The sequence below is a fragment of the Anolis sagrei genome, chromosome 1 (assembly GCF_037176765.1).
Source record: "Anolis sagrei isolate rAnoSag1 chromosome 1, rAnoSag1.mat, whole genome shotgun sequence".
Taxonomy (NCBI): domain Eukaryota; kingdom Metazoa; phylum Chordata; class Lepidosauria; order Squamata; family Dactyloidae; genus Anolis; species Anolis sagrei.
This window is the reverse complement of record NC_090021.1, coordinates 162,495,558-162,783,915: the sequence shown is the minus strand read 5'-3', so window position 1 is coordinate 162,783,915 and position 288,358 is coordinate 162,495,558. Positions and strand designations below refer to the sequence as shown.

General features: G+C 43.8%; 4 protein-coding genes across 4 annotated transcripts in view; 1 reads left to right on the top strand and 3 right to left on the bottom strand.

The window, feature by feature from the left end:
* The window catches only part of SLX9 (SLX9 ribosome biogenesis factor), a 70,280-nt gene extending 8,304 nt beyond the window's left edge, over positions 1-61,976 (bottom strand). The window contains exons 1-4 of the mRNA XM_060783639.2: positions 61,733-61,976; positions 56,644-56,752; positions 13,120-13,188; positions 4,682-4,835 (exon numbers count right to left, since the gene is read on the bottom strand). Of these exons, the coding sequence (XP_060639622.2) occupies positions 4,682-4,835; positions 13,120-13,188; positions 56,644-56,752; positions 61,733-61,876 (476 nt within the window). The 5' untranslated portion in view covers positions 61,877-61,976. The remainder of the gene's footprint in view (positions 1-4,681; positions 4,836-13,119; positions 13,189-56,643; positions 56,753-61,732) is intronic.
* A 17,252-nt stretch (positions 61,977-79,228) lies between these two features.
* On the top strand, positions 79,229-137,541 carry ITGB2 (integrin subunit beta 2). Its single transcript, XM_060783663.2, has 16 exons — positions 79,229-79,311; positions 101,811-101,871; positions 103,948-104,036; positions 106,465-106,645; positions 109,899-110,069; positions 110,240-110,481; positions 115,152-115,307; positions 115,846-115,941; positions 116,142-116,231; positions 119,144-119,284; positions 120,478-120,668; positions 125,967-126,211; positions 128,151-128,373; positions 129,321-129,526; positions 133,425-133,591; positions 136,035-137,541. The coding sequence occupies exons 2-16, from the start codon at positions 101,814-101,816 to the stop codon at positions 136,098-136,100; spliced, it is 2,322 nt and encodes a 773-aa protein (XP_060639646.2). The 5' UTR covers positions 79,229-79,311; positions 101,811-101,813; the 3' UTR covers positions 136,101-137,541.
* A 4,231-nt stretch (positions 137,542-141,772) lies between these two features.
* Positions 141,773-192,244, bottom strand: KMO (kynurenine 3-monooxygenase). The gene is made up of 15 exons (XM_060783676.2): positions 192,127-192,244; positions 189,591-189,660; positions 182,959-183,056; positions 181,969-182,058; positions 179,533-179,581; positions 177,983-178,070; positions 162,438-162,603; positions 162,260-162,331; positions 160,193-160,314; positions 157,995-158,142; positions 154,171-154,228; positions 152,543-152,625; positions 145,206-145,307; positions 145,039-145,098; positions 141,773-142,306 (listed from the first exon to the last, which is right to left on the bottom strand). The coding sequence occupies exons 1-15, from the start codon at positions 192,178-192,180 to the stop codon at positions 142,148-142,150; spliced, it is 1,419 nt and encodes a 472-aa protein (XP_060639659.2). The 5' UTR covers positions 192,181-192,244; the 3' UTR covers positions 141,773-142,147.
* Positions 192,245-204,470: 12,226 nt separating this feature from the next.
* C1H21orf58 (chromosome 1 C21orf58 homolog) lies at positions 204,471-232,123 on the bottom strand. Its single transcript, XM_067463211.1, has 8 exons — positions 231,839-232,123; positions 226,471-226,528; positions 224,817-224,890; positions 222,080-222,250; positions 215,327-215,441; positions 210,179-210,318; positions 206,922-207,130; positions 204,471-204,699 (listed from the first exon to the last, which is right to left on the bottom strand). Exons 1-8 carry the CDS (start codon positions 231,896-231,898, stop codon positions 204,657-204,659), a joined length of 870 nt encoding a protein of 289 aa, XP_067319312.1. The 5' UTR covers positions 231,899-232,123; the 3' UTR covers positions 204,471-204,656.
* Between the last annotated feature and the right edge of the window lie 56,235 nt (positions 232,124-288,358).

Here is a 288,358-nt window from a genome sequence, read left to right as displayed (position 1 = left end):
TTTCTCACACCGCTTAAAGTTTACTGCCTCCTGTACGAATCCATATTTTGCACCTGCTGAGCAACTCTGGGTGTCTGGCAAACTTTGGAACTTCTGCTAATAGCTCCTCTTTAGTGAGTTGGAAGATACCACATGGCCATCTTGTCCAATCCCCTATCATGCAGGAAAAGTACAATCAAAGCAACCCCAACAGCCGGCCATCCAGCCTCTGATGAAAAGCCTCCAACGAAGAAGCTTCCACCATATTCCAAGGCATAAAGTTCCACTGCTGAACAGCTCTCATGGTCAGGAAGTTCTTCCTAAAGTTCAAGTGGAATCTCCTTTCCTGTAATTTGTCCTAGACAATGCATTTTGGCCACAAGAACCAGCAGCACCCAGGGAATTGCATTTGCTTATAATATGAATCATTCCCAAACAATAACTTTTTGCTGTCATGGATAAAGGAAATGGGTGGTAATTTTGTTGGGAGATCTTGACATCTTCCAAACAAGACAGGTGTCAGTTTATAACTGGCTGACATCCCTTTTAAATTGCTGGGTTAGATTTCTTTCAGAGTCATCAGTAGGGAATCAATATTTTCAAACAGCAGTTCCAACCTTCTCCTGTAATCATGCCTGGGACTACATGCACTTTGAACATTGGCGAGGGGGTGGGGAGATTTTGAACAAACAAACAAAACAGTAAAAAACCACTGTGTTGTGCTTAACTAAAGACAAATCTTCTGACAATTAGAAAGGACAGCTGCAACTGAATGCGTGTGGTGGTGACTTACCTCAAAATTTCATGCAGTTTTTGCCCCATTTGTGTTATTTTGGGGGAACATTATAATAATAATAAAACTTTATTTATATATCACTCCATCTCCCCGAGGGGACTCAGAGCGGTTCCCAAGTAATATCACAAAACATACAGAGTAAAAACAACATCACCATAAGATTAACAAACAAAATATAAACATAAAATTATCGCCATAACACACACATATTAAAAGTAATCCTGCCTGTTCAAGGCAATTAAAAATTTAAAAGTCTGGGCCAAGATTTGTGCAAGCCCAAAAATTCTAGGGGGGGGGCGGGAATTAAGTGCAATGCTATGGCAGGCAACAATAATATTAGGCCTGTGGCTGTCCATTCCAAGGCCGATTAGAGGAAAGAATCTGGGTAACTGGTAGAGAGAATAAGGCCGTATTAGACAATGTGTGGGGCTGAGTTAGAACTGGTCATTTTCAAATTATTATTATTATATTATTATTATTATTATTATTATTATTATTATTATTATTCAAAGGCTTGTTGAAACCACCAGGTCTTCAAGCTCTTACGAAAAGAGGGGAGGGGAGGGCGTTCCAGAGACCGGGGGGGGGGGGGGGGGGACCACTGAGAAGGCCCTCTCTCTCATCCCCACCAACCGCGCTTGAGACAGTAGTGGGACCGAGAGGGGGCCTCCCCAGAAGATCTTAGTGGGACCAAGAGGAGGGCCTCCCCAGAACATCCTAGAGCTCGCGCCGGTTCATAGAAAGAGATGCAATCGCAGAAACAGGCGGGGCCCGAACCGTTTAGGGCTTTATAGGTCATGACCTGCACCTTAAATTTGGCTTGGCAACTTATCGGCAGCCAATGAAGCTGTTTTAATAGGGGTGTTGTATGCTCCCTATAGTTTACTCCAGTAAGGAGCTTGGCTGCCGTCTGCTGTACCAGATCAAACTTCCGGGCAGTCTTCAAGGGCAGCCCCACGTAGAGTGCACTACAATAGTCCAGTTTGGATGTAACCAAGGAGTGGACCACCCTGGCCAAGTCAGACTTCACGAGGTATGGTCGCAGCTGGCGCACAAGTTTGAGTTGAGCAAAGGCTCTCCCGGCCACCGCTGACACCTGAGCATCAAGTGACAGCGTTGAGTCCAGGAGGACCCCCAAGCTACGGACCTGCACCTTCAGGGGGAGTGTAACCCCATCGAGCACAGGTTGCCACCCAATAACCCATTAAACATCCATTAAACATCAGTGCCTACACATTAATGCCAGATGTGCCACCCACTATCTCTGGCATAAATCCAACTGCTAGTCTCAATTGAAGCAGAGTTGTTGCATCAATGGAACTTACCTATGAGCTCTGTTAACAAGCTTCAGTTGGTTCAACAGATTTACTGTTAAGGCTAACAATTGTTAAGGCTAACAATTAGATTTAGACCTCTGTAATTAGCTTTAAAAGACCATGGAAGGTTCTCATTATGTTAAATTGCTGCATTCTCAAGGAATGCTAAAACATGACATATGAGCAATGGAAGGAATGCAAATGTATGAAAATGTATAAATGCTTTGCTGAACTTGTGGAAACTTCTATTCCAGCTCCAATGACCTGCTGCTGAAATGCCAGCGCTCTTAGGTTTAGTCATCTACAATGAATAGCACCCTTGTTTCATTACAAGTTGAAGACTTCATTCATTATATATCAGAATGAAAACCTCACTTGAATGCTCTGATCCCCAACAGGGGATCAAGTTTCTAATCTTCTGTGAATAAAAGCTGACAAATCATTGGGGGTATAATTCCTCGTGTATGCAACTGCACTAATCTTATAAAAACTGATCCTCGTTAAATAGCTCTGCTCACACATGCAACAGCTTCAAACTGAAAAGAACTAGGAAAAAAACCCTCTTGTGTGGGGGAGAAAGTAAATCAATAGCGTAAGTTAACCACCAAACTGAACCTTTAAACAGATCATTCCAGAATTCAGTGTGGGACACAAAATATGTATCTGGTCTTGATCTAATTTTTTTCCCGTGTCAGGAGCAACTTGATAAACTGCAAGTCACTTCTGGTGTGAGAGAATTGGCCGTCTGCAAGGACGTTGCGCAAGGGACGCCTGGATGCTTTGATGTTTTACCATCTTTGTGGGAGGCTTTTCTCATGTTCCCAGATGGGGAGCTGGAGCTGACAGAGGGATCTCATCCGCACTCTCCCCGATTTGAACCTGCGACCTGTCAGTCTTCAGTCCTGCCGGCACAGGGGTTTAACCCATTGCACCACTGGGGGTTCCTTGATCTAAATGAATATATTATATATTTTACACCTATCACTGTGAACGTCAAATACCACAATTATAACAGAGGTCAAAATCTCTTCACACGCTATATGTAGCTTGCCTTAAAAAGTGTTGGATAGGAATGGTACCAGTCTGGGATAGAAGAGAGATCAAATGCACCACAGTTGGGATTTTGAGAGAAAAAGTAGAGAAGCACACTGCATTCCTGGGTTGCATCATTTTAAGTCACAAACATCTAATGCATAGCTATAAGATGGGGGATGCTTCAAATATGGTAAGTACCTTGGAATCAGTGTTCATCATAGGTTGAACATGAGCCGAGAATATAATGCAAAGAAGGCAAATAATACTTTAACTTGAACTGACTTCTTCGTCAGGTGAACATGTTAAAAATTCAAAGTTCTTTTTCTAAGGAAAGAGCAATTAGCTTTGCATGGGATATCTGATTTTCAAAGGGTGTTATTTTTCTGTTGCTAATGGAGATGAAATTGTGTAACATTTATTCTTTTATCCCTTGTGTCTCTAGTTCGTACATTAGTAAGAAGAGAAGTGGATTCTGCGTACATTGAGATCCTTCCAGACCATCTTAACTGACACCATCTGACATCCCTTCATCATTGCCATACAAAATCCAGATGATCTACTTTGAACTGGATTATTTTGGCAGTGTAGACTCATATAATCCGGTTCAAAGCAGATAATGAGGACTATCTGCTTTGAACCTGAAGGCGCAGGTTCGCAGCTTGGGTGTGATCCTGGACCCTCAGATTTAAGCGGTGACCAGGGGAGCATTTGCACAGTTAAAACTTGTGCGCCAGCTGCACCCGTACCTTGGGAAGTATGACTTGGCCATGGTAGTCCACGCTCTGGTTACATCACGAATAGGCTACTGCAACGCACTCTACGTGGGGTTGCCTTTGAAGACTGTCCGAAAGCTTCAAACGGCCTATAAACTCCTAATGGTTCTGGCCCAACTTACCTGTCTGAACGCATCTCTCCTTATGAACCTTCCAGAACTTTAAGATCATCTGGGGAAGCCCTGCTCTCGATCCCGTCTTCGTTACAAGTATGGCTGGCGAGGACGAGAGACAGGGCCTTCTCAGTGGTGGCCCCATGGCTATGAAATGCCCTCCCTAGGAAAAGAGTCAAGATTTAGCTTTTTGAGCAGGTGTTTGCAAACATAGTGCAACAGACATAGGAAAATGGGATGGTTGGACGATATGATTGGCAATGTTTTAACAAGGAGACCCTAATGATATATTCTTCTATTGACTTTGCTATGGTTTTATATTATCTGAATGTTTTTATGGTATTGTAATTATATTTTATGGTCTTGGTACCGACTGTAAACCACCCCGAGTCGCCTGTGGGCTGAGAGAAAGGGTATATAAATATAGTAAACAAACAAATAAACAAAAAAACAAACTGGAGTATATGGCGGTGAAGGAGGGGCCTGAGATAACGTAGAAGTCTGTAACCTTAGCATTCTCGCCATTTTCTTTTGTATAATGATTACACCTTCACTGATGAAGAAGCCAACAAAGCATGTTAGCTCAAAAAAATTATCACTACTTGTGAATTTAGGATTTTATCATATTTTACTGCATGGTCAACAAATATTTTCATATCCAATACTTACATCTTATGGTACTTCGGGAACTTGCGGACTGTCACCAGATCTGAGAGCTCAGGCAGGGCATCCATCAAGGGGTGCAGATCTCCAATAACTGGGGTGGCTTTTCGCTTTGCCTCAGCTTTTTGTTGTTGTTTTGCTACTTTAATGCCTTCTATTTCTAACAAAAGAGACAAACAACTGTTAGCAGACTGGAATTTTAAATGTTTGAAAGGATGACATATGGAGGAGAGAGAAGGCTGCTACTCTCTCCTCCATACAGCTACTCTCTCCTCCTTCCACACAGCCCTAAATCCCAGAAGATCACAGCAGAAAATCCCACAATATCTGCTTTGAACTGGGTTATCTGAGTCCACACTCAGATAATAATAATAATAATAATAATAATAATAATAATAATAATACTTTATTTATTACTTAGGCGATCCCTCGCTTTCTGAGGATGATTGTCTTCCAATATTCTTGTGGGTCCGTATGTGGCTGTGGAGCCCTATTCTTGCTCTGCATCTTCTTCTGCAGTGAGGGCATTGGTTTCCAGGTGGAAGGCGGTCTCGGCCGGGGTTGGCTTGACGCGCCTTCCTCTTGGCATGTTTCTCTTTTTCACCCTCCACTCGTGCCTCCTCAAATTCTGCAGCACTGCTGGTCACAGCTGACCTCCAGCTGGAGCGGTCAAGGGCCAGGGCTTCCCAGTTCTCAGTGTCTATGCCAGAGTTTTTAAAGTTGGCTTTGAGCCCATCTTTAAATCTCTTTTCCTGTCCTCCAACATTCCGTTTTCCGTTCTTGAGTTCGGAGTAGAGCAGCTGCTTTGGGAGATGGTGGTCGGGCATCCGGACAACATGGCCGGTCCAGCGGAGTTGGTGGCGAAGGACCATCGCTTCAATGCTGGTGGTCTTTGCTTCTTCCAGCACGCTGACGTTTGTCCGCTTGTCTTCCCAAGAGATTTGCAGGATTTTCCGGAGGCAGCGCTGATGGAATCGTTCCAGGAGTTGCATGTGACGTCTGTAGACAGTCCACGTCTCACAGGCATAGAGCAGGGTTGGGAGGACAATAGCTTTATAAACAAGCACCTTGGTATCCCTACGGATGTCCCGGTCCTCAAACACTCTCTGCTTCATTTGAAAAAATGCTGCGCTTGCAGAGCCCAGGCGGTGTTGTATTTCGGCGTCGATGTTGACTTTGGTGGAGAGGTGGCTGCCAAGGTAGCGGAAATGATCAACATTTTCTAATGTTACACCATTAAGCTGTATCACTGGCATTGGAGAGGGGATGGCTGGTGACTGCTGGAAAAGCACCTTGGTTTTTTCAATGTTCAATAACAAGCCGAGCTTCTCGTATGCTTCTGCAAAGGTGTTTAGAGTGGCTTGTAGATCTTCTTCTGAATGCGCACAGATGACGTTGTCATCAGCATACTGGAGATCTATGACAGAAGTTGTTGTGACCTTGGTTTTGGCTTTCAGTCTGCTGAGGTTGAATAGCTTGCCATCTGTCCGATAGATGATTTCCACTCTGGTGGGAAGCTTCCCATCAACAAGGTGAAGTATCATAGCGATGAAGATGGAGAATAAAGTTGGGGCAATAACACATCCCTGTTTGACACCTGATTCCACCTTAAATGGGTCACTTTGGGAGCCATTGCTGTCCAAGACTGTTGCCATTATGTCATCATGGAGGATCCGCAGGATGTTCACAAATTTGCTTGGGCACCCGATTTTTTGGAGGATGGTCCAGAGAGCACTGCGGTTCACTGTGTCGAATGCCTTTGCAAGGTCGATGAATGCCATGTACAGAGTTTGATTTTGTTCTCTGCATTTTTCTTGGAGTTGTCGTGCAGTGAAGATCATGTCCACGGTTCCTCTGGAGGGGCGGAAGCCGTTCTGGGATTCTGGGAGGGTGTCTTCTGAGAGGGGCAGAAGGCGGTTTGCAAGGATTCTTGCGAGGATTTTCCCAGCAGAGGTTAGAATGGAGATACCTCAATAGTTTCCGCAGTCTGTTCTTTCCCCTTTTTTGAAGAGGGTGATGATGGTGGCATCCTTGAAGTCTGCTGGGATTTTCTTGGTCACCCACACTTTTTCTATGAGCTGGTGGAGTTGGTGTGTCAGCTCGGGTCCTCCCTCTTTAAAGATTTCAGCAGGGATCCCATCCGGTCCGCTGGCTTTGTTATTCTTTTGTTGGCTGATGGCATTGCTGACTTCTTTCTTGGTCCATAAATGACCTTTGTGGCTTTGAAGAATCCCTGAGCATCATGAGTATCTGCCAGGTGTTGGATTTCTTCAGCCTTCTTTGTCCACCAGATGTTCTTGAGTTCTCTTGTCCTTCTTTGGACTTCAGCTTTTGCACTAGCGTAGATCTTTTTCTTAGCAGCACAGTTGATGTCTCTCTGCCATGTTTTCTTGTCAATTAGCTGTTGGATCTCGATGTCATTTTCGTCAAACCAATCTTGATGTTTCTTGGTTTGATATCCAATAGTTTCTTTGCAGGCTGTGATGATGGAGGTCTTCAGTTTGTTCCAATGTTCCTCAACATTTTCGGGGTGTTCTGTGAGTAGATGGTTATTGAGTGCTGTTTGGAGATGGGCTCGTCTGGAGGGCTCCTGAAGGGCTTGGGTGTTCATTTTGCGCCTTGTCTTTCTTCCTTGGAGCCTGCGCTTGGGGGCAATCTTGAGAGCCATCGTTGATCGGATTAGCCTGTGGTCGGTCCAGCAGTCGTCAGCACCTGTCATGGCTCTTGTGAGGAGCACCTCACGGAGGTCTCTGGCACGTGTGATTACATAGTCTAAGAGGTGCCAATGCTTTGACCGGGGGTGCTTCCATGATGTCTTGAACTTGTTTTTCTGGCGGAAGAGCGTGTTGGTGATGACAAGGTTGTGTTCGGCACATTTGGTGAGAAGCAGGATGCCGTTTGAGTTGCTGTTTCCAACCCCGTTTTTTTCCGATGGTCCCTGGCCACAGGTCGAAGTCTCGCCCGACTCTTGCATTGAAGTTCCCCAGGAGGATGATTTTGTCCTCCTTAGGTATCCCCGATAGGACGGTGTCCAGCTGACAGTAGAATTTCTCCTTGATGTCTTCATCAGCATCTAGTGTTGGTGCATAGGCACTTATGATGGTTGCCTGTTGGTTTTTGGCAAGATCGATTCGGAGGGTTGAGAGTCGTTCGTTGATGCCAGTGGGTGCTTCGGTCAGATGTTTCACCAGATCATTCCTGATAGCAAAGCCAACTCCGTGCAGTCTTTGGTCTTCTTCAGGCAGTCCCTTCCAGAAGAAGGTGTAGCCTCCTTTTTCTTCCTTCAGCTGTCCCTCTCCTGCTCTCCGGGTCTCTTGAAGGGCTGCTATGTCGATGTTAAAGCGTCCCAGCTCCCTTGCAATGATGGCAGTTCTGCGTTCAGGACGTTTGCTGTCACTGTTGTCCATCAGTGTTCGTACATTCCATGTACCGAAGTTCATATTTCTTTTTTGGCCGCAGGGTGGTGACCCCACTGGACGCGGCAGTCCAGTCAGGGATGAGAGAGGCAGACTATGTTTAGGGCACCTTTTCTAGCCCCCTCCCCATGTGGGGTGAGCAGAGTGGGTCCTCAATAGGGCTGCTCAGTTGCGGATACAGCTGCCGAACTACTCAAGTGCCTCGGACCTTGAGGTAGAACGACTGAGTCCGTACCCACCGCCCATGTGCTAGTCTGTGACTAGGGGCTTCCAGATTTCACAGTCCTGCCCCCGTTGCCACTCGCTGATCGCCATGGGACTTTTGTTGGTTTGTTTTTATTATCTTTGGAAGACGCCTGTGCATGGGTTTTTTTAATGTGTGGAGGTCAGTGCACAACTGATCAACACACAGTCTTCACAGAGTGAGGTTCCACTGGTGATGTAGTTTAACACAATGACCGTGGCTTCGCAGTCTGTTGCAGCCTTCTTCCGCCTTCGCAGCCGTTGTAACATGTGCCATATTATCCTCCGCCTGCTCCGCCGTTGAGGTCTTTGGGTCTTCGGACTGTGCTTGGTCTGGGACCTCCCCCGCAGCCACTCCCTTTTTAAAGAGCTAAAAAGTGGCCGTGGATCAAAAGCAGAGGAATTTCTTAACCCCCATTTGGTCTTACAAAGAAATGGGGTTCCAACTCCCTCACACTGCCTCTTTTCCTAGGGACAACATACCCAACATAGTCCTGGAGCAAAGCAACAAAGTTTTTTTTTTTTAAATGCTTTCCAAAGAAGCTGGTTTGAAGGTCCCCAAGGAAGCTGGCTTCAAGACTCCCACTCCTGGCTGAGTGTCCTTGCGTCCTCCCAGCATTTCCTAACTTGATCAAACATGGAAGGAAACCCTTCTTTATGCAACACGATTGTGGTGAAGTGTAAATTTTTAACTTGCAGTTATGTATAATTATAGATAGATGTTTTAAAGGGTAAGTATTTAAAGTTGCGTAACTAAGGGGGACGGTAGCCAGCTCAGCTCATGTTGAGCTGGGTTACCATGGAAACAGGGGCAGAGCCAACTGCCACTTGGCAGGGCAGCCATTTTAAAGCAGTTAGTCTGCAGTCTGCAGGGAGGCTAGTTCTGTTGTGTGTTAAGAACCAGTAACTTAGTCTAGTCTGTGAACTGTAGGAGTGGCTGGTTCTGTTGAGTAGTGAGAACCAGGAAGGTATTATGTAGTTTAAAAACTACAGGGAAAGGCTGATTCTACGGTAGTGAGAATTAGCAAGGTTTTGGCTTTTAGCCTGAGCAGTTTAAACAAGTCGAGTTGACTTATTTATATTAACAGTCAGTGAATGAGAGAAACCCAGTGAGAATCTCTATTGCAACAGAAACATCACAAAGAAAGAATAAGCTTGTAACTGAAATAATCTATTAAGGAAAGAAACACAGTTTGAAGAAAAATAAGTTTGAAACCTGTTTAGTGGAAGTAAGAGTCCTTTCCAGAGTTGTTTAAGGAATGTTATAACTGTAACCTTTGAAGATATGTGCCTCTAAGAGCAAGAAACATTGAAACCATCACGCTCCTTCTACATTTCAATAAACTTGTTACTGTTTTTCCTAAAGCCTTGTCTCTGATACAATTCCTTTCCAAGTTAAGTCACGCTACACAGAAGAAAGACCAAATCAATATTATTGGCTATAAGCTACGCTATCAATTTAATAAACCCTTACAAAGTGGTGGCTCCTTTACAAACGTTTACAAATTGGTGGCCTTATCACAAATTAGTGGCATCTTCTCGAATCAGTACAATGATAAACTCAAATATGTCTGTGTTTGCAAGCAGATAGCCATTTAGAAGTTTTATTGTTTTATTGTTCTGAGAATTATTTTACTGTCAAACATGGCTTACACACTAAGTAAGTAAATATTAGACATGGCACAGTAGATTATGTAGGAACTATTTAGCTCCAAGGAACACAGATAAGAGTCTATTAATTTTCAGGCTTATCATTCAAGCAGTTAATTAATATTATCCCGTCTTGTCAACTGGATTTCTTTTGCCCCCTAGATCTCTTCAGCCCCCAGTTATGCTCTTTGACATTTAGGTCCACAGCATCCTTGCTTCTTCCAGCTGACCTGTCATTGTTGTCTTTAACAGATACATATGAAAAATAATCATTGTATACAATCTATGTTGGAAGGGTTTTCTTGGCAAGAAGGTACTGGCCTCTGCACCACAGCACTTCTTTTTTTGGTCTGGTGCTATAAAACTATGTTACTCCAAGCTTGAAATTCTTTTCCTTGTAAAATCTGTTTAGGAGATGAGCCACTGGGCCTGTGTACATGCTTCTACTAACCGAGATTTAAATCATCGTCATGATGACGATGACTTTGGACTCACAATGATTTATTTTTGCTTGGAATGAAATATACCCTAAGTAACTGCTATTATGTAAGTAGGATAAAATTCAATTTTCATCTCTGCAAAGCTATCCAGTTATTACTTTGAAAACATTATGAGGTTTGTTTGTTTTTTGGACTTGTTGGGATTTGTAGATGAACAAATGGGCACTAGATGTTAATCAAGTTAAGCAGGTTTCAAAGCAAGTATTATTTTGGATCTGTTCCAGTCAAACATTAAGAGAATAAAATTCAGGGCTAAAATTATAGTAACTCAACATCTGCACTCATCTGCTTTTATTAAATGAACAGTGATTATCATGTACTTTCTGCACCAACGTGTTCTGTGGTCGTATCTACTGCTCAGGAGCTGTTTTGAATTGTAAATAGATTTAAAGATGCTGAATCATCATTGGATTTTGAAGAGGCAGCTTTCCTCTAGTCTATTCTTAACTTTCCTCCTGTGAAGCAAGGTCATTGTAACTGGTTTACCTCCATTTTCTTTTTCCTTTCCTTTTCTTTGTACTTTCTTTCTATGGCTGGATAGTTCACAATTTGCCACTAGACAGCACCATAGCCTCCAGAAGATCTCAAATGGTCCGATGGATACCTGCCTTTCCTCCTGATTCTGGAAGTTCCTCACTGGGTTGGTATAATGAGGAGGGAAATAAAAATAATCCCAGCGCTTGCCACCAATTATAGCGAAGAGGGTTATTTAATTAGATAATTTAATTAGTGAGATGCAGACTCTCAAATGATCTTCTGGTATTTGAAAGCCAAAAATCAAAAAGCTGATAGATAGAAAGCTGAGCACTTTCTTCCTGGCCGAAACAAACCCTATTTGAAAGCGCACTGGCACACACCCACTTAACAGTGCTGATAAGCCCTTGGCTTACTTGAGATAACTTGTGAAAGAGTGTGATGGTAATAGCCCTCAGGCTTGTGTTTCTGAGGTACCCTTTGAGTTAGTTCTCTAAAACATATGCTGCCACCATTAAATTCTTGACAACAGCTTAAAGCTGCTTTTGAAATCTTTAAGCACAGAGGCACACTTGAGTCAGATGTGATGAACCAGGAACAATAAAGTTTATTAATAAGAACAGGAAGAATGCAGGTACTAGCTTGGCTGTTTCAGAGATTTGTCTTAAAAGAGTAATGGTTACAAAAACAGTTCTGACTTCGCTATTTCAGAAACTCTTCTCTCTCCCTCCAAAAACAAGAATCCTGACAGGATAGTTTCTCTGACAGAAATTCTTCAGCAGCACAGATAGTCCTAATTTGGATCTATCTTGCTCCTACCCAGTTATCTTCCTAATAGCTGTAAGTCTTCACTAGCTACCCTGTTAGTAAACTCTGGTCAATCTCAAGCCTTTACTACTAACCCTCAACACCACTAATCTCCTAAGCACCCTCTCTCTTCAACACCCAAGTTCGAACTCCTTAGAAGAGTTTTTTCCTCTTCTAAGTTAGGCTCCGCCCACTCTAACTAAGCCAATCCCATTTCTCTCTCATTTCTCTCCAAAAGGCTGCTTTTACTAAACATGCCCTGGAAATGAGTGACAAAATGGATTCCCTCGGCACCTCCTTCTAAGATGGCTGCCGACTCCTTGGGCCTACTATTTTCCTAGGCCTATTCTAAGCCTAACTGGAAAGTAGATTCACTACAGTTGGCATGTTGAACAAACATTTTATCTCCTGTAACACATTTCTAATAAACTAAAAGTTTTTATATCTAAACCTTAATGTTTCTTTTTGAGTTAATATCCCTCCAAAGGAAAGAGCTATTTCTCACTCTTAAAACACAAAGGACTGGGACATTTTTGAGGCAGCTGTTGCTGTGTAAATATGTTACTTCTGGCAAACCTCTCCTTAATTCTACATTTGTATTGCCAGGGATGTTCATGCAAGTGTGCATGTCCTTGTGAAATGACAACAGAAGGGCAGTTAAAGTGTGCTTAAAAGGCACGTCACCCTCACTGTCTGACAATGAGCTTTGCATAAATTCCTGGGATGGAACAGGAAAGGTTCACAAGGCTCCCTAGAGACCAGTTGAAAAACTTGGGAATCCTAGAGCTGTTTTCTACTTCTCCCTCCCCCTCTGCCTACCTTCTTTCTTTTTTAACAACTAACTGTCCCCAGCCCTTCAGCCCCCACAACTGGAAAAGTTCAGCCAGTAAGTGGGAGGTTAGTGGAGGACAAGGGCAGACAACAGCTCTACGACCCCTCCCAAATTTCTCTGCCTGTCTCTACAAAATGTTCAGCATTTAGGTCCTGATTTACACATGAATAGGGTCCACATGACATTTAACCAGAGTTTCAGACACGGAAAGTGACTACTACTACAAATCTGGAAATGTCATCTTGTACATGGATCTTTAGGTGTTTTGGCAGAATCAGAGTGGCTCTGGTTTTGGCAGGAACACTCACCAGCCACCTGATTATATATACCTATGTATAATCACTTAGGCCAGCATGCCTTCATACACCAAAAAACGACTTCACAGTTGGTGAGCTTTGGTGAAAGTAACTGAGATTCAGATTTTCAGATCACCACATGGTCTGCTCTTAAATTAGACAATAATCCTGTAATGAATATCTTGGAGTCCTGTGTGGAAACAGGACACAGGAAAACAATACTTACTCTGCAGCCATCTGTCTTTTCGCAGCTTCATTTTTTCCTTCTTAGAGAGAAGTGTCTTTTCATCTCCATCTGAAATGTTAAGGAAAAAAAGAAAAACACATTTTAATGTGTTAATTTATATTATTTGTCTTCAAAATGTACAAAATAAAGGTTGATAAAGGAATAATTTTGATGAGGGGTATAATCTGAAACAACACAACTAAGTAAAACAGAAAACTGAGAACAATATTTGAATGACTTAGAAAGCAGTATGATTTGAGCATTCAGAAATCTAAAATTTTCCAAAGTTGCCCACATCAGTGCCTAAAACAGTGACACTTGTTTTCTGATGGTTCAATATACCCAATAAATAATAATAATAATAATAATAATAATAATAATAATAATAATAATAATGAACTTTATTTGTACCCCGCCACCATGTCCCCAATGGGGACTCGGAGCGGCTTACATGAGGCCAAGCTCAAACAACAAATACAATAAAAATAAAACCAAAACACAACCTAAAACATAAACGCTCTAGAAAACTGAACATTATTAAAAAATATTGTGTTCAGGCTATGCATATACATATGGATAAATTTCATGTCTAGACTTGGGTACCTCCTCCAAGATATTTCATTGTGTATATATACAAGTATTCCAAAATCCAAAATATGGAGCAATTCTAGTCCCACTCAACCTGTAATTCATCATTTACTTGATATAGATTTAAAGGTTTGTAGCAATCCTGAGCTGGATAAACCAATGGGCTGGAAATTACACTGCTTTTAAGAATAAAAATTATTGCGCAGCTAAATGAAGTGATGGTCAAAGCTCAGAGCCACATTCTTGCAAATACACTGACACACACACCAAATACCACATATGCTTGTCTGTGTAGATACATATACACAGCAATGTAATTATGCCTGTGGGTTAATATATATATATATATATATATATATATATATATTTGTGTGTGTGTGTGTGCTTCTTGCTATTTATTTATTTATTTATCTATCTATCTATCTATCGTGTCAGGAGCAACCAGACATTTTCTTGCTACTATTCATTTAAAATGCATCGCCAGGCAACATCAATAGGAGAAGTAGTGCCCCTTATCACAGACTCCTGTAAGGGTGCTGCATGTACCACCTTTGCCTATCTGACTTCATTCAGGACCAGAAAGTTCTGCTTCCTAGAGCAGGCATGGTCAAACTTTTGCCCTCTAGGTGTTTTGAACTTCAATTCCCACAATTCCTAACAGCCAGTAAGCTGTTAGTTGGGATTTCTGCAAGTTGAAGTTCAAAATGGCCGGAGGGCCGAAATTTAACCATCCCTGCCAGCCTCAGCACCACTTTCTTGCCAGAAAAATATCCAGCCAGTAGCAGCTTATTAGAGGAAGGCTATCTTGGCAGGAATGTTCTTGCAGGCAGGGTCAATGCCAATGGAAATCTCTCTAAGAGAAAGAGGGTGAACAATTGTGCATGTTGGTGGAAGAACTGCATTTTAGAATGTGACAGAGAGATGGAAGGACATGAGGATCAACCACTGTAATAGATGACAACAGAGAGTGATATGTAAAAGTGATATGTATACATAAAAAAAGAAGCAAGATCAATAGAAGGAAGGGTACAACATAGAATTTTCAAAGAAACCTACGTGATCTCTAGGAGTCTCTTTGGCCAATGCCAAGTTGTCGTAACAGCAGCTGGGCAGGCCTTAATAAGCAGGCTATTAGGATGACATACTTCTATGTCATCCTAATGTGTGTACATACTATTAAGCAAGACATAGGTTCACTATCAAGTACAATACTAAGGAGAGAGAAGGTTGCATGAGCTGATCATGATTTTGTCCAACTAGTTAGATGTCCCATCCTGACGCCTACCTGCTTTTAGTGTCTACATCTAAAGGTGGGTATTTAGGGTACCAGCCTCTCTTGCCAACCATTTCTCCTTATGGACTAGCTAGGGCAGTCTCAGGTATGGTGCTGGATCTCAGGTGAGGTACTATTGTATCACAACATGTGTATCTGTTAAATGATTTTAAGATATTTATTTATGTTTTATTTTATAGTTGGTTGTATTGTTACATGTATGGTTGATAGGGAGAAAAGCAGGATATAAATTAAGATTTATTATTATTATTTTACCGACACAAAAACATAGTATGTCACAGGAAACGACATCTATATGCTGGATTTCCTATCACAAAATCACGTTGAACACTTCCCAAGCATCTAGGACTATGTGATGTATTTTCGAATGATGTGGCAGATCCAAGTAAGGTGGCCTTTTGCAGTTGACAGATCATGATTTTGTCAATGTTTATTGTTTCCAAATGCCGGCTGAGATCTTTTGGCATGGCGCCCAGTGTGCCAATGACCACTGGGACCACCTGTACTGGTTTATGCCAAAGCTGAGTTTTTCCTGTTGTTTTTCCTCTGTGCGATTGTCACCCAGTATGGCGACATCAATAATCCATTTTTTTTTCTTTTTCACAATCATGATGTCTGGTGTATTGTGTTCCAAAACTTTGTCAGTCTGGATTCGAAAGTCCCACAGTATTTTTGCGTGTTCATTTTCCACTACCTCTGCAGGTTTATGATCCCACCAATTCTTTACTGCTGGCAGGTGATACTTGTGACATAAGTTCCAGTGAATCATTTGGGCCATGGAGTTGTGCCTCTGTTTGTAGTCCGTCTGTGTGATTTTCTTGCAACAGCTGAAGATATGATCCATGGTTTTATCAGCTTCCTTGCACAAAGATTTATTATTATTATTGTTACTACTACTACTACTACTACTACTAGACAGAATGAATATAAATATGGACTTCTTGTCTTGCAGGACTTCAAACATAACATGCTGCAAGGAGTGGTCTAACATTTTATGATTTCCGTTACAACCATGGGCCTTCTGTAATTAACATCTGGCACCACACATTCACAGGGCACATTCTGAATCTGTTTTATCTGTGGTTGGGATGCTGGCTACATAGATATCAAGAAACCTTCTAAAACATTATTGTGCACTAATGGAAGAGAAGTGGTATTTGCACTCGCTTGGACTTGCTGTAGGGATAAGAGATCAAACAATATGATCCATCTCAGAAAGTGGACATATTTGGGATTTTTCTTGTCAACTCCTGTTGAGTAGAATCAAATCAGTCATCTGGTTTTCAAAGGAGCTGAGACTCATAAAATGGGTCATGAAAGTAGCACGGTTGGAAAACTTGAAAGGGGCAGGGGAGAAAGTGGGCTGGAGCCTGTGAAGAGCAATGAGGAGGGGAGGGGGGATAGAGAAGACCAAAGCAACTGGCAAGAAAAAACGCCAACATTCCAAATAGCCGGTGAACTGGAGATTAAGACCTTGGTCATGAACTGCGGCACGGAGGAGGGGAGGTGTTCCACTAGCCGAGGGGCCCCCATAGAGGTCATGGTGGGAAGGAGGAGATGCGGGAAAAGGAGACCTCGAATTCGGCTAAATTCGGACCATTTATCCACATTAACAATTCCAAATCGGTCTCCTAAGGTAAATTGGTGTAACCAGGTGAGCGGACCCTCTGGACTGAAGGTGGTGCTGTCAACGGAAAAACGACCTGGATCCAGGACCTAATCCTGGACAAGCGGGCAGATCTGGCGTGCATCACGGAGACCTGGCTGGATGAAGCTGGAGTAAATCTGACCCAGCTTTGTCCGTGCAGCACCAACCGAGATCTGGAGGGCGGGGAGGCGGGGTCGCAGTGGTCTATAGGGATTCCATCCATCTGACCAGGTGCCCCATCCCGCAGACCACAAATTTTGAATGCGTCTACCTGAGGGTGGGTGACCGGGACAGAATAGGGATTCTGCTAGTGTACCGTCCACCTCGCTGCACTACAGTCTCCCTACCTGAGCTAGCGGGGGTGGTCTCGAGCCTGGCGTTGGAGTCTCAACAGCTCCTTGTGCTGGGAGACTTCAATATCCATGCCGAGGCGACCCTCACAGGTGCGGCTCAGGACTTCATGTCTGCCATGGCAACCATGGGGCTGTCTCAACAAATATCTGGCCCCACCCACTGTGCTGGACACACATTGGACTTGGTTTTCTGCCAGGGATGGGAACAGGGTGGCGGTGTGGAGGAGTTGTCCATCTCTCCGTTGCCATGGACCGACCACTTCCTGATCAGATTTAGGCTCACTGCGCCCCCTAACCTCTGCAAAGGTGGAGGACCCATTAAGATGGTCCGCCCCAGGAGGCTGATGGATCCGAATGGATTCCTGACGGCTCTTGGGGATTTTCCCGCCACCTCGGTAGGTGACCATGTCGAAGCCTTGGTCGCTCTCTGGAATGGGGAGATGGCCAGGGCTATTGACATGATTGCTCCGGAACGTCCCCTCTCAAATAGCCTAGCTAAACCAGCCCCTTGGTTTACTGAGGAGCTGGCAGTGATGAAGCGAAGGAAGAGGGAACTAGAGAGCGTGTGGCGCTCGGATCCGAGCGAGTCAAACCGAGCACGGTTTGTGTCCTTTCTTAGGGCATATGCCGCGGCAATAAAGGCCGCTAAGAAAACCTTCTTTGCGGCCACTATTGCGTCTGCAAAGAACCGTCCGGCGGAGTTGTTTCGGATTGTCAGAGGTCTTTTAACTCCCACCACTGCAGGCGGGAGCCCTGACAATTCGGTCGCGCGCTGTGAAGCATTTGCTCGGTTCTTTGCAGACAAAGTCGCCTTGATCCGTTCTGAGCTGGACGCCGCGTTAAATGCAGTCTCCGAGGATGTAACAAGAGCACCTGCTTGTCCTATTTTGATGGATTCTTTTCAGTTTGTGAAACCCGAGGATGTGGACAAGATACTTGGAGGAATGAGGCCCACCACGTCCATCCTAGACCCCTGCCCATCCTGGCTTCTGAGGGAGGCCAGAGGGGGATTGGCTGAGTGGGTAACAGTGGTGGTGAATGCCTCCCTTCGGGAAGGCAAGATTCCAGCGAGCCTAAAACAGGCTATTATAAAGCCGCTGTTGAAGAAACCATCACTGGACCCCACTAAATTGGACAACTTTCGGCCTGTTTCCAATCTCCCCTTCTTGGGCAAAGTCATGGAAAGCGTGGTGGCCTCACAACTCCAGGTATTCTTGAGAGACACGGATTATCTGGATCCGGCACAGTCTGGTTTCAGACCGGGACATGGTACCGAGACGGTCTTGGTCGCCTTAGTGGATGATCTGCGCCGGGAGCTAGACAGGGGGAGTGTGTCCCTGTTGGTGCTCCTGGACCTCTCAGCGGCCTTCGATACCGTCGACCACGGTATCCTTCTGGGGCGCCTTGCGGAAATGGGCCTTGGGGGCACTGCTTTGCAGTGGCTCCAGTCATTCCTGGAGGGCCGCACCCAGAAGGTGGTATTGGGGGACTCCTGTTCTACACCACAACCTTTGACTTGTGGGGTTCCACAGGGTTCCATACTGTCCCCCATGCTGTTTAATATCTACATGAAGCCGCTGGGTGAGATCATCCGGAGTTTCGGGGTGCGGTGTCATCTGTACGCAGATGATGTCCAACTCTGTCACTCCTTCCCACCTGCTACTAAGGAGGCTGTCGAGGTCCTGAACCGGTGCCTGGCCGCTGTAACGGTCTGGATGAGGGCGAACAAACTGAAATTAAATCCAGACAAGACAGAGGTACTCCTGGTCAGTCGCAAGGCCGAACGGGGTATAGGGTTACAGCCTGTGCTGGATGGGGTCGCACTCCCCTTGAAGGCGCAGGTTCGCAGCTTGGGTGTGACCCTGGACTCATCGTTGAGCCTGGATCCCCAGGTGTCAGCGGTGACCAGGGGAGCATTTGCACAGCTCAGGCTTGTGCGCCAGCTGCGCCCGTATCTCGGGAAGTCTGACTTGGCCACGGTGGTACACGCTCTGGTCACATCCCGCCTTGACTACTGCAATGCTCTCTACGTGGGGCTGCCCTTGAAGACGGCCCGGAAGCTTCAGCTGGTTCAGCGCGTGGCAGCCATGTTACTAACTGGAGCGGGTAGCAGGGAGCACACAACGCCCTTGTTGTCCCAGCTCCATTGGCTGCCGATTTGCTACCGGACCCAATTTAAGGTGCTGGTTTTGGCCTACAAAGCCCTAAACGGTTCCGGCCCAAAATACCTTTCGGACCGCATCTTGGCCTACGAGCCCACGAGGACCTTGAGATCGTCTGGGGAGGCCCTTCTCTCGATCCCGCCTGCCTCACAGGCACGTCTGGCGGGGACGAGGGAGAGGGCCTTCTCGGTGGTGGCCCCCCGGCTGTGGAACACTCTCCCTGCAGACATCAGACAGGCGCCCTCCCTCATGTCCTTCCGAAAAAGCCTCAAGACATGGCTGTTCGAGAGGGCATTTAATTAAGTGCTATAACAATGTGGTAAAGATGACTGGAATGGAACAAGGAATATGAGATTGGCTACGATTCCACTATGAAACGAAGCGGATTTTTAGTGTAGTTTTGTAATTGTTGTGTAGTTTATAGGTTGTTGTAATTGCCTCTTTGTAAATTGTCTTTTATATGTGTGTACACCGCCATGAGTCGCCCTAAAGGGCTGAGAATGGCGGTTAATAAATGCATCAAATAAATAAATAAATAAATAGTCCAACTAAAGATATACTAGAATTCATGTGAATGCCTATTTCACTGGAGTGATGTAGGGAGACATGATTCTGATCCATTGGCACTGTCTGCTCAGAATAGCCCAAAAGAGCTTTTTTTCAAGTGGGCAAGGGCCTAATTATGTTCTGGTTCAAGAGATGCGAAGATTGACTTAGTGTGGTCAGTTTCTACAATATCTTGTAAATATAACTACTTATATACATCCTGACATAGATGACATAATTGATTTCTAGATCAACCAGAAATGCAAGCCTTTGGGCTCTTACTTGCCTGTTTATAGTTTTTAATTTACATTGCCTGAAGTTGTAGACAGGCTTTTCAAAGTGCTAAAACATACCACAGGCATTTAAGGCATTCTTGAACCCTAAAGCCATCCAGGGAGGGAATAGGGCCGAGGTGGATGCTTCCTTGCAACTAAGCACGGCTCCACTGTGCTAGAAAAAAGTGGTGGGAAATCTCTGTTTTAAAAAAGTACTCTGTGAACCCCAATGTACTGAGTATTTCTCATAAAACTAATTTATAAAAATATGTATTTTGAGTACATCCTTTCTCCCAAAACGAGTATCACTTATGAGGGTAAGAAAGCAATTATGCATCAGACAACTCTATATTTAGCATAAATTTTAGGATCAACTGCCCAATGCTCAGCTTTCCCTAGCTAAGAGATATCCCAATTTTTTTACCAGTACTCCATTAACAAAGCCTCTGTGGATTGAAACACACATATCATTAACTTTGGTCAAGACACTACTGAAGTCAGAGCACAGAACCAAAGTTTCTACTTTTATATACAAATCTCATTGTACTCATGGTTGCATCTTGACAGTGGTTGATGCAGATCAGGATGCACACTTAGTACCAAATTTTGCAATTAAGGGGTCGGTCAAATCCTTGGTTGGCAGGAGTTTGCTTACAAAAGCGAAGTGGGCAAAACAGTTATGGTTTATAATAATAAAGGAACAATATTTAAATTTGCAAACTGTCCAAAGGTTAGAGGGATGTTCAAAATATCCTTAGGGGAGAAGTGACAGATAATTTAAAAGGAGGAAATGGTCACAGTGAAACAGACAATGGGAAGGAAGAGTAACTGTTGGTGTGCAACTTATGCTATTCGTTCCATGTCCCCAATTTCCACCTGAATTTCTGTTTACACAGCCATATAACCCAGAATATCAAGGCAGATAATCCACAATATCTACTTTGAACTTGGTTACCTGAGTCCACACTGCCATATAACCCAGTTCAAAGCAGATAATGTGGGATTTTATTCAGCTATGTGGAAGGGGCCTAAGACTAAGAGAAAGGGGCACTGATTCAAATTTCTCTATCCTTTATCTCTTTTCACCCTACTTCTAAATCTCTTCCTCTTAAATATTGCCTGCACAATGCCTCCAAAACAAAGGCCCTTTAAAACTTAATTGGGTCAAACAATGCCACGGCTTTCTTTCCTTTTCTTTGCAGTCCTTTTTAGCACAGCTAGCATGTGCAGACAGAGGGCATTTGAGGATTGCTAAGGCTTACCCTTTCTTTCAGTCAATATCTGCGAAAGAGCATTTTCATTAGCAACATATTGATTTGCAAAGCTGTGCACCTCAGCTATAATCTGTCCAGATGAATGCTTCAGCATATACTCTAATCTGGCATGGCCAGATATGTGTGGAGGACAAAGTCACTCTGCTTCGGTGCAAATCCATAGCAAGTTAACAAATAGCACTGTTTCCTGCAACAAGATAGAGGGCAAGAAGCTGTTCCATTAATCGCCTAGCAACAGATACAACTGTAAAGGAAACAAATAATAGAATCAAAGAGTTGGAAGAGACCTCATGGGACATCCAGTCCAACCCCCTGCCAAGAAGCAGGAATATTGCATTCAAAGCAGCCCTGAGAAATGGCCATCCAGCCTGTGTTTAAAAGCTTCCAAAGAAGGAGCCTCCACCACACTCCGGGGCAGAGAGCTCCACTGCTGAATAGCTCTCACAGTCAGGAAGTTCTTCCTCATGTTCAGATGGAATCTCCTTTCTTGTAGTTTGAAGCCATTGTTCCACATCCTAGTCTCCAGGGAAGCAGAAAACAAGCTTACTCCCTCCTCCCTGTGGCTTCCTCTCACATAGGCTCCTATTGATGCACGCCAAAATCCCATTGGCTTTTTTTTTGCCGCCACATCACATTGTTGGCTCATGTTTAACTTGTTGTCCACAAGGATTCCAAGATCTTTTTCACACGTATTGCTCTCGAGCCAGGCATTGTCCCCCATTCCGTATCTTTGCATTTCGTTTTTCCTGCCTAAGTGGAGTATCTTGCATTTGTCCCCGTTGAACTTCATTTTGTCAAGTCTTGGCCCATCTCTCAAATGAATTGTCATAGGTTAAGACAACTGATTCCAACAAGGGACAGTTGTCTCCCTTCTTAGTTCAGTTCATGTTTTGAGAATCAAGAGATGATTGAGGAGCTAAGATGGATCAGACCAAAGGCTGAAATAGTAAAACATCTTATTCTCACTGTAGCCAACTAGTTGCCCATGAAGGACCAAGTGGCAAGACATGAGTGAAGCCAAATCCTCCCACTTGAGCTTCTGGGATCTGGCAAGCTGCCTTTAATAGTGGAAGTAATACATAGCCATTAGGATTTGTATTCATTGATAGCCTTTTCCTATTTTCAATATTCTGGTAGTTTGGGGGGGGGGGGGATACAAAACTTTGTTTACAAGGAATGTGCTGCTTGCACAGGAGAAGGCAATCCTGGTAACTTGGGCCATGTAGAGCTTTAAAGGTCAAAACCAAACCAAAAAAGCCATTTTTGAAGGCACAAAGAAATATATTTGGGAGTCATCAGCCCCATGCCTCCAGATGATCTCTCCCAGCAGGTTTCATGTAAATATTAAAATCTATGAGCCACTACAATAAAATGCACAGAGGTCATCCTAGAAATTAAAATACTATGACAGCAAGGCAACATAGCATCAACAAAAAGGGCAACCAGTGGGCCTTCATTATTGCCATGGGAGGAAGATGGTGAAGATGGCATAGTCTGCTATGTTGGTACCCATATACTATGTGCACTGGTTGGCAGTGGCACAATAGTTAGTTCTAGTCTCTGGGGTTTTAAAATATATATTTTGCTCCAAGGGGTCCTAAGAGCCAAGACCTTTTCAGGGGTGGCAGGAGAAAATACTTCTGCCTAGGATAGGAACAGTCTATTTGCCACTCCCTGGGCCCTACTGTCTAAGGCAAACACTTCACTGGGTCATGACAGGGCTACTGTGGATTACCGTATTTTCTGGTGTAAAACTACTTTTTAACTCAAGAAAATCTTATACGTGGGGTCGTCTTATACATGGGAGTAGTCTTATACACGGGAGTCGTCTTATGCGTGGGAATCGTCTTATACACGGGAGTCATCTTATAGAGCAGGTGCTGAAACTTCCAATCGGATTGGAGAATCTGTGGTTGCCGCATATGGTGGGGGAAGCTCAAAAATGGCAATGGTTGTGTCTCTGCCGTATGCAGCAACTGTATGAAAGCATTAAGGGCAACGCTGTACAAGTTTGGTAGAAGAAAATCCATTCATCAGGATTCGTGGACTTAATGCAGTCCAGATGGTGAGGTGAAGGGGCGCCTCACCGGGAAGGTGTAAGTGAAGGGCGGAGCAAACTGCAGGCGCCCGGGGCACCTGGGGTATGGAAAAAAGAGATAGAGTGGCTCTGGGCCCAGACAAACACACCTCTTTCACCTGTCTGGCTTGCCCTTGTATCCTATTACCATACTTCCTCCTCTGCCTCTCAGATCTCGCTCCTTAAGACTGCAATAAAGCGGTGCAGGTGCGCATGTGCGAGATCTGAGAAGAAGAGAAGGAGGTACAGTAATAGGAAAATTACCATATTGAAATCAAATCTGATGCTTTTTAAATTTTTATTTGGTGTGCGTTGGAAGAGGGATAGTCTTATACGGCGAATATATCCCAAACTCTATATTTTAACTGGAAAAGTTGGGGATCGTCTTATACGCCCAGTCATCTTATATTCCAGAATATACGGGTATGTCTCTTCTGCTTCTCCCTAGGTTCCTTACAAGGGTGCTCTACAAAATCAGTATTTCACTGTGTATCAGAGTAGAAGTTGGATGGCGAAGAAGGTTACTTGGAAGACAATCAGCTCATCTGGAATGTGGTGCTGGTGAAACATTCTATGGATATACCATGGCCCTCAAAAAAAAAAGACAACTGAATGGTTCCTTAAGCAAATCAGGCCTGAATTTGGTCTAGAAGCCCATATCACTGTACTGAAGCTATCCTACTTTGAACACAACAGGAGAAAGCATGACCACTAGAAAAAAATGCTTGGCAAAGCAGAGGACGATTGCATTCCAGATGGATAGACTCATGTCTGCAGGACTTGAGGAAGGTTGTGGAGGATACAGCAATTTGGAAATCTCTCATTGATAAGTCAAAATAAACTTGACTACAAAATACTATAACAACAAACAGAAGTTCTCAGACTCAGCATTCCCAGTTAGAAATACTCAGTTCCCTTTATCTGGTTTTAAAATGCTAACTTGGAGTCGCTTTCCTAGACAGTCAGCAGCCAGAAGACATTCAGAGTTGCAGCTCTAGTACATAGTGAGTTAAATTCGCTTTCATCATTAATATTCCAGAAAATCTTCTGAAGAACACAGAGAAGTAGTCTTCAGATGTGCATAAAATATGTTCCCAGAGCTGGCAAAGCAACAGACTATTTTGCGAATTCTGGGCATTGTACATAATATGTCTAAAAGAAAAAAAAGAAAAGTTTAATCTTGTATGTGTATTTTTCATAACTCTCTAGGAAGGACAGACAGATTTGGGTACCTGCTTGCCTCAAGGAGTCTGGTGTATTCAGCACATATAAAATATTTGGGATTTCAGAAGCTCTCTATAATAAATACCCTGGATTTGATACAGGAGAAAAGAGTTAAGAGAGCATACAGTCCTTAGGTGAAAACAGAAAGCAGAACAATTCTAACAAGGCTGGAAAGCAATTGCTATACAAAATGTATAAAACACATCCAATATGTTCAATATGTGAGCACATTACAAAATTATAATTCTATTATTCAGAGCAGAAAATAATTATATGTTGTGATGTGTATATTTATACAATTGCCAATTTCCATCTCTTGTGCAAATTACAGAACAGTAATACTATAGTGTACTTAATTCTGTGCCAGATGTGAAGTCTCTACAGGTCTTGAAATGATGCCCTGGTAGATCACTGCTCCTCACAACCCCAGATCCCAAGAAACAGAGCAAAGAGAAATTTCAGCTGCAGCCCTGTTTCACCTTTCATGCTGTCTCTGAGGATTTATTTTTATTGGCTTGCAAAAAGGTGCATTTTAATATGAGCCTTCAGCTAAAGGATTGTGCTTTTCAGCCTTGGATAGAAAGGGTCCAGTCAGTCCTCTGTATCAAGGAGTCACCAGCCAACCCTTTTCCAATGCCAGAGATACAGTTTAATGGTGTAACGTTAGAAAATGTTGACCATTTCCGCTACCTTGGCAGCCACCTCTCCACCAAAGTCAACATCGACACTGAAATACAACACCACCTGAGCTCTGCAAGTGCAGCATTTTTCCGAAAGAAGCAGAGAGTGTTTGAGGACATCCGTAGGGAGACCAAGGTGCTTGTTTATAAAGCTATTGTCCTCCCAACCCTGCTATATGCCTGCGAAACGTGGACTGTTTACAGACGTCACATGCAACTCTTGGAACGATTCCATCAGCGATGCCTCCGGAAAATCCTGCAAATCTCTTGGGAAGACAGGCGGACAAATGTCAGTGTTCTGGAAGAAGCAAAGACCACCAGCATTGAAGCGATGGTCCTCCGCCATCATCTCCACTGGACCAGCCACGTTGTCCGGATGCCCGACCACCGTCCCCCAAAGCAGTTGCTATATTCCGCACTCAAGAACGGAAAACGGAATATTGGAGGACAGGAAAAGAGATTTAAAGATGGGCTCAAAGCCAACCTTAAAAACTCTGGCATAGACACTGAGAACTGGGAAGCCCTGGCCCTTGAGTGCTCCAGCTGGAGGTCAGCTGGAGTGCTGCAGAATTTGAAGAGGCACGAATGGAGGGTGAAAGAGAGAACCGTGCCAAGAAGAAGGCGTGTCAAGCCAACCCCGAGTCCACCTTCCACCTGGAAACCAATGCCCTCACTGCGGAAGAAGATGCAGATCAAAAATAGGGCTCCACAGCCATCTATGTACCCACAAGAATACTGACCCTGGAAGACTATCCTACTCAGCCAACGAGGGATCGCCTAAGTAAGTAAGTGTATCAAGGAAATCAACCATCCATGACTTGAAACCTCCCCCCCAAGAAAACACAATCCAAAAAGCAAAGCTTGATTTTGCCGTTCTATATGAGGGGCACCATATTAGTACACCATTGTATATAATAGGACTGGATCACTCATGCATTCCAGACTTGCTTCAAATTTTGGTATCCACAGGGGATCCTGGAATCATACCTCAGTGGATAGCCCACTGTATTGAATTAAACTTAATTTAGCAACAAACACAACATCAAGGATTCAGGTGAACTATAGCCTTCTCCTGGTTCTGAATCTCAATTTCATCTCAGAGCTTTTCTTTACATGGGGTGAGAGGTGGGGACATAACCCATTTTTGTGCAAAACTGAGGACTTTGCCCCCAGAACAAAACTGGAGAAAAAAAAGTCAAACACAATTGATTCAGTAAACCACCAGTCCTCCCTTCTCCAGTTGGCTGTAAAATTCTCTGGATGGAAAAGTCAGTAAAAACAAACTAAAGGAAACAAAAAGAAGAGCGAGCAATTGACAATCCAGTGATTTGCAGATATACCACACAGAAATTGTGACCATGTGCTGACAACCCCTGAGAATTCAAACCAAGCTCAGACAGATTAACAAGTTGCCAAAAACAACCTAAAAATTTAGAGGGACAAGATAAAGAGAACCTTATCTTTATATGTTTTTGGTCTATGTGTTTTACAGTTATCTATTGTACTTTATGTGTTTTTAGTTATCTATTGTATGTGTTTTTAGTTATCTTTTAAAAAATTCTATATTGTAGCTTGCTTTGAGGAGAGGCAGTAAGCAATAAATCAATGCTGTTGTTACTGCTATTATTGTTGCTGTTGCTGTTAAACTAGGAACTTTCTAAATTTGCTTCAACGGTTTTCTGTATTTTCCCTTTACACTTATTTATATATAATTCTAAATCATCATTTAATTACTTATTAATCGCTCTCCATCCAAAATGCTCTAGGCCAGCGGTTCTCAACCTGGGGGTCGCGACCCCCAGGGGGGTCGTTGGGTCATTTTTGGGGGGTCGCGAAGGCACCTCGGTTAGCCCCGCCCCTTCCAAAATGGCTGCCGGCCCCTGTGCCAGACAAACATCCAGGCACTCCTGGTCGGCTCCTCCTCCTCTTCCCACAAGGCTGCATGGAGTCAAGAGGAGGAGCTTAGAGGTAAAGGCGTGCAAGGGCCCACTATTTTTGGAGACCTTCTTGGGTCCTCCCCTCCTTGTGAGCTTAGAAGGGGTGGGGGTCGAGTGGAAGGCTCCCCGTATGAGCTGGATCTTGCTGCCCAAGTTTGACCCAGGTCCATCATGGGGGGGGGGGGAGGTCGATTTCTCTGGTGTGGGTGAACTACAACTCACTGAAACAAAGGTCAGTTCCCCCATGAAGGAGAGGAGGAAGAAGAGGAGAAACCACGGAGACCGAACAGGGGCCGCTGCGGCTGTTTCTCCTCTTCTTTCTCCTCCTCGTCCAGCTGGCCATCGAGGAGAAAGAGAAGGAAAAAGAGGAGAAGGGGCTCTGCTGCTGTTTCTTCTCCTCCAACTGGCCATGGAAGAGGAAGAAGCGGAGAAACTGCAGCAGTGTCCCTTCTCCTCGTCTTCCTCGATGGGCAAATGGAGGAAGAGGAAAAGGGTCGCTGCTGCCTTGCCCCGCCTCCCCCCTCCCTGGCTCGAAGGCTCTGTCTGTTGTTGCTGCTGCAAGGTTAGTGAGTAGACCAGCTGTATGGATGGAGCCCCAGATAACCCAGTCCCCTTCCATACAGCTGAATGAAATCCCACATTATCTGCTTTGAACTGGATTATCTGAGTCCACACAGCCAGATAATCCACTTCAATGTGTATTTTATGCAGCTGTATGGAAGGGGACCCAGATAACCCAGTCCACTTCCATAGAGCTGAATGAAATCCCACATTATCTGCTTTGGACTGAATTATCTGTCTCCACACAGCCAGATAATCCACTTCAATGTGTATTTTATGCAGCTGTATGGAAGGGGACCCAGATAACCTAGTCCCCTTCCACACAGCGGAATGAAATTCCACATTGTCTGCTTTGAACTGGATTATCTGAGTCCACGCAGCCAGATAATCCACTTCAGTGTGTATTTTATGCAGCTGTATGGAAGGGGACCCAGATAACCCAGTCCCCTTCCATAGAGCTGAATGGAATCCCACATTGTCTGCTTTGAACTGGATTATCTGTCTCCACACAGCCAGATAATCCACTTCAATGTGTATTTTATGCAGCTGTATGGAAGGGGACCCAGATAACCCAGTCCCCTTCCATACAGCCGAATGAAATCCCACATTGTCTGCTTTGAACTGGATTATCTGTGTCCACACAGCCAGATAATCCACTTCAATGTGTATTTTATGCAGCTGTATGGAAGGGGACCCAGATAACCCAGTCGCCTTCCACACAGCTGAATGAAATCCCACATTGTCTGCTTTGAACTGGATTATCTGAGTCCACACAGCCAGATAATCCACTTCAGTGTGTATTTTATGCAGCTGTATGGAAGGGGATCCAGATAACCCAGGCCCCTTCCACACAGCTCAAGTTTGGTCCAATTTAATTGTGGTTGGATTTCAGAATGCTCTTTGATGGCTGGGGAACTAAACACCCCAACAAGTCCCAAATGCCAAAGTCTATTTTCCCAAAACCTCTCCAGTGTTTTCTGTTGGTCATAAGAGTTCTGCAGGCCAAGTTTGGTCCAATTTAATTGTTGGAGTTCAGAATGCTCTTTGATGGCTGGGGAACTATACATCCCAACAACTCCCAAATGCCAAGGTCTATTTTCCCCCAAACTCCACCAGTCTTCAGATTTGGGCATACTGAGTATTTGTGCCAAGTTCTGTCCAGATCCATAGTAATTTGGGTTCACAGTGCTCTCTGGATGTAGGTGGACTACCTCTCCCATAATTCACTATCAATTCCCCCCAACCCCCTCCAGTATTTTCTATTGGTCATTAAGGTTCTGTGTGCCAAGTTTGGTCCAGGTCTGTATTTCGGGGGGGAGGGGGAGGGGTGTCTCAGTGGTCTCTGGAAGTCAGATCTGCATCAGTTGAAGATACTTCACATCCCATCATCCGTTGCCCACACTCCCCCAAACATATTGTTTTTGTGATTAATCACTATGCTTTAATTATGTTCAATTTGTAACAATGAAAATACATCCTTCATATCAGACATTTACATTACATTTCATAACAGTAGCAAAATTACTGTTATGAAGTAGCAACAAAAATGTGGTTGGGGGTCACCACAACATGAGGAACTTTATTTAGGGATCACGGCATTAGAAAGGTTGAGAACCACTGCTCTAGGCGATCAAGGTCTGGGTTTTCAAGGCCCACTTGAACCAACCACATTGTGAAGATAAGGAAGATGTCAAACAGCTTCCTATTTTGGGTTGTTGAACGTTTTTTGGGCTGTATGACCATGTTCCAGAAGCATTTTCTCCTGATGTTTCCCCTACATCTATGGCAAGCATTCTCAGAGGTAGTGAGGTCAGATCTCACAACCTCGGCGGATGCTTGCCATAGATGCAAGCGAAACATCAGGAAAGAATGCTTCTGGAACATGGCCATACAGCCCGAAAACTTACAACAACCCAGTGATTCCGACCATGAAAGCCTTCAACAATACAGCTTCCTATTTTTCCAAAAACCAGTCTCTCAAATTCTACCCACAGAGAGTAAAGCACCATGAAATACAGTTCTATGATATCATCCACAACACTGACAGTTTCACCAGGATGAAAGTAGCTTAGCATTCTCAAGCTCCATTTCAGGGGTACTTTATTTTTCCAGGCTAGCAGAAAATATAAATCGTTTTTAAAAAAGTGACTGGAAGGCTGGTAATTTGCAGCCATCAACAATAGGAACTAGGTGAACTTTGCACAACCGGAAGATTACTTGCTAGAGGAGAGTGTATGCTGGCGTTGAGCACTCTGTGGTATATTTCAAGATAATTCCTCACAGTTGACCTTGGGCAGTCTTCAGAAGTTTTATTAAATGAGATTTCATCGCTCATACTTTAAAAACAACAACGCTGGCTTCTGATAATCCATTAAATTCACACTAAAATAATAATGAAGGGATGAAACGTTGTAATCTGGGAATATTATGGCCTTGGGTCTGCCTAAATTGCTTTAAGTAGATTAACTGCACTGACATGACATTAAGCCGAAATCTGTTCCTACTGCAGCTTCACATAGAGAGCGCTATGTGAATAGTCAAATAACCAGGAGACACGTGGATATTTCTCTCTAGACAATAGGTACATTTGGTTAAATAATAATACTCTACAAGTAACAGAAGGGAAGGATGGCTCCAGGTTTCGAGTTATTTGCTTTCAAACCCAAAGGAATAACTGGTATACGAATAAAATGAACAACCTGCATGTTAAGAGTAGAATTCAGGCCAAGATATAATTCACTCAACCACTATAATAAACATAAACTAAAGGTTAAGATATCCATTTTAACTTGACATGTGGACAATAGTGCACACCCTTTACAGTTTCATATATTGTGCTAACTCAGCACCTGACCTTTTTGCAATCATGCTCTAATAACCTTCCTCTGGCTGGGTTAGGGCTATGTTGTCGGTGTTCAAGGTATAAAATACTATTATTTCAATATGCAAGCATAACCCACTCTCTTACATGGCTGTACTCTTTTTCTACTTGCACACAGACATGTATGAATTCCTCCTATTTCTGCCTGGTGGACAAAATACACAAGCAAAGCGGAATTGTCCCACTCCCTTCACACAAGCACATGAACCAATTTGCTCTTGAATATATACGGACTGTTCTCCGCAGTGTAAAGTAGAAGCAGAAGATGCTTGTGAGAAGAAAAGCTGAAGAAATCACTATATCATCACTACATCTTAACATATATATCAACATTAAAATACATGTTTCCTCAACTTGCAGAATACAACAAATGGAATGACAAGAAACTTGGCAAAGAGCAGAGGAGGCCAGATGGAGTGCATGCTGGTAAATCCACGGTAGCCTTATCATGCGTGCACAGAAAGCTGGGAATAGGTATAAGACATGTCTAGTCTGGTGAAAAGCTCCACAAAGATGTAGATGGGTAGCAATGACTTCCATCACCTTGAAAAGTGGCATGGCAAGACAGCTCAAACAGTAGAATGCGTAAACTTTAATCTGGATGAAAACTAACACATAACAGAGATAAAATAGCAGCAAAAAGACCAGTAATTTAAAAGTACACATCATTTTAGTTACCATATATTCTGGCGTATAAGACTTCTTTTTAACCCAAGAAAATCTTCTCAAAAGTCAGGGGTCGTCTTATACACGGGAGTAGTCTTATATATGGGAGTAGTCTTATACACAGGAGTAGTCTTATAGAGCTGGTGCTGAAACTTCAAATTGGATTGGAGAATCTGTGGTTGCCGCATATGGTTGGGGAAGCTCAAAAATGGCAGTGGCCATGCCCCTGCCGTATGCAGCGACTGTATGAAAGCATTAAGGGCGACGCTGTACAAGTTCGGTAGAAGAAAATCCATTCATCAGGATTCGTGGACTTAATGCGGTCCAGATGGTGAGGTGAAGGGGCGCCTCACCAGGAAAGTGTAAGTGAAGGGCGGAGCAAGCTGCAGGCTTCCGGGGCGTCCAGGATATGGAAAAAAGGGATAGAGTGGCTCTGGGCCCAGAAAAACACAACTCTTTTACCTGTCTGGCCTGCCCTTGTATCCTATTACCGTACCTCCTCCTCTGCCTCTCAGGAGGTACATTAATAGGAAAATTACCATATTGAAAGCAAATCTGATGCTTTTTAAATTTTTATTTGGTGTGCATTGGAAGAGGGGTAGTCTTATACGGCAAATATATCCCAAACTCTATATTTTAACTAGAAAAGTTGGGAATCGTCTTATACGCCCAGTCGTCTTATATGCCGGAATTGATGCAAACTAGCCTACTTGTTCTAGCTAGAGAAAACTATTATCACAGTGTAACCACATGAAACTGATGAGAAGTAATGATACAAGCTAATCTAAGGGGAAGACCACAATTTATTTTGGTGCCAGTAAAGCAAAACACTCACCACTGCACTACTCTTACGTAATCATGGGATTTTGTGTTCTTGAGAGACAAGAAGCACTGCTGATCTTTTGCTGAGGAACAAATCAAAATGTGCCAAAGAGCTACTGGGCGGAAACAGTAGTTGGTTGGATGTGACACTGGCAAAGGATATCTTAGAAACAACAGCAGTTGCACTTTCTCTAACTTTTTGCTAATATGGTGCGGAAACATGCACTAAGAAGCCACTACTGAATGTCTTTTAATATGAAAACACTATGTGACAATTCAAAATGAAACAACACAGACTGCAGGAAAAAAATAGATTCCCAGGTAAGAAGGCACTCAACAAACTACCGTGGAAGACCAAAAGACAAGTAACACTATGTTATAATGACACAGCTGAACTAAAAATGGCAGAATATTCAGCTGTTGATATCTGAAGAAAAAGTCTAAAGCTGCATACTGTATGGATGTGGAATATAAGAAAAATAAATAAAGGGAATTTAGACACTGTAAAATAAGAAATGAAGATATCTGGGCAGAGGCCACAAGGGGGTGCTGGGGAAAGAGAAGGAGGAGTTGAAGGAGGAATATCATTTTCCCAATTTTCACTGGTTATTCCCCCATCTCACTTCCCATGTCATAAATGAGGGTTGTTTCCACCAAAGCGACATGGGTGGGGGGAATAACAGGAAATAGGGGTAAATGGTTTTACTATTTCAACCCATCCTCCACCCCTGTAAAATGGACTTTCCTTCTCTCTCTAGTGCCCCCTTGTGGCCTCCGTCTAGATACCAAAATGAAATATATAGATGTTGTAATACTTGGGATGTGAGAAACAATGTGAACCGGAATGGAACACTGTGTCCAATTCTGGGCACCACAATTCAAGAGAGAGATTGACAAGCTGGAATGAGTCCAGAGGAGGGTGACTAAAATGATCAAGGGACTGGAGAACAAGCCCTATGAAGAGTGGCTTAAGGAGCTGGGCATGTTTAGCCTGAAGAAGAGAAGGATGAGAGGAGATATGATAGCCATGTATAAATATGTGAGAGGAAGCCACAGGGAGGAGGAAGCAAGCTTGTTTACTGCTTCCATGGAGATCAGGACAAGGAACAATGGCTTCAAACTATAAGGAAGATTCCATCTGAACATGAGGAAGAACTTCCTGACTGTGAGAGCCATTCAGCAGTGGAGCTCTCTGCCCCGGAGTGTGGTGGAGGCTCCTTCTTTGGAAGCTTTTAAACACAGGCTGGATGGCCATTTCTCAGGGCTGCTTTGAATGCAATATTCCTGCTTCTTGGCAGGGGGTTGGACTGGATGGCCCATGAGGTCTCTTCCAACTCTTTGATTCTATGATTCTATGACTTTCCATCAGATAATTGCAGAATGTTTTGCCGAGGAAATAAAAATCTAAGCAGAAATTGGATGGCACAAATAGAGATGAGAGATATAGTAAAAGCAGCTAGGGATAGAATATAAAGTATGATTGACTAAAGTATGAGTAGAGACATCACACTGGCAACAAAGATCCCCATAGTCAAAGCAGTGGTATTCCCCGTAGTAACCTATGGATGTGGGAGCTGAACCATAGGGAAGGCTGAGCGAAGGAAGATCGATGCTTTTGAACTGTGGTGTTGGAGGAAAGTTCAGAGAGTGCCTTGGACTGCAAGAAGATCCAACCAGTCCATACTTCAAGAAATAAAGCCTGACTGATCATTGGAGGGAAGGATAGTAGAGGCCAAGATGAAGTACTTTGGCCACATCATGAGAAGAAAGGAAAGCTTACAGAAGACAATTATGCTGGGGAAAATGGAAGGTAAAAGGAAGAGGGGCCGACCAAGGGCAAGATGGATGGATGGTTTCCTTGAATTGACTGGATTGACCTTGAAGGAGCTGGGGGTGATGACGAACAACAGGGAGCTCTGGCTTGGACTGGTCCATGAAGTCACAAAGAGTCAGAAACGACTGAACGAATGAACAACAACAACATGATTGACTAAGATCAATTAAGACTTCAGAGAAAACCTACCAGTGTAACTATAATTCAAGTTCTTACTCCAACTACAGATGCTGAAGGAGAAAAAACTGAAAGATCTCATGTAAGAGTTCAAGAGAAATTGATCACACATTAAAACTAGACATAATGATAATCACTAGTGATTTGAATACAAAGGTAGGAAACAGAGCAAAACCAAACACTGCAGGAAAATATTTCTATACATATCTGAAAAGAAGAGCTATCTTCCTACCATAACAACTTGTCAGCCCATTAGCTGGTAAACTAGATCACCACAATACTAGCTACAGAACAGATGCAGAAACCATCCATTGAGGATGCTCAATGACCGTATTTTCTTATTGGTAGACAAAGTATTCCACTGAAATTCTGTAAGTGGGGAGAAAGTAGTATATAAATGAAACAACCAAATGAGTTCATAAAATACAAAATCATACTATAAGATATAAAATTCCTTTCTACATAACTCTGGAATCCCCTTTGTCCACAGACAAGAAATGACACAGTTCAGGCTATTCATCTCATCTTCCCTGTTTTATGTCTTACAGGATAGATCCTAAATGACATACTGAATTTCTGCTTATAACTGTGTAGTCTTCCCTTTAAAAAAATATTACGAAAGATTTCTTACTCAGCCCAGGACCTATTGTCACAATCACATCCACTACCAAATCTCTAAAAGTGCATTTTTTAAAATTCCTTTAGCACAAAAAAGAGAAGCAAAGTGTGAACAGATGAGCTGATACTACATCAGCTGGGTTGATGCTATCTGTGCAAATTAGCTGACGGCAACGAGATGACAAAGGTCTTTATCTCTTTGTTAGGCCAGCAATACAAACTGTCACTTATAGAAAAGAGAAAGTAGACAGATGTGTTTTGATGGATCCCAAGTAAAACTGCTAGTCCACTGATCTGTTTAGCACAGTACAATTTTAAAGGGAAGAAACAGAATCTTATTTAAAAATCACATATGGAACACGTTCGAGCCTGAACAAGACTGTATCACTTTCTGATTCTTTGCACCATTTATTTCAGCTTTCCTATTATATTGTGTAAGTCAATCAATGAGCCACAATTTTTTCCAAAGCAAGCCCAGGGGTACTGTGCTAAAAACAACTCCAATTTCCTTGTCAGCAAATCATGCACATTTTTTTAAATTACAGAGAAAAATAAGCACTGCAGAATAAAACCATGAGATTCACAAAACCAACACAATCTAAAGTGAGAACCAAAAATCATCTCTTCCAACACTGCTCAGAAACAGTGAGAAGGCTGGAAGGTAGGTGGGAAACACCTGTCATTATAACGACAGATGCACAAATCATAGAGTCGCAGAACATGCCCCCACAGACCCTAAACCTAATTTCCTTCACATGGTTAGTGGTTTGAATGTTGAGTTTGGGAGATTTGGGCTCAGATTCCTGCTTTCTCACATAAACTCAATGCGTAAAGTTGGGAAAGTCACTATTTCAGTCTCAGAAGAAGGCAAAAGCAAATGTTTTCTACAGAAATCTTGCTAAAGGCTAATTAACATGTGACCAGAGGTGCTTTGGATATTGGTTTTTTTCTCTCTTCAGATTTGGGAATACCTGTATATGCATTTATATAATCATGAGATAGTTTAGAAATGGAACCCAAGTCTAAAAACAAAATCAACTGACATTTTATGTTTATTTATTGTGTCAGGAGCCAAAACAGTTGTATTGCATTAAAAAACAGACAAACAAACAAACAAAACAAAAAAATTGCAGACTTGGTATTCTATTAAATGTCCTTTGACAAGTATCTGGCCACTTGGAGTGCCTCTGGTGTTGCTGCAAGAAGGTCCTCCATTGTCCTCCACTGTGTCGCTTCTGGAGTGAGAGAATCAGCCGTCTACGAAGATGTTGCTCAGGGGACGCTCGGATGCTCCGCAATCCTGCAAGGAGGCTTCTCTCATGTCCCCCCACATTTTATATACACCTTACACACATAGCCTGAAGGTAATTTTATAAACAACGTTTTATTTAATTGAGTGCTTCTATATACAAAATAATTGAAAAGCAAAGGTGTGACTATGTCAGACACCCAAGCGGACAATTTTCAGTATTTCACAATTATGGATAAGGCTTAGGCTCAACCTGGACAAAAAAATTCAATAGAAGGTTGCCAAATCAGACCTGATTTGAAGATTTGTAGTAACATTCTCACTACCCTCTCCCCAAAGTGCTCAAGGCTGTGTACAATAATTTTAGAAAGTGTCATGAGAGGATAAAAAGGCCGTAGGATTGTGCTTGGTGAATGCAGAGGAAAGGGCCGGTGGAAGATTCTCCTTTCGTGGCTCTGCTTATACTGGCAGCAAAGTATTGCTCTCCCAGCCTTGGTAAGTTTTTAAGGTTGTCAAATGCAAAAGGATTCACAATTCTTCAAACGATGCAGTATTTTACAATTCAGACTAGAACTAATCCTCAAAGAAGTTAAGAACTGTGTTTCCACTTGCTATTCTTATTGCGCCAGGCATTTCATTATTCTCTTGGGACTCTCTAAGGATAGGTTTGTAAATAATTCATGGCAGTGAGAATCTATCAGCAATACAGCAATTAAGTCAATTGATTTAACCGCTGTTACATTGACCTCTGTATGCAGTAATTACCTGGCCTGCAAACAAACAGCACTTCCCCTGTGTGGGTCAGCACAGGGCTCTGGTATCCAATTTCCTCCAGCAACAAGTTAAGAGTGCAAACTCTTTATTCCCTAAAAATCTTTATTCCCCAAGAACTTCAGATAGATTTTTCTTTGCCACATGACTTGGTTTTCACAAATAATCTGGCACAATCTACCCTATGTTAACAAACAGAAAAGGCTGCAGTTCTTGGGCTCTGAGTGTTAACTTCTCATAACTGGGAATCATGTTTTTGTAAGAATAGTATTTAGGCACCAGGCGTCTGAAGGACTTAGTATTGCAGTTTTTTTCTGACTTGATATAAACAATTCCACATCCTCCTTCTGGAGTAGAATAGATTGGTATACTGCCACAAAAGTATATTGAACTCTACAGCACCTGCGCCTGGCCTCATGAAGACATTGGGGGAAATCTCAAAATGTGGGACATCCAATAAACCTGAATCGTTGGGAGAAAGTCTGGACTCAAAAACTTAAATATACATATTCCTATAATCTAAAAGAAAATATAATCAAGATGGTCCATAGATGGTACATTACACCCCAAAATTTTTCCAAATTTTACAAGAATGCTTCAAATAAATGTTGGAAGTGTGAACAACAGGTAGGATCTTTTTTTCACATTTGGCAAACCTGCCCAAAGGCAAGAGAATTTTGGAACATGATATATAAGGACATACAAAAATTTTGAAAATGAAATTTAAAAAGGAACCAGAATTCTTCCTACTAGGAATGCTCGACCTCGACACTGACAAAAACATGGATACAATTTTTAATTACTTAACTACCGCAGCCAGAATTGTATATGCCCAAAAATGGAGACAGAAGGAAATACCCCCCCCCCCCAAAAAAAAGAAGACTGGCAAAATAAAATCTTGAAAACAATGAACATGGATGAACTAACTTATTGGCTATCGCCAAATGAAGGAATTCCAAAGAATCAAACAAATGGGACTTGGTAAAAAGTTATTTCGAACACCAAAAATTAGAGATGATTTAAGCAAAAAGATGAAAGACGCTGAAGGAAGCTGTTATCAAAATATTTTATATATATACAAATAGACATAAGATCTTCAAAGCAATGGAGGGAAGTCCATTTTTATTTTATTTTTAACATATGTTTTGTTTTTGTTTTTTGGTTTTTTGGGGGGGGTTGTTTTTTGTCTACCTTTTACTTTTTATTATTATTACTTTTTCTATCTTTACTTTTTAAGTTTTTCATTCACATTGTTCAAATTCCCGGCTCTGCGCTTCTTTTTTTCCTACTTTTCTATCTTCTTAGAAATATTCCCCCACTTTCCATGTAACCTCATATTTTGCAGGAAAAAAAACTATTTGGGAAAAAAAAGACAGTGGGGGAAATCCCACATCAGTGTAATCAAGAAAGGATGTTCTGGCTTGAACAATCTTTCATTTGCTTAAAAAGGAACCATCAAGTCAACTGTGATTTAGATCTTTTAGTCTCTGATACAACTAAAAAACAAACAAACAACTGATGCAGCTGAAAAAAAGGATTCATGACAATAAATGCTGGACACTAGCCCAATACCAGTTGATACAACCACTCTGAAAAGGAGCGTCCTTACTTCAGGGATGTAGACAAAGCTCTCTTTACTGTCCTTTCTGTGACATAGATGAACATGCATATGCATTTATAACGACAGGCACCTCCTAAAATAGTATTATATATATAACGTGGCGCTCATCAAAAATATATGGCCGTCCAAAGGAACCATATACAACTATACAACCATATACAACTATGTTGAAACAGTTGTATATTTAAATTTTCCCTTTAAATTAGTTGTTGAAATATATCCCACTGATTATATAACAATATCAGGGGAATTAGATCAGAGAAGGTGAGAGACACTTAGTATTTTAAAAGGTAGAAACTGGGAAACTAAAAGTGAGAGACTTAAAAGGATTCTTCAAATGAGTTCCACTGCCACCATTCCAATAATAATCAGGCTGAGGTAATATTGTGAGTTTGTTCTGTAACACACACTTTGCCACTATAGATTCTTAGTGGTTGCTGTGAAGCTGTCTTTGGGAATATTTTGACCATTCATATACCACACACACAATTTCTCTTCAAGCATTACCTGAAGATTGTCTCCCCCCAATATTACCTCTTAGGTGAGAATCATGCAGTGCCCCCAGATGCTATCGAATTGCAAAATCCAGCAACCTTATCAAGCACAGACTATGATGAAAATGACAGTTCAGTGATGTCTGGAGGGTAACATGTTCTTACCTGTTCTAAAGCTTACAGTTTAATATCTCCCTGTGTAGTGCTGACCAACATGTAAATGCCCTTGATGTCAGCATAAACTGTCACATAAGAGGACATGCTTACCAAGGCCCCCATTCCATTAAACTTGTTAGCACTCACTACACAGATTTCCTCCATGGAAAGGGGCTATAGACAATCTGGCCCTCAGTCATAAATGAACAATTTCAGCCCTAAGACAAGAAAACTATAAAGGAAACTCAGGAAGATCTGGTTAACTTCAATGTGAAGGTGTCATTTCCCCTATGGAGTTTGGATCTATATCGTCACCTACTAAAACAAAGCAGTAAAAATCCTGCAGCAAAACGCTTTCTTATCAGTCTGTCACTGCCTTGGTCCAATGACTTAAATTAAGAAATAGTTTTCTAAGATCTACAGAGACACTCGCTGGAACACCTCAGCAAGCGAGAGTCCAAAAGTGGTAGCCTCAAACCCACAACCTCAATCAATGGCTGATACCAAATGAGAGACTCCCCCCTGGGCACACAGAAAACTGGGCGACTTGGAAGGCGCTGAACAGACTGCGCTCTGGTACCACGAGAGGCAGAGCCAACCTTAAGAAATGGGGCTACAAAGTGGAATCCACGACATGCGAGTGTGGAGAAGAGCAAACCACAGATCACCTGCTGCAATGCAACCTGAGCCCTGCCACATGCACAATGGAGGACCTTCTTGCAGCAACACCAGAGGCACTCCAAGTGGCCAGCTACTGGTCAAAGGACATTTAATAATAATAATAATAATAATAATAATAATAATAATAATAATAAACATTTATTTATACCCCGCTAACATCTCCCAAAGGACTCGGCGCGGCTTACAAGAGACCGAGGACCAACACATCAGTAAAACAACAGCATAACAAATACAACAATAAATAAACTCATAAAACAAGCAATAAACATTAAAACAATAGCAATAAACATTAGACAATAATACCATGACACATTTAAACTTAATCAACTACCAAGCTTGCAACTTTGTGTTTTGTTTGTTTGTTTTGTCTGTTTGTTAAAAAATGCAATACAACTGTTTGGTTTGCTCCTGACATGATAAATAAATAGTGATGTCTGGAAGGTAACATGTTCTTCCTGGTTCTAAAGCCTACAGTTTAATATCTCCCCGTGCAGTGCTGACCAACATGTAAATGCCTTTGAAGTCAGCATAAACTGTCACATAAGAGGACAGGCTGACAAGGCTCATTCCCCTGTTCCATTAAACTAGTTAGCACTCACTGCACAGATTTCCTCCATGGAAAGGCAATCTGAACAATTTCAGCCCAAAGACAAGAAAAGTGTACAAGAAGGTCAGGAAGATCTGGTTAACTTCAATGTGAAGGTGTCATTTCCCCTACGGAGTTTGGATCTATATCATCACCTACTAAAACAAACCAGTAAAAATCCTGCTGTAAAACGCCTTCTTATCAGTTTGTCTACACTACAGCAAGCACTGCTTCATCCTGACTGTACAAAAAGGCATGGCATGTTCATCCTGAACTAATGATAATTTAGTAAAAATAGTGGAGGTTACTTCATTGTTATTGTTTCAACTGTCTTATACATTCCATGCACAAAACCAGAAGTGGAGGGACTGAGACTACATTTCAGAGCTTGGCTTTGGTTTTCAAATCTTTCCAACACTTAGTACAGAAAGCACTAATCTATTGCACAACTATACGTCAACAGTTAATCCAGCCATCTGCAGCTGTTGTGTCAGAGAACTGGAGAGCCTTCTGGGTTATGGAGTGTCATGGAAGGAAAAGCACAAGCCGACATCTTCCTCTGAATCACACAGACACTCTTGAACAGACTGGCTTCTTTTATCTGATTATCTGCTTAGTCACAGCCACTGCATGAAGTCATAGCCACTACATAAAAGAGGATAAAGGTTAATCTCTACACATCCAAACTGATATTGTAATGAAGGAGCTCATCTGTTTACACATTAAGTATTTTTACAGAGATATTAGTTGAACAGATGCTTGCCATTCTTCAGCACTCTCTGGGACAGTTGTGCTAACAAGTTATTGGGTCATTAATGAAAATAAGGAGCAGTTCAGCAATGCAACGATATGCCCTCATGTCAGACAGATGAGTTGGTATCAGGGTTACCCCCCTCTACTTAATTATATTATAGGAGTCTACATACAAGATGGAGGAACACATAGGAGAGGAAAAAAAATCTTGCAGTATTTTGGGAGACCACAGCCAAATTCTGAAATACTGTATATACTCGAGTATAAGCCTAGTTTTTCAGTCCTTTTTTAGGCTGAAAAAGTCTCCCCCGACTTATACTCGAGTCAATATTATTTATTATTTTTATTTTGAAATTTACCAGTAGCTGCTGCATTTCCCACCCTCGGCTTATACTCGAGTCAATACATTTTACCAGTTTTTTGTGGTAAAGTTAGGTGCCTCGGCTTATATTCGGGTCGGCTTATACTCGAGTATATACGGTATATCTGCTGATCCAGGAGAACCACAGGGAGAGGTATTGCTTGTACTGCCCACACAAAAGGCAGCACTCTGAGGAAAGTCCATTGGGAAAACTCACTATCCAATCCTAGAATTCATATCTTGAAATGAAATCTGCCTAGTGGGTGGCATGTTGTTCACCTCCTCCACATTTTTACTGGAGGTTGTTCAGTAATTGAAACTGGAGGATGGGGAGGGTGTTTGAAAAATATACAATTTAAGCATTTCAGAATATTACAACTTGCTTTTTAGATATGGTATTTAAATATTTTCCGTCAGTTCCCTATATGTGTGTATGTGTGATTTATATGAGATCACATGCTTAACACAGTGAGGATTGAAAAAGCAATCTCCCATACATTTTAAATTACCCTCTAATGTGCCAGTCATCCTCTGTTTGCCTGTACAAGCAGTCCCCAAGTTACAAACATCCAACTTACAAACAACTCATAGCTAAGAATAGGGGTGAGACAACATGAAGTGAGAGGACTCTACCCCTTGGAAGGAAAATTCACTCCTGGAAGAGATATCATAGGAAAAGGGTGTCTTCACTGAAATTTTGTATCACCAATCCTTGATTCCACAACAAGTCACATTTTTCAAAATTCAATCATCACAGGGACAGAAAGTGAAATGAAATATTCTGAACAGGGTCACAGACAGCAAAACAAATATCAGACAGTGTTAACCCTTCCCAATATCAGGAGCCCCTGGTGGCACAGTGGGTTTAACCCCTGTGCTGGCATGACTGAAGACCGACAGGTCACAGGCTTGAATCTAGGGAGAGCACGGATGAGCTCCCTCTGTCAGCTCCAGCTCCTCATGCAGGGACATGAGAGAAGCCTCCCACAAGGATGGTAAAACATCCAGGGGGTACTTGCATCCATGCTGACCATAAGGAGGGATTGAGAGCATGACCAAGACAGATGTTTGTTTGTTTATTTATTTATTTACAGCACTTCTACCCAGCCCTTCTCAGCCCAAAGGCGACTCAGGGTGATGTTACAGCAGGGCTAGGATTCATGCAACACGAGTTCCCATTTGGGTCCATCTTAAAGGGTGCATCCAATGAAACAATGATGTATATACAGAAATAATCAATCAGGAATCAGTGAAATACATTCAACTTTATTTTAAGGTTTCATTTTGTAGACCTGACTATTTGTGGATTTGAATAATGCCTTCTCATTAGGAATCTCTAGGTCAGTGGTTCTCAACCTGTGGATCCCCAGGTGTTTTGGCCTACAACTCCCAGAAATCTCAGCCAGTTTACCAGCTGTTAGGATTTCTGGGAGTTGAAGACCAAAACATCTGGAGACCCACAGGTTGAGAGCCATTGCTCTAGGTACTGACAGATAGAGTTCTGCTTGAGGACTTGGAGGATTTAAAGAGATGCCTTCTTGGCTAAAAAAAACCAAACCATTGGGGGGTACTGAATATGCGGTCTCGCACCCCTAACTCTAGTCAATGTGGAGGGTGTAGTTGCATTGTTACTTCATTGTTGCAGACTTACAAAAATAATCTTATTCAGCACCAAAACATGTTGGGTTTCCAGTAAAATTTGTCTTGTCTAGAATGCCTACCCTTCTGGGATGCATATAGCACCAGTACATGAACAGAGATTGATATGTCAATGCCAGGTTAAAACCTATTTATGGAAACACTTTAGACCACTCACTATATGGGTTTTTTTGTTCTACTTGTTTATGTCTTTGATACAGTTTAAAGGTGATTTTCTATGTTAGTATCAACTATTTACTAATATAAATCTTCTGTACATATAAGTCAAAATATGTGTGTACATACATATATATGATTGTGTGTTGGTTTTACATTTGTACCACAAAGACTCCTACATGGCTCGATTGATCTGGACCAAACTTGGCACATCTATCCTTCATTATCCACCTGAAACTAAGTGAAAAAGAAAATCTGTTCTGTGCCCAGAGCAAAGGAAAATAAAAAGAAAGTGAGTTGGCTATGGCTAGGTTAAGGATTGGCTAGGTGAAACGGCCTTCTGTGATGTCACTGGAAAAGAAAGGAAGTGAAGTGGTTTGGCTGCAACTAGGTGACATGTACAGTATATGAAGTGAAGGGAGGGAGAAAAAAGAAGGAAAGGAAAGGGAGAAAGGAAAAGGGGTATGGGGAGGGAAGAAAGAAAGAAAGAAAGAAAGAAAGAAAGAAAGAAAGAAAGAAAGGGAAAGAAGGGAGAAGGGAATAAAGAGGAAATGAAGCAAAGGAAGGAAGAGAAAAAAGGATGGATGGACAGGCGGAATAGAGGTTAAGGTGTATGAGGGAAAAGAAGGGAAGAAGAAAGGTAAGAAAAGAGAGCAAGAGAAGGTATAAGAGGAAAACAAAGAAGGAAAGAGCCAGAAAGAGAGCCTGCACACCACTGCCAGAATTCTGTCATGGAGACATTGTGAGATAGGCCTTCTCTGAGCTGGAGAAGGGAGAATGTAGGTTCCGTTGACGCCCGGTCAAGACTGGGTTTATATTTCTGCATTAAAATAAATAATGTTTCTTCTCAGGAAATAATTTACAGCCATACTCTTTATAAAATATATAATCCTGCTTGTAACATTTGCCATGGAAAATTTCTAACATTCATGTTTATTCTGATTTATACCACCAGAATGAACAGTGCTTAAAACAAAACAGATCCCTCCTGGAAGCCTGTAACCTAAATACTAGCAAAATAGAGGATTTAGAGCATGGAAAAGGATGGCATGAGCCAAGCACATATCTGGTCAAAAGCTATTTAACATTATAAACATGCACATAATTATTCCAAATTATTATGCTTCAGAAAGAGGGCCATCGGGGGTCACAGCCAGAAGAAACTACATTTGGAGCATAAGTTGGATTAGCAGAAGGTGGATGCAAATACAACAAAGGTTAAAGTACATCCATGGATAATTCATCCAGTGGCATACATTTTCAGTGTAACTACATAAAGTTGTGTAAACTGTTGTCAGTGCAGTGTCACCTGGTTGGGAACCTACGTCACATCCTGAAGCACAACATTACACACTTCAAAAATCCATTTAATTACTCCCTTCTCCTCTAAAAGGAACTGACCTCCCCCCCCCCCTCCAAATGTATTCACACTCCATCAATGAGAGTGGCAACATGAAAAAGTCCAAATACAGGGTGAGGCAGCATAACTTCCTTTTTAAAAATGCGTGCCATTCAGTCGGTTGAAGACGTATCGGAGTGCTAGTGGTCTAATTCAAGAGGCGGGAGTATAAAGTTTTGTCCTGACACAGTTCTGTCGCCATCATGCGCTGGAACAGTGAGGAGCATGCTTTTGCCGTTGAGGCCTACTTTTCGAGAGGATTTGGAGTGGCCGTCCCGCTCTCCAGATCTGGCTTCTTGTGATTTTTTTCTGTTTTTTTTAAATCCCGTGTTTATGTGAATTGTCCAAGGTTTGGACAAGATTTGAAGACCAACATCCAGGAAGAAATTGCCAACATAACGCCTGCTATGCTGGCAAGAGTCATGGCAAATGCCAGAAATTGGTTTACTCAGTGTATGGAGAATGGGGGACGTCACCTACCTAATTTGATCTTCAAAACTACATAAAACAAGACTTTAGGTATGCACCTACATTATAAAAAAATAAAATTTTCTGATTCATACAATGGGTTTTATTAAGTTTTGAAAAAAACAAAGTTATGCTGCCTCATCCTGTATAACATTAGCCATACAAACCTATTACATGGATTCAAGGTACCAATTAGCCAGTCTAACTTTTGAAAATAAAGGGAAAATAAGACAACAAGACAGTGACAATGTGTTAGAGATATACAGATGAGCAATTGGTAAGGCAAACCTCCACCTAGTTGAGAAAGATGGTCACACTAAATGATTATTTATTTTATTTATTATTTACTTTGCTTATATACCGCTGTTCTCAGTCCGGGGGCGACTCACAGCAGTGTGATACTTCACTTATTTTTCTCACACAGACCAAAGCCACCCCAAAAACTTTCTTTCTCATGGAAATTTATGCATTCATCCACTCATAAAAAGTCTGTAAAATGAAGACCGGCTGACTAGATGAAATAAAATCCACAGGATGGTAGTTCATGATCCTCAGTTTAATGCAGAAGTAGGCATCTTGTACCCCTTTGTTGGGCTGCAACTCCCATCAATCCAACCCAGCACAGTCAATCCTAAGGAATGTTGGAGTTACAAGCTCAATTGTCATGGTTTAATATGTCCAAATAATTAATGATGATATAAAATAGGATTATTTCACAACCATGGTTCAAAGATATCAGACGTCTGTCAAATTTGGAACAGTCACAAATGTCTGAAAAAATCATTGGATGCACAATGGGTTAAATCCTTGTGCTGGTAGGACTGCTGACAGATAGATCAGCGGTTTAAATTCGGGGAGAGTGGGTTGAGCTCCTTCTGCCAGCTCCAGCTCCCCATGTGGGGACATGAGAAAAGCCTCCCACGAGGATGGTAAAACATCCAACATCTGGGCATCCCCTGGGCAATGTCCTTGCAGACGCTCAATTCTCACACCAGAAGCGACTTGCAGTTTCTCAAGTCACTCCTGACATGAAAATAAAAATTGGATGCATATGCCTTTTAAAAATAGGCATGCTTATTCAGAAGATACTGTGGCTTTCACTCTGCAAATGTATTGATCCCATGATACCGAAACTAGAAAATTTAATGTTGTATAGTTGCTTTAATATTCAATGCACTATTAATCAGTCTAAGCCATTGCATGCAGCTTTGTAATAACCAAACAGTCCAGAACTTCAGATACCATGAAACTGTATTTAGTATGTTAAATCTGCACAGTACTTTAAGACTGAACCATTTTAAACTGCAGTCCTTTCGTATCCGTCTTCTCCGCCTTTTATCCATATGTGTGACTACATGGAGCTGAATCATTTCAAACTGCATCCTTTTTTCTATCTATCCTTCACACTTTTTAATCACCAAGTGGTAGACTAGCAAGAGAATCTATCATAACAGAGATTATATTTCAGGTGGGTGAGAAGCTAACATTAAATCTTTGATTCCAAGATGACAATGAACTTCCCCACATCCTGGCCAACTTGAGTCAATTTTGCAGACCTATTTACATATTATGATGCTTCTGGGAATTGGGGGTAGAGATTGCCATCTGCTGACAGAAAGCAAACTAACTGCAAAGAGGAGAAATATGAGGAACTGCGATGAAACACTCCAGGAACTCCCGTTTAAAGAAACACACTTATGAAAGAAGGGAAACTGAACAAAATAAAGAAATCCATGTGATTTGGGACTTTGTGTGGGGGCAGCTTCCTCTAGTGAAAGAGGGTGGCACCATTTTCTTTAAACCAATGCTTCTATTTGATCAACATGTATTAGGGGCCAATGCACTGTACATTACCATTTTAAGCACAATTGCCTTATACTACAGCTGACTGCATTAAGCAAAATCCCTCAACACTACATTTTGGACAAGGAAGGACAGAAAAACTGCTAGAGGAGAAGATGGCAAAAATAGACTTGAGTCATGCTGTTGTAGATGCCCAAAGAAGAATCATAGAATCAAAGAGTTGGAAGAGACCTCATGGGCCATCCAGTCCAACCCCCTGCCAAGAAGCAGGAATATTGCATTCAAATCACCCCTGTCAGATGACCATCCAGCCTCTGTTTAAAAGCTTCCAAAGAAAGAGCCTCCACCACACTCCAGGGCAGAGAGTTCCACTGCTGAGCGGCTCTCATAGTCAGGAAGTTCTTCCTCGTGTTCAAATGGAATCTCCTTTCTTGAAGTTGTTCCGCGTCCTTGTCTCCAAGGGAGCAGAAAACAAGCTTGCTCCCTCCTCCTTGTGGCTTCCTCTCACATATTTTATACATGGCCATCATATCTCCTCTCAGTCTTCTCTTCTTCAGGCTAAACATGCCCAGCTCCCCAAACAGCTCCTCATAGGGCTTGTTTTCCAGAGCCTTGATCATTTTAGTTGCCCTCCTCTGGACACATTCCAGCTTGTCAATATCTCTCTTGAATTGTGGTGCCCAGAATTGGACACAATATTCCAGTTGTGGTCTAACCAAGGTGGAATAGAGGAGTAGCATTACTTCCCTAGATCTAGACACTATGCTTCTATTGATGCAGGCCAAAATCCCATTGGCTTTTTTTGCTGCCACATCACATTGTTGGCTCAAGTTTAACTTGCTGTCCACGAGGACTCCAAGATATTTTTCACACGTACTACTCTCAAGCCAGGCATTGTCCCCCATTCTGTAGCTTTGCATTTCGTTTTTTCTGCCTATCTTGCATTTGTCACTGTTGTACTTGATTTTGTTAGTTTTGGCCAATCATCTCTCTAATCTGTCAAGGTCATTTTGAATCCTGCTCATGTTCTCTGGAGTATTGGCTATCCCTCCCAATTTGGTGTCGCCTGCAAACTTGATGATCCTGCCTTCTAGCCCTTCATCCAAGTCATTAATAAAGATGTTGAACAGGACTGGGCCCAGGACGGAACCCTGCAGCACTCCGCTTGTCACTTCTTTCCAGGATGAAGAGGAAGCATTGGTGAGCACCCTCTGGGTTCGTCCATTTAACCAATTATTGATCCACCTCACCGTAGTTTTGCCTAGTCCACATTGGACTAGTTTCCTTGCCAGAAGGTCATGGGGGACCTTGTCGAAAGCCTTACTGAAATCCAGGTACGCTACATCCACGGCATTCCCCGCATCTACCTAGCTTGTAACTCTATCAAAAAAAGAAATCAGATTAGTCTGGCATGACTTGTTTTTCATAAATCCATGTTGACTATTGGCGATGACCTCATTTGTTTCTAAGTGTTTGCAGACCACTTCCTTAACAATCTTTTCCAGAATCGTGCCTGGTATCGACATTAGGCTGACCGGACAGTAATTGTTTGGGTCATCCTTTTTTCCCTTCTTGAAGATTGGGGCCACATTCTGCTGGAACTTCTCCCGTTCTCCAAGAACTCTCAAAAATGATTGCCAATGGTTCTGAAATGACTTCCGCTACTTCCTTCAATACTCTTGGGTATTGATATGGGGTATTGGGTATTGATCTGGCCCTGGGGATGACTTGTTTCCCAATTTGGGGTTGGATGTCCTTCATCCATTCCATCTTGCTGAGGTTGAAGATGACTTTCTTTTTTTGAGAAGACTGAGGCAAAGAAGGCAGGAAGAAATTCCTGGAAACAAAAGCTTTTCACCAAAGAAATCATGTCCTAGGAAAGATGGGGGACTCTTCTTTTTTGGTGTTCTTTGAACTGATGTTATGTGACCCCCCCCCCCCCCTCTCGGGGAAGCTTTGGCTAGATTCTTGCACTGGAGGAGAAATAACTTCCAACACTACGACTGGCTCTACACTGTAAAATTAATGCAACTTGACACCACATTAACTGCCATGGCTCAATGCTATGGAATCCTGAGACACCAACTCTCTTTGGAAAAGAAGAATGAAGATCTTGTAAAACTATAAACTCTAGGAACCCATAGCCTTGAACCATGTCAGTAAAAGAGATGTCAAACTGCATTCATTCTACAGTGCAGATGCATCGTATGACTATATAATTTACTCCTTCAAAAATGAGGATGGAAATGTAATTCATCAATTTTGAGAGCACCGTGCTTCTGCTACCTTTTCAGTATTTTAAGTATTCTCTTGTTTTAAAAAAAAGTGTAGGGAAGGTCATTCTTTGTTGGGCCAGTTGTTTGCATCTCAGTCTAGAACCAACACTTTGTATTTACTTTTCAATTTTTGCAATAACAATGAAGTACAAATCAAGGTCTTTATTAAACAAATTACCAAGAAGACGGTGGAATAAATACAGTTTATATGTTTTAGTAGGCTCACATTTCTAGTGCTCTGCACAACAACTATGCAGGAGGTAGTAAATGTGAACTACTGGTACATATGCATTCTAAAATACTTATATTACCAAAGTGATAATTCAGACAAAAATAAACTGTGATATAAACCATCTTATACGGGGAAGCACAAACAAAAGTACATATTCATTTCTATGAGTACCAACAAGAAAAAGTTATCTACTGCCAGCTACCAGCAGACATAAGTTTTAAATAATTTTGACAGCTGTGGAAGTTACAAACTATGTTTTAACTGCCACAGAAGACACAATTATTTTAAAGTTATATTTGTCAGTCTGTTAATACGAATTACCAAACAGAGTAATTCACAGTGCTAAGTTTAAAAAGGCGTCTTTACAAAATTTAGTTTACAAATAGACAAAAAAATGACTATAATCACTGCACTGAGAGCAAGCTGTTATTTATTAATTAACAGCTAAGTTTCTATGTTGTCACAACACATTAACTACTAAGGAAAACCCGTCAGCATGATAAGCCCCCTGTGAGAGTTGCCTGCAAAGGAAAACAAATTTTGCACTAAGCGAGGGGACAGGAAGGGTTGCAGAGAGGAAATAGGTAGTCATACAGAGAACCTCAAGGAGGAAATGCCTGTGGTCTGGGTAGAGTTCATGATAACTCCTTTTTGACTCCATGGTGCTACTTTAAAAACGTAACTTCCAAACACCTCCTGGGGTTACTTACCTTTATAGCCACAATTTTCTAAAAAATATTTTATTGTTTGAAATAAGACTAAAATGTCACATTTACTACATTTTCAAAAACGCAAAATGGCAGAAAATTCTGGACAGTTTGTTGTATAACACACAATGAAGTAAGTAGTACACACATAACATGCAATTATAACAGTAAGTAAAATCCAGTGATAGTTTTGCCATAGTTGCACCACACTGTCTCTTATTACTTTGCAACTGTAATGCAATGTCTGTGCGGATGTTCCTCCAGGTTGCCTGAAGACCTATGGAGGTGCCTTTGACACCGCCGCATTATCAGCAGTGGAACTCTCTGCCCCAGAGTGTGGTGGAGGCTCCTTCTTTGGAAACTTTTAAACAGAGGCTGGATGGCCATCTGTCGGGGGTGCTTTGAATGCAATATTCCTGCTTCTTGGCAGGGGTTTGAACTGGATGGCCCATGAGGTCCCTTCCAACTCTATGATTCTATGATCCTATGATTCTATCTGCTTTGAACTGAATTATATGGCAATGTAGACTCATATAATCCCATTCAAAGCAGATAGTGTGAATTATCTACTTTGATAATCTGGATTATATGGCAGTGTAGAAGGGGGCAGAGATTTCATTAATTTCATGGGATTTTCTTAACTAAGGAATACTCAGGAGTGCTTTTGTCAGATCCTACCTCAGAAATATTGACTGCAGCATCCGATACTCATTAGGGGTCTCCCAATTAAGGACTAATTAGGGCTGGCTCTGCTCTGTAAACTCTGTATGGTGATTCTAAGGGAAAAAAACTACTTTAAAAAAGCAGATTCAATAAATAAACTATTTGAGAGGCATAAAGCAAATGTAAAGATCCAGAAAACCCCAGAGTGAAACCTGGGTCAGTTCAAGCAACTCACTTTCAAGAGAGAAGGCCCAGACTAGGGACTGAAAACAAGAATCGCATAGTTACAGACCCACAGTTGTCAATCAGTTGGATGGTCTGACCCTTCCAGGCAAGGCCACCTTTTCTAGGACATTTCATTGAAGAAAAAGTAGCATGAAATGTACTTTATGGAGAATGTACTTTATGGAGTTCCGGGGAATTTTTTCAGTTGGCACTAGTTGCAAGACCCAAGGGAAGCCATGAATTTAGGACATCTATCAGAGACAACACATAGAATGACTTCAGTCCCTCATAAACAGTCATAGCAATGACATTTTGCCCTAAACTTAAAATACTTTTCTCTAGTGACTAATACATGTGTGCTACTTTAAAAAACAGAAGGTGTAACTTGGTGAGAACTGACGGCTGCTCATTTTGAAACGTACAGTGAGAAAGTGAGAAGATTGTCATCTGTTAATTTTGCCCCCATGTAAGGTCCAGGTTTACATATTTTTGTTTTACCTGGCACCTATTCTCCTGCTGTCTGACAGTTAAGAAAAGTCCCAATCTTCCTCCTGAAGAGTTGTAGAGACAGGCAAGGATCACATTCACCACTGCAATTTCTATCCCTTTTTTCAATTCTAAGGTTGAAATTAAAACTAAAAGCTGTTTGGTAGCAATACTACCCAACGATAAGCAAAGATAGCAATTTTCAAACTTACTAATGAAGCAGTACTTTATAAATAAACTGATTTTGAAAGGAAATCATTCTAGCGTAGCAATTCAGTATATAGTGTTTTATACTCACAATGCATAAACACAATGTTAAAGGGAGAAAGGGATAGCAACTGTGTCCCTTATTAAATATTTGAACCTCCAAGGTCATCAGTACTTCAACACTATCCAAGAGCATAATTAACATTAAAGCATACTTAAATATCTATTCTCAGGAGTTATTTTATTAATCAGAGTTGCAGTCCTTCGTGCACATTATAATTAAGTTCTGTTCTGTGCCTGGGGACCCATAGAGATGCTCAAAATACACACTCAAAATGCCATCAGTTAATATACTCTTTGATATCCAGGATTCAAAATTATTTTGAGAATGTAGGGGAGAGGGATAATATCTCCAAAGCATGGTCTCCTATTCATACAATCATAGAATCATAGAATCAAAGAATTGGAAGAGACCTCATGGGCTATCCAGTCTAACTACCTGCCAAGAAGCAGGAATATTGCACTCAAATCACCCCTGACAGATGGCCATCTAGCCTCTGTTTAAAAGCTTCCAAAGAAGGAGCCTCCACCACACTCCAGGGCAGAGAGTTCCACTGCTGAACGGCTCTCACAGTCAGGAAGTTCTTCCTCATGTTCAGATGGAATCTCCTTTCTTGTAGTTTGAAGCCATTGTTTTGCGTCCTAGTCTCCAGGGAAGCAGAAAACAAGCTTGCTCCCTCCTCCCTGTGGCTTCCTCTCACATATTTATACATGGCTATCATATCTCCTCTCAGCCTTCTCTTCTTCAGGCTAAACATGCCCAGCTCCTTAAGCCGTATTGTCACCAGATATTTCCAAAAAAGGATTTTGAAGCCGTTAAATATTTCTCTTCACCAGGATAGAAGTATCAAGGTTAAAGTTTGTGGCAGGGGAGAGGAAGCTGTCTCCTCTTCAAAATATTGTCCCACCAGACATGATTTAAGGCTGCACTTCGCATGGCTAGGTGAGAGTCAAAACATGTCTTCTTAAGCTATCTAATGTGCAGGACCAGCAGTATATTTGGATCCTATTTGTCCTGGATACTTGCCTGGAGCCAAAAGCAAATGGTTCAGATACTAGCCCATAGACCACCATTTCAGGAAGCAAGGAGTTCTAGCGGACAAAGAAGGCTGAAGAAATCCAACACCTGGCTGATACCCATGATGCTCAGGGATTTTTTAAGCCATGAAGGTCATCTATGGACCAAGAACCCATGGCATACAGCCTCTACGCTCATTAGATGGAACCAAACTTCTGAAGGACAAAAAAAAATCAATTGCACTACATTGGAAAGAACACTACCAAAGCCTCCTGAACCACAGCTCCAAGGTGGCTGAAAAGGTTTTCTCACAAATCCCACAACAACAAATCAGAGCTTGCAGCACTACCTAGTTTGGAAGAAGTCAGCAATGCCATCAGCCAACAAAAAAATAACAAAGCCAGTGGACCCGATGGGATCCCTGCTGAAATCTTTAAAGAGGGAGGACCTGAGCTGACACAACAACTCCACCAACTCATAGAAAAAGTGTGGGTGACCGAGAAAATCCCAGCAGATGCCATCATCATCACCCTCTTCAAAAAAAGGGGAAAGAACAGACAGCGGAAACTATTGAGGTATCTCTCTTCTAACCTCCGCTGGGAAAATCCTCGCAAGAATCCTTGCAAACCACCTTCTACCCCTCTCAGAAGACACCCTCCCAGAATCCCGGAACAGTTTCCGCCCCTCCAGAGGAACAGTGGACATGATCTTCACTGCACGACAGCTCCAAGAAAAATACAGGGAACAAAATGAACCATTGTACATGGCATTCATTGACCTTGCAAAGGCATTCAACACAGTAAATCGCAGCGCTCACTGGACCATCCTCCAGAAAATCGGGTGCCCTAACAAATTTGTGAACATCCTGCAGCTCCTCCATGATGACATGATGGCAACAGTCTTGGACAGCAATGGCTCCCAAAGTGACCCATTTAAGGTGGAATCAGGTGTCAAACAAGGATGTGTTATTGCCCCAATCTTATTTTCTATCTTCATCGCTATGATACTTCATCTTGTTGATGGGAAGCTTCCCACCGGAGTGGAAATCATCTATCGGACAGATGGCAAGCTATTCAACCTCGGCAGACTGAAAGCCAAAACCAAGGTCACAACATCTGTTATAGAACTCCAGTATGTTGATGATAACGTCATCTGTGTACATTCAGAAGAAGACCTACAAGCCACTCTAAACACCTTCACAGAAGCTTACAAGAAGCTCGGCCTGTCATTAAACATCGAGAAAATCTAAGTGCTGTCCCAGCAGTCACCAGCCAACCCCGCTCCAATGCCAGAGATACAACTTAATAGTGTAACATTAGAAAATGTTGACCATTTCTGCTACCTTGGCAGCCACAAAAGTCAACACTGACACTGAAATACAACACCGCCTGAGCTCTGCGAGTGCAGCGTTTTTCCGAATGAAGCAGAGTGTTTGAGGACATCCGTAGGTGGCTTGTTTATAAAGCCATTGTCTTCTCAACCCTGCTATACGCCTGCAAGGCGTGGACTATCTACAGACGTCACATGCAACTCCTGGAACAATTGCATCAGCGCTGCCTCTGGAAAATCCTGAAAATCTCTTGGGAAGACAAACAGACAAATGTCAGCGTACTGGAAGAAGCATTGAAGCGATGGTCCTCTGCCATCAACTCAGCTGGACCGGCCACGTTGTCTGGATGCCTGACCACTGTCTCCCAAAGCAGTTGCCCTACTCCGAACTCAAAACGGAAAACGTAATGTTGGACAACAAGAAGAGAGATTTAAAGATGGGCTCAAAGCCAACCTTAAAAACTCTGGCATAGACACTGAGAACTGGGAAACCCTGGCCCTTGAGCGCTCCAGCTGGAGGTCAGCTGTGACCAGTAGTGCTGTAGAATTTGAAGAGGCACAAATGGAGGGCGAAAGAGAGAAACGTGCCAAGAGGAAGACGCATCAAGCCAACCCCGACCAGGACCGCCTTCCACCTGGTAACCGATGCCCTCTCTATGGGAGAAGATGCAGATCAAGAATAGGGCTCCACAGTCACCTACAAACCCACTGCCAGGACAGTACGTCCTCAGACTACGAGGGATCGCCTAAGTAAATAAGTTCTTTTTTAATTTTAAAAATAATTTGTTTTCGTGTTCTGATCATATTTTTAATTGAATGTTATTGTTGTCAGTTACTTTTAGTGATATCTTGGTCAAAAAATCAGAGTATTAAACAAGTAAGTAATAAAGCTTCCTTAACTTCAATAAGATGATGCTGGCCCTCAATGCTTTCTTTTGCAATCACTTTCAGCTAAGTTACCCTGTTTTAGAACTGAGATCAAAAAGGCATCACACCAGCAAACAGCAAAGTATAACTTGTATGCTGCTACAGTATTAGAGATTGCAGCAACATCTCTGTTGATTTTTAATTTTTGTAAGTATGTATTTTATCTTTTGTAATTTACCTGTAAATTGCCTGGAGCATTCTCGGATGGAGGGCGATTAATAAGTAATTAAATTATTATGATTATGATCTTGTCTGAAGGAGACTAAAAGTGCATGAATGCTATGGAATCCTGGGGGTTGAAGTTTGTTGAGGTGGCTGTATGCTTTGGCAGAGAAGGCTACAGACCTTGTAAAATTACAACTCTCATGATAGTTAAAGTGGTGTCGAACTTTTAATTCTACAATGTAGTACACCATTAAAAACACAAAAGGGTACCTATACAGCCAACTAAAGGTGAATCTACACTGAAAAATTAATGCAGTTTAATATCACTTTAACAATCATGGCTCAATACTATGGAATCATGGGAGCTATAGTTTTATAAGGTCTTTAGCTTTCTCTGCCAAAAAGTGTTAGTGCTTCACCAAACTGCACTTCCCAGGATTCCATAGCATTGAGCCATGGCAGTTAAAATGGTGTCCGACTGCATTAATTCTACAGTGTAGATGCACCTTAAATCTACCTATGCCAGATTCCATACAATCTGCATTACAGTTGTTCCCAACTTGAAATAGAGCACTAGAGATAAGAGAATAGCACTGCTTTTAAGTCTACATAGCATGAGTTAGGATATTAACAGTGGTTTAATTTTTCAATATATTTTGTTTTATAAAACAAAACATAAAACAAAATCATCATTCATGAATAAACATCACATATGGTCTTTAGTTTGTCAATGTCCAGCATTTTCAAGTCAAGGACAGAAAGAATATTAGTCCATAAATGTATATTTGTAATTATTATGATATCAGTTATTATTGACAAAGGCAACATATGCAAGCCAAATATAATAAAAACTATTTCATAAAGCTCAATTTTAAGCACTTTTGTGTTCTTAACCTTTCTGTAAGAGCAATAGCTCAGACTTTGTGCACACAAAAATAATTACAAACCCCTTAAATCTTCTTATACTAAGAACATTTCTGATCTTATGTCCTGTATACGAAGGTAATAAGATCTTTGTGTTACAAATGTTTCTATCATTAGAGAAAAAGGGAAATAAGACTGATTGCTGGTGAGACAGAACCGCCTAGTTTATGATTTTACAGAATTCAGAGGAAAAAATCTGTAAAATCATTGTTATAATCCAGACACTTCCATGAAAGATAAAAAGTACATACAAATACCATTACAATATCATCTGCAAATAATCTTCAAGGTAGGTTAAACAATCTGCTTGCTTTTATGGGTAGCTTTCTTTCTTTCTTTCTTTTTTAAAAAAGAAGTTCTGATAGTTTTGCATTTTATAGCTGAGGGTAACCAATACCTTTTTCTCTTTGCCATTATGTTCTGAAGGATACAAAGAATTTGAAATTATTCTAGATTCTAGGAAAATATAGCATGTTAGTTCCCACATTCCCACCTCTTGTTAAATGAACATGCAGATTCCTCAATTCTTACCTTTTATGGTTGAAACAGTGTTTCTTGAATGCGTGTCCAATTTCTTCACTAGAGATTTCAGGTCTATTTTCACGCCAGCAAAGATGTTTGAGGTCAACAAAACATGGTCCTAGCATAGACAAAAATAAGAATGTATTGTTGAAGGCTTTCATGGCCAGAATCACTGGGTTGTTGTAGGATTTATTAGGCTATTTGGCCATGTTCTAGAGGCATTCTCTCCTGACGTTTCACCTGCATCTATGGCAAGCATCCTCAGAGATAGTGAGGTCTGTTGGAACTAGGAAAATGGGTTTATATATCTGTGGAATGACCAGGGTGGGACAAAGGACTCTTGTCTGCTGGAGCGAGGTGGGGATGTTTCAACTTGCCACCTTGATTAGCATTTGATGGCTTGGCAGTTTTTTGGTGTGGCTTGTTAGTGCCTGGGGGAATCTTTTTGCATTGTCCACATGCTTATGGATTTCAATAGTAGACTCCTGCAGAAGTGAGAGGATCCCTCTTGTCCTTTGCTGAACGTAACATTTGTTGAATTTTTGGTGGGTCTACCGTATACCATGCAGCTGTGGACAAGTCTACAGCGGGACCATCCAACGCAGCATTGCTCAAACACAAATCAAGGAACATGAAAGGCACCGCAGACTACTTCAATCAGAGAAGTCGGCCATAGCAGAGCACCTGATGAACCAACCTGGACACAGCATATTATCTGAGAACACAGAAATGCTGGACCACTCTAATAACCACCATGTCAGACTACACAAAAGCCATTGAAATCCATAAGCACGTAGACAATTTCAACAGAAAGGAGGAAACCATGAAAACGAACAAAATATGGCTACCAGTATTTAAAAACTCTAAAATTACAACAGCAAAACAACAGAGAAGAAACAATCAGGGACAGCTAATAACCTCTCAACAAAAGATTGCCCCAGGCACTAACCACCCACACCAAAAAACTTCCAGGTCATCAAATGCTAATCAAGGTGCTAATCAAGGTGGTCAGTTGAAACATTCACACCTAGCTCCAGCAGAGAAGAGTTCTTTGTTCCACCCTGGACATTCCACAGACATATAAACCCAATTTTCCTAGATCCAACAGACCTCACTACCTCTGAGGATGCTTGCCATAAATGCAGGCAAAACGTCAGGAGAGAATGCCTCTAGAACATGGCCATATAGCCCGAAAAAACCTACAACAACCCCAAAATAAGAATGTGATACAACTAATTCCTTTAACAAAGGCCTAATTTTGGTTCTAGAGGACAGAACTCAATCTATAAGTTCCCTTGCTCTGATGGAAAAAATATCTGGCTCAAACTCAGAGCATCGCAAAGTTAGCAATATTCTAAAGTTAGAAAATATAAAACACGTCAAACTTACTCTTTGTCAGAGACCAGCAGGCTATAATAGTGTGCGTGTTAGACAAGGACCCTGGAGACCGTGGGTTCAAATCCTTCCTCAGGAGACTAGGACGCGGAACAATGGCTTCAAACTACAAGAGAGGAGATTCCATCTGAACATGAGGAAGAACTTCCTGACTGTGAGAGCCGTTCAGCAGTGGAACTCTCTGCCCCGGAGTGTGGTGGAGGCTCCTTCTTTGGAAGCTTTTAAACAGAGGCTGGATGGCCATCTGTCAGGGGTGATTTGAATGCAATATTCCTGCTTCTTGGCAGGGGGTTAGACTGGATGGCCCATGAGGTCTCTTCCAACTCTTTGATTCTATGATTCTATGACGGAAATCTGCTGAGTGGCCTTCGGCAAGTCACTCTCTCTCAGCCTCTCAAGAAGGCAAAGGTAAAACCCCATTGAACAAATCTTGCCAAGAAAACCTCATGATAGGTTTGCCTCAAAGTCAACATAAGTTAAAAAAAATAAACCTGAAGGCATAGTGTCACCACCACCAATCTTGTCAGGAGCTGAATGGGCCCCCATCTCCATCTGCTAAGGAAAATTCCATTGGGAATTTTCTTAAATGGTTCTTCCACTGTACTTTTGTCTCAAATACTTGACAAGGGGTTGACAAATGAGTTAAAAGGATGTCAATGACAGTGTTGTGTTATTCCTCACCTGCAGGAATAGGGCCTCATGTTCTAAATGAGGAGGAAAATAAAGAAATAAAGCAGGTTGTGGACAAGAGAAAAAATTGCAGGCTGACTTGAATTACGCCTGGATTACCTGGGAAGGAATCTCACTGGAGCATTGCAGCACATCCAAAAACCTGGGAGTCACTCTGGACCGTGCCCTGACCTACAAGAAGTACAAGAAGCACTTCCTGAATATCAAGCAAAAGGTGGGTGCTAAAAACAATATCATATGAAAGCTGACTGGCACAACTGGGGATGACAACCAGACACAGTGAAGACATCTGCCCTTGCGCTATGCTACTCTGCTGCTGAGTATACATGCCCAGTGTGGAACACATCACACCACACTAAAACAGTGGCTGTGGCTCTTAATGAGACATGCCGCATTATCATGGTGTGTATGCACCCTACACCACTGGAAAAAATACACTGTTTAGCCGGTATTGCACCACCTGACATCCGCAGGGGAGTAGCAACCACTAGTGAAAGGACCAAGACAGTGACATCTCCGGCCCACCCCCTGTTTGGGTATCAGCCAGAATGCCAACAACTTAAATCAAGAAATAGTCTTTTATGATCTACAGAGACACTCGCTGGAACACCTCAGCAAGCGATAGTCCAAAAGTGGCAGGTTCAAACCCAGAACCTCAATCAATGGCTGATACCAACTGAGTGACTCCCTCCTGGGCGCACAGAAAACTGGGCGACTTGGAAGGCACCAAACAGACTGCGCTCTGGCACCACGAGATGCAGAGCCAACCTTAAGAAATGGGGCTACAAAGTGGAATCCATGACATATGAGTGTGGAGAAGAGCAAACTACAGACCACCTGCTGCAATGCAACCTGAGCCCTGCCACATGCACAATGGAGGGCCTTCCTGCGGCAACACCAGAGACACTCCAAGTGGCCAGATACTGGTCAAAGGGCATTTAATCAACTACCAAGCTTGCAAACTTTGTGTTTTGTTTTTTTGTTTTTAATGCAATACAACTGTTTTGGTTCGCTCCTGATACGATAAATAATTTGTGGTAAGGCTTTTCATTATCACTTTGATGTGGAGGTCGGGATGGCTTTGAGTGCTTTTGATTGTTTTGGTTTTAACACAATGGCATTGAATGTCTGCCATTGGTTATTGTAAACCACCCTGAATCCCCACGGGGAGAGAAATAAATAAGGTTGTATTGTTGTAGGCTTCAAACTACAAGAGAGGAGATTCCATCTGAACATGAGGAAGAACTTCCTGACTGTTGAGAGCTGTGCAGCAGTGGAACTCTCTGCCCCGGAGTGTGGTGGAGGCTCCTTCTTTGGAAGCTTTTAAACAGATGCTGGATGGCCATCTGTCAGGGGTGATTTGAATGCAATATTTCTGCTTCTTGGCAAGGGGCTGGACTGGATGGGCCATGAGGTCTCTTCCAACTCTTTGATTCTATGATCTATGTTGTTGTCAGGGGCGGCTCGTCCATTACGCGAAGTAAGCGGTCGCAGAACACTTTTTTTTTGCCAGGGGCACAGAGGTGCCTCTGTAAATGGCCCTCGACCACCACTTGAGGAGTGCCCCCTCAGCTCACAACAGCCCTAGCAGTCTGGGGGGAGCCTCGGCTTTCTTGCCGGGCGATCCTCTTCCCAAAGGGGTTGGGCCCTTGAGCGTCGCCTAGCCCCTCTCGTTCCTGCCCCACCCGGCCACCGGGTGCGCGAGCAGAGCCGGCGCTCAATCGTTCTCTGTGTTCGATCCCTTCTGCAGGACCGGCTCCCTTTCCCGATCCCCCGGCGCTCCACCCGCCTCCACTCCTCTCCCCAATCCGCGGGTGGGCCAAGGGGCGGAGCCGCTGTGCCTGGCCCGCTTTGTGTCCGGAGGTGTGTCTGAAGACCCCAGCGTGCGCACCAAAATTCGACTCTTCTCCTGACTTTTCAGCCATTGGGACCGAGAGAGAAAGAGAGAGAGCCCCTCCGGCTGGAGGTATCTCCCACCTCCGCTCCCTCCTTTGTTTTTGTGCCTACCTTCAGGAAAGGTGGGCATCTCCACTTGGGGTCTTCAGGCACGCCTCCGGACCCAAAGCGGGCCAGGCAAGGGAGCAAGTGCGGCAAGTGTGGTTACTGGGATGTATAGTTCACCTACAGTCAAAGAGCATTCTGAACTCCACCAATGATGGAATTGAACCAAATATGGCACACAGACCTCCCACGACAAACAGAAAATATATATCAATGATTGGTTGGGGGGGGGGGCAAAATACTATTTGCTTACCATTGAAAATTACCTAGGGCCGCCTCTGGTTGTTGTTATATTATTTAAAACTAGCCATCCCCTGCCACACGTTGCTGCGGCTCACATGGGGGTTCTGTGTGGGAGGTTTGGCCCAATTCTATCGTTGGTGGTTGTAGGGGAACTATAAATCCCAGCAACCACAACTCCCAAATGTCAAGATTCTATTTTCCCAAACTCCACCAGTGTTCACATTTGTGCATATCTCAATATTCTTGTAGAGTTTGGTCCAGATCCATCATTGTTTGAGTCCACAGTGATCTCTGGATGTAGGTGAACTACAACTCCAAAACCAAAGGACACTGCCCACCAAACCCTTCCCGTATTTTCTGTTGGTCATGGGAGAACTGTGTGCCAAGTTTGGTTCAATTCCATCGTTGGTGGGGTTCAGAATGTTCTTTGATTGTAGGTGAACTATAAATCCCACCAACTACAACTCCGAAATGACAAAGTCAATTTTTTGAGTGAAGGACATACATTGGGCTGTTAGGTGTCTTGTGTCCAAATTTGGTGTCAATTCGTCCAGTGGTTTTTGAGTTCTGTTAATCCCACAAACGAGCGTTACATTTTATGTATATAGATACCTTTCCTTAAGAAACAACCCCTGCGAGCCACGTGGGAGTCTTAGAGCCGCCGCAAACTAGGACAAGGCCCTCCTTCCTGCTTTCTCAGTCCTCTGCCCCCCCCCCCCCCCCCGCTCTACCCCAAGATGGTACAGTCCAGGCCTTAGGGCACACTCACCCGGGCCGCCCTCACGGGCTTGCTTTGGGGGGCGGCGAAGGGGAAGGCGTTCGCCGCGAGGCCCTCCTCGCCCCCCTGAGGCGGCGGGGTCAGCTTCGGCGCCGCCGGGTGCAGCCTGGGCCGCCTTCTCACTTTGCCCACCATGGCGGACCGAAGAAGGCGAGTACGAAACCTAGGGAGCGAGGCAGCGAGCGAGGGAAGCTCAGGGAGGACAAAAAAAAGGAGACACCCCCCGCGTGCTGGCTTCCCCTCGGAAACACGTCGCCTGCGACCCAAGGTTCCGCCTTGCCTGCTTACACCGAGAAGCCGGAGCTTCTACTTGTTGCTATGGGAACCGAGCCCGGCTGGCCTGGCTGTCTCCCACTCGAGATAGCCGCCTTTGCCTTTTGATCCTGGGCCCAAAATACAAGACGTCCTCAAAGTCTCCATACAAAGGAAAATTAACACACATATATATGGGTGTGTGTGTGTATTTATATTTATATATAAAAATGTGCGTAATGAGTACCTTAAAACAAAAGAACCAATCACACCAAATTTGGCAACAAAACATCTCACAACACAAGAAGTGACCATCACTCAAAAATTTTGATTTTGTCATTTGGGAGTTGTAGTTGCTGGGATTTATAGTTCACCTACAATCAAAGAGCATTCTGAACTCCATCATCGATGGAATTGAACCAAACTTGGCACACAGTTCTCCCATGACCAACAGAAAATACTGGAAAGGTTTGGTGGGCATTGACCTTGAGTTTGGGAGTTGCAGTTCACCTACAGCCAGAGAACACTGTGGACTCAAACAATGATGGATCTGGACCAAATTTGGCACAAGCACTCAATACGCCCAAATATGAACACAGATGGAGTTTGGGGAAAATAGACCTTGATATTTGAGAGTTGTAGTCACTGGGATTCACAGTTAACCTACAATCAAAGAGCATTCTGAACCCCACCAACAACAGAATCGGGGCAAACTTCCCACACAGAACTCCCAAGACCAACAGAAAATACTTAAGGCCATCCAATCCAACTCCCTTCTTCAGGGCAAGAAAACGTAATCAAAGTCCTCCTGACAAAGGGCCATCCAGCCAAAGATATAGATAGATAGATATGGTTCACACACACAGAAATATAGTATCATAGATTTGAAAGGGACACCTAAAGAAGGACAATTATATGTTGCATGTTCCAGGGTGGGCAAACCAGACAATTTCCACATCAACACTGACAAACAGCAAGAAATACTGTTTACCCACAAGCATAAAGAAATTACATATAGGAGAAACCAACACTTTCTCATTACTTTATTTTCCAAATCAACAGACTGGGCCACAGCAATGCATGGCAGGGGACAGCTAGTACATTATATAATGTACATTAAGTCATGGTTTGTTTCTGTTTTGTTTTTATGAATGGTCTCATTAGAACATGCATCAGGATGTGGGTGAACTACAACTCTCAACATCACGGGTCAATGCTTAACCCAAACCTCACCAGTATACAAAGTTTATCATGTTTGAGAATGCGTGCCAAATGTGGTCCGGATCCATTTTCCGTAGGGTTCACAGTCCTCTCTGGATGTGGGTGAACTGTAACTCCCGGCATCCAAAGTCAATTCCCTCCCAACCCTTAAAATACTAAAAGTTGGTTATCGTGGACATGTGTGTCAAGTGTGGTCCAGTTCCATTGTTGGTTGGGTTCACAGTGCTCTCTCAGTGGGTGGACAATAATTTCCATCATCCCGGACCAATTCCACCCCCCCCCCCCAACCCCTCCAGTATTTTCTTTTGGTTATGATTGGTCTTGGTTGCCAGTGTGATGTCTCTTCACTATTTTATCAAGATTGGTCGTTGCTCTCCTCCCAAGAAGTAAGCGTCTCCTGATTTCCTGGCTGCAGTCTGCATCTGCAGTAATCTCTGCATCTAGAAATACAAAGTCTGTCACAGCCTCCACATTTTCTCCCTCTATTTTCCAGTTGTCAATCATTCTTGTTGCCATAATCTTGGTTTTTTTTATGTTTAACTGCAACCCAGCTTTTGCGCTTTCTTCTTTCACCTTGATTAGAAGGCTCCTCAGCTCCTCCTCGCTTTTGGCCATCAAAGTGGTGTCATCTGCATATCTAAGTTTGTTATTGTTTCTTGCAGCAATTTTCACCCCAGCCTTGCATTCCTCAAGTCCCGCACATCTTGATACAATAGTGAAGAGTAGAGACACCACACACAAGATCCACATAGTCAAAGCAATGGTATTCCCCATAGTCACCTACAGATGTGAGTGCTGAACCATAGGGAAGGCTGAGTGAAGAAAGATAGATGCTTTTGAACTGTGGTGCTGGAGGAAAGTTCTGAGAGTTCCTTGGACTGCCATAAGATCCAACCAGTCCATACTTCAGGAAATAAAGCCTGACTGCTCATTGGAGGGAAGAATAGTAGAGGCAAGATGAAGTACTTTGGCCACATCATGAGAAGACAGGAAAGCTTAGAGAAGACAATGATGCTGGGGAAAATGGAAGGAAAAAGGAAGAGGGGCCGACCAAAGGCAAGATAGATGGATAGTATCCTTGAAGTGACTGGCTTGACCTTGAGGGGGTGGTGACGACCGACAAGGAGCTCTGGCGTCGACTGGTCCATGAGGTCACGAAGAGTTGGAAATGACTGAACAGATGAACAACAACATGATGGGTCTGTGTGTGACATTTGGTTCAGATCCACTATCGGTGGGAATCAGAGGGCACTCTGGATGTGAGAGCTATCTTGGAAGCCACATATAAACATAGATACATAGATATTTGTTATTGATCCATGGCACCCCCTCCCCAAAAGTTTATGGGCAATGAAGAAATATGATTTTTTTGTTATTTTTTAAAACATTTCACGTGGCTCCAAAGTCATGCAATATCGAAGCCACTAAAGGCTTCAGAAGGACCTAGGAGCAGCTGTACCCCCAACTCTATTAAATCTGACCCTTTCATAAATGAACCAACATGGTATTTTATGTGTTACTTGAATTATTTGAAAACTGTATCAATTCTTAAATGTATAAAATGTTTCAAATGTATCTTGAAGACAGCTACTTCTCCATGCCCTCAGTTTGCATAATCCCTTGGGCACAGAGATCGTGGTCAAGGTCCCTCCAGCTATTTCCCAAGTCAGATAATGTCAGGACCTTTGTGTGTATATGTGTGCAAGACGGATGATCCCCTTTGTCATGAGCTCAGGATTTCTGTCCATTTAATTGAGTTTGAGAGTATGCCATTCCCATGGAAAAGGAGGCTTAGCAAACATGAATTCACTAATTCCCTGAATGGGGAGCCAGACCCTTGTTGATTTAGAACTATTACTATTTGTCTTTTGAGTCTTTCACCTTTTTCTCACATGGAATCCTGGACACTTGAGTCAATCAAGGAATCATCTGCATACCCACGTCACCACTTCCCCCAGTTTGGTGCCCTCCGCCCCCATGTTTCTAGCTAGGATTGGCTAGAAACATGGGGGCGGAGCCTAAGTGGTCTAGAAGGAAAAAGTATCCTTTTAAAACAGAGGCTTAAAGTCCCAGTTAGTTGGAGTTTGGGTGTTAGAGAGAGTGGAAGAGTTGATGTTAGTCAGAGCGAGTTTGGGTTTATAGAAGAAGATTGGGTTAGCCTTTTGTGAGGTATTCAGAGTAGCTATTAGTTAGAATACTGTTGTGGAGCAGGGCCCAGTTAGTAGACTGTTCAATTCCTAGGGAAGTCTAGTTCAGGGTATTTTTGGCTATATTCCTAAAGGGCATTTTTGGGAGTTACTTTCAGAGATTAATTTCCTGAAGTAATTTTCTGTAGTGGAAGTTTGAAGACTTGTAACCCAGAAGAATTTAAGATTTTACTGTAACGCAACCACAAGCTTCTCATGCCAGTATTTTTCTGAAACCAATAAGCAGTTGTACCTAAATTATTTCAAGCTTGTTCAATAAACATTCTTGTTCTTTTATTAACTTATACCAGCCTCCGTGTGTGTACCTTTGTGGTAAAACTATAGTGGCACAGTGTGTGTTACAGAACCAACTCCCAATATTACCTCAGCCTGATTAATATTAGAATGGTGGCAGCAGAATACATTTGAAGAAGCGTTTTAAGTCTCTTAGTTGAAGTGTTTCTATCTTTTAAAGGGCTAAGTGTCTCTCCCCTTATCTGCTCTAATCTCCCCTGATATTGGTATAATCAGTGGGATATATTTCATCCATTAAAATAAAGAGAAATTTTAAATATACAGCTGTTTCAACAATCATACTCCCTCTTCCTTTTGACAGCTTTATATTTTTGGTGAACACGCGTTCATATTTTAGGTGGTGCCTGTGCGTTATAATTTTGGTGAAACAGCGTTGGGATTATTTTATATATTTCCCCATCTATAAATTAATTAAAAATTACTCAGTTCATTTTACCATCCATCAGTTGTTCTTCTCACTATGGGAATCTTCTCCTTCAGGCTGTGATGTCAGGGGAACCCCCAAGCAATCCCTGCATGGATCCTAGCCTGCCTCACTTTTCAGCCAATCAAGAGGGAGCAAGAAGTCTTCCTCCTGAAGTTCTGAATAGCTGTCAGAACTGGATAAAATGTCGTGTATTTTTCTGTGAATGTGTGCTTGTACCTTTTGAAGAGCGCTTTGTCCCATCACACCTTGTATGGAATTCTGGAGTCTGCAGTTTAGGAAATTCTCAGCCAGAGAGCTCTTGGTTGCCCTAATCAATAACCCCAGAATCCCACAAAGTGTTGTGATGGTAATTAAGGTGGAATAATAGTGCTATAAACAGTGTAGTGTGGTAGGGCATCATTTCCAAGGCAAGGATGAAACAACCAAATTTCCCCATGCATAAACATACATCTGAACGTTTGAATCAAAGCATTGAGTAAAACAGTATAATTAGGGCGACAAAATTTGTTTGAAGGAGAAGAACAGTTAGTTTGTCTTTCGGAGATATTTCTCATGAAACAATAAGGCAGTGCAAACTAGTTTTACCAGTTCCAGGTTAGCCACACTGACTTCACATTGGTTCTACATACACAATGCTTAACACTTCCTTTGTTCTACAAACTCCTTTCTTCATGTACAAGAACCATAAACATGCAAGACAGCTCAGCAGTGCTCCACAGAAGTGAGATGTAAGTGAGGATTTCATTGGTTATAATTTTTAATAGATTCTTAGGAATAAAAATGGGATAAAATACAGTTTATAGTGGAGAAAGAGAGGTCTGGGTGATGAGGAGGCCTGAGAGTTTTGTGCAAAAGAGAGGGTGCCACTGTAGCTCATTCTGGCTGGTTGCCCTTAGAAAACCATAAATCCTTTTTAATTTGAGGTGTAGGTAGTGGTGTTCAATAAGAGATTCATCACTGTAAAACTGAATGACCCTATATGTGAAAATGAACATTCTGCTACCCAGGCCTGCAAAAGAATGTGCTTTACTGTAGGTCCCCAGTAATAACTCTTAGTGATTTTTAGCTTGGAAAAATGGCAGTCTTGCTTTCTATTCTAAGTTTGTCCTATAGTATATTACCACTAAGTGTCAGTTTAATAGTTTTGACCTGTTTGTTTGCTTTTTGCTGCATTATATGAATATTGTAATCTGAGAAGTGCCTGATTTATATTTCTGAGTAATGTGGTAAATTTGAATGTATGTGGATGTATCAAAAAGGTTGCTGTGTAGGCCGAGACTTCTTAAACCTTTTCCCATCATGACCGCTTTCCGCCAAGTAAATTTTTACATGATCTTGGGTACACAGAAAGAAATACACAAACCCATCATTTCCTGATAATAAATCAGCATTTGCAAAGCTTGCCAAACAGGCTGATTTTCTTTTTTATGAAGTACAGCTGAAGTATTGTCTGCAGAGCTCACTGTAAACACTGCATGTTGTTGCTAACCGATTTGTGTAAATGAGTGATGTTCAGAAACCTTTTACTGTTACTATGCTGGTACAGCTGTACCAGAAGCTCCCACTTTATTTGCCTTGTATTAAATGTTTGCTTGCAGTCCAAGCCTTGGGATTTCGCAGAAGGGTGGCTTCCTGTTAAAGTTTGCAGTTATAGGGCAGGCCACCTGTCCATCATCATTAGGTTCCTTAGTTCCGCCCCCCTTTTGGGTTTTGGAGGGAAGGGAGCCATTTTCAGTCAGTCACACACAAGGAAGGTAGTCTATAGGACGCAGACCAGCTCATCCCTTAGGGAAAGCTTCATTCACCAAGATCATCTGGGGATCATTCGGGGACCATCTAGTGATCATCTGGGGATCATTCAGGGAAGTAGAAGCAGAAGGAAAAGATCCCAAAGGCTCTGGCTGAGAGCTCACAGCCTTTCAGCCTCACAGCACCAGAAGGGGAAAACAGCCCTGAAGTTCCCACAGGACAGCATTACAGAACCACGGAATTCCAGCTGAAAGATCTTCAAGCCTTGGCTGGTAGGTTTACTCGATGCCCAGATGCATTTGGGATTGGTAGTAAGACCCAGACCAGTGAGGCCCGGATGATAGACGGCCTGGGAGAGATTATAAAGGGTTCTTCCTCATGCTGAGAGAGTACAGTTAATCCAAGTCAGTGGCAGTCTCTTAAAGACTAGAATAAGAAAGCCTTGAAGTGTTGTTTGAAGATTTGTTATTTGTTCCTTAATAAGGACTTTGTTGTACCATTACAGACTAAAGACCATCACTTCAGGAAATCCCTAAGAATCTCTCTTTGAGGCACCCCGGCTTCCCACTGGGTTTCAAGTATACGTCCTTTAGAATAAAGACAATTTGTTCAGACCCAGTGCGCGACAGAACAGTTACCAAATATTTTAGTGACCCGAGCATTTTGTTAAAGAGAGCCCATTTGCGGTCAGGACCCATAGTTTAAGAAGCAGTGCTCTGCAGAACATCGGAGATATTTTCACAATGTTTTGGAGCATCCTGGGCCATTTTCAGTCCAAGATAACTCTTTTTAATAACAGAAAATGTTCAGAAGCCACTTCCTGTTTCAACCGCCTCCCCGCCAGTTTAAATTGGCAAAGGCCCCCCTGAAATCCCCCACTCCCTCTAGAGAGGAATATCTGGGTTGGAGGGTCATTACAATGTTTCACACCTGTGGGGTGTAGGGAGACTTCAAATATGATGGAAATGCTCCCCCACACAATTACACCTGTGGTCATTTAGAGGGCATTTTAGAGCAAAATATTTTTCTTCTACATACACATGCCTTGCTGTTCAACAAGCATAGAAGAAAACAGGTATTGAAGAAAAAAATAACCAATCAAATTAAGTGAAAACAACATGTTTCAGAGATTTGGGTTCAGAAAATCAGGATGCGAAATGAAGATCACACTTGCAAATGTGAATTATAAAAACTATCCTTTTAGATAGAGCAATACAGTATAACTAGTCATAATATCATGTTATTTTATCCCTCTTTCTATTTGACATCTACAGAAAACCACTGGGGGAGGTCAACTGGAGTTTTGGAGTTCATCTGTATGCAGATGATACTCAACTCTATTACTCATTTCCACATAAAGCCAAAAAAATTATTTATTTTCAGAGTTGGGCTGATAGGAATTTCCTCTGGCCAACTTTTAAATTGAAATACAATAAGGGCAAGACTGTCCTCAGGGGGTCTTCTGCCCCAACTCTGTTTATTTCATCCAAAACCCATTATAAGCAAACACACCTTATCTGATCAGGACAGGAAAACTCGGTTTAATTCAATCACCCTCCCATCTCAAAAACAATAGACTAATTTCCCTAGTTGGCCGATTTTCCGGACACAGGGTCACACAGGACTTTGGAATGTCATAATCCCCTCATCTCCCATTGTCTCTTTCCGTCCCGTCTCCTCTTCCCTGATTCGCCAGAACCTCAGAGCGGAGGGAGCTTCCTGATAGGCTCCCTTGAAGAGGAGGAGCCCCGTGATTGGCTCAGGCGGGGGGGGGGGGCTGCCAGGCCTCCTTCCAGCTGTCCAGCGGTCAACCAATCACCTGCGAGCCGGGCGGAGGGTGAAGGGTGGGAATGTTGATACTTCTGTGCCTGTTTCCTCTATAAAAAATGCTTCAAGTCTTTGTACTGGCTTGTATGTGAGCTATCACTACATTGCATCTGCTTCAGCTGAATTGCTACAATAAAACCTCGGTTGCCACTTCTTCCGCTTTGGTGAGGATTTATTTCAATTTTAATAGCTAATAAATTTGCTGAAATCAGGCTTCTCTGTTCTCGCCAAAGTAGCGTTCCCTCTTTGGTGGGAACCACAGGTCCTCTCTCCCTGAGGCAGACCCTCCTAAAGTTCCTACCGACTTCACCTCAAGAAGCCAGATCTGGCCATGGTGGTCCACACCTTGGGTTACATCTCGGATGGATTACTGCAATGCACTCTACATGGGGCTGCATCTGAAGACAGCTTAGAAATTACAACTAAGAGCAGCAGCCAGGTTATTAACAGGAGCTGATTACAGGGAGCATACTATCACCCTGTTAAAATAGCTCCATTGGCTGCCTATGTGTTTCCGGGCCCAATTCAAAGGGCACGTTATTACCTATAAAGCCCTACACAGTTCAGGTCCAGTCTATTTGCGCAGCCATATCTCCCTGTATGAACCTACTTGGGGCCTGAGGTCCGCTGGGGAGGCCCTTCTCACAGTCCCACCTCTGTCACAAGTGTTCTCCTTCTCAAGGAGAATAGGGTGGCTACCATACTGACGATCTTTAGGAAGGAATTAAAAACATGGCTTTGGAAGCAGGCTTTTGAAAATGGCTAACTGTCATCTAAGTAATGGAGGTTATTTATTTGTTTAACTACTTCACTCGTATACCATTTTCCTCACCTGGGGGGACGGGGGACGGGGTGGGACTCAAAGCGGTTTCCAACGTATTTCTGGCAACAGTTAATGTCTCACATAGATATGAAATCAAACATAAAACAACAGTAACATATAACTATCGATTAGATTGTAAAAATGTAACAACATTTAAATGTTACAACATGGAGTTAAAAACATCTATATCTATATCTATCTATATCTATATCTATATCTATATCTATCTATCTATATCTATATCTATATCTATCTATATAATAAAAGTCAAAACTTGTATGCGGCGGATGTGTGGCGGTGTATGTGCCGGCTTTCTGATTGGCCAGCCTGAAAGTTCCAAGATTCTGACTGGCTGCTGCTGTGGTGCTATTTGCATATGATCCCTGATTGGCCTGCTTCAACAGGAACCCCTGGTGGAGAAAAGGGTTCATGACAGAAACAGGGACATGACAGAAGGAAATTTGCATATGGTCTCTGATTGGCCAGCCTCAATTCCAAGATTCCGAGATGACAAAGAGAGGAAAGGAAAGGCCAGGGGCTCTGTCAGAAAATTACCAATACAGACCACACTTTGCAAACAGAGCACACAAGACCCACTCGACATCCTACTGCAGTTTAGAGGAGGATGAACCATGGATGATGGGACTTGCAGTACCATCACTCACATTCTGAGACCGCTGTTAACCTCATCCAATGACTGATCAGGACCAAACTTGGCACATAGACCTCTCATGACCCACTTTACGTCCTGGTGTGGTTTGGCGGGGGATGGACCATGGATTATGGGACTTGCAGTCTCTTCGCTCAATTCCTGAGGCCACTGCAACCATCATCCACTTTCCGTCCTGGTGTGGTTTGGCGGGGGATGGACCATGGATTATGGGACTTGCAGTACCTTTGCTCAATTCTTGAGACCACTGCAACCCTCATCCAATTACCGATAAAGACCAAACTTGGCACACCGGGTCTCCATGATGCACTCTACATCCTGTTGTGGTATGGAGGATGCACCATGGACGATGGGACTTGCAGTTCCTTCACTCATTTAGTGAAACTACTGAGACCCTCATCCAATGACTGATGAAGACCAAACTTGGCACACAGAACCCCCATGGCCAACTCAACATTCTGGTGAGGTTTGGGGGAGAACAGACTATGGATGATGGGATTTCAAGTACCTCCACTCATTTCCCAAGACTGCTGCAACCCTCATCTAATGACCAATCAAGACCAAACTTGGCACACAGAGCCCCCATGAGAGACTCTACATCCTGGTGCTGTTTGGAGGAGGACGGACAATGGATGATGGGACTTGCAGTACCTTCACTCACTTCCTGAAACCACAGTGACATTCATCCAAATACCAATAAAGACCAAACTTGGCACAGAGAGCCCCCATAGCCAACTCAACATTCTGGTGATGTAGAGGGAGACTATGGATGATGGGACTTGCTGTACCTTAACTCACTTTCTGAGACTGCTGTGACCCTCATCCAATGACTGATCAAGACCAAACTTAGCACACAGAGCCCCCATGACCCTCTCTCCATCCTGGTGCAGTTTGGAGGACGATGGACCACAGACCGATGGGACTCACAGTACCTTCACTAACTTCCTGAGCCCACTGCGATCCATATAAATAACTGATAAAGACCAACCTTGATATACAATTCCCCGAGCTAGTATATAATAAAGGTGAAAGTTTGTATGCGGCGGACAAAAGTGTGGCGGTGCAACAGGAGGAGTATGTGCCAGCGTTTTGATTGGCCAGCCTGAAAGTTCCAACATTCTGATTGGCTGCCGCAGTGGTGCTATTTGCATACGGTCTCTGATTGGCCAGCTTCAATAGGAGCCCCTGGTGGAGAAAAGAGTTCATGGCAGAAACGGGGACATGAGAAGGAAATTTGCATATGGTCTCTGATTGGCCAGCCTCAATTCCAAGATTCCGAGATGACAAAGAGAGGAAAGGAAAGGCCAGGGGAGGCTGAGTCAGACAATTACCAATACAGACCACACTTGGCACACAAAGCCTGCAAGACCGACTCGACATCCTACTGCAACCATGGATGATGGGACTTGCAGTACCATCACTCACATTCTGAGACCGCTGTTAACCTCATCCAATGACTGATCAGGACCAAACTTGGCACATAGACCTCTCATGACCCACCTTATGTCCTGGTGTGGTTTGGCTGGGGATGGACCATGGATTATGGGACTTGCAGTACCTTTGCTCAGTTCCTGAGACCACTGCAACCCTCATCCAATTACCGATAAAGACCAAACTTGGCACACTGAGTCTCCATGATGCACTCTACATCCTGGTGCAGTTTGGAGGAGGATGCACCATAGATGATGGGGCTTGCAATACCTGCACTCCCTTCCTAAGACCATTACAACTGCCAACAATGACGGATCAGGACCACAATTTACACAGAGAGTCCTCATGACCCACTCTACATCCTGGTGCGGTTAGGAAAAATTTGTCAATGGATGATGGGACTTGCAGTCACTTCACTCACTTCCTGAGACCACTGACTGATCAAGACCAAATTTGGCACACAGAGTCCCCATGACCCACTCTACATCCTGGTGCACTTTCGAGCAGGACAGACCATGGATGATGGGACTTCAAGTACCTCCACTCCCCAAGACTGCTGCAACCCTCATCTAATGACCAATCAAGACCAAAGTTGGCACACAGAGCCCCATGACCCACTCTACATCCTGCTGCAGTTTTGGAAGATGGACAATGGATGATGTGACTTCCAGTACCTTCACTCACATTCTGAGACCTCTGCAAACCTCATGCAATGACTGATCAAGACCAAACTTGGCACATAGACCTCTCATGACCCACATTATGTCCTGGTGTCATTTGGAAAAAATGGAGATGGATGATGGGACTTGCAGTAACCTCACTCACTTTCTGAGACCACTGAGACCCTCGCCAATGACTAATCAAGACCAAGCTTGGCACACGGAGCCCCAATGACCCACTCTACACCCTGGTGCAGTTTGGAGGACAGACCATGGATGATGGGACTTCAAGTACCTCCACTCCCTTCCCAAGATTGCTGCAACCCTCATCTAATGACCTATAAAGACCAAACTTGGCACACACAGCCCCCATGACCCACCCTACATCCCGGTGCTGTTTGAAGGATGGACGATGGATGATGGGACTTCACTCACTTCCTGAAATCATAGCGACACTCAATCAAAAACCAATGAAGACCAAACTTGGAACATAGAGCCCCCATGGCCAACTCAACATTCTGGTGAGGTTTGGGGGAGTACAGACTATGGATGATGGGACTTCAAGTACCTCCACTCACTTCCCAAGACCTCTGCAACGCTCATTTAATGACCGATCAAGTCCAAACTTGGCACACAAAACCCCCATGACCAACTCTCCATCCTGGAGCAGTTTGGAGGGGGATGGACCACAGATAATGGGACTAACAGTAACTTCACTAACTTCCTGAGACAACTGCGAGTCATCTAAATAACTGATAAAGACCAACCTTGATGCACAATTCCTTTCTCAAATAACCCGGGCAGCGCCGGGTCCCCAAGCTAGTATATAATAAAAGTCAAAGTTTGTATGTGACGGACAGAGGAGGGAAGTGCAGCGGGCGGAAGTGTATGTGGCAGCTTTCTGATTGGCTGCCACTGTGGTGCTATTTGCATATGGTCTCTGATTGGCCTGCTTCAACAGGAGCCCCTGGTGGAGAAAAGGGTTCATGACAGAAATGGGGACATGACAGAAGGAAATTTGCATAGGGTCTCTGATTGGCCAACCTCAATTCCAAGATTCCGAGATGACAAAGAGAGGAAAGGAAAAGGCCAGGGGAGGCTGGGTCAGAAAATTACCAATACAGACGAAACTTGGCACACAGAACCCCCATAACCCACTCTACATCCTACTACAGTTTGGAGGAGGATGAACCATGGATGATGGGATTTGCAGTACCATCACTCACATTCTGAGACCGCTGTTAACCTCATCCAATGACCGATCAGGATCAAACTTGGCACATAGACCTCTCATGATCCACTTTATGTCCTGGTGTGGTTTGGCCTTGGTTGGACCATGGATTATGGGACTTGCAGTACCTTTACTCAATTCTTGAGACCACTGCAAGCCTCATCCAATAACCGATAAAGACCAAACTTGGCACACTGAGTCTCCATGACCCACTCTACATCCTGGTGCGGCTTGGAGGAAGATGCACCATGGACGATGGGGCTTGCAATACCTGCACTCCCTTCCTAAAACCATTACAACTGCCAACTATGATGGGTCAGGACCACAATTTACACAGAGAGCCTGCATGACCCACTCTACATCCTGATGCGGTTTGGAAGAATTTGACAATGGATGATGGGACTTGCAGTCACTTCACTCACTTCCTGAGACCACTGAGACCCTTGCCAATGACTGATCAAGACCAAACTTGGCACACAGAGTCCCCATGACCCACTCTACATCCTGGTGCACTTTTGAGGAGGACAGATCATGGATGATGGGACTTCAAGTACCTCCCCTCCCAAGACAGCTGCAACCCTCATATGTCCGATGAAGACCAAACTTGGCACACAGAGCCCCATGACCCACTCTACATCCCGATGCTGTTTGGAGGAGGACGGATGATGGATGATTGGACTTGCAGTACCTTCACTTGCTTCCTGAAACCACAGTGCCACTTATCCAAATACCAAGAAAGACCAAACTTGGCACAGAGCGCCCCCTTGGCCAACTCAACATTCTGGTGAGGTTTGGAGGAAGAACAGACTATGGATGATGGAACTTGCAGTACCTTCACTCACTTACTGAAACCACTGCGACCCTACTCCAATGACTGATCAAGACCAAACTTGGCACACAGAACCCCCATGACCCACTCTACATTCTGCTGCAGTTTGGAGGATGGACTTTGGATGATGGGACTTCAAGTACCTTCACTCACTTCCTGAAAACAATGCAGCCGTTATCCAATAAAGACCAAACTTGGCATACAGAATCGCCGTTACCCACTTTCTCTAATAACCCGGGCAGCGGCGGGTCCCCAAGCTAGTATTAATATAAATATTAAAATCACATAATCCAAAAATGTTAGCTGGATCATTGCTTTATCAACAAGAGTAGGTCTTATGATGTTTTTAGTGTACTACATGTTTACTGATGTTTTTTGAGTTACATTTGACAAGTTCATTGTGATTTACTCTTCTCTGTGTATCATGATATGTTCCTTTGATTTGTTGTTCCGATTTACTTTCTAAGGATTTGTTTGTATAATTAATACTATTTCTATAGTTCTTCCTTGTTGTAAGTTGTCCCTTAGAGAGAGGGGACGGGATCTAAATAAAGCTTTGTTGTTGTTTTTGTTATCATTATTCAATTAATTGCTGCTGTTTTAAGAGGATTTCAGAAAATGGGTACACATTTTCAAAACGTATTTCACTAAACTGCTAGAAATATTTCATCAGAGGCAGGATGTGGCACGCCTTCACAGTGGGCTAGCAATGTTTCGCCATAGTCAGTAGCAATCTGCTTGTTTGTTCTGCAACTGCAGAAGTTGAAAATGTGACTCCAGCTACATCAAGAAAGGGGATTCCATCTGAACATTAGGAAGAATTTCCTGACTGTGAGAGCCGTTCAGCCGTGGAACTCTCTGCCCCAGAGAGTGGTGGAGGCTCCTTCTTTGGAAGCTTTTAAGCAGAGGCTGGATGGCCATCTGTCAGGAGTGCTTTGAATGCAGTTTTCCTGCTTTTTGGCAGAGGGTTGGATTGGATGGCCCATGAGGTCTCTTCCAACTCTATAATTCTGTGATTCTATACACTTCCATACAATGTAGTTTCAAAATGCAGTTTAACTTCATTGGACTGGATTATATGAGTCTGCACTGCCATATAATGCAGTTTCAAGCCCCTTCTACACTGCTGTATACGATCCACTTTGAACTGGATTATATGGCAGTATGGATTCAGATAATCCAGTTCAAAGCAGACATTGTGAATTGAATATAGTGCCTTGATATTCTGGGTTATATGGCTGTGTGGAAGGGCCCTCAGAATGCAGTTAAACTGCATTCTAAAACTGCATTATTTGGCAATATAGATGCAGCCTCCAGCAAATACAATGCTTCAGTGACAGTTGTCATGGCTTGTATCTTGTTCCATTTATGATTATCTTGGGGCTTCTGTTTTTTGAAAGGATTAAAAAAACCAAATTTTGATTGAAATGATATCAGGTATCAGTGATGTGGAAATGGGCAATTTCATTAAAGCTTCCCTTTCTTCCTCTACATAATTTATTCTAGTACAGAAAGCTTAAAAGGTGAAGGCAGGTCATCCCAGTGTTTCTGAACTACCCAAGAAATGGAATTGTATTGTGTATAGTGAAAAAATGAAAGGAAAAGGCTATTCTTGTCAATGGACAAGAATGTTGGATTGGATAGTAGCGTCACCCTCAGAGGAAATGACACCAAAATGACTATGTATTTTTTTTTTAATTTTGGTAGAAACTTGTCTTTTGACTAACACTCATAAGTTTCATAGGGTTTTCTTAGGGTCCATCCAAACAATGCCACTGGTAAAACCAAATTAATTCGAGACAAAGTATGTAAACCCTGCTTTGTCCCAAATGAATTTGATAACTGGTAAGACCTGGATCTTTGATAAGATTTGTGTTTTTCTAGGTGTGAGCCTAGTGTGAAAAAATATGGTTCCAATTATTTTGGATAAGGGTTGCTCAACCTGTGATAAAGTTCCAGAACTGAAAAGACAGTCAGCTGGTGTGGATGGGACTCAGCAAGGGAGACTTTTGGCAAAGACAATGGGAGCAATTATTTAACATGATAAGCTGGAGATCCAGAGAACAAAATGTTGGTCCGTACCGCACTGCTCAGTCACTCCTGTTTGGAGAGCCCCCGGTGGCGCAGTGGGTTAAACCCTTGTGCTGGCAGGACTGAAGACCATCAGGTCGCAGGTTCCAATCCGGGGAGAGCACGGATGAGCTCCCTCTTATCAGCTCCAGCTCCTCATGCGGGGACACGAGAGAAGCCTCCCACAAGGATGATAAAACATCAAAAACATCTGGGTGTCCCCTGGGCAACGTTCTTGCAGACGGCCAATTCTCTCACACCAGAAGCGACTTGCAGTTTCTCAAGTTGCTCCTGACACGACCAACCCCCCCCCCCCAAAAAAAACCCTCCTGTTTGCATCAGAAGCAGCAAAACCATCTGTGGAATTTATTTATTGTTTCTTTATTTCCTCTGAATGTGGACATTTTTTCTTCATCATTTATTTATCTCCCAACAAACCTGGGAAGAGAGGAATCTGGTGGAAAGGGGAAGGGAGGTGTCTATACTCCAGCAAAGCAATAAACAAACCAGAGGACAAAATTCTATACAGGTTGAGTATTCTTTGGGACCAGTCGTATTTTGGATGAAAGGGATAGTTTTTCAATGCTTGTATTTGCATATAAAAGGTAAAGGTTTCCTCTTGACATTAAATCTAGTGATGTCCGACTCTGGGGGTTGGAGCTCATCTCCGTTTCTAAGCGGAACAGCCGGTGTTGTCCGTAGACACCTCCAAAATCATGTGGCTGGCATGACTGCATGGAGCGCCGTTATCTTCCCATCAGAATGGTGCCTATTCATCTACTCACATTTGCATGTTTTCTAACTGTTAGGTTGACAGAATCTGGGGCTAACAGCAGGAGCTCACCCCACTCCCTGGATCTGAACCACCCACCTTTCAGTCAACAAGTTCAGCATCTCAGCAGTTTAAACTGCTGTACCACTGGGGGCTCCATATTTGCATATACATCATGTGATATCTTGGAGATGGGATCCAAGTCTAAAGATGAAGTTCATTTATTTTTCATGTACACTTTTATACACATCGCCTGAATGTAATTTTATACACAATATTTTAAATAACATTGTGCATGAAACAAAGTCTGTGTACATTGAAACATCACGAAGATGATGCTATCTCAGCCACCCATCTGGACAATTTCAGATTTTGGAATATTTTCGAATTCTGGATAAGGGATGCTCAACCTGTAATTTATTTAGCAGCTCTTGTACAAGGGGGAGTGACCAACATGCTGGTCATCCATAGTAAGCCAGGATTCCCACAGTTGTCTCAAACCAAGTGATCTCAAGCTATGTTTGGACAGGCTCATTCAAAAGGCCTATACATGTCATTCTGGAGAGTGCCCTCAAAAGTGGCCAAGTCAAACGTCACTCATGTTGGCTCTTCTAATGGACCCTTGATAAATGCTGGGGTTTGGCTCAGTCTTGTTGTATACAATGATGTAGTGAAATTGTGTCCCTTATGTAAATAAAGGTTTGCGTTTGAGATATTTTAAAAAACATTTTCAAGCCATAAATGATTGAATGCATGGATGCAGAATTCAAGGATAAGGAGAGCCAGTTTTTAAGTTAAAGGGAAATCAGTATTCCAGAGATAAAACTGTGCCATATGACGTTTATACATTTTGATCAACTGAACATACATTTGAATACAATGCCCCTTTTTCGGACAAACTTGCTACCTTCTTGGTTTTCACTTCTACACCCCCACAGTTACAAGAAATGTAATTTCAGTAGAAAAAAGGAAGAGGCGTAGCCTTAAAGTTTGCTCTCAAGCATGAGTTGGTGTTTCTCATTTTTTCAGAAGTAACTGCTCAGAAGAAGAACTTTATTTATCTCAACAGGAAGGGGTCGTTGAGAAGAAGCCACAAGGATCACTTGATGTAGGTTTCTAAAATATCTTCCTTTGTTTTCTGGATAAATTTTCTATTTGGGTAATTTTATCCATCTTGTTAGATTTGTAACATATTTGTTTTACATTTTAAATAAGAAAGGGTCTCTATACTGTCATGTTTTTTCTGCATTATCCTCTCTCTCTCTCTCTCTCTCTATATATATATACACAAAAATATTCATCTTTTTCTGCATTATCCTTTATATATATATGTTAACAAAAATATTCAGAATGTCTGACCTATATAGTCTTCTTGTAGTGTAGATATGTCTTAAAGGCACATGTTACATGTACAGTAAAGTTATTGAACTTCAGTATTAGATGGACACACTATACTGTTCAAACTTTTTAAACAGAGGGCCAGGTCACAGTCCCTCAAACTGCTGGAGGGCTGGATCGTAATTTGGAAAAAAACATGAATGAATTCCTATGCACACTGTTCATATTTTATTTGTAGCGCAAAAAAACACTTAAAAACTATACAATAATTAAAATGAAGAACAATTTTAACAGATATAAACATTAGTATTTCAATGGGAGTGTGGGCCTGCTTTTGGCTAATGAGATGGGATTGTTGTTGTTTTTGTTGTTGTTGTGTGCTTTCAAGTCGTTTCAGACTTAGGCTGACCCTGAGCGAGGGCTGGGTAAATGACCTTGGAGGGCCGTATCTGGCCCTCGGGCCTTCGTTTGAGGACCCCTACACTATACCAAAAACACAACAACAAGGATCCTAATTTACTTGACTAACTCATCAGCCAAAAGCAGGCCTACATTTCCATTGAAATACAGGCAGTCCCCAAGTTACAAACATCTGCCTTACAAATGATTTATAGTTAAGAACGGAGGGGGAGGGGGTGAGACAACACAAAGTTAGAAAAATCTACCCCTCAGAAGGGAAATTCACCCCTGGAAGAGTTATCATGGGGAAAAGGTGTCTCCATTGAAGCTTTCTAACCAATCCTTGTTTCCACAAGTTGATTTTTTTCAAAATCCAATGATCTCAGGGACAGAAAGTGAGGTGAAATCTTCAGAACAGGGACATAGACAGCAAAATAAACATCATATGGGTGTTAACTCTTCCCCATGCTATCCAAAGCTTATATAATTGGCTGGAGATTAATAATAATAATAATAATAATAATAATACTTCATTTACATCCCGCCCCATCTCCTTGAGGGGACTTAAAATGTTACATTTTACAATAAAATGTTACACTTAAAATGTACCTTTTCTGACTCACACAACTGACTCACCTTTTCTGACTTGTTCATAACTTGGGGACTACCTGTACTGGTAAGTTTATGTTGGTTAAATTTGTTCTTCTTTTTAAATATTGTATTGTTCTTTTTGGACTACAAATAAGATGTGTGCAATGTGCATAGGAATTGGTTCATGCTTTATTCAAACTGTAGTCTGGCCCCCCAACAGTCTGAAGAACCGTAAACCAGCCCTCTGCTTAAAAAGTTGAAGACCCCTTCAACTAGAAGACAATACCTTCCAGCTAACTTGACCAGGAATGCCATAGGCACATGTTCCTCTTTTGTGAGTATGCCATTTGCCACAGTAGGTGACAGATGCTACAAAAAAGCAACCTTTCCAAGCTTCAAATGCATATAACAAAACCTAATAATGCCAGGTATCCCCAACAATTTCTTTGTTCTAACTCACACAAGTCATCTGCGTTTTTCTCAAGTGGAATGTCAAATGTTTGTTTTACCATTATGTGAATCTCCAGCTGTAGCTTAAATAAGATTTAGTCGTAATCTTTCAAATGACCAATTTGAATGGATCTTGTAGTAGGTAGATCTCTCTTTCTGAAGTTGGGAGAATACAACATGATGAAAAGTCAGTAAGCAAAATGACTAAAATAGCTTTCAAGAAGTGAGGGAGTCATGTACAGATTACAACATCCTTTCTGCACATTGTTTCTTGTTGTTGTAATGTGGGTATAAGGTATCATTTGAAAGCAGAACTTCCAAAGTTCCCTAAAAAGACTTAACCTCATCATTTCAAGTTGTCATTTCCCCAGTAATTTGTTACTATAATAAGAATAATAATTTGTGAAAGTAACTATTTACTTTCTTGTTTCTCGGACATAAATTAAATGGTTACATTACAAGTGTTTTAAAAATGAGAATGTTCCAAACTGCTGTCCACTTTGCTGTCACTTCAACACCCAAAGCAGAGCATGAGGCAGTCACAAAGGGCCAGCATGCACCAGCATTCCTCTACCATTTAATGAAGCCACAGCCCCATTAAGTGACGTAAAAGTTGCAGTTCCATCACAAATGGGTTATCCCTGGTAAATTGTATTTACAGTCAAAATGTAATTAAACTATGCCTTAGTTATTGTTTACTTCCAAGCCCTGAGGTAATGGCAAGTGAGATGCCAAAGCACTGGGAAAGAGCAAACATTGTCCTGCTCTTCAAAAAGGGCAAAAAGAACAAATGATACAGGAGTCTGTCTGCAAATATCGTGATTTATTTATTTATTGTGTCAGGAGCAAACCAAACAGTTGTATTGCATTTTTAAAAAAACAAACAAACAAAACACAAAGTTTGCAAGCTTGGTAGTTGATTAAATGTCCTTTGACCAGTAGCTGGCCACTTGGGAGTGCCTCTGGTGTTACTATAAGAAGGTCCTCCATTGTGCATGTAGCAGGGCTCAGGTTGCATTGCAGCAGGTGGTCTGTGGTTTGCTCTTCTCCGCACTCGCATGTCGTGGATTCAACTTTGTAGCCCCATTTCTTAAGGTTGGCTCTGCATCTCTTGGTGCCAGAGCGCAGTCTGTTCAGCGCCTTCCAAGTCGCCCAGTCTTCTGTGTGCCCGGGGGGAGTCTCTCATTTGGTATCAGCCATTGATTGAGGTTCTGGGTCTGAGCCTGCCACTTTTGGACTCTTGCTTGCGGAGGTGTTCCAAGCGAGTGTCTCTGTAGATCTTAGAAAACTATTTCTTGATTTAAGTCGTTGATGTGCTGGCTAATACCCAAACAGGGGATGAGCTGGAGATGTCACTGCCTTGGTCCTTTCACTATTGGCTGCTACTTCCCGGCAGATGCCAGGTGGTGCAATAACCAGGGGTCCTCAAACTAAGGCCCAGGGGCCGGATACGGCCCCCCAAGGTAATTTACCCGACCCTTGCTCAGGGTCAACCTAAGTCTGAAACGACTTGAAAGCACACAACAATAAAAATCCTATTTCATCAGCCAAAAGCAGGCCCGCACTTCCCATTGAAATACTAATAAGTTTATATACGTTAAAATTGTTTTTCATTTTAATTATTGTATTGTTTTTAAGTGTTTTTTTGCACTACATAAATAAGATATGTGCAGTGTGCATAGGAATTCATTCATGTTTTTTTTCAAATTATAATCCGGCCCTCCAACAGTTTGAGGGACTGTGAGCTGGCCCTCTGTTTAAAAAGTTTGAGGACCCCTGGGCTAAACAGTTAATTTCTCCAGTGGTGCAGTGATCAGTAGGAGCCAGCATGGGTTTATCAAGAACATGTCCTGCCAAATTAAGCTTGTACCTTTTCCAAATTTATTTATTTTGTGCCAAAAGCATTGCATAGACAAGTAAGTTTAAAAACTGATAACAATTAAGGGATCACAAGCAGCTAAATAGTTTTAGACCAAAACAGGCAACAACAACTGCATTATCTGTAGCTTTAAACAGTTCCTCCTCTGTGCAAGAGGCAGGGCATTGTGGGCAAGCATACAGATGTGGAGTTGTCTGTTTTGCTCCACAGTCGCACAAGGCGGAGGAGTCTTCTAGGTAGTGCCCCTTTCCCAGGTTGTTTTTTGATCTGCCCGCTCCACTTCTGTCCAAGTTGCCCATTCTTGCTTTGCCCCTTTAGGCAGAGCCTTGTGGGGAACATCCAGTTGGAATTTGCTGCCCACAGGGATAATCTTGCTGTTGCTGGAGGAATATTTAGAGTAGTGGTGGTTCTCATTAAACTTTTCCTTGATTTAAATCTACTGGGAAGAGACTAGTAGCCATACAGTGGGTGGCTTTCACAGTGTTCATCCTTATTTATTTCACAATTGGCAGCAACTTCCTGTTGCACATTGACAGGGGGCGGGGGGGGGGGGGAGTGCCAGCTATCTTATAGAGTCTAACAACAGGTGTACATTTAAGATATCCTGTGATTATTCTACATATCTCCAGATTGGACTACTGTAATGCACTCTACGTGGGGCTGCCCTTGAAAATGGCCCGGAAATTCCAACTGGTCCAACGGGCGACGGCCAGGTTGTTAACTGGTGCTCCTTACAGGGAGAGGTCAACCCTCCTGTTTAAGGAGCTCCATTGGCTGCTGTTCATTTTCCAGTCCCAATTCAAGGTGCAGGTGCTTACCTACAAAGCCCTAAACGGTTTGGCACCCGCCTACCTGCGTGACCACATCTCCGTATATGAACCCACATGATCTCTCCGATCATCTGGAGAGGCCCTGCTCACGATCCCACCTGCATTGCAAGCGCGATTGGTGGGGACGAGGGACAGGGCCTTCTCCGTGGTGGCCCCCTGACTCTGGAACTCTCTCCCCAAGGACATCAGACAAGCCCAATCATTGGCAGTCATTAGGAAGAGCTTGAAGACGTGGTTGTTCCAGTGTGCCTTCCCAGAATAGGAAACTTCTAGCATCATGTCCCAAATGCACTTTACTAGAAATTTAAGATTGCCTGCACACCGCACCTATCTCCAAAAACCTATCCATCTCACCTGTCATGCTCAGCATTTGTAAAATTTTAATCATTACATTTGGCCCGGCCTTATGCGTCGTGGAGTTATTGTCTAATGTTTATTGCTATTGATTTAATGTTTATTGCTTGTTTTATGAGTTTATTTATTGTTGTATTTGTTATGCTGTTGTTTTATTGATGTGTTGGGCCTTGGCCCCTTGTAAGCCGCACCAAGTCCTTCGGGAGATGTTAGCGGGGTATAAATAAAGGATTATTATTATTATTATTATCATCTCATTTAGTGATATATTCACCTGCTTCACATGGGCAGATTTATGCCAGATGGGGTTAGGCATAAGACTTTTCCCCAACAAGGTCTCTGGTTTAGTAGATGACGGGAATACTATGGGTGTCCTTGATCTGGATTCCAGGAAAACATTAGATAAGGTCCCCTGTAACATTCTGATTATTAAACTGATGAAATGTGAAATAGATGGGAACACTGTCAGGTGGATCTATAACTGATTGGAAATCTGTGCTCAGAGAGTCATCATCAGTGGTGATGTTTCAATCTAGAAAGAGGTCTTGAGTGGGATGTCTGAGGACCATTGCACTTCAACATTTTTATCAATGACTTAAATGGTGGGGTGGCGGATAGGAACAGAATTCAAAAGAACTTAGGTCACTATACAATTGGAAGGAAATTAACATACTGAAATTCAGTATAGTGAAATGCAAAATTCTATGGCTAGTCTATAAAGACTAAATGCACAGGGATAGGATACTACATGATGGGAGGAACTACGTGCAAAAATGCTTTGCGGTTATTGCTGATCATTCATTGAACATGAACCAGTGTTGTGATGCTGCAGCAAAGAAGCCAAATGCTATCTTATCTTGCATTAATAGAAGCATAGTTCCTGAGTTGTGGGAAGTAATAGTTCCACTTTGCTCTGCACTAGTCAAACCTCACCTGGAATACTCTATGCCAGGGGTCCTCAAACTTATTAAATAGGGGGCCAGATTACTGTCCCTCAGACCGTTGGAGGGCCGGACCATCGTGCAAGGGAGGCTGCACTGCGCAGCCTGGCCTTCCGCAAAGCCCCTCGCAAGGCACAATCCCCTGACACGCCTCACACTGCCAGTCAGGGCTGGCAAGCAATGGAAGCTGGGAGGGCTTCAAGCGAGAACAGGACGTGGGGTGTAGCCTCCCTTGCCTCATATAATACAGTTCAAAGCAGATATTGTGGGGTTTTCTGCCTTGATTTTCTGAGATATAGAGATGTGTGGAGGGGACCTGGGTGTCCTTCCACACAGCTGTATAACCCAGAATATCAAGGCAGAAAATCCCACAATATCTGCTTTGAACTGGAATATCTGGCAGTGTGGTCTCAGATAATCCAGTTCAAAGCAGATATTATGGGATTTTCTGCCTTGATTTTCTGGGATATAGAGATGTGTGGAGGGGACCTGGGTATCCTTCCATACAGCTGTATAACCCAGAATATCAAGGCAGAAAATCCCACAATATCTGCTGTGAACTGGAATATTGGGCAGTGTGGACTCATATAATCCAGATCAAAGCAGATATTGTGGGGTTTTCTGCCTTGATTTTCTGGGATATAGAGATGTGTGGAGGGGACCTGGGTGTCCTTCCACACAGCTGTATAACCCAGAATATCAAGGCAGAAAATCCCACAATATCTGCTTTGAACCGGAATATTAGGCAGTGTGGACTCAGATAATCTAAAGCAGATATTTTGGGATTTTCTGCCTTGATTTTCTGGGATATAGAGATGTGTGGAGGGGACCTGGGTGTCTTTCATACAGCTGTATAACCCAGAATGTCGAGGCAGAAAACCCCACAATATCTGCTTTGAACTGGAATATATGGCAGTGTGGACTCATATAATCCAGTTCAAAGCTGATATTTTGGGATGTTCTGCCTTGATTTTCCAGGATATAGAGATGTGTGGAGGGGACCTGGGTGTCCTTCCATACAGCTGTATAACCCAGAATGTCAAGGCAGAAAATCCCACAATATCTGCTTTGAACTGGAATATATGGCAGTGTGGACTCATATAATCCAGTTCAAAGCAGATATTGTGGGATTTTCTGCCTTGATTTTCCGGGATATAGGGCTGTGTGGAAGAGCCCAGAGTTGGATGAGAAAGCATAAATCAACACAGAAAACATGTTTATGAAAACACAAGGCTAGGCAGGGAATCACATCCGTTCCATCAAAAGAAACAAAGATTGAAAATAAAGCACAGAAACAGCAGGCGAGTAGAAACCCTGGCAGGCAATTCCAAATCAGAAGCCCCACAGCTGCGGCCTGTGTTCAAAACCAAGACAAGAAGCCACCTCAGAATTCCTCGCTGCCGGGCATTTCCTGCCTTCCTTTCCCTTCCTCCTCAGCCCCAGGAGCCTGGGCTGATTCTGCTACACGTGTTTTGCAGCGGCAAGGGGAGAGCAGAGAAGGAGGGCCTGCGAGGCCTCAGCCTCCGTTTGAACTCTCCTCCGAGAAGAGGCGAGCCAGGCTGCCCTCGCGCCACAGGACAAACCAAAGGCGTGGTTGTTTGGAAAGGCGCTTCTCTCAGGGCCCTTCCATACAGCCCATCGTGCAAGCCACGCAAGGGAGGCTGCACTGCGCAGCCTGGCCTCGTTCAAAGCGCCTCGCCGCTTGCAAGGCCCAATCCCCTCGCCTGCCTCATGCTGCACGTTGGGCCCGCTCCGCACGGCCTGTTCTCGCGCCTCTCCCTTGCCTGGCTCGCACGAGGAGCAGCGCGAGGCAGGTAAGTTGCATCACATGGTCTGGCCTTCAGAAAAGCACCTCGCCGCTTCCATTGCTTTCAGGCACGACGGGCGGTGCGAGGCAAGCGAGGGGATTGGGCCTGGCAAGCAGCAAGGGGCTTTGCGTGATGCCAGGCCAGGCCGCGCGGGCTGGATAAATGCCCTCCGTGGGCCGCATGTTTGGGGACCCCTGCTCTATGCAGTTCTGGGTGCCTCATTTTAAGAAGGGTATAAATATGCTGCCCCTGGTGACGCAGTGGGTTAAACTCCTGAGCTGTTCAATAGATGGGAACAATAGATGGGGCCAAGGTGGTCCACACCTTAGTCACCCCTAGACTGGATTACTGCAATGCACTCTACGTGAGGCTGCCCTTGAAAACGGCTCGGAAATTCCAGATGGTCCAACGGGCGGCAGCCAGGTTGTTAACTAGGGCTCCTTACAGGGAGCGGTCAACCCTCCTGTTCAAGGAGCTCCACTGGTTGCCATTCATTTTCCAGACCCAATTCAAGGTACCTACAAAGGCCTGAACGGTTTGGGACCCGCCTACCTGCGTGACCGCATCTCTGTATACGAACCCCACACAATCTCTTCGATCATCTGGAGAGGCCCTGCTCTCGATCCCATCTGCATTGCAGGCGCGATTGGTGGGGACGAGAGAGAGGGCCTTTTCGGTGGTGGCCGCTCGACTCTGGAACTCACTCCCTAAGGACATCAGACAGGCTCCAGCTCTGGCAGTCTTTAGGAGGAGTTTGAAGACGTGGTTGTTCCAGTGTGCCTTCCCAGAATAATGATCCCATAGCACTTTGTCCTCCGAAGCACTTTACATATTAGGTCTGCTTGTACGTTTTGCACAAATGCCACTTTCACCTTTTTGCCCATGTCCCGGCATCATTTCCAATTTTAACTTTACATTTGGCCTTCCCACTGTTTTTAATTGTGTGCTGTCTTATTGTTAATTGTTGCATATTTTATTGTCTATGTTTTTTTATTTTAATTGCTTGTATTGTTGTTATTATTGTTTGTATTGTTGTATTTGGGCTCGGCCTCATGTAAGCCGCACCAAGTCCCTTGGGGAGATGGTAGCGGGGTACAAATAAAGTGTTATTATTATTATATTATTCAACTTGTTCGAATCTGGGGAGCGGCGTAAGCTTCCGCTGTCAGCCCCAGCTTCTGCTAACGTAGCAGTTCAAAAACATGCAAATGTGAGTAGATCAATAGGTACTGCTCCGGTGACAAGGTAACGATACTCCATGGTGTCTACGGACAACACTGACTCTTCGGCTTAGAAATGGGGATGAGCACCACACCCCAGAGTCAGACACGACTGGATTTAATGTCAGGGGAAAACCTTTACCTATAAATATGCTAGACTATGTTCAGAGAAGGGCAATTATGAGAAGAGGTATGTGGAACAGAATTATGAGCAAAAGTTGAAGGAGTTGAGCATGTTCGGCTTAGGGGTGATATGATTGCCTCAAGGTCTGGCACAGAAAAGAGTAGGGAGGCCTGTCCTTGCCTCAGCGGATAGAACCAGGTCTTATGGACTTGGGGCAGTTTATACGGGGACAGGCCTGAACAGCATAATTAAAATATAGCACATTAAATATATAATGGCAACATAAAACAAAATACAACAACATCAACCAACAACTAATGAGCCCTGTGATAACAATCAGTTTCTGGGTGCGAGTGGGTAGACTGGTGCAAAAACAATTGTGAGGATAGGGCTGATGGATAAAGTGCATAGATCATATGGCAACAGTGGAGATAGAAGGCAGTATGAGAATAGAGCATTATAAATATAAGTGCAGAACAATAGTAAAGTGCACAGGCAAGATTTTGGGTGCTAGTTCAATTGAAAATTAGAAGAAACTTCTTGACAGTAAAAACCTTAGCAGACTCAGTCTTCTCTGCATCTTCTCCCAGTTTCCCTGTGGGTGAATTCCTACAGGCCCAATATTCCATTAGATCCAGGCTTTTTGGAAAGGTTCAGATCTAATGGGGTATCTAATCAATTCAGAACAAAGCAGGGATTTAATTCGCTTTTATCTGAGGTGCCATTTTGATGCGTCAGATAAAAGCGTGACAGGCCCCGCATTTTGGGCTTGTCTGAAAGGGCCCTGAAAAAGTGTGTGTGTGTGTGTGGGTAGTGATTCATCTCATTTATATGCTGATGTAGTGTAGACGTCATACAAATGTTAAATCATTACACTTTAGAGTAATAGTATTCACATATGAGTCCACAAGATATATTATACAGGCACACACAACAGATGCCTTCAGTAGAATCCAATCACTGTACCAAATCGACTTTCCATAGACGCATCTATACTGAAAAATTGATAGTTTGACATCACCTCTATAATAATAAATAATAAAAAATTATTTATATCCACTGCCATCTCCCAGAAGCGACTCAGGGTGGCTCACAATAGCACTCAAAAGTGCAGCACACATAAAATACAACAATACATGAGCATATAAGACAATAACAATGTAAATTTACACAATTTTACATAAGCATCATACAAACTCTTATTTAAAATTTCAATAAAATGCAATAGTTGCTGCAGATACAAAATAGGCTGTATTCAAGTATCAATCGCATAAATTTCAATGCAAGTGAAACAAATCACCTCGAATTTAAAAGTTAAGCTTCTAATCATGATCGAGGGCTTGTTTGAAGAGCCATGTTTACTCTTTACATCAACAGCTCCATGCTGTAGAATCCTGGGAGTTGTAGTTGGTGAACCCTATACGGCACCAGCCCAGCGTACCTGTCCAAACATATCTCCTTCTACGTCCCACCTAGGAATTTAAGATCTTCTGGAGGGGCCCTGCTCTCGGCCCCGCCCTTGTCACAGATGAGATTGGCGGGGATGAGGGACAGGGCCTTCTCGGTAGTGGCCCCCCGCCTGTGGAATTCATTCCCCGGGAAATTAGATCATCGTCACCCCTCCTCTCTTTCAGCAGGAAATTAAAAACATGGATGTGGGACCAGGCCTTTGGGTAATCTGGCAGACTGACAAGGACAATGACGACTAAAGCTTTGGAAACGGACTATGATAAGCTGAATGAATTTATTAATTACGGACTTGGCGAAACGATGGCCACCTGACTGGCTTTTTATTGTATTAATGTAATGTTTTAACTGTTTATAATTATTGTTACTATGTATTTTATTGTGTTGAATTGTAGGCATCAAACGTATGCCGGCTGGAAGCCGCCCTGAGTCCCCCTTAGGGGGTTGAGAAGGGCGGGGTAGAAGTACCCTAAATAAATAAATAAGTACCACCACACTTTGGCAGAGAAGGATAGAAATTTTGAAAAATTAGAATTCCCATGATTCCATAGCATTTATCCATGGAGGTTAACGTGGTATCCCAATGTAGATGTGCTAAGTAATTTCAGCAACAATAAGAAGCACAGATTCAGGGCCTGGTGTGTTAAATTGGGCTCCTCGCAGCACTTTGTCTTATTTAACTGTAGCCATAATGGGTATCCTCATGAAGACCACAGCAATTGACCAAATGTCGTGATCCACCAAAATGTCAAAATATATCTAAGAGCAGTAAACTCAGCTATAGCATGGCTTCTCATTCTACCCCATTTCCGATTTCAATAGAGTTTCCTCAAACTGTTGCAATTTTTGTTGCTCATTGCTGTAATTCACTTTTCAACTCTGTCCTTCCTGATAGCAGCCTCTGTTAGAATTTTGTTTCACAAACAGGTCTGTGTCAAGGGGAATCAGGCCTGGGGAATCATCGGGGGGAGGGGAGGGCTTGGGGGGCTTGAGCCCCCCCCCCCCGAAATTCTCATGGTGGTCCGCGAGAAGGCCTTACTGGTACATTATTTGAACTGTTATGTTTATACATATCATGGTCTGATCACCATGCTCAATATATCCCATATGCATGGGGCTATTGGGGTACCGATACAAAAGGTTTGCTAAGGTAGACCCTCTTTCACTCAAACTCAGACCCCCCCCCCCCCCCGAATCAAACTCAGCTCCCCCTGAAACAAAATCCTGGCTACGGGCCTGAGGGGAATAATAACTTCTGGCTGGAGCTGGTTAAAGGGAACACGTAACTCCACAGTTGAAATAGCTTCACTGGCTACTAGTTCATTTTTAGGCACAATTCAACATGATGGTTGTGACCCATGTATGACTTGGGTCCAGCCTGTCTGAAAAGCTTTATCTCCCAATATGAGCTTCACCCAGTTTTAAGATCGTCAGAGTAGAATTTGATTTGATCTTGTCTTTAGTCCCACCAGCAACTTAAGCAGGTTGGGTGAGGATCCAGGAGAAAGTCTTGTCGGGGTCCACCTACACAGTACAATTAATGCAATATGGCACCAGTTTAACTGCCATGGCTCAATGCTGTGGAATCATGGAAGGTGTAATTTTACTTTAACCAACTATGTTGTTTCTTACCAGACTACAACTCCCAGAACTCCATTGGGTTGGGCCATGGCAATCAAACTGGTGCCATACTGCATTAATTTTGCAGCGTAAGATGCTGCCTCAGTGTCTGCTTCCAGACTATAGGTTGGCCCACCTACTGTTCTCTTTCCACTGGCATGTTAAGACCACGCTGTTTCCTCCAGTCTTTGAGCATTAGCTGTCCTGTTGCAGAAGGTCTTTTTATTGAAGAGTGTAGTTATTTGTATTTCTGAAACTCACAAACACTTCTCAGAGTGATATTTTTGGAGCATAGAAAGGTGAAATTGTGGATATTGAATCTGTGGATGAGGGGATCATACTGTATTATTATATTTGAACTACCTTTTAAAAATAGCTTAAAATTGATATATTTAATGTGGTTGCTTTTTAGATTATTTAATGTTTGTTTTCTTGGTGGTTTTAATAGTATTTTCTTTGGGTTGTAGGTCTTTTCGGGCTATATGGCCATGTTCTAGTGGCATTCTCTCCTGATGTTTCGCCTGCATCTATGGCAAGCATCCTCAGAGGTAGTGAGGTCTGTTGGAACTAGGAAAATGGGTTTATATATCTGTGAAATGACCAGGGTGGGACAAAGGACTCTTGTCTGCTGGAGCGAGGTGTGAATGTTTCAACTGACCATCTTGATTAGCATTTGATGGCCTGGCTGTTGTTTGGTGTGGCTTGTTAGTGCAATCTTTTGTTGAGAGGTGATGAGATGTCCCAGATTGTTTCCTCTCTGTTGTTTTGCTGTTGTAATTTTAGAGTTTTTTTTAATACTGGTAGCCAGATTTTGTTCATTTTCCTGGTTTCCTCCTTTCTGTTGAAATTGTTCACATGCTTGTGGATTTCAATGGCTTCTCTGTGTAGGCTGACATGGTGGTTGTGAGAGTGGTCCAGCATTTCTGTGTTCTCAAATAATATGCTGTGTCCAGGTTGGTTCATCAGGTGCTCTGCTATGGCTGACTAATAATAATAATAATAATAATAATCTTTATTTGTACCCCGCTACCATCTCCCCAAGGGACTCGGTGCGGCTTACATGAGGCCAAGCCCACAGCACATCAATAAACAAAATAATCAATACAAACAGATTAAAATAAAACTCAAAAACAAAAATACACAATGAGCAATTAACAATAACATACAGCATTTAAAAACCTATGGCTGGGCCAAATGTAATAATTAAAATTTAAAATGTTGGGCATGAACAAGATACGGTAAACTAGGATAGGGTTTTCAAAGAAAGAAGAGGGCGCTCAGACAATCCTAATCAATATTAAAGTGCATTTGAGGACATGTTGCTAAGAGTTTTCCTTATTCTGGGAAGGCACACTGGAACAACCACGTTTTCAGGCTCCTCCTAAAGACTGCCAGCGTTGCAGCATGTCTGATGTCCTTAGGGAGTGAATTCCAGAGTCGAGGGGCCACCATCGAGAAGGCCCTCTCCCTCGTCCTCACCAATCGCGCCTGTAGGGCCTCTCCAGATGATCGAAGAGATCATGTGGGTTCATACACGGAAATGCGGTCACGCAGGTAGACGGGTCCCAAACCGTTCAGGGCTTTGTAGGTAAGAACCTGCACCTTGAATTGGGACAGGAAAATGAACTGCAGCTGGTTGAAGTAGTCTGCAGTGCCTTTCATGTTCCTTGATTCGTGTTTGGGCGCTGCGTTTGATGGTCCCTATGTAGACTTGTCCACAGCTGCATGGTATTTGGTATTTTCTTTTATCTCAACTTTGTGAGTGGACTTGGGACCCATATTGAGAAAAATGTGGGATATAAATAAATTAAATCAGCAAAACTATAGATCTCTGTCGCCCTCTAATTCTTCTGATCCTGGTTATAATCTCATTACAGGAATTGAAAGATAAAAACAACTTTCCTCATTGCTACTGCAGTTCCTCATTCCCAGAAGTATTAACTTTTTCATACTGATAAGTTTTGTTAAATACTTATCAGTATGAAACAGTAGTAAAATAGTATAAACAAAGAATAACTGGATTGGTATTTTAGCAACAGCATACTCACCCAAATAAATCTATCACTTCCCACAAACTATAAGGTCAAAATATTTCTCAGTAACTTTGGTTGATGTTCAACTAACACCATTTAAGCCTTGCCTTTTATGGTCATTCCCCCTCCTCTCCTTTAGTCACTTTCGCAATCGCACCACAGGACTGTCATACTCTGTTGCTATATTTGGCTAACTTCTGCCAAATTTACCAGTGGAAAAGAGATGCTTCTGCTCTTAATGTTTCCCAAAAATCTATACAATCAATGTCCTAAAGCAGGGATCCTCAAACTATGACCCAGGGGCCGGACACAGCCCTCCCAGGTCATTTACTCGGCCCTCGCTCAGGGTCAACTTAAGTCTGAAACGACTTGAAAGCGCACAACAACAACAACAATCCTATCTCATGAGCCAAAAGCAGGCCCACACTCCCATTGAAAAACTAATAAGTTTATATTTGTTAAATTTGATCTTCATTGTAATTATTGTATTGTTTTAAAGTGTTTTGCACTACAGTGTGCATAGGAATTCATTCATTTTTTTCAAATTATAATCTGGCCCTCCAACAGTTTAAGGGACTATGACCTGCCCCTCTGTTTAAAAGGTTTGTGGACCCCTGTCCTAAAGAAATAGTGTGAACCACTGATTCTTTTTATCCTCGCTTAAAACAAAAAATGAGTTGTGATTCCAAAGCAGCCATTACCCTTTCTTCCACTGCCTGCTTTCTTTCCTGTATTTCCTCTCAGTCAAAGTTATTGACGCCTGAAATGTCCAAAATGCCCACATCAATCATTATATTGATTATTCCTTTCCACAGTCTTCAAAACAGCCACCAAAACTTAAGACTAAATCCAATAGTGTTTGCAACATACTATCGTGACGCATGCTATATGTGGTCTCTGTATCTGTCTCAATACAGAGACCACATGTCTGGTTATGAGATCTTTATTACTAATAGACTCTCTTCGTCACCAACTCAAGTTCATCAGTCACCCTCATGACCTCCTACAAAGTAATGACTTTAGCTAGATTTCACCTGTACTTCTCAAAATATTGTCCTTTAGAAAGAAAATAGCTGAGTTTCAGAAAGTAAATGTGAAAGCACTTCTAAGAGCTAATGCACACATGCATGAAATCCTGGACTCACATTAGTTGAGCTTCTGCCTGTCTTTGCAATGTTTCTCCACATCCAGTGGGGATTGAGAAATTTCCTTGGTTAAATCAGCTTTGGGCCACATTGGGCAATGTTAGCACGTGCAACAGAGTTTGCTTGAAATGCTGGAGCATTTCACATCTTCTGGGTAGTGCAGACAACGGGATCAAGTCCAGTTTGAACTGTCCACCGCCCACATGGGACACCTCTATCCTCACCATTTATCTGCACTCATCAGTGCAGGAAAAATAAGTCAGAATATGGAGCCCCCAGTGGTGTAGTTGGTTAAACTGCTCAGCTGCTGAACTTGTTGACTGAAAGGTCGTAAGTTCGAATCTGAGTAATGGAATGAGCTCCCACTGTCAGCCCCAGCTTCTGTCAACCTAGCAGTTCAAAAACATGCAAATGTGAGTAGGTACCACTCCAGCAGGAAGGAAACAGCACTCCATGAAGTCATACCGGCCACATGACCTTCAAGGTGTCTACAGACAACGCTGGCTCTTCATCTTAGAAATGGAGATGAGCAGCACCCCCCAGAGTCAGACACAACTGGACTTAATGTCAGGGGAAAACCTTTACCTTTTAAGTCAGAATAGGGTGCCTGCAATGGACAGTAGGTTTTAAAGTGATGGTCCAAGTAACCCAATGCAGTCTTGCGCAGGTGGACACTGCGGACGCCAGTCTGCCATCACAGCAGTTGCAGCAAAGGGTGTGTGGCACACTTCAGCGCCAGTCCAAAGTTTTTCTGTTCCAGACTAGCTGCAGATTTACCAGGCAGTGTAGACTTGCTACACATTAGTTATTAGGTTCACTCCTTTTTATCTACTGGCAAGTAAACCTATATCAATCAGGTGAGGCTGCTCATTATAGATTCCAACCCAACCCCATGTGTCATGTGCAGAAATCTTGGCATGTAGGTGAACACTACCCAGTCACTTCTGCTTCAAGTTCAACTGCTAAACAAATGGTGTGTCTTTCGTCTCTGACCTATTGTAATTTTGAAATCCTGCAAGGAAAACACTTTCTGGGCTAAGATTTGTGGGTTGTTTCTACACTCCTTTAGATAGCAAGAACTTTCAGCACCGTGCTTCATCAGTTCTTTGGAATTCACTGTTTCTTGCCACATCTGCACATAGCCGTTCTCTGAGTACATTTAATATTTCCCCATCATTCTGGGGAAGAGAAGGTGATGTAAGCGCTTGGAAATGGGCTCCACCTTGGAATAATGGAAGCACAACAATTGATAGTAAATCTTATTATCACCAACAAGAACTGATAGAAGGACACCTGATGAGCTACAGAGGCTAGGAAAGCAAGTAACAGCAGTTTGATCAAATGGCTTTTACTAGGGGGTATTGGAAGGTTTTTCTCTTGCTTTGTGTAACTGTTCAAGTACATTATGACCCCAAATCCATTTCTGACCAGGCTGAGATTACTTAAACAATAGGTCCAACAAAACCACTAAATTACCACATAATTAGAGCCCCCAGTGGCGCAGTGGGTTAAACCCCTGTGCCGGCAGGACTGAAGACCGACAGGTCACAGGTTTGAATCCGGGGAGAAGCAGATGAGCTCCCTCTATCAGCTCCAGCTCCTCATGCGGGGACATGAGAGAAGCCTCCCACAAAGATGATAAAACATCAAATCATCCGGGCATCTCCTAGGCAACGTCCTTGCAGATGGCCAATTTTCTCACACCAAAAGAAACTTGTATTGTCACTACCTCTGAGGATGCTTGCCATAAATGCAGGCGAAATGTCAGGAGAAATGCCTCTAACACATGGCCATATAGCCCAAAAAAATCTACAACAACCCAAAAGCAACTTGGTTTCTCAAGTCGCTACTGACACGACCAAAAAAACCCACATAATTGAATTGGAGGACATAATTGAGTTGGAGGCTTCTAAAGATACATCCTCCAATGTGACACTATCGTAACTTCTGGGGAAAGTATATCAAATAAGTGTCCAGAGGACCTTGCAAATTCCTAAAATGGGTGACAAACTCATTTTCATGGAGTGCCATAGCAGCCTTGTGGTTTGCCTTCAAAGGGCTGTTGAATCCATAGATGAAAAACCATGGATACAGAGGATCAGCTATAATTTTTTACATAGTGGTCAGTGCTCTGTACTTTTTACCCAGTTTGGGTCATGAGATTTTATTGAATGATAGCTCTGTAGATAATCTTCACTTCACTTTATTTCTTAATTAGTCGCTCTCCACCAAGGTGCTCCGAGCGACTTACAGTCTAAAATAGCATTTCACAATATGAAAACATTCAACATAAAAACATTCAACAATGACTATTTGGCAAATTAGATCTGATTACTTAAATGCACAACCAAACAGCCAAGTCTTGAGTGCCTTTACAAAAGGTCAGAACTCCGACATTGCTCTAATATATGGAGGCAATGAGTTCCACAGAATTGGAGCATAGGTCGAAAAAGCTCTACGCCTTGTAGCTTCCAGGTGTACCTCCCTAGGCCCCGGTATGTATAGGAGATTTTCCTGGGTGGATCGAGGTGACCACTGATGGAGAAAAGGAATGAGGCGGTCCCTAAGATATAAAGGTCCTTGGCCATTTTGAGCTCTAAATGTCAGGATCAGTATCTTGTAAGAGGTCCGATGTTCTATTGGTAGCCAATGCAGTTGTTGTAGAATCTGTGTAATATGGGATCTTATAGATGATCCCGCTAGCAGCCTGGCCGCCGCATTTTGGACCATCCGAATCTTCTGAGTTGTTGACTTTGGAAGGCCGGCATATAAGGCGTTGCAATAGTCCAACCTGCGTGGATTACTGTTGCCAATGCTTCTACCGAAAGGTAGGATGCCAATTTCCTTGCCTGCCAAAGATGAAAAAAGGCCTGCTTACTTATGGCAGTGATCTGGGCCTCCATCATCAGCGATGAATCCAACACAACCCCAAGGCTTTTAACAGTGGCAGATGGAACCAGAGCTTCCCCATCGAAATCAGGCAGAGACTGGATTAATTCTGGCGACTGGCGAGGCCAGAAGATCTCAGTTTTAGCAGGATTCACTTTTAGTCTGCTCACTCGCAGCCAACTCATCACTGCTTCCAAACACAGCCTAAAGTTCTCAGGAATCACGGTTGTCCGAGGTTCGAGACGCGAGAGTAGCTGGGTATCATCTGCATACTGGTAGCACTCTATGCCGAGAGGATAGCACCCTGGGGAACTCCACAGCAAAGGCAGGAGCTCTCAAAGCTTTGGCCTGACCACTCCACCCTCTGTCTCCGGTCCATTTCAGGGCTAAACCTCGTACACCAGACGTAGCCAATCGATGAATCAGCAAGTCATGGTCCACAGTGTCAAATGCAGCTGTGAGGTCCAAGAGTACCAATAGCGCTGATCCGCCTTGGTCTGCGCTATTGGTACTCTTGGACCTCACAGCTGCATTCAACACCGTGGACCATGACCATGGACCAATCTGTCATGTAGACTGAGGATATATGGGAACTGAAACCCAACAGCACTTGTGGCTCTGAGATTCTTGGAAGGTTAAAGGATATATTCAAGGTAGACCTCATATCCACAAGCTTTGTGTTGTTGTTTATTCATTCAGTTGCTTCTGACTCTTCGTGACCTCATGGACCAGCCCACGCCAGAGCTCCTTGTCGGCCTTCACCACCCCCAGCTCCTTCAGACTCAAGCCAGTCACTTCAAGGATCCCATCCATCCACCTTGCCCTTGGCTGGGTGGCATGGTGAAAGGGGCGAGAAAAGGGGCCCTCTTCCTTTTTCCTTCCATTTTCCCCAGCATCATTGTCTTCTCTAAGTTTTCCTTTGTTCTCATAATGTGTCCAAAGTACTTCATCTTTGCCTCTAGTATCCTTCCCTCCAGTGAGCAATTGGGCTTTATTTCCTGAAGTATGGACTGGTTGGATCTTCTCGCAGTCCAAGGCACTCTCAGAACTTTCCTCCAACACCACAGTTCAAAAGCATCTATCTTCCTTCGCTCAGCCTTCCTTATGGTCCAGCTCTCACATCCGTAGATGACTATGAGGAATACCATTGCTTTAACTATGTGGATCTTCGTTGCCAGTGTGATGTTTCTACTCTTCACTATTTTATCGAGATTTGTCATTGCTCTCCTCCCAAGAAGTAAACAACTTTTGATTTCCTGGCTGCAGTCTGCGTCTGCAGTAATCTTTGCACCTAGAAATACAAAGTCTGTCACTGCCTCCATGTTTTCTCCCTCTATTTGCAAGTTCTCGATCAGTCCGGTTGCCAGAATCTTGGGGTTTTTGTATGTTTAACTGCAACCCAGCTTTTGCACTTTCTTCAAGCTTTGTATCTCAATTCAAACCCCACAATCCCGACTAATCAGAGCAAATAGTAGTCTTCCAGATGCTACTGAATCAGACCTCCATCAGCTCTAGTCGTGATGTCTAATTATGAGGAATACAGGAGTTGTACAGGGTGAGGCAGCATAACTTCCTTTTTTAAAAAGTGTGCCATTCAGTCGATTGAAGATGTAGCGGAGTGCTAGTGGTCTCGTTCGAGAGGCGGGAGTATAAAGTTTTGTCCAGACACAGTTCAGTTGCCATCATGCGTTGGAACAGTGAGGAGCATGCTTTTGCCGTTGAGGTCTACTTTTCGAGCGGATTTGGAGTGGCCAGCTCGCTCTCCAGATTTGGCCCCTTATGATTTTTTTTCCTATGGGGTTTTTTGAAATCCCATGTTTCTGTGAACCGCTCAAGGACCCTACAAGATTTGAAGACCAACATCCGGGAAGAAATTGCCAACATAACACCTGCTATTGATATCGAGCCTCTTTTAGGAGGGTCTCCCCAGCCGAGGAGATCCCGAGGACCGCACCAAAGAGAGTCCTTGAACCTTGGTGAGGGCAGCAAAGCCAATTCCAGCAGCAAAAATATTTAAAATAATAAATCCTCACCAAAGCGGAAGAAGTTGGCGACCGAGGGGTCTTTATTTGCGATTCAGCTGTAATCGGATACAAGTGTAGGGATATTTCCTCTAAAAGCATACCGCTACAGAATTTACAAGCATTTTTATAGAGAAAACACAGCAAAACATTTTGAATTTCCCGCCCGCCCCTCTCCTCCCGGCTTCACGCTGATTGGTTGACAGCCCGAACAGCTGGGAGGAGGCTTGGCGGCCCGCCTTGCTCTGGGCCAATCAGCGAGCTTCTCCGCCTCCAGAGGGCCAATCGGCGCACTCCTCTTGCTTCCGAGGATGGGCGAATCAGAAGAGAGAAGGCAGGACGACCGCGGACAATGGGGGAAATGATGGGATTATTGATAGCCGGCCAGCTGGAATGTGAGGGTTTGTTTTTGGCCAGCTAGGTGTGATCTTTACAAAAAAGATTTTCCTGTCCTTGATGGGTTTTGGTGGAGAGAACAAACAGGATCGGGACAGGGGACCCCAGGGGTCATTCCTGTCCTTTGTAAATCAATCAGAGTGTCCAACTAGACTTCCTCACCCGCCAGACGAACTCAGAGAGCGGGAAAGGAAATCTCAATTTGCTATTGTCAATGCAGATGTGAAATAATCAAAATAAGTTTCGAGGGAGGCAGGGGTCCTCCCTCGGGCATTCCAACAATCCTTGGTCACATTTTCTAGGGCAAAGGGCAAGGGGAAAGGTGGGAAGCAAGCGATACTTCATGCATTGTCATTAATACAAAATTCATATAGGAAAACCCCATTCCCACCCCACATCTTAATCATTTAATAAAATAATTGATTTTTATTTGAAAATTTGAAGTCCCATGCTCCTGGGGAAAGTTCGTGGAAACGGAGGTGGCTTGCAGTCCGAGACAAACAGCAGAAAGCCATTTTTCCTTGGTTAATGTCAGCAGCTGGGCGCAGTGTTGATCTGTAGCAAAATCCATAGCTTGGTCCTTGGGGAACTACAACTCCTTCCCAAGGACTGGGCTCCCTGCCCGGCCCCCTCTCTGAGGTCTCCTGGAGGCATCCGCAGCAAGTCCCGGTTGTGGGGCTAGGCAGGAATGAACGGCAACAAAGAGAAATGGACTGCTTGCGCCGTGCCGGCAGAGTTTGACAATCAGCTGTTTTCTGTCAAATTTTATTTCTTAAAACAAAACAATTATTTCCCAGGCGTAGGGATCAAAAATGAGAAAAGCATGATAGCAGTTTAGTTAAGAATCGAGTAAAGAAAAATATGGCATTAAAACGGGGCCGATCCGCCATTTTGAGATTTTAGCGGATACGGGGGCCCAATAGGAAGGCCTCCGTATCCGCGGTTCCAATTGACGCAGATTCGGCCTCCCCGGGACACCCAGAAGGCATCCCAGGCAGGCCCGCAGTCTCCCGGAGCCTAGAAAGAGGTTTATTTCATGCATAGGTTAGCTCAGGCAGCAAAGGACACAAAGTATCAAACGGAAAAGTTAAAAGTTGCAAATTTTAAGTACCTTTATTAGGGATTTGTTACAAAGTAAGGAGAGGAGGAAAGTGATAGAAGGCTGAGTGCAGTCCTAGGTTTTGAGCTGTCTGCTGGGGCGCATTCCATCAGTTGGTCCCAAACTTGGCTCCCAGGAACTGCGGAACTCTCCGCTGCGGTTCATACCAATTTGAAGGCGGGGGCCTCTGCCGCTCTCGGGGTCACTATGCTGGCAAGAGTCATGACAAACGGCAGAAATCGGTTTACTCAGTGTATGGAGAATGGAGAATGGGGGACGTCACCTATCTAATTTGATCTTCAAAACTACATAAAACAAAACTTTAGGTATGCGGCTACATTATAAAAAAACATTCTGTTTCATACAATAGGTTTTATTAAGTTTTGAAAAAAGAAAGTTATGCTGCTGCACCCTGTAGTGCAGCATCTAGAGGGCCGCATAAAATGACATGGCTGGCCAGATTTAGCACACATGCCTTGAATTTTACACATGTGTCCTAAAGAAACCATTTTCTCCAGGTTGCACGTAAGTTAAACTGTGGGGATGGGTTCTGTGATTACAGGTATCTTACAAACTCATCATATGAGCTGATTTGCCCATTGTATGCCACTTCCTCGCCCCTTTCGCCAAGGAGCCCATTACACGATGCACATCTACTTTCGGCTGGGTGGCACGGTGCTTCGAAAGCAACATGGGATGCTTCTTGTGTTGCCTTTACTACAATGGGGGAAGCTGGGTGGTAGACACTCCCACCCCTCCAGTGGGAAATCAGTTCTCCATGTCCCCCGCCGGGACCCCATGGTTTTGCAATGATACATGGTGAATCCCTCACTTAATGGGAGAAGGTCCTTACTACATTACACATACTGCATACATTTTACTTTTCACTCCACATGTTTGTTTTGGTACAGCTGAGTTCCATAGCTGCATGCATGCTTTGTAACATGTTTTAAAGACACAACTCCAAGTAGTCTTTTCATTCTGTATCATTTACATTTCACAGGAAATGCGTCCCAAATGCTTGCTTTTGCTATTTGGAGCTGAGCTGCTGTTCCTGACAACAGGTGAGATGGTACTTGCTGCAATTAGGCTTTTTTTTTTTTTTTGTCGTATCAGGAGTGACTTGAGAAACTGCAAGTTGCTTCTGGTGTGAGAGAATTGGCCACCTGCAAGAACTTTGCCCAGGGAACGCCTGGATGTTTTGATGTTTTACCATCCTTGTGGGAGGCTTCTCTCATGTCCCCGTAATGGGGAGCTGGAGCTGATAGAGAGAGAGCTCATCCATGCTCTCCCCAAATTCGAACCTGCGACCTGCCGGCACAGAGGTTTAACCCACTGCGCCACCGGGGGCTCCTATTATGCTGAAACAGTGCAATTATGCTGAAACAGTGTAGGTGGATTCTCTTGGAATTATGGAAGGAAGCAGGTTAATTATGACAAATTCATAGGGGTTCTTCTGAAGCCCATTGAAATAAAATAATGTTAAAGCATTTTAACATTGTGGCCACACTATAGTACAAATCAGTGCTGCAACTAGTAATGGAAGAAAAGTTGGATATCCCCTTTGGGGAGAATTAACATAAGCAAGAATTGTTGCTTAGTACCTTCAGATCATTTCTGATTTATCACAACACTAAGGTAATCCCAGCATAGGATTCCCTTGGCATGCTTTGATCCTAGAAGATTTGTCTTTGTCTCCCTCTAAAGCCTCTTCTACACCGCCATATAATCCAGATCCTCAAAGCAAATCTGGATTTTATATGACAGTGTAGACGGGTCCTGTCACCCATCCAAAGTAACCCAATCAGTTCAGGCCCCGCCTATCTCTGCGATCACATCTCCCTCTATGAACCAGCGGTGGGAGGCCCTCCTCTCGCTCCCACCACCGTCTCAACCCCGGTTGGTGGGGACGAGGGAGAGGGCCTTCTCAGTGGTGGCCCCCTGCCTCTGGAATGTCCTGTCCAAGGAGATAAGGCTGGCCCCATCCCTCACCTCCTTCCGTAAGAACTTGGACTTGGTGGTTTCATTAGGCTTTAGATAATTACTAGTCTCAAATCTCAAGCCCTTGGTCCAACAGTTAGGACTTGGCCTTTTACCCCATCCATTTCCCAGTTCCCTGTCATCGGAGGGTGATATCGAGAGCGCTTTTGGAAGGGTCTCCTTGGTGAAGGAGACCCCGAGGACCGCACCAAAGAGGGTCCCTAAACCTTGGTGAGAACAGGGAAGTCAAATTCCAGCGATAAAAATATTAAAAATAATATAAATCCCACCAAAGCGGAAGAAGATGGCGACCGAGGCTCTTTATTAGCGATTCAGCTGAGATCGGATGCTATTCACCTCAGGAAACATTGTTTAAGAAAGTGCTTCACCACAGTAAAAGTCAATTAGAATACATATTACAGTAAAACATTAAAACAGCAATTACAATCAATAACTATAATGGTCAGTCGTCACACTAAAATCGTTGCTCATCATCCTCCATCCATATCCTCGGGTGTTGGCTCACTCTTCGAATGCCTGTCTCCATAACCAAGTCTTCATCTGTTTCCTAAATGTCAGGATAGAAGGGGTGGTTCTGATCTCCAGTGGGAGAGAGTTCCACAGTTGAGGGGCCACCACGGAGAAGGTCCTGTCCCTCGTCCCCACCAGACGCGCTTGCGAGGCCGGTGGGACCGAGAGCAGGGCCTCTCCAGACGATCTTAATAATCTTGATGGTTCATAGGGGAGAATACGTTCAGAGAGGTAAACAGGGCCAGAGTCGTTTAGGGCTTTATAGGTTAACACCAACACTTTGAATTGTACTCGGAAGCTAATTGGCAGCCAGTGGAGCTGGTGTAACAGTGGAGTGGTGTGCTCCCTGTACCCAGCACCCGTTAGTAGTCTGGCTGCCGAGCGTTGGACTAGCTGCAGCTTCCGGGCAGTCTTCAGAGGCAACCCCACTTAGAGAGCGTTGCAGTAGTCTAAATGGGATGTAACAAATATCTGCTTTGAACTGAATAATCTGAGTCCACACTGCCATATAATTCAGTTCAATGTGGATTTTATACAGCTGTGTGGAAGGGGCCATAGAAGATGTTTCTCTACTTTGATACCAATTATTATTAATCTTAACACTGTTTTTCTTTCTCCTCCTCCTCAAGCACTTGCACTTGAATGCACCAAATACAATGTAAAAACATGTCAAGAATGCATCCGATCTGGCCCTGGTTGTGCCTGGTGCAAAAAGCTGGTATGTTTTATTCAATCTCATATTTTATAGCATAATTGTATATTGCTGCACTATTGAGTGCTTTCTGTGAGCCACACCAAGCCCCTTCGGGGAGATGGTGACAGGATACATATAAAGCTGCTTTTATTATTATTATTATTATTATTATTATTATTATTATTATTAGCTGTCCCCTGCCACGCGTTGCTGTGGCCCACATGGGGGTTCTGTGTGGGAGGTTTGGCCCAATTCCATTGTTGGTGAGGTTCAGAATGCTCTGTGATTGTAGGTGAAATATAAATCCCAGCAACTACAACTCCCAAATGTCAAGATTCTATTTTCCCCAAACTCTACCTGTGGTTCACATTTGGGCATATTGAGTATTTATGTAGAGTTTGGTCCAGATCCATCATTGTTTGAATCCACAGTGCTCTCTGGATGTAGGTGAACTATAACTCCAAAACCAAAGGACACTGTCCACCAAACCCTTCCAGTATTTTCTTCTGGTCATGGAAGTTCTGTGTGCCAAGTTTGGTCCAATTCCATCGTTAGTGGGGTTCAGAATGCTCTTTGATTGTAGGTGAACTATAAATCCCAGCAACTACAACTCCCAAATGACAAAGTCAAATTTTTTGAGTGAAAGACATACATTGGGTTGTTAGGTGTCTTGTGTCCAAATTTGGTGCCAATTCGTCCAGTGGTTTTTGAGTCCTGTTAATCCCACAAACCAACATTAGGCAGGCTATAAATATTGTAAATAAATAAATAAATAAATATTTATGGCCTAGATCAGCTGTTTTGGTATTTTAAAATGCGGGCATGCACTGGAGCAATCCACACCAGGGTATTCAAATGAAATCACATGCTTTCCTGCAAGGATATTCAGTTGTGCGACTATGCACATTTTTCAGCCAGAATCAGGTTTGAAGTGCACTTTTTAAATACGTGCTTTTCAGCTGTTAATCTGAATCAGCATGCATTTTCGTGAAATGTCATTTAGCCAATCCTCCCCTTTTAACCCGGTTTCATCCGCATCTTAGGGCATGTGTAGAGGGATCCTGAGAGAGTGGGCTTCCAAGAAAAGGTCATATCTGGTGCCTTTTAGGTGGATAGACTAACAAAGGGTATTTCTAATACAGCGCATTCAGAATGCATATATATGCAACATACATAAACTATATGTGATCTACTCCTTTCAAACTAGTGAAGAAGTAAAAGTAACTGTCCACCTCCTATCTTTGCATGGTTCTTGGCATGGCTTCCCACTATTGTTGTGGGTTTGACCAAAACAGCAACTAAATGCCAATCATGAAATGAGTAGTGAGGTACAGAAGTTGGTTACTGGCTCCATTAAATGTGCAGAAGATGCTCTTAAAGTGCAAATCTAGGAAAAGTGTGAAAGAGAGCATCAGCCATCGGCTCATGAGATGGGCTGGAATGGACCTCAAACAGAATAGCGTGGCATAAAGAAGTGGCATAATAAAACTCTAGCTTGCACAACAGCCCAGAAGAGACAACAGGATCAACTGCTTATATGACCCTCTTCTCCTTCCCATTGCTGAGACTGACTCAGAACATATCCAGTGATGAGTAAAAGTAGGAACTGTCATAATTTCCACTGAAAAGCAATGAATTATGGGCAAAAAAGTAACACAGTTTCATTCTTACACAAAGTAACTGGGAAAGTGGGGGGAAAGACAGGCTTAGATACAAGAAATATGTGTGATGGCTGACCATCTCACAAGACAGGGAAAAATGGGAGGGAACAGGACAACACGGTTCCCTGCGCTTTCTCCCAATTTCTTCATCTAAATGTGATGAGGGGTCTGGGTTTTGAACAACACAGAGACTATAAAAACGATCATGGAGGCTTTATGCTACCCATGTGCTGGACCTTCCTCGTCCCTAATGTAAAGTGTCTAAAGTGTTCTCATTTTCTTTAAAAGTCTAAAAATATTATGCCTGGAATCTGGAAGTCATTGATCACCACAAATTAGTTTCCAGTTTTCTTATATTTCTACTGTATTTCTCATAACTTTTCCTGTCTGCTGAGTACTTTGTGTCTTTTATCTCAGGATGGAGACAAATTCAAGTATTCTAATGGATTTGATGAAACTTGATGTGATGTGTTTGTCCCCTACAGTCCTGGATATAACATGAAACCTTCATGACATGAAGTGAAGTCTAATCCCTTTAAGGCTCCAATTCTTTTCCATCTTAAAACTGGTCATTCTGCTCTTATGACTTTGACACCAGTGCAATTGTTCTCTCTCTCCATTGTCCCCAACCTAGGGTAGATTGTGCATGTAGGTGTGTGTAGATGCTTCATGAGATTTTCCACAATTCTGTGGATTTTTTTAGTTCCAATATTGTTTGACCATGAAAATTTGAAAATTATTCTCATGAACCAGCATGGCTTACTTTGTTTTATGTTTTATATGAATTACAGAATTTCACAAAAGTAGGAGAACCAGATTCTATTCGCTGTGACACCAAGCAGCAGCTTCAGCAGAAAGGATGTGAAGGGAACATTGTTTTTCCTGAAAGCGTTGCCAACCCCCAAACGTTTGGTACATCAAGAGCAAATAGAAACCTTTCTCCTGAGCTGGTAGACGCAAGACTGAGAAAAGGTATCCATTTATATTAATCCTTATGAATACTAACTGAAACTTGAAGAGGTGAATGTCATGACAGAATAGGATGAAAAAAGTGAGATCTCTACAAATATTTTTGGACACACGGTGAATATCTGCTGATTTAAAAACGTTTGTCCCAGTTTCTTTTAAATTTTTATTTATTTATTTATTTATTTATTTATTTACAGCATTTATATTCCGCCCTTCTCACCCCGCAGGGGACTCAGGGCAGATTACAGTGTACACATATATGGGAAACATTCAATGACAATTTTAACATACAACATATACAGACATACACAGAGGCTATTTAACTTTTTCTGGCCGCCAGGGGAGCTGTCGCTTTCATCGTCCATCTGCGACACTGATGAAGTACTTCTGCATTCCCTGCATGCTTTTTTTCACTGGAGTGCTTTGCTGGAGTCTTTTTTTTATGGCCTCATAAATCAGTTAATTTAGCCTCCCCACACTTTAAGGTGGTACCTAATTTTCCTACTTGACAGATGCAACTGTCTTTCGGGTTGCAAAGGTCGACAACAGGCTACACAATTGGTTGGAAACCCACTCCAACCCGGGCTGGCTTCGAACTCATGACCTTTTGGTCAGAGTGATCTTAATGCAGCTGACACTCAGCCAGCTGCGCCACAATCCCGGTGCAGATATTGGTCTGCGTGGATGGGTGGACATAGTAAAACTTTCCCATATTCACAGCTGCAGTCTGAGGTTTTTTAAAAGTAAATTAAGTGTTTAAAACATTTTTTTTAAAACTCAGTTCCCTCTAGTATACTTCAGTCTACCATGCTGTTTGTTGGTCCTGGTATTTCTGGCTCATAGAAATGATCAAGGCGACTAAAATGATCAAGGGTCTGGAGAACAAGCCCTATGAGGAGCAGCTTAGGGAGCTCGGCATGTTTAACCTGAAGAAAAGAAGCCTGAGAGGAGATATGATAGCCATGTATAAATATGTGAGAGGAAGCCACAGGGAGGAGGGAGCAAGCTTGTTTTCTGCTTCCCTGGAGACTAGGAAGCGGAACAATGGCTTCAAACTACAAGAAAGGAGATTCCATCTGAACATGAGGAAGAACTTCCTGACTGTGAGAGCCGTTCAGCAGTGGAACTCTCTGCCCCAGAGTGTGGTGGAGCCTCCTTCTTTGGAAGCTTTTAAGCAGAGGCTGGATGGCCATCTGTCAGGGGTGATTTGAGTGTAATATTCCTGCTTCTTGGCAGGGGGTTGGACTGGATGGCCCATGAGGTCTCTTCCAACTCTTTGATTCTATGATTCTATGATTGTATGAATAGGAGACCATGCTTTGGGGATATTATCCCTCTCCCCTACATTCTCAAAATAATTTTGAATCCTGGATATCAAAGAGTATATTAACTGATGGCATTTTGAGTGTGTATTTTGAGCATCTCTATGGGTCCCCAGGCACAGAACACAGAACTTTGTGAGCGCCGTTCAGCAGTGGAACTCTCTGCCCCGGAGTGTGGTGGAGGCTCCTTCTTTGGAAGCTTTTAAACAGAGGCTGGATGTCCATCTGTCAGGGGTGATCTGAATGCAATATTCCTGCTTCTTGGCAGGGGGTTGGACTGGATGGCCCATGAGGTCTCTTCCAATTCTTTGATTCTATAGTTTACTTTCTTGTTTGTTGTCACTTTTGCTGCTGTTCCTATCTCTGCTGACCTACCCTGAATTTGAAAGGGAAACAGTTTGGTGGAACTTGAGTGATAGATTTTTGACAGCAAGTTGGAGAAAACAGCATAGGCAGCTTGAGAAAAAGGCAAATCTTTTCCAAGTTAATCAAAGTATTAATCAAAGTGTTAAAATATACTTGATTGAAATATTTTTGGATATTATCTTATGATTTTTTTAATGTAACGAAGAGGGGAAAATGGTAGGTTGGATATATGTAAATGTTGGTAAGTATCAGGCCCGTAGCCAGGATTTCGATTCGGGGGGGGGGGGGGGGCTGAGTTTGATTCGGGGGGGGGGGGGGCTGAGTCTGAGTGAAAGAGGGTCTACCCTAGCAAACCTTTTGTATCGTTACCCCAATACCCCCATGCCTATGGGATATATTGAGCATGGTGATCAGATCATGATATGAATAAACATAACAGTTTAAATAATGCACCAGTAAGGCCTTTTCGCAAACCACCATGAGAATTTGGGGGGGGGGGGCTGAAGCTCCTCAAGCCCCCCAAGCCCCCCCCCCTCCCCCCAGCTACATGCCTGGTAAGTATGCTTACATACGTAGCTTGTAGATGTCATTGTTCACACCCATTGCTTCAATGAGGCTTTAAAAACCTCATTATTTGCAAATATTTTTTGGGTGGGGACAGAGACCATTGGAGATTACCCAATCCTGTAGACCAGGGGTCCTCAAACTAAGGCCTGGGGACTGGATACGGTCCTCCAAGTTCATTTACCCGACCCTTGTTCAGGGTCAACCTAAGTCTGAAATGCCTTGAAAGCACACAACAACAACAACAATCCTATCTCATCAGCCAAAAGCAGGCCCACACTTCCCATTGAAATACTAATAAGTTTATATTTGTTTAAATTGTTCTTCATTTTAATTATATTGTTTTAAAGTGTTTTTGCACTACAAATAAGATATGTGCAGAGGGCATAGGAATTCATTCCTGCTTTTTTCAAATTATAATCTGACCCTCCAATAGTTTGAAGGACTTTGACCTGGCCCTCTGTTTAAAATGTTTGAGGACCCCTGCTATAGACTATGCTTAGAGAAAAGTTATGACTCACTCATGTCTATAAATCTTGCCATAAGTCAGAATCTACTTGAAGATACATAACACCAACTTGGGGGGGGGGGTGGAGATTGGGTGTCCACTGTAAAAGTATGCAAATTCAAAATGGCCCATTTCAGTTATGTTAGGTCCAAGTTGCTTCTCTCATTTTGTTCTGTGTTTCTTTGCATATTTTTCCACTTTCTTGACTGTGAACATAATCATCTTCACCCAGGTCCTTGTCTGTTTACCGTTCTTCTCTGCTCTTCTCCCCATCGTTCTCTTCATCCCAGATTCTTTGATTAGCTTACTTTTTTATTCCCCACACTCTCCCAGTCCTTTAGTCTTACTGAATGAGCAGTCAATCTCCAAAGTGGGAGAACCTTGCAGTTGCCAAGCTGAAGAAGGTGGTTGCATGCTATCTATACTCTACAGGAGATTCTCAGGCTTTGTTTGATGCACCAGTTCAAATGCTCATTCTTTTATTTTTTACTGACAGATTTTACCGCTTCTTTTAACGTGACATTCCACCGTGGGGAGGATTATGAAATAGATCTCTACTACTTGATGGACCTCTCTTACTCTATGGAAGATGATCTGGTCTTTGTGAAGAAGCTAGGTGGGGAGCTGTTTAATGCTCTCAGACGCATGACCAAAAATGCTCGTGTCGGTAGGTACATTTCTGGTCAAGCAACATGGTTGTTTTCTTCCAATACTTTAAACCACTTCAGAAAAATCTTTGCAGTAGTAGTTTAAAAAAGCTTATTTTTGCTTTTACTCAGAGGAATTAACTAGATTCTAAACAATGTTTCAGATCAAACTTCCTCCATGTTCTTTTAGGATTTGGTGCCTTTGTGGATAAGACGGTGCTGCCTTTTGTTAACACACACCCCGAGAAGCTGCAGAATCCCTGTCCAGTCAAAGGAGTCAATTGCCAACCACCATTTGCTTTCAGACATGTGCTCAGTCTCACAGATGATGTGCAGCGGTTTCAACAAGAAGTCGGAAAACAGGATATATCAGGGAACCTGGATGTACCAGAGGGAGGCCTTGATGCCATGATGCAAGTTGCTGTCTGTGGGGTAAGATTTGTGACAACTGCCCTATGGTGACAGATGCCTTGGTTTTTGTTTTGTTGTTGTTGTTGTAATAATAATAATAATAACAACAACAGAGGGAGGTAGGATGTATCTAGTAAGAGGGTTTTAAAGGAAATGTAGGGAGAACAACCCAGCGGATAGTTAAAGTGCTTCTGAGGACATTTAGCAGGGAAATATTTCCTTTATTCAGGGAAGGCACACTGGAACAGCCACGTTTTGTGTGTGTTGCTGGTGTCGAGAGCCCCTGCCCAGTAATTGGTCTGCACCGCAGCGGAGAGTTCCGCAGTTCCTGGAGGCAAAGATTGGGATCAGCTGATGAAATGTGCCCAAACAAACAGCTCAAGACTAGGACTGCTTTCAGCTTTCAACACTTTCCCCCAAGCCCTGACTTTGTATCTAATCCCTAATAAAGTACTTGAAAATTGCAACTTTTTAACCTTTCCGCTTGATACTTTGTGTCCTTCTCTGCCTAAGCTAACCCAAGCATGAAATAAACCTCTTTCCAGGCTCCGGGCAACTGCGGGCCTGCCTGGGATGCCTTTCTGGCGTCCCGGGGAGGCCGAATCTGCGTCAATTGGAACCGCGGATACGAGGATCTGCCTTTCGGATCTCGGTATCTGCTAAAATCTCAAAATGGCGGATTGACCCCGTTTGATGCCATATTTTTCTATGCTTAATTCCTAACTGAACTGCTATCTTGCTTTTCTCACTTTGGATCCCTACGCCCAGGAAATAATCTTTTTATTTTAAAGAATATAATTTGACAGAAAACAGCTGATTGTCAAACTTTGCCGGCTCCGCGAAAACCACCAATTTCCCCTTGCTGCCGCTCGTTCCTGCCTAGCTCCGCAACCGGGGACTTGCTGCGGCTGCCCCCAGGAGACCTCGGAAAGGGGGCTGGGCAGGAGGCCGGGTCCTTGGGAAGGAGTTATAGTTCCCCAAGGACCAAGCTATGGACTCTGTTACCAATCAACTCAGCACCCATCTGCTAACTTCAGCCAAGGAAGAATGACTTTTTGGTGCCTGCGTTCAACTACAAGCCATGCACATTTCCACGAACTTTCAAGGAAGCTCCGGGTTTTCAAATAAAGAAATGATTTTATTATTAGGTATCTGGGATGGGAATGGGATCTTATATGTATGAAATATTATTTTTTGAATATGTATGAAATATTGCTCGTCTTCCTGTCTTACCCCCTGACTTTTGCCCTGAAAAATGTGACTCAGGACTGTTGGAATGCCTGAGGGAGGACCACCGCCTCCCTGGAAACTTACTTGATTATTCCACATCTGCATGGACAATAACAAGTTGAGATTTCCTTTCCCGCTCTCTGAGTTTGTCTGGCGGGCGAAGAAGTCTATTTGGACACTTTGATTGATTTACAAAGGGACAGGAATGACCCCCGGGGTCCCCTGTCCTGACCCTGTTTGTTCCTTCTACCAAAACCCATCAAGGACACTCTCTGATCTGAAACAGGAAAACCTTTCTTAAGGAAAATCGCACTTAGCTGGCCAAGACAAAGCCTTAAATTCCAGCTGGCAGGCTAGCAATAATCCCATCATTTCCCCCATTGTCAACAATCGTCCCGCCTCCTCTCTCCTGATTCGTCCATCCTCGGAAGTGAGAGGAGCGCGCCCATTGGTCCCCCAGAGGCAGGGAAGCTTGCTGATTGGCCCAGAGCGACGCGGGCCGCCAAGCCTCCTCCCAGCTGCTCAGGCTGTCAACCAATCAGCAGGAAGCCAGGCGGGGAAGGAAGGGCGGGAAATTTGAAATGTTTTTCTGTAAAATGCCTATAAAAATGCCTGTCTGGCGGGCTCTGTACTGGTATGCTTGTGGTGGAACTATTCCTACAATGCATCCGATCTCAGCTGAATCGCTAATAAAAATGCCTCGGTCACCATCTTCTTCTGCTTTGGCGAGGATTTATTATTTTTAATATTTTCTGTTGCTGGAATTGGCTTCGCTGCCCTCGCCAAGGTTCAGGGACCCTCTTTGGTGCGGTCCTTGGGATCTCCTCGACTGGGGAGATCCCCTAAAAGCGGCTCGATATCATCAGGAGAGACTGCAAATCGCTTCTGGTGTGGGTGAATTGGCCGTTTGCAAGGATGGTGCCCAGGAGACGCCCAGATGTTTTTAATGTTTTATCATCCTTGTGGGAGGCTTCTCTCATATCACTGCATGGGGAGCTGGAGCTGACAGAGGGAGCTCAACCTGCTCTCCTTGGATTCAAACAGCTGACCTGTTAATCAGCAATTCTGCCAGCACCAGGGTTGAACCCACTGCACCACCAGGGGCTCCTGATGCCTTAATGAAATGGGGATTATAGAAAATGAGTACATTAGACCATGCCCCCTGCAAACAGTTTCAGTATAAGTTTCTGTGAATTAATACTGAATCAGTACATACTTTGTTCAATGCCAGGGCTACAGGCCAACAAATATTAACCTAAACCATTTAGGTATCATTGTATTACATTCTTATTTATGTGTGTGCATGTGCCTTTAAGTCATCCTGTCAATTTATGGCAGCCCCATTAATTTCATAGGGTTTTCATCTACACCGTACTATATTTTTTTTGTCGTGTCAGGAGTAACTTGAGAAACTGCAAGTCGCTTCTGGTGTGAGAGAATTGGCCGTCTGCAAGGACGCTGTCCAGGGGACGCCCTGATGATTTGATGTTTTTATCATCCTTGTGGGAGGCTTTGATCATGTCCCCGCATTATAACACAGTATAGATGGGGCCAAACTAGGCTTTGACTTCCAAAAACCTAATGGGAACTGGTGCCTCCAGAATATTCAGGACTGTGTGTGTGTAGTGAAGGGGAATATAATAAAACAAAATGAGTAAGATAACCAAATAAAACATAGAAAATACAGCCTACTTGCAGCAAGGCAATCAAAAGATGGAATCTACTTTAATAAGTCTCTGAAAATAGGCATTTTCATGAATATATCCCCAATGCACGTGAAATCTGTAACAGAAAAGCTCCTCTGGCTAGTTGTTGTAGGATGGGAAGCATGGGACATCTGTACAAGGTCATCTCCTACATATCTTAAAGTACAAGAGATGGAGTATGATGATGACAGATATGTGGAGTCAAGATTGTGTGAGAATTTGGATTTAAACCCACCTGTTAAATTGGGTATGTAAACTTGCAGCAAGCAGGGCTGTTGACTGAGAACAGGAGTGTACTGCCAGTCAGCAACACATTTTCTGCGTTCTGGAATAAAGATTGTTTCTTTGACTTGTGGCATTAAGCTTGGGTGAAAATCACAAGCCAGTATTCACTGGGGATCAAAATTGTTCCTAAACTGTTTTGGGATTTTATTTATTTTGTATCAAAAGCATTGCATAAATTAGTATAAAACTGATAAAAATAGAAGGAGCGCAGGCAGCTAAATATCTTTTGATCAAAAACGGGCAACAGCAACTGCATTGTCTGTAGCCTGCAACAATTCTTCCTCTGTATATGAGGCAGGGCATAGTGGACAAGCATACAGATGTGGAGTTGTCTGTTCTGCTCCACAGTCACCCAAGGTGGGGGATTCTTTTAGGTAGTGCCATTTTGCCAGGTTGTCTTTTGATCTGCCCACTCCACTTCTTCCAAAAGCATTGCTTTTCAACATTTGAACATTATACATTAAATTAAAATTAAAATTAAAAATTAAACATTTTAAACAAAAGCATTGCTTTTAAACATTTGAAACTGTTTTGGGTGAATGTGATCAATAAGGACTTTGCATTTCATTTCTTTTAGCACTGAAGCCATTTGGAGGAATTGGCAAAAAAAAGTATAAATCTCCTGGTTATGTTATTGTGGTTTCATTAGGAACTTTCTCATGGCAAGAACAACACAGAAGGGGAAAAAAACCATTTAGAAACCAATCAGAATATTGTTTGTGAAAGCAAAAGCAGCTGAGAGCGATGAGGACAGGGTGGGAGCAGCTTCTCATCCGATAATGAGTTATAGGATATAAGAAGGTATCAAACTTAGGGAACTTTGCAGTAGGCAAAGTGTTGTATCGGGCTTGGGACTTTATTGCTGCCTTTACTCTTGCCTTGGGTCCTGGGACTGCAGATCGCTGCTCTACCGCGTTTCTACTGACTGGAATCTTGTAAGTGCTGACTTCTACCTCCTCTTTGACTCTGGGTTGTTTTTGGACGACGACATCGCGTTTTGGACCTGAACTTCTGTTTTTGGACATTCTTTGACTTGGGACTGTTTACTGACTACGTTTTTGCTTGCTCCTACCTTGTTTTCTTGTGTTTAATGAACTCTGTGATTTTGAAGCAGTTTGCTTGAACTTTCAGTTATCCCGGATTATATTCCAGTATAATCTGGATTATCCGCTAAGTTTTGTTTTTTACACAGCAGTTGCTGCAGACTTTTAGTTATTGCTAGAAACACTAAGTTAAGTGTTTCTAAGCCATTTTTGTTGTGTTTGGACCTTTTACTTGTGTCTGGCTCCTTTAAGGCATCTGGTTCATGACATTGTTCCTGAGATTTTTTTCCCCCCAAATATATGGCAACCTTTATGTTATCTGTCTTTTAGAACAAAGTTAAAATATATTGATGTTTTATGTCCTTTCTTGCTTAGATTTTATGACTATTTTAAATATTTATTCATTTGTTCTTTATTTCAAATCCAGAGTAAAATAGGTTGGAAGAACTATACTCGACTGTTAGTATATGCAACAGATGCTGGTTTCCATTTTGCTGGGGATGGTAAACTTGGAGCCATCTTAACACCTTATGATGGGGAATGCCATCTGGAAGAAAACATGTATAAAAAGAGCAATGAATATGTAAGTGCTGAAAATGAGTATTACTTACCACAATGTAGCTTGTAATATTGTGCCAGATAAGCTTTAACCAAGGTTGGAGTATCCATGAAATTGCTTTGGTAGAAAGAGTTGTAACTGGTTGAGAAAATTAGAATAAACTAAGTGTGCTTTATTTATTTATTTATTTATTTATTAGATGCACTTATTGACCGCCATTCTCAGCCCTTACGGGCGACTCATGGCGGTGTACAGTACACATAAAAAGACAGTTACAGAGGCCAGTATCAACAGCTTTGTGCTTTTCATTCTAATGATAATTAAATTTTAGTTTCTGTGACTATCTTATACCATATTATGCATCTCATGTGTGCTTCCTTGGACAGAAGAAGCCTTTAGAATAAAATAAAATATTGAAATGCAAAACTGTAGATATTTACATTCTCTTGTACATAAGCAAAGAGGAATGTGAGAAATTGGGGAGGCTATAAGGTACTTGCTTTCAGATGTCATCTTTGTTGTGCAATTGCTTCCCATCCTCACTGTTTTCTTTTTCTCACAGGACTATCCATCTGTTGGACAGCTGGTACAGAAACTTAAAGAAAATAATATCCAGCCCATATTTGCTGTTACCAGTGATGTGGTTGAAACATACAAAGTAAGAAATATTCCCAGTGATATAGAAGGGTCATAGTACACAATCTGCACGGAAAAGTATTACACTTATTAGGAGCTGTTGGATGATTTGAAGGAAGGAGGTTACCTTAACTGACATTTACTGCTTTACTTTTGCACTATAATCATACCTATCCTATAAGGCGAGGCAATGCTTTCAGTATATTTGTTCTTCATTGGTAGAAACTCAGTGAGATGATCCCAAAGTCTGCAGTAGGAGAGCTGAGGGCCAACTCAGATAACATCATCCAGCTTATTCGGGATGCTTATAATGTAAGTATTAGCAATAATGTTGCTTCCATCCTTCAGGACAGGTGGCGGTTGCCTGGCTATCAAGATACATACATTCATATATACCCACATGCATACACCTTTATTTAGTATTTGATAGATCTGCTGGGCGCTGTAGTAATAGAATCATAGAATCATAGAGTTGGAAGAGACCTCGTGGGCCATCCAGTCCAACCCCGCCAAGAAACAGGAATATTGCATTCAAAGCAGAGGGCCATCCAGCCTCAGTTTAAAAGCCTCCAAAGAAGGAAACTCCACCACACTCCGGGGCAGAGAGTTCTACTCACAGTCAGGAAGTTCTTCCTAATGTTCAGATGGTATCTCCTTTCCTTAGTTTGAAGCCATTGTTCTGCGTCCTGGTCTCCAGGGCAGCAGAAAACTAGCTTGCTCCCTCCTCCCTGTGACTTCCTCTCACATATTTATACATGGCTATCATGTCTCCTCTCTGCCTTCTCTTCTTCAAGCTAAACATGCCCAACTCTTTAAGCCGCTCCTCATAGGGCTTGTTCTCCAGACCCTTGATTATTTTAGCTGCCCTCCTCTGGACACATTCCAGCTTGTCAATATCTCTCTTGAATTGTGGTGCCCAGAATTGGACACAGTCAAATATCCCTTTCATAATCACCATGGCATTATCTCTCTGTGGTGGCAAGATTGTGTGCTCCTGTGAGGGAAAAGACTATGCTGTTGGTAACTACGGGTAGGGTCACCCAGGTAAGACAGGCTTTTGCTAAGGAATCAGACTTAATGGGTGGAAGATGAAACTTGACAGAGGATCTCTAAGACACCAGCAGTGGCACCATAGCTAATGCTTCTTAGTACAACACAAAAAGATGCAATGGCAAGCTATATCCAAAGTTTTCTTTCTCTACCTTAAAAATCTTATGATGAGAAAATCCAAATTGAAACAAAAGATAGTGCCAGAAAATAAGACTTGTAGGTCAGAAGGTATTCAATACATTACTGAGATTCAGCAGAGAAGACAGATGAGCAAGACTGTGGCTAATGATGCAAGCTGTTTCTATACTGAAGTCCAGGAGGAAATTGACTGCACTCTAAGGCCCCCTCTACACTGCCAAATAAAATCCACATTATATGGTTTGACCTGGACTATATGAGTCTACACTGCCATATAATCTGGATGTTTTGGCAATGTAGAAGGGATCTAAGTTACCTATCCATTTTGTGTGCATTTTGTCTGAAGTCATCTGGAGACTTCACATGCCCATTAACATGTCCAGGTATGTAGCCGGGGCGGGGGGGGGGGGTGTTTGAGGGGCTTCAGCTCCCCCCCCCCCCCCAAATTCTCATGGTGGTCCACAAAAAGGCCTTACTGGTGCATTATTTAAACTGTTATGTTTATTCATATCATGATCTGATCACCATGCTCAATATATCCCATATGCATGGGGTTATTGGGATAATGATCCAAAAGGTTTGCTAGGGTAGATCCTCAGACCCCCCTTCAAATCAAACTCAGCCCCCCCCCCCCCGAATGAAACTCAGCACCCCCCGAATCAAAATCCTGGCTACAGGCCTGAACATGTCAGTATGTTGCTAAAAAACGTGCTAGATAAAGGCAAGGCTTGGAAGGAATGAGTCAGAGCACTGTATTGAAGTCTGGCAGGGCGTATTCTGAAACTGCATTATATGGCAGTGTAGTCTCAGAGAAGGGAGTGGTTTCTTTTTTTATAAGAGTTATGGTACAGTACTTATATACTGGCCCATGGGTAAGTTGTCACAGGTTCTTTTATTACTAAAATTTCTAGATTTGTACATAAATATATAGGATATACCGTATATAAGTATAAGTATAAGCCAACCCAAATATAAGCCGAGGCATCTAATTTTACCACAAAAAAATGGGAAATCTTATTGACTCAAGTATAAGCCGAGGGTGAGAAATGCAGCCACTACTGGTCAATTTCAAAATTAAAATTAGATATCAATAAATTACATTAATTGAGGCATCAGTAGGTGAAATGTTTTTGAATATTTACCATATTTCAAAGAAAAATGGTAAACTAGCTCTGTAAGTAGAAAAGGAGGGTCAACAAAAAAAAATGGTATCAACAAATAATTTTATAATAATAATAAAACTTCATTTGTATCCCACCCTATCTCTTCATGGGGACTCAGGGTGGCTTCCAACATAGTAACAGGCAAACATTCAATGCCTATATAAACAGAAAACCATAAAAAAATCTAAACAAAAAAGGCAATACCTAACATTGTACAATAAGTTAAAATAAACAGTTGCATTAAATAATTATCATTAAAAGAAAATTTAAAAAACAGTTGAGGTAATAATAATAGTAATAGTGTTGGAAGGGACCATCTAGTCCAACCCCCTTCTGCCTTCATGCAGCTGAAGCACAATCAAAGCACTCTTGGCAGATGGCAATCCATAATAATAATAATAATAATAATAATAATAATAATAATAATAATAATAGTGTTGGAAGGGACCTCTAAAGCCCATCTAGTCCAACCCCCTTCTGCCTTCATGCAGTTGAAGCACAATCAAAGCTCAGAGGAGAGAAAGGCGTGCAGGAGGAGAGATCAGGATCCTGGTGGGAAGGCATGGGGAAAGGGCTCTTCTTTCAGCCCCACACACCGCCAGGACCCTGACCCGAATATAAGCCGAGGGGAGGTTTTTCAGCCTGAAAAAAGGGCTGAAAAACTCGGCTTATAGTCGAGTATATACGTTGCCTACTTTTCAAAGAATGAGAATGCAACAGAGGATGGATTAACAATAAAGGGCAGCTGGGGCCAAAATATTATTTTCCTCATTTTTAACCCCATAGGCCACACTTATCCACCTCTTTTCTAAATAATATGCATGTATACTTCTAGCCCCTTACATTCTTGCAACCATCTCCATTTTCTTACAGAATTTGTCTTCCAAAATTATTTTGGATCATAGTCCTTTGCCAAGTTCTGTAAAGGTCACATATGATTCCTTCTGCACTAACAAAATAAATACCAAGGATCAACCAAAAGGAGAATGTGACAATGTCATGAAAAATGATGAGGTAGGTTTGTTTTGTTTTGTTTTGTTTTTTGGTTTCATCGTGTCAGGAGCAACTTGAGAGACTGCAAGTCGCTTCTGGTATGACTTCTGGTGTGGTACCAGAAGCGAATGAGGTAGGTGAAGCTGAATTGAACTGATATCCTCCTCTTTGTCCCATTACCTGAAGTAATGGGACATTACCTGAAGGAATGTATGAGGCTCTCTTCTCTTGTATAGTATCAGAACAGTCTTTACAGCTGGACCAAGCTGAGAAAGAGTGTCTGGCCCAGAGGTTCCCCAGTGAATTGTATGATTCAGTCCAATTTCCCAAATCCCACACCAACATCCTAACCACACCACCATATGTAGCAGTGGGGGTAGGTTAGGGTTAGGAGTCAGCTAATCTGTATTAAGGGTGTGCAAAATGGCAAAAGTCCATTCTGTTTTTGTTTTGTTTTCATTTTGAATTTCGGTTGCCCCCCCCCCCCCTTCTGTTTTGGGAAAATGCTTCCCAAAATGTAAACAGAACTTCAGTTCCCGAATTACGAATCTGAATGGCCCCCCTGCTAATTTCCCAGAATCTTCCCGAAAACTGAACCAAGGGGATTGTTTTATTGCTTTTATATGGTTTATATTATATGTAATGTTTTTAACTGTATTTATGTTGTTTGGGGGCATTGACTGCCGACTGTAAACCGCCTCGAGTCACCTCCAGGTTGAGAGGGGTGATATATAAATATGGTAAATAAATAAATAAACAAACAAACAAACAAACAAACAAAATGAAAACAGAACAGATTTCTACCATTTTGCACACCCCTTTTTTGTCGTGTCAGGAGCGACCTGAAAAACTGCAACACCCCTAATTTGTATTTATTGGGTGCTTTTTAGAGAACCCCTTAACTGTTCTGCTATCCTATATTTTCAAATGTTTTGAAATATGCAACTAGTTTAAGCATATCACTCTCTGCTTCCAATGAAAAAAATGCTCTGCTTTACTGAGAATCCCTTCACATTTCTATTATGCCGTTTGTCAATAGGCCAAGAGGACCATTGTGAAACTACCTCACTTGGGAAGTGTGGCTCCTGTCACTGACTGATTTTCAATTAGATTTGAAGGTGTTTCATTTAGATGTGACTACCTCTAAAATCTAGTGAAACTACTTTAAACTTAAATTGAGTATAAATTGATCTATATTTTGGGGTTTTTTCCAGGTCATTTTTCAGGTTAAAATTACAGCAACAGAGTGCATTGACAACCAGACCTTTACTATCCAGCCTCATGGGTTCTCTGACTCCTCCGTCACTGTTCGTATACGCAGTCGGTGCAACTGTGAATGTGATGAGAAAATACCTGATGGCACTGAATGTAGTGGGCATGGAACAATAGACTGCGGTATTTGCAGGTAAACAAATTACTCCAATGCTACTGGCGCTGTCCCTAGTTGCATATTTCACATATCAAAGTAGTAGGCCAACCCTGCTGATAAATGTTGAACATCTTCACTGTTCAATGGGTTACTTGCCAATGGTACATATGTGTGTCTGATCAGTCAATCAAAAGCTGATCCCTCAGAATGCACACACTGCTTGTTTTGATTTTGTCAGATGAAACGCAGAAAGTAGATTTAGCTTAAAGAAAACCTAAATGTAAAAAACAATTAAGTAAAACACAATACAATATAGAGAAGACAGCATTTGATCTGAAGCAAATTCTCAGACTTACTATATTTACAGAAGATCAATTCCATTTTTCATAACTTCCTGGTATGCAAAAGATGAACTCTTGAAAAAAGACAAACGAAAGAGGGGAAGTACATTCAATGAGCTCTGATTGTAGGCGGTTATATGCAAACTATCTGCTATTGTCCATGACTCGGCTCATTTCTGATGACTTAAACTTATGTAGAGTATTAGGAGAAAGGATCTGGGCAGCAAGAAAGGTAGGGCAAAAAGGCACTTGGGGGCGAGGGAGGTGAGGAAAAAAGGCTTTGGGGGGCAAGGGAAGTGGGGAGGGGGAGGGGTAGGAAAGTGGAGGGAAAGCTTGGAGTGGTAGGAGGAGGAGGGAATCACGGAGCCACTCAGTATGCTTCACAGAGCCCCAAGGGCTCTTGTCATATGTACTTTTAAAAACATTAAATGGGTTCTTTTATTCCGCTTTCAGTGAGACAGGTTGCATTAGGCACTTTCAGAGAAAGAAGTAGACACAGACTCAAGTACTGAGTTTTATAATAATTATATTGGTTGCATAGGCGAAGGGGGATATTACATCAACATTTACACATATACTCTAACATTCAATCATCCATTCATCATTCATTCCTCAAGCATTCTTACCATTCTTCTTGTTGAAGATGATCCTCTTCTTGAAAGGAGGCGGCTGTTCATAATGGTGTTCAGAAATGGTGTTCAGTTGATCTGACACTTTCTGAGAGTATTTTCTGTTGATGTGGTCCTGAAAGTTGTACATTACTGACAGATTCCATCAGTTCCTGGACAGATGTTGATTTTGTTTAAATGGCTTTCCTTATCAAGGAGCCTTGTAAACATTTCTGTAAGGAGCCACAGTGTTGACGTCCTTACTTAAAAGAACCATTGTCTTTGACAATGTAAACAAGTTGTTTTTCGACCAAAAGTTCATCAAGTCAGCAATGTCAACAATTAATTGTTTCAAGTCTCATCAGCAATTTTTAATTACAGTCCATGAGATATGCAGATGATACCACTTTGATGGCCGAAAGCGAGGAGGAGCTGAGGAGCCTTCTAATCAAGGTGAAAGAAAAAAGTGCAAAAGCTGGGTGGCAGCTAAACATAAAAAAATCAAGATCTTGGCAACCAGAGTGATTGATAACTGGCTAATAGAGGGAGAAAACGTGGAGGCCATGACAGACTTTGTATTTCTAGGTGCAAAGATTGCTGCAGACGCAGACCTCAGCCAGGAAATCAGAAAACACTTATTGGGAGGAGAGCAGTGACAAATCTCGATAAAATAGTGAAGAGTAGAGACATCACACTAGCTACAAAGATCCGCATAGTCAAAGCAATGGTATTCCCCATAGTCACCTATGGATGTGAGAGCTGGACCTTAGGGAAGGCTGAGCGAAGGAAGATAGATGCTTTTGAACTGTGGTGCTGGAGGAAAGTTCTGAGAGTGCCTGGATCCAACCAATCCATACTTCAGGAAATAAAGCCCGACTGCTCACTGAAAGGAAGGATATTAGAGGCAAAGATGAAGTACTTTGGCCACATCATGAGAAGCAAGGAAAGCTTAGAGAAGACAATTATGCTGGGGAAAATGGAAGGAAAAGGGAAGAGGGGCCGACCAAGGGCAAGATGGATGGATGGGATCCTTGAAGTGACTCTCTTGACCTTGAAGGAGCTGGGGGCGATGACGGCTGACAAGGAACTCTAGTGTGGACTGGTCCATGAGGTCATGAAGAGTCAGAAGCAACTGAACGAATGAACAACAACCTGAGTTCTTCACCTGTTTCTTGTAGGTTTCTAGGATTCATTCGTTAGAATGGTATCTTCAGCCCAATTAGGCCGCATTTGTACGTTTTTCATACAATCTCACTCAAACAATACATTTTTTAATCATAACACTCTGCGGAGTACACTTTGAGAACTGATGCTCTAGAAGAAAGATGGAACCAGCCTGGGGGGGGGGGGGGGCTTTCAAGTTTAGGGAGTGATGAGCAAAGCAACCAGCACATACACAGAATGATATCATGTCTGAACAGAGTCTTTCATTTTTATCAAAGAAAGAGAACAAGGACCTCCTGGAAGTTGTACAAAAATATTGTTCATTGTGTGTACACACCTTAAAAAGTGGGTGGCAACAGGAGAACTATTACAAAACCATCATCTACCTCCTGCTCTCTGCACATGTTCCAGAGCCCTAAAGCGTGTTCCATTTTTAATTTATTTTTAATCACTATCTTTTCAAAATTTCCAGCATACAGTGGTATTAAATGTCACTATCCAGAGAGAAAGCACTTGTTCCATAGCCATGGTTAAAGAGATGAAAAGTACTTTATGTGTGCTCAGTGAAATTAGAAATATTAATTCATTTTGGCACTGTTCCATTATCTGGGCAGACTCCAAAAGGGGGCCCAGAGTGAGAAGAATAATCCATTTTATGGAGTGGGGGGAGTTGAAGAAGAAAAACCATTTCCCCAATTTTTGCTGGTTATTCCCCCTCCCTTCTTTCCGTATCATAAATGAGGGTTATTTCCACAAAAGCAACATGGGTGGAGGGAATAACAGGAAAACAAGAAGAAATAGTTTTCCTCCTTCAAACCCCCTCCCCTTGTAAAATGGAGCATCCTTCTTTCTTTCGTGCCCCCTTGTGACCTCCATCTAGATAATTTTATTTACTAAAGTTTGACCCTGTATGTTAGGGGTTTAAAAGATAAATATCTCTTTAATAAATGACCAAGTTTGAAGTTTGTACCTGGGCTCCTTGCCAGTTGACTCACAACAAGAGAAAAGAAGAATGACACAGTGGCTGGCTGTTTGGACAATGTGTCACCAAACATCAATATTTGTGTAAGAATTGTACAAATCAGTAATGTGGTGTAGTAATACTTTCCTCTCAGTATCCCAATCCTTTTTTTAAAGGCCACATGACTAAGTAACATAGGATAAAAAGAGCCCTCTTTATTCTGGATTACGTTTTATTGAGTCAGGTGAAAAATGTTCTTATTTCTGATTAATGGAAACCCTAAGGTAAAGGTAGGTAAAGGTAGTCCCCTGACATTAAGTCCAGTCATGTCTGACTCTGGGGTGTGGTGCTCATCTCCATTTCTAAGCCGAAGAGCCAGCGTTGTCCGTAGACACCTCCAAGGTCATGTGGCCGGCATGACAGCATGGAGCGCCGTTACCTTCCCGCCGGAGCGGTACCTATTGATCTACTCACATTTGCATGTTTTTGAACTGCTAGGTTGGCAGAAGCTAGGGCTGACAGCGGAAGCTCACGCCGCTCCCCGGATCAAACCTGTGACCTTTCGATCAACAAGCTCAGCAGCTCAGTGCTTTAACCCACTGCGCCACCGGGGGCTCCGGAAACCATAAACATACCCTATAATGGGAAAATTTGTTCAGAGAGAGCCCTTGCTTTCTTGAGAGTGCTAAGATGGCATAACTTGCTTAAGTCGGGCTTCCATGACTGAGTAGATCTTTAGACCCTAAACTCCAGAGTCAGTGCTCCAACCTCTGGTCCCTTATGTGGGAATTACTTCAAGTGTATTTCTGTATTTCTGAATCACTGCAGGCGGTTGTGTTAAAGTAGTCCAATGAGTTATATTTCCTTTGGTTGCCTAATTTTCTGATTGGAGGTGGGAAAGGCAGAATGTTGGTGGTTATAGGAATGCTCTTAAATCACATTTCAGATTCTAGATCTTTGAACAATATTGAATTGGACCAGACACCAGGATTTTTATATTACAAGCTATTCCTTGACAACATAGAGAATCTTGCAGCACCTAATAATAATGATAATATTAACAACAACAACAACAACAACATTTTATTTATATCCTATCCCTCTCCCCAAGGGGACTCAGGGCAGCTTTAAAGACCATGAACATTTTATTACTGAACTTCTTCTATTCTAAGATTAATTTCTTTCCTATGTAAACATCTATAAAAATGGGGTATGTCTTAGCATCACAGGTGTATCATGTATTTTTGTTATTGGTGGTGTTACTGAAATTAAGGTGCATCACAATCGATGGCGACTTACAATTGAGGAAATGCAGGATATAATATGTTTACCTGTATTATTTAAAATGGCATTTTTATGATGTAAACATTTACATCAAGATGGATGGATAGTATCCTTGAAGTGACTGGATTGACCTTGAAGGAGCTGGGGGTGGTGACGACCAACAGGGAGCTCTGGCATGGACTGGTCCATGAAGTCACGAAGAGTCGGAAACGACTGAACGAATGAACAACAACAACAACAACAAACATTTGCTGAAGTGCATTGTAGACAATGGCAGCCTTAATAAATGTGTCAGTCTTTTAGCCTTCCTTAATAAGTCCTTTTACAATGAGTCCTGCAAACAGAACAGTCTAAGTGTATCTAGATCAAAGAGATTCTGACCTTTCCCTGTGTTGTGTTGTGTTGTGTTGTGTTGTGTTGTGGAGGAACCCAAAGAAATCAGGCAGTAAGCAAGCCTTTGACCACTACTCACTCATTTGTTAATCAAGCCCTTTGGCAGTGTTTTTATTTGTGGCAAAGAAAAAGAAAAATATTCACTCTATGAATTCAAAGTGGAAGTGGAAGCCCTGGAGACTAGGACGTGAAGCAATGGCTTCAAACTACAAGAGAGGAGATTCCATCTGAACATGAGGAAGAACTTCCTGACTGAGAGAGCCGTTCAGCAGTGGAACTCTCTGCCCCGGAGTGTGGTGGAGGCTCCTTCTTTGGAAGCTTTTAAACAGAGGCTGGATGGCCATCTGTCAGGGGTGCTTTGAATGCAATATTCCTGCTTCTTGGCAGGGGGTTGGACTGGATGGCCCATGAGGTCTCTTCCAACTCTTTGATTCTATGATTCTAAGTGCTAAATTTTCTGAAAGGTTTATTCTTGAATGACTAAATACATTTTACACTTATTTTGGAATCATCTAAAATCTAGATTTTAGAAGAACTGTTTCTCAGTTGTCCTAAATTCTGAATATATCTTCTGTCCTGCCAGGTGCGATTCCGGTTTCACTGGAAAGAATTGTGATTGTAAAACTGGAGGCAAATCCAGTAAGGAACTGGAAAAGAGCTGCCGAAAGGACAATGCCTCTGTCATCTGCTCTGGCCTAGGGGATTGTGTATGTGGACAGTGTGTTTGCCATACCAGTGATAATCCCAAAAAGCAGATTTATGGTACCTTCTGCGAGTGTGATAATGTTAACTGTGAACTTCACAATGGCCAACTTTGTGGAGGAGAAGGTGAGTGACTGATGAAAGCAGGTTATGAGAAGGAACGTCACATTTATTCCCTTTGTTTCCTGTTGCTGTTATTTTGCTATAGGGATGTAAAGAATATATTTTCATGCCTACACTTTCATAATTGTACCTTTTTGTATCAATGTGTCTGCATCTTCCAGCTCAGTGACCATTACATGGCACCAATTTCCAGCTCACTGACCATTACATGACACCAATCTTTTCATTGCCTAAGGCTCTGATTTGCACTTTGATCACAGCCACTGAACTTAGAAGTAGGTCAGTTCAGCTGATATTACTGTCAATTACTTTCATGGATGACTTACCATTGAGGGCAGGGGCCCTCAAACACTTAAAGCAGAGGGCCAGGTCACGATCCCTCAGACTGTTGGGGGACAGACTATAGTTTGAAAAAAAAACTTGAACAAATTTCTAGGCACACTTCACATATCTTATTTGTGGTGCAACCCTCCCCCCCCCCCCAAATGAAAGAACAATACAGTATTTAAAATAAAGAACAACAGTATTTCAATGGGATCTGTGGGCTTGTCCTTGCCTAACGAAATAGTCAAGTTAATTAGGGTGGTTGTTGTGTGCCTTAAAGACATTTCAGACTTAGAGTGACTCTAACTCTAAACTTTTGTGGCAGAAACTGGGTATATGACCTTGGAGGGGTGCATCTGGCCTGCGGACCTTAGTTTGGAGACCCTTGATTTAGGACCTGGTCCAGAGAGGACCGACCATGGCAGTGCCTTTCTGTGGAAGTGGGATTCAGTGCTCCTGTAGGGCGAGAGGCCATGCTGAGGGAAGCAGTGTTGTCTTGGGTCTCCCACATCAAATAGCCTTTTGCTAAGAATGCAGACAAAATGGTTCAAACAGCTACTGGGCAGATGCAGTGGCAGGAGATGATGTAGTCCCCCTTTGGGGGTTGAGAAGGATGGGATAGAAATGCAATAAATAAATAAATAGGTGGAGTGGCACTATAGCTAAAACACTTGTTAGTATGCCCAGAAAGAGCATAGTATCCCCAATCATTTCTTAAGGTATTTTCCTATCAACTGGGCTGTTTTTTTAAGCACCAGGTAGATTGGACCTGGGTTTTAATGTGAAAGTGTGTCTTTAATCTGTTATCCAAGATATTTTATATCTTGTGTATGTTAAGGGCCATTCTACAAAGGGGCAAAAGTGTCATGGTCGCCTCAAGAGAGCTAGCTGCCCTGGGCATCACTGCCATCATTTTCTAGCCCAGGCCTTCAAAAAGACCTTTTCTACCCTACCTTTTTTTTAAAAAAATAAGAGTCAATAATGTACTCTGTTTTTTAATCATTCCCTTCTCTGAGTAGTGAAAGGTAAGAGCTTTGTTTGTTCCCTGAGGACTTGAAGAAACTCTGATTCCCTCTTCTGTTTCAACTTCCCATCTTTTTGAATGCCTGGGTGGGAATATAGCAGTGGCTCTTTGGAGCTTTCTCTCAAAGGAACCAAAGGGTTCAGTGTTTCTTTTAGGTTATCTTGGGAGAGACTATGCTCTTGCTTTCTTTGCCACTCTGCTCAAAGAAGCGGGTGGTTCCTTTTCTGATGGTACAGTGCTTCATGTTGATCCGTGGATATGTTGACCCAAGCTTTTTGACTTTTTTTTTAAATTTAAAATTCTAGACCTGTATATATGGGGCATGTATATACATGTATATACGGGGCATCATTGCTTTTCAATATCTTTCCAAATTTCTTGCATTAGTGACAGCCTGCTCTTTTATCAAAAGATCACTACAGCCATTTACAAGAAACAGATGTTATTTTAGTATGAGAAAGTTAAGAGAATTATCAGTGTCAAAAAGATAGCTTTCTTTCCTTTCTTATTCAACCCTACTTTCTGTTAAAATTGTCTCATGTTTGAAGTATGGACATGAACAATATTTTCTGCCTTTACTTCTCCTCTTTGCAGAACGAGGACGGTGCGACTGTGGGAAATGCAAATGCTTCCCTGGCTTTGATGGCAGTGCCTGTCAGTGCAGATCCTCAACTGAAGGCTGTTCCCTGAACCACAATTCAAATGTATGCAGTCTCCGTGGGGAGTGTCAGTGCAATACCTGCACCTGTGACCCAGGCTACCAGCCCCCATTTTGTGAAGACTGTCCTGGCTGTCCATCACCCTGCCCCAAATATATGTAAGTGATACAAGGGAGCCTTGTCTTCCCTTAAGTTCCCATGGCTGTGGACGCAGCTATATTTTGGATGTCAATATAAAAAAGTATTCCATTTATACAATACTAGCTGTCCCCTGCCATGCGTTGCTGTGGCCCAGTCTGTTGATCTGGAAAATAAAGTAACGAGAAAGTGTTGGTTTCTAATCTATGTAATTTCTTTATGCTTGTGGGTAAACAGTATTTTTTGCTGATTCTTTGTCAGTGTTGATGTGGAGAGTGTCTGGTTTGCCCACCCTGGAACATGCAACATATCATTGTCCTTCTTTAAGGGTCCCTTTCAAATCTATGAAACTATATCTCTGTGAATCATATCTATCATCTATCTATCTATCTATCTATCTATCTATCTATCTATCTATCTATCTATCTATATCTATGGCTGGATGGCTCTTTGTCAGGAGGACTCTGATTACGTTTTCTTGCCCTGATGAAGGAAGTTGGATTGAATGGCCTTAAGTATTTTCTGTTGGTCATGGGGATTCTGTGTGGGAAGGTTGCCCCGATTCTCTGCCAAGAAGCCAGGTATATCAGTCTGACAGCTGAGAAACCTGAATTGCCTTGCATGAATCTTAGTGGATATTTACCACTAAGGAGAAGATTGACTCAAGCGAGCTTTTAACTCTTCTCAGGAAGATCATACTTTACAAAAAGGTTGTGATTATTCTAAATAGTGTGAATACTAATTAATCTCCAAAAGGGTCACACTTCCAAAAGGCTATGAAGATTCTGGTTTTCCAAAAAGTTATGTCGCTAAAAAGTCACGCCTTTCCAAAAAGGTTCCCCTGCAAGATAAGGTCCAAAGTGTTTTTATATGCTTCAAATGTACTGCATAGCATCTAGACCGCTGCACCTCTGTTCTGGGAAATTCTCCTTAAAAACATGCTTGTTGTTTCTTGTTGATTTTTCAGTTCCTGTGTTGAATGCCAGGCCTTTGGGAGTGGCCCGTTTCAGAAGAATTGTACCCAGCAGTGTCAAAATATTCATTTGAAAGACACGGTGGCACCCAAAAGTAAACAATGCAAGGAGAAGGATTCTCAAAACTGTTGGATCAGTTACACTATGTCTCAAATGGATGGAAGGGAGAAGTATGCTATTACAGTAGATCCTAAGAAAGGTATGTTGGGCACAGGTTTTTTTTTTAATAAGCCCCATTCATACCAACAAAACAGATAGTTTGGCTATAACTACTCTCACCCCACAACACATTTACAACATAAAAGACTGCCCCAGCCAAAGTTTGGGAGTCCTCTTGGATTCATCACTTACGCTTGAGGCTCAGGCGTCGGTGGTGTCCGGGAGGGCTTTTGCACAACTGAGACTTGTGCGCCAACTGCAACCGTACCTCGTAAAGGCTGATCTGGCCGGGGTGGTCCATGCCTTGGTCACCTCTTGATTGGACTACTGTAATGCGCTCTACGTGGGGCTGCCCTTGAAAATGGCTCAGAAATTTTAGCTAGTCCAACGGGCGGCGGCCAGGATGTTAACTGGTGCTCCTTACAGAGAGAGGTCAATCCTCCTGTTCAAGGAGCTCCACTGGCTGCCGTTCATTTTCCGGTCCCAATTCAAGGTGCAGGTGCTCACCTACAAAGCCCTAAACGGTTTGGGGCCTGCCTATCTGCGTGACCGCATCTCCGTCTATGAACCCACACGCTCTCTTCGTTCATCCGGAGAGACCCTGCTCACGATCCCACCTGCGTCGCAAGCATGGCTGGTGGGGACGAGGGACAGGGCCTTCTCTGTGGTGGCCCCCCGACTCTGGCATCCCCTCCCCAAGGACATCAGACAAGCCGCTATATTGGCAGTCTTTAGGAAGAGCTTGAAGACCTGGCTATTCCGGTGTGCCTTTCCAGGATAGGAAACCCCAGCAACACGTCCCAAAAGCACTTTATTAGAGATTAAGATTGTCCGCACATTGCACCTATCCAAAATCCTTATATCACTCAGCATACTCAGCACTTTTTAATCTGTAACCATTACATTTGCCTGGCCTAGTTTTATTGTGTCACTGTGTGCTGTTTTTACTGTTTACTGTTATTGCTTTAATGTTTTTGATTTGCTTTTGGTTTATATGTAATTGTTATATTGTTGTTTTATTGTGGCCTTGGCCTTTGTAAGCCGTATCGAGTCCTTCGGGAGATGCTAGCAGGGTGCAAATAAAGATAATAATAATAATAATAATAATAATAATAATAATAAATCATGTACATCCCAGGGGCAGAGGGCATTCTTTTGACTAGCACACAAAGCAGGCAAACCAACATTGCAGCTGGATCATCGCTTTTGGGGCCCTTCCAAAATGTGTCGCCTGTTGGGCTTTTACTGGAGGCGTCCAAACAACGCCTCCAGTAAAAACGAATTAAATAAACAAATACCCAATTAGACTTGGGTCTTTCTAAAAGGCCCAGGTCTAATGGGGTATTGGGCCTGTGAGGACTGACTACCAAGTAGTCCTGGGACTACCCGGAGGTCAGTTCCCACAGCAATCTCATACTTTTGGGCTCCTGGAGCCCAAAGCTGCAAGATGGCACCCCTCCCCCAACTCCCCTTTCCCCACTAGCTCCTCCCCCTGCCTCCTGGCGCATCATTTCTATTTGCCAAGAGGAGTGCTGGAGCAGCTTAATGGTGGGCCAGTAAGGTTTTTTTTTAAATGTTGTTAGTTTAGGGGGGCTTCTGGGTGCCTGGGTACCCTCTCGGTAGTTATCAGGAGGACATCTAGACACCCCCCAGAAAAGCCCAGGTTTTCGAGGGAGATGTGGGGACTAAAAGCCTTGTTGAAGTGGGTTTTTTAAACCCGCTTTGGTGTGGGTTTTTCCCCTGTGTGGAAGTGCCCTTGGTACTAGTCCCTATCATACAACACTGTGTGCATCCCTCTACTAATCTACTTTTTAATAACTACTTCACTGGGGAGCTGTGCTTCCCTGCCCAGAGCGCTTGTACCCTACTTTGTGCTGGTCAGTGACCGTAATAAAGTATTGTATTGTGTTGTGTTGTGTTGTACAGTTTTGACTCCCTCTCCCTTCCACCATGATGCTCACTCATGACAAGTAAAGCTGGCCACTGAGTGGGAGGGAGGGAGGCAGCCAGCAAGACACAACTACATCATGTATTATGTATTACATCTTATTCATCTCATGTGGATTGTAAGCCTGAGGTGAAATTAACATTTTGTAAGCTGCTGTAAATGGATTGTCGAAGGCTTTCACGCCAGAATCACTGGGTTGTTGTAGGTTTTTTCGGGCTGTACGGCCATGGTCTAGAGGCATTCTCTCCTGACGTTTTGCCTGCATCTATGGCAAGCATCCTCAAAGGTAGTGAGGTCTGTTGGAACTAGGAAAAAGGGTTTATATATCTGTGGAATGACCTGGGTGGGACAAAGGACTCTTGTTTGCTGGAGCTAGGTGTGAATGTTTCAACTGACCACCTTGATTAGCATACAATGGGCTGACTGTGCCTGGAGCAAACTTTTGTTGAGAGCTGATTAGATGTCCTTGTTTGTTTCCTCTCTGTTATTGTGCTGTTGCAATTTTAGAGTTTTTAAATACTGGTAGCCAGGTTTTGTTCATTTTCATGGTTTCCTCCTTCTGTTGAAATTGTCCACATGCATGTGGATTTCAATGGCTTCTCTGTGTAGTCTGACATGGTGGTTGTTGGTGTGGTCCAGCATTTCTGTGTTCTCAAATAATATGCTGTGTCCAGGCTGGTTCATCAGGTGCTCTGCTATGGCTGACTTCTCTGGTTGAAGTAGCCTGCAGTGCCTTTCATGTTCCTTGATTCGTGTTTGGGCAATGCTGCATTTGGTGGTCCCTATGTAGACTTGTCCATAGCTGCATGGTACACGGTAGACTCCTGCAGAGGTGAGAGGATCCCTCTTGTCCTTTGCTGAACGTAGCTCCAGCAGACAAGAGTCCTTTGTCTCACCCTGGTCATTCCACCGATATATAAACCCTTTTTCTAGTTCCAACAGACCTCACTACTTCTGAGGATGCTTGCCATAGATGCAGGCAAAACGTCAGGAGAGAATGCCTCTAGACCATGGCCATACAGCCCGAAAAAACCTACAACAATCCACTGCTGTAAATGGCTTTGTGACTGAAAAGTAGGGTAACCACCCTGAGTCCCCTCAGAGAGAGAGGGCGGGGTATAAATAAAATCTTCTTCTTCTTTTCAAACAATTCTTATGTATTTTATTAATTAAATTATCTTAAAAGGAAAAAGATAGACTAGAATTTAGGTATAGTATGGGAGTCTAACGCAAATGGGTCGAAGCGATAAAATAATAATAATATTTTTGAAGCCCACCCAAATTGCTAGGGATCTAGGGGAGGGATTTAGAAAGTGAGAAAAAGAATAGATTAAAAGCAGAAACAATAGAAAACTTCCAATCTTCTCCACCATGGTTTGTGTTTTCTTTTCTCTTCTTAATTATTGCTGTCCACATCCTTCCTTCCCTCCTCCTCCTCCTCCTCTTCCTCCTCCTCCTCTTCTTCTAAATATTCTCCCAATTTAAAAAGTCTTCATTAGCTCCTATCCTGCTACATTCTCATTACCTACCTTAGTGGGACGGGTCCCTTCTGTTTTTGTGCCAGCATGCCAACAGTGACATGATTTCTGGGGATGCTCCTTTTCTCCCTGTCTCCCTAATTATATCCAAGACCGCTGCTGTGCTTTTATTTTATATATATCTTTGCCAATTTCTAATGCTAAAATTTTACAATCACTTAAAAGAATAAAAATAATTTTAAAAACACAAACTTTAAGTCATGTTGGGTAAAGAATAGTGCAGGAAGGTGGGGTTACAAAGGATGTGTGGAAGACTAAACATGAGACTACAGATTAGTGACCCAGCACTGTTGCACTAATGAAGTGAAGTATTATGCCAGAGGTGGTCAACCCGTTACATATCGATTATCTACATTAACCCCAACTATCGAGACACAGCAGGTTGGTGTGATGAAATTGTATTTATTGTTCATTCAGATAATGCAAATTTTCTGTTTCCCCTTTGTTCTTAGAGTGTCCAGAGCCACCTAATGTTGCAGCCATTGTGGGAGGTACCATTGCTGGTGTAGCTCTCATTGGGCTTCTCCTCCTCTTGCTTTGGCGGCTACTGACAGAATTGTTTGATCGCAGAGAATATCATAGATTTGAAAAAGAGAAGTCCAAGGCAAAGTGGAATGATGTAAGGATGCTGTGTTTTATGAGTAATTTCTTGGTGGGGGAGAAGGCCGGCTTATTTTTTAAGGAGGGGAGGCCACCAAGGAATTCCAGGTGTTGTACACTGTATTTCAGAGGAAGGAATTGGCAAAACCATCTCTGAGTATTCCTTGCCTAAGGATTTCATCATAAAGACCAGGCGTAGCATCCTGCTTTCCCCAACACATGGGGAAAGGATTACCCTTGCAGAGAGGTCACAACATGGGAAGCCTCTTGTATTGGGGAAATAGCATCCAGCAACACTTTCCTCCCAGTTGGGGATGGGTCCTCCACCGGAATTCACACAACATTGTGTGATGTCCGTCCGGCATGGTGCTCCACCCTCTAGACAGGGTGAAAGTATCCTAGGATGCTGAATTCACCCCATCCAAAAAGGATGTAAGAAAACCCTGTGAAATTAATGGGGCCACCTTAAGTCAACAGCTGACTTGCAGGGACACATACACACATAAGCTACCAAAGCAAAGTAATTGGTCTGGTATGGAGAACATCTTCTGTGGAATGTCCAGGGTGGGAGAAAGAACTCTGTTTGAGAGCCAGAGTGAAGAGAGAGGGGGCCAGGGGACAGTTCCACCTTATCTCCTGGATATGTCATCAATAGGGGACTCCTGCCCCCAGCATTAACTGCTGCTCTGGGCCAGAGTGAAGAGAGGGGAGCCAGGGGACAGTTCCATCTTGTCTCCTTGCATAGGTCATCAGCTGGGGACTCCTCTCCCGAGCACCAACTGCCGGTCTGGGCCAGAGTGAAGAGAGAGGGGCCAGGGGACAGTTCCGTCTTATTTCCTGCATGTGTCATCAATTGGGGACTCCTCCCCCCAGCACCAACTGCCGGTCTGGGCCAGAGTGAAGAGAGAGGGGCCAGGGGACAGTTCCACCTTATCTCCTGCATGTGTCATCAGTAGGGGACTCCTGCCCCCAGCACTAACTGCTGATCTGGGCCAGAGTGAAGAGAGGGGAGCCAGGGGACAGTTCCATCTTGTCTCCTTGCATAGGTCATCAGCTGGGGACTCCTCTCCCGAGCACCAACTGCCGGTCTGGGCCAGAGTGAAGAGAGAGGGGCCAGGGGACAGTTCCGTCTTATTTCCTGCATGTGTCATCAATTGGGGACTCCTCCCCCCAGCACCAACTGCCGGTCTGGGCCAGAGTGAAGAGAGAGGGGCCAGGGGACAGTTCCACCTTATCTCCTGCATGTGTCATCAATTGGGGACTCCTCCCCCCAGCACCAACTGCCGGTCTGGGCCAGAGTGAAGAGAGAGGGGCCAGGGGACAGTTCCGCCTTATCTCCTGCATGTGTCATCAATTGGGGACTCCTCCCCCCAGCACCAACTGCCGGTCTGGGCCAGAGTGAAGAGAGAGGGGCCAGGGGACAGTTCCGCCTTATCTCCTGCATGTGTCATCAATTGGGGACTCCTGCCCCCAGCACCAACTGCCGCTCTGGGCCAGAGTGAAAAGAGAGGGGGCCAGGGTTCCACCTGTCTCCTGTGCTATGCTAATATATAATATATCATATTGTATATACATATAATATTATAATGTAATGCAATATAATACTACTACTACTACTACTATTATTATTATTATTATTATTAACTTTATACCCCGCAAAATCTCCCGAAGGACTCGATGCGGCTTGCAAAGGCCAAGGCCACCTACTAATATATTATATGATATTATAATTATATATTTATATTACATGTAATATTACTAGTAATATTACAATATAATAGTATAGTACAATATAGTAATATTTAATGCTGATTCTGTACTATGCTAATAACATAATACATTGTATGTATAGTATATCTTGTAAGCCGCTCTGAGTCCTCTTCAGGGTGAGAAGGGTGGCATATAAATGTCGTAAATAAATAAACAAACAAATAAATAAATAAATAGGTGAAACAGCTAGGCCGTTAAATGCTGATCAAGGTGGCCAATTGCGACATTCACACCAGCCCTCAGAACTCCCCCTTCTTCAGTAAAAGGCTGGACAGGACCCTTCAGCCATGGAGTTTCTGGTCTCATGGCCCACTTGTGCCCTGTCTTCAAAGCTCCACCATCCTTCAAAGACAGAGCACTTTTCAAATAAGCGCCTTCCATACCCTATGTTCGCTTACAGCACTTATTAATTCTTCTCAGTGAGATCAAGGTCTGTCTCACTGGGAAGATTTTTTGTCTCTGAAATTGTCCTTTTTAAAAGACCTGTCCCAGCTTCCTGACAAAACCACTACTTCCTTTGGTAACCTGTTTGAGGGGAGGGAGAAAGGCAGGTTGTCAGAAACCTGCATTTTCCTTAAATATGTTGATTTATTTGAGTAATTAAATTGTTTATATCTTGTGGTTTACCCTCAATTGAAAATGTAGACATCTATTTGTATAAGCTACAAATGCCTGTGATGTTTTATTGGCAGGCTGATAACCCTCTATTCAAGAGCGCCACCACCACCGTTGTGAATCCCAGATTCAATGGCCAATAATGTGGAACTCCAGTGACATCGCAAAGTGCCAAGAAGGGAGGAAGAACAGAGATGAAGACATGGGTTTTATTCTCCATAGTGGCTTCTCTTGTCATTGGGTGTGCATACACTGAATAATTAATGGTTTGATGTGTTTCACTGCTATGGCTCAATACTTTGGAATCATAGTAGCTGTAGTTTTACAAGGTCTTTAGCCTTCATTGCCCACGGGTGCTTCATGCCTCACCAAATGACAAAAAAGTCTTGATGAACACTTTGTCACACCATTGCAAACGTTATATCAAGTTAAACCTTGGTATAACTTTTGCAAATATATTCTCACTTGAGATCAGGCAAACAAAGGGAATGTTTATTAAAGCTTGTACAGATTGAAAATCTTTGCTGAGAAATGTAGCAAAATTGTTAACTTACATTAATGACATATACAAGATTTATTCTAATTCATAATTTCACTATCCAGAAACCCTACATTAAAGTTTTATGCATAGTGGGGGAAATGGCTTTTTCTGGTTTGCACTTCTTTTTTCGTTTAAAAATATTATTATTATTATTATTGTATATCATTACATCCTCACTCAGAAAAGCCCTAATACGGGTATTTTTTAAGTAAGGTCCGTTGGAACATAAGTACACAACGAAAGTTTATTTCAAAAAAGTAAATTTATTTTCAAAAAGTACATACTTCACTCTATTTTTCGACATAGTTGTCAAGTTTGTTCAAACACTTATCATACCTCTGGACCAATTTTAAAATACCCTCTTCATAAAAACTTGCCGCCTGCTCCAATTAAAGAAGCGTGACCGGAGCGGTCCTCACCATGGACGTTGTCATGGCCATCTTTGAATTGTCGTACCCACTTACGCACTTTGCTTTCACTCATAACAGTATCACCGTCCACTTCACAAATCTGTCAATGAATTTCTGCAGCAGGCAGGTTCCTTGCTGACAAAAACCATATCCCTGAGCGAACCTCACATGCGGAGGGTGAGTTGATAGTCTTAAACATTTTTAAAGCACAGAACAGAACCGTACAGGTTAGCTACAGAGCGGAAACGGAGCACAGTTGTTCCTGAGGCATGCCGGTACACGACGCACGTGCTCGTTGCGGTATGCGTGCGAACTACTAGTGTCTACAACAAACGGACCTTACTTAAAAAATACCCCTCGTATATTAGGAACAACCTACTGTATATACTCGAGTATAAGCTGACCCGAATGTAAGTCGAGGCCCACAATTTTGCCATAAAAAACTGGGAAAACTTATTGACTCCAATATAAACCGCTACTGGTAAATTTCAAAATAAAAATAGATAGCAATAAAATTATATTAATTGAGGCATCAGTAGGTTAAATGTTTTTGAATATTTACATAAAACCGTAATGTAAGTTAAGACTGTCCAACTCTGATTAAATCATTATTCTTACCTTCTTCAATGTAAATGTGCTCCTATATCCTTCCGATAATCACCATAGTTTATTTTAATTATACATTTTGGGGAAAATGCTGTGAGTATATGAATAAGAAAAAGTGAGAAATATTGCCTTGGGAAGGGGGTGGAAAAGAAGGACTGGAAACAGGAAAAGGTTGGAATGGGAAAATGGTTGAAAAAATGGGGAAATGAGGTGGAAAGGGGGTAACTTGAAAACTAGGATAGATTGGGGTGAGAAGGGGGCAACTGGGGAGGGGGAAATGACTGAGGTGTGAAAGGGGGGCTGGAAAAGTGGGAAAGACCCCAGTCTGGAGAGTGCGGGGCCTTGGGAAAAGCTGGGTAAATTGGGGTAGCATGTTGAAATACTTTTATGCCTTTTTCACTGAAATTCGATCTTTCTTGAACAAATTTGAATTTTTATGAAATATTTTCAAAATTTTATATCCTTCTGTAATTGTTTCGTCCTTATCAATTATTTATGACACTGATTCCTTCTTTCTTTTCTTAAATTGCATGCCACCCATTTCCTTGGTTTGTTAGCTCATTCAAAATGTTTTAGTTATCTAATTTCTTTCCTCACATTCTTTTACTGCTATTAACATTTGTGCCAATGATAATTTTTATATTTGGAAGATTTTTTGAGTTGTCTCGTTTCCGCTTCATCCTCATCCTCATTCATCCTCATTTCATTTTATTTCTTGTGATTTTTGTGTTGTTTTTAATTTCATTTTTAGTTCTGAACTTTGCTGTATGAAAAGCCTTGCATAATCACCTTATTAGTGTTATTTAAATATCTTTATCTAAATTCTCTTTGAAGTAATTTTTTTTATTTTTTGCTTTTCAGCTCTATATTCTTTTTGTAATATTGATTCAACCAATCTCCAATGGAAATAAGAGTTTTTGTCTTCTAAATGTACTACAGCTAGATGGGGGTCTGAAAAAATATTGGTCAATGCTCAATTTTAGTTTTCATATACAATACATACCCATTCTAGAAAGTGATTTATGTCTTTCTGAAAAGAAGATAGATTCCACAATGTTTCCATATTTAATTATTCAACCATCATATAATCCCATATTGTCTATCATGTCACAAAAAATAAATAAAAACAGTTCGGGTAGTTTTTATTGATCTATTTTTATGTCCCTATGTCGTTTTTTCTCCTAATAATATCTGATTTTCAAAAGATGCTTCTGAAATCATTTTTAATTTTTTTTAAAAAGACCGGTTTACTCAGTAGGAGTAATAATAATAATATTTATTTATTTTACCAGTCATGTGACCATTTCAAAATAGAACATGAGTAAAAAAAAACAAGGCAAAAAGGTGAAGACAGCAGCTGACCTTCTATTTATAGTCAGAATCTTATTTTCCTGGTTCTTCTTTCAGGAAATCTGCTCCTTTCTTAATAGCTTTCAGAATAAAAAGGCTTACTCTGATTATATTGGATCTTTCCTGACCTTGCAAGAGGGATGTCAGAATATCATTTCTGTTGGGGGACCTGCAGTTGGATAATATTGAATGTAAATTATTATTATTATTATTATTATTATTATTATTATTATCATTATTTGTACCCTGCTAGCATCTCCCGAAGGACTCGATGAGGCTTACAAAAGCCAAGGCTTCAAAACACAACATAACAATACAACACCTAAAGCAAATTAAGAACAATTAAAGCAATATTAAACAACAAGCAGTTCAGTATATGCAGTATATGTCTTGCAGTTCAGTATATGCTGGACAGTCAATTAAGAAATGTTTAATATCTTCCACCGTTTGTTCTCCCCAGACGCAGAATCTGGTTTGCATCATAATACCGAGTTGTTCAAACTTAGCCCTAGTATATATTCTTCTTAAGGGTAGTGGAAGTGGAATAGTTAGGTAGTGCTCTAAATGAATATTACTTTTGTGGGAAACTAAAAACCTTGTGACTGAAGACCTACCTATGCTCTGTAGGTCCAGCTGTGCATAGACATCTCGAATGCACCACTTGAGCATTTGCCCTGCCCCCGGACCCAGAACACCCAGAAATTGCAAAGGCAGACCGAATCCAGCCAACTCATTATTCAGAGCCGCCATCCACGATGACTTCTAGTCACCCTGGACTTGATTCTCTAGACACACAGGCGAGGAAGTCTACTGGGATCCATAGAGTTTACTTTTGACCAGTAATAAACTGTCTCATTAATATTTGAGCTTTTACTGGGGGCATTCCTAGTTCCACTCTATACTCGGAGTATAAACTCTCACCATCTGAGAGTTTAAATCCCTTTAAATCCTTATAGCTCAGTTTTAATTCCTGCATTTCTATCCAGGGGATTAGGAAAAACTTTTTCAGGTGGAATGGAATATTTCACATATCTCTCTCTCGTCCTTTCTTATTCAACTCCAGTCAAGTGAGCATTGGTCACCCTGACATGTGTGGAATGCAAGGAGGAGAAGGAGGGAAAGACTGGGCTGATAAGGCTTTTGTTATGAGAACTGAGGGAGGTTAGAGGGGTGTGTGTGGGCAGGTGACTATATAACCCACCATTCTGTTTGCTTCAGCAGAACTGTCTTTCTTGTACTCTGGTAAAACAGAAAATAAAGTTAAATTTCCAGTGTCTCGGCATTGTGAGCGGCTTTTATTCCTAGAAGTTCCAGAACCTGACACATATCCTTAGCACCTTCAAATCTGGTAGAAAGTTTAAACAATGCAGACTGTCAATAATGATGATGATGATGATGATGCTTTATTTCTAGATCGCTCTCTCCCCCCAAAGGGCGGTTTACACACACAAAAAGGCAAGCATTCAATATTTGCAGCTAATATTGGACATTACATCAATTTAGAGGATTGGGAGATAATACGGAACAAGAAAATGAAATATACTTACGCATTTGATTTAAAAGAAAACTGGCTAAAAATGATGTATAGGTGGTACATCACACCTCAGAAACTGGTAAAATGCTACCAAAAAAACAACAATAAATGCTAGAAGTGCAAAGAACAAACTGGCTCTTTTTACCATATGTGGTAGACATGTAAAACTGCCAAAACATATTGGAAAAATATCCATGAAAAAATAGAAAAGATACTGGATATAAAAATAGAACTAAAACTGGAATATTTTCTTCTGGGAATAATCGTTTTGGAAATAGAGCTGAACAAAGATGAACTTTTCAACTACCTGGTGACGGCAGCCAGAATAAATTATGCAAGAGTGTAGAGAACGAAAGATATTCCACCTCAAAAGCAATGGTTAGTAAACTTTTTAGATATTATGAACATGGATAAATTAACCCAACGGATGAGTATAAAGCAGAACCTGAAAATTTCCAAAAGAGATTGGACACCAATAAAGAACTTTATAATGCAAGAAAACCTGAAATGGTTAATAGATATAAGATAATTTCAAGCATCAAATGCTCTTAGGACGAACCATAAGAAGGAGCTTGCCAATCCACCGTGATTGACTATCTGAAAAATGAAAAAAAGGAAGATATACCTGAAGTGAAGAAGATTGGAAGTCAGACTATATATTAACTCTAACCCAACCCTAACCCCTTCCCTATCCTTCCATCCCTCTGTTTTCCTCCCCCCTACCCATCCCCCCAAAACACTGCCCTATTTAAATTTCTTTTATGTCTCTTTCTATTTTCCTACTTTCCTATACCAAACAATTATTCTCCCTCTTTTTATTATATCTGAAAAACTCTAATATATGTATGTATGTATGTATGTATGTATGTATGTATGTATGTATGTATAAAAAGGCAAGCATTCAATGCCTCAGGTGAGTCAAACTTATATGGCACTTTCATCAATAACTTAGGAAACCAGGAGATGGATGTTGATTGTTAACTGTTGTGGATTGATGCTGTTGATCCTGTTTGTTGCATTGTTATGTTTTAATTGCACTGACACTGTTTGATAATTGTACCATGTAAACCGCATTGAGTCGCCTGTTAAGGGCTGAAAAATGCGGTATAGAAATAAAGCAAATAAATAAATAAATAATAAATGTACCATCACTGACCCTAATGACACGCTATGATGGATCTCCTACCCAGCTTGGCCCCACAGTTCCAACCCATGGGCTCCTGTACCTCACCATGCCCTGTTTCCCTTCAAGATCCTTCTCTAGATAGGGTAATTGGGCTTCAAGGCGAGCCCCATGTGGACCATCTGCTGTGTTGTTGAGTTGGTGTGCTGTGGTAAGCATGACCAAAACATAACAGAAATAACCAGATATAGTTGTAAAAAGGAATAAACAAGTCTAAGTTTATTAAGACAAAACTGGATCACAATTAGATATCCCCGGGACTATTTAATCATTCCCAGCTCCCTTAAACCATATTCAGTTCTTCTCCTGAGCTGATTGTGATATCTTTATTACAGCCTCTCCCTATCTCTAGGCTATCTTCCTTCCATGTTTGTTCTGTCACGGACAACTTCCACGTTGTATCTGTCTCCCCAATAAATCCGCCTCAGCATTATCTAAGAAGTGTTTGGCTGGAACAAACCAGGCTTGCCCAGCTCCTCCCTTCACACATGTGGATTTGGGGGAAAATGAATATTAAAAACAGGAGTTCATTTGAGATTTAAGGCTTCTTTTTCTCTGATATGCTTTTAGTAGAATTGTGGAACATTTCCAAAGATTTTAAAGCTATCTCTTCTCCACATATTCTTGATACTGAAATCGGTTTGTTGCTTTATCACATTTCTTAGCAGATAGATGCCACTCAATGCTGTCACTGCTCCAATGCAGAAAAGGCTTCTGTTTATTACCTAAAAGAAGAAACCCAGTTTGAGTTATAGATCGGAATAATGCAACAGGAAAAAATTGAAATATTTCCACCATCCCGTATTCAGAAATTGTGAATGAGCCCAATTGGACTCAATGGATTCACACTTAGTAGGCATGCATTAAACTGCAACCTAAAGATACCACAGCTCCTAAAAAGAATGTTACACCTTAAAAAAAAATATCATAATAGCTATTGATATTGACACTTTAATGTTTTAAATAATGACCAAAAGAAGGGTTGCTATGTTACCGCACCTCTATATCACCAATTATAAGGAACCTGGAGAAAATTATACCAGCCGATTGCCACTAATTATAAGGAACTTAGCAGGAAAAGGAACAGGGGATTTTAAAATAGTGAATCCCACAAGCTGCCAACCAAATTATATATAGGTGCAAGGGAATTTTTAAAACAGGAAAGAGGCAACTGGGAGATCTTGAAACTGTTTCTTCAATTGTTTTTGCTGTCACCTTTTTGTTTGGTATTCAGACTGATGTGGAGAGTATACTTAGTAACACTCTCTTGTATTACAATAAAGTTTATTTTCTTTAGAGGGTTTAAATCACAATGATGTTCACACTGAGGCTGTTATAAAGTGTTAACAAATCTAAAACGTTTATTTAACAGGCTTAAACTTCTTCTGGTACAAATACGTAGTGGTTTCAGTAAGTTACTGGTACATAAGCTTCTGGTTACTTTTGAGGTACAATTCTTAGATAGGTTCTGGGTTCAAATCTTGATGTTAACAAAACAGGAGATTATCTCAGGAAATTAATCGCTGATAATAATTCCAAACAAAATTCCCCTTTTCTGGAACCTAGCCAATATCCTTTGGCCTAGCCTTCCTCAGGGACAAAGAACAGACCACGAACAAGGTCCGGTTCCACTATCTGTATTCCTAGCTAATTTCTCTAGCTCTTGAATACCACAAAAGATTAACCCAGCTCTCCTATCTAACACCAACTAACTGTTATCACCAACCGACAAACTTCCCCAACGGACAATTTCCAACTACCAACTCAAGCCTCAGTTCGAAAGGTACATTTTTTCTGTATATTGTTGAAGGCTTTCATGGCTGGAATCACTAGGTTCTTGTAGGTTTTTTCGGGCTATAGGGCCATGTTCTAGAGGCATTTCTCCTGACGTTTCGCCTGTATCTATGGCAAGTATCCTCAGAGGTAGTGAGGTCTTTTGGAAATAGGAAAATGGGTTTATATATCTGTGGAATGACTGGGGTGGGGCAAAGAGCTCTCTGCTGAAGCTAGGTGTGAATGTTTCAGCTGACCACCTTCATTAGCATTTGAAGGCCTGGCTGAGCCTGGGAAAATGTTCTGTTGAGAGGTGTTAAGATGTGCCTGGTTGTTTCCTCTCTGCTGTTTTGCTGTTGTAATTTTAGAGTTTTTTAAATACTGGTAGCCAGATTTTGTTCATTTTCATGGTCTCTTCCTTTCTGTTGAAATTGTCCACATGCTTGTGGATTTCAATGGCTTCTCTGTGTAGTCTGACATGGTGGTTGTTGGAGTGGTCCAGCATTTCTGTGTTCTCAAATAATATGCTGTGTCCAGGCTGGTTCATCAGGTGCTCTGCTATGGCTGACTTCTCTGGTTGAAGTAGTCTGCAGTGCCTTTCATGTTCCTTGATTCGTGTTTGGGCGCTGCGTCCATGTAGACCACCAAGTCTACATGGTGGTCCCTATGTAGACTTGTCCACAGCTGCATGGTATACGGTAGACTCCTGCAGAAGTGAGAGGATCCCTCTTGTCCTTTGCTGAACGTAGCATTTGTTGGATTTTCTTGGTGGGTCTGTAGATTGTTCGTATGTTGTGTTTCCTCATCAGTTTTCCTATGCGGTCAGTGGTTCCCTTGATGTATGGCAAGAACACTTTTCCTCTGGGTGGATTTTCATCTTTACTCTCGTGGCTTCTTCTTGGTCTTGCAGCTCTTCTGATGTCTGAGGTGGAGTATCCATTGGCCTGTAGAGCCCAGTTGAGGTGGTTCAGTTCATCTTGGAGGAGGTGGGGTTCGCAGAATCTTTTTGCACGGTCTGCCAAGGCTTTAATGGTGCTTCTTATTTGACTTGGGTGATGGTTGGAGTTTTTATGTAGATATCTATCTGTGTGTGTGGGTTTTCTGTAGACGGTGTGACCCAATTGTTGATCTGGTTTGCGGATGACTAGGACATCTAGAAAAGGCAGTCTTCCTTCATTTTCTTTTTCCATTGTGAATTTGATTTTTGGGTGGATGCTGTTAAGATGGTCCAGGAACCTGCTGAGTTCTTCTTCTCCATGGCTCCAAATGGTGAAGGTGTCATCCACATATCTGAACCATATAGTGGGCTTTTTGGTTGCTGTCTCCAGGGCTTGTTTTTCAAAGTGTTCCATGTACATTTTTCTTTTTGAATGCTAGGCTCCGCCCCCTATTTTCTAACCAATCCTGGCCATCTAATCTCTGCTTCCTGGATTAGGACATGCCCCCTCTAGAAAACCCTTAACTAAGATGGCGTCTCCTTGTTTCCCTATCCTAAGATGGCCACCAGGGCTTCACCAGGCCCACATTCTAGCTGCTTAAGGTAAGGAGCTCTTTACACTATGATAACAAAGGTTGTTATTGTAGGAATGTCACTGACTACCCCCCCCCCCCCCAAAAAAAAACCTACTGTAGATGCAGAAAATGGCAAAAAAAAATCCGGCAAATGCTTTCAAATACAACAGACCTTATCCTGCCACTTCCATCTTTGCACAGCTTCATGATACCGGATTCTGGAGAAGGTGACCTGAACCAGATTACAAAATCACAGAGATAAGTCCCAGAAGGAGAAAGGAGACCATCTAGAATTAAATCACATACCAGTGCTGCAATATTTAGTGGTAGGGGGCTTACCATGGTATACAGAGGGATGATGGTGAAGGGGAAGAGGGCATGAAGTAAGTTGAATATTTTTTTCCGGAAGATGAACCACCTTGAATTAACAAGCTCACGCATCTGAAATCACCAAGAAAGACATTCACATTCCACAACATGTTTCAGTACTCAATTGTCAACTAGCTTATTTATAGCTTATGTTGTTCTATGCATTAACATTGACTCTGGTTTATGGCAACCCTGTCATAGGGTTTTTCATGGATCCCTATCACACCACAATGACAGCTGGTTGTTGATGCTCTATATCATACCCTCACCACACTTATACTTTTTTTTTCATCTGCGCTAATATTATACCATAATTTGCACAGGGGTTTTTCATCTGCATTAATTTTGTTTTTACCATTCTATTTGCCCCACCTTGTACTTTACGGATTGAAACAAGGGTTAGCTCCTATATACCTCCTTCCATCCATAAAAAATGCTATAAAAGCACAACCCCCATCGTTGCTCAAATCTCTCATCACAAAAGTTGGCACCAGAACAGAAAGACTACACTATCCCCTGCCATTTTGCTCTCTTTCTCTTATGACAAATAACATTGTTGCAGGTTGCTGTGTTCAAAACTGTGTAATTTCTACTTACTAAGCTGTGATAACCCCAATACATCATTACAGTTACCCCCATCTCTGTCCAAGTCTTATTATTTATTTATTTACAGTATTTATATTCCGCCCTTCTCACCCCACAGGGGACTCAGGGCGGATTACAAAGTACACAAATATGGCAAACATTCAATGCCAAAGACACACAACAGATATAGACAGACAGTCAGAGGCTATTTAACTTTTCTGGCCACCAGGGGAGCTGTTGCTTTCATCGTCCATCTGCAACACTGATGAAGTACTTCCGCATTCCCCACATGCTTTTTCTGGAGTGCTTTGCTGGAGTCTTTTTTATGGCCTTGTAAATTAGCTAAATTAGCCTCCCCACACATAGGTGGTACCTAATTTTCCTACTTGACAGATGCAACGGTCTTTCAGGTTGCAAAGATCGACAACAAGCTACACAATTGTTCAGAAGCTCACTCCGACCCCGGCTGGCTTTGAACTCGTGACCTTTTGGTCAGAAGAGATCTTAATACAGCTGACACTCAGACAGCTGTGCCACAGTCCCCACACTGTGAGAGGTGAAACAGGAAGAGAAACAGAAGATACATTCCCCAACTATTTTTGATATTTTAATCCTGTTAACAAAAAAACAGAAATGCTTATCACACTAAACATTTTTGAGGCTGTCTTGTTCAAAAATAACTTCATTCGCATTTATTGAGCTGTAATAATGTTATTACAGCATGATATTACAGCATTATTGTGCCATTATTTTGACTTCAAAATGTTTAATAAATTATTGTGATGTGTAGTACCACAGGGAAGCCGTGAAAAAGTCTTTAGGATACTGTTCCATTATCTGGGCAGAAGCCACAGAGGGGCGCTAGAGAGAGAGAGAGAAGGATAGTCTATTTTAAGAGAGTGGTGAGTGGGTTGAAGGAGGAAAATCATTTCCCCCTGTTTTCCCGTTATTGCCATCACCCATGTCCCCATCATGGAAACAACCCTCATTTATGACATGGGAAATGGGGAGGAGGAATAACCAGTGAAAATGGGGGAAATAGTTTTCCTCTTTTAACCCCCCTCCATAAAATTGACAATACGTCCCTCTTTATTGCCCCCTTGTGGCCTCCTCCCAGATAGCAGAACAGTACCGTCTTTAGAAAACACTTCTGTGCAGTAAAGACAGCTGAACAGTGACGTTAAATATCGTTCAGAATCACAGTGTTATTACAATATGTCAGCAAACTGTTTTTAATAGTGGAGACTGAAAGGAGTTTCAAGTGCATAGACCACAGAAAACACAGTTATTTTCTTGGGGTGCCTTGTTTTACCCACCCAAGCACTGGAAATATTCAGAGAGTATAGTCTTTGACTCGCACCACACCTGCTGATCAGTCGGTCTTGCAAATAAGTAGAATGAAACATCTGCATTGAAACTGGTTACTGAATCATAGTGGAAAAGGAGACCATTATTTTCAGGATGGAAAATACTACATTTTCAATGACTGTCCGTTTCAACAGAACCAGGAGAAACACAAAGTCATGCAATAAGACTGAGACAAAAGGCAGACCTAAACCATTGCAATGACGATGTAATGGTGTGATGCAATAAGGGCCTTGGTAAGATTTCTTTGGAAGCATTTTGCCATTGCTTTCCTCTAAGGCAGTGTTTCTCAATCTGGGGGTCGGGACCCCTGAGGGGGTCGTGAGGGGGTGCCAAAGGGGTCACCAAAGACCATCAGAAAACATAGCATTTTCTGTTAGTCATAGGAGTTCTGTGTGGAAAGTTTGGTCCAGTTCTGTTGTTGGTGAGGTTCAGATGTTCTTTGATTGTAGGTGAACTATAAATCCCAGCAGCTTTGACTCCAAAATGTCAAGGTCCTTTTCCCCCAAACTCCACCAGTGTTCACATCTGGGCATATTGAATATTTTGTGCCAAGTTTGGTACAGATTCATCCTTGTTTGAGTCCACAGTGCTCTCTGGATATCTTCTTCTTCTTCTTAGGCGATCCCTCGTTGGACGAGTAAGATGGTCTTCCATCATGGGTTTCCTTGTGGGTCCGCATGTGGCTGTGGAGCCCTATTCTTGCTCTGCATCTTCTTCCGCAGTGAGGGCATTGGTTTCCAGGTGGAAGGCGGTCCCGGTTGGGGTTGGCTTGACGCGCCTTCCTCCTGGCACGTTTCTCTCTTTCACCCTCCACTCGTGCCTCCTCGAATTCTGCAGCACTGCTGGTCACAGCTGACCTCCAGCTGGAGCGCTCATGGGCCAGGGCCTCCCAGTTCTCAGTGTCTATGCCAGAGTTTTTAAGGTTGGCTTTGAGCCCATCTTTAAATCTCTTTTCCTGTCCACCAACATTCCGTTTTCCATTCTTGAGTTCGGAGTAGAGCAACTGCTTTGGGAGACGGTGGTCAGGCATCCGGACAACGTGGCCTGTCCAGCGGAGTTGATGTTGGAGGACCATTGCTTCAATGCTGGTGGTCTTTGCTTCCTCCAGCACGCTGACGTTTGTCCGCTTGTCTTCCCAGGAGATTTGCAGGATTTTCCGGAGGCAGCGCTGATGGAATCATTCCAGGAGCTGCATGTGACGTCTGTAGACAGTCCACGTCTCACAGGCATATAGCAGGGTTGGGAGGACAATAGCTTTATAGACAAGCACCTTAGTATCCCTACGGATGTCCCGGTCCTCAAACACTCTCTGCTTCATTCTGGAAAATGCTGCACTTGCAGAGCTCAGGCGGTGTTGTATTTCGGCGTCGATGTTGACTTTGGTGGAGAGGTGGCTGCCAAGGTAGCGGAAATGGTCGACATTTTCTAATGTTACACCATTAAGCTGTATCTCTGGCATTGGAGAGGGGGCGGCTGGTGACTGCTGGAACAGCACTTTGGTTTTCTCAATGTTCAGTGACAGGCCAAGCTTTGTGTATGCTTCTGCAAAGGTGTTGAGAGTGGCTTGTAGATCTTCTTCTGTATGCGCACAGACGACATTGTCATCAGCATACTGGAGTTCTATAACAGATGTTGTTGTGACCTTGGTTTTGGCTTTCAGTCTGCTGAGGTTAAATAGCTTGCCGTCTGTCCGATAGATGATTTCCACTCCGGTGGGAAGCTTCCCATCAACAAGGTGTAGTATCATGGCGATGAAGATGGAGAATAAAGTTGGGGCAATAACACATCCCTGTTTGACACCCGATTCCACCTTAAATGGGTCACTTTGGGAGCCATTGCTGTTCAAGACTGTTGCCATCATGTCATCGTGGAGGAGCCGCAGGATGTTCACAAATTTGCTTGGGCACCCGATTTTTTGGAGGATGGTCCAGAGAGCGCTGCGATTCACTGTGTCGAATGCCTTTGCAAGGTCGATGAATGCCATGTACAGAGGTTGGTTTTGTTCCCTGCATTTTTCTTGGAGCTGTCGTGCAGTGAAGATCATGTCCACAGTTCCTCTGGAGGGGCGGAAGCCGTTCTGGGATTCTGGGAGGGTGTCTTCTGAGAGGGGCAGAAGGCGGTTTGCAAGGATTCTTGCGAGGATTTTTCCAGCAGAGGTTAGAAGGGAGATACCTCGATAGTTTCCGCAGTCTGTTCTTTCCCCTTTTTTGAAGAGGGTGATGATGGTGGCATCCTTGAAGTCTGCTGGGATTTTCTCGGTCACCCACACTTTTTCTATGAGCTGGTGGAGTTGGTGTGTCAGCGCAGGTCCTCCCTCTTTAAAGATTTCAGCAGGGATCCCATCCAGTCCGCTGGCTTTGTTGTTCTTTTGTTGGCTGATGGCATTGCTGACTTCTTCCAAACTAGGCAGTGCTGCAAGCTCATCCCTGGTTTGTTGTTGCGGGATTTGTGAGAGGACCTCTTCGGCCACACTGGAGCTGCGGTTTAGGAGGCTTTGGTAGTGTTCTTTCCAACGTAGTGCAATTGACTTTTGGTCCTTCAGGAGTTTGGTTCCGTCTGATGAGCGTAGAGGCTGTATGCCATGGTTTCTTGGCCCATAGATGACCTTTGTGGCTTTGAAAAATCCTTGAGCATTATGGGTATCTGCCAGGTGTTGGATTTCTTCAGCCTTCTTTGTCCACCAGATGTTCTTGAGTTCTCTTGTCCTTCTTTGGACCTCAGCTTTTGCACTGGCGTAGATCTTTTTCTTAGCAGCACAGTTGATGTCTCTCTGCCATGTTTGGAAGGCTTTCCTTTTCTTGTCGATTAGCTGTTGGATCTCGATGTCATTTTCGTCAAACCAGTCTTGATGTTTCTTGGCTTGGTATCCAATAGTTTCTTCGCAGGCTTGGATGATGGAGGTCTTCAGTTTGTTCCAATGTTCCTCAACATTTTCAGGGTGTACTGTGGGTAGATGGTCCTTGAGTGCGGTTTGGAGATGGGCTCGTCTGGAGGGCTCCTGAAGGGCTTGGGTGTTCATTTTGCGCCTTGTCTTTCTTCCTTGGAGTCTGCGCTTGGGGGCGATCTTGATAGCCATCGTGGATCGGATTAGCCTGTGGTCGGTCCAGCAGTCGTCAGCACCTGTCATGGCTCTTGTGAGAAGTACGTCACGGTGGTCTCTGGCACGTGTGATTACATAGTCTAAGAGGTGCCAATGCTTTGACCGGGGGTGCTTCCATGATGTCTTGAACTTGTTTTTCTGGCGGAAGAGCGTGTTGGTGATGACAAGGTTGTGCTCCGCACATTTGGTGAGAAGCAGGATGCCATTCGAGTTGCTGTTTCCAACCCCGTCTTTTCCTATGGTGCCTGGCCACAGGTCGAAGTCTCGCCCGACTCTTGCATTGAAGTCCCCCAGGAGAATGATTTTGTCCTCCTTAGGTATCCCCGATAGGACAGTGTTCAGCTGATAGTAGAATTTCTCCTTGATGTCTTCATCAGCGTCTAGTGTTGGTGCATAGGCACTTATGATGGTTGCCCGTTGGTTTTTGGCAAGATCAATTCGGAGAGTGGAGAGTCGTTCGTTGATGCCAGTGGGTGCTTCGGACAGATGTTTCATCAGATCATTTCTTATAGCGAAGCCAACTCCGTGCATTCTTTGGTCTTCTTCGGGCAGTCCCTTCCAGAAGAAGGTGTAGCCTCCTTTTTCTTCCTTCAGCTGTCCCTCTCCTGCTCTCCGGGTCTCCTGTAGGGCTGCTATGTCGATGTTGAAGCGTCCCAGCTCCCTTGCGATGATGGCAGTTCTGCGTTCGGGGCGTTCACTGTCACTGTTGTCCATCAGTGTCCGTACGTTCCACGTACCGAAGTTCATTTTTCTTTTTTGACCGCAGGATGGTGACCCCACTGGACGCGGCAGTCCAGTCAGGGATAAGTGAGGCAGACTATGTTTAGGGCACCTTTTCTAGCCCCCTCCCCGTGTGGGGTGAGCAGAGTGGGTCCTAAAAAGGGCTGCTCAGTCGCGGATACAGCTGCCGAACTACTCAACTGCCTCGGACCTTGAGGTAGAACGACTGAGTCCATACCCACCGCCCATGTGCCAGTCTGTGACTAGGGGCTTCCAGATTTCACAGTCCTGCCCCCGTCGCCACTCGCTGATCGCCATGGGACTTTGGATGCTTGGTTTTTATTTTCTTTGGAAGACGCCTGTGCGTGGGTTTTTTTAATGTGTGGAGGTCAGTGCACAACTGAACAACACACAGTCTTCACAGATGAGGTTCCACTGGTGATGTAGTTTAACACAATGACCATGGCTTCTCAGTCTGTTGCAGCCTTCTTCCGCCTTCGCAGCCGTTGTAACATGTACCATGTTATCCTCCGCCTGCTCCACCGTTGAGGTCTTTGGGTCTTCGGACTGTGCTTGGTCTGGGACCTCCCCCGCGGCCACTCCTGGGAGTGCACGACTCCAGTTGTTGTGCCCACAGGTTCATCGGAACACGCAAGCCCCCTCACCACGACAAGGTGACAGTCCATCGAGGGGGTCTCTGGATATAGGTGAACAACAACTCCAAAATTCAAGGCCAATGCTCACCAAACCCTTCCAGTATTTTCTATTGGTCATTGTGTTCAACCAGTCCATACTGAAATAAAGCCTGACTGCTCGTTGGAGGGAAGGAGGCAAAGATGAAGTACTTTGGCCACATCATGAAAAGACAGAAAAGCTTAGAGAAGAAAATGATGCTGGGGAAAAAGGAAGGAAAAAGGAAGAGGGGCCGACCAAGGGCAAGATGGATGGATGGTATCCTTGAAGTGACTGGCTTTACTCTGAAGAAGCTGGGGGTAGTGATGGCTGACAGGGAGTTTTGGCGTGGGGTGGTCCATGAGGTCACAAAGTCGTAAGCGACTGAACAAATAAACAACAACAAACAACATGGTGTTCTGTGTGACAAGTTTGGCTCAATTACATTGCTGGTGGAGTTCAGAATGCTTTTTGATTGTAGGTGAACTATAAATCCCAGCAACTACAACTCCAAATGACAAAATCAATCTCCCCAACCCCAACCTCACCAGTATTAAAATCAGGTATGCATGCCAATTTGGTCCAGTGATTGAAAATACATCCTGCATATCAGATGTTTACATTGTGATTCAGAAGAGTAGCAAAATACAGTTGTGAAGTAGAAATGAAAATAATGTTATGGTTGGGGGTCACCACAACATGAGGAACCATATTAAGGGGCCGCGGCTTTAGGAAGGTTGAGAAACACTGCTCTAAATAGTATAAACCTGCCCAGAAGGTTCTACAGCTGAGCAAGGATTTGCACCCTGGTCTCCAAGAGTCTGAGTCCGATGCTCAAACTACTACACCATTTTAAACTCACCTCTACATAATTGTACATGGATAAATCTGAGATTGCATGGTCATCAGGCACTCTCAGTCTTGAAAACTCTGGAAGGCAACGACCTAGGGGAAAAGCAAGATCATCATTACACATAAGTTCACAGGTTACTGACAGCTTTCATCAGAGTAAACACTTAAAAGAAAAGGCCATCTGGCAAGCGTAGTCTGTGTGGGGATTTTGTGTTAGCATTTTGCCATTGTAGAAGTGTATTTAACATTTGTGTGTGGTTTAAGTACTCTTCTTTACATTATAAATTCTATTAAATGTATCTCCTTTACTCTTTCTCCCCCAGAAGTGAAATATATTAGGAGATAATAACTGTAGCTGTTTTATCATATTCCTCCTTCATTGATGAAACAGGACATGCAAGAGATTATGGCATTAAAGCACAGAGAGCCAGGGGCAAGTGACCATGTGCAGATGGAAGGCCTGATCCCAACTACAGGTCAATCGCAGGCCGGATCGAGGTATAGAGTGGCAACCTGTGCTCGACGGGGTCGCACTCCCCCTGAAGTCACAGGTCCACAGCTTGGGTGTCCTCCTAGATTCATCGCTAACACTTGAAGCGCAGGCATCGGCAGTGGCTGGGAGGGCCTTTGCACAATTGAAGCTCGTGCACCAACTGCAACCGCACCTCGTGAAAGCGGATATGGCCGTGCTGGTCCATGCCTTAGTTATGTCTAGACTGGACTATTGTAATGCACTCTACATGGGGCTGCCCTTAAAGACAGCCCGGAAATTCCAATTGGTCCAATGAGTGGCAGCCAGACTACTAACTGGGGCAAATTAAAGAGAGCGGTTTAAGGAGCTCCATTGACTGCCGTTTATTTTCCGGTCCCAATTCAAGGTGCAGGTTCTTACCTACAAAGCCCTGAATGGTTTGGGACCTGCCTATCTGCGTGACCGCATTTCCATCTACAAACCTACGCAATCTCTTCGATCTTCTGGAGAGGCCCTTCTCTCGCTCCCACCCCCATCGCAAATGAGACTTGTGGAGACGAGGGAGAGGGCCTTCTCTGTAGTGGCCCCTCGGCTCTGAAATTCACTCCCCAGAGATATTAGGCAAGCCCTCACTCTGGCAGTCTTTAGGAAGAGCCTGAAAACTTGGCTGTTCCAGTGTGCCTTCAATGATTGAATAAACAATAATCCCTGACCAAACCCTACATAAGATGTCCTTGGAAGCACTTTAGTATACCTGTTAGTGCAATGAAACTCCACTTTATCCCCCAGCTCCCCTGTCCTTGATACATTACATTTGTAATTGACCCTGCCCACTGTGATCAATTTTCTGTGTTCTAATGCTCTGATTTTATATTGCTTGATTTGTTTATTTATATTTGTTTCTGTATTTTATTTTATTTTTTATTTTTTGCTGCTGTGTTTTTGTGTTATATTGTTTTATTGTATTGCTGGGCTTGGCCTCTTGTAAACCGCCCCGAGTCCCCTTGGGGAGATGGTTGTGGGGTATAAATAAAGTTTATTATTATTATTATTATTATTATTATTATTATTACACTTCAAATGAATTGCATGGGTATTGTGCAAATATTACTAGTGAATTCACATCAAATCGCAACAGTCTTATATGTGCCTTGATGAAGACTCACAGAAATCATTTTGGAACTTCTCCATTAATTCATCAAAAACCAGGCAATCTTCAAATCCCTGAAGAAACACAAGTGGAAGATGGTCAGCTACTTACATTCTAACACAGAGAACAAGGAAGGAGAATCCCACTGACCTTAGCTATCCTGTTAGCAGTGTAAAGCTGGCCATCTGGATACCTCTCCCCCCCCCCCCCCCACACACACACCCATTGACCCCTGCACTCCTGGAAGCTGGTTTGTCCTTCCTAAAGGCCAACCCTGCCCTTACAGTGAGAGAGGAGTCCCTGCTACTTCCAATTATGGATGACAGGAGGAATTGTTTGTCCTACTGTCCACTGGCTCTTGCAGGAGCCAGATGGGTCCCAGCCTAGAAGGAAAAAGAATAAGAACAAGCATCTTCACACTAAAGAATCATCGTGCTTTAAAAATGGCGTGATAGTGCTCCATTTATGTGGCGTAAAAGATGGCCTGATCACCTTTGCTGTAAGAGCACCAACATCCAGTTCATCGAGAACGTGCCATGGAAGCTGAGGCAAGCATATCTGAGCAAGTTAGCAAAAGGTTAATTGTACCTCATCAGCATATGATTGTTTTCTGCTTAACTGTTTTTAATTTGCTTTAGGTATTGTATTGTTGTATTGTGTTTTGGGGCTTCGGCCTGTGTAAGCCGCATCGAATCCTTCGGGAGATGCTAGCGGGGTACAAATAAAGTTATAATAATATGAGAGAAGCCCCCCACAAGGATGATAAAAACATCAAATTATCTGGGCATCCCCTGGGCAACGTCCTTGCAGGCGGCCAATTCTCTCACACCAGAAGCGACTTGCAGTTTCTCAAGTCGCTCCTGACACGACAAAAAAAAAAGCATATGAAAGAACAGGTGAGGTATCACAAGTTTCAGAAATCAGCTGGGAAAGTGTGATAAAACAACAGCTGAGATCCTAAAATAAAAGGCCCTCAGTGCTGGGACGCTGGGTGGCAGCCAACATTGAGATTCTTGTCTTGGAATCTGACTCTGCTGTCCCTTGGTTTGAAATTCAAGGCTTTCAACTCATGGACTCTGATAAACATCATCTCTAACCCTGGACAGTGACCTTTAGCTATTGTTGTTACCTGGCTCTAATTCAACACCTATTACTTTTGTCTTGCAACCAGACTCTGCTGCTTCTTGGTTAGCTATTTAAAAACTCCTGGCTTTTGAACTCCAACAAACGGGATTTCTGACCCTGGACTGGAACTTTGGCTATCGTCGTTTCCTGGTTTGAGTTCAATGACTACTTGCTCTTGTTCTGGGACCTGACTCTGCTGCTTATTGACAATCTTATTGGTAAACCACAAGATGCAGAGCCAACCTTAAGAAATGGGGCTACAACAGTGGTTCTCAGCCTGGGGTCTCAAATGTTTTTGGCCTTCAACTCCCAGAAATCCTAAGAGCCGGTAAACTGGCTGGGATTTCTGGGAGTTCTAGGCCAAAAACATCTGGGGACCCCAGGTTGAGAACCACTGGGCTACAAAGTGGAATCCACAACATGTGAATGTGGAGAGGAGCAAACCACAGACCACCTGCAGCCATGCAACCTGAGCCCTGCCACATGGACAATGGAGGACCTTCTTGCAGAAACACCAGAGGCACTCCAAGTGGCCAGATACTGGTCAAAGGACATTTAATAGAATACCAAGTCTGCAAATTTTGTGTTTTGTTTGTTTGTTTGTTTGTTTTTAATGCAATACAACTGTTTTGGTTTGCTCCTGACACGATAAATAAATAAATATTGGTAATCTGACTTCTGGCTCAGACATCTTTGTTTGAACTCTGGACCAGATTCTCAGGCCCTTTCTACACTGTTCCCTTCTACACAGCTGTATAAAATCCACATTGAACTGGATTATATGTCAGTGTGGACTCATATAACCCAGTTCAAAGCAGATATTGTGGATTATCTGCCTTGTTATTCTGGGTTTTATGGTTGCATGGAGAGCCCACTGGCCTTATATCCCAGGATATGACTTCAGGTTATCTACTCTGAACTGGCTTATATGAGTCTCCAATGTCTGATAATCTGGGATAAGCAGATAATCTGGGATCAGATTCTGGGATATAGGGCAGGTTAGTGGGGGTCTCAGATAGTTTTCTGCTTTCTAAGGACTTTTGTAATTAGTATTTGTGACTCTCGACTGTTGACACTAGCTAACATCTATTTCTGTGAGTTTGTTTGGACTCTACTTCGATGCTGCATCTCTCGGCTCTGTTTATGACAGAGCTTGTGAAGGGGTGGGAAATCTGTCCACCACTTTTCTCTTTCTCATCCTGAGACAGAACATCAAATCCAGAAGAGTATGGAAATTAATTCATCCTATATTAATTATATCTAACTAGAATATTATGTGACATTACATTTATGCAGACTTCAGTTCCCCCGAACCCCGACACACATTTGTGAGTTGAAGTTTTATATATCTGACTAGCCATCCCCTGCCACACATTGCTGTGGCTCACAGGGGGGTTCTGTGTGGGAGATTTGGCCCAATTCTGTCATTGGTGGGGTTCAGAATGCTCTGTGATTGTAGGTGAACTATAAATCCCAGCAACTACAACTCCCAAATGTCAAGATTCTATTTTCCCCAAACCCCACCAGTGTTCACATTTGGGCATATTAAGTAGACGTGTAGAGTTTGGTCCAGATCCATCATTGTTTGAGCCCACTGTGATCTCTGGATGTAGATGAACTACAACTCCAAAACCAAAGGACACTGCCCACCAAACCCTTCCAGTATTTTCTGTTGGTCATGGGAGAACTGTGTGCCAAGTTAGGTTCAATTCCATCGTTGGTGGGGTTCAGAATGCTCTTTGATTGTAGGTGAACTATAAATCCCAGCAACTACAACTCCCAAATGACAAAATCAATATTTTTGAGTGAGGGACATACATTGGTTTGTTAGGTGTCTTGTGTCCAAATTTGGTGTCAATTCGTCCAGTAGATTTTGAGTTCTGTTAATCCCACAAACGAACATTACATTTTTATTTATATAGATTATTTGCGGATTTGATTAATGTTGGTCTTTCTAAGACTTTCTAGTCTTCCAGTAGCTGTAGTATTATTCTAGAGGACCTACACATTAAGAGAGAGAACAACCCTCTAGTGAAGTGGTTCTCAACCTGTGGTCCCCAGATGTTTTTGGCCTACAACTCCCAGAATCCCAGCCAGTTTACCAGCTGTTAGGATTTCTGGGAGTTGAAGGCCAAAAACATCTGGGGACCCCGGGTTGAGAACCACTGCTCTAGTGGAAGTTGTCCACAGAGTTGAACCTGGGGACTCAGAAATTTCTAGAGAAGTTCTCTGAGGGCGAAAAGGCCTTCTCGATTGTAGCCCCTTATTTATGGAATGCCTTGCCAGTTGAAACCCGATCAATCCGAGACCTACTTGCTTTTCGGAAAGCCTGTAAAACCTTTCTCTTCTGACAAGCTTTTGAGGGGTGAATAACTCGGGACTATGTCTGTTCTTGTTTTTTTGGTATTTTAAAGTTAATTGTATTGTTTTAATCTACTGCTGTAAACCGCTCCGAGCCAAATTGGGAGTGGCGGTATACAAGTTTAATAATAAATAAAAATAAAATAAATAAAATAAAATAAAGAAGGCCCTAACCCTTGCAATGAGGAGGGCCTTCTTTACTGTGGGTAGTGTTGTCACACCACGCTTTCCTCAAACCCTGACACATAGCCCCTTATTATAACTATTCTGCTTCAATTGGTCATTGGATATCCTCTTAGCCTGCATATCTTTTCTTTTTAATATGTTCGCTGCAAGGTGAACCCTTGGACTTACGGAATTCATGCCTTGGCCATAGAAGGGGACAAGTGCGTGTGCTGCATCTCCCATCAGGACACAGCGAGAGGCAACATGATATGAGGAGCATTTCACAGAGATCATGGCCTGGGGTGGTAGCAAAAAGTATTCTTGTATCAGTTCCTGCCTGAAATTAAAAAAGAAATCTCTGGTCATATTTGTCATGATAAAGAGTAAAATAATTTGCACTATTTACTGATTTGATATTCTTTGGGACTGCAAGCAGATTAAAGTGGAGATAAGACTTTCATTGCCATGTCACTGCACAGTGTATACATCCTAACCTATCTTTCCTAGCTTTATTTCACAAGCGACAACATTATCTGAAATCAGAAGGATATATTCTACATTAGGAAGGTACAGTGTACCCACTGTACCTTCCTAATGTAGAATATATCCTTCTGATTTCAGATAATGTTGTCACTAGATAATTAAAACGCTTTGTACCACTTTAATTGCTACGGCTCTATCCCTTGAATCCTGAGACTTGTACTTTCATGAGATATTTAGGCTTCTCTGCTAGAGAGTTCTTCTAGTGCTGCAACAAACTACTGAGGATTTCACTGAGTTCGAAGTGCAAAAATATTTGTGCTCAGTTGATTCAATGGTGGGAAAGGAGCAAGGGGCTGAATCTTGCTCTTCCCAGTAGACTCTGGGAAAAATAAACCACTGCAGCATCTCCTAACTTGGGTCTTGCTATCTTTAACCACACTCTGATGTTCATTGGGTCAAAAGCGCTTTTTCGATGCGCTTTTGGAGAGTAGCCATATTATCATACACAGTTGCTCCCCCTCAATGGTTTTCTGTCCCCAGAGTATATTTCACCACTTGTATGAAGGTTTATATTTATGACCCTATTCCTTACGGGTTTCTCCCTCACAAACAATCTGCTCCATCCCTATCTCATCCTAATTTTAGTATTTTTAGTATCTTAGTTTTTATCTTGCACATGCGGCCCCGCTCATTGTTATGTTATGTTATGTTATTTTACTGTGTATGATTTTATCATCTTTGTACTCATATGTTGTATGTATTTTACTGTGTTGTTATTGTGTTTTGGTTTTACTTTATTGTAATATGCTGTTGGGCTTGGCCTCATGTAAGCCGCCCCAAGTCCCCATTGGTGGGGTATTAAATAAAGATTATTATTATTATTATTATTATTATTATTATTATTATCTGTGTCATATGTGAAATCGTATGCAGCACACAGCCAGAAATCCTGGGAATTTTGTCAAACAGGCCCCATTTCAATTTTCACAATTCACAATGCAATTTTCATCAGGGTTTATTATGAGCAGTTCAAGCCAGCAAAGAAAGTCATAAACCTGCTGCATTTATAGTTCTAGGTACTGCAATTCAAGAGAGATCTTGACAAGCTAGAACATATCCAGAATGATCAAAAGTTTGATAGTCAAACCCTGTGAGGAGTGGCTTAGCGAGTCGAGTATGTTTTTCTTGGATAAAAGAAGACTGGGAGGCAGCATGATAGCTATGTTTAAATATTTAATGGATGCCAGATTGAGGAGGGGACAGCCTTGTTTTCTGCTGTTCTGGACATGTATAAATATGGGAGAGGAAGCCACAGGGAGGAGGGAGCAAGCTTGTTCTCTGCTTCCCTGGAGACTAGGACACGGAACAATGGCTTCAAACTACAAGAAAGGAGATTCCATCTGAACATTAGGAAGAACTTCCTGACTGTGAGAGCCATTCAGCAGTGGAAATCTCTGCCCTGGAGTGTGTTGGAAGCTCCTTCTTTGGAAGCTTTTAAACAGAGGCTGGATGGCCATCTGTCGGGAGTGCTTTGAATGCAATTTTCCTGCTTCTTGGCAGGGGGGTGGACTGGATGGCCCATGAGGTCTCTTCCAACTCTATGATTCTAGGGATGCTAGGATATGGAGTAAAAGATTCCAGCTAACTATGAGGAAAAACTGTTCATTCAGCAGTGGAATATGCTCCCTGGAAGTGTGGTAGAGTCTCCTTCTCTGGAGGTTTTTAAGCAGAGGCTAGATGAACATCTGTTGGGGGTGCTTTGATTGTGTGTTCCTCCATGGCAGGGGGTTGGACTGGATGGCCCCCAGGGTCTTTTCCATCTTTTTGATTCTATGATAGCATTTCATTGGTCTCTTGACACCCTCCATTTGCTTAAAGAACATCATTGCCAAAAGAAGGCTCACCTTCCCATGAGAGGAATTGCATCTGGAAAATACATTTCAAAGAAATCCAGCACTTGGTCTCCAGTTGTGAGCTTCTCAAAATCGTCAAAAGGCATGAAAAGAGTGCATGTGAAAGACTTGTCCTATGAATTTAAAAATGGGACTCAAGGGTTATTATGATATGCTGTATTACAAACAGTGATACATATTACACATCTTCAGTTCTACTTCAGGTTTTATATGCCAGAACTGCAATATAGTGAGGGACAAATGCTGACCTTCCACAGGGCAAGGCTATGCCTTTGAAATTATTGGCTCTCCAGCCAAAGCTCACTTTGAGGAGGACCAAAATATCCCCAGTCTGGGTTTATACTGAACTGAAGGATGAAATAGTTCTAAACTCAAAGTGAAATATTAAACAATTCTAGACTTCAATGGTCTGAGGGTTTATGCAGTCCTGGGGTTGGAGATATATATATGATCCTAGGAATTGTAGGTTGTAAGGCACCAGCATTCTTTGGCAGAGAAGGTTGAAGACTTCATAAATGGATAGCTCACATGACTCCATAGCATTGAGCAATGGCAATTAAAACAATGTCAAACAGTATTAATCCTGTATTGTCAAAGGCTTTCATGGCCGGAATCACTGGGTTGTTGTAGGTTTTTTTGGGCTATATGGCCATGTTCTAGAGGCATTCTCTCCTGACATTTCGCCTGCATCTATGGCAACCATCCTCAGAGGTTGTGAGTATTAATCCTACTGTACAGATACTTCCAGGGAGCAATTACTGGAAGATAATGAACTCTATTACTTCCATTATGTTTGTGCCATAGCCACCAGGAAGTTGAGTTTGTTCTATTATTGACTTCAGTAGGTCTGAAGTGCTGCTATATCTGCTATAGGGACAGTTTGTTATTCATCAGAATTAGTTCAAAAGCAAACTTTGGTCTACCTACCATTTTTATTATACTATCTGTTTAATTATATCAGACTTTAGCTAAATGCAATAAAATGAGGAATGCATTTACTAACCAAAATATGCAAGTTTACATGATATTGTTTGCTAAGAACTAGAGCAGGGGTCCTCAAACTAAGGCCCGAGGGCCAGATACAGCCCTTCAAGGTAATTTACCTGGCCCTCGCTCAGGGTCAACCTAAGCACACAACAACAACAACAACAACAACAACAACAACAACAACAATCCTATCTCATCAGCCAAATCAGGCCCACACTTCTCATTGAAATACTAATAAGTTTATATTTGTTAAAATTATTCTTCATTTTAATTATTGCATTGTTTTAAAGTGCTTTTTGCACTACAAATGAGATGTGTGCAGTGTGCATAGGAATTCATTTGTATTTTTTTTCAAATTATAATCCGGCCCTCCAACAGTTTGAGGGACTGTGACTTGGTCCTCTGTTTAAAAAGTTTGAGGAACCCTGAACTAGAGAAATGGAAAGCAGAGGGATTGGGTGTGGCTATTTGTTGAGTCTAAGGCTGAGAGTAGTATAAGAATCTTTCTGGCAGTGGAAACCAAATCCCCCAAATAAGACAATTCAGTCTATATGTTTGTACTATGTCTGCTGCTCCTATTATTCAATTCTCCAGAAATAGATCTAAACCTAGGCCACTCACAGTGGTGGTCCATGGACCAGTGATATTCCAGGAGCTATTAGCATGTGGTCCATAGAGCACCATTTTGCACCAGTTCCTGACATGTTTTTTAAAATCTGATTTCCTCCTTGAATCATCTGAGAAATATTGATCTGAACCACTTGGGAAGTGTCTTTGGGTCTTGTCTGAACTAGAAAAAAGTGCAGGTGTCACAGTAGTGTGGCTTAAGATATTTCAATTCAGGCATGGGAAGAAATGCCCTTTTGTACCATTGAGTTTGGGCAGCAGGGGATGTGTGTAGCTATCAATACAATTGGAGTCTGGTTTATATGGAATAGAAATGGCACTAGCAGAATCAATTCAGTGAAGAACACTCCAAATTGTACTTGAATTATTTTAGTGGTATAGACAATTCTTAGATTTCAAATTATACCATATTTCCAGAAAAAAGGCACATCTTACTTCTCATACCATGTTTGGCAGTGCAATCAGCATGAATGAGTTCCTTGGCCAAATGTGCAGAAAATTTGGCTCCATTGCAAACTGAAAGAAGACCCCAAAAAAGCATTATCAATCAATAATAGAAAGATTAGTCATTGGCTGAGAACAGGGCAGGGGGGCAAGTCTACTATGAGTTACCATTACTTACATCTCCATCCTTTGGGAGGATTTTCAGCTCCTTGTATCCATGAGGAATATAAGTCTGGCTGTAATTGAAACGTGTTTGTCTCATGAACTGCTTCCTAACTGTAGAAAAAGCTCCATCACAGCCCACAATGAGATCACAAGAGACCTCTCTTCTTGTCTGGTCTGATCTGTAGTAACAACAACAAAGAGGAACTGTACTGATATTTAATCACCTTTTCAGTCACACAAAATAAATAATGAAACCTGTCTTATACATTCTTAATTAACATTACGGTGTTTTGAATAGTGATCCTGAGACCTATTTTCATGGCCTTGTTGTAAATACCATAAAGACATTAGATCACATCTCATCTTGGAGGCTAAGCAGGGTCAGCCCTGGAACTTGGATGGGAGATTACCAAAGAATGCTGTAAGCTATAATTCCTTGGAAGGAATTAACAAAACAATGTTAAGTATTCCTTGCCTTAGGAATTCCTATGAAGTTAATGGGATGACAGGCAACTTACATACAAGTTGTAAAAACTTAAGAGTTAGTTCTTCTTATTTTGTTATATCTGGGCTTCATTTTATAATAATTATTTAATAGATAAAGTTAACACTGTATTTCTCAAAAGAAGGGCATCTGGGAACAAGGTAAAAATTGGATTTTTGAAATTCAGACAGAATTCTGAAATCCTAGAATCAGATATTGAGCCTTACATTTTAAGGTGAGCGGGCCCTCTGGCTTGAAGGTGGTGTTGTTGAACGCCAGATCTGTCAACGGAAAAACGACCTGGATCCAGGATTTAATCCTGGAGGAGCGGGCAGATCTGGCGTGCATCACAGAGACCTGGCTGGATGAAGCGGAGGGCGTAAACCTCTCCCAGCTTTGTCCTCCAGGCTTCTCCGTGCAACACCAACCAAGAGCCGGAGGACGGGGAGGCGGGGTCGCAGTGGTCTATAGAGATTCCATCCATCTGACCAGGAGCCCCATCCCGCAGACCACAAATTTTGAATGCGTCCACCTGAGGGTGGGTGACCGGGACAGAATAGGGATTCTTGTAGTGTACCGTCCACCTCGCTGCACTACAGTCTCCCTGCCTGAGCTAGCGGGGGTGGTCTCGAGCCTGGTGGTGGAGTCCCAACGGCTCCTTGTGCTGGGGGACTTCAACATCCATGCCGAGGCGACCCTCACAGGAGCGGCTCAGGACTTCATGTCTGCCATGGCAACCATGGGGCTGTCCCAGCAAATAACTGGCCCCACCCACTGTGCTGGACACACATTGGTGTAAGCTCACAGCAGCCGCTCCCAGAAATGACACAGGACGCCAATCCGTGATCAAACAGGAAACTTTTACTACTGGATGCATATACACAATGAAAGCCAGGATTGGCACACGGACGCAAGTCAACTCTTATATACCCTCCCCCACATTTGAATCCCCTCTTCCCGCCTGACAAAGATCCCGCGCAATATTCCCCGCCAAACCACCAACGGCCCCTCCCAAGGCCACCAGCTGCAATTCCTTATCAGTTCTCCATGTCAGGAATACGGTTTTTTGCGCCAACATCCAAGGCCAGGAAACCGAGTCCTGACATAATGTCCCCCTCCACCTCTTCTTCTTCCTGGAAGGGAAACATACGTCACCATTATGTCCCTTCTTTGTCTAGCGGGCCTTGGTATTTCTTTAGCAAATTACAATGGAATGTCGGATGTACCTTCCCCAATGTCTTAGGGAGTTTCAGAGTATATGTCACTTCATTTATTTTGCTAGAAATCCTGAAGGGACCAATATATTTGGGAGACAATTTCCGAGAGGGGGTATTTAGCTTGAGGTTTTTTGTGCTCAGCCACACTAAATCCCCCTCCTCCAACTTATCACCTTCCCTCCTCTTTCGATCTGCAAACAGTTTATATTTTCGTTGGGCCTCTCGTAGTGATTTTGCCACCTCCTCCCAGTTCGCCTTCATTTTGTCTGGCCATCCTTCCTTCCCCCCCAGCTCTTCCCCCCAACTCGGCAGTTTGGGTAAAGGGGTTACTTCCATGCCGTACACTATTTCAAAGGGGGATTTCCCTGTGGATGCGTGACAGGCTCCATTATACGCAATTTCTGCAAACGGGAGTAAATCGGCCCAATCGGTTTGGCATTGGTTTGTGTATGTCCTTAGGAACAGCCCCAAGGTCTGTTGCATGCGTTCGACCCCCCCATTGGTCATGGGATGGAACGCTGAACTCAGGGTCCGTTCCACCCCCATCAACTGCATGAACTCTTCCCAGAACCGGGCCGTAAATTGCACCCCTCGGTCACTAATCACCTGGTCTGGACAACCATGTAACCGATAGATGTGTTTGATGAATAGCTCAGCCAATTTCTCTGCAGATGGTAATTTAGGCAGCGCTATGAAATGCGCTTGCTTTGAGAACAGATCCATTACTGTCCATATGTAACGTTGACCTCGGCTAACTGGGAGTTCGCCCACAAAGTCCATAGCAATTACCCTCCACGGTTGTGATGGTTCTGCCACCTTTTGCAATAACCCCGTTGGTTTTTGTGGGGTTGTCTTACTCTGTGCACACGCATCGCACCGGGATACATACATTTTGGTGTCATTCCTCATCCCTGGCCACCAACACTGACGTGCCAACATTTTTAGGGTTTTCGTTACTCCCCAGTGTCCCGCTCCCTTACTGCCGTGGCATCTGACCATCATTTTTTCCCTCAGGTTGCCTGGGATGTATAACTTTCTATGTACAAATCCCAACCCATCCTTCCATTCCACCTTTTCCTTATTTCTTTCCAGCCACTCATCCTCCCTGCATGCCTGCCTTATCTCCTCCTCCCATCCTCCGTCTTTGCTCTCAACCCCCACCAGCCTCTGGCTGCGTTCCGTTTGCGCTCGTGTTTGCACTGCCATGCCCCACTGCCGTTCTGAGAATATGCTCCCCTTCGGGCTTCGCCCCCTCCCTTCATCCTCCGGCATTCTCGACAACGTGTCTGCGACCACATTTTGTTTCCCCTTTTGGAAACGCAGCTTAAAATCAAATCTACTGAAATACTGAGCCCATCTTATTTGTTTTGCTGACAACTGCCTGGGTGAGGTGAGGTATTGTAAGTTTTTATGGTCGGTCCACACTTCAAAGGGGATGCCACTTCCCTCTAGTAGGTGCCTCCACGTTTCTAGAGCCCTCACCACTGACAGAGCCTCCTTCTCCCACACCGGCCAGTTCCGTTCGGTTTCGCTGAACTTTTTTGAGATGAACCCGCAGGGTTTCAACCTCCCTTCTGGGTCCCTTTGCATCAGGGCCGCCCCGTAAGCCCAATCTGATGCATCACAATGGATTATGAATGGTTTGGTCAAATCGGGGTGGATTAACACTGGTTCCTCAGTGAACCTGCATTTCAGTTCTTCAAAAGCTTTTTGGCACTCTGCTGACCAATTTAGTTTCGCTCCCGGGGACCGCACTTTCACCGTTTCCCCCTTTCCCTTTGTTTTGAGCAGTTCAGTTAAGGGCAATGTTATCTGCGCAAAGTCCTCTATGAACCCCCGGTAGAAATTTGCAAATCCGAGGAATGATTGCAACTGTTTGCGCGTTTGGGGAGGGCTCCACCCCCTGACATCCTCCACCTTTGCCGGATCCATTGCTATCCCTCCCTTGGATATCCGGTACCCCAGGAAGTCTATCTGTTCCTTATTGAACTCACATTTTGATAGCTTTGCAAACAGTTTTGCCTCCCTCAATTTCTGGAGCACCTCTCTCACCAATTTGACATGAGATCGTCTATCCCGGGTAAACACAATTACATCATCCACAAAACAAAACACCCCGCGATACAATAATGGGTGTAGCACCTCATTAATCATTTGCATAAATGCTGATCCAGAGCCTTTGAGCCCGAACGGACAAATTAAATATTCAAAATGGCCTAGCGCACAGGCAAACGCCGTTTTCCATCTGTCCTCAGGCCTTATGCGCAACTTGTGATAGGCCTCGATCAAGTCAATTTTCGTGAACACCCTTGCTTCTGACAACCTCGATAGCAAGTCCTTGGTTAGTGGCATGGGGTAGTTGTTGGTGGTACTCACTGCATTCAGCCCCCTATAGTCCACGCACAGTCTCAACGAACCATCCTTTTTGTGCCTAAACAGCACTGGGGTTCCCAAGGGTGACTCGGATGGCCTTATAAACCCTCGGGCCAAGTTCTTTTCAATATATTTTCTCAGTTCCTCCATCTCCTTGACCGACATTGGGTACAATTTACTCCTAGGCAACTTAGCATCCTCATTGAGTTCAATCTTTACTTCGACCCTCCTAGGAGGGGGAAGCTGGTCCGCCTCCTTTTCGTCAAATACATCCTCAAAGTCTCTGTATTCAGGGGGAATTTCCTGCACCCCACCCGCCGTGTTTTCTTCCCCCTTGCAACATTTTCCTCTTTCTTCGCTCTGGAATGTAATGCTGCCTTCCCTCCAATTGATCTGTGGGTTGGCTTCCTTTAACCATGGCATCCCCAGTATTACATTGTAAGTAGCCATAGGGGATACGACAAAGGTTATGCTGCCTTCCCAGCTCCCCACTTTACATCTCACTTCTCCCACTTCAAACCGTGCCGGGGCCCCAGCCGCCACTGACCCATCTAGCTGCGAGAATGCTATGGGGCTCTGCAAGGGGGTTTTCTCACATTTCAGTTCGTCTGCTAACTCTGGGGCCATAATGTTTCTTGAGCAGCCGCAATCCATGAGAGCTTTGCAGCTGGCCCACTTCCCCTCCCCTTCTAGCCTGATCGGGAATACTAGCATTCCTGGGCTGTGACTCACCAGATCTCCCACTGGGGCCCTAGAAGGGGGGCTCTCCTCCGCTCTCTTCCCTGCAGCCGGTTTGAACTTTGGGAAATGGGACTCTCCCCCTTTCCTTTGTCGGCATTCGGCAGCCCGATGGCCCAGGTGACCGCATACATAACAGCCGCCCCTCTGCTCCTTGGGCCCTCCGGTTGGGGCTTTCCCGACCGTGCCTCTCTCCGTCCTCCGACTCTCCTCCTTTGCTCTCGTCTGCTGCGGCGCCGCTCCTTGATGCCTCTTGACCTGTGCCAAGGTCGTCTCGATGCGGCCGGCCAGCTCAATCCATCCACTTATCTCCTCCGGGTCGTCGCGATGAAGCGCCCAGGTCAAGATTTCCTTCCGCAGGCCCTCTTTGAAGATCTGGACTTTGGTGGTGTTGGACCACTCTGGGACCTTCTCCGCCCTCAACCGGAATTCCTCCACGTACTCAGATACGGAACGATGTCCTTGGGTTATCGTCTGCAGCTTTTCCCTCGCCCGGACCCTCTCGAGCGGGTCCCTGAAGCGCGCCTCCATCGCAGCCAGAGGCTGGTGGGGGTTGAGAGCAAAGACGGAGGATGGGAGGAGGAGATAAGGCAGGCATGCAGGGAGGATGAGTGGCTGGAAAGAAATAAGGAAAAGGTGGAATGGAAGGATGGGTTGGGATTTGTACATAGAAAGTTATACATCCCAGGCAACCTGAGGGAAAAAATGATGGTCAGATGCCACGGCAGTAAGGGAGCGGGACACTGGGGAGTAACGAAAACCCTAAAAATGTTGGCACGTCAGTGTTGGTGGCCAGGGATGAGGAATGACACCAAAATGTATGTATCCCGGTGCGATGCGTGTGCACAGAGTAAGACAACCCCACAAAAACGAGCTGGAGGGCTGCTGCGGAGAGCGATGAGGAGGAAGAACGACCCCGGGGACTGGCGCCCCAGCAGACGTTCCTGGTGCCCCCGGCCGGAGCCGGGCGCGGCACAGGGCGTCAGGAATTGCCCCCGGAGCAGAGAGGGCTCCAGGGAGGGTCAGCCTCTCCATCACCTTTGACATCATCGCGAGGGTAGTCTCCATTGATGCCATCTTTTCCTCCAGGAAATCCAATCTCTGCGGGGAGGGAAACTCTAGCCCACTGCTTTCTCTCGTTGCTGCCCCTGCCCCCTTCACTCGCCTCTGTGTGACTCCGTTGGGCTGGGCATATGCAGTCGATGAAGCCAAGGCATTCACTCTCTCCAGCTCCTCTTCTGCATTTTCGAAAGGGGAGGCTGGTTCTCCCCCCTCCGTTGGATCTTCCTCCCGTTGCATAGGGGTACCTCACCACAGCCGTGGGATGGCCCCGAAGAATCCTGGCTTAATGTAAGCTCACAGCAGCCGCTCCCAGAAATGACACAGGACGCCAATCCGTGATCAAACAGGAAACTTTTACTACTGGATGCATATACACAATGAAAGCCAGGATTGGCACACGGACGCAAGTCAACTCTTATATACCCTCCCCCACATTTGAATCCCCTCTTCCCGCCTGACAAAGATCCCGCGCAATATTCCCCGCCAAACCACCAACGGCCCCTCCCAAGGCCACCAGCTGCAATTCCTTATCAGTTCTCCATGTCAGGAATCCGGTTTTTTGCGCCAACATCCAAGGCCAGGAAACCGAGTCCTGACACATTGGACTTGGTTTTCTGCCAGGGATGGGAGCAGGGTGACGGTGTGGAGGAGTTGTCTATCTCTCCGTTGCCATGGACCGACCACTTCCTGATCAGATTCAGGCTTACTGCGCCCCCTAACCTCCGCAAGGGTGGAGGACCCATTAAGATGGTCCGCCCCAGGAGGCTTATGGATCCGAATGGATTCCTGATGGCTCTTGGGGATTTTCCCGCCACCTCGGTAGGTGACCATGTCGAGGCCTTGGTCGCTCTCTGGAATGGGGAGATGACCAAGGCAATTGACAGGATCGCTCCGGAACGTCCCCTCTCAAGTAACCGAGCTAAACCGGCTCCTTGGTTCACTGAGGAGCTGGCAGCGATGAAGCGAAGGAAGAGGGAACTAGAGAGCGTGTGGCGCTCGGACCCAAGCGAGCCAAATCGAGCACGGTTTGTGTCCTTTCTAAGGGCATATGCCGCGGCAATAAAAGCCGCAAAGAAAACTTTCTTTGCGGCTACTATTGCGTCTGCAAAAAACCGTCCGGCGGAGTTGTTTCGGATTGTCAGAGGTCTTTTAACTCCCCCTACTTCAGGTGGGAGCCCTGACAATTCGGCCACGCGCTGTGAAGCATTTGCTCGGTTCTTTGCAGACAAAGTCGCTTTGATCCGTTCTGGGCTGGACGCCACATTAAATGCAGTCTCTGTGGATGTGACACAAGCACCTGCTTGTCCTATTTTGATGGATTCTTTTCAGTTTGTGAAACCCGAGGATGTGGACAAGATACTTGGAGGAATGAGGCCTACCACGTCCATCCTAGACCCCTGCCCATCCTGGCTTCTGAAAGAGGCCAGAGGGGGATTGGCTGAGTGGGTAACGGTGGTGGTTAATGCCTCCCTCCGGGAAGGCACGATTCCAGCGAGCCTAAAACAGGCTATCATAAAGCCGCTGTTGAAGAAACCATCACTAGACCCCACTAAATTTGACAACTTTCGGCCTGTTTCCAATCTTCCCTTCTTGGGCAAAGTCATGGAAAGCGTGGTGGCCTCACAACTCCAGGTATTCTTGAGAGACACGGATTATCTGGATCCGGCACAGTCTGGCTTCAGACCGGGACATGGTACTGAGACGGTCTTGGTCGCCTTAGTGGATGATCTCCGCCGGGAGCTAGACAGGGGGAGTGTGTCCCTGTTGGTGCTTCTGGACCTCTCAGCGGCCTTCGATACCGTTGACCACGGTATTCTTCTGGGACGCCTTGCAGAGATGGGCCTTGGGGGCACCGCTTTGCGGTGGCTCCAGTCATTTCTGGAGGGTCGTACCCAGAAGGTGTTATTGGGGGACTCCTGCTCAACACCACAGCCTTTGACCTGTGGTGTTCCTCAGGGCTCCATACTGTCCCCCATGCTGTTTAACATCTACATGAAGCCGCTGGGTGAGATCATCCGGAGTTTCGGGGTGCGGTGTCACCTGTACGCAGATGACGTCCAACTCTGTCACTCCTTCCCACCTGCTACTAAGGAGGCTGTCGAAGTCCTGAACCGGTGCCTGGCCGCTGTGACGGTCTGGATGAGGGCGAACAAACTGAAATTAAATCCAGACAAGACAGAGGTACTCCTGGTCAGTCGCAAGGCCGAACAGGGTATAGGGTTACAGCCTGTGCTGGACGGGGTCGCACTCCCCTTGAAGGCGCAGGTTCGCAGCTTGGGTGTGACCCTGGACTCATCGCTGAGCCTGGATCCCCAGGTTTCAGCGGTGACCAGGGGAGCATTTGCACAGCTTCGGCTCGTGCGCCAGCTGCGCCCGTATCTTGGGAAGTCTGACTTGGCCACGGTGGTACACGCTTTGGTCACATCCCGCCTCGACTACTGCAACACTCTCTACGTGGGGCTGCCCTTGAAGACGGCCCGGAAGCTCCAGCTAGTCCAGCGCACGGCAGCCATGTTGTTAACCGGAGCGGGACGCAGGGAGCGCACAACGCCCTTGCTGTCCCAGCTCCACTGGCTGCCGATCAGCTACCGGGCCCAATTCAAGGTGCTGGTGCTAACCTACAAAGCCCTAAACGGTTCCGGCCCAAAATACCTTGAGTACCGCATCTCGGCCTACGAGCCCACGAGGACCTTGAGATCATCCGGGGAGGCCCTTCTCTCGGTCCCGCCTGCCTCACAGGCACGCTTGGCGGGGACTAGAGAACGGGCCTTCTCGGTGGTGGCCCCCCGGCTGTGGAACTCCCTCCCTGCTGAAATTAGACAGGCGCCTTCCCTCATGGCCTTCCGCAAGGGCCTGAAGACCTGGCTCTTCGAAAAAGCCTTCAATTAAGTGCTATGCTTTGGAATGACCACCGGATTGGACTAGGACTATGAGATTGATTATGACCCAAACAGGACGAAGCGGATTTTTAGCTTAATTATCTGTGTGTCGGTAAGATGTATGTTATGGCCTTGAATCTACTGTAATTGTTGTCTTTATGTTCTATGTTCTGTACACCGCCACGAGTCGCCTCCGGGCTGAGAGTGGCGGTTAACAAATGCAAATAATAAATAAATAAATAAATAAATAAATAAATAATTTCACTTTTAATAAATGTAGCAAATTAAGGTTTTTTGGCATGAACTTTCACAACATTGGAACTGATCAGTTAATGGAGTACCTCCACATCATCTAGGTTGTTTTGCACATTTATTTATTTATTTTTTTACAGCTTTTATATTCCGCCCTTCTCACCCCGCAGGGGACTCAGGGTGGATTACAGTGTACACATATATGGCAAACATTCAATGCCAAGTTTTGACATACAAACATATACAGACATACACAGAGGCTATTTAATTTTTTCTGGCCGCTGGGGAGTTGTCGCTTTTATTGTCCATCTGCGACGCTGATGAAGCACTTCCGCATTCCCTGCATGCTTCCCCGCTGAAATGCTTTGCTGGAGTCTTCTTTATGGCCTCATAAATCAGTTAATTTAGCCTCCCCACATTTTTTAAGGTGGTACCTAATTTTCCTACTTGACAGATGCAACTGTCTTTCGGGTTGCAAAGATCGACAACAGGCTACACAATTGGTTGGAAACCCACCTCAACCCGGGCTGGCTTTGAACTCATGACCTTTTGGTCAGAGTGATCTTAATGCAGCTAACACTCAGCCAGCTGTGCCACAATCCCGGTGCTTAAGCATGTCTTTCAAAATGGTAACAATGATCCTTATGTATGTTGGTTTCAAATATCACAAATTCCCATGAGCAATAACCTCAAATTAAGTGAATGGGTTATGAGTCAATATTTTGTCCTTTATTAGAAAGTGTTTGTTCATGGGAAAGGACTGGCTACCTTTCTGCAGTGACAGGATTGCATGCTCCTGTGAGAATCAAAAATTGTAGGGAATTTGTGATCAAGAGATTGTAGGAAAATTGGATCAAGAAATGAAGCAGGAGATCTCTGACCAAACTTTGCGAGGTCAACAGAGACAACAATATAAAAGGGCTTCACCTGATAGGCAGTATTGAAAAAGACTTCGTAGTTGGAAGAAAAATATGGAGAACCTCTATTCCCTCTGCAAAAGCAAGATCAGGAGCAGATTATTACAGATTAATGTAAGGCTAAAGAAGAGCACTAAACCTAGCATTGTGCCAAAATACAACCAAAAGAACACCCTTGTAAAAGATAATATAAAATAGAATATTAAGCCCAATTGGCCAAGACCTAGAAGAACTCTAGACCAAAGTCAGGGAGGAATGCAAAAAGACATTATTTGCAGCCAAAAAGAAAGAGAATCCTCAATAGATGACAGATCTTTTTCTTGAAGCAGTTAAAGACAATCAAAGCAAAAGTAAAAGGTGACAGAACTGGGCCACAATCCTGAATGTGACTTATGCACAGTGACTTATGCACAGGGACTAAGCAAACTATTATAATAATCAAGATGAACAATAGGAGGTGAAAAAAAAGGAAAATCAAGAGATCAAATGAAAATTTAAGCCAACAGTGGGAATGCCATGCAATGAACAGGAAATCACACTAAATGAGCAAGTAAAAATAAAAAGACAATGGAAACAATCAAGTGAAGACCTATATAAAAGAGATGCAAAGATGACAGATTCAATCAAGGGAGAGCCATTTGAAGACGAACCTAGATTTTTAGAACATGAAGTGGAAGCTGCACTTGGACCACTTGAGAGAGATATAGAGAACAACAGATGCATAGCAATGAGTCTGATTCAAGATATTGACAGAATCTGCTTTAGTTCTAAATAAGATCTGTCCACAAATATGGAAAACAAAACAGTGGCCAATGGTTTGAAAACACTCAATATATATTTCAGTCCCTAAGAAAAGGAGCCCCCTCAAGAAAATTTAAAGTAAAAAAGGGCACGAGACAGGGCTGCCCGCTCTCTCCACTTATTTTTATTATGGCATTGGAGATCTTGCTCAATAACATAAAAGAAGATGAGAGTTTAAAGGGCCTTAAAATAGCGAAAGAGACCTACAAGTTAAGAGTATTCGCTGATGATCTTATATTTATTATAGAAGACCTGTTAACTAACATAGAAAAATGGATTCAGAAAGTAGAAGAATTTGATGCGGTATCAGGTTTCAAAGTGAATAGAGAGAAGTCAATGATATTAACTAAGAATATTAGAAAAACAAGACTGGAAAAGCTAGCAAAGATAACGGATGTAAAAATTGTTCACAAAATTAAATATTTGGGAATTTATATAACAGCAAAAAATACACAAGTAATGTAAAATAACTATGATATCAAATGGCAAGAGATCAAAAAAGATATGAAGAATTGGAGAACCCTAAATCTTTCATTACTGGGTAGGATTTCTGTTATAAAAACCAACATACTACCTAAAATGTTATACTTATTCCGGAACCTTCCAGTAGTCAGGAAAGGACAAATTTACAAGGATTGGAACAAAGATATAACAAAATTCGTATGGAATAATAAAAAAACGAGAGTAAGTTTCCCCTTCCTCCCCATCCCTCTTCTTTCCCCCTCTTATACCCCTTTTACCACTTCCCCCCACTTTTATTGCTGTATAAAGAAAATTCATCAATAAAAAATTATACAAAAAAGGAGCCCCCAGTGGTGCAGTGGGTTAAATCCCTGTGCCAGCAAGACTGAAGACCGATAGGTCGCAGGTTCGAATCCAGGGAGAGCTCCCTCTATCAGCTCCAGCTCCTCATGTGGGGACATGAGAGAAGCCTCCCACAAGGATGATAAAACATCAAAAACATACAGGCGTCCCCTGGGCAACGTCCCTGCAGACGGCCAATTCTCTCACACCAGAAGTGACTTGCAATTTCTCAAGTCACTCCTGACATGACAATAAATAAATAAAGTAAGTCCCTAAGAAAGGGGACACCCGGCACAGCAGTAATTACAGGACCATTGCATTAATCTCTTATGCAAACAAAATGATGCCAAAAATGTTAAAACAATGATTTTGATCATGTTTTGAAAGAGTAATGTCAGATGACTACGCTTGGTTCAGGAAAGGAAACAGTATTAAGAATCATATTGTAATGGAGTGCACTAAAGAATTTCAGAAGAAAATCAGCCTGTGCTGTATTGATTATAACAAAGCCTTTGGTTATATCACCAAAAACTTTTGTTTGTTTTCAAGGAAATGACTATGCCAAACATTTGATTGCCGTGATGTCCTCTACTCAAAAGAAGGGGCTACCATCAAGACCAAATATGGGGAATATGGAGAAACGGAATGGTTTCCAGTTGGCAAGAGTGTCAAGGCATTTTATCATCCTATTGCTTAACTTGTATGCTGAACATATCATACATAAAGTAGGATTAGACTTGGAGAAAGGAGGCATGGAAACTGGAGAAAGGAACCATTAACAGTTTAAAATATATGGATGATACCATACTACTAGCAGAAAACAGCAAAGTCTTGGAATTTACTAAAAAGAAAGTGCAGAAGTGGGTTTACAGTAGAACATTATTAATAATAATGACCACATAACTTTAAAATAGATAATGAAATACATATTTACTCAAGTCTATTTACTCACATATTTACTCAAGTCTAATGAGCATCATATTTTAGTAAAGTACGTCTCAAAATCAAATCATTGATTTTGGTCATAGACCAGCACAGGAAATAGAAATCACATTTTCATACAAACTTGGTATATTTAGTACATTAAAAATATAAATATAACTACTGAAGCACAATGTGGGTGAGGGAGAGGAGGGGAAAACAGGGTAAAAACATACAATGCACAGATCCATCACCAAATTGTAGATTCAGGGAAGATAATTATTGGACACACAGTTAACTTTTGGGAAAGTATGTCTCTAAAATTAGGGTATGCATGAGATTCAATTGTGCATTAGAATCATGTGTTTGTATAAGGTGGGCGCCCCTCCTTGCCTGTGATGCTGCCAGAGGGGCATAACTCCTTTATGGCAAAGCCGCCACTACTGTTTTGGGCATAGCCATGGCAATGGCAGGATCCCAGGCTGTGGGAACAAAGGCTCAGCCTGCGCCGCTTCTCCTCCCTAATGATTGGGCTGTCTCCAGGCACACTAGTGGCACATTGGGGCCTTGGGATCAGAGCCAGGGAAGCAGCCATTTCCACCTGAGCCCAGGAGAAAGTGGCTCATTTTTGTTCCTGAGTTATAAATCTCATTTCATAATTGGTTCTATCAAAAAGCATGGAAAAAGGTTTATTAAACTGCAAAAACTTGGAATATCTCATCAAGTCTCAACCAATTCCCCACCTCCTCCAAGATGAACTGAACCACCTCAACTGGGCTCTCCAGGCCAATGGATACTCCACCTCAGACATCAGAAGAGCTGCAAGACCAAGAACAAGCCACGAGAGTAAAGATGAAGATCCACCCAGAGGAAAAGTATTCCTGCCATACATCAAGGGAACCACTGATCGCATAGGGAAGCTGATGAGGAAACACAACATACAAACAATCTACAAACCCACCAAGAAAATCCAACAAATGCTACGTTCAGCAAAGGACAAGAGGGATCCTCTCACCTCTGCAGGAGTCTACCGTATACCATGCAGCTGTGGACAAGTCTACATAGGGACCACCAAACGCAGTGCCCAGACACGCATCAAGGAACATGAAAGGCACTGCAGACTACTTCAACCAGAGAAGTCAGCCATAGCAGAGCACCTGATGAACCAGCCTGGACACAGCATATTATTTGAGAACACAGAAATGCTGGACCACACCAACAACCACCATGTCAGAATACACAGAGAAGCCATTGAAATCCACAAGCATGTGGACAATTTCAACAGAAAGGAAGAGACCATGAAAATGAACAAAATCTGGCTACCAGTATTAAAAAACTCTAAAATTATAACAGCTAAACAACAGAGAGGGGAAAAAAAAACCAGGCACAGATTAACACCTCCCAGCAACAGATTTTCCCAGGCTCAGGCAGACCTTCAAATGCTAATGAAGGTGATCAGCTAAACATTCACACCTAACTGCAGCAGGGAAGAGCTCCTTGCCCCACCCCAGCCATTCCACAGATATATAAACCCATTGTCCTAATTCCAACAGACCTTACTACCTCTGAGGATGCTTGCCATAGATGCAGGCGAAACGTCAGGAGAAATGCCTCTAGAACATGGCTCTATAGCCCGAAAAAACCAACAAGAACCTAATTCCACATAGTTTGTGGCAGCCACAAAAATGAAGTTTCTGGAGTATAACAACTACTTTCAAAGTACATACCACTCAATTAAACAGGAAAGAACACTTTCAAACCACGAATAGGTTTTTTCCAATTTTGTTACCTTGAGTAATAAGGTGTCTTGGAGATTTTTCATTCATAGCTTTACCAATTGATTTGATAGCAATTAACAATATCAGTGAGAAATAACATGATTTCTTCTATTAAGAAGATGCATCCAGCGTGAAAGCCCTGTTTGTTATTGCTCTTTATTTCTCACTGATATTGTTAATTGCTATCAAATCAATTGGTAAAGCTATGAATGAAAAATCTCTAAGACACCCTATTACTCAATGTAATACAATTGAAAAAAACCTATCAGCTAAATAAGAACTCCAACAGCCTTTGTAGTGATTAAACTTTGGGATAAAGAAATTTAATTATCTGAAGTATAATAATGTCACATTGGTCCTATGTTCCATTTTAGTCTACAAGCATACCCGTATTTTCTGGCACGACTGGGCATATAAGATGACCCCCAAATTTTCCTGTTAAAATATAGAGTTTGGGACATACTTGCCATATAAGACTACCCCTCTTCCAACACACACCAAATAAAAATAAATTAAGAAAACATCAAATTTGATTTCAATATGGTAATTTTCCTATTACCGTACCTCCTTCTCTGCCTCTCAGATCTCACACATGTGCGCCTTCACTGCTTCACTGCAATCCTCAGGAATGAGATCTGAGAGGCAGAGAAGGAGGTACGGTAATAGGATACAAGGGTGGACCAGGTGGGTGAAAGAAGCATCTTTTTCTGAGCACAGCGCTGATCTATCTCTTTTTTTCCCATACCCTGGGCATCCCAGACACCTGCACCTTGCTCCACCCTTCACTTACATCTTCCCGGTGAGGCATCCCCTCACCTCATCATTGGGACCACATTAAGTCACTTCTTTCCACTAATCCTGGTGAGTGGATTTTCTTCTACCGCCACCCTTGCTGCTTTCATACAGTTTCCGCATATGGTAGGGATACAGCCATGGCTGTTTTTGAGTTCCCCTCATCATGTGCGGCAACCACAGATTCTAGTCCAGTTCGGAAGTTTCAGCACCCAGCGTATAAGACTAAACCAGGTGTACAAGATGACCCTCGACTTTTGAAATGATTTTCCTGGGTCAAAAAGTAGTCTTATACGCCAGAAAATCCAGTGAATATATTTAATAGAGAGCAAATGTCATAGAAAACAGATAGACCAACCCTGAAGTAAAGATTTGTAACACTGTGCTGTTAATCTCTTAACCTTCTCCCAAAAAAGTCAATGATGCCAGGAGGAACTGCAAACCACAGACACAGCAAGCTCATTGAGAAGAGATGATGGCCTATTATTTGTGTTCTGGTTAATTATTAGAGTACTCAGGAGGGCTTATTTTATTGATTACCTTGAAAAGTCCAATAGCCCTGATTCTACATTGCAGCGAAGCAGTTTGTGTCCAAAGTATAATGTAGTGTTGGAATATTTCTCAGCAGCTGTAAAGAGGGAAAGAAAAGAGGGATACTGAAGGAAAATGATTAGGCAAAACCAGGAGATATTCCAGCTAACTAATTTCCCCCTAAGTACAGGAATTCGAAAAGCTACAGTATGTCTAAAGTATTTTTTTTTACAATGCGTACATTTAAAAATTGCAATACATTCTGCATGTTTCGGAGGCTTATTGCCATTCCCAAAATGTGAAATAGTTGTCATGGGTAGCTCTGCACAACTGCTGCCATTGCAGGAGTGTCATTTCCCCTTCTTTGTCTGTTTGTTTGTGTTCTTTTAATTTACAGGCACATTGCAACTGGGAAGTACAGGGTGAGTTTTTTAAAAAAAAAAATGTATAACAAAGGGAACTTGACAGATGCCACTACAGAATCACATGAACTTGTCATACAAGGTAAGTCATGGCAGCGAGATGGCAGACAGCAATGATATTCTGCTGCTGTGGCAATCCATCACAGCCATGTGATAAAGTCCTCTATCAACTGAGTAGATTTGTATTTTCTAGATCAGGGGTCCTCAAACTAAGCCACGGGGGCTGGATCCGGCCCTCCAAGGTCATTTACCCAGCCCTTGCTCAGGGTCAACCTAAGTCTGAAATGACTTGAAAGCACACAACAACAACAACAACAACAACAACAACAATCCTATCTCATCAGCCAAAAGCAGGTCCACACTTCCCATTGAAATACTAATAAGTTTATATTTGTTAAATTGTTCTTCATTTTAATTATTGTATTGTTTTAAGTGTTTTTTTGCACTACAAATAAGATATGTGCAGTGTGCATAGGAATTTATTCATTTTTTTTCAAATTATAATCCGGCCCTCCAACAGTCTGAGGGACTGTGTCCTGGCCCTCCGTTTAAAAAGCTTGAGGACCCCTGTTCTAGATAATCTACTATACCCCCCTCCACCCCATTTTAAATGTAAATAATTCGATTGATTTTGTGTCCTATGAAACTTGCTGACATATCTGTGCCAGCATAAGCTTGTACTGTAGAGTCTGTGGATTACATACAATTACCATATGTTATCAGCTGTAAATGTGCCATTTTTTCTTTCTCGATAACTTTTCTGTATTTATCCTATGTTACACTCAGAATTCAGATTCTAACTTGCACGCCAGCATCCCATTTGGTACATTCTCTTTAACCTTCTATACCAAATATAGACTCCCTTTGATACCAGTGCTTTCACTAAGGGTGAAAGCACTGGTACATCATTCAAATGCTTCAAATGCATATTAGCTGTCCTATGGCTTTTGACCAGGAATATCAGTTTCAGTCATGTAACCGCACTTAAAACACTCTTCTAAGTATTAAAAAGTAAACAGAATGGACACAAAAGAGTGTTATTTGATATATTATCTGGTAATACTGTCACAAACATTCAATTATTTTGGCTATATGATGGGATTTTGGATGACCACTGATAGAAAAAGGTAGACTTACCACTTAGAAGCTCTTTGTTTAAATTTGCTCTATCGACAGAGAGAATATACTGCATGAAAAATATATAATGCAAAGAATACTTTTGTAAGTGTTTTAGCGGATGGTTAAGGTTTTGTTAGCCAACTTCTCCTCTAAATTTTATGTCCCTTTCATAGCTATGAGGCTGAGATTCCCTCACCTGGCTGCTACAGTGCATATTTCTATACTCTTTCTACCAGCAAAAGTCAAATCCACATAATAACTTAGCCACACAGAAGATAAGAATGATTACATATCAGTGCAATAGTATCAGTGATTATAGCTATGCCTGATGTCGAGCACCCCCCCCCCCCAAAGTAAGGGATAGTGACTTATAGTTCTGCAAAGGGCAAGGGCACCAGACTACACAACAAGGGTTAAGTCTTGGTCACATTGCCAAGGCACTGACAACAACAAGGACCCCACGAGGCTTTTGGGAAATGGCTGGATCTTGGGACTTCTGCCCTTTGTGAGAGTTGTAGTTTCCCAAGGACCAAAGTGTGAATCAGTTGCAGCACAGCTGGGGTTTCATCTGCCAGCCTTCCCAATGATCATGGACTCTCTGCCTGCATGTCTTGGACTTCAGTACATACTATCTCCCTCATGAACTTTCCTCAAAGACCTTTTAAAACATTGGACTTCAGGCTTCTTCATGAAAATTAATCCTCTTATTAAATATACTTGGGATGTGGGACAAAGATGGGGTTTTGTTGCTATGAAATGCTTATGATTTGAATGTATGTATCTTGCTATGAAACATTGCTTGTCCTCCTGTCTTACTTTTGCCCTAAAAAATGTGACCCAGGACTGTTGAAATGCCTGAGGCAGGACCACAGCCTCCCTGGAAACTTACTTGATTATTCCACATCTGCATGGACAATAACAAGTTGAGATTTCCTTTCCCGCTCTCTAAGTTTTGTCTGGCGGGCAGGGAAGTCTCTTTGGACACTTTGATTGAATCACAAAGGGACAAGGCTGACCCCAGGGGTCCCTGTTGTTCCTTTCTCAAAATCCATCAGAAAACACACCTTATCAGATCTAAAGCAGGAAAACCTTTTTTAATGAAATCAACCTTTGCTGGCCAAAACAATGCCCCTCTTCCGTCCTGCCTCCCTCTCCCTGATTTGCTAAGGAGCCGAAGAGGGAGGGAGTTTTGAAACTTTCAAACCTGTATTTTGCCTATAAAATGCCTGTAACTCTTGTATTGGTATGCTTGTAGTGGAACTATTCCTACAATGCATCCAATCTCAGCTGAATCGCTAATAAAGACACCTCGGTCCCAGCTTCTTCCGCTTTGGTGGGGATTTATTATTTTAATATTTTCGCTACTGGAATTGGCTTTGCTGCCCTCACCAAGGTTCCAGGACCCTCTTTGGTGCGGTCTTTGGGATCTCCTCGGCTGGGGAGATCCTCCTAAAAGCGGCTCTATATCATGCCTATAGTGGTTGCAAACAGAAATCGTTTAAAATATTAGAGCACAATGCTCACTGTCCACCATTTTTCCCTATCCTATCCAAATCGGATTTTAATTCAGCAGTCAGGGTGCTCTCTCTTATCTCTCTCATTCCCTCCTGATGTTTCGTTCTCCTTTCACTGTCACCTTGACTGCTGCCAGACTAGCATCTTTGGCCTAAAACCAATTTCTAGTCTCAACTAGAATAGACACAGAGAATCAATGTGATTTACATATGTGTGTTTTCAAGGAATCTCTAGCATTCTCAAACATGCCAATTTGCTACTGGGCACAATTCAAAGCCTATAAAGCCCTAAACGGTTCCAACCCAGCTTATCTATCCAAATGCATCTTCCCTTATGAACCCTCCAGGAATTTGAGATTGTCTGAGGAAGGCCTCCTCTCGATCCTGCCTGCTTCACAAGCACATTTGGCGGGGATGAGAGACAGGGTCTTCTCTGTGGTGGCCCCTCAGCTGTGGAACTCCCTGCCTAGGGATATTAGATCAGCCCCCTCCCTCCTGGCCTTTCAAAAAAGAGTGAAAACCTGGTTCTTTGAGCAAGCGTTTGGAACCACAGCATGATCAGAAAGACTTTAAAGAAGAGCTTTCCAAACTATGTGTTGCCCGTAGTCTCCAGATGTGTCATGTGAAATGTGCCGCCCCCCCACCCCGACAAACAAAGGCTGCATGGCCAGAATGGCTAGGCATCCAACCTTGAATAGGCTTGGCAGCCACTTAGAGAGGAGGTGGGGGTGTTCACTGCCCCTTTAGGAGGAGGAGGAGGAGATGGTGGCAGCAGGCGCGATGGTGGCAGTGGCCTTTCAGGAGGCACCAAACCCAAGGCCCCGCCACCCTCCTCCTCCTTGTCGTCTTTAGCCATGGGGTTTGGCCCACCTCTGTCTGCCCCCTCTTTATATTGGCACTGCCCAAACTCCAGGAACATACAAACACATTAAAATGATACCTGGCTTTTTGTTCCATAGGGAATGGCATATTGTTTGCCTGAGAGTGTGTGGATCTTTCTTGCCCTCATGGGGATGCCTTTAGACACAATCTGAAATCCAAAAAGAGACAGTTGGGTTGTCTTAAAACAAATATCCTAAAGAATAGGACTTCTTTAAGAAGAGCAAGCAAGAAGGTAGTTATAAAAACATCCAAAGCAGAGATGGGGAAAGTGTGGCCCTAGATAGTCCCCAAACTTCTCAGAATGCTCTCAACTTCTGCCTATGCAATGTAGGAGATAATTTTGGTCATTCAGACTTTTCCAACAGAATCTAGAAGTATATTTTGGGTCAATTTATATTGAAACAAAGGCCACTTCTAAATCTCAGGTAGCCGAAATAAGATAAAAAATGTGATGAAATTGTCCCTATCAAGGGATACTTGGGTGTGATGGTATATGTGTGGCCCTCAAAATATATTTCCATGCATACCCTTAGTAGCGCAAAAAACTATGGTTTTGAAATTTGATGAATAAATACCATCTTAAATGCCCTTGCTTGAAAGGGTCTTTGAGTGAAATTTGCAAATGCTAAGCAAAGGACTTTGAATGAAATTAACAGCAAAAGAGAAATATACCCTTTCTCTGTTGAAAAGGAGCAACACAGAAGAAAATGTTTTTAAGAAACAAGATGTGACATGTAGAGGCCGGAAGTTGTATTGTGGTTAAGTTCAAAGGTGTGGTTAAGCGCAGAGTCTGCAGGTACAAGAAGGTACTTTCTATCAAAAGGTCAAGGGAGAGGGGCTGGAAAGAGAGTACTTTCCATGACCTATTACTTGAGTATAAAAGTCAGCAGAAAAAGAGGAGGGGTGCGGCAGTCACTTGAAGGGTAGCATCTGCGTATGCTGCCAGGCTGTCCATCTTCTTCATGAAGAAACTAAAATAAACCTTAAAATAAAATTATATTACCGAAAATGAGAAGCACATAACATTTTCTATTAAAGGCAAGGTCACCTGATCTTCCATTCCAACAGCCTTGAGAGCTTGCCTTCCCCGATGAGAAAGGGCCAAATTAATGCTTCTGCCCCGAATGGCATTGGAACTACGGATATCTGAAAGGAAATGCAGTAACACATTGTAATAGGCGATAATCTGTTGTAATGGATTGCTACATTACTTTGGTTTCAAAAGTCCCTAGTGTTCTCAGATCACAATATTGTTTTGAGTGAGGTTAGAAAAGAGATTTTGCAGGGAGTTGGTGGGAGTATGACAATGGCAACTGTTCCAATTTGGCATGGACAAGTCCAATTAATCCTCTCTTGTCCCACTTTTGCAGCTGATTTTAAAATGTCAATCTCTCTCTCTCCAGAATTTCCTGTATTATTTTATTTTCCAATTTTGCAAGCTTGCCATTATGTGGGATGAAAGTAGTATGTGGAGAGGAAAATGAGTGAAACTGACTTTGACAGATCCATTCATTTTTCCTCATCTGATGGAGTCTACAAAGAGTCCTTCTCCTGAAAAAAGGAAGAACAGTGAGCATTTCTTAATAATACCTCTAATGCAGTGGTTCTCAACCTTCCTCATGCTGCGACCCCTTAATACAGTTCCTTATGTGGTGGTGACCCCCAACCATAAAATTATTTTCCTTCCTACTGCATAACTGTCATTTTGCTGCTGTTATGAATCGTCATGTAAATATCTGATACACAGGGTGTATTTTCATTCACTGGACCAAATTTGGCACAAATACTCGATATGCCCACATTTGAATACTGGTGGGGTTGGGCGGTTGATTTTGTCATTTGGAAGTTGTAGTTGCTGGGATTTATAGTTCACTTGCAATCAAAGAGCATTCTGAACTCCACCAGCAATGGAATTGGGCCAAACTTGGCACACAGAACTCCCATGACCAACAGAAAATACTGGAAGGGTTTGGTGGGCATTGACCTTGAGTTTTGGAGTTGTAGTTCGCCTACATCCAGAGAGCACTGTGGACTCAAACAATGATAGATCTGGACTAAATTTGGCAAGAATACTCAGTATGCCTAAATGTGAACACTTGTGGACTTCGGGGAAAATAGACCTTGACATTTGGGAGTTATAGGTCCTGGGATTTATAGTTCACCTACAATCAAAGAGCATTCTGAACTCCACCAATGATGGAATTGAACCAAACCTGGCACACAGAACTCCCGTGACCAACAGAAAATACTGGAAGGGTTTTGGTGGGCATTGACTTGAGTTTTGGAGTTGTCGTTTGCCTACATCCAGAGAGCACTGTGGACTCAAACAATGATGGATCTGGACTAAACTTGGCACGAATACTCAAGATGCCCAGATGTGAATACTGGTGGAATTTGGGGAAAATAGATCTTGATATTTTGGGAGTTGTAGTTGCTGGGATTTATAGTTCACCTACAATCAAAGATCATTCTGAACCCCATCAATGACAGAATTGGGCCAAACTTCCCACATAGAACCCCCATGACCAACAGAAAATACTGTGTTTTCCGGTGGTCTTTAGTGACCCCTCTGACACTCCCTCGTGATGCCTCCAGGGGTCCCAACCCCCAGGTTGAGAACCACTGCTCTAATGGTTGATCTTTTTTTCCAGAGATAAGACCAGATCCCTTGCGAGAGTTTAATGAATAATCTAGCTTCCATCACTGTTACTACACAGAGTAACACCAACACCACCAAAGGCATATATACCATGGATTGTACCTGATGAGTGGGCAAATGGAAAGTGACTCACACAATTTATCTTTCCCTCCCTCTGGAGATCCTTGTCTCCTCCTAACACACCCTTTTTGGATCAGGGGGCCCTCATGACCAGGGAAGGGGAAGACACGTTGCATTGCAAAGTCCCCCAGGTTCAAAACAGACTGTATATATAAAACAAAACTGTGGTAATAAATGAAAGCCTAATATATGATATATTAGGGGTGTGAAATTTTTCTGTTAGTCATTGTAAGTCATATCACATTTGTTAAATTCATACTTATGATGTGATATCCAACACTTGGGCATGGCCCGCACCAGAAACTTAAGAATCGAAACTTACTCAATATTTTTCAATTTGAATTTTGTAAATCCCAGAAGTCTCATGAAGTCAGATTCATTTTTAGTGCAAGGAAGCAAAGCAAAGTCAAAAAGGCTGCTTTTGCTCTTTAAATTAATGGCCTCTCGCCATTAGGAGAAGGAAGCAGCAGAGAGAAAGCAGAGTTTGCTGGGGGGAATACTGAGAAAGCACAGAATTCTTGGAAATGTAGTTTGGGAATGCAAAGAGCCCTATGCCAGAGAATTCAAAAGGCCCTGCCCTAAACTACATTTCCCAGAATTCTGCTAAGCACCAGGAGAAAGGTGATATTTGTCTCTCTGTAGCAGAAGACAGCCAGAGTTCCATTTATTTATTTATTTACTATATTTACATTTGGAATCTGCAAAGAAGAGGATTGACTGATGCTTCTAGTGAGTAAATCTCTGGGCTGGGCTGGGAAGAAATCCCTAAATGGAAGTTCTATTGGTTTTTTTATTTGTCGTGTCAGAACAACCAGTCTAACAGAACAAAGCAAACAAACAGAAAAATACACAACTTGTGAGTTTGGTAGCTGGTTAAATGTCCTTTGACCAGTATCTGGCCACTTGGAGTGCTTCCGGTGTTGCTGCAAGAAGGTCCTCCATTGTGCATGTGGCAGGGCTCAGGTTGCATTGCAGCAGGTGGTCAGTGGTTTGTTCTTCTCCACACTCGCATGTCGAGGATTCTACTTTGTAGCCCCATTTCTGAAGGTTAGCTCTGCATCTCGTGGTGCCAGAGCACAGTCTGTTCAATGCCTTCCAAGTCGCCCAGTCTTCTGTGTGCCCAGGAGGGAGTCTCTCATTTGGTAGCAGCCATTGGTTGAGGTGCTGAGTTTGAGCCTGCCACTTTTGGACTCTCGCTTGCTGGGGTGTTCCAGCGAGGGTCTCTGTAGATCTTAAAACTATGTCTAGATTTAAGTTGTTGGCGTGCTGGCTGATACCCAAACAGGGGATGAGCTGGAGATGTCTCTGCCTTGGTCCTTTCACTATTGGCTGCTACTTCCCGGCGGATGCCAGGTGGTGCAATACCGGCTAAGCAGTGTAATTACTCCAGTGGTGTAGGGCGCAGACACCCTGTGATAATGCGGCATGTCTCATTAAGAGCCACATCCACTGTTTTAGTATGGTGAGATGTGTTCCACACTGGACATGCATACTCAGCAGCAGAGTAGCACAGCGCAAGGGCAGATGTCTTCACTGTATCTGGTTGTGATCCCCAGGTTGTGCCAGTCAGCTTTCGTATGATATTGTTTCTAGCACCCACTTTTTGCTTGATGTTCAGGCAGTGCTTCTTGTAAGTAAGAGCACGGTCCAGAGTGACTCCCAGGTATTTGGGTGTGCTGCAATGCTCCAGTGGGATTCCTTCCCAGGTGATCTTCAGAGCTCGGGATGCTTCTCTGTTCTTGAGATGAAAGGCACATGTCTGTGTTTTAGATGGGTTAGGGATCAGCTGGTTTTCCCTGTAGTAGGCAGTAAGAGCACCTAGAGTTTCGGAGAGCTTCTGTTCTACAGTCTCAAAGTTCCCTGCTTGAGCAGTAATGGCACGATCATCAGCATAGATGAAGCTCTCTGTCCCTTCTGGCAGTGGCTGGTCATTTGTGTAGATATTGAACATGGATGGAGCGAGCACGCTCCCCTGAGGCAGGCCATTCTTCTGTTTCCGCCATCTGCTTCTCTGGCCCTGAAACTCAACAAAAAAGCTCCTGTTTTGGAGCAGGTTTCCTATGAGGCGGGTGAGGTGGTAGTCCTTTGTAATATTATACATTTTTCTCAGGAGGAGGCGGTGGTTCACAGTATCATAGGCTGCTGATAGGTCTATGAAGACAGCTCCTGTGATCTGCTGCCTTTCAAAGCCATCTTCTATGTGCTGAGTCAGGTTCAGCACTTGCGATGTGCAGCTTTTGCCTTTTCTGAAGCCAGCTTGCTGTGGGATCAGACAGGGGTCTATTTTTTCCATAATTCTATGCAAAATAAGTCTCTCCAGAACTTTGTAGAGGTGGCACAGCAGGGAGATTGGTCTGTAGCTTTTTGGGTCATTACGGTCTTTGCCTGGCTTCAAGATGGCGATGACTCTTGCTTTCCTCCAGATTTTGGGGATCTGACAGGATGCCGTGCAGTTGTTCATCAGCTCCATCAGCCAGTGCCTTGCTTTGGGACCAAAGTTCTTGATTTGTTCCATCCGTAGGTCATCGAGGCCAGCTGCTTTGCCATTTTTACATTTATTGAGAGCCATGTCCAATTCAATAGATGTAAAGGGTTCATGGAGGTTGTTGTTCTCAATCTCTGGTTGCCTGGCTATTGGTTTCTTTCCTACTTTGGTGGCAAAGTTGGGTTTCCCATTCTTCAAGAGTTGATGTGCTATCTGATCTGCCTTTATGTTGGCATGGGTATTAGTTTGTGAGGGGTCATTGCTCAACCGTCTCAATAGCCTCCACGCCTTCTGGCTGCTCCTGCCCATGTCGACCTCTGTGATCAACTTGATCCACTGTTCTTTCTTGGCTTCAGAGATGGAGGACACAATGCTCTGCGCTGCCTGGAGGGTTTGCTCACTAAATGGGTCTTTGTTGTGGAGCCTGTAATAGTTTTCCAGCAAGGCAGCTGTTTCAGGGGTAATGCCCTGAAGGTAGTTGGTTCTGCAGCCTCTTGGTATCGAAGCCCGTGAGCAGGTTTTCACAATTTCAATAAAGTGCTCGTATTCCTCAGGGATTGGCGCGGCCGATGTGATCATGTCATCTAACATGTCTGAGAATTTAGTCCAATCTGCCTTTCTGAAGTTGAATCTTCGTTTAAATCGAACTTCCTGAGGCCTTATTGTTGGGAACAGTTGGCATACTATTGGTCGGTGCTGTGTGTTTGGGATTGGTGGTCCCACTGATTTGGTGCATTGCTGTACGATGCTGTCGCTTACAAATAGGAGGTCTGGGTTGTAGCCTCGGTGCCATCTCCCGCTGTTGTAGGATGGTGGGAGCTTGCTATCATGGATGAGTGATAGTTTGTGCAGTTCAGACCAGGACAGGACAGCCTCTCCATTTCTGTCCTCTTGGGCATAGCCCCATACGTGGCTATGGCTGTTGAAGTCCCCAATTACTACCGCCCTTTGGTGCCTGTCAAAGTTCTCGGGGGAGGAGAAGCAGAACTCTTCATTTGGGGGCTTGTACACAGAGGTGATGGTGATGTTGTTAAGCTCTACTGTTATAACCTCTATATTGTCTTCTTCAGTATTGTGGGCACTGCTGACTTGGAGGCCTGGTTTGACAAAGATGGCGCTTCCATACTGCGCATGTGGTCTTTCTGCTACTAAGACCATTCCTGGAACTTTGGGTCGTTTCTGTTGTTCATCCCTGTGTGTTTCTTGGACACACAGCACGCCACATTTCTTATCTCGGCACAGTTCATAGAGCAGTTGCTCTTTGGCAGCTGACATGCCTTCGATATTGATTGAGATTATTGTCATGGTTGGTCCTGAAAAGGACCGTTGGTTGTTTTGCTTGCTTGCTTGCATGCTGGTCGCTTCTGTGGCGAGAGAATCTGCCGTCTACGAAGACGTTGCCCAGGGGACGCCCGGATGTCTTGCAATCCTGCGAGGAGGCTTCTCTCATGTCCCCCTTCTATTGGTTAATATTCATTCAATGAGATGGCTGTTATGGCTTTAAAAATGTTTTTGTCAAAACTTAAAAAAACCCTAAAATCAGTAGATATATGAATATTTCTGAAAGATGGAGAGAATGATCCCGTTATCTTATATCATTGTATAGAAAATTCAAGGAGATGGCTCTTGTGGTTTTTTAAAAAACATTGTTTATAAAAACTTTGAAAAGTCCCCAAAAATCCATGAATAAGTAAAACGTTCTGAAACTTGATGGGCTAACAGTGGTAAATGTGCTCTACCATTGTAGCTAGTTTCATCCCAATACATGTAAAAATTGAGGGAGAAAGGAGCCCTTGAAATTTCCCCACTTGTGCAATTACTATAATGAGACAATAATGAAATTTCGTTATTCTCATTATGTAACAACTTTTTTTTTACTAATGATCCTTTAATAATGAAATGACAGTGTCCCCTAATTTTGTAGTAACCTTTGAAACTTATTTTATTGATCGCATAGCCCTAATACATATCTACCGAACAGAATTTGCATGTATATACTCAGAGCAGGATTTTAATGACAGTTGGTTTTTAGTTAAGAACAGGGGTCCTCAAACTGGTTAAAGAGAGGGCCAGGTCACAGACCTTCAAACTGTTGGAGGGTCGGATTAGAGTTTGAAAAATACATGAATGATTTCCTATGAACACTGCACATATCTTGTTTGTAGTGCAAAAATCACTTTAAAATAATACAATAATTAAAATGAAGAATAATTTTAACAAATATAAGCTTATTAGTATTTCAATGGGAAGTGTGGGCCCGCTTTTGGCTGATAAGATAAGATTGTTGTTGTTGTGTGCTTTCAGACTTAGGTTGACCCAGAGCGAGGGCCGGGTAAATGATCTTGGAGGGCCGTATTTGGCCCCTGGGCCTTAGTTTGAGGACCCCTGGTTAAGAATATTATCAAAATAGGCATACCTGGTCTGCTTTCATATAGTTCCACTACACAGCCTCTTTTTGCAAAGAAGCAAGCATTTAAAGAACCTACCTGCAAACAAAAGAATTAGGAAAAGTGTTTAAAATTATGAAGGTTTGGGGACACCACTTAATTCTGCAATATACGATGTGTCTAAAGGCTTTTCAAGAAGGGGCAGATCAAAAAATATCACCAGACAGAAAGACTTCCATCCAAATATTTATCTAACCCTGAATGTAAACCAAACACCAGGACATTGGTTAAGAGGCGCCAAAGCAGTCTTTCTATACTTTTGAGAGATATGTAATGCAGGGAAAAGCAGGCTTTGCATCATTTTACCAAAGACTCATGGTTGTCAGCCTCATGCACAGTCTCCCGTAGCCAGCTCAGTCCACAATATCATAGCTCAATTTGTCAGAATCAATAATTATAAACTAGCAGCAATAGAAACCACAGTGTGTGCTTGACATGCATGCAGAAAAAAATTTCAAAACATAATTGTAATAATGTGTAACTGGAGCACATATACATTAAAGGGTTCAAAAGCATAGAGTTTTAGTCTTGTAGGGATATTGATACAATACATGTAAACTTAACATACAAAAAAGCTGGTTGTATCTAACTACAGAGATAGTTTAAATAAAAGTAATAATAAAACACTGCACAAAAACGTGTAGACCATCATTTTGGTGTCACCCCTCTGATGGTGTGAACCAGAGCAGATTACACCCCATCCTGTAAGTCCAGTGCTACACAAGCTGTTTGAAAAACAGTAATCTGACCTTTTAGCTCTGAAATCTATATAAATAAAAAATGAAATGTTCATTTGTGGGATTAACATAACTCAAAAACCACTGGACAAATTGACTCCAAATTTGGCCACAATACACCTACTAACCCAAGGAGTGACCATCATTAAAAAAATTGATTTTGTCATTTGGGAGTTGTAGTTGCTGAGATTTATAGTTAACCTACAATCAAAAAGCATTCTCAACTCAACCAATAATGGAATAGGACAACCCCCCACCACGAGAATAGGATAACCCCCCAGCACCATGTCCCAGAAGCACTTTATTAGAGTTAAGACTCTGCACATTGCACTTGCCCAGAATTCCAATATACCACCGTAACATCCAGCACTTTTTAACCTGTACCCATCATTGGCCCGGCCTGTTTTTAATGTGTAATAATGTAATGTTTTTGTCATTGCTTATGTTTTAATTTTTGCTTTGTATTGTATCGTTATTGTTTGCTGTTGTTGTGTTGAGGCCTTGGCCTCTGTAAGCCACATCGAGTCCTTCGGGAGATGCTAGCGGGGTACAAATAAAGTTTAATAATTAATAATAATAATTGAACCAAATGTGGCACACAGGACTCCCATGACCAACAGAAAACACTAGAAGGGTTTGGTGGGCATTGACCTTGAGTTTAAGGGTTGTAGTTCACCTACATCCAGAGAGCACTGTGGACTCAAACAATGATGGATCTGGACCAAACTTGGCACAAATACTCAATATACTCAACAAATACGGTTGTGGCCCAACTTACCTGTCCGAACATGTCACCCCTTATAAACCATCGAGGACTCTAAGATCATCTGGGGAGGCCATGCTCTCGGTCCCGTCTTTGTCTCAAGTACGTTTGGTGGGGACGAGAGAGTGGTGGCCCCTCAGCTATGGAACACCCACCCTAGGGAGATTAGATCTGCTCCCTCCCTCTTAACGTTTCGGAGGCAAGTTAAAACATGGCTGTTCGAGCAAGCGTTAACAAATGCAGAGTAGCTAATATAGGAAATTGGACGATTTGACAATGGAACTGGAAAATGCTTGATAATAATGCTAATGATGTTGTTTTTATTGCTTTTATGGTGTTTTATAATGTTTGTTTTAATCTGTATTAAGTTTTTATATGTACTAATTTGTTGGAAACCACCTTGAGTCGCCAATTGGCTAAGAAAGACGGTATACAAATACAGTAAATAAATAATAAATAAAATATGAACACATATGGAGTTTGAGGAAAATAGACCTTGACATTTGGGAGTTGTAGTTACTGGGATTTACAGTTCACCTACAATCAAAGAGCATTCTGAACCCCACAAACTACAGAATTGGGGCAAACTTCCCACACAGAATCCTCATGACCAACAGAAAATACTTAAGGCCATCCAGTCCAACTCCCTTTACCAGGGCAAGAAAACGTAATCAAAGCCCTCCTGACAAAGAGCCATCCAGCCATAGATATAGATAGATAGATATGATTCACACACAGATATATATAGTATCACAGATTTGAAAGGGATCCCTAAAGAAGGACAATTGTATGTTGCATGTTCAAGAGTAGGCAAACCAGACAAAGAAGCAGCAAGAAATACCATTTACCCCAAAGCATAAAGAAATTACATATACTAGAAACCAACACTTTCTCATTACTTTATTTTCCAGATCACCAGACTGGGCCACAGCAATGCGTGGCAAGGGACAGCTAGTTTTGTTATGAAGAGTAACATTATAATTGTACAAAGTCCAAGTTTCTTACCAATCCTCCTCCAATAATAGCTACTGTTTTCCTCTGTGTATCAGAAGGATCCATGACTAGGCTTCTGCTTACTCCAGGGACGAAGAGTCAGTCTACAGGTTTCCAGTAGCAAGTAGAAATCTGGACTCTCAATTCATTATCCTCACCGCCCTCCCTCTCAGGTTATTCATTAACTGGAATAACCCGAATAGCTGAAGCAACAATTTAATCTCTAATCAGTTTATAGGTGACGTGCTCCTCACAAGACCCATGACAGGTGCTGATGACTGCTGGACTGACCACAGGCTGATCCGATCCACGATGGCTATCAAGATCGCCCCCAAACACAGACTCCAAGGAAGAAAGACAAGGCGCAAAATGAACACCCAAGCCCTTCAGGAGCCCTCCAAACGAGCCCATCTCTGAACAGCACTCAAGAACCATCTACCCACAGAACACACCGAAAGTGTTGAGGAACACTGGAACAATCTGAAGACTTCCATCATCACAGCCTGCGAAGAAACTATTGGATATCAAACCAAGAAACATCAAGATTGGTTTGACGAAAATGACATCGAGATCCAACAGCTAATTGACAAGAAAAGGAAAGCATTCCAAACATGGCAGAGAGACATCAACTGTGCTGCTAAGAAAAAGATCTACGCCAGCGCAAAAGCTGAGGTCCAAAGAAGGACAAGAGAACTCAAGAACATCTGGTGGACAAAGAAGGCTGAAGAAATCCAACACCTGGCAAATACCCATGATGCTCAGGGATTTTTCAAAGCCACAAAGGTCATCTATGGACCAAGAAACCATGGCATACAGCCTCTACGCTCATCAGATGGAACCAAACTCCTGAAGGACCAAAAATCAATTGCACTACGTTGGAAAGAACACTACCAAAGCCTCCTGAACCGCAGCTCCAATGTGGCCGAAGAGGTTCTCTCACAAATCCCGCAACAACAAATGAGGGATGAGCTTGCAGCACTGCCTAGTTTGGAAGAAGTTAGCAATGCCATCAGCCAACAAAAAAATAACAACGCCAGCAGACCTGATGGGATCCCTGCTGAAATCTTTTAAGAGGGAGGACCTGAGCTGACACAACAACTCCACCAGCTCATAGAAAAAGTGTGGGTGACCGAGAAAATACCAGCAGATTTCAAGGATGCCATCATCATCACCCACTTCAAAAAAGGGGAAAGAACAGACTGTGGAAACTATCGAGGTATCTCCCTTCTAACCTCCGCTGGGAAAATCCTCGCAAGAATCCTTGCAAACCGCCTTTTGCCCCTCTCAGAAGACACCCTCCCAGAATCCCAGAACGGCTTCCGCCCCTCCAGAGGAACTGTGAACATGATCTTCACTGCACGACAGCTCCAAGAAAAATGCAGGGAACAAAATCAACCTCTGTACCTGGCATTCATCGACCTTGCAAAGGCATTCGACACAGTGAATCGCAGCGCTCTCTGGACCATCCTCCAAAAAATCGGGCGCCCTAACAAATTTGTGAACATCCTGCGGCTCCTCCATGATGACATGATGGCAACAGTTTTGGACGGCAATGGCTCCCAAAGTGACCCATTTAAAGTGGAATCCGGTGTCAAACAGGGATGTGTTATTGCCCCAACTCTATTCTCCATCTTCATTGCTATGATACTTCATCTTGTTGATGGGAAGCTTCCCTCCGGAGTGGAAATCATCTATCGGACAGATGGCAAGCTATTCAACCTCAGCAGACTGAAAGCCAAAACCAAGGTTACAACAACATCTGTTATAGAACTCCAGTATGGTGATGACAACGTCGTCTGTGCCATTCAGAAGAAGATCTACAAGCCACTCTAAACACCTTCGCAGAAGCATATGAGAAGCTCGGCCTGTCATTGAACATTGAAAAAACCAAGGTGCTGTTCCAGTAGACACCAACCAACCCCTCTCCAATGCCAGTGATACAGCTTAATGGTGTAACATTAGAAAATGTTGATCATTTCCGCTACCTTGGCAGCCACCTCTCCACCAAAGTCAACATCGACACCAAAATACAACACTGCCTGAGCTCTGCGAGCGCAGCATTTTTCCGAATGAAGCAGAGAGTGTTTGAGGACCAGGACATCCGTAGGGATACCAAGGTGCTTGTTTATAGAGCTATTGTCCTCCCAACCCTGCTATATGCCTGTGAGACGTGGACTGTCTACAGATGTCACATGCAACTCCTGGAACGATTCCATCAGCGCTGCCTCCGGAAAATCCTGCAAATCTCTTGGGAAGACAGGCAGACAAACGTCAGCGTGCTGGAAGAAGCAAAGACCACCAGCATTGAAGTGATGGTCCTCTGCCATCAACTCCGCTGGACCGGCCACATTGTCCAACCACCGTCTCCCAAAGCAGTTGCTCTACTCCGAACTCAAGAATGGAAAATGGAAACCTTAAAAACTCTGGCATAGACACTGAGAACTGGGAAGCCCTGGCCCTTGAGTGCTCCAGCTGGAGGTCAGCTGTGACCAGCAGTGCTGCAGAATTTGAAGAGGCACGAATGGAGCATGAAAGAGAGAAACGTGCCAAGAGGAAGGCGCGTCAAGCTAACCCCGACTGAGACCGCCTTCCACCTGGAAACCGATGCCCTCGCTGCGGAAGAAGATGCAGATCAAGAATAGGGCTCCACAGTCACTTACGGACCCACCAGAATACTGCTCCTGGAAGACTATCCTACTCGGCCAATGAGGGATTGCCTAAGTAAGTAAGTAAGTAAGTAAGTACGTAAGTAAGTAATAACCATAAACATTTATTACCCACTTCTTGAGGCTCGATGCAGGGTACAACATCATTAAAGAAAAGAGATAAAACACTATTAAAATATTCAAGAGAGATATAGACAAGCTGGAACGTGTCCAGAGGAGGGCAACTGAAATGATCAAGGGTCTGGAGAACAAGCCTTATGAGGAGCGGCTTAAGGAGCTGGGCATGTTTAGCCTGAAGAAGAGAAGGCTGAGAGGAGATATGATAGCCATGTATAAATATATGAGAGGAAGCCACAGGGAGGAGGGAGCAAGCTTGTTTTCTGCTTCCCTGGAGACTCGGACGCGGAACTATGGCTACAAACTGCAAGAGAGGAGATTCCATCTGAACATTAGGAAGAACTTCTTGACTGTGAGAGCCATTCAGCAGTGGAACTCTCTGCCCCGGAGTGTGGTGGAGGCTCCTTCTTTGGAAGCTTTTAAACAGAGGCTGGATGGCCATCTGTCAGGGGTGATTTGAATGCAATATTCCTGCTTCTTGGCAGGGGGTTGGATTGGATGGCCCATGAGGTCTCTTCCAACTCTTTGATTCTTAGACACATAGAGTTAAAATGCTGTTAAAATTGGCTGATAAATGCAAATAAAATCCACAAGCTAAAATTGACTGGGTAGGCCTGCTGAAGAGACAGATCTTCACTTGCATCGTAATGTCTGACAGCTGATTTAGCTGTGGAACACTGTCTCGGGGAAGCTGATGAATAAGGTCCTCTGGGTAAAGATGGGTAAGTCCCCATTTTGAAGAGGAGGGCTTTGAAATGGAACCCCACATTTTTTGCCTTCTGCCCCTAAAGCATGTTTCTCTCTAAGGCTGATTCCACACAGCAGAAAAGTCAGTGCCAAGCTGGATTTAAAATCGATAATCCGGGCAGCAAGACACCCAACCCCCCCCCCTCCCGCACCCACCCAAGACTTTAAAAAAGAAAATAACTTATCTAGCCACAATTAAACTACTGCCAGAGCTCTCCTGGCATGTAGAAATGATGTGCCAGGAGAAAGTAATGAGGAGGAAAATCGCTTCTTGCCGCCCCTGCTCCCTGCCTCCTGGCGTGTCATTTCTACTCACCAGAGGGCTCCAGCAGCAGTTTAATTGTGGCCAGGTAAGTTATTATTTTTAAAGTATTTGGGGGGGGGGGGTGCTGGTGCACTTGGGGTTTTCTGGGCTGACCCCTTGGTAGTCACTTGGATACTGACCTATCATTTTAAAATTGGAGCCTCTGGTGGCGCAGTGGGTTAAACCCCTGTGCCGGCAGGACTGAACACCGACAGGTCGCAGGATCAAATCCGTGGAGAGACTGATGAGCTCCCTTTATCAGCTCCAGCTCCTCATGTGGGGACATGAGAGAAGCCTCCCACAAGGATGATAAAAACATCAAATCATCTGGGCATCCCCTGGCAATGTCCTTGCAGACAGCAAATTCTCTCACACCAGAAGCGACTTGCAGTTTCTCAAGTGCTTCTGTTACTTCTTGATCTTACCGTAGCGTTTGATACCGTTGCCTACAATTTAATGATCCCCAGGCCAGAACCCAGCAACCATGGCTCCTACAGCTGCGGCATTCCAGAAGCTTTTTACTGACAAAATCACTTTGCTCCGGCAGCAACTGCCCCCTACACCCAAAACTTTGAGTGAGCTGGAGACTCCGTGGCCGTTTAGTGGGCCTATTTTTGATCAATTCATCCCGCTAGACATGGAAGATGTCACCAGAATCCTGGCTGCTGCAAAACCAACCACCTGTTCCCTTGATCCATGCCCCTCTTGGCTGGTTAAGAGCTGCCTGGAAGGACTATTCGATCCTTTGAACAATATAATCAATGGCTCTCTTGAACAAGGGGTTTTCCCGGATAACCTAAAAGAGGCAAGGGTCCGTCCCTTGTTGAAGAAGCCTAACCTGGACCCTATGACTCTTGCCAATTATCGTCTGTCTCTAATCTTCCATTCTTAGTTAAGGTGATAGAGTGGGCTGTATTGGGACAATTGCAGCAATTTTTGGATGACACAGCCGGCCTGGATCCTTTCCAGTCAGGTTTTCGCCCGGGTCATGGGACGGAGACGGTCCTGGTTGCCATTACAGATGAACTTCATTGTCAGTCTGATAGCGGCGGATCAGCGCTTCTGGTACTTCTCGATCTTACTGTAGCGTTTCATACTGTTAACTACGATTTAATGATCCACCGTCTCGCCATGTCCAGAGTTCGCGGTCAGGCCCTCAACTGGTTCAATTTATTCCTCTGAAATCAGAGTCAGTGCATGGAATATATGGACCAAGTCTCCGAAAGTTCCCCCCTCCTATACGGGGTACCCCAAGGTGCAATTCTCTCCCCTCTTCTTTTCAACATCTATGTTAGACCGCTTGCCAGTTTGGCTGGGAGATTCGGCCTGGACTGCTATCAATATGTGGACGACACCCAACTCCTGTTGTGCTTGGAGCCTGGAGTAACGTCAATACCTGACAATTTCACCTTATGCCTGGGAGGCTCTGTCGAACTGGCTAAGTGGTAGCAGACTGAAGGTGAATCCGGCGAAGACTGAGATCCTTTGGCATGGCCGCCCAATAGGTCCGACCCATCCATTACCTACCTTTGATGGTGCTGCTCTATCTCCATCGCCTACCGTTAAGAGCCTAGGTGTCATTTTGGATTCACAGCTGACAATGGAAGCTCAGGTCGCTGCTGCCAGCAAACAGGCCTTTTTCCATCTTCGACAAGCGAGGCAACTGGCACCTTACCTGTCGGATGAGGCTCTAGCAATAGTCATCCATGCCACGGTCACATCTAGGCTGGACTATTGTAACGCCTTGTATGTTGGCCTTCCTATTTCTACGACCCAAAAGCTCCGTATTGTCCAGAATGCAGCAGCCAGGTTACTCACAAAAACGCCCATGAAATGCCATATAACACCAGTGCTGCGGCATCTACACTGGCTCCCAATTGAGTATCGTGGTTTGTATAAGATGCTGGTCCTGACCTTTAAAACTTTATATGGCCAGGGTCCATTGTATCTTAGAGACCGTCTCTCCTTCTACCATCATCGGAGGTCGCCACGACCATCCCAACGCGATTTGCTCTATATACCGGGTCCTAGGAAAGTGCACTTGGAGAGCACCAGACGCAGGGCTTTTTCTATTTCTGCCCCTGCCTTATGGAATTCCTTGCCTCCCTATTTGAGAGCCATGCGTGACTCAGGGCATTTTATCCCAGCACTTAAGACCTGGCTTTTTACTAGAGCATTTGACCCATGTTAATTTTAATATTTGTATGTATGTGTTTTATCCTGTATAATTTATGCAATGTAAATGGCCTGGAGCATCTCGGATGGAGGGCGATTAATAAGTAATTAAAGATGAAAGATGATGAGATGAAGTCGCTCCTGACATGACAAAACATTTTTTTTAAAAAAATTAAATGGCATAGGAAAGTAAATGGCACAGGAAAGCTAAGTTTTGAATCTTTTAAAATAATCTTTGCAATTAAAATTGGAAACAGATGAAAAATCTGATCAATATCTGGCAATTCCCAGTTACATTACATATGACACACCTTCCTATTTCTCACCGAATGGAAAGGGTTTGAAGGAGATTTACTACTTCATCACACTAGAGAATGAATCCACTTTAAATCTGGTGTCTGCCTCATGAAGAATTCTGGGGTTTGTAGTTTAGTGAGACAGTTAAAGGCTCCTCCCTAAACTACAAACCCCAGAATTCTGCAGGAGGCAGAAACTGGATTTAAAGTGGATTCTTTCTCTAGCTCAGTGTTTCTCAACCTTCCTAATGCCGTGATCCCTTAATACAGTTCGTCATGTTGTGGTGACCCTCAACCATAAAATTATTTTCATTGCTACTTCATAACAGTCATTTTGCTACTGTTATGAATTGTATTGTAAATATTTGATATACAGGATCTATTTTCATTCACTGAACAAATTTGACACAAATACCCAACACGCCCAAAATTGAATTGGTAGGGTTGGAAGGGGACGGGATTGGTTTTGTCATTTGGGAGTTGTAGTTGCTGGGATGTATAGTTCACCTACAATCAAAGAGCATTCTGAACTCCACCAATGATGGAAGTGAACCAAACTTGGCACACAGAACTCCCATGACTAAGAGAGAAAAATGCTGGAAGGCTTTGGTGGGCATTGACCTTGTGTTTTGGAGTTGTAATTCACCTACATCCAGAGAGCACTGTGGACTCAAACAATGATGGATCTGGACCAAACTTGGCAAAAATACTCAATATGCCCAAATGTGGTGGCAGCACAGCCATTGAATCAGAAACATCATGTACTACTGGGGTTATTTCCATCCAACATTAGGTAACAGTTGATGCAAGAATATAGAGAACCTCCATATTCTGTTCCTAATCTATGGGATGGGCTGATGAATTGCCCACCAGGATGCTGACATTTCAAAGAGTATTTTTATCTAATGTGCTGCAAGGATAGAAATGAAGAATCTCCACTGGCTCCCTTTGGCTCTTCTTTTCTGGGACAACTTCCATTCTTCTATGTGTCATCGCTTTCCGAGGATGATTGTCTTCCAGTGTTCTTGTGGGTCCGTATGTGGCTGTGGAGCCCTATTTTTGCTCTGCATCTTCTTTCGCAGTGAGGGCATGGGTTTCCAGGTGGAAGGCGGTCTCGGTCGGGGTTGGCTTGATGCGCCTTCCTCTTGGCACGCTTCTCCCTTTCGCCCTCCATTCGTGCCTCTTCAAATTCTGCAGCACTGCTGGTCACAGCTGACCTCCAGCTGGAGCTCTCAAGGGCCAGGGCTTCCCAGTTCTCAGTGTCTATGCCAGAGTTTTTAAGGTTGGCTTTGAGCCCATCTTTAAATCTCTTTTCCTGTCCACCAACGTTCCGTTTTCTGTTCTTGAATTCAGAGTAGAGCAACTGCTTTGGGAGATGGTGGTCGGGCATCCGGACAACGTGGCTGGTCCAACGGAATTGATGCTGGCGGACCATCACTTCAATGCTGGTGGCGTTTGCTTCTTCCAGCACGCTGACGTTTGTCAGCCCATCTTCCCAAGAGATTTGCAGGATTTTCCGGAGGCTGCGCTGATGGAATCGTTCCAGGAGTTGCATGTGATGTCTGTAGACAGTCCACGTCTCGCAGGCATATAGCAGGGTTGGGAGGACAATAGCTTTATAAACAAGCACCTTGGTATCCCTATGGATGTCCCGGTCCTCAAACACTCTCTGCTTCATTCGGAAAAATGCTGCACTTGCAGAGCTCAGGCAGTGTTGTATTTGGTGGATAGGTGGCTGCCAAGGTAGCAGAAATGGTTAACATTTTCTAATGTAACACCATTAAGCTGTATCTCTGGCATTGGAAAGGGGTTGGCTGGTGACTGCTGGAACAGCACTTTGGTTTTCTCAATGTTCAGGCCGAGCTTCTCGTATGCTTCTACATTGTTATTATGACATTCATATCTCATCACCAGGAGATCATCATGAGATCCAGAGGCAGCCAGCTGGAAGAGGGGACTCAGGCCCCTTCTACACTGCCATATATTTCAGATTATCATCGCAGATAATTCATATTATTTGCCTTGTACTGGATTATCTGAGTCTGCACTGCCATATAATCCACTCCAAGCAGATAATCTGGATTTTATATGGCAGTGGAGAAGGAGCCTCAGATGAGAGAGAGGGGTCTATTTTGCTTGAGTAGACGTGATAAGCAGAGCAAAGGCTCAGACTATGATGTTTCAACTTGTAGCTATAGGTTTGTCCTATCTGCCAGCACACTGCAACATTCAGTATAGAAAGGAGTAAAAAGTTACAGATGCAAAAAGGTTTGTTTTGTCCCCAAACCCAGTCCACATTGTATTGTCGAAGGCTTTCATGGCTGAAATCACTGGGTTGTTGTAGGTTTTTTCGGGCTATATGGCCATGTTCTAGAGGCATTATCTCCTGCCATTTTGCCTGCTTCTATGGCAAGCACCCTCAGAGGTAGTGAGGTCACAGCCTCTGAGGATGCTTGCTACAGGTGCAGGCAAAACATCAGAAGAGAATGCTTCTAGAACATGGCCATAAAGCCCGAAATACCTACAACCCATTCCACATTCTTTCCCAACCTCCAGAGGGTGGACACAAACAGACAGCAGATTGCTTCAAATGCAACCAGTTTATTAAAATTTCCATCAGACCACTTGGCCAATCCACTGCTGAGATTCACAGGCCTTTAAATGTTTGGCCAATCAGCAGCCAGGGATAAACAAAGCCCTTCGTCCAATGATGCCGTGCATCCTAGAAGTTCAACAATCACCTTTGTTTGTCATGTTATCCAATGTGTATCCTTTTCTATATAATGCCCATGCTTGTACCTTGAGGGCATGCAGGATTTGGGAACTGTTTGTCTCCAATGTCCATCTGAAATTGATTTCTGTTCCTGTTTTCAGCTCTTGCATATTTCATTGGATCAGATTGGGAGTTATAGCATGCAGGACAACAGGAATTGGGTTCTAAGAGCCCTGTGGATCCCACAATCCATGAATGCTCAGATCCCTTTATATACAATGATTTATTAAAATGAATTTGTTTTGATTTTTTAAAATTCAACCATAGCTGGTTGAACCCTTCGATAAGGAAGACTGACTAGTGTCCCTTCTCCTTTCTGCACATGCATATGCAATACATACTGTGGTGGCATAACAGCAGTGTTATCTCATCCTTCAGTGTAACTAATGTCTAGACCGGCTGCAATCTTATGCAATTTATGTTTGATGTAAGTTCCATTGAATTAAGTAGGATTACATCTGAGTAAATATGGAAGGACGAAACTGACTGCTGTGAAATGAAGTATCAGATGAGGACATTCCAGTCATAATTCAGCCATGTGATTGGTGCCACTTTGTTGGCCACCTAGAAGAGAATACAACATAAATAGCACTGTTAAACAAAATTTATTTGTCATGTCAGAGCAACCAGTCCATTATATTACATTTCTAACAGAACAGATTTGGTAGTTGGTTAAATGTCCTTTGACCAGTATCTGGCCACTTGGAGTGCTTCCGGTGTTGCTGCAAGAAGGTCCTCCATTGTGCACGTAGCAGGGCTCAGGTTGCATTGCAGCAGGTGGTCGGTGGTTTGCTCTTCTCCACACTCGCATGTCGAGGATTCCACTTTGTGGCCCCATTTCTCAAGGTTGGCTCTGCATCTCGTGGTACCAGAGTGCAGCCTGTTCAGTGCCTTCCAAGTCGCCCAGTCTTCTGTGTGCCCAGGAGGGAGTCTCTCATTTGGTATCAGCCATTGGTTGAGGTGCTGGGTTAAACAAAATAACAATGAAGTTATGAAACATCAAACACAAGTAAAAAAGCAAAGATAGCCACTGTAGTGTAGTGGCTTGAGTGTTGAACTATGACTCTGGAGACCAGGATTCAAATTCCTACTCAGCCATGAAACTCACTCAATGATCTTGAACAAGTCGCACTCTCTCAGCTTCAGGGGAAGGCACTGGCAAACCTTGCCAAGAAAACTCTGTGATAGGGGCCTATTCAAAAATATAATTAGAGCTTGCAGGGAAAGCCTTTCACAAATAAATGCACTGCCCTTTCTTCCATAAGAAGCGGCCTTCGATACCGTTGACCATGATATCCTTCTGGGACGCCTCGTAGACATGGTACTTGGGGGTATTGCTTTGCAGTGGCTCCAGTCCTTTCTCGAGGGATGGTCCCAGAAGGTGTTATTGAGTGACACCTGTTCAACCCCACAATCATTGATGTGTAGAGTCCCACAGGGTTCAATACTGTCCCCGATGTTGTTTAACATCTACATGAAGCCGCATGGGGGAGATCATCCGGAGTTTCGGAATGAGGTGTTATCTTTATGCAGATGATGTCCAAATCTGTCACTCCTTCTCACCTGTCAACAAGGAGGCTGTCCAGACTCTGAACCGGTGCTTGGAAGCTGTGTCGGACTGGACGAGAGCTAACAAATTGAAACTGGATCCAGACAAGACAGAGGTCCTACTGGTCAGTCGCAAGGCCAAACAGGGCATAGGGTTACAACCTGTGTTAGATGGGGTTACACTCCCCCTGAAGACGCAGGTTTGCAGCTTGGGAGTGATCCTGGACTCATCACTGAGCCTGGAACCCCAGGTCTCAGCGGTGGCCGGGAGAGCTTTTGTACAATTAAAACTTGTGCACCAGCTGTGCCCGTACCTTGGGAAGTTTGATCTGGCCACAGTGGTCCACACTGTTGTTACATCCCGAACAGATTACTGCAACGCGCTCTACGTGGGGTTGCCTTTGAAGACTGTTCGGAAACTTCAACTAGTCCAACGGGCGGCAGCTAGACTACTCACCGGAGCGTCATGCAGGGAGAATACCACCCCTCTGTTATGTCAGCTCCACAGGCTGCCGATACAGTTCCAAGCACAATTCAAAGTGCTGATATTGACCTATAAAACCCTATACGGCTCCGGCCCAGCGTACCTGTCCGAACATATCTCCTTCTACGTCCCGCCTAGAAATTGAAGATCTTCTGGAGAGGCCCTGCTCTCGGCCCCCCACCTGTGGAATTCACTCCCCGGGGAAATTAGATCATTGTCATCCCTCCTCTCTTTTAGAAGTCTCTTTTTAAAAACATGGATATGGGACCAGGCCTTTGGGTAATCTGGTAGACCGACAAGGACAATGACAACAAGAGCTTTGGAAACAGATTATGATAAGATGAATGGACTCACTAATTACAGAACTCGGCAAAACGATGGCCACCAGGCTGGCTTTTTTCTAGTAGATTTTATTGTATTAATTTAATGTTTTAATTATTTATAATTACTGTTTGTTGTGTATTTTATTGTGTTATTGTGTTTAATTGAAGGCTGGAAGCCGCCCTAAGTGCCCCCCCCCCCCCGGGGGTTGAGAAGGGCGGGGTAAAAGTACCCGAAATAAATAAATAAATAAATAAATAATTGTCTTGATTCCTGCAACTTAACTGAGAAGAAAGGGGGGCTTTTGTTGTCATAATTCCTAAAACATTGGAAGTCAAAAATACACTCCATTGCAATTACTTTTGAGAACTCAGAGGAAATCCTGAACCACTTTCCATTCATTCCTGCTCTCCTAGAGAAATCTTAGCAGTTCAGTGGCATGGACTGAATGATCTGCTACCTTAGGCAAGGAAGAGATACCAGAAATGGCAGATGCTTCCTGCTTCTCCTCACAAACAAGTATCTCAGGCCTGGAGATAATCTTAGATCTTGAGAGTTTTCCATCTTTTCATATTGGATCAAACCTGATATTTCTAGCATGTTTCTGGAAGAGGAGCTCCCTCAAGTGGTAAAAATGTCATTAATCATAGAGTTGGAAGAAACTACATGGCCTTCTTGTCCATTCCCCTGTCATGAAGGAAAAAGCACAACGGACCCAGCTCCTGTTTAAAAGTCAGAGTACAAGGGTCAGATTGACACAGAGGAAGCTTGTGCACTAGGTTTTTTTTACTCCTACCTCACCCAGGGTTTTATCATTTTATCTTGTCCATTTGGCCTGCCCATTCTATTTGATTTTATATTGTGTGAATCTGCTTTATTGTTGTATTTTGTTATTATAATTTATTTTTATTTTATTTTTATGTATTTTGTCATGTATTTTGCATTTTACTGTCTTGTATTATATTTTTAAAAGGGCTTGGCAAGCTATTAGCTTTCCCGAGTCCCCATTGGGGAGATGGTGGCAGGGTATAAATAAAGTTGTTTATTGTTGTTGTTGTTGTTGTTATTGTTGTTGTTGTTGTTACCTTTGCTTATCTGATGCTGTGGAAGTCTACAAACCTTGGGGTAATCCATGCACTCCTTGTGCTGGCATGCTTAAAAAAAAGAACATGTAAATTAGAAATACGCATTTGTAGTAAGGAATTCATTTTTTCCCTGCAATGCATCCATGTTTTTTCTTACTAGTTTTCTAGGCACTTATATGAGCTAAGGATTGCAGTAACTGATATATAAATTCTCTAAGTGATAACAGTGGCTTTTCAGAAAAGTTGAGATCTCAGCTGAGACCAGGAATTTGTGTATGCAATTGAACCAAGCTAGCCAAAATGCGCAATTCCAGAGGTTAGCCAGAAGAGATAAGGAACTATTTTTAAATAAGCAATGCATGGAAGTGGAAGAAGACAACAGAATAGGAAGAACAAGAGACCTCTTCCAGAAAATTAGAAACATTGGAGGTAAATTTCAGGCAAAAATTGGTATGATAAGAAACAAAGATGGCAGGGACCTAACAGAAGCTGAAGAGATCAAGAGAAGGTGGCGAGACTATACAGAAGATCTGTATAGGAAGGATAATAATATCGAGGATAGTTTTGACGGTGTGGTGAATGAATTAGAACCAGACATCCTGAGGAGTAAGGTTGAATGGGCCTTAAAAAGCATTGCTAACAACAAGGCAGCAGGAGACGATGGGATCCCAGCTGAACTGTTTAAAATCTTAAAAGATGATGCTGTCAAGGTGATGCATGCCATATGCTAGCAAATATGGAAAACACAAGAATGGCCATCAGACTGGAAAAAATCAACTTATATCCCCATACCAAAAAAGGGAAATGCGAAAGACTGCTCAAACTTCCGTACAGTGGCCCTTATTTCTCATGCTAGTAAGGTAATGCTCAAGATCCTGCAAGGAAGACTCCAGCAATACATGGAGCGAGAGTTGCCAGATGTTCAAGCTGGGTTTAGAAAAGGCAGAGGAATGAGAGACCAGATTGCCAATATCCGCTAGATAATGGAGAAAGGCAGGGAGTTTCAGAAAAACATCTACTTCTGCTTCATTGACTATTCTAAAGCCTTTGACTGTGTGGATCATAATAAATTGTGGCAAGTTCTTGGTGGGATGGGCATACCAAGCCACCTTGTCTCTCTCCTGAGGAATCTGTACAAGGACCAAGTAGCAGCAGTAAGAACTGACCACGGAACAACAGACTAGTTCAAGATTGGGAAAGGCATACGGCAAGGCTGCATACTCTCACCCAACCTTTTTAACTTGTATGCAGAACACATCATGCAATGTGCGGGGCTTGATGAATGCAAAGCTGGGGTGAAAATTGCTGGAAGAAACATTTAGGGTAGTATGCAGTATGCAGATGACACCACTCTGATGGCCGAAAGCGAGGAGGAGCTGAGGAGCCTTCTAATCAAGGTGAAAGAAGAAAGCGCAAAAGCTGGGTTGCAGCTAAACGTCAAAAAAACCAAGATTATGGCAACCAGAATGATTGACAACTGGAAAATAGAGGGAGAAAATGTGGAGGCCGTGACAGACTTTGTATTTCTAGGTGCAAAGATTACTGCAGATGCAGACTGTGGCCAGGAAATCAGAAGACGCTTACTTCTTGGGAGGAGAGCAATGTCCAATCTCAATAAAATAGTAAAGAGTAGAGACATCAGACTGGCAACAAAGATCCGCATAGTCAAAGCCATGGTATTCCCTGTAGTAACCTACGGATGTGAGAGCTGGACCTTAGGAAAGGCTGAGCGAAGGAAGATAGGTGCTTTTGAGCTGTGGTGTTGGAGGAAAGTTATGAGAATGCCTTGGACTGCGAGAAGATCCAACCAGTCCATCCTCCAGGAAATAAAGCCCGCTGCTCATTGGAGAGAAGGATACTAGAGAAGTACTTTGGCCACATCATGAGGAGACAGCAAAGCCTAGAGAAGACAATTATGCTGGGGAAAGTGGAAGGTAAAAGGAAGAGGGGCCGACCAAGGGCAGGATGGATGGATGGCATCCTTGAAGTGACTGGACTGACCTTGAAGGAGCTGGGGATGGTGACGGCCGACAGGGAGCTCTGGCGTGGGCTGGTCCATGAGGTCACGAAGAGTCGGAGACGACTGAACGAATGAACAACAAGCCAAAATGAAAGTTTCATTACTTTCTTAATATTAGAAATATGATTTTTATCATGAATTTTATACACTCTGTTTTGGTTCTACTGTTGACAGCAATGTTCAACAAAAACAAGGTGGAAAATGGTTAAGAAAGTATCAGAAAGGCATATGGAATCAATGCAATGCTTTCAGTGTGGCATTGTTGGCTTACCTTTGTATAGTATTAATGGGAATGGGCAAATTATGGACATCAGCTGGGAATCCTCCTAGTTGGGTGCCAAAGCCAGGTTGCATGACTGGAGGCCACATGGAAAAGCCAGCCTGAGGTGGAATGGCTGCTATCCCAGGAGTAGGGTAGTGATGATGATGTACGGTTGAAGGCCGTGGCTTCTCTGCTCTTACCAAAACAGGGGCAGCAAGCTACATATGGTTTCAAAAGAAGAGCATATGTATTATTGAGCATTACTATCTTACAGGGCAGGCAAAGGTGAGTTCTAGACAGGCATTAGGTTCCCTGTGTTGTTATCTGTATTTCAGGCTTACAAACAATTTAACCTTAACTCTCAAAAACAATACATCTTTCTTATTGCAAGATTTGTAGCATGGCTGTTTCTCTTATGTTTTATTCTTGAAAATCTTAGCAAATGTAGGCATTTCCTAAGTCCCCTTCTACACTGCCATATAATCCAGTTCAAAGCAGATAATGTGGATTTTATATGGCAGTGTAGAAGGGGCCGAAGTGTTCTGTTCAGGTTTCAGCTTTGAACTTTCCAAGTATCAAAATCCATATACTGTATTTCACTGCCTTACTGATGGCAGGAGCTACTTTGTTGTCGCTTGCATGGTTTCAATCTGTTAGCAGCAAAATGACTTTATTTCCAAGATTCTGGAGGACTGAATATAGTATTGAGGAATCTCTGCTTTATTGATACTGTCCAGCCAATTAATATAGCATCATTGTTATAGTTGGCATATGGCCACTAAATTGATTAAGATTGGTATGAGGATCAGATCTAGGATTTAATAATAATAATAATAATAATAATAATAATAATAATCAGAACATATTATTATTATTAATAATAATAATAATAATAATAATAATAATAATATCCCGTTTTTCTCCCTAATGGGACCCAAAGTGGCTAACAATGCAATATAAATCAAAGCATGTTTAACATAAAATACAAGACAAAAATAACACAAAGCATAATAAAGTACTAAAATAAGATATAAATAAAGATTAAGCATTAAAAACATTTAAAACCAATTACAATTATTGTGAAGACTCATCAATTAAACAGTATATTTCGCTAAGCTCAGTGCAAATCGACAGGTAGGTCTTCAACTTATTCTTGAAAAATAACAGGGAAGGGGCAGTTTTAATCTCAATGGGGAGGGAGTTCCAAAGGGCCAGGGTGGCTACTGAGAAGGCCTCTCTCTCATTGCTGCCAACCATATTTGTGATGGTGGCGGCAACAAAAGAAGGGTCTTAATGATCGGGCAAGTTGGTGAGAGGCTTTTAGAAGAGAAACAATGAGACTTAATCTGGGAAACTCAAGCTTATAAATCAATTTCTGTGCAACCGAGAGAAAATACTTTGAAAATTATACATAGATGGTACCACTATCCACTTAAACTACATAGAATTAATAGCACAATTCCTAAACTATGTTGGAGAAAGAGTGGAGAAATAGGGGATTGGACCCACTTGTGGCTAATATGCCTCAGTATAGAGATTCTGGGATGAAGTTCTACCATGGATACAACAAATGGTTCTATTACTGATCTCTATCACTCATGCAGTGTGCTGCAAGACTCAAAATAGTCAGAACATGAAAAAAAAATATATATCTCTCTCTATATATATATGTAATGTTCGTTTGTGGGATTAACATAGCTCAAAAACCACTTTGCGATTTGACACCAAATGTGGACACAATACACCTATCAGGCCAACAAGTGACCATCACTCATAAAAACACTGAAAAACACAGCAGAAGAGACTTAAAAAGCCAAAAAATAAAAAATACATTACAACGCATGCACAAAACACATATGTACACAAATACACATATATACACATATACACAAATATATGCAGAAATATATACACACATATATGCACACACAAAACGCATACACAGAAAGAGGGAAGGAAGGAGAGAATGAGGGAGAGAAAGAGGGAAAGAAGAAGAGAAGGAAAGAAAGAAAGGTAGAGAAGGAACGAAAGAAAGAGGGAGGGAGGGAAGGAAGGAGACAAGGAAGAATGGGACCAAAGAGCAAAGAAAGCGAGAAAAGAAACAGGTAGAGAAGGAAGAAAGAAGAAGGGAAAGAAAAAGAGGGAAGGAAGGAAAGAGGGAGGGAGGGAAGGACGGAGAGAAAGAAAGAAGAAGAGAAAGAGGGAGGGAAGGTTGGCTACAGCAACACATGGCGGGTACAGCTAGTTTATCAATAAATATTGATTAAATACAATATGGGCACTCTCAGAAACATTAACCTATACATTGAGATTGGCATAAGGAGAAATAAAAAGAAGACCTATTTGACCTATTTATTTATTTATTTATTTATTATTTGAACTTATATGCCACCACACCCTTGGGGTTCGGAGCGGCTTACAAGAATAGCTAAAATCTAACAAAATTTAAAAGCAATTTAAAACAATTTAAAAACAACAGTATCAAACATTAAAAGCCAGTCGAAACAGGTATGTCTTACATGCCCTGCAGAAAGCTGGTAAGTCCCGCAAGGCACGGACTTCAGGTGGCAGAGTATTCCAGAGTAATGGTGCCACTGCTGTGAAGGCTCTGCGTCTGGTTGCTGTTAGACGCAAGGTCTTGACTCTGGGGACTTCCAATAGATCTTGGTCCTCAGAACGGAGGGATCTCTGGGGTTGGTAGGGGGTGAGGCGGTCCCTCAGATACATCGGCCCCAGACCATGCAAGGCCTTAAAGGTGAGTACCATCACTTTGAAAGTGATCCAGTGCTCAATTGGTAACCAATGCAGCTCTAGTAAGATTGGTGTTATGTGGCATCTCATTGGAATTCCATGGAAGCCATTTATTAGAAATATGTACAGAAGTTACGGCCAATTTCAGCCATCGAACGATCAAGAAAAAGTATAGGTAAACAATTAGAAAAACAAACCAAAGGAACTATATGTAATGGAGAAAATTAGAATAACTGAACACAAGAGAACTGACAGAGCTGTATTTGTGTGTGTGTGTGTGTGTGTGTGTGTGTGTGTAAATGATGGATGCGGGGGAGTAGAGAGATGGGAAAGTCAGTGTAATTATGCAATTGTACTGTCTTAAACCTTTTAAAATTAAAAAATAATTAAAAAATTAAAAATAGTTGGTATATGAAAGCTGATGAATCAAACTCTGCTGCCAAAGATAAACCTGAATTTCCAGCTTCTTAGTTACCATCTGGTAATATTTGAAGTCCTGTTAAAAACACATTTACCTGCTGCCCAGGTTGAAGAACAGGACCTCCATGTCCATTTGCTGGTGAATACACAGGTGGCGGTAGGGACTTCAGCATCATGTTCTGCATAATGATCTGGTGCATCTGCGCATTTTGCATTAGCATCATCTCCACCATATCTGGAAAAGCATGAACGACAATATCATGAGGCCATTTCTTGTGGTCTTCTACTGATATTATAGTAGAATGCAAGGGAAAACAGCAACCACGAAAAGCACAGAGATGCTAGCCTGGCACCCCTGACCATTCCCAGTTCTGACCATGAAGGTAGTTTACCATGTAGTGGTATCCCTAGGGGGTGCAATTTAAATGTGTGGGCACTATCAGAGGGAGGGATGCTGAAATGACCGTCTTCCCCGGAGAGGGTGTCCTCCTAGGCTCTCCACCTGCTCCAAGTGGCAAAAGCAATGGATGGGACTGTGGCACAGCTGACTGGGAGTCAGCTGCATTAAGGTCACTACTGATCGAAAGGTCATGAGTTCAAATCCAGCCTGGGTCGGAGTGAGCTTCGGACCATTTGTCTAGCTTGCTGTTGACCTTTGCAGCCTGAAAGACAGTTGCATCTGTCAAGTAGGAAATTTAGGTACCGCTTATGCGGGGAGGGTAATTTAACTAATTTATGACGCCATAAAATCTCCAGCAAACATGTAAAGAATAAAGAAGTACAGCATCAGTGTCACAAATGGATGGTGAAGCGATAGCTCCCCTGGTGGCCAGAATACCCTCATGAAGCTGGAATGTTAAATAACCTCTGTGTGTCTGTCTATATATGTTGTGTGTCTATGGCATTGAATGTTTGCCATGTATATGTACATTGTAATCTGCCCTGAGTCCCCTGTGGGGTGAGAAGGGCAGAATATAAATACTCTAAATAAATAAATAAATGACTCCCTTTTCTCTCCTTTCCACCTGCAGTCCTTGCCCCTCTCAGCCAGAGTCTCCTTTCCTCCCATGGAGCTGAATCAGAAACTGGCCCAATACCACAGCATTTTTCAAATAATATTCCCCATCACTGCCTGCTGCTAGAACAATGACTGGTGGACAAGGTGACGTCTGTCCAGGATAGCCGCTTTGTCTTTTCTGCTGTTTCCATAGTTCCCAGCCAACTTATGCTGGAGTATGCTCAGTTTGGGACAGTGTGGGCTTCCAGTTGCCACGGGCTGCTTCTCTTCCCTTCGCTGCCCTTCCCTGCCCTTGCCCTGTGTAACAACAACTCTAGTGGCACCGCCAACTGGCACCACCAATAGTTTTCTGCTGCGTGTGAGCGCTAGTCAAGACAGACAAACAACAGTCACAGTAGTGACCACTGTTTCCTATCTCATCTTTGGGGCATGATGAAAGCATTCCTCTCCATACCTAGATGTCAATGTATACATCTCACACCGATAGAGCATAGGATCCACTTAGGGCCGGGGCTGGATCTACAGAAACTCATTGCTTTGTTACCTTTTTTAAAACCTGAAAAACACTTCACACCTTTCCTATACTTAATCTACTTTGACCTTAGAATGGGTTATTTAATTGGGACCTGAGGTAGAGAGCTGCCAAGGCCTGGAAAATTCAATTGGTACAATGGGCGGCAGCCAGGTTACTAACTGGTGTGACTTACAGGGAGCAGTCAACCTCCCTGTTTAAAGAGCTCCACTGGCTGCTGGTCATTTTCCGGTCCCAATTCAAGGTGCAGGTTCTTACCTACAAAGCCCTGAACGGTTTGGGGCCTGCCTACCTGTGTGACCACATTTCTGTGTACAAACCCACGTGATCTCTTCAATCATCTGGAGAGGCCCTGCTTGCGCTCCCGCCTCCTTCGCAGGCGCGATTGCTGGGGATGAGGGAGAGGGCCTTCTCAGTGGTGCCCCCCCCCCCCCGACTCTGGAACTCACTTCCTAAGGACATCAGGCATGCCCCAACATTGCCAATCTTTAGGAGGAGTCTGAAAACATGGCTGTTCCAGTGTGCCTTCCCAGAATATGGAAAATTCCCAGCAATATGTCCTCAGAATGCACTTTACTACTGGTTTAGGATTGACTGCAATCCCTCATCTCTTTTAAAACCTATACCAGATATATCCTATCTTGTTCATACCCAGGGTTTATTTTTAAAAATTTTAAACTATTACCTTTGGCTCGGCCATAGGTTTTAAATCCTTGTGTGTTGCTGTTTATTGGTTATTGTTTATATGTGATTTATAGACTACTGCAACACTTTCTACGTGGGGTTGCCTTTGAAGACTGCTCGGAAGCTTCAAATGGTCCAGCGTTCGGCAGCCAGGTTGCTAACAGGAGCGGCACTCAGGGAGCATACGACTCCTCTGTTGCGCCAGCTCCACTGGCTGCCAGTTTGCTACCGGGCACAATTCAAAGTGCTGGCGTTAGCCTATAAAGCCCTAAATGGTTCTGGCCCTACTTACCTCTCCGAACGCATCTCCTCCTATGAACCAACTAGGACACTAAGATCATCTGGGGAGGCCCTGCTCTCTGTCCCGCCTGCATCACAGGCACGCTTGGCGGGGATGAGAGACAGGGCCTTCTCAGTGATGGCCCCTCGGCTGTGGAATGCCCTGCCTGCAGATATCAGATCGGCCCCCTCCCTGCTGGCGTTTCGGAGGAAAGTGAAGACCTGGCTGTTTGAACAAGCATTTGATTAAACAGTGTAATTGAACATAGGAATACGGAATAATGGATGATGAGACTGGATTCTGATTTTACATTTTACGGCGAGCGCCGCTGGTAGCCCCGCCTTTACATTAGTATGAACTGCAGCAGGGAGTTCCGCAGTTCCTGGGCCAAGCTTTTGGGGCCAACAGATGAAATGCGCCCCAGCCGCTAGCTCCAAGACCAGGAATGCCTGCAGCCTCAGCTAACTCCCCCTCTCCCTTTACTTTGTATCTTTCCCTAATAAAGTGCTTGAAACTTGAAACTTTCTACTTTTGTATCCCTTCTTGGCTCTAACTCCAAAATATCTCAAATAAACCCCTTTCTGGGCTCCGGACAGCCGTGAGCCCGCGGGAGGCGCCTCCAGGCGCCCCCCGGACCCCGAATCTGCGTTCGATCAGACCGCGGATACGGAAACCGCCATTACAAACCTCGCTATCCACGAGAACACTTAACATGGCGGATCGCCGCCGTTCCAATTTTATATTTTTCTATGACTAATTCTAAGCCTAACTGCCATCTCCCTTTCTTTGTTTTGGGCTGCTCCACCCGAGGAAAAATTAGTTTTGTTTTGAGTATTTCTGTCTTGCAGAGAAACAGCTGATTGTCAGTTGGCTGGGTTTTCCGCTTCTCCGCGGCAGTGCCCGCTCCACATTGATTCTGGCCGCCTGAGACCTGCGGCAGCCGGCCGCAGGAGCCCCGGGGAGGGGGCCAGTCGGGTCCCGGGTCTCGGCTGGGAGATGTAGTTTTCTAAAGGACATTGCCCCATTCTTCACCAGTTGTGAACTCTTTGCGGACCTTTTGCCCTCACTGATTGACTTGATACCCTATGAACTTCCTCCACGGACTCTGAACCAGGCCCCTTGGAGAGAACAGCCTCCGCCTGTGGGTGTGCACCCTTGCCAAGAAGATCACACTTCAAACAGAAATGAATTGCTTTTATCAACTGTCATTGTCTCTAATAAACTTTGCCGGGTTGGGAAGGGGACCCCTTTATGAAATATATGAAGAATGTATATGATATGTATAATATGAAATCTATGAGATGTACCCTTGCCCTTTTTCCTACTTTTCCCCTCTGAACCTTACCCTACTAAGAAAGGATGTGACCTGAGGTTACAGCAGAGGAAATCCAATTTCCTCAGAATAACCCCATTCATATTGACATTTTGCATGGATCAGGGTTGACAATTATCTTAAGGCTTGTTTTCAGAGTCAGACAAACAAGCCAGAGATGGGTCAACTGAAACCCGGAAAAACGGACTGATTAAATCAATCATGGTATTTGTGTAAGCTCCTTTGTGATTAAGGGTCCCCTTGTCTACAGAGTTTTGAGATCCAAATGCCACCAATAGCCCCTTTTCATGTCTATACACATCTGCGATCAGAAATCAGGAAATCCTTTGTTTCCCCTGTCTGCCCCCCCTGCCGTGTAAGGACAAAGGCTCTCAATCAGCTGGCGGACGCCTCCCAGGCGTTCCGCCCCCTCCGAGCTGTCAAACCACGTCCCGCCTCCTGGCCGCTGATTGGGCCATCTTCGAAGGCGCTCTAAGGGCTCTGATTGGCCCCCTGGAGGCGACAGCGCCCGGCGATTGGAGGGGAGGCGGGACAAGCGGCCAAGCCTCCTCCCAGCTGTTCCAGAGCCAGCCAATCAGGGCGGAGAAAACTGACAGAAGGCGGGCGGGAGTTTCAAACCGGGTTTCCTTTGTTTTACTTGTATAAATATGCCTGAAAATCACTGTACTGTATGCTTATGGAGGATTCATCCCTGTAACGCATCCTTTTCAGCTGAATCGCAGAATAAACGCCTCGGTCTCTGATACCTCTTCAGCCTGGTGAGATTGATTTTTAACACTTTTGCGTCTTTTTGGATTGGCATTTGCTGGCTGCTCACCAAGGCCAAGGACCCACTTCGCGGTCCTCAGGGATTTCCCCCGCTGGGAAGACCCCCCAAAAGAGCTCGATATCACTGTTGAGGCGCTAATGATTGTTATACTGATGTTTAATGATTTATGTTACAATTGTTTTCCATTGCCCTATACTTGTCTCATGATGTTTGTATCGATGTTGTTCACCGCTTTGAGTTGCCTGAGGGCTGAGAAAAGCGGTATATAAATAAAGTAAATAAATAAATAAATAAATAATATTGTGTTGTATTTATTGTTTTTGTTTATTGCTTTTTGTTTTTATTGATGTGTTGTTGGGCTTGGCCTCATGTAAGCCACTCCGAGTCCCTTGGGGAGATGGTGGCGGTGTATAAATAAAGTTATTATTATTATTATTATTATTGTATTCATCATATTCTGAAGAGAAATCCAAAACAGACCCAAAATCTCCTCTTCCTGCCCCTTTCCACAGCCGCATATTGCAAATATGGTGGCAGGCCCATCTTTAGCTTTCTCTCAATTTCCCTGAAGACCAGTCCCATTATTGTCAACTGGGATTATTCCTAGGTAAATATAGCAGTGCTCACCTTCTTTAATACTCCCAGAGCGAGGGGCTGGAAAAGGCTGTGGAGGTGGAATCTGAGTAATGAGTGGTGATTGCTGAGGTATCTGTTGAATAATAGTAGCTGGTTGAGGAGGCAACTTTGAAAAGAAAAAGGCAAACAGAAAAGGCAGTGACTCAATGGTTCTGTCCATGGAAATGTTCAGTATATTAAATGAACATAGGTTTGGTACTTAGCTCAGATTAACTATGCTACTAATTAATAATCTTTTAGAGGGTCATCCACACCTGCCTTTAAATCTGCAAGACATTTTGGGAAAGCAAGTCAAGGACATATAAGACTAATTCAGGTCCATCTGTGTAGAGAACTATGTCCACCTCTGTTGTGGTTTTATACTGTTTTAAAGTTCAATTTGTATTTTGTTGTTATGTGTACTGACTTGTTGTAAACCGCCTTGCGTCGCCGATAAGGCTGAGAAAGGTGGTATACAAGTATAGTAACTAAATAAATAATAAATAAATAATCATAGTACAAAGGCTATCCAGGTTTCTTGGGGTCATTATCATTGTTAATGATAACATTATCATGGCTTATCATTGTTATTTGGTAAACTAAGCCCTTTCTACACTGTCATAAAAAATCCAGATTATCTGCTTTGAACTGGATTATATGGCTGTGTAGACTAATATAATCCAAATCAAAGCAGATAGTCTGGATTTTATATGGCAGTATAGATGGGGCTTAAGATTGATTGAAAGACTATTTCCTATTTCTAAGCAAAGATGTGAATATTATGGGGAGGCGGATGGTAACTAGACTCCTATAGATCCTATAGTAACTTTCTTCGGCCAGCACCTTAATCACTCTGACTTGGACACCACCTCAGCCCTGTTGACTTGTAAATGCCTTTTTACTTTTGATGTTTTGAGTGTTTGCTATAATTAGATCTAGTAGTAAACATGTTCTAAATGTTTGATTTATATATTTAAATGTCTGAGTTTGTTATTTTTGAGTTATTCTATAAGTACACCTGATGTTGTTTATTTTATTGTTTATTATTTGATTTGTTTGTTATGTTATGCTGGCATTGAATGTTTGCCAATTTTCTGTTGCAAACCGCCCTGAGTCCCCTCGGGGATAGGGTGGTATAGAAATAAAGACTATTATTATTATTATTATTATTATTATTATTATTATTAAATCTGCAGAAGTCAAAAGGGATGACTGTACTCCACTTTGAAGGTGTAAATATGTAAAACTTTTTAAATCCGTCCATACTGGCTATTGTTCATTCCTCATGCAGGAGCGCTAGAAACAATATCATACGAAAGCTGACTGGCACAACCTGGGGATCACAACCAGACACAGTGAAGACATCTGCCCTTGCGCTATGCTACTCTGCTGCTGAGTACGCATGCCCAGTGTGGAACACATCTCACCACACTAAAACAGTGGATGTGGCTCTTAATGAGACATGCCGCATTATCACAGGGTGTCTGTGCCCTACACCACTGGAGAAATTACACTGCTTAGCCGGTATTGCACCGCCTGACATCCGCCTGAAGTAGCAGCCAATAGTGAAAGGACCAAGGCAGTGACATCTCCAGCTCATCCCCTGTTTGGATATCAGCCAGCACGTCAAGAAATAGTTTTGTTAGATCTACAGAGACACTTGCTGGAGCACCTGCAGCTACATGCACAATGGAGGACCTTCTTGCGGCAACACCAGAGGCACTCCAAGTGGCCAGATACTGGTCAGAGGACATTTAATCAACTACCAAGTTTGCAAAATTTGTGGGTTTTTTTTTATCTGTTTGTTTTGTTCTGTTAGAAATGTAATACAATGGTATGGTTGCTGATGACCATGCCTGGGTGTTTGCTCTGGCCGCCGTCGCTGGGAGGACTTGGGCCGCCATTGCTTGGAGGACTCTGGCCGCCATTGTGTGGAGGACTCAGGCTGCCATTGTGTGGAGGACTTTCCACTGGGCAGGAAGCTCATCAGCTGATACATCTCCTGCCAGCTCCTCTGCGGCCTGGAGGCGGGATTTTCTGCGTCTCCAGTTTGGCGCCTTCGCTGCGTCCCCCCCCCCCTTCCTCCTGCTGGAGACCCGAGCGCGGCCTAGCAGTTGGCGTGGCCCAACAGGTCGGCGCTTTCCTGCATTTCCATCGGCCTTCCACCCTGTGGGCCTTCTTGGCTTCAGCCAGCCTCCCATCGTTGCTTGGCCTCGACTGTTTGGCGGTCCGACTGTGCTGTCCGTGTATATGACTGTGTTGTCTGTATATGTGATGCCCTCCATCGCGTCTATCGCTACTATCTACGGAAGGACCAATAGTAACCATCCACTGATTTGCATTTGTCATCCATTGTTTACATCTGCAAACTACAACTTCTTTACCTATAACAACTGTACCTAACCATTCACTGATTTTCAGTTGTCATCCATTGTTCTGTAACTGTATGCTATAACAACCTCACCAATAACAATTGTACCTAAACGGGAATTGGTAAGCAGAGGGACCATTTGCACTACAAACTGTAACTGAATTGTCTGCAAGTCTGTAAGCCCGCCCAGCGTAACACCTTATCTACCTCCCTGTACCTGTTCTGCTGCTAGTTGCTACTAATTTATCCATCTTTAGCACTTTCCCTCCATGCCGCACTTTAACTAGTATTGGTTAAATACTAGCAACACTATTGCACTTTAAGATTCTGGCCGCACTTTAACCAGTATTGGTTTACTACTAGCAACACTGCTGCACTTTAAGAACTGCAGATACGATTAGTTTTTGCACTTTCGATATTGCGAATCTAGTGAAGTGTCTTAACAGCTATTATCCATGTGCTCCTCCATTTCCTTGTATGTACTATTCTTGCTGTTAATTAACTGTGGAAAGGACAGGGGACAAAGCGGGCTGGAGATCCTGAGAAATAATGGAGCGGGGGGGGGGGGGGGGGAGAGACAAGGGGAACGGAAGTTTATGGCAAACTAAGATCTCAGCAAACCAAATACCCAACAATGAATTGCAAACTGAAGCTATAGATATGGAATGCGGCATGGAGGGGGAAGGATGTTCCACTAGCCGAGGGGCCCCCATAGAAGTGGTGGTGGGGAAGGGGAGATGCGGGAAAAGGAGACCAATAATTCGGCCTAGGGATTGTGTATCAACCTTAGTAATTCCGAACCGGTCTCCTAACATGGTAAATTGGTGTAACCAGGATGGCGGTCCCTCTGGATTGAAGGTGGTGCTGTTGAACGCCAGATCTGTCAATGGAAAAACAACTTTCATCCAGGACCTAATCCTGGATGAACGGGCAGATCTGGCGTGCATCACGGAGACCTGGCTGGACGAGACTGGAGGTGTGAATTTGACCCAGCTCTGCCTGCCAGGTTTTTCCGTGCAGCACCAGCCGAGATCCGGAGAGCGGGGAGGTGGGGTTGCAGTGGTCTACAGAGATTCAATCCCTCTGACCAGGGGCCCCATCCCGCAGTCAACAAATTTTGAATGCGTCCACCTGAGGGTGGGTGACCGAGACAGAATAGGGATTCTATTGGTGTACCATCCAACTCGCTGCACCACAGTCTCCCTGCCTGAGCTAGCTGGGGTGGTCTCGAGCCTGGCATTGGAGTCCCAACAGCTCATTGTGCTGGGGGACTTCAATATCCATGCCGAGGCGGCCCTTTCAGGAGCAGCTTAGGACTTCATGTCTGCCATGGCAACCATGGGGCTGTCCCAACAAGTATCTGGCCCCACCCACAGTGCGGGACACACATTGGACTTGGTTTTCTGCCAGGGATGGGAGGAAGGTGGCGGTGTTGAGGAGCTAACCATCTCTCCGTTGCCATGGACCGACCACTTCCTGCAGAGGTGGAGGACCCATTAAGTTGGTCCGCCCCAGGAGGCTTATGGATCCGGATGGATTCCTGATGGCTCTTGGGGAGTTTCCCGCCGCCTCGGTAGGTGATCCTGTCGATGCCCTGGTTGCTCTCTGGAATGGGGAGATGACTAGGGCAATTGACATGATCGCTCCGGAACGTCCCCTTTCGAGTAGCCGAGCTAAACCAGCTCCTTGGTTCACCGAGGAAATGGCAGCGATGAAGCGAAGGAAGAGGGAACTAGAGAGCATGTGGCGTTCGGATCCGAACGAGCCAAATCGAACATGGTTTGTGTCCTTTTTAAGGGCATATGCCGCAGCAATAAAGGCCGCGAAGAAAGTTTTCTTTGCGGCCACTATTGCGTTTGCAAAGAACCGTCCGGCTGAGTTGTTCCAAATTGTCAGAGGCCTTTTAAATCCCACCACTCAAGGTGAGAACCCTGACAATTCGGCCTCTCACTGTGAAGCTTTTGCTCAGTTCTTTGCAGACAAAGTCGCTTTGATCCGCTCTGGTCTGGATACCACGTTAAAAGCAGTCTCTGAGGATGTAACACGAGCACCTGCTTGTCCTATTTTGATGGATTCTTTTCAATTGGTGAAACCCAATGATGTGGACAAGATACTTGGAGGAATGAGGCCTACCACGTCCATCCTAGACCCCTGCCCATCCTGGCTTCTAAAGGAGGCCAGAGAAGGATTGGCTGAGTGGGTGGAGGTGATGGTGAATGCCTCCCTCCGGGAAGGCAAGATTCCAGTGAGCTTAAAACAAGCTATAATAAAACCGCTGTTGAAAAAACCATCACTGGACCCCACTAAATTTGACAACTTTCGGCCAGTGTCCAATCTCCCCTTTTGGGAAAAGTCCTGGAACGCATGGTGGCCTCACAACTCCAGGTATCTTGGTAGACACGGATTATCTGGATTCGGCGCAGACTGGTTTCAGACCGGGACATGGTACCGAGACAGCCTTGGTCGCCTTAGTGGATGATCTGCGCCGGGAGCTTGACAGGGGGAGTGTGTCCCTGTTGGTGCTGCTGGACCTCTCAGTGGCCTTCGATACCGTCGACCACGGTATCCTTCTGGAACGCCTCACGGGGATGGGACTTGGAGGCACTGTTTTACAGTGGCTCCGGTCATTCCTAGAGGGCCGATCCCAGAAGGTGTTGCTGGGAGACACCTGTTCAACCCCACAACCGTTGTCTTGTGGGGTTCCACAGGGTTCAATTCATGTTGTTTAACATCTACATGAAGCCGCTGGGAGAAATCATCCGGAGTTTCGGGGTACGGTGCCACCTGTACGCAGATGATGTCCAACTCTGTCACTCCTTCCCACCTGCTACTAAGGGGGCTGTCGAGGTCCTGAACCGGTGCCTGGCCGCTGTAACGGTCTGGATGAGGGCAAACAAATTGAAATTGAATACAGACAAGACAGAGGTACTCCTGGTCAGTCGCAAGGCCGAACAGGGTATAGGGTTACAGCCTGTGTTGGATGGGGTCGCACTCCCCCTGAAGACGCAGGTTCACAGCTTGGGTGTGATCCTGGACTCATCGCTGAACCTGGAACCCCAGGTTTCGGCGGTGACCAGGGGAGCATTTGCACAGTTAAAACTTGTGCGCCAGCTGCGCCCGTACCTTGGGAAGTCTGACTTGGCCACGGTAGTCCACGCTCTGGTTACATCCCGCCTAGACTACTGCAACGCTCTCTACGTGGGGTTGCCTTTGAAGACGGCTCGGAAGCTTCAACTAGTCCAACACTCGGCAGCCATGATTCTAACAGGAGCGGAACGCAGGAACCCCCCTGTTGCGCCAACTCCACTGGCTACCAATTTGCTACCGGGCTCGATTCAAAGTGCTGGCGTTGACCTTTAAAGCCCTAAACGGTTCCGGCCCAAGCTACCTATCCGACCGCATCTCGGCCTATGAACCCACCAGGACTTTGAGATCTTCCGGTGAGGCCCTGCTCTCGATCCCGCCAGTTTCACAAGCATGGCTGGCAGGGATGAGAGATAGGGCCTTCTCAGTGGTGGCTCCCCGGCTGTGGAACGCCCTTCCTACAGACATTAGATTAGCACCATCTCTAATGGTATTCCGCAAAAAAGTAAAGACCTGGTTATTTGCACAGACATTCGAATAAATAGTGCAATGATTGGAATGGAACAATGGATGACGAATCTGGATCGTGTTTTTAGTGATGAGACGCTAGTGAATGGTTATTATAGTAATTGTGTATTAACTATGTATTAGATTAGGTCGTTAATTGTTTTTATATTGGTGCATTGAATTTTTGCTGTTTGTTGTGTGTTGTGAACCGCGGTGAGCCGCCTCCGGGCTGAGAACTGCGGTATAGAAGCAAAATAAATAAATAAATAAATAAATAAAATGCAGAAGCCTCTGTCTTTTCAATTCTTCCTAGGTCTTCTTGAAGATCTAACATAACCACAAAAGAAACTAAACAGTGCCATCTTGATCTAGCCCCCTTTGTTTTAGCAGCTTCTATATCTGTCCTCTTTTTCTTTTAGCATATATCAAATTAGGTAAAGATTGCTTGAAAGACATTTCTTTTCCTTGATGTCTGAAAAGAGTTCTGTTCTTGCCATTATTTATTTATTTATATCCCACTTTTATCTCTTTATTGGGACACATAGCATCTCACAGCATGAATATTAGGCTTCAGAACATGATGTTAAAAATACAAAATCTGAAATTAGCTTTTTTTCTGAAGAAAGAAAAAAAAACCCTTAACGTCTAGCAATACCCTCAAAATGTATTGCTATTGGCTTGGTGTTAATAGACTGATTTATAATGTATCAGATATACAATTTCCCCCATACATTATTTTCCTTGTTACAATTAATTAGAAGGGATTTTCCCTTCAAGGAATGGTTATAATAGAAGGTACTTACTGTCTGCTGGATAATTCTTGGTTGTTCAGGTACAGCAGGAGGAAGAGGAAGCGGGGGAGGAAGAGGAAGGGGGAGAGGAGGGGTTTGGTAGATATGTTCTGATCTGATGGGCATTCTTTGGATTCTGGGCAAACTGTGTGGGAGTGAAAATTCATCCAAAAGATTTTGCTCCTGCAAATTCACATACAGATAGACCCACATTACCAATTGGATACCTTCACTACAGGAAACCTACTTATAATATATATCTTTTTTCCAACGTGCGCATTGTCCTATCAACTGGACATTTAAAATTTCATTAACATATAAAAGGTAAAGGTTGACATTAAGTCCAGTCATGTCTGACTTGGGATGTGGTGCTCATCTCCATTTCTAAGCCAAAGAGCCGGCGTTCTCCATAGACACCTCCAAGGTCATGACTGCATGGAGTGCCGTTACCTTCCCGCCGGAGCGGTACCTATTGATCTACTCACATTTGTATGTTTTCAATCTGCTAGGTTGGCAGAAGCTAGGGCTGACAGCGGAAGCTCACGCCGCTCCCTGGAATCGAACCTGCGACCTTTTGGTCAACAAGCTCAGCAGCTCAGCGCTTTAACCCACTGCGCTACCGGGGACTCCCCATTAACATATATTTCAGTGCAAAAACAACTAGGAATATATGAAGGAAGAATATCATTAATCAGTAAAACTGTGGTGCAGCATTGTGGGGGCTATTTCGCATCTCCAGATTACATCCTGAATATTGAATACAATCAACCGACCACATTTGCTGGGGTTACATGCATAAGATCCCTGTGAAAGTGAAAAACTACCAATAAAGAAATAGTTATTGATTTACCTGATGGAACATTTCTCTAGAAAGGGTGTTGGACTAGATGGCCTTTGTGCTGAATAAATGGGGTTACACTCCCTCTGAAGGCGCAGGTTCGCAGCTTGGGAGTTCTCCTGGACTCAAAGAGGTAGATTCTTTTGACTTCATGTTATCTCAGCCCCGTGGTTTGTAAATCGGATGTTTGTAACTCAGGAATTGTCTGTACAAGCCTGCCTGGTGTTGTTTATTGATTATCTGCCAGAGAACTGTTAACACTAGCTTTACTTAGGCTTAATCTACACTGCCCTATATCCCAGGATTGGATCCCAGATTTTCTGTTTTGAACTGGATTATATGAGTCTACACTGACAGATCATCTGGGATCAGATCCTGGGATATAGGGCAATGTAGATCCAGCCCTATTGTGTATCTGAAGTGGAATTCCTATTTTATTAGTGATTTATTTTTACAAGACTTCTGCGGGAAGTTGAACAGATATCACTGAGCCCTCTTCCACACAGCTGAATAAAATCCTACATTATCCCATTTGAACTGGAATATATGGAACTGTGGACTCAGATAAGCCAGTTCAAAGCAATATGGTAACATTTTCTGCCTTGATAATCTGGGTTATATGGCTATGCAGAAGGACTTTGAGTCTTTTCGGATTCCCTTGCCACTGGAAGAGGGTCAATCTGTGACATTTACCTAAGAGTGGCTATCCCATCCACATCAAGCTTTCAGCACATATTTGGAAGTTCATAAATGAGTTTCAGATCATGCTATATGTGCTGTCGTACACTGGGCCTATGACAATGTCTGTTTACAGGACATGCTTTCTGTATGCCCAACTGGATGCCGGGGGTGCCTCAGCTAAAGAGTCTCATAGGTTTCCCAACACAAAGTTCTGTAGAGGCTCAAAGTAAGTCCAACAAAGTTCTTTATTATGGCTTAAATCTTCAAACAAGTGACTTAAATGCTTTATAATCTTAAAAAGCGGGTAGCTTTCTCAATCTGCTATCAAGGGAGGCTACTGTTGGTAAACTGTTCCTTTCTTCTTTAGGGAAACCTTCCGACCCCTCCTTGGGCAACCTTTCTTTACCTTGCTGGCGTGAGGCCCGCACTCCCAGCTCCAAACCGCTTTATGGATAGCCTGAGTGACCCTTACCAGATAAGGTCTTTGTAGATCTGCCAAGCTGGTGTCCTGTAGATTTGCCCCACAAAGGCCGTGGAACCATTCCTTTATTTTTCAGCAAAGCTGGCTATATTTCCCCAGCAAAAGCCATGGAACTGCAACTTTACTCCCTAGCAAAGCTGTGGAGGTTTTTCTTTTTTCCCAGCAAAGCTGGCTGTAGATCTATTTCTTTCACCCCAGCAAAGCTGTAAGAAGTGAAGCTTTTTGCAGGCGGGAAAGAGAAAGCCCACACGTCCTGCTGTAGGGCTTCAAACTGTGAAACTGAGACTAAAAGTCCCCTTTTCCCTCCGAACCTGGGGAAAGGAGCAAATCTAAAGGCTCTAACGATGATTGATAGGTTGTTGGCTCTATGACTGCAACCTGGGGAAAGCTACCCAATTGCAAAATGCATGGCCCAAACAAACTCAAACAAACAAGCAATACAAGAAAAGGAAATTCAAACTCCTGGCACTACCGTGCCAGCACACTATATATTTAGTGTAACATGTAGTTTAATTAATTGTATTGGAGATTTTATGAATGGCTTCATGCACAACTATCCTAGGGACTAACAAGTACATATATTCTTAAAGATTCTGAAATAAACATACTACTCTAGCAATCCCCACACATTTTTGCACAGGACTAAGTCCTTATTGCACATGTCACCTTGAGATAAGTGTACAGCATATACAATCACAGTCTGTGTGGTTTATTAAGATTTATTAAAGAAAATATTGCCTGGATCATACCCTGAGTTTCTGCAGAAGATCTTTTCTTCGTTTCATTGCACTCTGTAAAGTATGATTATAGCCACCATAGTTCCCTGCAAAAACATTGAAGAAACTTAGTTCCTTTATTTACAGGTAATTTTAACTGTTTTAATATTTTTTAGAAAATATAGAAAAAGAGGATGAATGAAGAGTGAGAAAAAAAGACAACAAAGAAGAAAAGAGGAAAGCATGCTAAACGTTAAATTAGAGAAAAAGAAGTTTTATGACTGAATCAACCAAGTCACTCTATAATCTCTTTTAATAACATCTGATATATGTCTAAACTAGCACGTGCACCTTTTTCTGGTTTATTATGATCTGACCCATTTAAAACTTCTCTTCAAGCTTGTTCAGGACCAGGACTGTAGTTTGTTGTTGCTTTCTGGGTGGATAAGGCCAGTACCTTCAACCAGGGCCGTAGCCAGAAAAAAATTCTGGGAGGGGTTGAAACTTTCGGGGGGGGGGGTGGTTGAAACCTGCCTTCTATCTCACACTGAAGCAAAGAGCACAGCAGGGGGCAGAGCACCCTTCAATAGCCTGCAGCTCCACCCCTGTCAACCACCTCCACCAAGTCTGGCCTCCTTAATGAGAGCATTCAACACACACACACACACAACTTGGTTGCTTCACTACATCGGCTATTGCTGCAAGTAATGACAGTGTGAATAAATTGTCAATATTTAAGGCCTTGCATGGTCTGGGGCCGATGTACCTGAGGGACCGCCTCACCCCCTACTAACCCCAGAGATCCCTCCATTCTGAGGACCAAGATCTATTGGAAATTCCCAGTGTCAAGACCTTGCATCTAACAGCAACCAGACGCAGAGCCTTTACAGCAGTGGCACCATCACTCTGGAATACTCTGCCACCTGAAGTCCATGCCTTGCGGGACTTATCAGCTTTCCGCAGGGCATGTAAGACATATCTGTTTCAATGGGACTTTGATCTCTGATATTGCTGTTTTTAAATTGTTTTAAATTGTTTTTAAATTGTGTTCGATTTTAGCCTGTTCTTGTAAGCCGCTCCGAGCCCCAGGGGAGTGGCGGCAGATAAGTTTAAATAATAAATAAATAAATAAATATTTGCTTGAGATAGTGCTTGCAGTTCTGGAGGGACTATTAATTTTTTGCATCTCATGGACATAGCATGGGGATTTGGTTAGCCAGTTAAAATTCATGAGTAAATTGGGTTTTTTAAAAAAATCTGAAACATTTCGGAGGGGGGGTTGAACCCCTAAAACTCCCCCCTCGCTACAGGCCTGCCTTCAACCTACATGATTACCTCCTTCTTCATTATAGCAATGTCTTAAGGCTTTCCAGACAGACCCTATATCCCAAGATCTGATCCCAGGTTTTCTGCTTTAGCAGATAATCTACAATATCTGCTTTGAACTGCGTTATCTGAGTCCACACTGCCATATAATCCAGTTCAGTGTGGATTTTATACAGCTGTGTGGAAGGGGGCTTTGAGACAATGAACATGTTAAACAGAATGACCACCTGATGTTGTTGTGTGTCTTTAGGTTGTTTCTGACTTAGGGTGACACATAGGCCCCTTCCACACAGTTGTATAAAATCAGTTTGTTTTTTGACACTTCAATTCCTAAACAAATACAAACAGCTTTAGTTCTTACATGTTGCAGATAAAGGAAATTCGAACTCATCCAAGTTTTCAAATTCATTTTCTAGTTTCTGTGGATCAAAATAAAGTGAAGCTTAACAAAAAGCCAGGAATCTAATTGCTTTAAACAAGTGCTTTAAAATTATTGAATTAAAAAAAAAAGAAATGTGAAAAGAAGGGGGTAAATACAAGGAAGTACAATGAATTATTATTATTATTTTATGGGCACAAAAGCACAGTATGTCACAGCAAACGAGATCTATATGCTGGATTTCGTATCACAAAATCACAAGTCAAACACTTCCCAAGCATCTAGGACTGTGTGATGCATTTTCGAATGATGCACGCAGATCCAAGTAAGGTGGACTTTTGTAGTTGACAGATCATGATTTTGTTGATGTTTATTGTTTCCAAATGCCTGAAACAATTATTATTATTATTACTAGCCATCCCCTGCCACACGTTGCTGTGGCCCAGATGGGGGTTCTGTGTGGGAGGATTGGCCCAGTTCTATAGCTGGTGGGATTCAGAATGTTCTGTGATTGTAGGTGAACTATAAATCCCAGCAACTACAACTCCCGAATGTCAAGATTCTATTTTCCCCAAACTCCACCAGTGTTCACATTTGAGCATATTGAGTATTTGTGTAGAGTTTGGTCCAGATCCATCATTGTTTGAGTCCACAGTGCTCTCTGGATGTAGGTGAACTACAACTCCAAAACCAAAGGACACTGTCCACCAAACCCTTCCAGTATTTTCTGTTGGTCATGGGAGAACTGTGTGCCAAGTTTGGCTCAATTCCATCGTTGGTGGGGTTCAGAATGCTCTTTGATTGTAGGTGAACTATAGATCCCAGCAACTACAACTCCCAAATGACAAAATCAATTTTTGAGTGAAAGACATACATTGGGTTGTTAGGTGTCTTGTGTCCAAATTTGGTGTCAATTCGTCCAGTGGTTTTTGAGTTCTGTTAATCCCACAAACGAATATTACATTTTTATTTATATAGATTATTATTATTATTTATACCCCACTTTATCTCTTCCATCCTCTTGCTTCTGCTGCTGTTCCCATCTTTGCGGCCCTCCCTCACCCACCCGTCCTCCCTTGCTCATTCCTCACCGGGCCAAGTCCTGGTTCTGCCACTGGGACTTGGCCTGGTGAGTAGTAAGTGAGCGAGGGAGGATGGGTGAGTGATCAAGGGAGAGCCACAAAGGTGGAAGCAGTGGCAGAAACAGGAGCCTGGAAGAGGTGGCCAGGCTCCTGCTTCTGCCGCTGCCCTTGCCCCCCTCCCTCGCTCACTCACTCACCTGCTCTCCCTCGCTTACTCACGCATTGGGCTGGCTCCTGGCGGCAGAACCAGGATTCAGCCTGGTGAGTGAGCGAGCAATGGAGGAAAGGGTGAAGGAGCAAGTGAGGGAGGCCGGCAAAGGCGTCGGCGTCAGATAATACAGTGTCAGATAAGCAGAAGTCAGATAACCGGGTCTCTACTGTAGCTGTTTTTAATGTGTGTGTGTGTTTATTGCCAACACAGGTAGAAAATATCACACTCCATCACCATTTCAGAATACATATCAAATATTATTTTCTTAGTGTTCTTATCCTTTCCTATTCCACCTTTATTTCCCACTTGTGTCTATCGATTTAACTCCCCTCCCCCCATCCCTCTGTTTTGTTTTGAGAGAAATGCCCTGGCTAGCTGGCACTAGGAACTATCTCAAAGATATCTGAAATTGGACTAATAGGTTTTTGTACCTGCAAGGGAGCAGGGGAGCAGAAAGTGATTTGTAGGATATTTCTTTAAATTCTGCCACCAACGCGAGGTATGAGGTTTTACTGTGAGGCTGTCACTATTACTATGTTGTGCTATTGTAATTTTAGAGTTATTTTTATTTTGGTAGCCAGATTTTGTTCATTCAAAGGAGGAAACCATAAAAATGAACAAAATCTGACTACCAGTATTAAAAAACTCTAAAATTGCAACAGCACAACAACAGAGAGGAAACAAACAAGGACATCTAATTACCTCTCAACAAAAGTTTGCTCTAGGCACTGTCAGATCATTATATGCTAATCAAGGTGGTCAGTTGAAACATTCACACCTAGCTCCAGCAGACAAGAGTCCTTTGTCTCACCCTGGTCATTCCACAGATATATAAACCCTGTTTCCTAGTTCCAACAGACCTCACTACCTCTGAGGATGCTTGCCATAGATGCAGGCGAAACGTCAGGAGAGAATGCCTCTAGACCATGACCTACAAAAAACCTACAACAACCCAGTGATTCCGGCCATGAAAGCCTTCGACAAGACTGTGATAACGTCTAGTTCATTGTTGTCTCTTGAGTAAATGATATGAAACAAGTAGTTTTATGGGAGAGTATCTTTTTGGGCACTGAAAGAAAAACACTTCTAAAGCTCTACTGTTTTTAATGCACTGGCAAATCTCTGTTTTCCTGACAGATCGGAGATTGCTAACAAGTTATTCAGCCTAACAACTGAAACCATTGCCTACCATAATTATGTGTTTGTATGCAATAAAAGGAGATCCTTATCTAAAGGGTTTTTTGGCTCTTCTCTAAAAGGTTATGTTCTCTAATAAAATGTTGGATGGTAATGGTGCTAACTGCCATTTTGATAGATAAAGCACATGAATCATAGAATCATAGAGTTGGAAGAGACCTCATGGGCCGTCCAGTCCAACCCCCTGATGAGAAGCAGGAAAAATCGCAGTCAAAGCACCCTGCAGGAGGAAAGTAAATCCTGTGGGAAGGAAGACATTTTTTAATTTATTTACTGTACTCTATTTCTACCCCACTCTTCTCACCCCGGAGGGGACTCAGAGCAGCCTATAAAAATGGCAAGATTCAATTCTGCATTACAATGTAAATAAGCAAATAGACATAATAAAATAATAAAAGCAGGTAAAAGCATATACATCCAATTAAAACTATTAAAAACATCTCTGAAGCATATACATCCAATTAAAACTATTAAAAACCTCCATCTCTGAAGCCAAGAAAGAACAGTGGATCAAGTTGATCACAGAGGTCGACATGGGCAGGAGCAGCCAGAAGACGTGGAGGCTGCTGAGACGGCTGAGCAACGACCCCTCACAAACTAATACCCATACCAACATAAAGGCAGATCAGATAGCACACCAACTCCTGAAGAATGGGAAACCCAACTTTGCCACCAAAGTAGGAAAGAAACCAATAGCCAGGCAACCAGAGATTGAGAACAACAACTTCCATGAACCTTTTACATCTACTGAATTGGACATGGCTCTCAACAAATGTAAGAATGGCAAAGCAGCTGGCTTGGATGATCAAGAACTTTGGTCCAAAAGCAAGGTGCTGGCTTTTGGAGCTGATGAACAACTGCACTGCATCCTGTCAGATCCCCAAAATCTGGAGGAAAGCAAGAGTCATCGCCATCTTGAAGCCAGGCAAAGACCGTAACGACCCAAAAAGCTACAGACCAATCTCCCTGTTGTGCCACCTCTACAAAGTTCTGGAGAGACTTATTTTGCATAGAATTATGGAAAATATAGACTCCTGTCTGATCCCACAGCAAGCTGGCTTCAGAAAAGGCAAAAGTTGCACATCGCAAGTGCTGAACCTGACTCAGCACATAGAAGATGGCTTTGAAAGGGAGCAGATCACAGGAGCTGTCTTCATAAACTTGTCAGCAGCTTATGATACTGCGAACCACCGCCTCCTCCTGAGAAAAATGTATAATATCACAAAGGACTACCGCCTCACCCGCCTCATAGGAAACCTGCTACAAAACAGGAGCTTCTTTGTTGAGTTCCAGGGCCAGATAAGCAGATGGCGGAAACAGAAGAACGGCCTGCCTCAGAGGAGCGTGCTTGCTCCATCCATGTTCAACATCTACACAAATGACCAGCCACTGCCAGAAGGGACAGAGAGTTTCATCTATGCTGATGATCGTGCCATTACTGCTCAAGCAGGGAGCTTTGAGATGGTTGAACAGAAGCTCTCCGAAGCTCTAGGTGCTCTAACTGCCTGTTACAGGGAAAGCCAACTGATCCCTAATCCATCTAAAACACAGACATGCGCCTTTCACCTTAAGAACAGACAAGCATCCCGAGCTCTGAGGATTACCTGGGAAGGGATCCCACTGGAGCATTGCAACACACCCAAATACCTGGGAGTCACTTTGGACCGTGTTCTGACCTACAAGAAGCACTGCCTGAACATCAAGCAAAAAGTGGGCGCTAGAAACAACATCATACGAAAGCTGACTGGCATAACCTGGGGATCACAACCAGACACAGTGAAGACATCTGCCCTTGCACTATGCTACTCTGCTGCTGAGTATGCATGCCCAGTGTGGAACACATACCACACTAAAACAGTAGATGTGGCTCTTAATGAGACATGCCGCATTATCACAGGGTGTCTGCGCCCCACACCACTGGAGAAATTACACTGCTTAGCCGGTATTGCACCACCTGGCATCCGCCGGGAAGTAGCAGCCAACAGTGAAAGGACCAAGGCAGAGACATCTCCAGCTCATCCCCTGTTTGGGTATCAGCCAGCACGTCAACGACTTAAATCAAGACATAGTTTTCTTAGATCTACAGAGACACTCGCTGGAACACCCCAGCAAGCGAGAGTCCAAAAGTGGCAGGCCCAAACCCAGCACCTCAATCCATGGGTGATACCAGATGAGAGACTCCCCCCTGGGCACACAGAAGACTGGGCAACTTGGAAGGCGCTGAACAGACTGCGCTCTGGCACCACGAGATGCAGAGCCAATCTTAAGAAATGGGGCTACAGGGTGGAATCCTCGGCATGCGAGTGTGAAGAAGAACAAGCCACAGACCACCTGCTGCAATGCAACCTGAGTCTGCCACATGCACGATGGAGGACCTTCTTGCGACAACACCAGAGGCACTCCAAGTGGCCAGATACTGGTCAAAGGACATTTAACCAACTACCAAGTTTGCAAAATCTATGGGTTTTTTTTGTTTTTGTTTTTTTGTTTAATCTGTGTGTTTGTTCTGTTAGAATTGTAACACAATGGTATGGTTGCTGATGACACGATAAATAAATTAAAAACATAGAATCATAGAGTTGGAAGACACCTCATGGGCCATCCAGTCCAACCCTCTGTCAAGAAGCAGGAATACTGCATTCAAAGTACCCCCGACAGATGGCCATCCAGCCTCTGTTTAAAAGCTTCCAAAGAAAGAGCCACACAGAGAGTTCCACTGCTGAACAGCTCTGAACAGCTCTCAATGACTATATGGTAAAGAACTATCTGTGCATGCCAAAACTACACATTTCTTGCTACTGTGGAAAAGCAGTAGCGTGGGAAGCTAATCTCTGGCCAATACTGTAAAAATATAACTTACCTTCTTAAGAAGTTTGACTTTCAGCTGTGCCAAGTGATCAGCCACGTCAGAGTCCGCCATTGTCTTAAAATTCCAAGGCAATAGACTGATCAAATAACAAATAAAATTCCGTGTAATATGTGCAGCCTCTTCTTTTCTCCACCATACTTATCAAAAATTTCCATTGAGTTTTTCTTTGTCAGGCTATTATTGCGAGGAAAAGGGGAAACATCTCATCCTCAGTCTCTTTCTGTCTCATGCTTGTTGGCTTGTACACTCAGTATGGTTACTAAGATGTTGCTTCAACAACACAGATTTTCTTAAGAGCTTTCTCATTGTAAAATCACTAAGCCCAGCCCTTTGTGCTGCTCCCAGGCTCAATAACTCTAATAAGATCAGCTAACATGGTTACTATGTTTGCATTTTCTACAGTCTAAACAAAACTCCAAGTAAAGGCACTAACCTGAAACATATAATTTGCCCATCAGAAAGATCAAACTGGGTGGAACGATTCCAGTTTGTAAGTCTGGTGAAGTATTCCTGGGAAGAATTTCCCAAGCCATGCAACATGCTCCAGAAAATTCAAAGAGAAATCAGACAAAACAATTGAAATTATAAGAAGAGAGAAATAATGTAAAATCTTGTGTTTTCAAATATGTTTTTCTGCACACAAAGTACATTTATATTACAATTAGTGAATATATGTTGATTTAAAATATTTTTATAAATTAAACACAGACAGTACACGAGGCTCCAGAAAATTGTTTAAAGATAGCTCCTTTAACTGGTAAATATTTTTAATTTCTGACAATATACTAGGAATATACTAGGAAGATTTATAGAACTCCATACTGTTCAGAGTATAAACTTTACCTAGCATTGTCACACTTGAGGCTTAGATATGCTTTCAGCACTAAAGAATATACATCATCATACAATCTTCTATACACATAATAAAAGTGAAAATATGTAAGTGTGTAGAGCTGGGGTGTCCACTTACAGATAACCTCCTGCCTCCACAAACAGCTATAGCCTGAAATGTCATCGGAGCCTTCCCTCCGATGACATTTCAGGTTATAGTGAGCACCACGAACATGTATAAGAGCCCTGCCAATGTCCTCCACAAACACAATACTGCCCACCACCCAAGTGAAGACTTTCATACAGGACAATTTTATCTTAGATTTTATGTGTTTCCAACACCACAGACATTCCAGAGTTTCTTACTCTCTCCCAGCTGGAGGGAGGCACGGCTGATTTAGGCGCGCCTCAGCCAATAGGGAAGCCAGCGCCGCTTTGGCCTCTTGGCCAATGGAAATTGAGGAGACGGAAACAGCAGGAAACAATGAATCGAGAGGAAAAATGAGTGGATTATTGTGACTTAATGTGTTGTCCGATGGCCGGTAATAATCCGGAGATTTCTCAACCTGGCCTGGCATTATCCTGAGAGGTGGTCAGATGAAGCATTCACACCTGCCTCCAACAGACAAGAGTCCTTTGTCCCACCCTGGTCATTCCACATATAAATCCATTTTCCTAGTTCCAACAGTCCTCACTACCTCTGAGGATGCTTGTGAAACATCAGGAGAAAATGCCTCTAGAACATGGTCATATAGCCCAAAAAACCCTACAACCCAGTGATTCCAGCCATGAAAGCCTTCGACAATACATAGAAATAAATATTTCACAATATGTAATTACATATTGTTTTTGTGATTTATCACTATGCTTTATGTTCAGTTTGTAAGAATGAAAACACATCCTGCCTATCAGATATTTACATTACGATTCATAGCAGTAGCAAAATCACAGTTGAGAAGTAGCAATTCCTCTAGAATTCCTCTAGATTCCTGTTTCCTTTCCCATATATTTTTCCTTGGCCCTGGCATGGACAATGAGACCTGGAATCCTTATTTGGTTCCAGGATGAAGACCATTAGGCTGGAATGTCTTTGGCACACCTTTTGACCACCTTCACAATAGGGGTGAGATGACCCTCGGGGGGCCGTCTTCCCAATTTTACTTATTCCATTCAAAACCCAGACCTTTCCCTAAGCTAACCTTTTGTGCCCTATCTGATTGTGGCATCATCGCAAATCCACTCAAGGACAATAGTCTGGGCATCCGCCATAAGCCGGATTTCTCAAGCCCTGGGCCCCTGGGCATCGCACCCATTGATTCATTCACCGGCTCATTGTTTCTGTTTTCGTCCCGCCTCCCTCTTCCTGATTCGTCAAGACGCCGAAGCAGGGAAGGTTCTCCCATTGACTCCTGTGAAGCGGGGGAGGTCTGTGATTGGCCCTGGGCGCAGGGCGGGTGGCCACACGTCCTCCCAGCTGGAATCTCATCAGCCAATCACCTGTGAGCCGGGCGGAGGGAGGAGGGTGGGAATTTTGAACCTTCAAACCTGGAAATTTCTATAAAAATGCCTCTGTTCTCTGTACTGGTATGCTTTGTGAACGAAATTATTCCCACACTGCATCCTTTTCAGCTGAATCGCAAATAAAACACCTCAGTGCTTCTTCTTCGACTTTGGCGGGATTTATTTTCAATTTTAATTTCAATAAAATTGCTGAAATCAGGCTTCTCTGGCTCGCCAAAGTAGCGGACCCTTTCTGGTGCGGTCTTGGGTCCTTCCTCACTGGTCGGACCTTTCCAAAGCTGACCTCAGCTTCATCCACGCCTGGAGCAATGTAGGGCAAAGAAAATAGAATGTCATTTCTGTATTCACTGGACCAGTGACTTATCACTTTGTTTATCCACATTTTACAAAATATATAATCTCTAGGTATTTTTGAGCGCCAGCAGCTGTCTTGAGTCCCTTTGAGGAGGTTGAGAGAGGATGGGATATAAAAGCCCTAAATAAATAAATAAATAAATAAATAACGCTATGGTGTTTTTGGACTAGAAATCTTGCATTTCAGTAGGATTTGCTGTTGTCTGCAGTTTTGCTTATTCATACAAAGTCCCTAAACGCACATATGTCCCTAAACGCACTTTAATAATGATTTAAGCTTGTCTGCACATTTCTTCCCTCTCAAAAACTTCTATCCCAGTTACATGTCACCTTGTCATGCCCAGCATTATTTTTTAATTTTTTAAATTATTACATTTGGCCCAGCCATAGGTTTTCAAATGCGTTGTGTTATTGTTAATGTTTATTGCTTTTTTTGCTTATGAGTTTATTGGGTTGTTGTAGGTTTTTTCGGGCTATATGGCCATGGTCTAGAGGCATTCTCTCCTGACATTTCGCCTGCATCTATTTATTTATTTATTTATTTCACAGTTTTGTATACCAAGCTTCTCAACCTCGTTGAGGGACTCAGCCCGGTTTACAGCCATAAAAACATGTACATTCATTAAAATATCATATATCACAAATTACACATCAACTTTAAAATACACTAAATATAAAACTACAGTGGTCAGTTGTCCTATTAAGATGGATCTATATCCACTTCCATCCAGAGTCCTATGGTGTTGTCTCATTCCTCGAAGGCCTGACTCCACAGCCACGTCTTCACCTGTTTCCTAAATGTTAGGATGGATGGGGTGGTTCTGGCCTCCAGAGGGAGAGAGTTCCAGAGTCGCGGGGCCACCACCGAGAATGCCCTGTCCCTCGTCCCCACCAGCCGCGCTTGCGAGGCTGGTGGGACCGAGAGCAGGGCCTCTCCAGATGATCTTAGTAATCTTGATGGTTCGTAGGGGAGAATACGTTCGGAGAGGTAAACAGGGCTGGAGTCGTTTAGGGCTTTATAGGTCAACACCAGCACTTTGAATTGTGCTCGGAAGCTAATTGGCAGCCAATGGAGCTCGTGTAACAACGGAGTGGTGTGCTCCCTGTACCCAGCCCCCGTTAGTAATCTGGCTGCCGCACGTTGGACTTGCTACAGCTTCCGGGCAGTCTTCAAAGGCAACCCCACGTAGAGAGCGTTGCAGTAATCTAAGCGGGATGTAACCAAAGCGTGTACTACCGTGGCCAAGTCAGCCCTCCCAAGGTACGGACGCAGCTGGCGCACAAGTTTTAATTGTGCGAAAGCTCCCCTGACCACCGCTGAGACCTGGGGTTCCAGGCTCAGCAATGAATCCAGGAGAACTCCCAGACTGCGTACCTGAGCTTTTAGGGGGAGTGTGACCCCGTCTAGCACAGGCTGTAACCCCGTACCCTGTTCGGTCTTACGACTGACCAGGAGTACCTCTGTCTTGTCTGGATTTAGTTTCAATCTGTTGTCCCTCATCCAGTCCGAGACAGCGGCCAAGCACCGGTTCATGACCTGAACAGCCTCCTTAGTGGTAGGTGGAAAAGAGTGATAGAGTTGGACATCATTTGCGTACAGATGACATCGTACCCCATTCGTTTACATTGAAATCACAAACTGTATCAAAAAGAGTGGAGTTACTGCAGAAATGCCAGTCTTCATGTATTTGATCATTTCCCATTAGTTTACATTGAAATCACAAAGTGTATCAAAAAGAGTGGAGTTACTGCAGAAATGTCAGTCTTCACCTCTTCCATCATTTCCCATTAGTTTACATTGAAATCACAAACTGTATCAAAAAGAGTGGAGTTACTGCAGAAATGCCAGTCTTCACCTATTTGATCATTTCCCATTAGTTTACACTGAAACCACAAACTGTATCAAAAAAGAGTGGAGTTACAGCAGAAATGCCAGTCTTCACCTATTTCATTATTTCCCATTAGTATACATTGAAACCACAAACTGTATCAAAAAGAGTGGAGTTACTGCAGAAATGTCAGTCTTCACCTATTTCATCATTTCCCATTAGTATACATTGAAATCACAAACTATATTAAAAAGAGTGGAGTTACTGCAGAAATGTCAGTCTTCACCTCTTTCATCATTTCCCATTAGTTTACATTGAAATCACAAACTGTATCAAAAAGAGTGGAGTTACTGCAGAAATGCCAGTCTTCACCTATTTGATCATTTCCCATTAGTTTACATTGAAACCACAAACTGTATCAAAAAAGAGTGGAGTTACAGCAGAAATGCCAGTCTTAATGTATTTGATCATTTCCCATTAGTTTACATTGAAATCACAAACTGTATCAAAAAGAGTGGAGTTACTGCAGAAATGTCAGTCTTCACCTATTTCATCATTTCCCATTAGTATACATTGAAATCACTGTATCAAAAAGAGTGGAGTTACTGCAGAAATGTCAGTCTTCACCTATTTCATCATTTCCCATTAGTTTACATTGAAATCACAAACTGTATCAAAAAGAGTGGTTACTGCAGAAATGCCAGTCTTCACGTAGTTGATCATTTCCCATTAGTTTACATTGAAATCACAAACTGTATCAAAAAGAGTGGAGTTACTGCAGAAATGCCAGTCTTCACCTATTTGATCGTTTCCCATTAGTTTACATTGAAACCACAAACTGTATCAAAAAAGAGAGGAGTTACAGCAGAAATGCCAGTCTTAATGTATTTGATCATTTCCCATTAGTTTACATTGAAATCACAAAAAGAGTGGAGTTACAGCAGAAATGCCAGTCTTAATGTATTTGATCATTTCCCATTAGTTTACATTGAAATCACAAACTGTATCAAAAAGAGTGGAGTTACAGCAGAAATGTCAGTCTTCACCTCTTTCATCATTTCCCATTAGTTTACATTGAAATCACAAACTGTATCAAAAAGAGTGGAGTTACTGCAGAAATGCCAGTCTTCACCTATTTGATCATTTCCCATTAGTTTACACTGAAACCACAAACTGTATCAAAAAAGAGTGGAGTTACAGCAGAAATGCCAGTCTTAATGTATTTGATCATTTCCCATTAGTTTACATTGAAATCACAAACTGTATCAAAAAGAGTGGAGTTACTGCAGAAATGCCAGTCTTCGTGTATTTGATCGTTTCCCATTCGTTTACATTGAAATCACAAACTGTATCAAAAAGAGTGGAGTTACTGCAGAAATGTCAGTCTTCACCTATTTCATCATTTCCCATTAGTATACATTGAAATCACAAACTGTATCAAAAAGAGTGGAGTTACTGCAGAAATGTCAATCTTCACCTATTTCATCATTTCCCATTAGTTTACATTGAAATCACAAACTGTATCAAAAAGAGTGGTTACTGCAGAAATGCCAGTCTTCACGTATTTGATCATTTCCCATTAGTTTACACTGAAATCACAAACTGTATCAAAAAGAGTGGAGTTACTGCAGAAATGCCAGTCTTCACGTATTTGATCATTTCCCATTAGTTTACATTGAAATCACAAACTGTATCAAAAAAGAGTGGAGTTACAGCAGAAATGCCAGTCTTAATGTATTTGATCATTTCCCATTAGTTTACATTGAAATCACAAACTGTATCAAAAAGAGTGGAGTTACTGCAGAAATGTCAGTCTTCACCTATTTCATCATTTCCCATTAGTATACATTGAAATCACTGTATCAAAAAGAGTGGAGTTACTGCAGAAATGTCAGTCTTCACCTATTTCATCATTTCCCATTAGTTTACATTGAAATCACAAACTGTATCAAAAAGAGTGGAGTTACTGCAGAAATGTCAGTCTTCACCTATTTCATCATTTCCCATTAGTATACATTGAAATCACAAACTGTATCAAAAAGAGTGGAGTTACTGCAGAAATGTCAGTCTTCACCTATTTCATCATTTCCCATTAGTTTACATTGAAATCACAAACTGTATCAAAAAGAGTGGTTACTGCAGAAATGCCAGTCTTCACGTAGTTGATCATTTCCCATTAGTTTACATTGAAATCACAAACTGTATCAAAAAGAGTGGAGCTACTGCAGAAATGCCAGTCTTCACCTATTTGATCGTTTCCCATTAGTTTACATTGAAACCACAAACTGTATCAAAAAAGAGTGGAGTTACAGCAGAAATGCCAGTCTTAATGTATTTGATCATTTCCCATTAGTTTACATTGAAATCACAAAAAGAGTGGAGTTACAGCAGAAATGCCAGTCTTCATGTATTTGATCATTTCCCATTAGTTTACACTGAAACCACAAACTGTATCAAAAAGAGTGGAGTTACAGCAGAAATGTCAGTCTTCACCTCTTTCATCATTTCCCATTAGTTTACATTGAAATCACAAACTGTATCAAAAAGAGTGGAGTTACTGCAGAAATGCCAGTCTTCACCTATTTGATCATTTCCCATTAGTTTACACTGAAACCACAAACTGTATCAAAAAAGAGTGGAGTTACAGCAGAAATGCCAGTCTTAATGTATTTGATCATTTCCCATTAGTTTACATTGAAATCACAAACTGTATCAAAAAGAGTGGAGTTACTGCAGAAATGCCAGTCTTCACCTATTTCATCATTTCCCATTAGTATACATTGAAACCACAAACTGTATCAAAAAAGAGTGGAGTTACAGCAGAAATGCCAGTCTTAATGTATTTGATCATTTCCCATTAGTTTACATTGAAATCACAAACTGTATCAAAAAGAGTGGAGTTACTGCAGAAATGCCAGTCTTCGTGTATTTGATCGTTTCCCATTCGTTTACATTGAAATCACAAACTGTATCAAAAAGAGTGGAGTTACTGCAGAAATGTCAGTCTTCACCTATTTCATCATTTCCCATTAGTATACATTGAAATCACAAACTGTATCAAAAAGAGTGGAGTTACTGCAGAAATGTCAATCTTCACCTATTTCATCATTTCCCATTAGTTTACATTGAAATCACAAACTGTATCAAAAAGAGTGGTTACTGCAGAAATGCCAGTCTTCACGTATTTGATCATTTCCCATTAGTTTACACTGAAATCACAAACTGTATCAAAAAGAGTGGAGTTACTGCAGAAATGCCAGTCTTCATGTATTTGATCATTTCCCATTAGTTTACATTGAAATCACAAACTGTATCAAAAAGAGTGGAGTTACTGCAGAAATGTCAGTCTTCATGTATTTCAGTGGTTCTCAACCTTTCTAATGCCGTGACCCCTAAATAAAATTCCTCATGCTGTGGTGACCCCCAACCATATTTTCGTTGCTACTTCATAACTGTAATTTTGCTACTGTTATGAATTGTAATGTAAATATCTGATATTCTGGATGGATTTTCATTGGTAGAAATAGAACATAATTAAAGCATAGTGATTAATCACAAAAACAATATGTTTGTGGAAGTATGGACAAGGGATGGTGGGATCTGCAGTACCTTCAGTTGGTTTACCTCTGACATCCACAGTCCACTGTGACTCCCACGAATTACGGACCCAGGGGCGGTTCTTCCATTACGCTAAGTAAGCGGTTGCGGAATAGTTTGTTTTTCCAGGGGCACCGAGCGGCCTCTGTAAATGCCCCTCCACAGTTGCGAGTCGCAACCTTTCTCTGCCTCCAGAGGCGGCTCAAGGCAAATTACACTTTTGCTTAGAGCGTGCGTCGGGGGGGGGGGCTTCTTGAGCTCCCACTCATGGCCTCCGGGGGAAACGAGAACTGACGGGGGACTCGGTGGAGAGCATGAGGAAGATCAATATGGCGCTTCCTGGCCTGGGGAGGGCTGGCGTGAGAAGAGGGAGCAAAGTGGGCAAAAGGAGAGCCGTGGGAGGGGCAAAGGGACAGACCTCTCTTCTGCCTGTCTTTCCCCTTCATTGGGTTCGGGAGTTGGCGTCTCAGTTTGGCCACAATCCCTGACTTGGTGTGGGAAATATAATATAATACTACTAATAATAATACAAAATAATAATTATATATTTTATAGTAAAGGTAAAGGTTTTCCCCTGACATTAAATCCAGCGTGTCCAACTCTGGGAGTTGATGCTTATCTCCATTTCTAAGCCAAAGAGCTGGCATTGTCCGTAGACACCTCCAAGGTCATGTGGGCAGCATGACTGCATGGAGCACCATTACCTTCCCACCGAAGCGGTACTATTGATCTACTCACATTTGCATGTTTTCAAACTGCTAGGTTGGCAGAAGCTGGGGCTAACAGCAGAAGCTCATGCCACTCTCTGGATTCGAACCTGCAACCTTTTGGTCAACAAGCTTAGCAGCTTAGTTCTTTAACCCACTGCACCACCGGGGGCTCCCAGTAATATAAAATATAATATATTTTATATTACATTTAATATTACTAATAATATTAAAATATATTGTATGCATATATATCTTGTAAGCCACTCTGAGTCCCCTTCGGGGTGAGAAGGGCGGCATATAAATGCCGTAAATAAATAAATTATATAATATAATGCCAAGTTTTCAAACTTTGATTGTGTGCATGTTTTCTTTTAAATACAGTACAAAGGTACCCTTGGTTTGGTCTGATACCATAAATAAATAAATACTAGGGAATCCTGGGGGCACCAGGACGCTTTGGTAAAGAAGGCTAAAGATCTTAGGTGCATCAACAGTTTAGAATTAATGAAGTTAGCCCTGACATTGGCAAACTTTGGCCCTCTAGGCATTTTGGACTTCAACTCCCATCATTCCTAACAGCCTCAGGCCCCTTCCTTTCCTCCCTTTTTCTGCTTAAGCGGCTGAAGGGGAAAAGGCTGTTCAAGGACCTGAGGCTGTTAGGAATGGTGGGAGTTGAAGTCCAAAACACCCAGAGGGCCAAGACTTGTCCATGTCTGAGTTGGCGCCACTTTTAAGTGCCATGGCTCAATGCTAGGGAATTCTGAGAGATGTTGGGTGCTTCCACACTGTAGAATTAATGCAGTTGAGTCTCGCTTTTAATTGCCATGGCTCAATGCTAGGACTTGTGTTTTGGTGAGGCACCAGCACTCTGTTACAAGTATTGCAATCATTATGGCCATCCAAATGAGGTCCTAAGGAAGAGTCTTACCCTCTCTGTATAGGTAAGACTGTATTTTCATTGCAACTCAGAGTGCATCTCCACTGTCCAATGAATGTAGTCTGGTTGACTTTTAACAGCCATGGCTCAATACTAGGAATTTCAGTTTCTCAAGTCACTCCTGACACGTAAATTTTTTTTGGTGAGGCAGCATTTTAGTAAGAAAGGCTAAAAACCTTGGGTGCATCTAACACTGTAAAGTTAATGCATTATGACCCCACTTTTAGGTGCCAGGAGTCAATGCTATGGAATCCTGGAGAAGTGTAGTTTAGTGGAGCACCAGCACTTACAAAGAAGGCTAAAGTATTGTAGTTTGGTGAGGGACCAAGGCATTCAGCAAGTGGCGCAGTGGGTTAAAGCACTGTGCCGGCAGGACTGAAGACCGACAGGTCGCAGGTTCAAATCTGGGGAGAGGCGGATGAGCTCCCTCTATTAGCTCCAGCTCCTCATGCAGGGACATGAGAGAAGCCTCTCACTAGGATGATAAAACATCAAAATCATCCGGGCATCCCCTGGCCAACGTCCTTGCAGACGGCCAATTCTCTCACAACAGGAGCGGTTGCTCCTGACACGACAAAAACAAAAACAAAAAAGAAAAAAAACAAGTATGGCAGGGATGTAGCAAGTATCTTTATGGCCATCCAATTGAGGTCCTTAAGAGACTCTGTGCATGGATCAGACTATTTTCATCATAGGGGGTTGGACTGGATGGCCTATGAGGTCTCTTCCAACTCTAGGAGTCTATGAAACTGTATTAAGGCTACAGTGTATATGCACCTAGTAGGCTGGTGAGGCACTAGTCTTTGGAAAAGATGGCTCAAGACCTTACGAATCTTAAACTCCCAGGATTCCAGAGCATTGAGGCACGGCAGTTAAAGTGGTGTCAAACTGCTTTGCTTCTACAGTGTAAATGCACCCTTTGACTTTTCCAAAGTGTCTGGCCTCTGTCCTCAGCCTTTTCTTGGGCAGTTTGTGAGTGCTCTTGCGTGCCTTGGCACCCTGCTTTCTTCCCCACCCCACCCTTTCTCAAGCCTTCCTTCGCCTTGTAAAACGAGGCTTTCAGGAGATACTGCAGGCCATGCGGCTGTGTTAGTGCAAAACTGGACTTTCCAAGAAGAGAGAACCTCAGGACAAAGTCTTGGCTTTCCATTGCTCTTTGGCCTCTCCTTCACTCACAGTGGAGAGTGCATCACCAGATTTTTGGAATTGTAGTGTTACTTGCAAGAACATGACACACTCAAAACACCCCATTTCCATGACTCATGCTAATATTTGTATGCAAAGATATAGGCTGGCTCTACACCAGGTGTGGGTAAATTCTGGCCCTCCAGGGGTTTTGGACTTCAATTCCCACCATCCTTAACAGCCTCAGGCCCTTTCCTTTCCCCCCTCAGCCGCTTAAGCAGGAAAAGGGTGAAAGGAAGGGACCAGAGGCTGTTAGGAATGGTGGGAGTTGAAGTCCAAAACCCCTGGAGGACCAAAATTTGTCCATGCCCATATATATGTGTGTGTATGTGTGTGTGTGTGTGTAATTGGGGTTTTTTTGGGGGGGGGGCGCCAAAATACTCTTTGCTTACCATTGAAAATTACCTAGGGCCGCCTCTGTACGGACCTGGACCAAACTTGGCACACAGAACCCCAATAACCAACAAAAAATATGGAGGGGATTGGGAGGAATTGACAGTGATTTATGGAAGATGTACTTCCGGAGAGCACTGTGAACCCAAATGACTATGGATCTGGACCAAACTTGGCACAAATATTCAGTATGCCCAAAATTGAACACTGGCGGAGTTTGGGAAAAATAGATCAAGCCATTTGGGAGTTGCAGTTACTGGGATATATAGATCCCCTGCCATCGAAGAGCATTCTGAACTCCAACAATGAAATTGAACCAAACATGGCATACAGAACACCCAGGACAAACAGAAAACACTGGAGAGGCATGAGGAAAATAGACCTTGGCATTTGGGAGTTCTGGGGATATATAGTTTCCCTGCCATTAAAGAGAATTCTAAACTCAAACAGAAATGGAATTAAACCAAACTTGGCATTCAGCCTCAACAACAACAACAACAACAAAAACGAGCTGGGAGAGACCCCTTGGGCCATCTAGTCCAACTCCCTTCTGCCTTCATGCATGAAAAGCACAATCAAAGCACCCACGACAGATGACCACCCATAGATAATAATAACAAAAACAACAGATTTGGAAGGGACATCTAAAGGCCATATAGTCCAACCTCCTTCATTCTACTTTCATGGAGGGAAAGCACAATCAAAGCACCCTTGACAGATGGCCATCCCGCCTTAATAATACAACAACAACAATAATAATAATAATGAGAGTTTTCACCTCTTGGCCCAGGAAGTCAGGCAGACAGGAAGGCAGGCAGGCAGGTCGCTGAGCTGAGGTCCTCCTTCACTGCGCTCCGTTGGGGCCCAGCTGGGCCCAGGAAGGACAGAAGCAGCGTGAGGAAGGAGCCTGCTTCTGGCAAAGCTGCTTCAGCCCACATGGCTGCCTCCGGCCTCACAGCCAGCCGTGCTCCCACACAGGGCTTGGGCCCTGTAGGGAACGTTTTGGCCTACTAGTCCCTCCCCCAAGCCCGGTGGGAAGCGCGGGGAGGCCAAATCCTACTCCCAGGCAGGGCTTGGGCCCTGCCGGGAGCATTTTGGCCAGCTGGCGCTTCCCCCCGAGCCCGGAGGGAAGCGCGGGGAGACCAAATCCTACTCCCAGGCAGGCCCTGGGCACTGCGGGGAGCATTTTGGCCTCCTCGCGCTTCCCGCCAGGCTCGGGGGGAGGCGCAGGAAACGTGAGCCATCCACCCTGTGGGGAGCCATTTTGATGGGGGGGGCAACGGAGACTGCCTCGCGACCCCTCGAAAATGGCCAGGCGACCCCCCAGGGGGTCGCGACCCCCAGGTTAAGAACCGCTGATGAATTTGATCATTTCCCATTACTTTACATTGAAATCACAAACTGTATCAAAAAGAGTTGAGGTACTGCATAAATGCCAGTCTTCATGTATTTGATCATTTCCCATTCGTTTACATTAAAATCACAAACTGTATCAAAAAGAGTGGAGTTACTGCAGAAATGTCAGTCTTCACCTATTTGATCATTTCCCATTAGTTTACATTGAAACCACAAACTGTATCAAAAAGAGTGGAGTTGCTGCAGGAATGCCAGTCTTCATGTATTTGATCATTTCCCATTCGTTTACATTGAAATCACAAACTGTATCAAAAAGAGTGGAGTTACTGCAGGAATGCCAGTCTTCATGTATTTGATAATTTCCCATTGGTTTACATTGAGATCACAAACTGTATCAAAATGAGTGGAGTTACTGCAGAAATGCCATATCTCTATGCTGCCCTCTCCTGTCTCCATCTGAGCACTGCATACATATTGACCTAGAGGCTGATTCTATCTCTATGCTGCCCTCTCCTATCTCCTCCTGAGAACTGTAAACATACTGACCTAGAGGCTGATTCTTTCTATCTCTATGCTGCTCTCTCCTGTCTCCACATGAGCATTGCATACATGCTGATCTAGAGGGTGATTCTTTCTATCTCTATGCTGCCCTATCCTGTCTTCACCTGAGACCTACATACATACTGACCTAGAGGCTGATTCTTTCTATCTCTATTTTGCCCTCTCCTGTCTCCACCTGACCTAGAGGCTGATTCTTTCTATCTCTATGCTGCCCTCTCCTGTCTCCACCTGAGCATTGCATACATACTGACCTAGAGGTTGATTCTTTATATCTCTATGCTGCCATCTCCTGTCTCCACCTGAGCATTGCATACCTACTGACCTAGAGGCTGATTCTTTCTATCTCTATGCTGCCATCTCCTGTCTCCACCTGAGCATTGCATACATACTGACCTAGAGGATGATTCTTTCTATCTCTATGCTGCCATCTCCTGTCTCCACCTGAGCATTGCATACATACTGACCTAGAGGTTGATTCTTTATATCTCTATGCTGCCCTCTCCTGTCTCCACCTGAGCACTGCATAAATCCTGACCTAGAGGCTGACTCTATCTCTATGCTGCCCTCTCCTTTCTCCACGTGAGCATTGCATACATACTGACAAAGAGGCTGATTCTTCCTATCTCTATGCTGCCCTCTCCTGTCTCCACTTGAGCAATGCATACATACTGACCTATTTGATCATCTCTATGCTGCCCTCTCCTGTCTCCATCTGAGCACTGCATACATATTGACCTAGAGGCTGATTCTATCTCTATGCTGCCCTCTCCTATCTCCTCCTGAGAACTACAAACATACTGACCTAGAGGCTGATTCTTTCTATCTCTATGCTTCCCTCTCCTGTCTCCAACTGAGTTCTGCGAACATACTGACCTAGAGGCTGATTCTTTCTATCTCAATGCTGCCCTCTCCTGTCTCCACCTGAGCAATGCATACATACTGACCTAGAGGCTGACTCCTTCTATCTCTGTGCTGCTCTTTTCTGTCTCCACCTGAGCACTGCCAACATACTGATCTAGAGGCTGATCCTTTCTCCCTCTATGCTGCCTTCTCCTATCTCCACCTGAGCACTGCATACATGCTGACCTAGAGGTTGATTCTTTCTATCTCTATGCTGCCCTCTCCTGTCTCCACCTGAGCATTGCATACATACTGACCTAGAGGTTGATTCGTTCTATCTCTATGCTGCCCTCTCCTGTCTCGCCCTCAGCACTGCATACATACTGACCTAGAGGCTGATTGTTTCTATCTCTGTGCTGCCCTTTCCTGTTTCCACCTGAGCACTGCAAACATACTGATCTAGAGGCTGATTCTTTCTCCCTCTATGCTGCCCTCACCTATCTCCACCTGAGCACTGTATACATACTGACCTAGAGGTTGATTCTTTCTATCTCTATGCTGCCCTCTCCTGTCTCCACCGGAGCACTGCATACATACTGACCTAGACGCTGATTCCATCTCTATGCTGCCCTCTCCTGTCTCCACCTAAGCAGTGCAAACATACTGACCTAAAGGCAGATTCTTTCTATCTCTATGCTGCCCTCTCCTGTCTCCACCTGAGCATTGCATACATACTGACCTAGAGGCTGATTCTTTCAATCCATGCTGCCCTCTCCTGTCTCCACCTGAGCACTGCATACATGTTGACCTAGAGGCTGATGCTTTCTATCTCTATGCTGCCCTCTCCTGTCTCCACCTGAGCACTGCATACATACTGACCTAGAGGTTGATTCTTTCTATCTCTATGCTGCCCTCTCCTGTCTCCACCTGAGCACTGCATACATACTGACCTAAAGGCTGATTCTTTCTATCTCTATGCTGCCCTCTCCTGTCTCCACCTGAGCATTGTATACATACTGACCTAGAGATTGATTCTTTCTATCTCTATGCTGCCCTCTCCTGTCTCCACCTGAGCACTGCATACATACTGACCTAGAGGGTGATTCTTTCTATCTCTATGCTGCCCTCTCCTGTCTCCACCTGAGCATTGCATACATACTGACTTAGAGGTTAATTCTTTATATCTCTATGCTGCCCTCTCCTGTCTCCACCTGAGCACTGCATACATACTGACCTAGAGGCTGACTCCTTCTATCTCTGTGCTGCACTTTCCTGTCTCCACCTGAGCACTGCCAACATACTGATCTAGAGGCTGATTCTTTCTCCCTCTATGCTGCCTTCTCCTGTCTCCACCTGAGCACTGCATACATACTGACCTAGAGGTTGATTCTTTCTCTCTCTATGCTGCCCTTTCCTGTCTCAACCTGAGCACAGCAAAAATACTGACCTAGAGGCTGATTCTTTCTCACTCTTTGCTGCCTTCTCCTGACTCCACCTGAGCATTGCATACATACTGACCTAGAGGTTGATTCTTTCTATCTCTATGCTGCCCTCTCCTGTCTCCACCTGAGCACTGCATACATACTGACCTAGAGGGTGATTCTTTCAATTTCTATGCTGCCCTCCCCTGTCTCCACCTGAGCACTGCATACATACTGACCTAGAGGCTGACTCCTATCTCTGTGCTGCACTTTCCTGTCTCCACCTGAGCACTGCCAACATACTGATCTAGAGGCTGATTCTTTCTCCCTCTATGCTGCCTTCTCCAGTCTCCACCTGAGCACTGCCAACATACTGATCTAGAGGCTGATCCTTTCTCCCTCTATGCTGCCTTCTCCTATCTCCACCTGAGCACTGCATACATGCTGACCTAGAGGTTGATTCTTTCTATCTCTATGCTGCCCTCTCCTGTCTCCACCTGAGCATTGCATACATACTGACCTAGAGGTTGATTCGTTCTATCTCTATGCTGCCCTCTCCTGTCTCGCCCTCAGCACTGCATACATACTGACCTAGAGGCTGATTGTTTCTATCTCTGTGCTGCCCTTTCCTGTTTCCACCTGAGCACTGCAAACATACTGATCTAGAGGCTGATTCTTTCTCCCTCTATGCTGCCCTCACCTATCTCCACCTGAGCACTGTATACATACTGACCTAGAGGTTGATTCTTTCTATCTCTATGCTGCCCTCTCCTGTCTCCACCGGAGCACTGCATACATACTGACCTAGACGCTGATTCCATCTCTATGCTGCCCTCTCCTGTCTCCACCTAAGCAGTGCAAACATACTGACCTAAAGGCAGATTCTTTCTATCTCTATGCTGCCCTCTCCTGTCTCCACCTGAGCATTGCATATATACTGACCTAGAGGCTGATTCTTTCAATCCATGCTGCCCTCTCCTGTCTCCACCTGAGCACTGCATACATGTTGACCTAGAGGCTGATGCTTTCTATCTCTATGCTGCCCTCTCCTGTCTCCACCTGAGCACTGCATACATACTGACCTAGAGGTTGATTCTTTCTATCTCTATGCTGCCCTCTCCTGTCTCCACCTGAGCACTGCATACATACTGACCTAAAGGCTGATTCTTTCTATCTCTATGCTGCCCTCTCCTGTCTCCACCTGAGCATTGTATACATACTGACCTAGAGATTGATTCTTTCTATCTCTATGCTGCCCTCTCCTGTCTCCACCTGAGCACTGCATACATACTGACCTAGAGGGTGATTCTTTCTATCTCTATGCTGCCCTCTCCTGTCTCCACCTGAGCATTGCATACATACTGACTTAGAGGTTAATTCTTTATATCTCTATGCTGCCCTCTCCTGTCTCCACCTGAGCACTGCATACATACTGACCTAGAGGCTGACTCCTTCTATCTCTGTGCTGCACTTTCCTGTCTCCACCTGAGCACTGCCAACATACTGATCTAGAGGCTGATTCTTTCTCCCTCTATGCTGCCTTCTCCTGTCTCCACCTGAGCACTGCATACATACTGACCTAGAGGTTGATTCTTTCTCTCTCTATGCTGCCCTTTCCTGTCTCAACCTGAGCACAGCAAAAATACTGACCTAGAGGCTGATTCTTTCTCACTCTTTGCTGCCTTCTCCTGACTCCACCTGAGCATTGCATACATACTGACCTAGAGGTTGATTCTTTCTATCTCTATGCTGCCCTCTCCTGTCTCCACCTGAGCACTGCATACATACTGACCTAGAGGGTGATTCTTTCAATTTCTATGCTGCCCTCTCCTGTCTCCACCTGAGCATTGCATACATACTGACTTAGAGGTTAATTCTTTATATCTCTATGCTGCCCTCCCCTGTCTCCACCTGAGCACTGCATACATACTGACCTAGAGGCTGACTCCTATCTCTGTGCTGCACTTTCCTGTCTCCACCTGAGCACTGCCAACATACTGATCTAGAGGCTGATTCTTTCTCCCTCTATGCTGCCTTCTCCAGTCTCCACCTGAGCACTGCATACATACTGACCTAGAGGTTGATTCTTTCTATCTCTATGCTGCCCTTTCCTGTCTCAAGCTGAGCACAGCAAAAATACTGACCTAGAGGCTGATTCTTTCTCACTCTTTGCTGCCTTCTCCTGACTCCACCTGAGCATTGCATACATACTGACCTAGAGGTTGATTCTTTCTATCTCTATGCTGCCCTCTCCTGTCTCCACCTGAGCACTGCATACATACTGACCTAGAGGCTGATTATTTCTATCTCTGTGCTGCCCTTTCGTGTCTCCACCTGAGCACTGCAAACATACTGATCTAGAGGTTGATTCTTTCTCCCTCTGTGCTGCCCTCACCTATCTCCACCTGAGCACTGCATACATACTGACCTGGAGGTTGATTCTTTCTATCTCTATGCTGCCCTCTCCTGTCTCCACCTAAGCAGTGCAAACATACTGACCTAAAGGCTGATTCTTTCTATCTGTATGCTGCCCTCTCCTGTCTCCACGTGAGCATTGCATACATACTGACCTAGAGGTTGATTCTTTCTATCTCTATGCTGCCCTCTCCTTTCTCCACCTGAGCACTGCATACATACTGACCTAGAGGGTGATTCTTTCTATCTCTATGCTGCCCTCTCCTGTCTCCACCTGAGCATTGCATACATACTGACCTAGAGGTTAATTCTTTCTATCTCTATGCTGCCCTCTCCTGTCTCCACCTGAGCACAGCATACATACTGACCTAGAGGCTGATTATTTCTATCTCTGTGCTGCCCTTTCGTGTCTCCACCTGAGCACTGCAAACATACTGATCTAGAGGCTGATTCTTTCTCCCTCTATGCTGCCCTCACCTATCTACACCTGAACACTGCATACATACTGACCTAGATGCTAATTCTTTCTATCTCTATGCTGCCCTCTCCTGTCTCCACCTGAGCACTGCATACATACTGACCTAGAGGCTGATTCCATCTCTATGCTGCCCTCTCCTGTCTCCACCTAAGCAGTGCAAACATTCTGACCTAAAGGCTGATTCTTTCTATCTCTATGCTGCCCTCTCCTGTCTCCACCTGAGCATTGCATACATACTGACCTAAAGGCTGATTCTTTCTATCTCTATGCTGCCCTTTCCTGTCTCAACCTGAGCACTACAAACATACTAACCTAGAGGCTGATTCTTTCAACCTCTATTCTGCCCTCTCCTGTCTCCACCTGAGCATTGCATACATACTGACCTAGAGGTTTATTCTTTCTATCTCTATGCTGCCCTCTCCTGTCTCCAACTGAGCTCTGCAAACATACTGACCTAGAGGCTAATTCTTTCTATCTCAGTGCTGCTCTCTCCAATCTCCACCTGAGCATTGCATACATACTAACGTAGAGGATGATTTTTTCTAACTCTATGCTGCCCTCTCCTGTCTACAACTGAGCATTGCATACATACTAACCTAGATGCTTATTCTTTCTATCTCTATGCTGCCCTCTCCTGTCTCCACCTGAGCATTGCATACATACTAACCTAGATGCTTATTCTTTCTATCTCTATGCTGCCCTCTCCTGTCTCCACCTGAGCATTGCATACATACTGACCTAGAGGCTGATTCTTTCTATCTCTACTCTGCCCTCTTCTGTCTCCAACTAAGAACTGCATACCTACTGACCTAGAGGCTGATTCTTTCTATCTCTGTGCTGCCCTTTCGTGTCTCCACCTGAGCACTGCATACATACTGACCTAGAGGGTGATTCTTTCAATTTCTATGCTGCCCTCTCCTGTCTCCACCTGAGCATTGCATACATACTGACTTAGAGGTTAATTCTTTATATCTCTATGCTGCCCTCCCCTGTCTCCACCTGAGCACTGCATACATACTGACCTAGAGGCTGACTCCTTCTATCTCTGTGCTGCACTTTCCTGTCTCCACCTGAGCACTGCCAACATACTGATCTAGAGGCTGATTCTTTCTCCCTCTATGCTGCCTTCTCCAGTCTCCACCTGAGCACTGCATACATACTGACCTAGAGGTTGATTCTTTCTATCTCTATGCTGCCCTCTCCTGTCTCCACCTGAGCACTGCATACATACTGACCTAGAGGCTGATTATTTCTATCTCTGTGCTGCCCTTTCGTGTCTCCACCTGAGCACTGCAAACATACTGACCTAGAGGCTGATTCTTTCTATCTCTATGCTGCCCTCTCCTGTCTCCACCTGAGCATTGCATACATACTGACTTAGAGGTTAATTCTTTATATCTCTATGCTGCCCTCCCCTGTCTCCACCTGAGCACTGCATACATACTGACCTAGAGGCTGACTCCTTCTATCTCTGTGCTGCACTTTCCTGTCTCCACCTGAGCACTGCCAACATACTGATCTAGAGGCTGATTCTTTCTCCCTCTATGCTGCCTTCTCCAGTCTCCACCTGAGCACTGCATACATACTGACCTAGAGGTTGATTCTTTCTATCTCTATGCTGCCCTCTCCTGTCTCCACCTGAGCACTGCATACATACTGACCTAGAGGCTGATTATTTCTATCTCTGTGCTGCCCTTTCGTGTCTCCACCTGAGCACTGCAAACATACTGACCTAGAGGCTGATTCTTTCTATCTCTATGCTGCCCTCTCCTGTCTCCACCTAAGCAGTGCAAACATACTGACCTAAAGGCTGATTCTTTCTAACTGTATGCTGCCCTCTCCTGTCTCCACGTGAGCATTGCATACATACTGACCTAGAGGTTGATTCTTTCTATCTCTATGCTGCCCTCTCCTTTCTCCACCTGAGCACTGCATACATACTGACCTAGAGGTTGATTCTTTCTCTCTCTATGCTGCCCTTTCCTGTCTCAACCTGAGCACAGCAAAAATACTGACCTAGAGGCTGATTCTTTCTATCTCTATGCTGCCCTCTCCTGTCTCCACCTAAGCAGTGCAAACATACTGACCTAAAGGCTGATTCTTTCTATCTGTATGCTGCCCTCTCCTGTCTCCACGTGAGCATTGCATACATACTGACCTAGAGGTTGATTCTTTCTATCTCTATGCTGCCCTCTCCTTTCTCCACCTGAGCACTGCATACATACTGACCTAGAGGGTGATTCTTTCTATCTCTATGCTGCCCTCTCCTGTCTCCACCTGAGCATTGCATACATACTGACCTAGAGGTTAATTCTTTCTATCTCTATGCTGCCCTCTCCTGTCTCCACCTGAGCACAGCATACATACTGACCTAGAGGCTGATTATTTCTATCTCTGTGCTGCCCTTTCGTGTCTCCACCTGAGCACTGCAAACATACTGATCTAGAGGCTGATTCTTTCTCCCTCTATGCTGCCCTCACCTATCTACACCTGAGCACTGCATACATACTGACCTAGAGGCTGATTCTTTCTATCTCTATGCTGCCCTCTCCTGTCTCCACCTATGCACTGCATACATACTGACCTAGAGGCTGATTCCATCTCTATGCTGCCCTCTCCTGTCTCCACCTAAGCAGTGCAAACATTCTGACCTAAAGGCTGATTCTTTCTATCTCTATGCTGCCCTCTCCTGTCTCCACCTGAGCATTGCATACATACTGACCTAAAGGCTGATTCTTTCTATCTCTATGCTGCCCTTTCCTGTCTCAACCTGAGCACTACAAACATACTAACCTAGAGGCTGATTCTTTCAACCTCTATTCTGCCCTCTCCTGTCTCCACCTGAGCATTGCATACATACTGACCTAGAGGTTTATTCTTTCTATCTCTATGCTGCCCTCTCCTGTCTCCAACTGAGCTCTGCAAACATACTGACCTAGAGGCTAATTCTTTCTATCTCAGTGCTGCTCTCTCCAATGTCCACCTGAGCATTGCATACATACTAACGTAGAGGATGATTTTTTCTAACTCTATGCTGCCCTCTCCTGTCTCCACCTGAGCATTGCATACATACTGACCTAGAGGCTGATTCTTTCAATCCATGCTGCCCTCTCCTGTCTCCACCTGAGCACTGCATACATACTGACCTAGAGGCTGATGCTTTCTATCTCTATGCTGCCCTCTCCTGTCTCCACCTGAGCACTGCATACATACTGACCTAAAGGCTGATTCTTTCTATCACTATGCTGCCCTCTCCAGTCTCCACCTCCGCACTGCATACATACTGACCTAGAGGCTGATTCTTTCTATCTCTACTCTGCCCTCTTCTGTCTCCAACTGAGAACTGTATACATACTGACCTAGAGGCTGATTCTTTCTATCTCTATGCTGCCCTCTCCTGTCTCCACCTGAGCACAGCATACATACTGACCTAGAGGCTGACTCCTTCTATCTCTGTGCTGCCCTTTCCTGTCTCCACCTGAGCACTGCCAACATACTGATCTAGAGGCTAATCCTTTCTCCCTCTATGCTGCCTTCTCCTGTCTCCACCTGAGCACTGCATACATACTGACCTAGAGGCTGATTCTTTCTATCTCTATGATGCCCTTTCCTGTCTCAACCTGAGCACTGCAAAAATACTGACCTAGAGGCTGATTCTTTCTCCCTCTATGCTGCCTTCTCCTGTCTCCACCTGAGCATTGCATACATACTGACCTAGATATTGATTCTTTCTATCTCTATGCTGCCTTCTCCTGTCTCCACCTGAGCACTGCATACATACTGATCTACAGGCTGATTCTTTCTATCTCTGTGCTGCCCTTTCCTGTCTCCATCTGAGCACTGCAAACATACTGATCTAGAGGCTGATTCTTTCTCCCTCTATGCTGCCCTCACCTATCTACACCTGAGCACTGCATACATACTGACCTAGAGGCTGATTCTTTCTATCTCTATGCTGCCCTCTCCTGTCTCCACCTGAGCACTGCATACATACTGACCTAGAGGCTGATTCCATCTCTATGCTGCCCTCTCCTGTCTCCACCTAAGCAGTGCAAACATTCTGACCTAAAGGCTGATTCTTTCTATCTCTATGCTGCCCTCTCCTGTCTCCACCTGAGCATTGCATACATACTGACCTAAAGGCTGATTCTTTCTATCTCTATGCTGCCCTTTCCTGTCTCAACCTGAGCACTACAAACATACTGACCTAGAGGCTGATTCTTTCAACCTCTATGCTGCCCTCTCCTGTCTCCACCTGAGCATTGCATACATACTGACCTAGAGGCTGATTCTTTCTATCTCTATGCTGCCCTCTCCTGTCTCCAACTGAGCTCTGCAAACATACTGACCTAGAGGCTAATTCTTTCTATCTCAGTGCTGCTCTCTCCAATCTCCACCTGAGCATCGCACACATACTGACGTAGAGGATGATTTTTTCTAACTCTATACTGCCCTCTCCTGTCTACAACTGAGCATTGCATACATACTAACCTAGATGCTTATTCTTTCTATCTCTATGCTGCCCTCTCCTGTCTCCACCTGAGCATTGCATACATACTGACCTAGAGGCTGATTCTTTCAATCCATGCTGCCCTCTCCTGTCTCCACCTGAGCACTGCATACATACTGACCTAGAGGCTGATGCTTTCTATCTCTATGCTGCCCTCTCCTGTCTCCACCTGAGCACTGCATACATACTGACCTAAAGGCTGATTCTTTCTCTCACTATGCTGCCCTCTCCAGTCTCCACCTCAGCACTGCATACATAATGACCTAGAGGCTGATTCTTTCTATCTCTACTCTGCCCTCTTCTGTCTCCAATTGAGAACTGCATACATCCTGACCGAGAGGCTGATTCTTTCTATCTCTATGCTGCCCTCTCCTGTCTCCACCTGAGCACAGCATACATACTGACCTAGAGGCTGACTCCTTCTATCTCTGTGCTGCCCTTTCCTGTCTCCACCTGAGCACTGCCAACATACTGATCTAGAGGCTGATCCTTTCTCCCTCTATGCTGCCTTCTCCTGTCTCCACCTGAGCACTGCATACATACTGACCTAGAGGTTGATTCTTTCTATCTCTATGATGCCCTTTCCTGTCTCAACCTGAGCACTGCAAAAATACTGACCTAGAGGCTGATTCTTTCTCCCTCTATGCTGCCTTCTCCTGTCTCCACCTGAGCATTGCATACATACTGACCTAGAGGTTGATTCTTTCTATCTCTATGCTGCCATCTCCTGTCTCCACCTGAGCACTGCATACATACTGACCTAGAGGCTGATTCTTTCTATCTCTCTTCTGCCCTTTCCTGTCTCCACCTTAGCACTGCAAACATACTGATCTAGAGGCTGATTCTTTCTCCCTCTATGCTGCCCTCACCTATCTACACCTGAGCACTGCATACATACTGACCTAGAGGCTGATTCTTTCTATCTCTATGCTGCCCTCTCCTGTCTCCACCTGAGCACTGCATACATACTGACCTAGAGGCTGATTCCATCTCTATGCTGCCCTCTCCTGTCTCCACCTAAGCAGTGCAAACATTCTGACCTAAAGGCTGATTCTTTCTATCTCTATGCTACCCTCTCCTGTCTCCACCTGAGCATTGCATACATACTGACCTAAAGGCTGATTCTTTCTATCTCTATGCTGCCCTTTCCTGTCTCAACCTGAGCACTACAAACATACTAACCTAGAGGCTGATTCTTTCAACCTCTATTCTGCCCTCTCCTGTCTCCACCTGAGCATTGCATACATACTGACCTAGAGGTTTATTCTTTCTATCTCTATGCTGCCCTCTCCTGTCTCCAACTGAGCTCTGCAAACATACTGACCTAGAGGCTAATTCTTTCTATCTCAGTGCTGCTCTCTCCAATCTCCACCTGAGCATCGCATACATACTGACGTAGAGGATGATTTTTTCTAACTCTATGCTGCCCTCTCCTGTCTACAACTGAGCATTGCATACATACTAACCTAGATGCTTATTCTTTCTATCTCTATGCTGCCCTCTCCTGTCTCCACCTGAGCATTGCATACATACTGACCTAGAGGCTGATTCTTTCAATCCATGCTGCCCTCTCCTGTCTCCACCTGAGCATTGTATACATACTGACCTAGAGGCTGATGCTTTCTATCTCTATGCTGCCCTCTCCTGTCTCCACCTGAGCACTGCATACATACTGACCTAAAGGCTGATTCTTTCTATCACTATGCTGCCCTCTCCAGTCTCCACCTCAGCACTGCATACATACTGACCTAGAGGCTGATTCTTTCTATCTCTACTCTGCCCTCTTCTGTCTCCAACTGAGAACTGTATACATACTGACCTAGAGGCTGATTCTTTCTATCTCTATGCTGCCCTCTCCTGTCTCCACCTGAGCACAGCATACATACTGACCTAGAGGCTGACTCCTTCTATCTCTGTGCTGCCCTTTCCTGTCTCCACCTGAGCACTGCCAACATACTGATCTAGAGGCTGATCCTTTCTCCCTCTATGCTGCCTTCTCCTGTCTCCACCTGAGCACTGCATACATAATGGCCTAGAGGCTGATTCTTTCTATCTCTATGATGCCCTTTCCTGTCTCAACCTGAGCACTGCAAAAATACTGACCTAGAGGCTGATTCTTTCTCCCTCTATGCTGCCTTCTCCTGTCTCCACCTGAGCATTGCATACATACTGACCTAGAGGTTGATTCTTTCTATCTCTATGCTGCCTTCTCCTGTCTCCACCTGAGCACTGCATACATACTGACCTATAGGCTGATTCTTTCTATCTCTGTGCTGCCCTTTCCTGTCTCCATCTGAGCATTGCAAACATACTGATCTAGAGGCTGATTCTTTCTCCCTCTATGCTGCCCTCACCTATCTACACCTGAGCACTGCATACATACTGACCTAGAGGCTGATTCTTTCTATCTCTATGCTGCCCTCTCCTGTCTCCACCTAAGCAGTGCAAACATTCTGACCTAAAGGCTGATTCTTTCTATCTCTATGCTGCCCTTTCCTGTCTCAACCTGAGCACTACAAACATATTGACCTAGAGGCTGATTCTTTCAACCTCTATGCTGCCCTCTCCTGTCTCCACCTGAGCATTGCATACATACTGACCTAGAGGCTGATTCTTTCTATCTCTATGCTGCCCTCTCCTGTCTCCAACTGAGCTCTGCAAACATACTGACCTAGAGGCTAATTCTTTCTATCTCAGTGCTGCTCTCTTCAATCTCCACCTGAGCATCGCATACATACTGACGTAGAGGATGATTTTTTCTAACTCTATGCTGCCCTCTCCTGTCTACAACTGAGCATTGCATACATACTAACCTAGATGCTTATTCTTTCTATCTCTATGCTGCCCTCTCCTGTCTCCACCTGAGCATTGCATACATACTGACCTAGAGGCTGATTCTTTCAATCCATGCTGCCCTCTCCTGTCTCCACCTGATCACTGCATACATACTGACCTAGAGGCTGAGGCATTCTATCTCTATGCTGCCCTCTCCTGTCTCCACCTGAGCACTGCATATATACTGACCTAAAGGCTGATTCTTTCTATCACTATGCTGCCCTCTCCAGTCTCCACCTCAGCACTGCATACATACTGACCTAGAGGCTGATTCTTTCTATCTCTACTCTGCCCTCTTCTGTCTCCAACTAAGAACTGCATACATACTGACCTAGAGGCTGATTCTTTCTATCTCTATGCTGCCCTCTCCTGTCTCCACCTCAGCACTGCATACATACTGACCTAGAGGCTGATTCTTTCTATCTCTGTGCTGCCCTTTCCTGTCTCCACGTGAGCACTGCAAACATACTGATCTAGAGGCTGATTCTTTCTCCCTCTATGCTTCCCTCACCTATCTCCACCTGAGCACTGCATACATACTGACCTAGACCCTGATTCCATCTCTATGCTGCCCTCTCCTGTCTCCACCTAAGCAGTGCAAACATACTGAACTAAAGGCAGATTCTTTCTATCTCTATGCTGCCCTCTCCTGTCTCCACCTGAGCACTGCATACATACTGACCTAGAGGCTGATTCTTTCTATCTCTATGCTGCCCTCTCCTGTCTTCACCTGAGCACTGCAAATATACTGACCTAGAGGCTAATTCTTTCTATCTCTATGCTGCCCTTTCCTGTCTCAACCTGAGAACTGCAACCATACTGACCTAGAGGCTGATTCTTTCTCCCTCTATGCTGCCCTCTCCTGTCTCCACCTGAGCATTGCATACATACTGACCTAGAGGTTGATTCTTTCTATCTCTATGCTGCCTTCTCCTGTCTCCACCTGAGCACTGCATACATACTGACCTAGAGGCTGATTCTTTCTATCTCTGTGCTGCCCTTTCCTGTCTCCATCTGAGCACTGCAAACATACTGATCTAGAGGCTGATTCTTTCTCCCTCTATGCTGCCCTCACCTATCTACAACTGAGTACTGCATACATACTGACCTAGAGGCTGATGCTTTCTATCTCTATGCTGCCCTCTCCTGTCTCCACCTGAGCACGGCATACATACTGACCTAAAGGCTGATTCTTTCTATCACTATGCTGCCCTCTCCAGTCTCCACCTCAGCACTGCATACATACTGACCTAGAGGCTGATTCTTTCTATCTCTACTCTGCCCTCTTCTGTCTCCAACTAAGAACTGCATACATACTGACCTCGAGGCTGATTCTTTCTATCTCTATGCTACCCTCTCCTGTCTCCACCTCAGCACTGCATACATACTGACCTAGAGGATGATTCTTTCTATCTCTGTGCTGCCCCCTCCTGTCTCCACCTGAGCATTGCATACATACTGACCTAGAGGCTGATTCCATCTCTATGCTGCCCTCTCCTGTCTCCACCTAAGCAGTGCAAAAATTCTGACCTAAAGGCTGATTCTTTCTATCTCTATGCTGCTCTCTCCAATCTCCACCTGAGCATCGCATACATACTGACGTAGAGGATGATTTTTTCTAACTCTATGCTGCCCTCTCCTGTCTACAACTGAGCATTGCATACATACTAACCTAGATGCTTATTCTTTCTATCTCTATGCTGCCCTCTCCTGTCTCCACCTGAGCATTGCATACATACTGACCTAGAGGCTGATTCTTTCAATCCATGCTGCCCTCTCCTGTCTCCACCTGAGCACTGCATACATACTGACCTAGAGGCTGATGCTTTCTATCTCTATGCTGCCCTCTCCTGTCTCCACCTGAGCACTGCATACATACTGACCTAAAGGCTGATTCTTTCTATCACTATGCTGCCCTCTCCAGTCTCCACCTCAGCACTGCATACATACTGACCTAGAGGCTGATTCTTTCTATCTCTACTCTGCCCTCTTCTGTCTCCAACTAAGAACTGCATACATACTGACCTAGAGGCTGATTCTTTCTATCTCTATGCTACCCTCTCCTGTCTCCACCTCAGCACTGCATACATACTGACCTAGAGGCTGATTCTTTCTATCTCTGTGCTGCCCCCTCCTGTCTCCACCTGAGCATTGCATACATACTGACCTAGAGGCTGATTCCATCTCTATGCTGCCCTCTCCTGTCTCCACCTAAGCAGTGCAAACATTCTGACCTAAAGGCTGATTCTTTCTATCTCTATGCTGCTCTCTCCAATCTCCACCTGAGCATCGCATACATACTGACGTAGAGGATGATTTTTTCTAACTCTATGCTGCCCTCTCCTGTCTACAACTGAGCATTGCATACATAATAACCTAGATGCTTATTCTTTCTATCTCTATGCTGCCCTCTCCTGTCTCCACCTGAGCATTGCATACATACTGACCTAGAGGCTGATTCTTTCAATCCATGCTGCCCTCTCCTCTCTCCACCTGAGCATTGCATACATACTGACCTAGAGGCTGATGCTTTCTATCTCTATGCTACCCTCTCCTGTCTCCACCTCAGCACTGCATACATACTGACCTAGAGGCTGATTCTTTCTATCTCTGTGCTGCCCTTTCCTGTCTCCACCTGAGCACTGCAAACATACTGATCTAGAGGCTGATTCTTTCTCCCTCTATGCTGCCCTCACCTATCTCCACCTGAGCACTGCATACATACTGACCTAGACCCTGATTCCATCTCTATGCTGCCCTCTCCTGTCTCCACCTAAGCAGTGCAAACATACTGACCTATAGGCCGATTTCTTTCTATCTCTATGCTGCCCTCTCCTGTCTCCACCTGAGCACTGCATACATACTGACCTAGAGGCTTATTCTTTATATCTCTATGCTGCCCTCTCCTGTCTCCACCTCAGCACTGCATACATACTGACCTAGAGGCTGATTCTTTCTATCTCTATGCTGCCCTCTCCTGTCTTCACCTGAGCACTGCAAATATACTGACCTAGAGGCTAATTCTTTCTATCTCTATGCTGCCCTTTCCTGTCTCAACCTGAGAACTGCAAACATACTGACCTAGAGGCTGATTCTTTCTCCCTCTATGCTGCCCTCTCCTGTCTCCACCTGAGCATTGCATACATACTGACGTAGAGGTTGATTCATTTCATCTCTATGCCACCCCCTCCTGTCTCCACCTGAACAGTGCATACATACTGACCTAGAGGCTGATTCTTTCTATCTCTATGCTGCCCTCTCCTGTCTTCACCTGAGCACTGCAAATATACTGACCTAGAGGCTAATTCTTTCTATCTCTATGCTGCTCTCTCCTGTCTCCACCTGAGCATTGCATACATTACCTAGAAGCTGATTATTTTTATCTCTATGCTGCCTTCTCCTGTCTCCATCTGAGCATGGCATACATACTGATCTAGAGACTGATTCTTTCTATCTCTATGCTGCCCTCTTCTGTCTCCACCTGAGCACTGCATACATACTGACCTAGAAGCTAATTCTTTCTATCTCTATGCTGCCCTTTCCTGTCTCCACCTGACCTAGAGGCTGATATTTTCTATCTCTATGATTCCCTCTCCTGTCTCCACCTGAGCACTGCAGATTTACTGACCTAGAGGCTGATTCTTTCTATCTCTATGCTGCCTTCTCCTGTCTAAACTGAGCATTGCATACATACTGACGAAGACGCTTATTCTTTCTATCTCTATGCTGCCCTCTCCTGTCTCCACCTGAGCATTGCATACATACTGACCTAGAGGTTGATTCTTTCTATCTCTATGCTGCCCTCTCCTGTCTTCACCTGAGCACTGCATACATACTGACCTAGAGGCTGATTCTTTCTATATCTATGCGGCCCTCTCCTGTCTCCACCTGAGCACTGCAAACATACTTTCCTAGAGGCTGATTCTTTCTATATCTATGCTGCCCTCTCCAGACTCCACCTGAGCATCGCATACATACTGACCTAGAGGCTGATTCTTTCTATCTCCATGCTGCTCTCTCCTATCTCCACCTGAGCATTGCATACATATTGACCTAGAGGCTGATTCTTTCTATCACTATGCTGCCCTCTCCTGTCTCCAACTGAGCACTGCATACATATTAACCTAGAGGCTGATTCTTTTTATCTCTATGCTGCCCTCTCCTGTCTGCACCTGAGCATTGCATACATGCTGACCTAAAGGCTGATTCCTTCTATCACTACGCGGCGCTCTCCTGTCTCCACTTGAGCACTGCATACATACTGACCTAGAGGCTGATTCCATCTCTATGCTGCCCTCTCCTGTCTCCACCTAAGCAGTGCGAACATACTGACCTAGAGGCTGATTCTTTCTATGTCTATGCTGTCCTCTCCTATCTCCACCGGAGCATTGCATACATACTGACCTAAAGGCTGATTCTTTCTATCACTATGCTGCCCTCTCCATTCTCCACCTGAGCACTGCATACATACTGACCTAGAGGCTGATTCTTTCTATCTCTACGCTGCCCTCTCCTGGCTCCAACTGAGAACTGCATACATACTGACCTAGAGGCTGATTCTTTCTATCTCTGTGCTGCCCTCTCCTGTCTCCACCTGAGCACTGCATACATACTGACCTAGAGGCAGATTCTTTCTATCTCTATGCTGCCCTCTCCTGTCTCCACCTCAGCACTGCATACATACTGACCTAGAGGCTGATTCTTTCTATCTCTGTGCTGCCCTTCCCTGTCTCCACCTGACCTAGAGGATGATACTTTGTATCTCTATGCTTACCTCTCTTGTCTCCACCTGAGCACTGCAGACTTACTGACCTAGAGGCTGATTCTTTCTATCTCTACGCTGCCCTCTCCTGTCTCCACCTGAGCACTGCAAACATACTGACCCAGAGGTTGATTCTTTCTATCTCTATGCTGCCCTCTCCTGTCTCCACCTGAGCACTGCATACATATTGACCTAGAGGCTTATTCTTTATATCTCTATGCTGCCCTCTCCTGTCTCCACCTGAGCACTGCATACATACTGACCTAGAGGCTGATTCTTTCTATCTCTATGCTGCCCTTTCCTGTCTCAACCTGAGAACTGCAAACATACTGACCTAGAGGCTGATTCTTTCTCCCTTTATGCTGCCCCCTCCTGTCTCCACCTGAGCATTGCATACATACTGACCTAGAGGTTGATTCATTTCATCTCTATGCTACCCTCTCCTGTCTCCACCTGAACAGTGCATACATACTGACCTAGAGGCTGATTCTTTCTATCTCTATGCTGCCCTCTCCTGTCTCCACCTGAGCACTGCAAATATACTGACCTAGAGGCTAATTCTTTCTATCTCTATGCTGCTCTCTCCTGTCTCCACCTGAGCATTGCATACATACTTACCTAGAAGCTGATTATTTCTATCTCTATGCTGCCCTCTCCTGTCTCCATCTGAGCATGGCATACATACTGATATAGAGGCTGATTCTTTCTATCTCTATGCTGCCCTCTCTGTCTCCACCTGAGCACTGCATACATACTGACCTAGAGGCGAATTCTTTCTATCTCTATGCTGCCCTTTCCTGTCTCCATCTGACCTAGAGGCTGATATTTTCTATATCTATGCTTCCCTCTCCTGTCTCCACCTGAGCACTGCAGATTTACTGACCTAGAGGCTGATTCTTTGTATCTCTATGCTGCCTTCTCCTGTCTACAACTGAGCATTGAATACATACTGACGTAGACGCTTATTCTTTCTATCTCTATGCGGCCCTCTCCTGTCTCCACCTGAGCACTGCAAACATGCTTTCCTAGAGGCTGATTCTTTCTATATCTATGCTGCCCTCTCCTGACTCCACCTGAGCATCGCATACATACTGACCTAGAGGCTGATTCTTTCTATCTCCATGCTGCTCTCTCCTATCTCCACCTGAGCATTGCATACATACTGACCTAGAGGCTGATTCTTTCTATCACTATGCTGCCCTCTCCTGTCTCCAACTGAGCACTGCATACATATTAACCTAGAGGCTAATTCTTTCTATCTCTATGCTGCCCTCTCCTGTCTGCACCTGAACATTGCATACATAGTGACCTAAAGGCTGATTCCTTCTATCACTACGCGGCCCTAACCTGTCTCCACTTGAGCACTGCATACATACTGACCTAGAGGCTGATTCCATCTCTATGCTGCCCTCTCCTGTCTCCACCTAAGCAGTGCAAACATACTGACCTAGAGGCTGATTCTTTCTATCTCTATGCTGTCCTCTCGTATCTCCACCTGAGCATTGCATACATACTGACCTAAAGGCTGATTCTTTCTATCACTAGGCTGCCCTCTCCAGTCTCCATCTGAGCACTGCATACATACTGACCTAGAGGCTGATTCTTTCTATCTCTACGCTGCCCTCTCCTGGATACAACTGAGAACTGCAAATATACTGACCTAGAGGCTAATTCTTTCTATCTCTATGCTGCTCTCTCCTGTCTCCACCTGAGCATTGCATACATACTTACCTAGAAGCTGATTATTTCTAACTCTATGCTGCCCTCTCCTGTCTCCACCTGAGCACTGCATACATACTGACCTAGAGGCTGATTCTTTCTCCCTCTATGCTGGAGACAGGAGATGTCTCCACCTGAGCACTGCATACATACTTACCTAGAAGCTGATTATTTCTATCTCTATGCTGCCCTCTCCTGTCTCCACCTGAGCACTGCATACATACTGACCTAGAGGCTGATTCTTTCTATCTCTGTGCTGCCCTTTCCTGTCTCCACCTGAGCACTGCAAACATACTGATCTAGAGGCTGATTCTTTCTCCCTCTATGCTGCCCTCACCTATCTCCACCTGACCACTGCATACATAATGACCTAGACCCTGATTCCATCTCTATGCTGCCCTCCCCTGTCTCCACCTAAGCAGTGCAAACATACTGACCTAAAGGCAGATTCTTTCTATCTCTATGCTGCCCTCTCCTGTCTCCACCTGAGCACTGCATGCATACTGACCTAGAGGCTTATTCTTTATATCTCTATGCTGCCCTCTCCTGTCTCCACCTGAGCACTGCATACATACTGACCTAGAGGCTGATTCTTTCTATCTCTATGCTGCCCTCTCCTGTCTTCACCTGAGCACTGCAAATATACTGACCTAGAAGCTAATTCTTTCTATCTCTATGCTGCCCTTTCCTGTCTCAACCTGAGAACTGCAAACATACTGACCTAGAGGCTGATTCTTTCTCCCTCTATGCTGCCCTCTCCTGTCTCCACCTGAGCATTGCATACATACTGACCTAGAGGTTGATTCATTTCATCTCTATGCTACCCCCTCCTGTCTCCACCTGAACAGTGCATACATACTGACCTAGAGGCTGATTCTTTCTATCTCTATGCTGCCCTCTCCTGTCTCCACCTGAGCACTGCATACATACTGACCTAGAGGCTAATTCTTTCTATCTCTATGCTGCCCTTTCCTGTCTCCACCTGACCTAGAGGCTGATATTTTCTATCTCTATGCTTCCCTCTCCTGTCTCCACCTGAGCACTGCAGATTTACTGACCTAGAGGCTGATTCTTTCTATCTCTATGCTGCCTTCTCCTGTCTACAACTGAGCATTGCATACATACTGACGTAGACTCTTATTCTTTCTATTTCTATGCTGCCCTCTCCTGTCTCCACCTGAGCATTGCATACATACTGACTAGAGGCTGATTCTGTCTTCCTCTATGGTGCCCTCTCCTGTCTCCACCTGAGCATTGCATACATACTGACCTAAAGGCTGATTCTTTGTATCACTATGCTGCCCTCTCCAGTCTCCACCTCAGCACTGCATACATACTGACCTAGAGGCTGATTCTTTCTATCTCTACTCTGCCCTCTTCTGTCTCCAACTGAGAACTGCATACATACTGACCTAGAGGCTGATTCTTTCTATCTCTATGCTGCCCTCTCCTGTCTCCACCTCAGCACTGCATACATACTGACCTAGAGGCTGATTCTTTCTATCTCTGTGCTGCCCTTTCCTGTCTCCACCTGAGCACTGCAAACATACTGATCTAGAGGCTGATTCTTTCTCCCTCTATGCTGCCCTCACCTATCTCCACCTGAGCACTGCATACATACTGACCTAGACCCTGATTCCATTATGCTTACCTCTCCTGTCTCCACCTAAGCAGTGCAAACATACTGAACTAAAGGCAGATTCTTTCTATCTCTATGCTGCCCTCTCCTGTCTCCACCTGAGCACTGCATACATACTGACCTAGAGGCTTATTCTTTATATCTCTATGCTGCCCTCTCCTGTCTCCACCTGAGCACTGCATACATACTGACCTAGAGGCTGATTCTTTCTATCTCTATGCTGCCCTCTCCTGTCTTCACCTGAGCACTGCAAATATACTGACCTAGAGGCTAATTCTTTCTATCTCTATGCTACCCTTTCCTGTCTCAACCTGAGAACTGCAAACATACTGACCTAGAGGCTGATTCTTTCTCCCTCTATGCTGTCCTCTCCTGTCTCCACCTGAGCATTGCATACATACTGACCTAGAGGTTGATTCATTTCATCTCTATGCTACCCTCTCCTGTCTCCACCTGAACAGTGCATACATATGACCTAGAGGCTGATTCTTTCTATCTCTATGCTGCCCTCTCCTGTCTTCACCTGAGCACTGCAAATATACTGACCAAGAGGCTAATTCTTTCTATCTCTATGCTGCTCTCTCCTGTCTCCACCTGAGCATTGCATACATTACCTAGAAGCTGATTATTTCTATCTCTATGCTGCCCTCTCCTGTCTCCATCTGAGCATTGCATACATACTGACGTAGACTCTTATTCTTTCTATTTCTATGCTGCCCTCTCCTGTCTCCACCTGAGCATTGCATACATACTGACTAGAGGCTGATTCTGTCTTCCTCTATGGTGCCCTCTCCTGTCTCCACCTGAGCATTGCATACATACTGACCTAAAGGCTGATTCTTTGTATCACTATGCTGCCCTCTCCAGTCTCCACCTCAGCACTGCATACATACTGACCTAGAGGCTGATTCTTTCTATCTCTACTCTGCCCTCTTCTGTCTCCAACTGAGAACTGCATACATACTGACCTAGAGGCTGATTCTTTCTATCTCTATGCTGCCCTCTCCTGTCTCCACCTCAGCACTGCATACATACTGACCTAGAGGCTGATTCTTTCTATCTCTGTGCTGCCCTTTCCTGTCTCCACCTGAGCACTGCAAACATACTGATCTAGAGGCTGATTCTTTCTCCCTCTATGCTGCCCTCACCTATCTCCACCTGAGCACTGCATACATACTGACCTAGACCCTGATTCCATTATGCTTACCTCTCCTGTCTCCACCTAAGCAGTGCAAACATACTGAACTAAAGGCAGATTCTTTCTATCTCTATGCTGCCCTCTCCTGTCTCCACCTGAGCACTGCATACATACTGACCTAGAGGCTTATTCTTTATATCTCTATGCTGCCCTCTCCTGTCTCCACCTGAGCACTGCATACATACTGACCTAGAGGCTGATTCTTTCTATCTCTATGCTGCCCTCTCCTGTCTTCACCTGAGCACTGCAAATATACTGACCTAGAGGCTAATTCTTTCTATCTCTATGCTACCCTTTCCTGTCTCAACCTGAGAACTGCAAACATACTGACCTAGAGGCTGATTCTTTCTCCCTCTATGCTGCCCTCTCCTGTCTCCACCTGAGCATTGCATACATACTGACCTAGAGGTTGATTCATTTCACCTCTATGCTTCCCTCTCCTGTCTCCACCTGAACAGTGCATACATATGACCTAGAGGCTGATTCTTTCTATCTCTATGCTGCCCTCTCCTGTCTCCACCTCAGCACTGCATACATACTGACCTAGAGGCTGATTCTTTCTATCTCTGTGCTGCCCTTCCCTGTCTCCACCTGACCTAGAGGATGATTCTTTCTATCTCTATGCTGCCCTCTCCTGTCTTCACCTGAGCACTGCAAATATACTGACCTAGAGGCTAATTCTTTCTATCTCTATGCTACCCTTTCCTGTCTCAACCTGAGAACTGCAAACATACTGACCTAGAGGCTGATTCTTTCTCCCTCTATGCTGCCCTCTCCTGTCTCCACCTGAGCATTGCATACATACTGACCTAGAGGTTGATTCATTTCATCTCTATGCTACCCTCTCCTGTCTCCACCTGAACAGTGCATACATATGACCTAGAGGCTGATTCTTTCTATCTCTATGCTGCCCTCTCCTGTCTTCACCTGAGCACTGCAAATATACTGACCAAGAGGCTAATTCTTTCTATCTCTATGCTGCTCTCTCCTGTCTCCACCTGAGCATTGCATACATTACCTAGAAGCTGATTATTTCTATCTCTATGCTGCCCTCTCCTGTCTCCATCTGAGCATTGCATACATACTGACGTAGACTCTTATTCTTTCTATTTCTATGCTGCCCTCTCCTGTCTCCACCTGAGCATTGCATACATACTGACTAGAGGCTGATTCTGTCTTCCTCTATGGTGCCCTCTCCTGTCTCCACCTGAGCATTGCATACATACTGACCTAAAGGCTGATTCTTTGTATCACTATGCTGCCCTCTCCAGTCTCCACCTCAGCACTGCATACATACTGACCTAGAGGCTGATTCTTTCTATCTCTACTCTGCCCTCTTCTGTCTCCAACTGAGAACTGCATACATACTGACCTAGAGGCTGATTCTTTCTATCTCTATGCTGCCCTCTCCTGTCTCCACCTCAGCACTGCATACATACTGACCTAGAGGCTGATTCTTTCTATCTCTGTGCTGCCCTTTCCTGTCTCCACCTGAGCACTGCAAACATACTGATCTAGAGGCTGATTCTTTCTCCCTCTATGCTGCCCTCACCTATCTCCACCTGAGCACTGCATACATACTGACCTAGACCCTGATTCCATTATGCTTACCTCTCCTGTCTCCACCTAAGCAGTGCAAACATACTGAACTAAAGGCAGATTCTTTCTATCTCTATGCTGCCCTCTCCTGTCTCCACCTGAGCACTGCATACATACTGACCTAGAGGCTTATTCTTTATATCTCTATGCTGCCCTCTCCTGTCTCCACCTGAGCACTGCATACATACTGACCTAGAGGCTGATTCTTTCTATCTCTATGCTGCCCTCTCCTGTCTTCACCTGAGCACTGCAAATATACTGACCTAGAGGCTAATTCTTTCTATCTCTATGCTACCCTTTCCTGTCTCAACCTGAGAACTGCAAACATACTGACCTAGAGGCTGATTCTTTCTCCCTCTATGCTGCCCTCTCCTGTCTCCACCTGAGCATTGCATACATACTGACCTAGAGGTTGATTCATTTCACCTCTATGCTTCCCTCTCCTGTCTCCACCTGAACAGTGCATACATATGACCTAGAGGCTGATTCTTTCTATCTCTATGCTGCCCTCTCCTGTCTCCACCTCAGCACTGCATACATACTGACCTAGAGGCTGATTCTTTCTATCTCTGTGCTGCCCTTCCCTGTCTCCACCTGACCTAGAGGATGATTCTTTCTATCTCTATGCTGCCCTCTCCTGTCTTCACCTGAGCACTGCAAATATACTGACCTAGAGGCTAATTCTTTCTATCTCTATGCTACCCTTTCCTGTCTCAACCTGAGAACTGCAAACATACTGACCTAGAGGCTGATTCTTTCTCCCTCTATGCTGCCCTCTCCTGTCTCCACCTGAGCATTGCATACATACTGACCTAGAGGTTGATTCATTTCATCTCTATGCTACCCTCTCCTGTCTCCACCTGAACAGTGCATACATATGACCTAGAGGCTGATTCTTTCTATCTCTATGCTGCCCTCTCCTGTCTTCACCTGAGCACTGCAAATATACTGACCAAGAGGCTAATTCTTTCTATCTCTATGCTGCTCTCTCCTGTCTCCACCTGAGCATTGCATACATTACCTAGAAGCTGATTATTTCTATCTCTATTCTGCCCTCTCCTGTCTCCATCTGAGCATGGCATACATACTGATCTAGAGACTGATTCTTTCTATCTCTATGCTGCCCTCTCCTGTCTCCACCTGAGCACTGCATACATAATGACCTAGAGGCGAATTCTTTCTATCTCTATGCTGCCCTTTCCTGTCTCCATCTGACCTAGAGGCTGATATTTTCTATATCTATGCTTCCCTCTCCTGTCTCCACCTGAGCACTGCAGATTTACTGACCTAGAGGCTGATTCTTTCTCTCTCTATGCTGTCTTCTCCAGTCTACAACTGAGCACTGCAAACATACTTTCCTAGAGGCTGATTCTTTCTATATCTATGCTGCACTCTCCTGACTCCACCTGAGCATCGCATACATACTGACCTAGAGGCTGATTCTTTCTATCTCCATGCTGCTCTCTCCTATCTCCACCTGAGCATTGCATACATACTGACCTAGAGGCTGATTCTTTCTATCACTATGCTGCCCTCTCCTGTCTCCAATTGAGCACTGCATACATATTAACCTAGAGGCTAATTCTTTCTATCTCTATGCTGCCCTCTCCTGTCTGCACCTGAGCATTGCATACGTTCTGACCTAAAGGCTGATTCCTTCTATCACTACGCGACCCTCTCCTGTCTCCACTTGAGCACTGCATACATACTGACCTAGAGGCTGATTCTTACTCCCTCTATGCTGGAGACAGGAGATGTCTCCACCTGAGCACTGCATACATACTGACCTAGAGGCTGATGCTTTCTATCACTATGCTGCCCTCTCCAGTCTCCACCTCAGCACTGCATACATACTGACCTAGAGGCTGATTCTTTCTATCTCTACTCTGCCCTCTTCTGTCTCCAACTGAGAACTGCATACATACTGACCTAGAGGCTGATTCTTTCTATCTCTATGCTGCCCTCTCCTGTCTCCACCTATGCACTGCATACATACTGACCTAGAGGCTGATTCTTTCTATCTCTGTGCTGCCCTTTCCTGTCTCAACCTGAGAACTGCAAACATACTGATCTAGAGGCTGATTCTTTCTCCCTCTATGCTGCCCTCACCTATCTCCACCTGAGCACTGCATACATACTGACCTAGACCCTGATTCCATCTCTATGCTGCCCTCTCCTGTCTCCACCTAAGCAGTGCAAACATAATGAACTAAAGGCAGATTCTTTCTATCTCTATGCTGCCCTTTCCTGTCTCAACCTGAGAACTGCAAACATACTGACCTAGAGGCTGATTCTTTCTCCCTCTATGCTGCCCTCTCCTGTCTCCACCTGAGCATTGCATACATACTGACCTAGAGGTTGATTCATTTCATCTCTATGCTACCCCCTCCTGTCTCCACCTGAACAGTGCATACATACTGACCTAGAGGCTGATTCTTTCTATCTCTATGCTGCCCTCTCCTGTCTCCACCTGAGCACTGCATACATACTGACCTAGAGGCTGATTCTTTCTATCTCTATGCTGCCCTCTCCTGTCTTCACCTGAGCACTGCAAATATACTGACCTAGAGGCTAATTCTTTCTATCTCTATGCTACCCTTTCCTGTCTCAACCTGAGAACTGCAAACATACTGACCTAGAGGCTGATTCTTTCTCCCTCTATGCTGCCCTCTCCTGTCTCCACCTGAGCATTGCATACATACTGACCTAGAGGTTGATTCATTTCACCTCTATGCTACCCTCTCCTGTCTCCACCTGAACAGTGCATACATATGACCTAGAGGCTGATTCTTTCTATCTCTATGCTGCCCTCTCCTGTCTCCACCTCAGCACTGCATACATACTGACCTAGAGGCTGATTCTTTCTATCTCTGTGCTGCCCTTCCCTGTCTCCACCTGACCTAGAGGATGATTCTTTCTATCTCTATGCTGCCCTCTCCTGTCTTCACCTGAGCACTGCAAATATACTGACCTAGAGGCTAATTCTTTCTATCTCTATGCTACCCTTTCCTGTCTCAACCTGAGAACTGCAAACATACTGACCTAGAGGCTGATTCTTTCTCCCTCTATGCTGCCCTCTCCTGTCTCCACCTGAGCATTGCATACATACTGACCTAGAGGTTGATTCTTTCTATCTCTATGCTGCCTTCTCCTGTCTCCACCTGAGCACTGCATACATACTGACCTAGAGGCTGATTCTTTCTATCTCTGTGCTGCCCTTTCCTGTCTCCATCTGAGCACTGCAAACATACTGATCTAGAGGCTGATTCTTTCTCCCTCTATGCTGCCCTCACCTATCTACAACTGAGTACTGCATACATACTGACCTAGAGGCTGATGCTTTCTATCTCTATGCTGCCCTTTCCTGTCTCAACCTGAGAACTGCAAACATACTGACCTAGAGGCTGATTCTTTCTCCCTCTATGCTGTCCTCTCCTGTCTCCACCTGAGCATTGCATACATACTGACCTAGAGGTTGATTCATTTCATCTCTATGCTACCCTCTCCTGTCTCCACCTGAACAGTGCATACATATGACCTAGAGGCTGATTCTTTCTATCTCTATGCTACCCTCTCCTGTCTCCACCTCAGCACTGCATACATACTGACCTAGAGGCTGATTCTTTCTATCTCTGTGCTGCCCCCTCTGTCCCCACCTGAGCATTGCATACATACTGACCTAGAGGCTGATTCCATCTCTATGCTGCCCTCTCCTGTCTCCACCTAAGCAGTGCAAACATTCTGACCTAAAGGCTGATTCTTTCTATCTCTATGCTGCTCTCTCCAATCTCCACCTGAGCATCGCATACATACTGACGTAGAGGATGATTTTTTCTAACTCTATGCTGCCCTATCCTGTCTACAACTGAGCATTGCATACATACTAACCTAGATGCTTATTCTTTCTATCTCTATGCTGCCCTCTCCTGTCTCCACCTGAGCATTGCATACATACTGACCTAGAGGCTGATTCTTTCAATCCATGCTGCCCTCTCCTGTCTCCACCTGAGCACTGCATACATACTGACCTAGAGGCTGATGCTTTCTATCTCTATGCTGCCCTCTCCTGTCTCCACCTGAGCACTGCATACATACTGACCTAAAGGCTGATTCTTTCTATCACTATGCTGCCCTCTCCAGTCTCCACCTCAGCACTGCATACATACTGACCTAGAGGCTGATTCTTTCTATCTCTACTCTGCCCTCTTCTGTCTCCAACTAAGAACTGCATACATACTGACCTAGAGGCTGATTCTTTCTATCTCTATGCTACCCTCTCCTGTCTCCACCTCAGCACTGCATACATACTGACCTAGAGGCTGATTCTTTCTATCTCTGTGCTGCCCCCTCCTGTCTCCACCTGAGCATTGCATACATACTGACCTAGAGGCTGATTCCATCTCTATGCTGCCCTCTCCTGTCTCCACCTAAGCAGTGCAAACATTCTGACCTAAAGGCTGATTCTTTCTATCTCTATGCTGCTCTCTCCAATCTCCACCTGAGCATCGCATACATACTGACGTAGAGGATGATTTTTTCTAACTCTATGCTGCCCTCTCCTGTCTACAACTGAGCATTGCATACATAATAACCTAGATGCTTATTCTTTCTATCTCTATGCTGCCCTCTCCTGTCTCCACCTGAGCATTGCATACATACTGACCTAGAGGCTGATTCTTTCAATCCATGCTGCCCTCTCCTGTCTCCACCTGAGCATTGCATACATACTGACCTAGAGGCTGATGCTTTCTATCTCTATGCTACCCTCTCCTGTCTCCACCTCAGCACTGCATACATACTGACCTAGAGGCTGATTCTTTCTATCTCTGTGCTGCCCTTTCCTGTCTCCACCTGAGCACTGCAAACATACTGATCTAGAGGCTGATTCTTTCTCCCTCTATGCTGCCCTCACCTATCTCCACCTGAGCACTGCATACATACTGACCTAGACCCTGATTCCATCTCTAAGCTGCCCTCTCCTGTCTCCACCTAAGCAGTGCAAACATACTGACCTATAGGCCGATTTCTTTCTATCTCTATGCTGCCCTCTCCTGTCTCCACCTGAGCACTGCATACATACTGACCTAGAGGCTTATTCTTTATATCTCTATGCTGCCCTCTCCTGTCTTCACCTGAGCACTGCAAATATACTGACCTAGAGGCTAATTCTTTCTATCTCTATGCTGCCCTTTCCTGTCTCAACCTGAGAACTGCAAACATACTGACCTAGAGGCTGATTCTTTCTCCCTCTATGCTGCCCTCTCCTGTCTCCACCTGAGCATTGCATACATACTGACGTAGAGGTTGATTCATTTCATCTCTATGCCACCCCCTCCTGTCTCCACCTGAACAGTGCATACATACTGACCTAGAGGCTGATTCTTTCTATCTCTATGCTGCCCTCTCCTGTCTTCACCTGAGCACTGCAAATATACTGACCTAGAGGCTAATTCTTTCTATCTCTATGCTGCTCTCTCCTGTCTCCACCTGAGCATTGCATACATTACCTAGAAGCTGATTATTTTTATCTCTATGCTGCCTTCTCCTGTCTCCATCTGAGCATGGCATACATACTGATCTAGAGACTGATTCTTTCTATCTCTATGCTGCCCTCTTCTGTCTCCACCTGAGCACTGCATACATACTGACCTAGAGGCTAATTCTTTCTATCTCTATGCTGCCCTTTCCTGTCTCCACCTGACCTAGAGGCTGATATTTTCTATCTCTATGATTCCCTCTCCTGTCTCCACCTGAGCACTGCAGATTTACTGACCTAGAGGCTGATTCTTTCTATCTCTATGCTGCCTTCTCCTGTCTAAACTGAGCATTGCATACATACTGACGAAGACGCTTATTCTTTCTATCTCTATGCTGCCCTCTCCTGTCTCCACCTGAGCATTGCATACATACTGACCTAGAGGCTGATTCTGTCTCCCTCTATGCTGCCCTCTCCTGTCTCCACCTGAGCATTGCATACATACTGACCTAGAGGTTGATTCTTTCTATCTCTATGCTGCCCTCTCCTGTCTTCACCTGAGCACTGCATACATACTGACCTAGAGGCTGATTCTTTCTATATCTATGCGGCCCTCTCCTGTCTCCACCTGAGCACTGCAAACATACTTTCCTAGAGGCTGATTCTTTCTATATCTATGCTGCCCTCTCCAGACTCCACCTGAGCATCGCATACATACTGACCTAGAGGCTGATTCTTTCTATCTCCATGCTGCTCTCTCCTATCTCCACCTGAGCATTGCATACATATTGACCTAGAGGCTGATTCTTTCTATCACTATGCTGCCCTCTCCTGTCTCCAACTGAGCACTGCATACATATTAACCTAGAGGCTGATTCTTTCTATCTCTATGCTGCCCTCTCCTGTCTGCACCTGAGCATTGCATACATGCTGACCTAAAGGCTGATTCCTTCTATCACTACGCGGCGCTCTCCTGTCTCCACTTGAGCACTGCATACATACTGACCTAGAGGCTGATTCCATCTCTATGCTGCCCTCTCCTGTCTCCACCTAAGCAGTGCGAACATACTGACCTAGAGGCTGATTCTTTCTATGTCTATGCTGTCCTCTCCTATCTCCACCGGAGCATTGCATACATACTGACCTAAAGGCTGATTCTTTCTATCACTATGCTGCCCTCTCCATTCTCCACCTGAGCACTGCATACATACTGACCTAGAGGCTGATTCTTTCTATCTCTACGCTGCCCTCTCCTGGCTCCAACTGAGAACTGCATACATACTGACCTAGAGGCTGATTCTTTCTATCTCTGTGCTGCCCTCTCCTGTCTCCACCTCAGCACTGCATACATACTGACCTAGAGGCAGATTCTTTCTATCTCTATGCTGCCCTCTCCTGTCTCCACCTGAGCACTGCATACATACTGACCTAGAGGCTGATTCTTTCTATCTCCATGCTGCTCTCTCCTATCTCCACCTGAGCATTGCATACATATTGACCTAGAGGCTGATTCTTTCTATCACTATGCTGCCCTCTCCTGTCTCCAACTGAGCACTGCATACATATTAACCTAGAGGCTGATTCTTTCTATCTCTATGCTGCCCTCTCCTGTCTGCACCTGAGCATTGCATACATGCTGACCTAAAGGCTGATTCCTTCTATCACTACGCGGCGCTCTCCTGTCTCCACTTGAGCACTGCATACATACTGACCTAGAGGCTGATTCCATCTCTATGCTGCCCTCTCCTGTCTCCACCTAAGCAGTGCGAACATACTGACCTAGAGGCTGATTCTTTCTATGTCTATGCTGTCCTCTCCTATCTCCACCGGAGCATTGCATACATACTGACCTAAAGGCTGATTCTTTCTATCACTATGCTGCCCTCTCCATTCTCCACCTGAGCACTGCATACATACTGACCTAGAGGCTGATTCTTTCTATCTCTACGCTGCCCTCTCCTGGCTCCAACTGAGAACTGCATACATACTGACCTAGAGGCTGATTCTTTCTATCTCTGTGCTGCCCTCTCCTGTCTCCACCTGAGCACTGCATACATACTGACCTAGAGGCTGATTCTTTCTATCTCTACGCTGCCCTCTCCTGTCTCCACCTGAGCACTGCATACATACTGACCTAGAGGCAGATTCTTTCTATCTCTATGCTGCCCTCTCCTGTCTCCACCTCAGCACTGCATACATACTGACCTAGAGGCTGATTCTTTCTATCTCTGTGCTGCCCTTCCCTGTCTCCACCTGACCTAGAGGATGATACTTTGTATCTCTATGCTTACCTCTCTTGTCTCCACCTGAGCACTGCAGACTTACTGACCTAGAGGCTGATTCTTTTTATCTCTACGCTGCCCTTTTCTGTCTCCACCTGAGCACTGCAAACATACTGACCCAGAGGTTGATTCTTTCTATCTCTATGCTGCCCTCTCCTGTCTCCACCTGAGCACTGCATACATATTGACCTAGAGGCTTATTCTTTATATCTCTATGCTGCCCTCTCCTGTCTCCACCTGAGCACTGCATACATACTGACCTAGAGGCTGATTCTTTCTATCTCTATGCTGCCCTTTCCTGTCTCAACCTGAGAACTGCAAACATACTGACCTAGAGGCTGATTCTTTCTCCCTTTATGCTGCCCCCTCCTGTCTCCACCTGAGCATTGCATACATACTGACCTAGATGTTGATTCATTTCATCTCTATGCTACCCTCTCCTGTCTCCACCTGAACAGTGCATACATACTGACCTAGAGGCTGATTCTTTCTATCTCTATGCTGCCCTCTCCTGTCTCCACCTGAGCACTGCAAATATACTGACCTAGAGGCTAATTCTTTCTATCTCTATGCTGCTCTCTCCTGTCTCCACCTGAGCATTGCATACATACTTACCTAGAAGCTGATTATTTCTATCTCTATGCTGCCCTCTCCTGTCTCCATCTGAGCATGGCATACATACTGATCTAGAGGCTGATTCCTTCTATCTCTATGCTGCCCTCTCTGTCTCCACCTGAGCACTGCATACATACTGACCTAGAGGCGAATTCTTTCTATCTCTATGCTGCCCTTTCCTGTCTCCATCTGACCTAGAGGCTGATATTTTCTATATCTATGCTTCCCTCTCCTGTCTCCACCTGAGCACTGCAGATTTACTGACCTAGAGGCTGATTCTTTGTATCTCTATGCTGCCTTCTCCTGTCTACAACTGAGCATTGAATACATACTGACGTAGACGCTTATTCTTTCTATCTCTATGCGGCCCTCTCCTGTCTCCACCTGAGCACTGCAAACATGCTTTCCTAGAGGCTGATTCTTTCTATATCTATGCTGCCCTCTCCTGACTCCACCTGAGCATCGCATACATACTGACCTAGAGGCTGATTCTTTCTATCTCCATGCTGCTCTCTCCTATCTCCACCTGAGCATTGCATACATACTGACCTAGAGGCTGATTCTTTCTATCACTATGCTGCCCTCTCCTGTCTCCAACTGAGCACTGCATACATATTAACCTAGAGGCTAATTCTTTCTATCTCTATGCTGCCCTCTCCTGTCTGCACCTGAACATTGCATACATAGTGACCTAAAGGCTGATTCCTTCTATCACTACGCGGCCCTAACCTGTCTCCACTTGAGCACTGCATACATACTGACCTAGAGGCTGATTCCATCTCTATGCTGCCCTCTCCTGTCTCCACCTAAGCAGTGCAAACATACTGACCTAGAGGCTGATTCTTTCTATCTCTACTCTGCCCTCTTCTGTCTCCAACTGAGAACTGCATACATACTGACCTAGAGGCTGATTCTTTCTATCTCTATGCTGCCCTCTCCTGTCTCCACCTCAGCACTGCATACATACTGACCTAGAGGCTGATTCTTTCTATCACTATGCTGCCCTCTCCTGTCTCCAATTGAGCACTGCATACATATTAACCTAGAGGCTAATTCTTTCTATCTCTATGCTGCCCTCTCCTGTCTGCACCTGAGCATTGCATACGTTCTGACCTAAAGGCTGATTCCTTCTATCACTACGCGACCCTCTCCTGTCTCCACTTGAGCACTGCATACATACTGACCTAGAGGCTGATTCTTACTCCCTCTATGCTGGAGACAGGAGATGTCTCCACCTGAGCACTGCATACATACTGACCTAGAGGCTGATGCTTTCTATCACTATGCTGCCCTCTCCAGTCTCCACCTCAGCACTGCATACATACTGACCTAGAGGCTGATTCTTTCTATCTCTACTCTGCCCTCTTCTGTCTCCAACTGAGAACTGCATACATACTGACCTAGAGGCTGATTCTTTCTATCTCTATGCTGCCCTCTCCTGTCTCCACCTATGCACTGCATACATACTGACCTAGAGGCTGATTCTTTCTATCTCTGTGCTGCCCTTTCCTGTCTCAACCTGAGAACTGCAAACATACTGATCTAGAGGCTGATTCTTTCTCCCTCTATGCTGCCCTCACCTATCTCCACCTGAGCACTGCATACATACTGACCTAGACCCTGATTCCATCTCTATGCTGCCCTCTCCTGTCTCCACCTAAGCAGTGCAAACATACTGAACTAAAGGCAGATTCTTTCTATCTCTATGCTGCCCTTTCCTGTCTCAACCTGAGAACTGCAAACATACTGACCTAGAGGCTGATTCTTTCTCCCTCTATGCTGCCCTCTCCTGTCTCCACCTGAGCATTGCATACATACTGACCTAGAGGTTGATTCATTTCATCTCTATGCTACCCCCTCCTGTCTCCACCTGAACAGTGCATACATACTGACCTAGAGGCTGATTCTTTCTATCTCTATGCTGCCCTCTCCTGTCTCCACCTGAGCACTGCATACATACTGACCTAGAGGCTGATTCTTTCTATCTCTATGCTGCCCTCTCCTGTCTTCACCTGAGCACTGCAAATATACTGACCTAGAGGCTAATTCTTTCTATCTCTATGCTACCCTTTCCTGTCTCAACCTGAGAACTGCAAACATACTGACCTAGAGGCTGATTCTTTCTCCCTCTATGCTGCCCTCTCCTGTCTCCACCTGAGCATTGCATACATACTGACCTAGAGGTTGATTCATTTCACCTCTATGCTTCCCTCTCCTGTCTCCACCTGAACAGTGCATACATATGACCTAGAGGCTGATTCTTTCTATCTCTATGCTGCCCTCTCCTGTCTCCACCTCAGCACTGCATACATACTGACCTAGAGGCTGATTCTTTCTATCTCTGTGCTGCCCTTCCCTGTCTCCACCTGACCTAGAGGATGATTCTTTCTATCTCTATGCTGCCCTCTCCTGTCTTCACCTGAGCACTGCAAATATACTGACCTAGAGGCTAATTCTTTCTATCTCTATGCTACCCTTTCCTGTCTCAACCTGAGAACTGCAAACATACTGACCTAGAGGCTGATTCTTTCTCCCTCTATGCTGCCCTCTCCTGTCTCCACCTGAGCATTGCATACATACTGACCTAGAGGTTGATTCATTTCATCTCTATGCTACCCTCTCCTGTCTCCACCTGAACAGTGCATACATATGACCTAGAGGCTGATTCTTTCTATCTCTATGCTGCCCTCTCCTGTCTTCACCTGAGCACTGCAAATATACTGACCAAGAGGCTAATTCTTTCTATCTCTATGCTGCTCTCTCCTGTCTCCACCTGAGCATTGCATACATTACCTAGAAGCTGATTATTTCTATCTCTATGCTGCCCTCTCCTGTCTCCATCTGAGCATGGCATACATACTGATCTAGAGACTGATTCTTTCTATCTCTATGCTGCCCTCTCCTGTCTCCACCTGAGCACTGCATACATAATGACCTAGAGGCGAATTCTTTCTATCTCTATGCTGCCCTTTCCTGTCTCCATCTGACCTAGAGGCTGATATTTTCTATATCTATGCTTCCCTCTCCTGTCTCCACCTGAGCACTGCAGATTTACTGACCTAGAGGCTGATTCTTTCTCTCTCTATGCTGCCTTCTCCTGTCTACAACTGAGCACTGCAAACATACTTTCCTAGAGGCTGATTCTTTCTATATCTATGCTGCACTCTCCTGACTCCACCTGAGCATCGCATACATACTGACCTAGAGGCTGATTCTTTCTATCTCCATGCTGCTCTCTCCTATCTCCACCTGAGCATTGCATACATACTGACCTAGAGGCTGATTCTTTCTATCACTATGCTGCCCTCTCCTGTCTCCAATTGAGCACTGCATACATATTAACCTAGAGGCTAATTCTTTCTATCTCTATGCTGCCCTCTCCTGTCTGCACCTGAGCATTGCATACGTTCTGACCTAAAGGCTGATTCCTTCTATCACTACGCGACCCTCTCCTGTCTCCACTTGAGCACTGCATACATACTGACCTAGAGGCTGATTCTTACTCCCTCTATGCTGGAGACAGGAGATGTCTCCACCTGAGCACTGCATACATACTGACCTAGAGGCTGATGCTTTCTATCACTATGCTGCCCTCTCCAGTCTCCACCTCAGCACTGCATACATACTGACCTAGAGGCTGATTCTTTCTATCTCTACTCTGCCCTCTTCTGTCTCCAACTGAGAACTGCATACATACTGACCTAGAGGCTGATTCTTTCTATCTCTATGCTGCCCTCTCCTGTCTCCACCTATGCACTGCATACATACTGACCTAGAGGCTGATTCTTTCTATCTCTGTGCTGCCCTTTCCTGTCTCAACCTGAGAACTGCAAACATACTGATCTAGAGGCTGATTCTTTCTCCCTCTATGCTGCCCTCACCTATCTCCACCTGAGCACTGCATACATACTGACCTAGACCCTGATTCCATCTCTATGCTGCCCTCTCCTGTCTCCACCTAAGCAGTGCAAACATACTGAACTAAAGGCAGATTCTTTCTATCTCTATGCTGCCCTTTCCTGTCTCAACCTGAGAACTGCAAACATACTGACCTAGAGGCTGATTCTTTCTCCCTCTATGCTGCCCTCTCCTGTCTCCACCTGAGCATTGCATACATACTGACCTAGAGGTTGATTCATTTCATCTCTATGCTACCCCCTCCTGTCTCCACCTGAACAGTGCATACATACTGACCTAGAGGCTGATTCTTTCTATCTCTATGCTGCCCTCTCCTGTCTCCACCTGAGCACTGCATACATACTGACCTAGAGGCTGATTCTTTCTATCTCTATGCTGCCCTCTCCTGTCTTCACCTGAGCACTGCAAATATACTGACCTAGAGGCTAATTCTTTCTATCTCTATGCTACCCTTTCCTGTCTCAACCTGAGAACTGCAAACATACTGACCTAGAGGCTGATTCTTTCTCCCTCTATGCTGCCCTCTCCTGTCTCCACCTGAGCATTGCATACATACTGACCTAGAGGTTGATTCATTTCACTTCTATGCTACCCTCTCCTGTCTCCACCTGAACAGTGCATACATATGACCTAGAGGCTGATTCTTTCTATCTCTATGCTGCCCTCTCCTGTCTCCACCTCAGCACTGCATACATACTGACCTAGAGGCTGATTCTTTCTATCTCTGTGCTGCCCTTCCCTGTCTCCACCTGACCTAGAGGATGATTCTTTCTATCTCTATGCTGCCCTCTCCTGTCTTCACCTGAGCACTGCAAATATACTGACCTAGAGGCTAATTCTTTCTATCTCTATGCTACCCTTTCCTGTCTCAACCTGAGAACTGCAAACATACTGACCTAGAGGCTGATTCTTTCTCCCTCTATGCTGCCCTCTCCTGTCTCCACCTGAGCATTGCATACATACTGACCTAGAGGTTGATTCATTTCATCTCTATGCTACCCTCTCCTGTCTCCACCTGAACAGTGCATACATATGACCTAGAGGCTGATTCTTTCTATCTCTATGCTGCCCTCTCCTGTCTTCACCTGAGCACTGCAAATATACTGACCTAGAGGCTAATTCTTTCTATCTCTATGCTGCTCTCTCCTGTCTCCACCTGAGCATTGCATACATTACCTAGAAGCTGATTATTTCTATCTCTATGCTGCCCTCTCCTGTCTCCATCTGAGCATGGCATACATACTGATCTAGAGACTGATTCTTTCTATCTCTATGCTCCCCTCTCCTGTCTCCACCTGAGCACTGCATACATAATGACCTAGAGGCGAATTCTTTCTATCTCTATGCTGCCCTTTCCTGTCTCCATCTGACCTAGAGGCTGATATTTTCTATATCTATGCTTCCCTCTCCTGTCTCCACCTGAGCACTGCAGATTTACTGACCTAGAGGCTGATTCTTTCTCTCTCTATGCTGCCTTCTCCTGTCTACAACTGAGCACTGCAAACATACTTTCCTAGAGGCTGATTCTTTCTATATCTATGCTGCACTCTCCTGACTCCACCTGAGCATCGCATACATACTGACCTAGAGGCTGATTCTTTCTATCTCCATGCTGCTCTCTCCTATCTCCACCTGAGCATTGCATACATACTGACCTAGAGGCTGATTCTTTCTATCACTATGCTGCCCTCTCCTGTCTCCAATTGAGCACTGCATACATATTAACCTAGAGGCTAATTCTTTCTATCTCTATGCTGCCCTCTCCTGTCTGCACCTGAGCATTGCATACGTTCTGACCTAAAGGCTGATTCCTTCTATCACTACGCGACCCTCTCCTGTCTCCACTTGAGCACTGCATACATACTGACCTAGAGGCTGATTCTTACTCCCTCTATGCTGGAGACAGGAGATGTCTCCACCTGAGCACTGCATACATACTGACCTAGAGGCTGATGCTTTCTATCACTATGCTGCCCTCTCCAGTCTCCACCTCAGCACTGCATACATACTGACCTAGAGGCTGATTCTTTCTATCTCTACTCTGCCCTCTTCTGTCTCCAACTGAGAACTGCATACATACTGACCTAGAGGCTGATTCTTTCTATCTCTATGCTGCCCTCTCCTGTCTCCACCTATGCACTGCATACATACTGACCTAGAGGCTGATTCTTTCTATCTCTGTGCTGCCCTTTCCTGTCTCAACCTGAGAACTGCAAACATACTGATCTAGAGGCTGATTCTTTCTCCCTCTATGCTGCCCTCACCTATCTCCACCTGAGCACTGCATACATACTGACCTAGACCCTGATTCCATCTCTATGCTGCCCTCTCCTGTCTCCACCTAAGCAGTGCAAACATACTGAACTAAAGGCAGATTCTTTCTATCTCTATGCTGCCCTTTCCTGTCTCAACCTGAGAACTGCAAACATACTGACCTAGAGGCTGATTCTTTCTCCCTCTATGCTGCCCTCTCCTGTCTCCACCTGAGCATTGCATACATACTGACCTAGAGGTTGATTCATTTCATCTCTATGCTACCCCCTCCTGTCTCCACCTGAACAGTGCATACATACTGACCTAGAGGCTGATTCTTTCTATCTCTATGCTGCCCTCTCCTGTCTCCACCTGAGCACTGCATACATACTGACCTAGAGGCTGATTCTTTCTATCTCTATGCTGCCCTCTCCTGTCTTCACCTGAGCACTGCAAATATACTGACCTAGAGGCTAATTCTTTCTATCTCTATGCTACCCTTTCCTGTCTCAACCTGAGAACTGCAAACATACTGACCTAGAGGCTGATTCTTTCTCCCTCTATGCTGCCCTCTCCTGTCTCCACCTGAGCATTGCATACATACTGACCTAGAGGTTGATTCATTTCACCTCTATGCTACCCTCTCCTGTCTCCACCTGAACAGTGCATACATATGACCTAGAGGCTGATTCTTTCTATCTCTATGCTGCCCTCTCCTGTCTCCACCTCAGCACTGCATACATACTGACCTAGAGGCTGATTCTTTCTATCTCTGTGCTGCCCTTCCCTGTCTCCACCTGACCTAGAGGATGATTCTTTCTATCTCTATGCTGCCCTCTCCTGTCTTCACCTGAGCACTGCAAATATACTGACCTAGAGGCTAATTCTTTCTATCTCTATGCTACCCTTTCCTGTCTCAACCTGAGAACTGCAAACATACTGACCTAGAGGCTGATTCTTTCTCCCTCTATGCTGCCCTCTCCTGTCTCCACCTGAGCATTGCATACATACTGACCTAGAGGTTGATTCATTTCATCTCTATGCTACCCTCTCCTGTCTCCACCTGAACAGTGCATACATATGACCTAGAGGCTGATTCTTTCTATCTCTATGCTGCCCTCTCCTGTCTTCACCTGAGCACTGCAAATATACTGACCTAGAGGCTGATTCTTTCTATCTCTATGCTGCTCTCTCCTGTCTCCACCTGAGCATTGCATACATTACCTAGAAGCTGATTCTTTCTATCTCTATGCTGCCCTCTCCTGTCTCCATCTGAGCATGGCATACATACTGATCTAGAGACTGATTCTTTCTATCTCTATGCTGCCCTCTCCTGTCTCCACCTGAGCACTGCATACATACTGACCTAGAGGCGAATTCTTTCTATCTCTATGCTGCCCTTTCCTGTCTCCATCTGACCTAAAGGCTGATTCTTTCTATATCTATGCGGCCCTCTCCTGTCTCCACCTGAGCACTGCAAACATACTTTTCAAGAGGCTGATTCTTTCTATATCTATGCTGCCCTCTCCTGACTCCACCTGAGCATCGCATACATACTGACCTAGAGGCTGATTCTTTCTATCTCCATGCTGCTCTCTCCTATCTCCACCTGAGCATTGCATACATTCTGACCTAGAGGCTGATTCTTTCTATCACTATGCTGCCCTCTCCTGTCTCCAATTGAGCACTGCATACATATTAACCTAGAGGCTAATTCTTTCTATCTCTATGCTGCCCTCTCCTGTCTGCACCTGAGCATTGCATACGTTCTGACCTAAAGGCTGATTCCTTCTATCACTACGCGACCCTCTCCTGTCTCCACTTGAGCACTGCATACATACTGACCTAGAGGCTGATTCTTTCTCCCTCTATGCTGGAGACAGGAGATGTCTCCACCTGAGCACTGCATACATACTGACCTAGAGGCTGATGCTTTCTATCTCTATGCTGCCCTCTCCTGTCTCCACCTGAGCGCTGCATACATACTGACCTAAAGGCTGATTCTTTCTATCACTATGCTGCCCTCTCCCGTCTCCACCTCAGCACTGCATACATACTGACCTAGAGGCTGATTCTTTCTATCTCTACTCTGCCCTCTTCTGTCTCCAACTGAGAACTGCATACATACTGACCTAGAGGCTGATTCTTTCTATCTCTATGCTGCTCTCTCCTGTCTCCACCTATGCACTGCATACATACTGACCTAGAGGCTGATTCTTTCTATCTCTGTGCTGCCCTTTCCTGTCTCCACCTGAGCACTGCAAACATACTGATCTAGAGGCTGATTCTTTCTCCCTCTATGCTGCCCTCACCTATTTCCACCTGAGCACTGCATACATACTGACCTAGACCCTGATTCCATCTCTATGCTGCCCTCTCCTGTCTCCACCTAAGCAGTGCAAACATACTGAACTAAAGGCAGATTCTTTCTATCTCTATGCTGCCCTTTCCTGTCTCAACCTGAGAACTGCAAACATACTGACCTAGAGGCTGATTCTTTCTCCCTCTCTGCTGCCCTCTCCTGTCTCCACCTGAACAGTGCATACATACTGACCTAGAGGCTGATTCTTTCTATCTCTATGCTGCCCTCTCCTGTCTCCACCTGAGCACTGCATACATACTGACCTAGAGGCTGATTCTTTCTATCTCTATGCTGCCCTCTCCTGTCTTCACCTGAGCACTGCAAATATACTGACCTAGAGGCTAATTCTTTCTATCTCTATGCTACCCTTTCCTGTCTCAACCTGAGAACTGCAAACATACTGACCTAGAGGCTGATTCTTTCTCCCTCTATGCTGCCCTCTCCTGTCTCCACCTGAGCATTGCATACATACTGACCTAGAGGTTGATTCATTTCACCTCTATGCTACCCTCTCCTTTCTCCACCTGAACAGTGCATACATATGACCTAGAGCAGGGGTCCCCAAACTACGGCCCGCGGGCCACTTCCGGCCCGCCAAGGGCCCTGATCCGGCCCGCGGAGGAGGAGCGCCCCCCCCCCCACACACAGTGCCCCTCCATTGGCTGGCTCGCGCTATCCGTCAGGCCCGATGGACAGCGCGAGCCAGCCAAGGGAGGCTGCTCCGCATGGTCTACTCGCGCGTAAAGCACCTCGCGAGGTGCTTTACACGCAAGTAGACCACGCGGAGCAGCCTCCCTTACTCGCAAGTAAGCCGCGCGGGCCTGCTCCTCCCTTGGCAGGCTCACCCTGTCCATCGGACCTGATGGACAGCCTGAGCCAGCCAAGGGAGGCTGCTCCGCGTGGTCTACTTGCGCGTAAAGCACCTCGCGAGGTGCTTTACTCGCAAGTAAGCCGCGCGGGCCTGCTCCTCCCTTGGCAGGCTCACGCTGTCCAAGGGAGGCTGCCCTGGTGCTCCATGCAGTCATGCTGGCCACATGACCTTGGAGGTGTCTATGGACAACGCTGGCTCTTCGACTTAGAAATCCAGATGAGCACCACACCCCAGTCAGACACGACTGGACTTCATGTCAGAGGAAAACCTTTAACCAGGAAAATCTTGGAAGATCCAGGGTGGGAGAAAGAACTCTTGTCTGTTGGAGGTAGGTAGGTATGATTGTCTCAATTGGCTACCTTGATTGCCATTTCATAGCCTGACAGTTTTTAGGGAGAATCCTTTGTTGAGAGGTGATTAGCTGGCCCTGATTGTTTCTTGTCTGGAGTTCCCCTATGTTTGAGTGTTGTTATTTATTTACAGTTATAATTTTAGATTTTGTTCAGACTAGAAATAGGAAGATTTCCCATTCTCTGCTCCTGGAATTACTGCCTAAAGAGGGCTAGAAAGAACCCCCTCTAAGGGTCCTTCAACACAGCAAAATAAGATATGTGCAATGTGCATAGGAATTTTATAATTGATTTTTTTTAAAAAAAAAAACTATAGTCCGGCCCTCCATCGGTCTGAGGGACAGTAAACTGGCCCCCGGTTTAAAAAGTTTGAGGACCCCTGACCTAGAGGCTGATTCTTTCTATCTCTATGCTGCCCTCTCCTGTCTCCACCTCAGCACTGCATACATACTGACCTAGAGGCTGATTCTTTCTATCTCTGTGCTGCCCTTCCCTGTCTCCACCTGACCTAGAGGCTGATATTTTCTATATCTATGCTTCCCTCTCCTGTCTCCACCTGAGCACTGCAGATTTACTGACCTAGAGGCTGATTCTTTCTCTCTCTATGCTGCCTTCTCCTGTCTACAACTGAGCACTGCAAACATACTTTCCTAGAGGCTGATTCTTTCTATATCTATGCTGCACTCTCCTGACTCCACCTGAGCATCGCATACATACTGACCTAGAGGCTGATTCTTTCTATCTCCATGCTGCTCTCTCCTATCTCCACCTGAGCATTGCATACATACTGACCTAGAGGCTGATTCTTTCTATCACTATGCTGCCCTCTCCTGTCTCCAATTGAGCACTGCATACATATTAACCTAGAGGCTAATTCTTTCTATCTCTATGCTGCCCTCTCCTGTCTGCACCTGAGCATTGCATACGTTCTGACCTAAAGGCTGATTCCTTCTATCACTACGCGACCCTCTCCTGTCTCCACTTGAGCACTGCATACATACTGACCTAGAGGCTGATTCTTACTCCCTCTATGCTGGAGACAGGAGATGTCTCCACCTGAGCACTGCATACATACTGACCTAGAGGCTGATGCTTTCTATCTCAATGCTGCCCTCTCCTGTCTCCACCTGAGCACTGCATACATACTGACCTAAAGGCTGATTCTTTCTATCACTATGCTGCCCTCTCCAGTCTCCACCTCAGCACTGCATACATACTGACCTAGAGGCTGATTCTTTCTATCTCTACTCTGCCCTCTTCTGTCTCCAACTGAGAACTGCATACATACTGACCTAGAGGCTGATTCTTTCTATCTCTATGCTGCCCTCTCCTGTCTCCACCTCAGCACTGCATACATACTGACCTAGAGGCTGATTCTTTCTATCTCTGTGCTGCCCTTTCCTGTCTCCACCTGAGCACTGCAAACATACTGATCTAGAGGCTGATTCTTTCTCCCTCTATGCTGCCCTCACCTATCTCCACCTGAGCACTGCATACATGCTGACCTAGACCCTGATTCCATCTCTATGCTGCCCTCTCCTGTCTCCACCTAAGCAGTGCAAACATACTGAACTAAAAGCAGATTCTTTCTATCTCTATGCTGCCCTTTCCTGTCTCAACCTGAGAACTGCAAACATACTGACCTAGAGGCTGATTCTTTCTCCCTCTATGCTGCCCTCTCCTGTCTCCACCTG

Excerpts from the sequence above, each read along its gene's own strand:
- ITGB2 (XM_060783663.2), top strand. The coding sequence starts at position 101,814 with ATGCGTCCCAAATGCTTGCTTTTGCTATTTGGAGCTGAGCTGCTGTTC. Across the intron at positions 106,646-109,898 it reads AGACGCAAGACTGAGAAAAG|ATTTTACCGCTTCTTTTAAC; the intron begins GTATCCATTTAT and ends TTTTACTGACAG. Across the intron at positions 133,592-136,034 it reads CCAAGGCAAAGTGGAATGAT|GCTGATAACCCTCTATTCAA; the intron begins GTAAGGATGCTG and ends TTTTATTGGCAG.
- C1H21orf58 (XM_067463211.1), bottom strand. The coding sequence starts at position 231,898 with ATGGCGGACTCTGACGTGGCTGATCACTTGGCACAGCTGAAAGTCAAA. Across the intron at positions 215,442-222,079 it reads CAAGAATTATCCAGCAGACA|TTGCCTCCTCAACCAGCTAC; the intron begins GTAAGTACCTTC and ends TTCTTTTCAAAG. Across the intron at positions 210,319-215,326 it reads CTCTGGGAGTATTAAAGAAG|ATATGGTGGAGATGATGCTA; the intron begins GTGAGCACTGCT and ends ATGCTTTTCCAG.
- KMO (XM_060783676.2), bottom strand. The coding sequence starts at position 192,180 with ATGGATCCTTCTGATACACAGAGGAAAACAGTAGCTATTATTGGAGGA. Across the intron at positions 189,661-192,126 it reads CTATTATTGGAGGAGGATTG|GTAGGTTCTTTAAATGCTTG; the intron begins GTAAGAAACTTG and ends TTTTGTTTGCAG. Across the intron at positions 182,059-182,958 it reads CTGTTGGAATGGAAGATCAG|ATTGTGTCTAAAGGCATCCC; the intron begins GTGACCTTGCCT and ends TTTGGATTTCAG.